A 288,358-nucleotide genomic window follows, 5' to 3' on the forward strand; every position below is an offset into this window, starting at 1 on the left:
TCCTGTAGAAGCATGTATGTCAATATGCATCCATCTGAGTTGGTGGGGGACAGCACCCAATGCATGCATGTATTGACACATACTGACTCTCCTCATCTGTGAGGTAGACCAACATGTCATCATGGACCTTTTATAAATGGACACTAGCAGCAACCCGGCTGCGTGCAACAGAACTGTGTGAGTTGCTAATGCTACATCACATCTGTTACACCTGTTAGATGTCCTCAAAGAGGTAACTGAGGGCATGCATGATGACAACTCTATTATGCTTTTGAACTTCTCAAGCCCAAACCATGTGACACAAATCCACATAGAGGTATTCATTCAGCACTGTCCTATGTGACCATAAACACTTATATCACCAAGTGGGGAGACAACTGTATCACATACTTGGCATCTAAATATGTTGAAATGTGTGAAGTAAACTATAGCTCAGGTCCTGTGATGAAGCCCATACATCAGGGCTGTCTGCTAGGCCCTTTCCTGTCCATTATTTAAGACATCACGAATAACATACACATCCTGTGTCCAAGCAGCTGTCTGAAGGACTACAGATTGTGGGCAATCATTGACTACAACTGTGATATTAATATAATACAGACAGTATCAACACACACCAAGGATTGCTGTCACAGCCATGACAACATCTGCAATGACACAAAAAGATAGGGGGATTTGTTATGTCAGAAAAACAAACACATAATCCAAGTTGTTGCTCATACTAAAACACAAGTTCCCATATATTCCTTGATTTCGTTAATGCAAATGCCTTGGACCAGTTCGTCGACACTCCCAAAAGAGGTGATAATATATTGGACTTGGTATTAACCAACATGAGTACCCCTGCATCATCCCTACAGTTTCATCCTCCCTGGTAAGATCCAACCACAAAGTGGTCACTTTCGAAGTCACCATCTTCCTCGACACCCCCCCCCCCCACCTTGCTACAGTCAAACATAAAAAATTCATTAAAGCTAATTACAACCTCCTAAGGGAATGTGCAAACAGCTTCACAGTCCCCTGCCCCCTCTATAGGAACTGGCACAAATGTCCAAATCTACACCAAAGTACTATACAAGAATTTATATAGCTGCATGGAATCAGGAATACCGAACAGGACAAAATCCTCCTCCTCAAGAAAGAGAAAACCTATCTGGTGGACATCTGCTATAAATAAACTCTATAATAAAAGGAAAATAATTGCTGTCCAAGACCAAGAAGATGCAAGTGCCTAATTGGAAGCAATATCTCCTTAGCCTGAAAAAACAAATAAGAGCAATAGTGAAATCCTCCAAAACAAACTGAGTCCAAACTGACCACATCTACTAAAGACAATCATAAGACCTTCTTCACATATGTCAGCAGTCTCAAAGGAAGCACTAAGATCTGCTCAGAACTGGTGGTCAAGGACACCAAATAAACAAATGCCATAGATATAGCCAACCTGCTGACTGCAGGTTCAGTGAAAACTATACCCCTCTGTCCCCCATCAGTAAATCAGGACATCTCCAGCACCTGACCCCTTCCCTTATCTCTAAACAGCAAGTCATCACTGCCCTCTCAAAGGCAAAAAATAAAGCCTCCATGGGAACTGATAACATCCCAGGCTGCATCCTATATGGACTCAGGCAGGAACTTGCAGCACCATTAGGCACCCTATTCAACCAAAGCCTGGATACCAGCTTCATCCCAGTCAGGTGGAGGACATCCGCTGTCATCCCTTTACACAAAAGTGGTGCATCCACCAATCCAGGTAATTATAGACCCATCAGCCTAACTAAATTGATCTGCAAGGCCAAAGAATGTATTATCATGGACATCATTAACAAGGACATTTCCAACCTCCAAACACTCAATCCCACACAGTTTGGTTTCATCAAGAGGAGGTCATTCCTTTTAAATTTGGTTGACTTCTTTGAGACAGTTGCCAAAGCCATGGATGAGGGGAAGATGCTGCATACCACCTACCTTGACCTAGCCAAAGCCTTCGATACTATTCCCCACACAGGTATAATAGATAAACTCTCTCAACTAGGCACTAATCCATATGTTACCAGATGGGTAACAAATTGGCTCACTGATAAAACTCACCTACTCAAAATTGGGGAAGCCATCTGAAGCACTATACCCATAATGAGAGGTGTACCCCAGGGATCAGTCTTGGGGCATCTGTTGTTTGGGATATACTTATCTGAGGTGCAGGCCAAAACCAGTGGGCTATGGCTGATGAAGTTTGCAGATGATTGCAAGCTGGGTGCTGTCATCAATTCCTCAAGTAATGTGGACGTTCTCCAAGAGGGTCTCATCCAAACAAATGACTAGTGCCTGAAACATGGCCTCAAACTGAATGACAAAAAATGCATTATCATCCCCTTTGGGGAGAGTGACATCCCCACAAATTCTCACATCAATAACAAAGTCCTAAGTATGTAATCAGTCATGAGGGACATGGGCACCCAGGTTGATCACAAACTGACTTTTGACCACCATACTGCCTCAGTTGGATGAAAAGTTTTCTACATGGTCCATCTTATTAAGAAGGGTATCTCATCCAGGGACAAGGAGGTCATAACATCCCTGTATTCTTCCTTTATAAGAACCATTATTGAGTACAAAGCTCCTTTTGGCATGTACCTCACAAAGCACATGCAGCAGCTGGAGAGACCACAGAGGTTCCTCACTAGTAGAATCCATGGCTTCAAACATCTACCCTCCACAGATTGGCTAAACGCTCTGTCCCTCTACTCAGTCTCATACAGACTCCTCAGAGGTAACCTCTGTCTGACATACAAAGCTATCTCAGACCCTGCCATGATGGGATTGCTGCATATCTGCAAGTCAAGTTTCACTCAAGTAACTTGCATGTGCAACCTCAGCTTGGTCTGTGACATCAATAGGACTTATTGGCAGAACAGATTTGTGTCACAGAGACTCCCTAGTCTGTGGATTAGACTCCCTCTTCACATCAAGCAGAGTACCTCATCAACCCTTTTTAAGTGCAACCTGGATAACTGTATGGGGAATAGAAAATATACTCCTGGGATTCCATCTGTGTCCCTGCTACACTGGGGAATCAGGTGCTGACTTGTCAGAACATAGGCTATTTCTTGGCAACGCTTGAAAAGGCATCAGGGCCAATAGGCTAGTAACATCATATGCTCCTATGCTCCTATGATCACACCCTATAATCAGACCAATAGGTATGTGACCTGTGTCCTGGGGTAGATGGTCTGTGGAATATCCACAAGCATTTGGCCACAGTGCTGACTACTCCCTTGTATGTAACACAACTACTGAGTATGTGAAGGACATCCACATCACAGGCCATAATACCTCCATAGTTCACAATATATACTGAGTATAATACGCCTTTCTTCATGTACCTCACTAAACATCTTCCAGTGATGTGTAACTGAAGTGTACCACCTTTGTCACAATGAGTTGTCACACATCTTATATCTTATTGGCCATACCTAGTATTCTTTTTGTGGCATAAACATTACTGTCTGATAGTGTGAAAACCCCATCAAGTTGTTTTAACCAAAGGTTTTAAAAACCCTGGATGCCATATTTGCTGTAATTGCAACTGAAAGTCCTCGAGGTGTAGCATCTCTAAGCTACTGAGGACCTGATCGCTTTGGGTCCCCCCCCCCACTTGTGTGAGCAAGGAATCCTCTCACTCCAGCTAAAAGCAAAGAAAACTGTAACCGGCAATCATCCAAAAATAGACTGCAGCCCCTGGTTTAACTCCAGGAACCTTGTTGTTGCCGCTTGTGTAGTAGCCACTGAGGACCTGATCACTTTGCCCCCCCCCACACTTGTGTGAGCAAGGAATCTTCTCACTCCAGCTAAAAGCAAAGAAAACTCTAACCAGCAATCATCCAAAAATAGACTGCAGCCCCTGGTTTAACTCCAGGAACCTTGTTGTTGCCACTTGTGTAGTGTAGGTGCCAGCTTTTGTAACTACTGTTATGCCTTGTTAAAATCTGTTACAGTCAGCTAGAGTGCATACCCCAGGGGCAATAGCTGCAAACCTTCTTCCTCTTAGCCCACCCCCACCCCTTTCACTGTTGATAATTTGTTATACGTGAAGGTATTTATCCCCTCTCAATAGTCATAACCTTCAGACCCTCCTCCTCAATACTTGTTCTTCACTAAACACCAAACAGAGGTGCAAAGTCTCCAGCTGCTGTTATCTTTAGCTACATTGTGTGCAGAAAACAATGAGCAAAGGGGAATACAAATATAAAAGAGTAAAATCTGCCATTGCAGACTAGTATGCAGCATACAACTTCCACCTGTGGTGTGTTCCTACACATAGTTTTTCTTGGAGAAACCTTCCACTCCTTGAACAAGGGTGCCTGTATGTTTACCTTATTTCCTTGACTGTCCTTGATAATTAGCTAGGTTTAGCAGAGTCCCTTAGATTCTCCCCTGCTACTTTAAATTCCAATTGAAGGTTTCCCTCCCTTCCCCCACCCCCAAGTGATTGCTCAGGTACAACACACCAAAGGTTTTAAAAACCATGGATGCCATATTTGCTCTAATTGCAGCTGAAAGCCCTACATGTGTAGCATCTCTAGTAAGTGATAGTGTTATTTTTCTTTTTTTCAGAGTTGTATTGCACACTGTAAACTCACTGTCCCTGCATAGAGTAGTACAGTAATTTATCTCTAAGGTAGCTTTCCAGTTATTTTTTTATTTTTGCTGGTATAGTTTATATTTGGATATTAGAAGTTTATGTTTTTGTTTTTGCTTGCTCCCAATTTCAGTAAACCCGATTCAGAGTTCATGTAAATGATAGTTTAGACTACTTTATAATGTCACAGTACTACTAGCTTAAAAGTGATTCTAATGGCTTTTTTCAAAAATAAGGGCATGCATATAAGCTACTTTATTAATTGTGTCTTCATGTAAAGCTTTTTTGTTTAATTGTCATAACCACCTGCTATGTGTGAAATCTTTTTTTCTCTCCTCCACGTTTGTCTCTCTTTCTCCCTAAAGTACCCTGCTCCCCATTGTGCTGTTCTTGATATAGTCTCTAAGAGCCTACCTACCTGGTGACAAAGTACCCTATCAAAATATCTGTGGTCTCATATAACAGCCTTATTTTCCCTGCACCCTTTCTCAAGGAAGCAAGAAAGTATGTGGTTGTCTTAAGTCTTGCTTGTAAAGCTGACTACTGTCTACTATTGCTTCAGAGGTTCTAAAGTATGCTACGAGCCTGAACAGCCAGCAGCCTTTATCCCCTCCTATCTACCCTGTATCCAACAAACCTCTGCTACTTTATAATAACCCTCTTTACTAGCTATCACTCCTTCCCTAGTTCTAAACCAGCTAGCTCCCTTACATACTTACCTGCAGTACTAGATCTTCCCACTAGGTGGCACCCTTATCCCATCCTTTATCTCCTACTTATCCCACTGTATTTCTTCTGTAATTACACTGCATATTTTAAGTCCTATACCTGCTCTTATTTTCTCACTTACCCTTTACTTCGACTGTCTACACCCACCTGTTTTTTTCCTCATAGATGTCTGTTTTATCTCTGATCTTTCCCGCTCCTGACTTGCCTAACTTTCCCTCAGTTACTAGCATTGCTGATAGTTTCTTCTCTAGCTTCTCCTTCACTTGTCTCTACCCGGTCCGTTCGCCCTCCGGGCTCACTCCGGTCCCCTACCCTACCCCCATATCCCACCCACCCTCAGGGGTCCTACTCTTATACCATCTAACCAAACCCCTTTCCTCTTCCACCAATCACAAACCCTTCACCATTGGCCACTTAACTACAATTCCCTCCTTTCACTTACCACTCCCTATCTCTCCCACCACACCCTCCACCTATTCCTTTCCACACCTAGTATACCTCTGAGCCTATAAGAGCAACCTAACAGCATACCCTTCCAGATGTATAAGCTACCCACCCCAGCCCTCTTACAGAGGTTACTCATACTTACACTTTTACCACCTCTAACTTTAGCTTACCTGCTAACCTCCTATGAACACCCATTATATCCACACCTTCTCTACCTCAATAAGCTATCTACCTCTCCTTCTCTGCCTATTTTCACTAACCATGTTAACATAACATCTACACCCAGCTATCTACTAGCAAAATACCATAGGATAGCCCACATTAGCTATGACTCTCCCAATCCCAGAAAATATCTACCTCTATATAGTAAATTCCCAAATCCTAGACTTCAAACACTGCTCTTCTCTTTAAAAGATGGAGACATTCTCCCAAACCTAGGCCCAACAACTGCTACTACCACTCAACTCCTCAACCCCAACCTCTCTACTATCCATTCCCTTACCAAACCACCTAACTCACTCTTATTAGCTCACCTCAACATACGTAGCATTAATAACAAAGTTGCACAACTCCATGCTCTCTTGGAAGTCTACTCCTTTGAAATTCTTTGTTTAACAGAAACTTGGTTAAAACCTGTAACTAAAGACAATGAAGTCAACCCACCCAGTTTTAATATTTTGCGACTTGACTGTGCAACCAAAAAGGGTGGTGGTGTAGCTATCCTATTTAAATGTGGGTTACAGATTACTACCTACAACTATAAACCACCTCAGGACTCCAATGCTGAAATTCTTATTACCAAGCTTCAACTTAACACATTCAAATCCATCTATATTATCTGTATCTATCTTCCTCCTGGTAATAACATTGCCACCATAGAAAATATCCTTTGTTAGTTATCCCAAGAGTTACCCCAAGAAATCATAATCCTAGATGATTTTAACATTAATTGGAAGTGTTGTAGCAGTAGCCACCCTACCAGGCATATTCACCTTTTAGTTTTTTTTCTCAAACCATTACCTCCCCTACCAGGATAAACAAGCCTAATAAGAAAGAAAGTACCTTAGATTGGATTCTCATAAATAATCATCCCCAGACATATGAAGCTGGAACCCTCCCTAATGATGTAAGTGACCACTCACTAACCTACATCATCAGGCTTAAATCCAATCTACCTAATCCAATCATATCTAGGACAATTAGAGCCAAGAAAAACTTTAACCCTGATCTGTTCCAGAGAGAACTAAGAGCATGGAACTGGTCTCCCTTAAAACACCTCACACTGGAGGAAGCTGTTAATTACTTTAATTCTAACTTCCTAGCCATACTAGACCACCATGCACCAACCTGCTCTATTAGAATGAGAACTAAATCTACCCCATGGCTTTCAAAAGAAACCGGACAAAAAATCCATCTCAGAAATAAATACTGGAATAAATCTCATTTAACTAAAAACCCAGTAGACCAACAAAACTTCAGACAGCTGAGAAATTAAACTAAAAAAGCTATACTGTCTGACAAAGAAACTACTACCTACAATTGCAGCAGACTCACCATAATAAACCACAAATGTTCTGGGTGAGTATTAATCAATCCATCACACCAAACCCACAAGGCACAGACCAGGAGAATCCCAAGCAGACTGCTAATGCCTTTAATACCTTTTTCACTGAGGCCATTCAAACTCTTGCCAGTCAGTTATCTACTCTGAACTTAACTATATCCAACTCTAACTCTAACCCATCCCCTCCATTTCACATCCAACCAGCCCCAACAGCATATATTCTTACCCTTATCCAAAAACTGAAACTGTGCACTCCTTCAGCAGACCAACTACCCGTTGAATATCTAAAAAAGGCAGCCAAATCCATCTCCTATATTCTCATCAATAGAACCATCAGTGAAGAACACATCCCTAAAATCTGGAAAGTATCCCATAATATCCCCCTTCACAAGGGTGGGAACTCTACTGAACTCTCCAATTACTGTCTCATAGCCCTATTTTCTCCCTTAGCAAAGATCATGGAAAAATGCATCCACAGACAATTGCTAGACCACCTAATCCAAAATAACTTACTTTCAAACTCTCAACATGGTTTAAGACCTTCCCACAGCACTACTACTGCCCTCCTTTCCTTTACTGACTGTATTAACAAAAACAGTAACCTCAATATGCTTTCCTCTGCACTGTTTATAGATCTGTCTAAGGCATTCGATATGGTAAATTACCAGATACTTATAAATATCTTCAAATCCCTGTCACTAGATGCACTAGCTATAAAATGGTTCCAGTCTTACTTAGATAACAGACAACAGGCTGTACTTTGGAATAACATTCTATCTACCCATCTGCCCGTTAACATTGGTGTTCCTCAAGGGTCCATATTAGGACCTCTCCTGTTTTCTATATTTATCAACGACCTTCACCTAGCAATCCCCCAAGCTACATGCATACAATATGCAGATGATTCCACACTTATATGCTCAGCCACATCTATATCTGAACTTCACTCCCTTACCCAAAATGTGTTTAACACAGTTGAACAATGGTTTACACAGCGCTATCTCCTTCTCAATCTCAAAAAACTAAATTCCTCCTTTTTACTTCTACTTGTAAGTCCCCCTCAATAGACTTCACAGTAACATCCAATAATGGTACTCTCATATCCCCAGATCCAACTACTAAACTACTAGGTATCACCATAGATAACAACCTTAAATTCGACACCCATATTAACAATACTCTAAAATATGTTAATAGAAAACTAGGCCCTCTCTACAGGATCAGATCCTTCCTCTTTCCTGCAGCTAGAATAACTATTGCTCACACCCATCTAATTTCTACTCTCCTCTATGCCTCACCCATGTATACTAATCTCTCTAAAAACAACCTTAATAAAATGGAAAACTCCTACAATAACATACTCAGATTTACTACAGGTAACCCTTTCAGAACCCACCACTGTTTTAATCTAAAGCAAATAGGATGACTTGAATTACAAAATCAGCTTAAATTCCACCAACTGACCATTGCCCATAAAACCCTTTACCAACCTACCAATACCCCTATACTATCTACCCTCATTACCCCCTACAAAAATCTAAAGACCTTATGATCATCACATAAACTTCTTGTAAATATTTGTAAATCAAACAATAGGGCTGGGGACTCTCTTTTCTCTAATACTGTTGGAAAATCCTGGAAGCTTCTTCCTAACAAACTTTCCTCTCTTCCCTGTATATCACTCTTTAAAACCAAACTGAAACTTTTCCTCAGGACACACTGATTGTGCCCCTGTACTAAACCTGACTGATCAACTAGCTCTTCTTACATGGTTCAACCTACCCTCCTCTTTTCAGTAATCAAGTTCCTTTTCTTAATAACAACTTACCTTGTCCTTCTATACTATTACTTACATCTTCAGAATCTCATTAAGGAGACTACTTTTACTAATATATTGTATAATTTCAGCTCCTACTTTTTCTTTATGACTACTTGTATACTAATATATTGTATAATTCAGCTGCCATCTTCGTCTTTATGATGTATTGCAACTACATTTTGTATTGTACTAATTGTATCTGTATATTTTGCACTATGTTATGAACGAATGACCTCTTTGATTATTCTCTGTACTGCACCTGCAATGTTCATTGTATACATTAATTTTTGTATATGTAATTTTGTTTGTTTCCTCGGAGCTTATCTCCCTGGGCCTCTACTGAAAATGGGCATATATCCAGTTAGACTAGCCCGGTCAACAAATGTAAAATAAATAGATAAATAACTAAATAAATAAAATTGTTATAGCAGTGTCCCTGCTAACATCTGCAGCAGATGTTACAGTGTCAGAACAGTGTGCGTGATCGCACTCATAGAGTGCAAATATGTCATAATAGTTGTACAAGTGTGTTTGTCCAGAACCATTTCTGATCACTGTAAATTACATACGTTATGTCAGAGACATGGGATTACTAGTGGTATTATTCTGATATGGTCCATGATTGGGCGTGCTCCTTTTACTGTTGTCCATGACTGTGTCCCACTTGACGGAGACCTCTGCTGAGATTATACTCCTATTCAGGCAAATCAGACTGCACAGCTTCACAAAATGCATCCTACCCCAATTGTATAAAACATCCCTGATAGATGTCCTCTGCACTCTTCATGTAAGGATGCTTATCTCACACAGACATCTTCCCTATTGCTATGGTACCTTGTGAGACAGTCACATAATACACATTTTCACTGTGCAGTCCCTGCTCCACCATATTCATATGTGATTGGTGTTGCTTCTACAGCTGTATTCTATTGACATGCCCTCATCTGCTGTATATTAAGCTGTTTCACCTGTCCTCTTTCCCTGTGTTCATTCCTACAATTCATCTGCGTGTCCCTATTCAATACACACACTTCCCTTGAGCATTTATTTTACACGGCAATCCATGTACCCTTACAGATTATTTACACAACATCAGTACATAATGCCAGGAATGGGATTTCAGAATACTCTGCACTGTATAAACTGTCCTGTACTATGTTTGGACCATATACATGTCATACCTATAAACTGTCCAGATTTTCACAGTATGTCCAGACTTTTGCCTTATATCTTTTGGTGTGTTCCGTATTAAATTTGTGGTTTTCTGCCATATCACTGGGACAATATTAGGACTGATGTCACTAAATAATTACATACATTTGAGTTTCAGATTTAAGAATTAGGCTTATATGGCTACGGTAGTGCAGCAGTTAGCATTGTCGTCTCACAGCAAGAGGTTCTCCCGTTAAATTCTCGGCTGGAGCACCTTCTGTGTGGACTCTGCAAGTCCTCCCCGTGGTCCAGTGACGTTTAAAGACATGCAGGTAGGTGCGTGCATGAATGGGCATGCCTTCTTTGAAGGCTGGGCATCGGGCTGTCAACTCGGCACTGTAAAAATCCACTGCCAATAATTAGCGGACTGGAGTTCCACTGTGCCAACCCCTAACTGGGAGAAGACGAAAGACATTAGTTAGTTAGTAGGGTAAGCCCTGGTGATCACTGTGGCATTCTGTGCAAACACACTAACTGACTGTGCTCTAATGTAAACAGGATTGCTATTAATTTTGCTTTACACAGTTTCCTGGCTGGCAATACTGTTGCCAGCCACAAAACTGCCCATATTTATGCTTAAATGTAGTGCATGGCATGAATATCTAATGAGCGTTGCTGCACACCAGGCATCACTGCGCACACATGTAAACTCCGTGTAAGCTTCCTGCAAAGCCTACACATAGTTTACTGAATCCCAGGGCATATTCACATTCAAATTTACTCAGATATACAGAGTACATTTCATTGAGTTTCACTGAGTTTCTGAAAGACTACAGGTAGACTGCTTGTTTCATTTCAGAAACATAACAGAATAGTATCTGCTGACATGGTAACCCTGACAATAAAGTGGTAAGGAAATATTACAACAGTTTGGCTGGGTCTATAAAAAGCCTCATTCAGAGCAAACTTAGTATCAGAGGAAGTAATAAACAGGAAAAACAAAAAGATTTCACAGCATAGAAAGATGGCACGTTATAAGAGCAGCAGGAATGACTGTAATAGTGGAACAAAATACAGAAGATAAACCACAGAAAGTAATTTCTAAAATGCCAAATGGCACAAATCATAGTTTCTCAGAATTGAAATGTTTTAGCACTTGGAAATCTAATGGTTACAAGGGAAAAGTATAACATATATCACATGTGTATTTAATCAGAAAAGGAAACCACAGTATGGAAAATTAGCAAAAACTTATGACTAAGAAGTGATCAATCAAATATTTCTGGGCTTTTACTCAGGACTGTACTCCAAGGAACAGGGTAATAACTTTAAACATGATCATCATCATCTTCTTTCAGCTGTTCCTGTAAGGGGTCGCCACTGCAGATCACCTGTTTCCATTTCTTCCTGTCCTCTGCATCCTGCTCTGTCACACCAACCACCTGCATGTCCTCTCTCACCACATCCATAAACCTTATCTTAGGCCTTCCTCTTTTCCTGTTACCTGGTAGCTTCATCCTTAGCATCTTTTTCCCAATATACTCAGTATCCCTCCTCAGCACATGTCCAAACCAACGTAATCGTGATCGTAATCGTAATGTTTAATAACATTAAACATGATATACACAGACAAATTAAATAAAGAAGACAAGTCTGAATTAAACATGTTAATATCATTCTCATAGTCTGAGGCTTTACCTGTCTTTATATGATGAATGCAGTGTTCCACTTCTGAGAATGATATTTTAGGTTCATAGGTGTTTACTGAGCTAACGACCACAAGGGCCTTTTTAAGCCTAGCCACGCATCCCAAATCTATGACAAGTTCTGATACCCTTGATAAGTGTAAGCATGGTTCATCTCCCAGGCCCATGCTTACACTTATCTAGGGTATCAGAACTTGTCAGAGATTTGGGATGCATAACTAGTCTTAAAAAGGCCCTTGTGGTCATTAGCCCAGTGAACAACTATGAACCTATAATATCATTCTCAGAACTGGAACACTGTATTCATCATATGAAGACAGGTAAAGCCTCAGACTAGGACTCCTACAAAATTTTACAGGGATACATCATAACGGTACTTAATTCCACTGTAGAACAAGGGCATATTTTCTACTTCCCAGGTATATTAGACTATGCATGCATAATTGCATTACTCAATGGTAAAGGCATTAGAACTAATCCAGAAGATTGCAGGCCAATTTCAGTATGAAATGCTTACACTTATTTCTAAAAGGTATTCTAAAAGGGAAGCTATAGTCAGAGATTTGGGATGCATTAACTAAAGATAGTCTTAAAAGCAACCAAACCCCCGGGCCCCCCCTCTTACAGAGGTTACTCATACTTACACTTTTACCACCTCTAACTTTAGCTTACCTGCTAACCTCCTATGAACACCCATTATATCCACACCTTCTCTACCTCAATAAGCTATCTACCTCTCCTTCTCTGCCTATTTTCACTAACCATGTTAACATAACATCTACACCCAGCTATCTACTAGCAAAATACCATAGGATAGCCCACATTAGCTATGACTCTCTCAATCCCAGAAAATATCTACCTCTATATAGTAAATTCCCAAATCCTAGACTTCAAACACTGCTCTTCTCTTTAAAAGATGGAGACATTCTCCCAAACCTAGGCCCAACAACTGCTACTACCACTCAACTCCTCAACCCCAACCTCTCTACTATCCATTCCCTTACCAAACCACCTAACTCACTCTTATTAGCTCACCTCAACATACGTAGCATTAATAACAAAGTTGCACAACTCCATGCTCTCTTGGAAGTCTACTCCTTTGAAATTCTTTGTTTAACAGAAACTTGGTTTAAAACCTGTAACTAAAGACAATGAAATCAACCCACCCAGTTTTAATATTTTGCGACTTGACTGTGCAACCAAAAAGGGTGGTGGTGTAGCTATCCTATTTAAATGTGGGTTACAGATTACTACCTACAACTATAAACCACCTCAAGACTCCAATGCTGAAATTCTTATTACCAAGCTTCAACTTAACACATTCAAATCCATCTATATTATCTGTATCTATCTTCCTCCTGGTAATAACATTGCCACCATAGAAAATATCCTTTGTTAGTTATCCCAAGAGTTACCCCAAGAAATCATAATCCTAGGCGATTTTAACATTAATTGGAAGTGTTGTAGCAATAGCCACCCTACCAGGCATATTAACCTTTTAGTTTTTTTCTCAAACCATTACCTCCCCTACCAGGATAAACAAGCCTAATAAGAAAGAAAGTACCTTAGATTGGATTCTCATAAATAATCATCCCCAGACATATGAAGCTGAAACCCTCCCTAATGATGTAAGTGACCACTCACTAACCTACATCATCAGGCTTAAATCCAATCTACCTAATCCAACCATATCTAGGACAATTAGAGCCAAGAAAAACTTCAACCCCGATCTGTTCCAGAGAGAACTAAGAGCATGTAACTGGTCTCCCTTAAAACACCTCACACTGGAGGAAGCTGTTAATTACTTTAATTCTAACTTCCTAGCCATACTAGACCAACATGCACCAACCTGCTCTATTAGAATGAGAACTAAATCTACCCCATGGCTTTCAAAAGAAACCGGGCAAAAAATCCATCTCAGAAATAAATACTGGAATAAATCTCATTTAACTAAAAACCAAGTAGACCAACACAACTTCAGACAGCTGATAAATTAAACTAAAAAAGCTATACTGTCTGACAAAAGAAACTACTACCTACAATTCCAGCAGACTCACCATAATAAACCACAAATGTTCTGGGTGAGTATCAATCAATCCATCACACCAAACCCACAAGGCACAGACCAGGAGAATCCCAAGCAGACTGCTAATGCCTTTAATACCTTTTTCACTGAGGCCATTCAAACTCTTGCCAGTCAGTTATCTACTCTGAACTTAACTATATCCAACTCTAACTCTAACCCATCCCCTCCATTTCACATCCAACCAGCCCCAACAACATATATTCTTACCCTTATCCAAAAACTGAAACTATGCACTCCTTCAGCAGACCAACTACCCGTTGAATATCTACAAAAGGCAGCCAAATCCATCTCCTATATTCTCATCAATAGAACCATCAGTGAAGAACACATCCCTAAAATCTGGAAAGTATCCCATATTATCCCCCTTCACAAGGGTGGGAACTCTACTGAACTCTCCAATTACCGTCCCATAGCCCTATTTTCTCCCTTAGCAAAGATCATGGAAAAATGCATCCACAGACAATTGCTAGACCACCTAATCCAAAATAACTTACTTTCAAACTCTCAACATGGTTTAAGACCTTCCCACAGCACTACTACTGCCCTCCTTTCCTTTACTGACTGTATTAACAAAAACAGTAACCTCAATATGCTTTCCTCTGCACTGTTTATAGATCTGTCTAAGGCATTCGATATGGTAAATTACCAGATACTTATAAATATCCTCAAATCCCTGTCACTAGATGCACTAGCTATAAAATGGTTCCAATCTTACTTAGATAACAGACAACAGGCTGCACTTTGGAATAACATTCTATCTACCCATCTGCCCGTTAACATTGGTGTTCCTCAAGGGTCCATATTAGGACCTCTCCTGTTTTCTATATTTATCAACGACCTTCACCTAGCAATCCTCCAAGCTACATGCATACAATATGCAGATAATTCCACACTTATATGCTCAGCCACATCTATATCTGAACTTCACTCCCTTACTCAAAATGTGTTTAACACAGTTGAACAATGGTTTACACAGCGCTATCTCCTTCTCAATCCCAAAAAACTAAATTCCTCCTTTTTACTTCTACTTGTAAGTCCCCCCCAATAGACTTCACAGTAACATCCAATAATGGTACTCTCATATCCCCAGATCCAACTACCAAACTACTAGGTATCACCATAGATAACAACCTTAACTTCGACACCCATATTAACAATACTCTAAAATCTGTTAATAGAAAACTAGGCTCTCTCTACAGGATCAAATCCTTTCTCTTTCCTGCAGCTAGAATAACTATTGCTCACACCCATCTAATTTATACTCTCCTCTATGCCTCACCCATGTATACTAATCTCTCTAAAAACAACCTTAATAAAATGGAAAGCTCCTACAATAACATAGTCAGATTTACTACAGGTAACCCTTTCAGAACCCACCACTGTTTTAATCTAAAGCAAATAGGATGACTTGAATTACAAAATCAGCTTAAATTCCACCAACTGACCATTGCCCATAAAACCCTTTACCAACCTACCAATACCCCTATACTATCTACCCTCATTACCCCCTACAAAAATCTAAAGACCTTATGATCATCACATAAACTTCTTGTAAATATTTGTAAATCAAACAACAGGGCTGGGGACTCTCTTTTCTCTAATACTGTTGGAAAATCCTGGAAGCTTCTTCCTAACAAACTTTCCTCTCTTCCCTGTATAGCACTCTTTAAAACCAAATTGAAACTTTTCCTCAGAACACACTGGTTGTGCCCCTGTACTAAACCTGACTGCTCAACTAGCTCTTCTTACTTGGTTCAACCTACCCTCCTCTTCTCAGTAATCAAGTTCCTTTTCTTAATAACAACTTACCTTGTCCTTCTGTACTATTACTTACATCTTCAGAATCTCATTAAGAAGACTACTTTTACTAATATATTGTATAATTTCAGCTCCTACTTTTTCTTTATGACTACTTGTATACTAATATATTGTATAATTCAGCTGCCATCTTCGTCTTTATGATGTATTGCAACTACATTTTGTATTGTACTAATTGTATCTGTATAGTTTGCACTATGTTATGAACGAATGACCTCTTTGATTATTCTCTGTACTGCACCTGCAATGTTCATTGTATACATTAATTTTTGTATATGTAATTTTGTTTGTTTCCTCGGAGCTTATCTCCCTGGGCCTCTACTGAAAATGGGCATATATCCAGTTAGACTAGCCCGGTCAACAAATGTAAAATAAATACATAAATAACTAAATAAATAAAATTGTTATAGCAGTGTCCCTGCTAACACCTGCAGCAGATGTTACAGTGTCAGAACAGTGTGCATGATCGCACTCATAGAGTGCAAATATGTCATAATAGTTGTACAAGTGTGTTTGTCCAGAACCATTTCTGATCACTGTAAATTACATACGTTATGTCAGAGACATGGGATTACTAGTGGTATTATTCTGATATGGTCCATGATTGGGCGTGCTTCTTTTACTGTTGTCCATGAGCCTTTACCTGTGTCCCACTTGACGGAGACCTCTGCTGAGATTATACTCCTATTCAGGCAAATCAGACTGCACAGCTTCACAAAATGCATCCTACCCCAATTGTATAAAACATCCCTGATAGATGTCCTCTGCACTCTTCATGTAAGGATGCTTATCTCACACAGACATCTTCCCTATTGCTATGGTACCTTGTGAGACAGTCACATAATACACATTTTCACTGTGCAGTCCCTGCTCCACCATATTCATATGTGATTGGTGTTGCTTCTACAGCTGTATTCTATTGACATGCCCTCATCTGCTGTATATTAAGCTGTTTCACCTGTCCTCTTTCCCTGTGTTCATTCCTACAATTCATCCGTGTGTCCCTATTCAATACACACACTTCCCTTGAGCATTTATTTTACACGGCAATCCATGTACCCTTACAGATTATTTACACAACATCAGTACATAATGCCAGGAATAGGATTTCAGAATACTCTGCACTGTATAAACTGTCCTGTACTATGTTTGGACCATATACATGTCATAGCTATAAACTGTCCAGATTTTCACAGTATGTCCAGACTTTTGCCTTATATCTTTTGGTCTGTTCCGTATTAAATTTGTGGTTTTCTGCCATATCACTGGGACAATATTAGGACTGATGTCACTAAATAATTACATACATTTGAGTTTCAGATTTAAGAATTAGGCTTATATGGCCATGGTAGTGCAGCAGTTAGCATTGTCGCCTCAGAGCAAGAGGTTCTCCCGTTAAATTCTCGGCTGGAGCGCCTTCTGTGTGGACTCTGCAAGTCCTCCCTGTGGTCCAGTGACGTTTAAAGACATGCAGGTAGGTGAGTGCATGAATGGGCATGCCTTCTTTGAAGGTTGGGCATCGGGCTGGCAACTCGGCACTGTAAAAATCCACTGCCAATAATTAGCGGACTGGAGTTCCACTGTGCCAACCCCTAACTGGGAGAAGACGAAAGACATTAGTTAGTTAGTAGGGTAAGCCCTGGTGATCACTGTGGCATTCTGTGCAAACACGCTAACTGACTGTGCTCTAATGTAAACAGGATTGCTATTAATTTTGCTTTACACAGTTTCCTGGCTGGCAATACTGTTGCCAGCCACAAAACTGCCCATATTTATGCTTAAATGTAGTGCATGACATGAATATCTAATGAGCGTTGCTGCACACCAGGCATCACTGTGCACACATGTAAACTCCGTGTAAGCTTCCTGCAAAGCCTACACATAGTTTACTGAATCCCAGGGCATATTCACATTCAAATTTACTCAGATATACAGAGTACATTTCATTGAGTTTCACTGAGTTTCTGAAAGACTACAGGTAGACTGCTTGTTTCATTTCAGAAACATAACAGAATAGTATCTGCTGACATGGTAACCCTGAAAATAAAGTGGTAAGGAAATATTACAACAGTTTGGCTGGGTCTATAAAAAGCCTCATTCAGAGCAAACTTAGTATCAGAGGAAGTAATAAACAGGAGAAACAAAAAGATTTCACAGCATAGAAAGATGGCACGTTATAAGAGCAGCAGGAATGACTGTAATAGTGGAACAAAATACAGAAGATAAACCACAGAAAGTAATTTCTAAAATGCCAAATGGCACAAATCATAGTTTCTCAGAATTGAAATGTTTTAGCACTGGGAAATTCTAATGGTTACAAGGGAAAAATATAATGTATATCACATGTGTATTTAATCAGAAAAGGAAACCACAGTATGGAAAATTAGCAAAAACTTATGACTAAGAAGTGATCAATCAAATATTTCTGGGCTTTTACTCAGGACTGTACTCCAAGGAACAGGGTAATAACATTAAACATGATCATCATCATCTTCTTTCAGCTGTTCCTGTAAGGGGTCGCCACCGCAGATCACCTGTTTCCATTTCTTCCTGTCCTCTGCATCCTGCTCTGTCACACCAACCACTTGCATGTCCTCTCTCACCACATCCATAAACCTTATCTTAGGCCTTCCTCTTTTCCTGTTACCTGGTAGCTTCATCCTTAGCATCTTTTTCCCAATATACTCAGTATCCCTCCTCAGCACATGTCCAAACCAATGTAATCGTGATTGTAATCGTAATGTTTAATAACATTAAACATGATATACACAGACAAATTAAATAAAGAAGACAAGTCTGAATTAAACATGTTAATATCATTCTCATAGTCTGAGGCTTTACCTGTCTTTATATGATGAATGCAGTGTTCCGCTTCTGAGAATGATATTTTAGTTTCATAGGTGTTTACTGAGCTAACGACCACAAGGGCCTTTTTAAGCCTAGCCATGCATCCCAAATCTATGACAAGTTCTGATACCCTTGATAAGTGTAAGCATGGTTCATCTCCCAGGCCCATGCTTACACTTATCTAGGGTATCAGAACTTGTCAGAGATTTGGGATGCATAACTAGTCTTAAAAAGGCCCTTGTGGTCATTAGCCCAGTGAACAACTATGAACCTATAATATCATTCTCAGAACTGGAACACTGTATTCATCATATGAAGACAGGTAAAGCCTCAGACTAGGACTCCTACAAAATTTTACAGGGATACATCATAACGGTACTTAATTCCACTGTAGAACAAGGGCATATTTTCTACTTCCCAGGTATATTAGACTATGCATGCATAATTGCATTACTCAATGGTAAAGGCATTAGAACTAATCCAGAAGATTGCAGGCCAATTTCAGTATGAAATGCAGATTTAAAAGTACTAGCAAAAATGCTTACTAACAGACTATCTTGCTGAAACTGATCCAACAAAGAGCAGAGTGGGTTCATTACAAGAAGGTAGGGTAATGATAATTGGCTGGTGTTATCCAGTTTGTCTGAAAGTAATCCAGACAACTACAATGATAGTGATACATCATGTTTGAAATACAGAAGTAATTTGACACAGTTGATTAGGGATTTCTGTATGAAGTTATGAATACAGTAAAATTAGGAAACACTTATCAGTTGTATCAGGCATTATATGCTTGGCCTACCTCTGACATTTTGGAACTGAGACAGGTGGTCAAGGGTAGTAATCAAAAAAGGAACAGACAAGGCTGACAGTTATTGCCCAGTTTATTTTTCTAGCACTAGAGGAAATGAGCATTAGGACAATGAGAAGACTTAACAACATATATAAACAAGGTTACCAGAAATCTTGTTTAGTCTGTATGCAGGACATTGCATGCTAATGGCAGAGGAAATTGATAATAATCTTCCTAGGATGTTATGCATTTTTGAAGAATTGGTAAAATGTCTTTAACTTAAATTACAATGACAAAAAGGTGTTAATGTAGAAAATGAAAAAGTCAGTGTTCTAGTGGAGGAATTATGGATGTATATTTCATTACATATCTATGTTTCGAGGCAAGAAACATATTAAAGGGAAATTTAACAAAACATTCATAGGTTCATAGGTTGGTACTAGGCTATCGGCCCTAGGGCCTATGCAAGCCTAGCCATAACAATTCCCTGGATATTTCTTCCCACAATATTTACTTCTCTGGCCCCTGTCTAGCAGGGCAACTGATATGATCCCCGGGGTGAATTTCCTATCTCCCATCCAATCATCAAGGTTCCTTTTGAAGAGGGCCAATGAAGCACTCTGCTTGATATGTATGGGCAGTCTATTCCAGAGTATGGGGAGTCTCTGGGTCAGGAACCTATCCCTCCAGCATGTTTTGTTCATTGTGATGACAAGGTTTAGATCCCTGGAGCATGTAGCTCTGAGGGATTGGGATTTCTTTAAGTGGAGCATGTCCAACAGCTCAGGGTTTGACATGGCCTTGTATGTTAAGCAGAGATCGCCTCTGAGTAGAAGATATGCCACAGAGTACAGCTGGAGTTATTTTAGACGGTCAGTGTATGGCATCTGCTTTAGGCCTGTGATTCTTTTAGTGAGGTATTTCTGTGGCCATTCCAGCTGTTGCAGATGTCTTGAGAGGTGCATACCAAATGGGGGATTATACTCTATAATGGGTCTAATGAGGGATAAGTACAGTGGCACAATGACCTCCTTTTTTCTGGATGAAAAGCCCTTAGTGATAAGGTGTGCCACATAGAAGGATTTCCTGACTGTTGTGGCAATGTGGTTATCAAATGTGAGATCACTGTCCACCTGTGTCCCTAAGTCTCTCATCACACTTTCAATGTTTAGTGCCCTGCCACCTATGTGGTAATTCATGGCTATGTGTTTTTTTTCCAAAGGGGATAACTATACATTTCTTGGCATTAAGCTTGAGCCCATGGCTCTGGCACCAAGCATCTGTTTCTGTAAGGCCATTTTGTAGAATATCCACATCATTTGGGGATTCAATAATGGCTCCCAGTTTGCAGTCATCTGCAAACTTTGTTAGCCAGAGTCCCTTAGTGTTGGCCTGTACTTCAGAGAAGTAGATGCCAAACAAGAGTGGTCCCAGGACTGAACCCTGAGGTACTCCACTTGTCACTTGTCTGGAGCTAGATTTCGAGTCAGCTACTTTTACAGTCTGGGTTCTGTCAGTAAGCCAGTTAGCAACCCATCAAGTGACATAGGGATTTATGCCCAACTTAGTAAGTTTATCTATGGTTCCAGAGTCGGGGATGGTGTCAAAGGCCTTGGCGAGGTCCAGATAGGCTGTGTGGACTGCTGTACCCTCGTCCACAGCTCTGGAGACTGATTAGAAGAAGTCAATCAGATTCATGAGACAAGATCGGCACTTCACAAACCCAAACTGGGTGGGGTCCAGTGTTTGAAGGTTACCAATGTCTTTGTTTATAAGTTCCATGATAATGCGTTCCATGCCCTTGCAAATCAGGCTTGTCAGACTGATGGGACAGTAGTTCCCGGGATCCAAGGTGGATCCTCCCTTGTGGAGCAGGATAACTGTAGCTGTGCACCACTCAGTGGGCATGAAGCCTGAGGTGAGGCTATGATTAAACATGACACTTAGGTGAGGTGCCAGTTCATTTTGTAGTTCATGTAGTACACAGCCTGGGATGTCATCTGGTCCCATGGATGCTGTATTCTTAGCTTTGGAGAGTGCGGTTTCTACCTGTGTGGCCATGATTATCAGAATTTGGCAATCTTTTGGTATTGAGATGGGCCCTTTAGGGGTGAGAGGGGGGTGAAGTTGGCACTAAATCGATCTGCCAGGATATTGGCAATATCCTTGGGATCGGTATATTTAATGCCATTCTGTTGTAACTCAGAGCAGATCTGAGCATCGCCATTTAGATTCTTGACATAACTATAGAATGCCTTGTGGATGTCTTTGGAATCGTTGGCAATTTTATTTTCATAACTAGCTTTTGAGGATTTTATGAGGGATCTCAGCTTCTTACTGAAGCTGATGGGGGAGTTTTTTGCATACTGGGATTTTCCTCTTTTTTGCAACAGTTTCTTCCTTCTGTTGTATAGTTTGTTTATAGCAGGGGATCACCAGATTGGCTTCCTTTTTTTGGAGAAGAGCATCTTGGTTCTATTTGGGATGGCACGATTCATGCACAAGTGGATGTGCTCGTACAGTGCCTTAGTGTAGGATTCTGCAGTCAAACTTCCAGATCCCGTCTGCATGGGTGTTGTGAAGTTTATCACTTCTGACTTCAGTAGCTTGAAGTTGGCTTTGGAGAAGTTTTTTAAGGAGGTTTCTTTACTGGGGGGGTGGGATGTGGATGTCAAGGGTGATTTGCTTATGGTCAGACCTGACCAATGAGAGGGTGACCACTGGTGTGGAGCATCCATCTCCCATGTTGGTAATGAACAGGTCTAGGATATTGGAGCCCCTGGTGGGACAATGGATTAGTTGATCCAGGGCGTTGGAATTTATGAATTCCAAGAACCGTTGGGAAAAGGAGTTGGTTCTTGAGTAGTTTTCCCAATTAATGGCAGGGTAGTTGAAATCACCCAGTATTAGGGTGTTTGGTTGTATCTTAATATTTTCCAGTATGTTTAGAAAGGTGTAGTGAGAATCTTGGGGCATGGTTGGAAATCTGTAGCAAGCTACAATTTGGATTACAGTCTTGCCTAGTGTTAGTTGCACCTGAAGAATTTCAGATGCATCGTGTTGGGCAACTAGCCTGGAGGTGTGAATATCCTTAGTGAATATGGACACTCCTCCACCTTTAGTGTTTGGGTCCTGGTTTTGTGGCCAAAAAGTGTGGTAAGAATTGTAGCCTGGTATTGCAGGGGTGCTCTCTGGAGCCTTGAACCAGGTCTCAGTTACTGCACAATTATCGATGTTCTCCATTTTTAGGAGTGCCTCGAGAGAGTGCATTTTGAGGTTTAGACTTTTAGCATTACCTTCAGATTTTGCCTGCTTCTATCTGTTATGGTGGTGTTTTTTTCCTTTGAACCTTGCCTAAAAAAGGCACGATAGGGGTGGCAAGAGCTTTAGTAAATAACCTGAATCCGAGGGGTGACAGGTGCAGACCATCTCTGGCAAAACATTGTGGTTTGTCGATCATGTCTTCCCAGGCAGACAAATACTGGATCCCCTTTGAATGACACCAGAAGCTTAGCCAATTGTTGAAGTCAATCATTTTGTCCTTATACTGTGGTATCATTCTGGGCGAAGGCAGGATGCTACTCAGGGCTAGGGTCATACCTGCCTGGGTCACATGATCCAAGAGCTCTTCCATGTCTCTTTTCATGTAGTCCAGGGAGGTACGTCTCAAGTCATTAACTCCAGCATGGACAATGACAGAGTCATATTTGTACTTGTTGTGGAGTGACTTGAGTGCATGCGATATGTGGCGGATCCTGGCACCTGACAGGCAGCTGACTGTAATTTTCTCCTTGTTCAGTCTGGTGAGTGGGACATCAGTGTGCCTGACTATAGAGTCACCTATGACTAAAGTGTTGGGTACATTGTCTTGCCTTAGGGGCTGTTGTTGTGTGGCATACTGGTGTTGTGAGCTATGTGTCACTTTGGTTGTGCCTGGTGTTTGTTTGCATTTCGGCTTCAGAGGTCCTTGTTGCTTGGGCAGGTTAATGTTAAGGGCCTCCGCATATGTGGGTTTAGTGTTGCTATGTGTGGGTGTTGATGGTGTGGGTTTTGAAGGGCTATGAGTTGCTTGAGGTGTGATGCAGGTGTTAACCTTCTCCTCTTGACTGTCTAGCACAATCTTGGCCGGGGAGAGCTTTGCTTCCAGTTTGGCTATGTAAGTGCATCGCTCACAGGCTGTAGTGTTGGGTGGTAGAAGGAGAAGATTGTCTGTGTACATGAGGCAGTTGCCGCATTGCCCCAGTATGCCCAGATTCACCAGGTAGATAGGAGAAATCACCGGAAGCTAACCCTTGGACATGCCTGTTTAGGTGCTTTTTTGTAAAGTTTAAGAGCTGTTTTCCCTTACCTTTACAAGGTACTTTGCAATTATAGGCTGTTTAGTGCCTATGATTAATTTCTCCTTATTGACAAGGAGAGCTGAGTGCTTGTATCTGTTTCAGACTTCCTAGTGCTTTCCAGCAGGTTCTAGAGCAAGTGCTAGTCACAGGGGTTCAGATTTTAGTGCTACTACTGAGAAACCAGCTAGTTTTAAGGGAAAATTTGAAGAACAGACTTTCTGGCACCTGGAATAGTTTAACTGTAGCCTCGCAATGCTGCACGATGTGAAAAATGTGCAAACACACGCGTTTTTAAGCCAGAACATTGAAAGGGATAGAATTCAGCCCAAAAGGCTAATAAAATTACAATTTCAGAGCTGGAAACCACTCCTATAGCGTTAGATAGGCAGTACAATGCTCCTACCAATGCAAGGTCTGGATAGCTCTGAGCACAGAAAAATAAAGTCCTGAGACAAGCAAAGCCTGGGATATGGACTGGCTAGAAAAGGTGGGAAACGAGCAAACAAGATAGTATTTTTTTTTTTTTTTGAAACAGGCTAAACAATGCAATAATACCGTAAATAAACACAGAAAAGGCTAACACACTTGAGTGTGTAGTCCTAGACAGTAAATGCAATTAAAACTCTACAAAATTAGCAATTTAAAACTTTTTTTAATGAAGCAAGGCAAGTGCACAACTGAAAAACGATTTACGAGGCAGTAACACAGCAGAATAAGTAGCTAGTCTACATATACAGAGAAGTCTCTCTCTCTCTCTCTATATATATATATATATACAGAAAAGCAGCTAAAACACACAACCACTTCAGATGCAGTGCAACCTAGAGCACTTGAGTTGTAGCAATATTAAGGCAATTACAGTTATAATAAATGCTCTGAAATATACTCTATATTTCCAGAATGTTTGAGAAGCACAGTCAGAACACAAGGAGATTCAGGCAAAAAAAAAAAAACTTTTTTTTTTTTTTTGAAATGGAAAAAGGAGAAACAGAAGGCCTTATCAAATGTCCTCTCTGTATTAGGTAGAATGAGCTAATGACACTAGACTGGGAGGAGTGTCCCAGATCAGATTTACAGTAGAGGCGGACAACTGCAAACCCACCAAGTATAGCCTACAGACAGTAAGCATTAGAGAAATTCAGAATTTAAATTAGTTCAAAGTTTATTCACAAAAGATGGACATAGAAAGAACTCTTGGTACTTATGTATTATTGCATCCACATTCAGAGTAGGTGAAACGGTTAATTTATGAGCCATTCTCCTGCCGAAATATATAGTAAAACTGTCTTGGGAAGTGTGTGTCAGTGAACTTATCATTATGGTTCAGTGAAATAGCTCATGTCTTAATAAATAGTGAGTGATTTGTTGTTTTTCAACTGTTTTCTGTCACCACTTGAACTACGCATAGATGTAAAGCAGAATGCAAGTACATGCAGAAATGTCGTAAATGATCACAGTATCCAAATCCAAATGTAGATTACTTAATGCCACTGCCAACTAATTCAACTCCAGAAAACGTCCCTAACACAATGTGACATGGTAAAAATTAAGTAAGCTGTCTCCATTTTTCTGGGGCAAAAAATGGTCACTTACACTGGGTTTTTGCAAGGAGGTTGTAAGCGACTCACTGTTGAGAAATTAGCATCAAAGCTTGAGTCCTTGTCTGCTACTACAAATTTATGTGAACTGTAGGTTAACACCAGCTTAATGCAGAGTTTTAAGTAGAATAAGAACAAGAAAAAAATTAAAAAGAAGCCTGACTTTCAAGAAGAACAGCCTCATGGCATAAGTAAGGAATACTGACACTAAATTCTTGTAAGAAAATGGCTTCATTTGGAGGTAGTGGATGTGACAACCATGAATCACAACTGTTTCTCAGTGGTTGATTTAGGAAGATCTTTTTAAAAGTTGTACAAAGAAGTGAGACACACATAGGCTCACAGTTTCCCTGCTTTTCTAATGAAGTCATTTCACAAAAACAGAATGCATTATGCGAGGTAAGAAATGTGGTTGCGATAATACGTAAGTACCGAACTCTTTGTCAGGGAGAATAACTATGGCTAATATGATGGTAGTATCTACTTTATGAGACACATTTTCATCCACTTTGATATTCAGTACTGGCTGTGTCGGATGTTAGCCTTGAATGAAGAGGGTGGATGGAGAATTATCCATGTTCTAATACAAGCAATGGCATATTGCATTGGGCAGTCTATAAGAATAAATGAGGTAGAAACCAAAGAGCAGAAAATGTTGAATCTATAAACTCTGAAGGGGAGAAAATACAAAAGGAAATAACTGAGAATAGGATGCTAGAAATAATCAGCTGTGGAGATTTCTTGTAATGGAGGAACTGTTCACATGAGAATATGGAACAACCAGTGATTAGAATACAACAAATTCTCATGTAATGGTGTAGATCAAGAGGATGTAAGTTCAAATAAAGGCTGGGAAAGTACAGCTCATGAAAATTTGAACTTACATTCTCTTGATCTGCACCACTACATGAGCCTTGTTGTATTCCAAGTGTTCCTTTTGTGGCTACATGGATTATGCTGGTCTGGTTTTAACAACCAGTGATTGTTACACATAATTGCATCAAGTAATTATTAAACATAATTACATCAAATGACAGGGAAACATAGAATATAGTAGGTGCTGTAAAGCAGAAACACGTTATTCATAAAAACTATAGGGTGAATTCAAAAGGGAGAAAATTCATCCCCTTTTGTGAGTTGCAAGACAGGAACATATTATTCAAGAAAAACAGTAGTTTGGGTATTTCCATCTAAAGGCATTCTACCAAGACTTATAAAATGAGAAAGGAAAATTAAGGATAAGGTTAGCACCATGGAGAAAGTAGGCCATCTTAAAGAAAAGTATAACACAGGAAAAAAGAACAAAGGAAAACATCACCCATAACATAAATTGCAGTTAAGGAGGTAAACAAAATTAGGACTTGCGTTAATTCACTTAAAATCAGGGGCAGTGTGGAACAATTGTTATTCATTATGAATGTGGGTAAAAATTTAGGATCAACAGTTGAGAATGTTACGTCTGATTTCTGACCCTAAACAGACTACATAAGGAAGGCAGGATGCCCAATAACAACCACTGAAGATGTGAAGCTTCAGGACCAGGAATAAAAGTTATTCTAAGAGAATGCAAAAAGGAGAATATAAACATATAGTTTGCTACTAGGAATTCTGTGAATTAGCATTAAAGTAAGACAAAGAAGGCTAGTCAAAAAGGAGATGCAAGTGATACTAGTATTAGCATACATGCAGAAGAATGGAAAATTACTATACACAAAAACTAGAAAACTCACATAAGAAGTTTCTAAAATTATTAAAACAAGTTCATAGAATTTTTTATAAGCTAAATAAAGTATTTGAAAGAGATAGTAGAGGAAAATCAGAATGCTTTATTATACTAATTCTGTCTCGTTTATGTGTTGGCTTTTGAAAATAATTATTGTTCAACATTAAGTTGTGCTATTGCGCTTTGTTGTTATGCCCATAATGGTAATAATAAAAAAATGATTTATACAAAAAGGGGCAGTGTTTGTTGTTGCATGGGTGTTATAATTTTTAAACATCAGAAGATAGTCTATTTCATGCCATGGTGGTGCAATGGTAGCGTTGTTGCCTCACAGCAAGAGGTTCTCCCATTTAATTCTCAGCGGGAGCACCTTCTGTGTCGAGTCTGCATGTCCTCCACGCGGTTGAATGGCGTTCGAAAGACATGCATAGAATGGGTGTGCCTTCGTTGAAGGTTGGGCGTCGAGCTGGCACCCGTAAAAAATCTATTGCCAATCATTAGCGGACCGGAGTTCCGCTCTGGCGACCCCTAACCGGGAAAATCCAAAAGAAGAAGAAGAAGATAGTCTATTTCATTCTTTCACACCATACCTTCTTTGTTTGTAACAGCCCTTTGCACTTGTATGCCTGCAGTGTTTTTGTTAAGATTACTTTATTGCATGTTTTACAGAAAACAGAAAAGAAATCAAGAAGACAAATAATATCAGACAAGACAGCTCTCTTCTCAAGATCATAAGCTGATAATTTTTGAAATAACTTGTCATTATATCACAGCAACACTACAGTTGCTGCAAACCTGCTTTATTTATTTGACATTTGTTTACCAAGAAGTCTGACTGTGTAATAAATAACCATTTTCAGCAGAGGCCTGCGGAGACAATCTCCAGAGAGTTAAATAACATCAAATAAAACAATAGTATGGATGTAATTGAAAAGCATATATGCACATACAGTCTGACAGTGGAATGCAGGTGATACAATAGACTCTGAGGATACAGCAGTGATGTAAGTAATAGTAAAAGCAAAAAAAAAATACAATTTAATATGGCAATCAATATATACATAAGTATTAGAAGCATGGTCTACTATGCTAGGAAACAGCATAGCATTTAAAAGAAAAGCTATGATGTTTCTAAGGCAAAATCCAGTGTCTGGAGCTGTACCATGGAAAACTAGAATCTAGAATAAAAGACAAAAAAAAAAAGCAATTCCAAAAACAAATGAAATTAGATTACAGAAACATGTAAATTAGCTTTTACAACATAAAGAGGGAGAATCATTAAGGTTGTCCCAAGCAATAAACCTATTTTGCCTTTTGTGATAATAATTTCTTATTAAACAGCCCTGTTTCAGTGCTGTAACAAATAAGATTATTCAGCTGCTTAAGTTAGCCTGACCAGCCATGTTACGGAACACTGCAAAAAGCTTACAAGCTCTCGTTACTTTCAATAGGCAACAGTGCATTTTAGTTAAGTGATGGAGTGTTTGGCAGACAGGTAATTGTGGAGGTGGTGGCGGGGTGTGCATGTCTGTATTTGAGATGAGTGGTTTCAGGTAAGTGCACATGTGTGTGTGTGTGTGTGTGTGTGTGTGTGTGTGTGTGTATGTGTGTGTGGGCGTGTGAGACTGTGCTTCTACCTATGTGTTTGCAGTTCGCAGTATAGGGATTACTTAGGGGTTAAATTGGGTAGGTGTATGTGTGTGTGTGTATGTGTGTGTGTGTGTGTGTGTGTGTGTGTGTGTGTGTGTGTGTGTGTGTGTGTGTGTGTGTGTGTGTGTGTGTGTGTGTGTGTGTGTGTGTGTGTGTGCGTGTGTGTGTATGGGTGATGGGTGAATGGGTGAATGGGTGAATGAATCTGTGATTGTGACTCTGTCAGGGCTGCGTGTGTGCATGTATGTGTGTGGGAGAATCACACCTCTAAAATTCTCAAGACTAACAATCAAATCCTGTAATGCTGGGAGGGATCACAAGACACCTGTGATGCATAAAAGTCAATAGAACAGCACTTTTGCATTCTCTAAGACTAAGCATATGAGGTTTGGGACACATAAATTGAAAGGTGAATATTTAATACAGCACACAGTGATTGAAACTGTAGACTCATTTAAGGACTTGGGTATATGGGTAGTTTCAGCTAGAAGTTTTTCTAATCATATCAACCAATTGGTTAGTGATAGTTATAGAACTATAGGTTGTATAAAAAGATTTATAAAGTCTAGGAAATCAAAAATGATGAAGTCATTGTTTGTTAGATAAATTAGATCCAAACATGAGTATGGAATAACAATATGGAAACTCTATAAGAAAACAAGCATGAGTAAACTGGAAAGAGTACAACGGAAATATACCAAGGGTATCCATGGATGTGAAAATGTAAGTTATTATGAAAAGGGTATCCATGGATGTGAAAATGTAAGTTATTATGAAAGACTAAAATATCTGAACTCATACAGTGAGTCTTACAGATATCTAAGAGGAGATCTTATTCAGGTATATAGGGCATTTATAGACAACTTCCTCTGGGAATGTTTGGGGTTAACAAAAAGTACTAGAGAATCATCAGACAACCTATGCAGAAGATTCTATAGACATGAGAAGTGTACTGATTGGTTCTCTGACAGAGTAGCTGATGCATCAAACAGACTACCAAATTACAGTAAAGCAAGTACTAGTTTAGATATTTTATTAAGACCAACCTGGACACTTATTATGGGAACAAGTATTTTGGTATATTGGCAAGCTAGAAAGGCATTAATGCCCATGCTTGAAATATTTGTTTGTATGTATGTATGTATGTATGTATGTATGTATGTATGTAAAGACATATAGATGGGTAGGGGATGGGACCACTAGAGATAAATAAAAGTCAATAGAACAGCACTTTGGAAGCATGAATGAAGCATGGGCAGTGGAGAAGACTAGTAATTGTGGCTGGGTGGTTAAGGTAATGCACTTGAAATCCATTGGGGTTTCCTTGCACAGGTTCCAATCCTGTTGATTATGATAGCACTGTTGGGGTTTGGTATAATGGTTAAGGATTTTACCTCAGACACAAAAGGTACAGGGTTTGATTCTCACTAATGGAAATTGGCTAAGTTTAAAAACCTATGAACAGGAATGCAAAAATAGGCCAAATTAAAAACAGGTGAAAAAAGCTTTGAAGTATCTGTCCTCAACACATAAACCATCTCCTTAGCAAAGCTTTGGTTCTGTATACCATCACTTGACACAGCGAATGCTCTTAACATATTACCTTATATAATTGAAGAAAAAAAAAAAAAAACAGGAAACATTTTCAGTCCTACACCTCGACACATAAAACATCTTGGTATCAAGTCAGACTCTTAGCCCTCTATGCTGAGACAGGATTGTACTGCAGTGTTAATTTTAAACTATAAGGAGTATGAAACTCTAAGGTGTGGCATTATTTCCTGATGGTAATGGCCTGTCAGTTACATGTGGCATGTATAAAAGGAAACATCAGGAGTGTTGTGGATAGGGTATCCATGTACCATATACCATAGCTATATACAAAATTCTAAGGCTTCATGACAAAGATGAGACGGACACCAGATGGTACTAGGGAAAAGTCTAAAATGATTACTTCAACTCACTTAAACAATGAATAGTGCAGCAAGTCTAGCATCATGATGCACTTTCTGATCAATAAGAAGAATGAAACTCTTAAGTGTGGCCTTACTGGCTGACTATAAATCCATTATTTGTAAGAGCAGGGACAATGATAAGAGGATACATCAGGATACTCTATACATTCTGGGACAGGTAAGAGGTATGTTAGTGTGTTTGTGTGTGGAATGGGTGAGTGCTTGTGACAGTGGAATGCAAAGGCTTCCAGAGGTGTGTACTGCAGGAAAGTGCTGATTTTCACTAGTGATAATTAACAGTGATTCAGGGATATGCAAATTAAAAGAAGAAGCTCCACCAATACGGCAAGTAAAAATGACCACAAAACTGTAAATCAAACTAAAAAAAAAGGCCACCACAAAAGAGTAGGGATATTCAAACTTTTAATGTGGTAGCACCATCCAGGGTAGTGTGCATAGCAAAATGCCCATCAAATCAGACGGGTTTTAGCAAAAACACTTGCCTTCCTCAGTGAAAACAAATGACTAAGTATGCAATGCAAATATATATATATATATATATATATATATATATATATATATATATATATATACACACACACACACACACACACATACACACACACACACACACACACACACATACACACACACACACACACACGCACACAGCAGCAAGCACAAATGGTTTTCAGTGGTTGGTTCATAAATTCTCATTTAAACTTGGGAAAAACACCCCCCCCCCAACCTAATTATTCAACTTCTCTCCTTTTTATTAAGTAAGTCATGCCAACCCATTTTATTGGCCCTATCTCCTACAATTCTGTCAATAATGGTAAATCTGAACTGTACTGCAGGATGTTTAAGGGATTGTTTATATAAGGTATCAGAAGGCCTTTTATTTCTAATGTCACTCATATGTTCAGAAATACGGATGCATAAGGGACATGAAGTTTGGCCAATATAAAAGGCAGAACAGGAACAAGTTGCTAAATATATCAGCCAATCAGTACTACAATTACCTAAGAACTTAATATCATACACCATAGTCATATTCTTGCTGGTAGATTGTTTAGACATCAAAACAAATTTGCAAGATGTACAGTGGCCACAGGGCACACAACCTATCATCCTTGTACCAGTTAATGTAACCTGATGACCATTCAGTTGTGGATGCACCTCATTTTTATAATTTCTGTAACAAGAACTCAATGTTTGGCCTCTATGGAAGGAAAACAAACATCTAAGTGTAAGTATTTCCATCAATGTATTGTCTGCACGTAAAATACTCCAATGTTGGTCAATAATATCTCTAAGTATTGGGCTTAGAGGTGACTGTTTCAGTCAGTGAGAATGAAGTACCCCATTCCATTTTTGGGTGGTTGAGGTATTAGGGATAGATGGGTATTTTGTGATACATTCATATCCTCAATGTCTTCCCAGAAGTGAAGGTGGGGTTCTTACATTGTTATCCTCCACTGTCTTCAGGAAGGCTGAGTGGGGTTCTGAGGCAGTTTAGGTGGTTAATAGGCTATACCTGCTGTGAGTGGGTTTGTTTTACTTTAGTTGCAGGTGTAACCTCTCTGATGCTTGATGTGTTTGGTTGTGCTGCTTGGTGTGGATGTTTGTGGTGAATATGGACACCATGTGTAAAAGGTCCCGTAGGTAAAAGCACTATTAGCAGGGGGTGCTCCTCGTAGCACTGGGGTGGGTTTCAGGTTGGGCGTCGTGTTCTCAGGAGGTTACAGTGTGAGGAATGCTATGTTCTCCATGCTGAGGAGTGCATAGAATGGTGCATTCTATGAGCAGCATTTCTGGCGTGTTTTTCTAAGGTTGTGCATTTTTCTTTTTTTCCTTTCTTTTGAGGTGGGTTGGGTTTTTGAGCCTTACCAAAAAGAGCCAATAGGGGGTGGCAAGATGGTACAGTATGTCTGGAAGCCCTCCCAAAGCAGGCAGGTGCTTGTCCAACTTAAGCAGCCCCAGCTTGTCCAACATATCATCCCAGGCAGACAGATATTGATCCCCTGCCAATTGTGTTAACTTGAGCCAAGCCATATTGCTGAGCATCTTGTCTATCATTTGTGGTTTGGAACTTGGTGTCTGCAAGCACCTGCCTGGGGTCCTACAAGATCTCATAGCCCCTGGGGAAATCTTTCTGCAAGTCTTGTCTCTTCCAGAGGAGTCCAGTGAGGTCCAGCCCTCAGGTCATTCACAATTCAGTATGGCACATCTTGGAGTCATATTTGTATTTGTGCTGGATGGAGTGACCTAAGTGCGTGTGTTAAATAGCACCCACCAGGCACTTGTCACCAGCTCCTTGTTCAGCTCTGGTGTGTGGTGTCCTTGTGATGGAGACTATGGAGTCACCTCAGTCTAGCACTTCAGCTGGCCTGTTTGGCCCAAGGGCTGCTATCCACTTTATATTTTATTGAATATGTTGTTTGATTTATTGAAGTTGGTGAGGTTGATGATTTTTTTTACAAGCCCTGCTTTTTTTATTTCTGTTGTTGCGGTAAGTTGTTTGTTAGAGTATCCCTTTTTGTTCTTTGTGTTTTCTTGTCTTTGTGTTTGCATGTGTGGTAGTTGGGATTGGTGTGTGTGTGACTTGCCATCTCCTCCTGTCTGGTGCATGCCAGCCCTGAGGTTGAGAGTTCAGCCTCAGTTGCCTCAGAGAGTTCAGCTCTCACATGTATATTGTTGCACATCTATCATGTATTTGTGTTTGTTGGGAGGAGAGACAATTGTAGCATTGTCTCAAGATGCCCAGATTGATTGTGCCCAGATTGACAGAGCCTTCTGGAGAGGACCAGCCAGTAATCTACCACTACACATGAAGGAAGGATATAAGGGAGTGATAGTGGGTAAGGGAAGTGGGTATTCACAGGGGTGGTAGTTAGATGTAGTGCTTTTACTTAGTACAGTAGTAGTTATGAGAAGTATTGAGTATTGAGAACAAGTGCTAGCTGCAGTGTGTAGTCTGGTTATACTAAGAGTAGAGGCTAGAGCTTCCAGAATTTGAAGAGCAAGAGCAGACTCAACAGAAAAAGAAAACCTTAACCTTGGCAGCACAAGCTATAAAAGACGGCCGCTAAAAGGCCGCAAAACACGGTAATTAAACAGTGAACTAAGCAAAAGACTAGAAATGGTCCAACAACAAAAACACTACAGCTTCAAGGACAAGCTTGTGCTCCCCAAGGGCACCCAGGCTCTGGTGAAGCTGCTCAAGTAGGCTTCTGTGCAAGAAAAGCAAAGCTACCCAGCACTACCCAAGTAGTACAATAATACACCACCACAGGAACTAGCATACAGCCATAGATACAGCAATGCCTGTAAACTAAGATAAACTAAACGAGGGATTTTTTAAGGAGAGATTTTGTTTTTGTTTTTGTTTTGAGAAAATGCAGAAACAGTGACAAAGAAACAACACAGGTTACACAGGCTTAGTAACTTTAGTGGCAGCCTCCACAAACAAATTAAAACAAACAAGCAAAAAACTTTCAAACTTAAATGTAAAATTAAAATAAGATTTAAATTTAAAAAAACAGTTCAAGGCTAGTTCAACAGGCTACAAAGAAGTAAGCTAAGAGGTAAAAGTAAGCTACTATAAGCAAAGAGAAGCAAAAGCAAGAGGTCGGAATGCTTTCTGAGTTCCCTGCTGCTAGGACCTGCTCTGTAAACTGTACTTGAAGCTTAGCCAGAAAAAGCGCCCCAGAAAAGGTTTAAGAGGTGGATTTAAAACAGTAAACTAAAAGGAGCTAGAAATGGTCCCAAAACAATCAATTACTACAGCTTGTGCTGAGGTCACTACCCCAAGGAAGGGTAGGGTAGGCGACCACTCCCTCCCCACCCACTCCCACTGTTGAGCAACTTCTACTTCTATAAGAAAACAAGGTAATGACAACCACAGGAAGCAATTACAGCCCAGAATACAGCAATTTCTGGTAACTGGCAGTCGAGGAAGGTGGGAAAACAAACAAGGATTTTTTTTTTTGTTTTTTTTTAGAAACACACAGAAACAACAGAAAACAGTGATACAGTGATAAATTAGTTACACAGGCTAGTACACTTTAGTGGGCAGCCTCCACAGTTAAATTAAACAAACAAACAAGCAAAGGTTAATATTCTGCCCAAAAGTAGTGAAAAACCTCATAGTGGCATTATCCTTAGGATATTTCTCCTTGTAATCTAATAACGAAGATCTATGTCGTTTAGACACCCAATCACTGGCCAAAACAATGTTGTCATATTTATAACCCATTGTTATAAACCTGTTAGTAAGATCTTGTTTATAATGTTCATAGGAATTATCAGAGGAGAAAATCCATCTCATGCATAAAAATTGTGATTTTGGAATATTCTGGATGATATTACATGGGTGGACGCACATATCATGTAACAAAGTATTATACTTTGGATGTTTACAAAAGACCATGCTACTCAAAGTGTTATCTGGATCCCTGGTAATTGTTACATCCAAAAACTTAATTTGTTGAGCATGATGATGAACAGTAAATTGGATGCCCCATTTATTATCATTCAGGTATTCTATAAATTCAGCCAAATAAACACTATCAGACCTACACACCATCCAACAGTCATCCAAATACCTCCGCCATATGTCAGTCTCATCCAAGAATATATTATGATTGACATCATAGATCAATTGTTCCTCTAAATATCCCATGAACAGGTCTGCATAAATGGTAGCAAATGATGCATCCATAGCAGTACCTTTAACTTTCCAGTAACACTCACCATGAAAATAAAATGCATTTTTAGTCAGGATGTGTTCTGTTAGGCATATAAGAAAGGTATTAAAACCTAGTGAATACAAAAAGACCTTATTAAGCCAATATTCAAAGGCTAAAAAACCCACCCAGTGAGTTATTCATATAAAGTGCTGTGGCATCCAGGGTACACATGAGCCATCCAGGTTCAAACTGCATATCTGAAATAATCTTCAAAAATTGTGTGGTGTCCTGTATCCTAGATCTCACATGCCCAAACAATGGTTTTAAATAGTTTGCCAAAAAAGCAGACAAATTTGTTTTGAAGTCTAAACAATTTACCAGCAAGAATACAAATATGGTGTATGATAATAGGATCTTAGGTAATTGTAGTACTGATTGGCTGATATATTTAGCAGCTTGTTCTTGTTCTGCCTTTTATATTGGCCAAACTTCACGTCCCTTACATATCCATATTTCTGAACATATGAGTGAAATTAGAAATAAAAAGTCCTTCTAATGCCTTATGTAAACACTCCCTTAAACATCCTGCAGCACAGTTCAGATTTACCATTATTGCTAGAATTGTAGGAAATAGAGCCAATGAAATGGGTTGGTATGACTTACTTAATAAAAAGGAGAGAAGCTGGATAATTAGGTTGGGGGTTTTGTTTTCCTCAGGTTTAAATGAGAATTTATGAACCAACCAATGAAAACCATTTGTGCTTGCTACTGTGTGTGTATATAATTTTGCATTGCATGCTTAGTAATTTGTTTTCTCTGAGGAAGGCAAGTTTTTTGCCAAAACTCTTATTTGATGGGCATTGTGCTTTGCACACTACCCTGGATGGTGCTACCACATTAAAAGTTTGAATACCCCATGCTTTTGTGATGGCCTTCTTTTTTTAGTTTGATATGCAAATTAGACAATAATTTCACAATAATGAGTAAAATGAGTTATCTAGTTGAGGATGTGGGCATGGTTGAAAATTTGAATGCCTCGAAGGAAATGGAAAGGGGGATTTTTTTTTTCTTGCACTGAAATCATCCTCAAGCCTTGTTGGGTAACTTTACTAAATCACACCAAAGTAAACTGATATTGTAAAATGACATATACATATATATATATATATATATATATATATATATATATATATATATATATATATATATACACATATATATATTATGAAAAAATAAATAAGGAAAAAGGAAGAGATGGGTGTACTCATTCCAGTATAAAAAGTGCTCATCCTTGGCAAAGGCATTAGGGCCAGGACTGGTAGAGTGGCTAGTGCAGAATCTTCCAGGAATGTAAGAGATCTTGCTTCTGTGTTAGGCCTTGCTTCAATAGACGACCTCACTGTGGCAATAAAAAACAATAGTCAGACAAATATGTATTACTGTTCTATACATCCCTCATGGCAGCAATGCAGCTATACTGGAAGATATCCTACATTGGATATTTATAACAATACTACTAAGAAAAGTACTACCAGGTGATGTGATTTGAATGTCAATTGGTTGGACATAAACTCTAACTCCCCTACATCTAGTGTAAAAGTATTTAATTTCACACAGCTAAATAATAACCCCACACATTGTAGCAAGACATCAAATTCTCTATTACACTGTATCCTCATATCAGACCCTAGCAAATAAATACCGCTGGTACAATATCTGCCTGTCTCAGTGACCATCACCCAGTCTACAACCAGACATCTAACACATCCACTTAAACAGCATGTTTATAAAACAATATGCAAACTTTCTATGTTTAACCCAGATATGTTCATTACTACCTGATAATCCATTAACTTGAACTTCATAAAAATCCTACCCTTAGACAATGTTGCAATTGAATTCAATGCAACTTTTCTAAATATCCTAAATATCCTTGTGCCCCCTAGAAGAAAGAGAATGAAAACAAATAATGTAATCTGGCTATCCAAAAAGAGTAGAATGTTAATGTAAGATAGTAAAAAACCATTGGAAAAAAATGGGAAAAATATAAAACAGCAAAATATCTTCGAAACTACAGAATTTTTTGCAATTTTACTAAAAAGCAAATTATTGAAGACAAAAACTACATTATATTAACTTAACAATAATAGTAAATACAACCCCAAAAATTCTGGACAGCTAGTAAAGAAATATTGCATCCTAACCCTATATTCAATCCTAACCCCTCTCCCAACAGCTCATCACTCAAAACTGCAATGCAATACAACTCTTATTTCATAGATAGTTTAGCATCTCTAACCATGGATTCCCCAGCATCTAATCCTAACCCTGCCCAGTAGCCACGTATCACCACATCCACTTTCACCTTCAAACCTGTGCCCACATCCTATACAAAACTGTTCTTAAACAAACTCAAACCATACTCGACTTCAACGGATGACCTGCCAAGTGAGTACCTTAAAATAGTATCCAATAGCTTTGCCTAGCCTTGTCTCAATCCTTATAAATTGATCACTCGAGGAAGCCCACATTCCCTGTCTCTCCAAGAACTCACACATTATCCCTCTGCACAAAGGAGGAAATTCAACACATATTACTGACTTTAGACCTATAGCAATTGTACTCCCCCTTCAAAATACTTGAAAAATATATCCATAAACTATCGCTAAACTATCTCCTGTAGGAAGAGATTGTATCCCCCACACAACATGGCTTCCATCCTTCCTGTATTACAAGCACTGCACTTCTAACTTATATAGATATTGTCAATAAAGCTAGAGAAAACAGCAAACTAGTCTCCTTCTTATTTCTAGACTTGTCTAAAGCCTTTGATACAGTTTGTCCCAGCAGATGTCTACTTCAAATGTTCTCATTAAGTCTCTCTCAGCCCACACTTCTATAGTTCAAAAGCTACTCATTCAATAGGTATCAGTTAGTAAAATGGTACTCCACCCTCTCTCCATACCTCCCAGTTATTACTGGTATACCACAAAGCTCTATCCTTTGCCCCCTATTCTTTAAAATTCTCACTAACATCCTTCACACATCTACACAACAGACCTCCCTAATCAGTATGCAGATGATTCCTCACTCATTTGCACAAATGAAAATATGGCACACCTCCAAACAATTGCTCAGAAACTTTAACAAAACTAAAGCATGGCTTGTAACTCACAACTCATGCTCAGCCCTAAAAAACACAAACTACTACATTTTCCCCAAATCCCTCTCCCATTAAAATATAAAATGTAAAGCCCTCTCTCTTGATAATAAAGCCACTGGTCACTTCTCATAACAAATTATTAGAGATGATAGTGGATTATAATCTTAAATTTGATCTGCATATACAAAATGGCATAAGAAAACCTCATCAAAAACTTGGGATGCTTTACAGAACCAAATAGTTTCTCACTAATGCAACTAAAGTTATACTTGCCACTGCATATCTCCTCCTCACACTTCTTTATGGTACTCCTATCCTTACTAACCTTCATGTATCACAAAAATCAAAGCATGAGCAATGCTATAACAAAGTTGCTAAATTTGTAGCAAATACTAATTTCAAAACTCATCACTGTATAGTACTAAAAGCCTAAATTAGTTAGAATTACTCCATCAACTAACATATTCACAGTTTCTTACCACCTATAAAATTATCCAGAATCCCTCTGCTTATCCAGCACTGAATAACATTCTACACAACTATGTTCCCAGTCAGTCATTATGTTCCGATGAACAAAAACTCCTGTCTGTCCACAAACCTATCAAATCTGCTGGACATTGTCTGTAATCCTACCATGTTGCTAAGGCTTGGAATTCCTTATCTCTGTCCAGTAGCTGGTCAATACCATCCTTCCCATACTTCAAAACCATCCTGAAAGACTTCCTAGACAAAAGCTGTCTCTGTTCTTGCCAACATTATGATAAACTATACCCCTAAATATGAACAAATACCTATCCATACCTTACGCCTCTTTACCCTCCCTTCTTCATTCACTTCCTTACATCTATCAATTTGTCTTCCCCTGGCTTTCTCTCTAAATATACCATAAGTCTGCTCTTCTCTCATTTTATATTGCAATTCCTGTTTGTAATATACTAATTTACCTTTAATTTCAGTATAAACTGGGTCAAATTTCTCTAATTATTAAATAATTGTGACATAACTTGTTTCATATTATGTCAAATTTGGCATAATTATTTAAAGTGTAGTTGTTTTTGTATTATTTTTTAAGACTGTAAATTATTATTCTTAAAGCTGGAAAAGGAAACAAAAAAATGAAATATTAAGAGAGAGAAAAAAGTCCACAGGTATTTTCAACATTAAAGAGAGAGTTGGACCCAAGAGAAGTGAGACCTAATATACTGCAGTTTATAAGCAGAAAAAATAAATAAATAAAAAATGTTAAATAATACTCATAAAGCAAATTAAAAAAATACTTAAAAATCTGGGTCCCCTTCAGAAGATCAAGTCAACAGAAAGTTGAGCATTATATGATTGAGACCAAATGACTGACTTTTTGAAACATCAAAGCTTTTGAATGGAGAACGCAGTACAGTGGGAACTGGAGAATTTACCCTTGTACTGCAATCTTGGAGTTAGTATATATAATATGCAGGGGATATGGGCATACAGAATGTCTTGCCATCCTGCAAAAACATAGATTTTTTGTTGTTTTCCATAGTTCAACATTTTGGAAATTCATTCTTATGGTCTCGACCATATGACGTTCAACGTTCTGGTGAGTCGATCTTCTGAAGTAGATCCAAAAAAATCATATAGGCAAAGATTCCCAGACATGGCAAATGTTTAAAAAAAGAGAATAGTAGCAAAGAAGTTTAATGTAATAATGCGTAAGCAGTTTGATACGGAAATTGAGGAAACTTAAAATGAAGTGACAGATCAGTTAGAAATGACGGATTCAAATGGGAATCCCAGATGCAAAGGTCACTTCAGAATGGTGGTTTATTTAAACAGTTACCACCTGAAGAAGTGAAAGAGGAATTAGAGCAGAGTAGCAATAGAGAATATCAGTCATTATTTCAGTTAAATGTTGAAAGTAGTAAATATGTTTCACAAAATGAAATCTCACAGTCATTTCAAAGCCAAAATATTTTCACTCAGAGGCAGAAAGAGCAGGAAACATGAACCCTAGAAGAAAATCTCAGTGAGGAAGAAAACAGTTTAAGGGAAGACCTACTTGATCAGATGGTAATGGATAATATAATAATATGTATGAGAAACAGAGACTGCCAAAAGTGAATAAGACAGAGTTGTCAAAAACTTAAATGAATAAAGTAATTGGAACTATAAAGAGAGATCTGCATAATATAACAGAAATCAACAGCATTCATTATTGCACAGCAAAACTAATAACAGATAATGTATAACCAAGAAAGCATAAATTAGTAAAGGAAAATAAAGGGGCAAATAGATTACCACCATGGAAGCATCGACTAGAAGTATTTCTGAAACCATTAAGAAAAGAAGAGTCATTACTGGAAGAATACAGAAATGGAAATATTTCTAAAAATTATTAGAAAAATAAATGAGCTAAACCAAAAATACAATAAAAGAAGTAACATAACAATTAAGAGACTCTGAAACACAAGATATGGATTGGAATAAAATAACAGCTACTGAGATAGGGATAAAATGAAAAAAAACCCTAAATGGGAAATGCCAAGGTATTGTCATATTTGCTCTTTTATTTAGCCTCAAGTAAAAACTATTTATATTAACACCCTGAAATGACATCAGACTGGCTAACAATGGGGAAACCATGCTCTTACTTAAAAGTGAACCTGCGGATCGCCCAATAATTATCAACCAATAACCTGTCTCCCAACAACATATATAAGTTATAGATGGGAACTGATGCAGATACAGTATACAATCATTTTGACAAAATTTCAGTCATGGCCATGGAATAGAAGGGAACTAACAGAGATTCATATGGAACAAAGAATTATCTTTTGTTTATAAAAGCCATAAAAGAGACCTGTAAATTGAACAGGAATCGTATTATGGCACGGCTAGAATACAAAAAAGCATGTGACGCTATTCTTCACTCCTGGATTATAGAATGCTCACAGATGTATAAGATCAATCATACACTGGTAAATTTTATTGCAGGTACTATGAAGACATGTCAATTGCAGCTGAACCACAAAAAATGACAAATTGCTATCCAGGGTATGAAAATCCAGTGTGGGATATTTCAATGTGATTCTTCGTCACCGTTATTGTAGTGTCTTGTTCTCAATCCATTATGCTGTTTACTCAACAGCCTAGACGACAGATTCAATCTGACTCCTTGAAAATCATGAAGTAAAAGGATATCGCATTTACTTTTTGTGAATGACTTAAGACTGTGTAGTTCATCAGATAGACACCTGAAAGAGCAACTACAAGTTGATAGTGCCTTGTCTGATGGCACAGGAATATCATTTGGTCTCAACAAGGGTACAAAAATGACACAAGAAAATCTAAAACATGGGGAAGAATGTGATGTAAAAGATCTGGAACAAGGAGTGTATAAATATAGTGGCATAGATGAAGAGGCAGTGACAGCATGAAAAAAAAAAAAAAAAAGCTCAGGAAAATTTAAGAAGACTAAAATTAATAATGAAAATTCTTTGATATCTAAGAGTAAAGTTCTTGCTGTAAATCAAATTGCACTTCCTTCTTTAACTTATAGCTTTGGAGTGACTGACTGGCCATAAAAAGGGCTGGATAAGCTTGACAGGAAAACAAGAAAATTGCCCTGTGCCCATCAAATGATATACAAGAACCAGCTTTTGCCAAGATTATATATCACATGATCTGAAGGAGGCACAGGACTCCATGTAATCTACTATACATATAGGTCAGTGATTGTGGGACTGCATACATATTTATTGACATCATCATATCCAAACATAGTAAAAGTTCTAAAACATGAACAAAATACGCCCAAGATGACCACTTTGATTAGGCTAGCAAAAGCTTTTAGGAAAAATGCAGGCATGAAAATCTAACCAAACATAGATAAAAAACAGTCACAAAAGAAATTCATAAATGCAAAAAAAAAAAAAAAAAAAAAAAGATAAATGGAAAGATCACAATTATAGCCGGAAGTATAGAGACCTGCTGGATCACACATATGTTGACCAAGAGTTGTCATGTGGATGGCTTAGATTGGGTGAAGTTTAACAAAAAGATAAAGATTAATATTGGCAGCCCAATATAGTGGCTTACACACTAGTTGGTTCATACAATCTAAGGAAAAGGCAAGAGATACAGACAAATGTAGGTTGTGCAGTAGTGAACTAGAAACAGTTATACATCTTGTTGCAGGGTGTGATACACTAAGGGCTGAAGGTCTGTATACTGAGAGGCATAAAAATGTGGGAAGGTTGTTACACTGGAGACTTTGTAAACATTACAGCACAGAGGCACCTGAGAAACATTGGAAACATGAATGCTAAATGATTGTAGAGAATGATGGAGTAATGATAACATCGGGCCACCCTATACAGCAGCTAAGAAGGTTAAAGCAAACAGACTGGATATTGTAGTTTAAGAGAAAAGACAGGAATAGCTTTGATTATTGAAGTACACCCAGTGACTTAAGAAATGAAATATTTAAATTTGTAAAATAGCATGACTTGCAAACAGAAACTTGAGCAATGTGGAATAAGGATACACAGTTCCAGTTGTAGTAGAAGCAACTGAACTAATACCAAGAATCTTCAAACATACCTAAATATGCTACAGATAAAAGTACTTTCTAATGAACTTCAAAAAGAGGTAATTCTGTGTACACTGCAGGTGCAGGGAAGAGCACTCATATCTAAAGTCAAAGACTGAAGCAAACCTGATTTTGTTAACTTTAATTATGCCCTGGTTTAGGAACGGAGTCCATTTCCATCAGGGTATGTAAAACATAAACATTTGGAGAAACTAAACAAAAAAATAATCAAAAGTAATGAATAAAACTTATTCCCTGTAGCAGTGAAGGAGCAACCCTATTGACAGAGCATCATTTTGTCATTATTAAAAATGTTCTGAAAAGTGAAGTCATAACTAACTAGGTATAATACATTTAAGAAGGTCCTGGTAAAGAAATATACCTCTTAAATGAATAAACTGAACCACCAGTTATTAGCTGAGGGTGTGTTTAATAATTGATTCATTAAGATGTGATATTCTGCATTATTCTCCTTTAAGGATTAATTAAGGTGTGATATTCTGCATTATTCTCATTTAAGGATTAATTAAGGTGTGATATTCTGCATTATTCTCCTTTAAGGATTAATTAAGGTGTGATATTCTGCATAATTCTCCTTTAAGGATTAATTAAGGTGTGATATTCTGCATTATTCTCCTTTAAGGATTAATTAAGGTGTGATATTCTGCATTATTCTCCTTTAAGGATTAATTAAGATGTGAAATTCTGCATTATTCTCATTTAAGGATTAATTAAGGTGTGATATTCTGCATTATTCTCCTTTAAGGATTAATTAAGGTGTGATATTCTGCATTATTCTCCTTTAAGGATTAATTAATGTGTGATATTCTGCATTATTCTCCTTTAAGGATTAATTAAGGTGTGATATTCTGCATTATTCTCCTTTAAGGATTAATTAAGGTGTGATATTCTGCATTATTCTCCTTTAATGATTAATTAAGGTGTGATATTCTGCATTATTCTCCTTTAAGGATTAATTAAGGTGTGATATTCTACATTATTCTCCTTTAAGGATTAATTAAGTTGTGATATTCTGCATTATTCTCCTTTAAGGATTAATTAAGATGTGACATTCTACATTATTCTCCTTTAAGGATTAATTAAGGTGTGATATTCTGCATTATTCTCCTTTAAGGATTAATTAAGGTGTGATATTCTGCATAATTCTCCTTTAAGGATTAATTAAGGTGTGATATTCTGCATTATTCTCCTTTAAGGATTAATTAAGGTGTGATATTCTGCATTATTCTCCTTTAAGGATTAATTAAGGTGTGATATTCTGCATTATTCTCCTTTAAGGATTAATTAAGGTGTGATATTCTGCATTATTCTCCTTTAAGGATTAATTAAGGTGTGATATTCTGCATTATTCTCCTTTAATGATTAAAAAAGATGTGATATTCTGCATTATTCTCCTTTAAGGATTAATTAAGGTGTGATATTCTGCATTATTCTCCTTTAAGGATTAATTAAGGTGTGATATTCTGCATTATTCTCCTTTAAGGATTAATTAAGGTGTGATATTCTGCATTATTCTCCTTTAAGGATTAATTAAGGTATGACATTCTGCATAATTCTCCTTTAAGGCATGTGTTTGGTCATTTTGAATTCTCTTTGAATAAGTCCCTCTAGCCCCAATTTTCCATTCAATACTTTGCAATGTTACTGTGATACTATTCTGTTTAATTTGCTGTAAGGAGCCACTGCACTGAGTCAAGGCATTATAAGTGGCTGCAGATATTTAGACTGCATATATTACTAAGCATGGCTCTAAAGAGAGTAAAACAGAAACACCGCTCATCCAGCTCTTAAATTTGTTTTTTTTTTTCTTTAAAAAGCCTTTGAGCCACAGGCAGCCATTAACTTTGGGACAGAACAATGCTATCAGTGCACTTTTGCAAAGTGATTGGATCCTAATAATGTGGCAACGCTGCTCCCTTTTCTCTCCTCCCAACCCCAATTCCCCATAGCTGTCCTGCAAACACACCCTCTTAAAGACAAAATTACCTAAAAATAAAATAGTAAATTCCTCCAATAAACAACAAAATTATAGCCCTACTCCAAATAACCTAACAACTCTCTCTGTTTTCTGCATTTTTTATCTAATTCTCCCCAGTCAACTACCATTGATTCATAAAGCAATTTCATTACTCTCCACAAGCACATATCCCAGCACTGAACTCAAATAACCCTCCATTCTACTTGAACTCTTTCTGGCATTTTTAACTCCATCCTTAAAGACACCCTCTCATTTGCTGCATATAATGCTAATGGGTAAAGAGAGGCAGAAAGAGGGAGTCATTTTGTATGGTCTGAGTATGAAAGCTATTTATGATGTCATTTGTGGAAGCCTGGAAGTACTGTTTATAGTTGCTGGCAACAGAGAAAAGTCTACTGAGGGGGAATTAAGGTTTGCTTATACATTGCTAAGAACATCTAAGAACTCCTCAATAACATCCCAGGATATGATAACATCCATCACTTGCTTATCTCCCTTTTTGAAAAACATATGTTCCCCTCTGCAAACATTTCTACAGCTCACAGCTATTCAAAAGTACTAAGCCTTATCAATGGAAAATAGCCAAGGTTAAGCCCATTCCTAAAAACCTCAGCCCCTAGAGACCCAATGATTTTACAGCAAAATTCATCTACAAAAAAGAATAAAAACCTCATCTATAGACAGCTAGCAATCTATCTCCATATTTACAAAATCTTATCACCCCAGCGAGGACTCTGGTCTGAATAAAATGCAATCATCATCATCATCAATCTGCTTTTATCCAATTTTCTACATGGGGTCAGGGTGTTGTGTCAGCTGTCCCCATCTCTCTCAATTCAGTACCACTTTCTGACCTTCTTTGACAGTCACAGCTGACTGTCTTAGATCTTCTCTCACACACAATCCATCCATCTCTTTGCTGGATGCACTTGCTTTCTTCTGCCTTCTTCTTTTCAGTACCAAATCTTCTTCAACAAATTATTTTCTGCTTTCCTGTGCATGTGCCAGAACCAGCGGACTCTGTTTTCTTTGACCTACCCTGCAATTGGAGCTACTTGGGCCTCTGCTCTTATGTCTTTATTTCTCTGTTTGTCCCAGAGTGTACATCCTACCACCTATCTGAAGCACTTTGTCTCTATCTCTTTCCTCAGCTGCTGTGCCTTCTCTGCCCAAGATTCTGTACCACTAGTCACACCATTGTTTTGTACACCTTACATTTCAGCTACTTTGGCATTCTTCAGTCATACACTACCCTTGATACTCTGTGTTAGTTGGCTGCATACCCCTATAATTCTAGCTCTGACAGCTTCATTCAGACTTCCCTTCTTATCAACCACCCCTCCCAAGTACTTGAAGCTGTTTATTTGTTACACTATTTTCCCATCTAAATCAGTTCTCAGATTCTTCTGTTTTATTCCACTTTCTGCCATTACAACTGTTTCAACCATACTCAGTTTCATCCCGTGTGCCTTCAGTTTTGCATTCCATTCCCCTTTGCTGATGTTCTTCTTCAAAGTCTGCCTGTAATGCCACACTGTCTGCATACAGCAACTTTATTTATCTGTCTCCTCCAACCTTTTTACTAATGTAGTTCATCAACAGTATGAAACGAGGTGGGCTCAGATGTGAACCATGATGCAACACCCACTCCCACTCGGAAACCTAATATGAGCCTAAACACAGATCATACTTTTGTCACTGGACCCTTTCACATAGCCAACATTAATTCTACCAATGTTTCTGAAACATAGAACCATCACAGGACTGCCTTAATCAGTTTTCTTGGGAATACCCAGTTGAACTCCTTCCTCATCTTCTTTCCAACTATCTGTCTCACTAAAAACATTGGGTTGATTGTCCTGCATCCTGATCTAATCTGACCTGCTCATCACCCATTTTATATTCTACTACTCTGCATATCTGTTTATCAGTCACCCTCACCAGAACATTTATGCTGCTTTTCCTGATTTCATGTTCCTTAGTGCTATTATTACTTATTCCAGAGTGAGCATTTCTTCTTCTTTCATTACTGGCTATGTCTGAAGTAGTACATCTTCTGTGGGGTTTTTGTCACTCAGAAGCTGTTGGAAGTACTCCTTCTTCCATTTGCTATTGATGTCCTAAGGACTGATGAGTAGTTTGTTGGTGGGATCTCTTATGAAAGGTTCCTCATGGCTGTCTTCTTTATCTTTCTGTCTTTGCCTTGCAACCCTAGAAAGTTTATTTGTGCCATCTACTAAGTCACTTTCTAGAAGCTGATACTGTGACTCAGATGACTTGTGCTTTGTGATTTCAATTGCTCTCATAGCATCTTTGTTAGCCAGCCAGTACTCCTTCTTAGTCTGGACTGTGTTTTCTTTTTCCCATGTTTTCCTGCACTCCTTCTTTCTTTTGATGGCTTTCTGGACTTCAGCATTCCACCACCAGCATTCCTTATGCACCTTATTTTAATACCTGGTTCAGTTGCATTCTACTAGTCCTCACACATGCTGTTTTGAGGCACTACCATTCTTCTTCAACTCCTCCTCCTCTTTCTTCTTCTTCCTGAAGTGCTAGAGTCCTGAGTATTTCCATGAACTGTTGTGATTCTCTCCATTCAGCTTCCAGGACTTCAACCTAGTCTCTATTGACATTATAGCCTTCTCTGATTACTGCTTACAAATGTTTTTGTCAACCAGAGAGAGTTATACTGTGGGATAACTTTTTCATGTGGCTGACTATGCAGTCATTCCATCTACCCCAGTGCCTTTTCCTTACTAGGAAAAATTCTGAGTTGCATGTTGGCCGCACTTGTATGTGATCATGTGACTGCCTTTTTTGCTAAATGTGTTGGCCACCATCAAGCCCTTTGCCAGACAGTAGTCTAGGATGGTCTATCCTTTTTAGTCCTGCTGCCTCAACCATGTGGACCTTGGCAGTACTCATATCTTTTTCATTCTGTCCTGATATGTGCATATATTGTACTAATAGTGTACAAATTCTGGATAGCAATGGTCAGAATATATACATTATATGAAGATATTCTTCTAAATATGGAACAAAATGAACCTTATGTGGTCAAATTTCATTGACTTGACTAACATATTCAATGCAATAAACCACTACCTATTGACTTTTATCCCTACAGACAGCAGGAAACACCTTACAAGAGATCAAATTGTTCTCTAACTTTCTTTCTAATGATTTTTTTCATGCAGCATGAATCAACCTTTTCCATTTGCATCCCCCTAAGAAGGAGTCCCAAAAGAGTCTGTCTTTACCCCCTCCTATTTTCATCAAATATTTATCAGCTCTCTTCCATCCTTACTAACCTCCACATTTACTTTGGTAAATACAATATTTTATTAATTTTCAATATAAATTCAATATTTACAAAAAAACAAAAACACATAAAGCTAAGATAAAGCTAAGCAACAATATCTAAAATAAATCAATAAATACATTAATACAGAATTAGTGTTGCATCACTAGATTCCCTCATATTTTGCAATGTTTCTAAATTATCTCAGCTTCCAAAATTTGCATTATCCTTCATAGATCTTAATCTCAGTGTTTTTATTTCATTTTCACATAAAAGCTAGTTCTAAGAAATTTGTTAAAAGGTATAGAGTCAGTTCTCCATTTTTTGTAACTAACTTTGTCACAAAAGCTAATAGACTCTATAATAGAGAACATTGTATACTTGTTAGTATGTGGGGAGCAGGAACATTTATGAGCATTGTAGTTCTTTCTAATTCACAGTTATCAGACCATGTTCCATTAAAAAGTTGTTAAATTATTTCTAAAACATAGTAATTTTAGCATTCTTTACACAAATATGTACCTAATCTGCATTAATCATTTCATATCTTCAACAAATTGAAGTACCCACCTTTTCATATGTTGTAATATTGAAAGGAGCAATAAAAGTTCTCGATATAGTTTTCCAGGTGTAAATTTTCCAGTGCATGCTAGATGATATTTGGCCAGATGACCTCAACAATACATATCTAATCTCATTGTTTATGGAAATGTTCAATCCCATAGTTTCCAGTACTTTCCAGAAATTTCCAATAGTTCTTATCAAAATTATCTCCTGGATTACTATTTATTTACTTTAAACATCTCCATATCTCTATCCATAAAACATTCTAAGATTCATAATTTATGAGCCATAGGAAAAACAAGAAATTTTAAAATTTTAAATATTTGATTCTTATAAATACAATTTTGAAGGATTTTAAAGTTTGTCTGGAAGTTGGCTTATAGGATTAAGGATTTGTTAACTAGCTGTTTCCTATGATCCAGTGGTAAAATGGTTCATTCCATCAGCCTCCATTGCCTAACTGTGTGATTCTGAGCAAGTCACTTAACCTGATACAGTTCCCTAGCTGAGTCTGAAAAAGGTCAATGGAGATCAGTGCTGCACCCCAGAAAACAAATATATGTAAATACATACATACATACTTAAATAAAGCTATATACCAATAGTTTATTTAAATATTTTCATAACCATAAAATGGATTGCTTAGTATTTCACATTTATTCACCAAAATATCCCTAAAACAACCTCCTAAGAATCTGCATGTATATGTTTTCCACCGACTATTATAAAGAGGGTCTAACCATATTATAATCATGTTTAAAATAACAGCTAAGAAGATTAATTCTAAATCAGGAAGGTTAATTCTGCCACATTCCCATAGCCTAATGTGACTTTTATATGAAATTTTTGACCTTATACAATGACACATAAAAGAGATCAATGTATTTTCCATTTTATTAATTAGATTTTTTTTTCTCTCTGTTATTAATGCTTTTGGTTTCAATGAGTAAAGAATCTCTGGAAGTATAATCATTTAATAAGTAGCAATCTATGCCCAGATGTGAAAAAAGATTCCATTATATCCCTACAATGTTTATCCAATTTAGGACCATTACATTTTTTGCAAAATTATTGCTAAAAATTTAATTAATATTAGACTGAATTATTATCCCCAAATATTTAATTTTACTTTTGTTTCAGTTTTTTTCATTAATTATCAGAGATGAAAACTGTTGAAAGAAAATCATTTCCTTATTTAATTCATCATTTGAATTATTTATGTTGTATATTGTCAAAATAATATCAACAGCAAAAAGTTGGATTTTAAACTTAGAGTGGCTAGTTATTTTGAAAGGTGCAGTTCTTTGATTTAGTCTAATACTGTTAGGCAAATGTTCAATTATTAGAGCAAGTATCAATGGTGATAAAGAGGCATCCCTGCTTGATCCCTCTACTTAGGTTAAGTATTTGAAAAATATGAAGTCCTATTTTGATATATGCTTTGGAATCTAAAAAAATAAATTAGTAACGTTGATAAATTCATCAAGAAATCCAAGAATTTTAAGAATTTTAAGAATTTTAAATAAATACTTCAATCTACTTTACTGAATGATCTCACACCATCTAAGCTTATAGTCTAAATACAGATTATAAGTAATGTTGATAAATTCATCAATGAATCCAAAGAGTTTAAGAATTTTAAATATCTCCAATCAACTGTACTGAATGATCATTGTCTAAGTTTATTAATGATATATCTTTACTTTCTTAGCATTATTTATAGCAGTAATCACTCTTTCAATATTGTCATATGTTAGTAACAATAAAAACAGTCTGGTCTTTATTAATAATATTATCCATTATGCCCCTTAATCTTGAAATTACTATAGATGCACATATCCTACAGTCCACACTGAGGAGGGAAATTAGTCAAAAGGAAGGTATTAGGCTCTTCTCTTTTCCTTTTTAAATACAGAAGAAATCAGTGAATATCTCCAAAAAGGTAGGAATAAGTTTGAATTTTGTATTGTCAAGAATGCTTTGTAGACTGAAGAAATAATACCTGGAGAAAAAAATATAAACTCTGCAAATAGCTCATCTAAATATGGGGCATTAGCAGTTCTACAATCTTTATTGTGACATTCATTTCATTTACTTAAATTGTTTTATGTATAAGTAATTTTTTGTTCATCAAGTTTATTACTTACATTTTTCACTAAAGAATCTTATATAATTCTGTCTTCTGCAACATTGTTTTCCTTCTTGTGAAAGTCTTTGTGATATGTTTTGTACTTTAGTATAATTTCTTCTATATATGAAGTTTCCTTCTTTGGGGGAGGATTTAAAATATTATTTGTTTATTTGAGCTTTCTTTTTTATTATTTTAGTGTTATTAGTTAACCTGTGCAAATATCTCAATGTCATTGAGTAGCTATGTAATTTGAGTTTCTCCAAATGTAATTCAGTCTTGTGAGCCACAATTTTCTGATATTTTGCTTTCAGCTTCTTAATAATATCTAGATTATTTAACTCTTCTTTTTCAGTTCTAGTTTAGTATTCTACAATTCGTTCTATATTCAGAGAGTTGCATTGTCACGTTCTTTAATTGGTTTGAGACCATTTCCCCATTGCTACAATGTATTTTTAAGAGAATCCCAGAATATAACCTTATTAACCATTAGATTAACATTAAATAATTACTCTTCAATTTGTTAATTCAAAGTTTAGAAAAGGAAATGACAGCTGAAAATGTTTCACTAAAATAATTGCAGCATGGAATAACCTTGCCACATACTTAAAAGTGATAGTGGAACTTGAGTCATAAATATGCTTGGAATAGCACATGCAAAAAGCAAACTAGATGATGTGAGTTTGGTTAACAGCTAGTGCACATGTTGGAACTGCCAAGGAACAAGTGAAAGAATGAGGCAGATCTTGGACATTTATTCGAGGGGAAACGTATGGTACATGCTGGAGAACTCAGGCAACTTGTGCAATTGTAATGGCATTGCTGCCATGTCAAGCATCCATTGTTGCAGTCTATGAAGCAAGCATTTGATGGATTCATCATCACAGAGGTGGAAAATAACATATTTGAATTCCGAATTTACATTATCCTAACATTTCAGTGGGAGTTAGGGCTAAAGGCAATAGCCTGCTGTGAGCTTCAGTATGATGCATTCCCACTTGGTCCATCACATTCAGATGGAGGTTTGCAACCCATAGAACCTTCTTATGAAGTATGGTCTATACCATGTGCAGGAATGTCACATAAGGTCATCCATTTGAGTGTGAATCATACCAAGTTCCACCAAAAGTAGGAGTCTCTGAATTTGGGAACATTGGGTACTGGTAGTAGTGAAGTAAGAAAAAGAAATAAATAAGTAATATGACATGTTAAAGATTTGCAATTACTTTGAGTATTAATACCCAGAGAAAAGTTATGTTGTTTCTGTGTAAAATATCTTTTTTAAGCAGCCAAGCACTTGCCTTGAATCTGTCCTTAGTAAATTCATCTGCAAATACAGTAGATATTTTCCAGTATTTTTTTTTCAGCTTAGATGTGTTCCTGTTCAACCAACAATGGGTTGCCAAAGGTCACTTAAATTGTATTATGTGTGAACATCACTATCTATCAAATTGTAAAACCTGTTATACAAAACATCCCACCACTTAGCAATACATTTGCCAAATAATTCTAGTGTCTATTTCCAACTATTTAAAATGCTGATAACCACATTGTGATTGGCCTTATAAAACTAATTTATCAGGATTTTCAGTAGGATGAGTCACTGCATTTCTTATAAACTTATCATCTATGCAGACATGGTCATACGTTTCAGATGGATAAAAGGATTCACCTTTGACATTTTAAACATTTGGATAGTCAAATTCAGTATCAAGTAAGCTGTTCCATATGAGTAGAAAGTTCACATCATGCGTGTGGTCATAAGAATGTGTTATCAGATTTACTTGAAGATAAACAAGTATTCCAGCTGACATAAGGGACGATAAGGCAACCAAATATTAAAAGTAAAGTATCATTCCTGCACTTCTTAAATATGTTTATAAAACTAATTGTTTTAGCCATGTTTAGATGTTTCTCTAAGTTCTTGCAGATTCATATGTGTCGCTTTATTAATGCTGTCTCTCCAGCTTAGCCTCTGTCTCCCACTTATTCTTCTGGTTCCAATCTTTCCCAGCATCAGTGTTTTCTCTAGTGAACCAGGTCTTCACATTATGTGGCCAAAGCATATGAGTTTTAGCTTTGTTATTATGCTTTCCAGTAAACAGGCTGGGTTTATCTACTTAAGTACTAACTGATTTGAACATCTTGCAGACCACAGATCCAAAGCATAATTTTTGGTGTGGAGCCTTACTTATAGTCCAACTTTCATAGTCATATATTATTATCGTGAAAAAACATAGGACTGGCTATACAGATCTTTGCTGACAATGCACTGCATTTCCTCCTTAATCCAGATTTGTCATAGATGTACTTCCAAAAAGCAGGTGCCTTTTAAGTTATGACGACAATAACCATCTGCAGAGGTCTCTGAGCCCAAGAAAATGTCACTGCCATCACTTCATTTCCATCTGTTTCAAAAAAACTGATAGGATTAGATGTCATCATTTTAGTTTTTATGATTCTGTGCAACAAGACATTTTTTTACTTTCTAGGTTCACCTTCATTAACAGGATGTTCAACTCTTCCTCACTTTCAGCCATAACAGTGTCATCATCTGCATACCTAAGGCTGTTAATATTTCTCCTAGCGATTTTAATTTCAACATCTCTTTAATCTAACCAAGCATTTAGCAAGATATAATCAGCAAATTAATGTAATAAATGAGGTGACAATATACAGCCTTGTCATATTCCTTTTCCAATACATTAATATGTGGGAAAATAAATGCTCCATATTATCCTTCATTTGGGTAAATAGTCACAGCTACATTATTTTGCAAAAGTGATTGAATGTATATTTCTATATGCTATGGGTAGACTGTCAGTTTCTGAGTATGAATACTTTAATATTATCTAAACATTTTTTTCTTCGGAATAATCTCTTGATTTGCTTCATAAAAACATAACTTACTTTGTAAAGTTATACAGATTTTATATTGTTTGTACTACTTGCATAGAAAAATAAATGGAAAGCTAAATAAATAAACAGATAAGCAAATAATTAAATGAATAGTCTAATGAAGTGAGTACTGTTTTCTCTACGCAGGTCAATGTACCTGAGCTTACTTATTTAAACATTTGTTGTGACTGTAATCCAGTAGCATTAAATGAAGACTGCATTTATTAGCCATTAAAGCTCAGAAGATTTATTAATATTTTACTAGAATCCTGTTACTATCTAATAAAGTAATTCCTTTTGAAAATTGTGGCATACTGTAATATGATCTAAATCTTTTTTTTTTTTTTTTTTTGTAATAATCATGTGATGTGATTGCTTCTAGAAATACAACAGAATGACCATTGTATTGTACAGGTGTGGGTTTCATATGACTACATTAATTTCATAAAGCAGACAACTTGTAATAAAAGACAGTCTAAGCTGTTTCATAATTAACCATGTTAACTGTATTAGCCCTTGATGCAGTATAAACGTATAAGGTAATGGAACAATTTTTGCATTTCCATAGTCCTAAATATATTCTGAAATGATGGGTTCTTACAAGATTAAAAATGACCAAGTAATAATGTTACAGTAAAAAATATCTCAGTGGATCTATCTGAATACAGACAGTTAATAAATATTTAATATCAGTAGCAACTACATGTGAAGTCCTGTTCCTTATAATAAGAACAGATGATTTATTTGAATAAAGTCATGAAGCAGAATTCAAAAATGTCATACCAGAACACATTCAGATTTGAAACAGTAAGGTCTAAAAAGACTGCATAATGGGACTCAAAGAAAGGATTTACATCGTACTGTACTGTGCTCAATCCATTACTACAGGAAGGACTGCAGTGTACTGAGCTGCATTTTGCATGTCTAGGCTGGCTGTGTGCATGCAGCATATAGAGTTCTACTGTCTATGTATAACCACTGACATATTTCTTACTGGCATATGGAACGACACAGTTATAGAATTTTTGTACCTGTGAACTGTTATTGGGAAAGGTACAATCTATCTTGTATACGGATCTATCCATCTGCAACCCCTTTTCCCATTTTTGCACATGGGGTCAAGGTTTAACTTCGACAGCAACAATAATCTAGAATCAAGGCCTGTCTTCTACACAGAGGTTTCAAGGTCTGTGTTCAGCTATCGAAAACAAAGACATGAATGGCTAAATACTAAATGTAAAACATCGAAAGGTAAAATTAGAGAACTACTTCAATGAAAATAAATTTGTCGAGTAGCCATAGTCAGCCAATAACCAACAAGGGCTTTGCCCCCACACCATCCAGTGTGGGTGGCTACACCCTCAAAACCCCCATAACTATATATACCAACTCCAAGATCGCACTACAGTGGGGAATAGGGAAAATTTAAAAGGTTTCCCTTCACTTACCTTATGTGTCTCATTACTTCTTGATTGTTGGCCAACTATGGCCATTCATTCAATTAATTTTCATAGAAGTAGTTGTTCCCTAATTTCATCTTTTGATGTTTAACGTTTGGTATTTAGCCATTCACTTTTTTTTTTTTTTCAGTAGCTGAACATGGACCTGATAGCTCATATTAAGAGGTATCTACTCATTTTTCAAATAGAAACTGCATGGAAAACTCAGACAAGCTGGAGTTTTCACCTCAAACCTCCTGTAGTGGAGAAGCATGGAATATATGCAAATGACCTCTCCAGGACATCAAATGTTTCAGCTACATGGCTTCTGAATACAAATGACTTTTTATTGCTTTTTACGTCTTTATGGTTATATTAAGGAGAATAAAGACAAAGCTGTGTACATGCATGTTTTGACCTTTTTATTGACCTTGTCAGCATGGCATAAATGGACAGATTGACTATACTTCAGAAACACAGGGGCTTTAAACCCAGCTGATGCCCATAAAGATTAAGGTGCCTGCAAACTATAGCAACCAACATTCAAACCAAAGGATAAAAAGGACACATAGAGAAACCATTCAGTAAAAACTGCAAGGAAAACCCTGACGAAATAGACTTTTCACTGGGTGACAACTTAAACTTCCTGTAGTGGAGGCCCCTGGGATAAATGCACATGGCACCTTCAAGACATCAAGTATTTCAACTACATGGCTTTTGAAAGTCCTTGACTTTTTTTCCTTTTTACTTTTTAAGTCTTTATGGTTACATTCAGGCAAATGAAGCCAAATCCACTAGTTGTGGACCTGCGTGTTTTGACCTTTTTATTGACCGCATTAGCATAGCATAAAGTGGATTTTTCATGAAATCTTGTCTGTTCCCCTTCCTTTAGAGCATGCCTTCAAAAATATTTGCAAAAACAAAGAGTTTATTATTCTTAATGGCATCTGGACAGAGATTACTACAAAAATAAACATCTCTAAAATGCAGAAATACCAGTATTGTGAAGGAAAACAAAATCAATACCATATCTCTTTTATAAATTATCTCATTTTTGTTTGTTTCTTTTTGTAACAAACTCAATATGGACTTAACCAGGTACTTGGTCACATGGCTTAGCCAATGTTTTGCCAACAGCATATATTTGTGCTCTGTGACTTTCAAAGAAAACACACAGTTCATCAAATATGAATACTTCTTGCATTAAAGATGACAAGTTTTGATTCATTTATATGACCTGAGAATTTGCTTGTGCAACTAAAATACTGTGCATGTTTAAGACATTTTGTAGTGTGGATAAATGAAATTAAGTGATGCTGACTGTATTAGTAAATATTTAAAACCATATTTGCTTATATAATATTTATACCATTTAAAAATATACATTCTGTCAACAGAATGCTGCCATGTAGTTTTGACAGACATATCTTGTTTTGTGCTTGAATGTCATAAGCATTTATTTTATTTTTATTTCTTTTTAAGCATATTACCTTTATTATAAACTTGATGAAAGAAAATAAGTCAGAAAAACAACCCCTGATATCCAAGAAATGGGTTGTACTTGAAATGAAAAGAAAGGAAGAAAGAAAGAAACCTTTAGTAATAGCTTTTAATCTTCCCTATAGATACAAGATAGACCAGTATGACAAATGTCCTCTTCAAATGTTGCAGGCATTTTCAAAAGTCTCTTTAAAGTCAAATTCATACATTTCAGAGTGTCCTCAGGGAAGCATATCATCAAAAATTAATTATTATGTGGTATCATAAGTCTGACCTTGATGAGGGTTTGAATTACATAGGATTAAAGCATTGGAAGTAAATAAATATACAGAAAATGTTTTATATCAATATTTTGACTAGGTTTTTCATATATCTTTTTATATTTTCCATATATAAAGGATACATCTCAATCGTGGGAATAAGAATTATGGACACTGAGAGGTTTCACATTCACATTCTGAAAAATAATGCATAAAATCTATAAATTCAAGTATTGTGCTCTGTTCAAGTGGCCATCAAGGAACACTGATTCATCACAAAATAGTACAAAGGCATTGTCTCCAGCCCATTCTTCCAGAATCATTTTAAAAGTTTCAATACAGTTAGACTGTTTAAGATTTCTTGGCAGTTTTTTTCCCCAAAGTCTTATGATTTTAATAGTTGTATATGAGTTATGTACCTTAGTGTTACCAGATTTTATAACAAAGTTTATGTCTTGGTACCTGTGCTTTTTATTACAATTGTAAATGTCAATATTAACCATAGGTTATAGAACAAGGTCATTAAATGTTTTCTAAGCCAAAATTTGCTTACCCCTTATATATCTGTAACAAGATTAAAATAAATGCAAATGTTTAAATCTTGCTTCATAATCCATCTTCCTTAATTCCATTTTTTTTTTGTAATATTGCTTTGCACCCCTTCTAACATCTTTAAATGTCCTTTGGTATAAGTACAAAATGTGTTATTATACTCAGTTAAACGTCTTATAATAAGTCTTGAAAAGGAGAATTAAACAGTTCTCACCTCTTGTTGGAAGACTCCATATAAAGTGGCCTGTATGCTTAATAGTCCTAGTACTAATAACTTTGGCATGTGATTGTATAGGATAAGTTAAATGTTATGATATCCACATCTTTGTATTCCTTCACCTCCATATGTGGCAAAGCTGTTAAATACACTGGAAATCTTGAAATATGATTTAAAAAGTAAGTAATATTGCTTTATCAATGCTAAATTTAAGAACAATACCAATAACAAGTATCTCTTTCTTCAATGACTGTAACTATGCATCAGGGTAATCAGGATCAGTTTTGCTTAGCATTAGGTACCCAATATTACAGTCATCAGTATAGTTATGTACCCAGTACTTGGTGTTAACAAGGAAACACTATATTAAACAACTCTGGTCAGAATATTGATCCCTGAGAACTCCAGATCTGACAGGTGAACAATCAGAATGCACATTTTTAATATTAATTCACTGTTGTCTATCAGTTATCCAGGTCATAGATTCAAAAGATTCAAACAAATTTTATTGTCATTTAGGACCACACAGGTGCAGCCTAAACAAAATTACAAATGTCAGCTCATGAGAGAAATGCAGTGCAAATAATATAGATACAGCAGTATCAGAGAATAACATAAGAAAGAAAATAACACATATGACAGGCAAGAGGTAGTTCACATTACATACACACACTCAATACTGATTATCCAATTATACATAATAAATAAAAATAAATACCCACCACCAAACCCCTTCACTGTTAAGAGAGAGAGAATAAATAGAGGCAAGTAAATAGCAGCTGTTTAGTTGCTGTATTGCACTTGTTAACCTTAGATGTGACTCACTATAGCCATCATATTGTGTTGATAGTAATACTGGTGGTAATTGCTCAGAGCAGCAGAATTAAATAAAAAAGATGTTTCAATATATCAGGTATTATGGCTGGTGTCTGAGTTAATAAGTTTCACAGCTGTAGGATAAAAACTGTTCCTGAATCTGGTAGTCCTACAGCAGAAGCTGCAGTATCTCCTTCCAGATGCAGGTTGTGAGAACCAGTTGCGGGCTGGATGGGTCGAATCAGCTAGTATTTTGTATGTTCTCTTTCATGGTCTAGTAAAGGAAAGATCCTGAATAGAAAGGAGGTCTGTGCCCAAGATTTTCTCAGACACCCTCACCACCCTCTGTAATTTTTCTTCTCAGCAACTGTGCAGTTGCCAAGCCATGCTATGAAGTTGCTAGTGCGGATGCTCTCGATAGCTCCCCTGTAAAAAGTGGTAAGAGCAGACAGTAGGAGCCTGGCCTTTTTGAGCTTTCTCAGGAGGTAAAGCCTCTCTTGAGACTTCTTGACTATATGGTTGGAATTAACAGTCTAGGAGAGGTCATCTGAGATGTGAAGGCCCAGGAACTTGGTTGATTTGACTTTATCTAGTACCTCCCGTTTGATGGTGAGTGGTTGCTGAACTGTTGCCTTTCTCCTGAAGTCCATAATCATTTTTTGGTCTTATTAACAGTCAGGTCCAGATTGTTCCTGTCACACCAGGCAATCAAAGTGTTCACCTCATCCCTGTAGTTATGTTCAACCCCACCACTGAGACTCACGAATGTGGTATCATCAGCAAATTTTATAATATGGTTTGAGTTATGTTTTGCAGTGGAATAATGCAAATCACCTTATTTGCTGGTGAAAACCATGCAAATGAGGTGAATTTGTGATTCAGCAAGCAGACAGGCATCCGTGTTGGAGCCGTGTCCGGAACAGAAATGTATTCGGTTACTAACCATGTACATTTCTGCAAAAATCAAAACGAGGGCATGACAGCTCAAAGTAAAGCATGTATTATGTTTATTAGGCATCTCAATGGCCAAACCTATGGCCATTGGTATCCAAAAGTGTTTTAAAATTGCAAAAATCAATTTTTTTGGCTGATTTCAGCCATTTAAGCAGAGCATAGTGGCGCACAAATGTGATCATGCAGAAAATTAAAAAAAAATGTAAAAAGTCAATTAAATGTGAAATATGAATTTTGCCATTATAATGAGCAACATTCAGACTCATAACAATATCAGATAACAGTGGTTGTTTAGGGCATAGACTCCAGTATAGTGGTGTAACTAGGGATTAAGTCAGTGAGTTATGTAAATGAGCTAAATTTATTGAAAAGCAAAATGGGAGACTGTGTCCGCAGGTACCTAACCATGTAGCAGCTATAATGCGGTGGTGTAAGCAGAAGGAGCAGCTAACATGAAAAGGGTATGTGTCATGCTTGGTGCAAGTACATTAGAGCTCCACAGCTCCTATTTATGCTCAGCTAAGCACAGCTAAGCAAGGGGGTGTGTCTGAGGATGCTTATCTGTGCTTAGCTGGTTCAAGAAATGATAACCGTGTTCATGTCCAGGGGAGGGCCTTTTCTGCTCAGCAATGTTTACACTAGCTAAACAGTTTGTGCAGCACAACTTAGGGCTTAAACAGTGGAAATACAGAAAAAAAGGAAATAGCAGAATAAAGGAAATGAACTACAAATCACTAATATGGACTCTGCCACTCATAGTGGATCATTCAAACCCCTCAATATTATAGCTGACAGGTGGAATGTATCATAGTCAACCAATCACACAGGCAACATCTGCAGCACACCAGTATAAAGTATGCAAACATATTTCAGTATGTTTTTTTCCCACAAATTCTGCACCATTGGTGTACACACTTGGGAATTTTAACGGACAAAATGTTAGGAACTGCTGCTGCTTTGCTACATCTGTATGTGGTCCAAACAGAGGGTTGATGAGGATAATGCTAGCAACCAGCCCAGACTGAGGACAAGAAGAGTGTTCAGACCCAGGGTAACCTTACAGGGGCTGCATGATCTGGAGATGATAGAGTGCTACAGGGTGGACAGGGAACATACTTCAGCAACTCAGCAAGCTATGCCAGCCTCACATCAGACCCAGAGCCAACAGAGGGGAACTCATCCCAGCTGAAACCAAGGTATGTGTAGCCTTAAGAATACTAGCTACAGGTACTTTTCAAAGACCTACTGGGGACATCATGGGGGTCATGTGACCACATGCTGGTGAGCACATTTATTTCCCCAGCACTCCTGAGGAGAGGACCAGCAATATGCATCTCTTCCACCATGTAGCAGTCTACCCAGTTGTACTGGGTGCCATTGACTGCACTCATATCCATATCAAAGCACCACCCATTGAAGATGGTACTACCAGATCATGTGCAATGCCCAGGGCATTATCATGAATGTGTGTGCTGGCTGCCCTGGCAGCTATCATGACTCCCACATCTGGCATGCCTCACAGCTGTACCAGGCATTTGCTGGGGGGACATCCCATATGACCATTTCGTGGGGAGGCTGGCTACGCACTTGAACTGTGGATGACGACACACCAATCAGAAATGCACGCACATCCACTGAAGAATGCCACAATAAGGCACAAACTAGGAACATTATAGAGCATGTGTTTGGGATGCTCAAGTCACAGTTCCACTGCCTTGACATATCTGGTGGAGCATTGCAGTACTCTTCAGTCACATGTGTGCACATGTTCATAGTATGTGCCATGCTACACAATGTGATCCTGTGGAAACAGCTGTGGCAGGGACATCACAGGGAAGGGGCACACAGCCTCCCACAATTGCCAAGGCCTCCAAAGGCACAGGGGGGTTCAGAGAAGAAACACCCTGAGCCTGTCCCTGTAGGCAGACAGGCATGCCCGGTATGCCCTGGCCTTGACAAAGAGGCAACAAATAGCACATGCACTGGCACCCAGGGGACCTAGGGACTGACACCTCCCTCTGACTCGCATACACAGTAAAATTGATGCCACACACATCACACTACCTGTACCTTACCATGTATAGACCGTGTACTGTGTGCATCTGACAGAGTCAGCCCTCAAGCACCATCCTCACAACTGCCGCAAGCACAAGGTAAGTCACTCTTCTTAACAATAGATAAATGTAGTAGTATGTTTTGGTAGCATATTTCAGGTATTGCTGCAAGTATGCAAGGGAATGAGGTGGCTTACCAGGATATCAGCAGACAACTGACAGCTATGTGGGACAATGGGAAATGTCTGCCCAATACTGGCTTCCTCAGAGTATGCAGTAGTTTCCTAGCTAACAAAACTCACTGCAGTGTATGTAGGGGACAAATAAACTGGGGGGGGACATAGGACACATGCGTGGATGTCAATGTTGGGGTCCCATACTCACCCCTCAGCCCCTACCAGCAAGTTAGCCATAGAAACCCAGTAATATATGTCTGGCAAAAGCCCACAAATAGGAACAATGATGAAAAAGTCCTCCTACAGACCTACACAATGATATCACAGCAGGTCTTGCAGTTGCATGAAGTTTCTGAAGGGTAGGAAGTATGAAACCCAAATGTCTGCCATTACATCCTAACCTTCGGTCTTTAGTGATATGCCAGTATTCTCCAAGACAGACACAATACTATGCTGAATGTAGTCAAAAAGTAAAGCCAAAATCTGCACAGTCTGTGCAAATGTGTACAGTTGACAGGTAATCCCCCCCGCAACACACCCATGTCCCCATAAAAATGCAGTAACATGTATGTTTGTAGGGTAATAGCAGAGCACACATTCCCAGGGCTGTCCTAATCAACTTGATAACTTGTTGCATGTCCACAGTATGTAGGGGTCAATGAACTATGTATATGCATGGTTAATGCTTTCAGAAAGTGGGCAGCACTTACACTTGGCTGTAGTTGCTTGGTGGCCAAGGTATAGTACTGCGGTTGACAGGGTACATGTTCCAAGACTTTCTGTGCCAACTATTTTGTGTGTCAGCTACATCTACAGTAGGACCTGTACACACTGTCCAGAGGTTAATATCCATTACTGGAGGAAAGATGGACAAGTCAGGGTCAGGGGACCACTCATATGGACAGTACACAGCTTAGAGTAACCTATGCAGTGCTTAGCATACCTCTTAACTGTACAGATTGTTGCAGAATGTCCAGACTTTTGTATCATAAGTTTCATGTTTGTGATAAAATTGTGTTTTACTAGCAAGTCACTGGCAAATCATGAAAGACTAAAGTCAGAAAATAATGAACAGATTTTAGTTTCAGATTTCATACCCTTTAGAAAAATGCATGCTAATGCAAAACCTGTTTTTGTAGCAGCTATCTACATTGTAAGGGCAACATTTAACACCTGTCCCCATTTTTGGCCCTTTGTCACCCAATTATTTATGGTTTTTACCAGATTTCTGGATCTAAGAGGTTGAAAGGTACGGTGCCTAGTAGGACAGCAGGTACCTGAAAGTTACTGTACTGCCACGTTATAAATGGCTGCCACCTTACTGTATGCCACATAGAGCTGTTATGCTTGTCCTAACATTGCATCTGCCTGCCAAACTCTCTGCAAAATAAGAAAGGTTCATGCAAAAACATCAGTGGCAGACAATATAGAAGCAGATGTCATACCCATAGGAAAAAACAAGCGAATATCAGACCAGTATCCCAACTGTATATGTTTGCCAGAGCATTATTAACCCCCTGTCCCCATGTGTGGTCTTGTGTCTGACTGTCATATATGGGCCTGTCCAGATGTCACTCTGTGACAAGTTGCCAGCTAGGGCCAACATGTAGCCTCATAATAACATAGCAACACAAACTGTCTGAGGACCACAGCAGATGTAGTAGTGCAATGATGGGCAACCTGCTAAACAGGTATACTCAGAGGTGTGAAGCCCATATCCCTGTGTGTGATGTTATGGCATCTACCCCGCTCACACCAGACGTCCAAATACATACCAGCAGCCACTGTGTGCAAATCCTATGACTGGACTACAGAAGGAAAAAGAGACACACATAAGGAGAAGGGAAACCACTGGCCAGACAAATGGAAAATGGAAAATGTGCACACCATAACAAATCATCTAGTAACATAGGTACCCTGCAGGGTATGGAGTCAGTAAACCTCACCCACAAGTACACAACACACACCCATGTAAGTGGAGGTCATCAACAAAACAAAAATGCAAATAAAGGACACCTCAGGGGCAAAAACACATGGGAACTCCACAAACCTACACACCACAGAACATGCATAGTCCACACACCAGTGTCTCGCAACCACTAAAGTCTTACAATAAACTCAACGTATTACTCATAGGAGACTCCATTGTGACACACACAGCTGTGCCTCTCACCAGGCTGGATAAGGAGAAAGTCATTCTCACTTGTCTGTCAGGTGTCAGAATCCGCCATATCACACATGCAGTCAGGTCACTCCACAACAGGTACTGTTATCACTCTGGCCTAATCTATGGCAGTATGAACAATGTCAGATGTACCTCCCTGCACTATAGGAAGGCAGACATGATTCAGCTTGCTGAATATGTGTCCCATGCAGGTACGTTCCTAGCCTTAAGCAGCATTCTACAGTCACCTGAAATGATGGCTCGATACAAACAGAAAGTGACTGTCAGTAACAATTGTCTTCCTTACTGGTGTCATCCCAGGGGGATCCACTGCCTGGCATCCTGGGAACATATGACCAACAGACCATGCTGCTTTGCTAGAGAAGGCCTGCATCTGTCTCACTTGGCCTTCAGACCTCTGGCAAAGGCCCTTGCCTCCCCCATACTGCCTTTTAGGGAAAGTCATGGGGTCAGTCCTACCAACATATAACACTCAGCAAAATGCAAAGTAAAGGCCATACTGCTAAACATTAGGAGTCTAAACAGGAAAATCTACTCATTGCAAGCATTTGTAACCCTGGCAGATGGTGACATTTGTGCACTCACAGAAACCTGGTCCACAGCTGTGGGGAGCAACCCATTCTTACCTGATCACTCATCCTATCACACAGCCAGACCCCAAAATATGGGCAGCAAAGCCAAAGGAGGTGGAGTATAAAGGTATATTAGACAGACACACACCTCCATGCTGGTCAAACAGTCTGACACACACAAGATACTCAAGTGCAGTCAACCGATGACAAGACCCCTATGCAAATTATGGGTAGCTAGTGGCAAACATATCTGACTCAGGATACCAACCCCACATATCTGGCCCTCTACAAATCTATCAAGACTCAACCCGTTATCTTTTTCCTGGCTGACTTATATTACCCAACCACTGATTTGAAAACCAACCATGCCAGAACAGAAATGCACAGAGATTCCCCCCATCTTATCAATGCTAAATCTTTAGGTCAGCTTCTTGATATCCCCACAATATGTGATGCATATGTTGGACTTGACAGTAACCAACATGATTAACTACTGCAGAACCCCTATGGTATCATCATCCTTGGCAAGATCTGGCAAAAAAATCGGTCATGTTCAATATCACCATCTCTTCTGACCCCCCTCTAGCCATGGTAAAATGAAAATGTCCCCAAGCTGAGCACAACCACCAGAGGGATGGTACAGACAGATGAACAGCCCCCTACCCCACCGGAGGCACATGCACCTATGGCCAAATGTACATAAAAGTACTGAATCAGGAATACCAGAATACCTGACAGGACAACCTATAAACCTATGAACCTATAAAAGTACTGTACCAGCATACATATATATATATATATATATATATAATGACATTGCTGTCCAGGACTAAGAAGGAGATGGTGCACAACTCGAAGTAAGTCACCCTTAGCCTGAACACACAAATAAGAGTACCATTGAAATCTTCTAAAGGCATCTCCAAGTGCAAATTGCCCACATCTAAAACAGACAATCATATGGTCTTCCTTGCATATGTCTGCATTCACAAAGGAAGCTCCCAGATCTGTGCATAACTGGTGGTCAAGGACACTACATACACAAATGCTGTAGCTATAGCCAATCTACTGGCTGACAGATTCAGCGACAATGTCTTTCCTCTGCCCCACTATTAGGAAAGCAGGACATCCTCACTACCTGATTACCCAACCCTTATCACTAGGGAACAGGGTATTACTGCCCTCTCAAAGCCAAGAAGGCACCCTCCATAGAACCTGAATACATCCCAGCCTGCAACCTACGTGAACCCAGGCATGAACTGGCAGCATCAGTATGCACCCCACACACCCAAAGCCTGAGTACTGCCCTTGTCACAGCCGAGTGGCGGACAGCCACTGTCAGTGTTCACTGATCCGGGAAATTAAAAACCCATCAGCCTAACTATCCTGATCTGCAAGGCCATGCAATGCATCATCATGGACCTCATTAAAAAGGACATTGGAAAACTCCAGATACTTAACCCCAACCATTCTGCTTTTCTCAAGGGGAGGTATGTCAGTGAACTCTGGATGACATCCCTGAGACAGCCAACAAAGGCATGGATGAGAGGAAGATGGTGCACTCCAGCCACCTTGACTTGGCCAAAGCCTTACACACTATTCCCCACTTGGCCATAGTACATGAACCATGTCAACTAGGCAACAATCCATATGTTACCAGCTGGGTAGCAAACTGGTTCATTGATAGAACCCACATGACCATAACAGGGATAGCCAACCCAAGCAGTACACACATAATGAGTGGCATACCACAGGGATTGGTCTGGGGGTCTCTGATATATGGCATATACTTCTCTGAGGTGCAGGGCAAAAACACTGGCCTATGGCTGACCAACTTGTCAGATGACTATAAGCTGGGAACTGTCATTAATACCCAAAGAGATGTGGATATCCTACAACAGGGTCTTACCAAAAAAAATGACTGCTACCAGAAATATGGCATCAAGCTGAATGCCTACAGATGCATCATCATCCCAGTCGGGGAGACTGATGTCCCCACATATTATCACATTAACAACAATTTCTGACATACGCAATCAGTGCTGAGGCATTTGGGTACCCAGGTTGATAGCAACCGGAAGTCTGTGCACCATGTCACTTCCATTGTACAGAAAGCCAACTCAAAAGTAAGGGCCAAAGATGTCATAAGATCCATGTATTCTAAGCTTATAAGGCCAATTATTTTGTACAATGCCCCCTTCAGCATGCACCTCACAAAGCACATGCACCAGCTGGAGAGACCACAGAAGTTCCTCACCGGGAGATTCCAGGACCCCAAACACCTACTCTACACAGAATGTCTAACAGCACTGTCCCTCTGCTCAATTACAGACAGACTACTCAGAGGTGACCTCTGTCTGGCATACAAAACAAGCCAGACCCTGCTGTGATGGAACTGTTGCACATCTGGAAGGCAAGGCCCACTTGAACAACCTGTAGGTGCACCATCAACCTGGTCTGTGATATCAATAGGGCTTGTTGGTGTGACAGACATGTGTCCCACATACTTCCCCATCTGTGGACTATACTTCCTGTCCACATCAAGCCGAGTGACTCAAACCCCTTGTGAAGTGTTCCCTGTATAAGTGCATGGGAAACAGAAAATACAGTCCTGTGACTCCACCTGTGTCCCTGCTGGACAGGGGCTCTGGGTGCTGACATGTCTTAACATGGGCTACACTCTCATCTGCAGGGGTTATAAGGGCTTCAGGCCCAATATCCTAGTAACCTTCTATCAACCTATGAAAAATGTCTGTCAGTGGTTCAACAACAGAAGTAAAACCTGCTTCTCATTGATACACAAACCTATGTGGTGGAAATCCTCTATAAAAAGGCTTTGCAACAAAAGGAAGCAACTGTTGTCCAATGATAAAAGGGCACAAATTCCCAATTGGTACCCCCACCCCCTTTCTTAGGCTCAACAAAAGAAGTAGATCATTAGTGAAATCCTGCAAAGCAAATTATGAACTGAAGCTAGCCTCTGAAAGGCTAACCAGAATGCCTCTCTCAGTTATGTAAGAAACCTCCGTGGCTAAGGCCAGATCTGTTCTGAATTACTTCTTAACGGTGCCACTTAAACTGATCCTGTTCACTTTGCCAACCTGTTAGCAGATAGTTCCTTCCCAAACATCACCCCCCCCTGCCCCCAAAGGCACATTCCACATCCATGATACTTGCCCTGCATCTCACATCTCTGTAGATCCCCAAGTGTTAAAGTCCCTATCCAAGCCAAACAACACAGCTGCTATGAGACCTGAGAGTATCCCAGACTGTATTCTGCAACATCACCACCAAGAACTAGGTCCGCCATTGAGTACCCTACTCAACCATAGCCAAAGTACAGGCTTCATTCCAGAAGAGTGGAGAACTACCATTGTCATCCCTTTGCACAAAGGTGCTGCCACTATGGAGCCTGGAAACTATTGCCCCATTAACTTGACAAGTCTGATCTGTACAGTCATGGAACGTATTATTGTGCACCTCATAAGCAAGGACATAGGCAATCTCCAAGCACTTGACCCCACCCAATTCAGAATAGTCAAGTGCAAATCTTGCCTGTTGAACCTGCTCTACCTCTGAGACTGTCAGCAAGGCACTAGATGAAGGAAAGTCAGTACACACAGCTTACTGTGACTTGGCCAAAGCCTTTGACACAATTCTCCACTTGGTCATCATTGAAACGCTGATAGAACTTGGTGTCAATCCCTATGTCATCTTGTGGGTGCCCAACTGGCTCACTGATAGGACCTACAAGGTCAAAATAGGTGCCACTACCTCCAATACCAGACCTGTTACTACTGGTGTCCACCAAGGATAAGTCCTGGACCTATATTGTTTACTATTTACTTGTCAGAGGTCCAGGAAAAAACAAACTGCTTGCGGCTGACCAATTTTGTGGGCAGCTGTAATTCGGTGCGGTCATTGACTACCCAAATGATCTTAACATATTTAAAGACAGTCTCACAACAAATGACTGGTGGAAAACTCATGGCCTAAGGTTAAATGCAAAACAGTGTATTATCATAACATTCATAATAAATACAGCCCCTACTGATTACCACATCAGTGGCAAACCCCTAAGCACACAACCTGTGCTCATGTTTGACCATCATGTAGTGGCTGTGGTTGAAAAGGCTTTTACTTGGTTTATGTCATAAGTAAAGGGACTGCATCCAGAAGAAAGGAGGTTATTACCTCGCTGTACACCTCTCTCATTAGGCCAATAATTGAGTACAACAGCCCGTTTGGTATGTACCTCTCCAAACACTTGCACCAACTGGAAAGGATACAGAAATACCTCACAAACAGAATCCATGACCACCAAAACCTGTCCTATGTGGATAGACACAAATCAGCCTCACTCTACTCTGTATCATACAGATTGCTCAGAAGTGACCTGTGTCTCGCCTATAAGGCAGTCTCAGACCCTGCTCAACTAAAGGTGCATCATATCCATAAGTCTAACTCCATGCATAGTACACACTCAAAAGTCTGATATCTAATATGCTACATTAAAAAGCCCAATTGGAGAGACAGATATGTCACCTACAGGTTGACCTGTCTCTGGAATACACTCCTCATACATATCAAATAAAGTACATCTCTGATCCTCTTCAAGCCCAGCCCTGATGAGTGGATGGCCAACCAAACATTTGTCGCAGAGGTGCCACCTGTGTCCCTCATTGACATGGCTGACACCTGCTGATTGTGGTGTCTCTTCTGCGGATATGCTCTGCGTTAGCCTTGTAAGGGCCCCAGAGCCATTAGCCTAGTAATCTCCTGTGATCCTATGAATAGGTACATTCAGAGGTGTGAAGTCCATAAACCTCTGCGTGATATTATGACTTCTACTCCACTCACACCAGACATATACAAACACATAACAGCAGAAACTGTGCATAAGCCTGTGACTGCACTACAGAAGGACAAAGATACACATATAAGGGGAAGGGGACCCACTGGCCAGACAAATGGAGAATGTGCACACCAGAGCAAATTGTGCAGTAACATAGGTTCCCTGCACTGCATACAGTCAGTAAACATCACCCACAACTACACAACAGACACCCACATATGCGGTGGCCCCCAACAAATACAAACCCAAACAAAGTACAGCTCAGAGCCAAACACACATGAGAACTCCACAAACCTCCAAACCACATACCAGGCATAGCACACTTAGCAGTGCCAGGCAACCAGTAAGGCCCAACCATAAACCCAACATATTACTCCATAGGAGACTCTATTGTGAGACACACAGATGTGCCCCCACCAGGCAGCATAAGGAAACAGTAACAGTTACTTGTTTGCCAGGTGACATCATCAGTCATATCACACATGCACTGAAGTCTCTACACAACAGGTACTGTTATAAGTGTGTCCCAGTCCATGTTGGTGTGAATGACTTCAGACATAATTCCCTGGACTATAGGAAGACAGACATGATTGAGCATGCTACATATGTGTCCCATGAAGCTATGTCCCTAGGCTTAAGCAGTATTCTACTGTCATTCAGAATGATGTCTCAATACAAGATTGACATCAATAAGTGGCTTACTTTCTGGTGTCGTCCAAGGGGTTCCAGTGCCTGACAGCGACAGACCATGCTGCTTTTACAGATAGCCTGCATATGTTTCATAGTGGCTGTTTTAGGGAAAGTCATGAGGTCAATGCTACCAACATGAAACTCACATCAAAATGTAAATTAACGGTCATGCTGCTAAACACTAGATGTCTAAACATGAAAATGCACTCATTGCAAGCATTCTTACCCCTGGAAGATGCTGGCAATTGTGCACTCACATAAATCTGGCCACAGCTGTGGACAGCAACCCATCCATACCTGGTCACTCATGCTATCATACAGGCAGACCTAAAATGTGGCCAGACAAGCCAAAGGAGGTGGACTAAACATATTCCACTCAGGATGTTCACCTCGCGATTCCTGTTCAATCTATAATCTATCAAGATTCAACCCTGATCCTGGATGACTTTAATTACCCAGACATAGACTGCAAACACCAACCAAAAGCTAAATCTTTGATGATTGACCGATGTTGGATGATACATATGTTGGAGTGGGTAGTAATGGCATGAGTCACTGGCAGCAACACTCTGGTATCCGCCCTAGCCAGATGGACAAAAAGCGGTCACATGGCGAGTCACTACAAGATGTGATACATATGTATGGTAGTAATGGTAATGAGTCAGTCACTACATGGCAGCACTGTATCATCCGCCCTGGCCAGATCTGACAAAAGAAGCGGTCATTCAATATTAAAATCAATTAATCAATTACATAGTTAAAAACATAATTAAAGAGCCCTTTATACTAAAGCAAATCACTCATTCATCATTATGCACAATAACAAACATTATAATTGAGCATTATACAACAACAATTATTTTTTTTTTTTTAAGCCATTTAATTTTTTAAACATTACATTTCACCCAGAAAATGAATAGTCGCCTGTGAACGTTTACATCTAGCTCTCTTCCTCTTCTAGCCAAAAAAAATTAATGTAATCACCCCGTTTACGAGGTTGTCAGGATATAGAACAAAAAATTTTTTTAAAAATGACTACATAACACTATGTTTTTATAAAATTTGGTTTTGTCCTTTTTCTAATATTATACATGTGCTCCTTCATTCTAACATTTAATTTTTTTATAAAATATTGAGCATTTTGTCACCTACAATATAAACCAACTCCTTTGTTTGCAACAACTTTGTTTCTGGACCCCTAAGATTATATGTATGTGGAGGAAGCTGAAAATGTAAAGGGACCTAATAACTAAAAACCTAGACGACAATCAACAGACACTTGGGCATACCCCTGTTGATATGCCCTTCTTAATGCTACATGTGCTTCTATCTCTCCTTTCAAATACTCCACTTTCAGACTGTGTTCATTCATAAAACAAACTTGGTTTCCCCTTAATGGCTGCATTAAATCAGCATTTCCTCGAGGATCTTCCAATTATTGTTTATAATATACTGAAACATAAATTTGGGTATATACTCCAGTTCCCTTAAGTGTGTTGGCCTATTTTTCAAATGGTTGGATACAAGGTTGCACGTTGCTTAGAGATGTCATCAGCTGCTTAAACTCAACACTCGTCATCCTGCTAGCTCACATAGTTGAATTTTATGTTATTATTGACATGAATTCAACACTGACTAGTGATGAATTTGATAAGAATTATATTATTCTTTATGAAAAATACGCTTTTAAGTTTAAACCCAATGCATGTAATGTCTTTTTCTTGAAATATTCTTTATGAAAAAGATTTCCATAACGTTTCTCCCAAACTTCAAGAGTCAGAAAGTTCCATCAAAAAAGTTACCGAAATAACTGCATTGTCAGGCCCCTCCATATAAAATAAAAAGTGTCACATATAAATCTTTTGTAATAAATCCTCTTGAATTCTTTTTTCAAGGAGTCAAGATGGTGTTTTCTATAAGTCTTTTTGTAATAAAAGCTGTAAACTCAAGTTAAAAAGGGACCCCATCGCCAACTCCTTGAACACCCTTGTAAATCTATGATTAAAATGCAATGTTACCTAAAAGCTGCCATAGAAAGTCACAATAAAAAATAAAATCAATGATTAAATATATTACTACATTGCTGTAAAACTGCTCATATGCTTTCTATCCCCTTACTGACTTCTCCATTGATGTAAGGCACATCTAGGAATAAACATGCTCTCATTGTGTTGGATGAATTGTCAGACTTCGGATATAATAAAAAGAATCAGCTGTAATGTCTAAAATCCCAAAGAGTCCAATCAAAACATGACTCATTTTAAAAACAATAAGACTAAGCAAAATCCCAATTCATTTTAAACCCAATTTGACATAATTTGGGGCCAGAAATAATGTACATCAATCAGGGAGGAGTCAAGTTAGGCTTTGTGGTCTTTAGGAATGCAAACTATCACTTCTATTCTAGGATGTGTCACATCTTCTCAAAAATTGTACATTGCAGAATCCATATTATGATATTCATCAAACAAAATTGTACAACATATCATAACATATCTGGAAACTGTTCTCTATCATAAAAAAAGCTGTATTCATATGAATAACTCACATTACTGTCCATTTCACATAACAATTAATATAATCCTTTTGATACATCAAGACAGTTCCTATTCCCTTATCACTTTTCATTCATCTCTACAGTCTAGAAGTCATTCATTTTTTCCATAGCTTTTCTCATGTTTTCATTCAAGTTATTAAAATCTTGTGACTCTTGAAATTGAGGCAAAGCTCTAAATATCATTCTCATATGTTGTTTCAAACTACCTATTTCTAGTATGAATTAAGTAAGAATTAAAGTTAGAAGGTTTCAAGGTTTCAAAAGTTGTTTTTCTCTCATCTTTCAAAAAATATCTTAATATTAACTTTTTAGTAAATTTCTTTAAATCAATCTATGAACCTATGGTTTCAACTACATCAGCTAGCCTAATACATCCATAAATTTAAACCCTACTTTAACAGTTGAACATGAAATTTGTATTTGTTTGTCAGATAAATTTAAATGTCCTTTAATGTTAAACCCTCACCTTAAACTTCTGTCTGTTTATGATTTCTGGTCATCAGTGCTTAGCAGCCTTTTGCTGCTTCTTTGATCTTTGCAAACTTACACCCTGTTTGATAGCAGTGTCACTTCTGTTTATCACTTTCTTTCTTTATCAAAGATTTAGGTTTCTTCAACATTAACCAAAGAATCTTCAGTTTCTGTTCTGAGACACTGCTGAATCCCAAAACATTGTCAACCCATATGCCTGCTTAAATGCTTAAACTTGTAAATTAGATTTAAGGTGGGCCGAAGAAAGGTGGACCACTTGTTGTTAGGTCTCCTCCAAAAGTAAAGTTTCTTGTTTTTTTTTTTTAAATGGAAAAAAAAAATTACCAGTACTATATGCATTGATGTCAACTCCAGTTTTTGTTCTTTCTCTCCAATCAACAACCTTTCATGCTCTTCTGTCTCTTTAAAAGAAGTGTAACATGTTCGTTTCATTAAGCTGAACTTAATATGGAGCTTTGATACAAAACTGTTGTCAACAATAGCAATTTCATCTTCTTTTTCTCTCATCCTGTTAGTTCTCGTTCTATCAATATTAGCTCTTGAAGTAACCCCGTGTGTTGTTGTTCTGTTCCAGAGTCTTAATAAGTCATCAGTCCACTACAAAAACCATTCCATTGTTAAAAACCTCAAGCCTTTAGGTTGAACTATATTTAATTCAATACATTAGAAATATTTTTTTCCAATATTATCACTTTTTTCATTTTTCAAAGTTTGTCTAGATTCACATTTTTCTTTGAAATGTGGTGAATAAATCAAGTCAGTAGATTTTTTTCTTACTGTCTTATGTATCCTTGCTAGAGAAAGAGTAGATGCTGGCCTTACGTGGGACTTTGCTTTTCAGCTTTCCGCCCTAGGTAGATGTAATTTCCGACTCATTTCTATTTTTTACCAGTGCATTTACCAGTACTAACTGGACATCCTCTGGACATCCTCATCATATCCCAAAATTCACTGGCTCCTTCAGTATGTGTATCTGAATTTTAAGCTCAGAAGTTAAGACAAAATAAAGTAAGTTGTATATCACCCAGAATTTTTTTGAGTTTGTGGAGTCAAAAAGTCCCTTCAGACCCATTAGGAGTGTCATGAAGACTCAAATCCAATAAAGGATCATTAGGAGAAACAGCCATAGCGACACTACCAAATACCAACAAAAATCAAAACTTTATTCAACGCGTTCGTAAAAAACTTCTTCAGAACCAAAAGCGTTTTTTTACGAAAGCGTTGAATAAAGTGGAAGTTACGCTACTCTGTGGTTTCGTATTTTCCAAGCCTTAAGCAGTTTTTTTATCTATTTTTTTGTTCAGCTGCTTTGTCGACTTTTTGATTTTTGTTGACATTTGGTAGTGTCGCTATGGCTGTTTCTCCTAATGATCCTTTATTGGATTTGAGTCTTCATGACACTCCTAATGGGTCTGAAGGGACTTTGACTCACCAACTGGTCAAAATTCTGGGTGATATACAAAAGACTTTATGTGTCTTAACTTCTGAGCGTAAAATTCAGACACATACTGAAGGAATAAGTATGAATGATGAGGATGTCCAGACTGTGAATTGAAAATTAGTACTGGTAATAGAAATGAGCTTAGAAATGAATTACATATATTATAGAGAGAGAGTAGGAAAAAAGTCATCCCAATGCCAGCATTATTCTTTCTCTCTAGCAGTAAGGATCCATTTAACAGTAAGAAAAAATCTACTGACTTGATTTATCAACCACATTTGACTCACCAACTGGTCAAAAAAATTCAGACACATACTGAAGGAGCTAGTGAACGTATTTTTAATGGATCTGATGAGGATGTCCAGACTGTAATTGAGGTTAGTACGGGTAAATCTCATAGAAATGAGTCGGAAATTACATCTAATATAGGGCAGAGAGCTGAAAAGCAAAGTCCTATGTATGTCAGCATTGCCTCTGTTCACTCTAGCAGTAAGGATCCATTTAACAGTAAGAAAAAATCTACTGATTTGATTTATCAGCCACATTTCAAAGAAAAATGTGAACGTCTAGACAAGCTTTTGAAAAAATACAAAAGTTTGGATATTGAAAATAAATATTTCTAGAAATGTATTGAATTAAATATAGTTCCGAAAGGCTTGAGGTTTTTTAAATGCCCCAATGGTGTTTCAGTGACTGATTCATTCTTTAAGACTCTGGAACAATTTTTCAACAATACGGGGGTTACTTTCCTCAAGCTATTGATAGAACACAATTCTAACAGGATGAGAGAAATCAAAGATGAAATTGTGGCTATTGAAGACAGTTTTGTATCAAAGCTCCATATTAAGTTCAGCGAAAGAAATGAACATGTTACACTTTTAAAAGAGATAGAAGAGCATGAAAGGTTGTTGATTGAGAGAAAGAACAAAAAACTGGAGTGTGACATCAATGCATATAGTACTGGCACTGCTTTTTCCATTTTTCTTAAAACTGAAAGAAAACAACTGTTTGGCAGATCTAACAACAAGTGGTCCACCTTAAATCCAATGCACAAGGAACTTTATTTAAGCAAGTGGGGCATATGGATAATTTTGACAATGTTTGTGGATTCAGCAGTGTCTCAGAAATGGAAGATTCTATGGTTAATGTTGAAGAAACAGCTGTTCCATCTATACCTAAAACTTTTGATAAAGAAAACAGTGACACTGCTATCAAACAGGGTGTTTTGTTAATGTCACAGAAAGAGCAAAGAACTTGAAAGCAGCAGAAGATGACCAGAAAGAAGGCAAGATTAATGTCTGAATCATCCACAGACAGAGTACGTGAGGGTAAGTTTGAAAAGGACATTTTAAATGTATCTGACTGTATTTTAAACAAATTTCATGTTCAACTGTTAAAGTTAGGTTTAAATTTCATTCCCACTAGGCAAGCTGATGTAGTTGAAACCCTCATTGATTTAAAGAAATTTACTAGGAAGTTAAATTTAAGATATATTTTGAAAGATGTGAGAAAAAACAACTGCATGTTTTTTAAACCTTCTAACTTTAATCCATCTTTAATTCATACTATTCAGGTGTTTGAAACAACATATGAGAATGAGATTAGAGCTTTGCTCAATAACAAGAGTCAATATTATTTTAATAACTTGACTGTCAACATGAGAAAAGCTATGAAAGAGTTAGTGACTTCTAGAGACATCAGAATAATGAAAAGTGATAAGGGAGGGCTCACTGTCTTGATGAATCAAAAGGATTATATTAATAAAATGGAATCTATGCTCAGTAATGTGAATGAATATAATATTGTTTCGACAAAGGACATAGAGAAAAGTTTCAGATATGTTAACAGCTTTTTGTATGAAAATTTGATATGCAGTAATATGGATTCTGCAATGTACAATTTTTGTGAAGTAGAACATCCTAGAATAGGAGTGATGTTTGGCATTCCTAAGAGTCACAAAAGCCTAATGGACCCTCCCTTCAGACCTATTATTTCTGCCCCGAATTATGTCACAGTGGGTATGTCAAAAATGATTGATGCAATGCTTAGTCCTATTGTTTGTAAAATTAAGTTATATTTGAGGGACTCTTGGGATTTTTTAGATGGTATTCGTTTTGTGAATGAAGCTCATTTATTCAGTCCAACACAGCACATTATGTTTACTCTAGATGTAGTGTCTTTGTACACGTCCATACCCCACGACAAGGGGATAGAAGCAATGAGAGCATTTTTACAGCAATGTAGTAATATATCTAATGGAGAAGTCAGTTTTTATTGTGATTCTATGGCAGTTATTTTAGAAAATAATTTTTTTATTTTTAATCATAGATTTTACAAGCAAGTTCAAGGAGTTACGATGGGGTCCCCAGTTTTTGCCAGGAACACATCATCTTGGACTCCTTGAAAACTGAATTCAAGGTCATTTATAACAAAAGATTTATAGACGATTTAATTTTTATTTTATATGGAGGGGTTTGAGAAATGCAGTTATTTTGTAATAAATTGAATGAGGTTTCTGACTTCTTGATGTTTGTTGTGGGATGTTATGAAAATTCCATTAACTTTTTGGATGTAACTTTGACATGGAATGCATTGGGAGAAAACTTTAATAGCAGTATTTTTCATAAAGAAACTTTCAAGAATAATTATTTACATGCAACTAGTCAACATCCGAAATTCATGCTGAATAATATACCTAAAAGCCAATTCATATGAGCTAGCAGGATGACGAGTGTTGATGAGACATTTATTAATGAGCTTGAATTCATCATACAATTGTTTTTGGAGAGGGGGTACAGTGAGAGTTTGTTAAGGGAAGCAGCTGATGACATCTCTAAGCAACGTGCAACCTTGTATCCACCCATTTTGAAAAATAGGCCAACACTCCAAGTTAAGGAAACTGGAAAGTATACTGAAATTTTATGTTTCAGTATGATTATGAGTGCTGACAATATAGTTATACGTAATATTATAAACAATAATTGGAAGATCCTCGAAGGAAATGCTGATTTAATGGCAGCCATTAAGGGGAAACTGAAGTTTGTTTATAGGAATGAACATAGTCTGAAAGGAGCATTTGAAAAGGGGAGAGATAGAAGCACAGGTAGCATTAAGAAGGGGCATATCAACAGGGGTATGCACAAGTGTCATGACTGTTCCATCTGTAGGTTTATTTTAGAAGGTCCCTACATTCAGCTTCCTCACATACTTTATACCATAGGGGTCCCTGGCAGTTTTTGTTGCAAAACAAAAGGAGTTGTTTATATTGCAGTGTGTGACAAATGCTCATCATTTTATATTGGTATGACTACTAGAAAATTAAATGTTAGAATGAAGGAATATATGTATAATATTAGAAAAAAGACAAAAAACAAATATTTTATAAACATAGTGTTGAATGTATTGGTTTTAAAAATTTTTTGTTTTCTATCCTGGAACTCTGTGAACCTGACATGGGGGGGGGGGGTGATTACAGGAATTTTTTGTCTCAAAGAGCGGCTAGATGGCAAATTAAACTAGAGGTGGATCATTTTCCTGGGTTAAATGAAGCCATCAATATTAAATGTTTCTTAAAATATCGTGAATCATATGTTTTAAAATGTTTGTTATTGTAATGTACTCAATTATGCCTATTCTATAGTGCATAATGATGAATGAAGAGTTTGCTTTTTGAAAAGGGCTCTTTAATTATGTTTTTACACTATGCAATTGATTAATTGATTTTAATTGTGTACAGTGTTTAAATGGATGCTTGATGTAACATTCCTTTTGGTTCTGAAGAAGTTTTTTACGAAAGCGTTGAATAAAGTGGAAGTTACGCTAGTCCGTGGTTTTGTATTTTCCAAGCCTTGAGCAGTTTTTTGATCAACTCTCTAGTTATGGTAAAATGGCAATGTCTCCCTACCTGATCACAACTGGAGGAAAGGCACCAATGTCAAAATGTGCACCAAAGTACTATACCAATATATATATATATATATATATATATATATATATATATATATATATATATATGGAATCAGGAATACATGAGGACAACATTATCCTCCGCAAGGGAGCGTACACCTGGCTGGAAACATCTGTGATAAAGGAACTATATAACAAAAGGATAACACTGCTGTCCAGGACCAAGAAGGAGCAGGTGCACAATTGGAAGCAATCTTTCCTTAGCCTGAACAAACAACTAACAGCAGTGCTGAAATCCTCTAAAGGCAGCTCTGACAACAAATTGCCCACATCTAAGACAGACAATCAGAAGGCCTTCTTCACATATGTCTGCAGTCTCAAAGGAAGCTCCCAGATCTGTTCAGAACTGATGGTCAAGGACACCACATACACAAAAGTTGTATATATAGCCAATCTACTGGCTGATGTCTCCCCTCTGCCACCACTATCAGCAAAGGAGGACATCCACAGTACCTGCCCAGCCACCCCTTATCACTATGAAACAGAGTATCACTGGCTTCACAAAGGGAAAATGGCAGCCTCCATGGGACCTGAATACATCCACTGCTGCATTCTACATGAACTCAGGCATGAACTGCTAGCTGCATTAAGCACCCTACTCAATCAAAGCCTGAGTACTGGCTTTGCCCCAGCTGAGTGGAGGACAGCCACTGCCATCCCTTTACACAAAGGTGGGTAACTCATCCAGGGACAAAGAGGTCATAAGATCCATGTATCCCTCCCTAATAAGGCCATTTATTGTGTACAACCCCCCCTTTCGCATGTACCTCACAAAGCACATGCAGCAGCTGGAGAGACCACAGAGGTTCCTCACCAGAAAAAACCGGACCCTCAAACACATACCCTACACAGATAGGCTAAAAGCACTGTCCCTCTACTCAGTTCCTTACAGAATCCTCAGAGATTACCTCGGTCTGTCATACAAAGCAATCCAGACCCTGCTTTGATGGGATTGCTGCACATCTGCAAGTCAAGCCCCACTCAAGCAACCTATAGCTGCAGCATCAACCTTGTCTCTGATATCAATGGAACTTATTGGTGTGACAGATATGTGTCCCACAGACTCCCCCATCTGTGGAATACACCCGATGTCCACATCAACTGAATACCACAATATCCCTTGTGAAGTGCACCCTGGATAACTGTGTGGGAAACAGACAAGACAGTCCTTTGATTTTACCTTTGTCCATGCTGAACAGAGGCTCTGGGTGCTGACATATCTTAACACGGGCTACACTCTTGTCTACTAGAGTTATAAGGGCTTCAGGGCCAATAGCCTAGTAACTTCCTTTTAATCTATGAACCTATAAACAAATGTCTGTCAGTGGTTCAACATATAATTCTATACTGCTCTGCAACTGACATATCAGGAAATCACAGTGCTATGTAGAATATACCACACATATTGTGGAAATCTCTGTTCAGTACAATGCACTCTGTACCCACACCAGGATATGACATTTCAGTTAAGAATGCTACCACACAACCAGGAGATCACTGGTCAGCATATGACTGAGATGTTGGACTGTTTACAAAGCTTATCAGCCAACTGGCTTTAATCTTATATGTCACTTGTAAGTCACTATGATGATCTGAGGATCTATGTCAGTAAGTAATGACATACATTTCAGTGTCAGATGTCATATATGTCAGAAAATGTCTGCTAAAACAAATGATGTTACTCTAACAACTTTCTAACTCTATAAGAGCAATATTTAAAATATATCCCTGTGTTTGGCCTATTGTCCCCCCATTTTGCCAGGATATCCCCAGAGTTCTTGCAGTAACAGGTTGACAGGTATGGCTGTAGCACACAAAACCCTGGACTGGAGTACAGATATCTCTGGAATGGACTTCCACTATTACTATAGAAGGTCATACTGGGCATGCTCCTACACTTAGAGAATTACAGCCCATGGGTAAACCCACATTGGCCTATACAACTGTATTGTGCAGATATGTCTTTGCATACAGACAGCTATATACACCTTAACTGTCTCTACCCACACCCATCACACATTATTACCCGCAGCTATCTTTAAGTGGCCCACATGTGCTATATCTCCATCTTTGGAGTGTGATATACATACATATATATGGGCAACATATAAATATATTTCAAGCATACACACACATAGACATATGGGAAGAGAGAGAGAGAGAGAGATGCAGACAGAGAGAGAGAGAGAGAGAGTCATACACAGAGACACCCTGAAAGGCATAGAGTGTTGTCATATTACAGTCAATTGCACACCAGTTGTAACTACTGGCATGTTCTACCATGAAGGTGAGCTCCATTGTGTAATAGTAGTGATTTAGGGGATGTAATCTCACAGTACTCGAATGTTTGTTTGTGTGTGTGTGCCTCTCTTTGTGTCTGTGAGTCTGTGTGTGTTTGTGTTTGTAGGTAAAAGAGTTTTAGGCCATTCCCATCCAGTATCCTACCCATTGACCTGCTTTAGCAGTCCTGCTGATGTCATTGATCTTAGAAGTACCTTGGGACAACCCTCAGCCCTATAAGCTTTGTGGCACTTGCAATAACTGCGTAACACTATAGGACCAATAATTAGATAGGCAGAGGTTCTAATCACTGTTCTAGCAAATGTGTGTGTGTATAAGTGAGTGTATAAGTGTTTGTAAATGTGTATGCATGTAGATAAATGTATTTTGAGGCTTTTCCCACCAAGTACACTTCCCATTGCCCTACTTTACAAGGGCTGCTAATGTCATTCACCTTAGAAGCCCCTTTGGACACTCCTTAGCTCTCTATGCTTCATGGTGCTTGCAATAAGTACATAGCACTATAGTACATACACCTAGATAGGTAGGGGTTCTAATCTCAGTACTGGCAACTGAGTGTATGTGTGTGTTTGTAGGTTATACCATTTTGAGGCCTGTTTACCCCCTCCCCCATGGGATTACAACACAGGGCCTGTTGATGTCATCCACCTTAGATGCACTGTTTTAAACACTGGTAGGCTTTACCACTCCACTGTACAATTTATTACAGAATGACCAGATGTTTGCTACATATATGTGGTCCATGTCTCATACAAAAGGGGTTTTATGTCAAATCATTGTCAATTAATTGAGAAACTGTGGTGGTGGTGCTCTGGTAGCGTCGCCTTACAGTTAGACATTGTACATTCGATTCTCAGTTAGAGCATCTTCTGTGTGTCGACATGCGTGAATGGGCGTTCCTTCGCTGAAGGTTGTGCATTAGGCCCGGCAAGCCAGCACGTAAAAATCTACTGCCAATCATTAGTGGACCGGAGTTCCGCTGTGGCGACCCCTAACCGGAAAAGCCGAAAGAAAGAAAGGAAATTGTCAATTAATTGAGAGTTGACATCAGAAATATTGACAGACATATGCGTTTCATATGTCATACCCTACTGAAAGGTCATGTTAATGCAAAACCTGTTACCCTATCAGTTGTCTAGGTATGTAAGAGAAATATGTGAAAGGTGTCCCTATATTTTGTGAGTGTATTCCACAATTAATGAAGGCTTTGTCCAGGTTAATTGGTGTATAACATTGTAAGGTATGTCTCTAGCAGATAATCACCATGGCGCATGCGATATGTATGCAGCACTATAGCACAGACAACTAGATAGCTAGGGATTATAATATGAATATTGCCAACTGTGTGAGTGCATGTGTTTGTGTATGCATATCCCCTGTACCAGCGTGGCTGTCATGCCTGTGTGAGTATGTGTGTGTGTGTGTGTGTGTGTGTGTGTGTGTGTGTGTGTGTGTGTGTGTGTGTGTGTGTGTGTGTGTGTGTGATGGTTATACCATTTAGTGTGCCTGTCCCACTCTGTTAACTCTCCCATTGGCGACCTATTCAGGGCCTACAGATGTCATCCATGTTAGAAGCAAAGTTACACATTTTATAAAAAAGGTACCACTGTTGCGCATTCAATACCTATGTCGGTATGTAGTTTAGGTAACTGGATAAGTAGGTCTTCTAAACAAAAAAGTGCCCACTCTGTGTGTATGTGTGTTTCAATGCATGACCACTTGCAGCATTGTGTGTGTGGGTGAGATAGTTATAACATTATAAGAGCATTGCTAACCCCCAGTGGCAATCCTTACACCACCTGCATATGTCAACTACCTGAATATTAGTGGCAGACACCTACACTATATAGGCTCTGTGGCACTTGCGTCATGTATACAGCAAAAACACAGGTAAAACTAGCCAGGTAGGGTTGTACTCTCAAAAATGGTAGTATGTGGTTGGTGTGTGAGTATGTATGTATATCCCCTTGCAGTGGTGTGACTGTGTTAGGGCCACCAGCATAACTCTCAGGTCATCATAGAAGGACACCTAGATAAAGCCATACAGAAGAGATGGACAAAGGCCAAATCTCAGGCTCAATATTTACATATTGCCGTGACACACATAAAAAGTGGACAGCATAGCAGCTTGTGCATTGGCATGCATCCCCTGAAGGTTATGTGTTCTGACCTGACAATATACATTATCATTGTTTAATATTACTCTATGTTTTGCCACATATGTGCCACAAAACCACAATGCCATGGGGAGTGGAACAAAAGTATGTGGCAAACATCATGACATTTTTCAACAATATGTAGAGGAGAGAGGTATGGCCACCATGTGTCCCCACCCTGCAGGTTGCAGTTCATGTTTAGCCACATTTCATCTGTGACAATGACTCAAGCAATACAGAGGTCCCCAGAGTGTAGGGGACAAACATGCCCTTAATGATGTCTACTTGTTGTATAAAGCAGTTATTTCACATCAGAAGCACCTGATTGTTATGACAAATAGCATAAGTAAAGTTAATGTGTCTACAAGAAGCTGTAATATTAGCAAACTGAGAGAAGTCCTGTCAGTTGCACTTCCCATGGGTATGGTATGTCCTGGCAACTGTCACTGTATTGCAAGACATGCAACACAGTACACACTTGATAAGATGGTGAACGCAATCTGTGTTGCTTATGTGTGTGCAATATGTAGACTTGTGGAGGTCCTGTGATTAACTGCTGCACCCAATGACCCACATGTATCTAGGCATGAATGCTAACTGCCACCACTCATATATGTAGGTACTGTCCAAGGCTGTGTCCACTGTATGTAGTGTGCTGTCTGTCATAGACACACAAACTGCCTTTAGCACACTGCTATGGGGTCATACAGTGGGTATGGAATAGGTTTATAGGTTCATATGTAGGTACTAGGCTATCTGCCCGAAAGCATTTATAAGCCTAGCCAGAATGTGTTGGCTTCTGCCACCCCCTTAGATTAGTTCCCTGTTCCTCTGTCCAGCCAAGCCACTGAAGTGATCCCCTGGGTAAACATTCTGTTTCCCATCCACTCATCAAGGTTTTTCTTGAAGAGTGTTAGCATAGAGCTCTGCCTAATGTAGATTGGAATCTTGTTCCAAAGCATGTAAAGTCTCTAGGACAGGATTCTATCCCTCCAGCACATCCTATTTATTGTTGTGGTGAGGTTTAGATCCCTAGAGCATGTGGCTCGAGGGAATTAGGTTGTTGCCAACATCCTGGACTCAAGATGAATGCAGACAACATTACCATCATACCATATGTCATGGACATGGCCACACTATATCTCACATCAACGGATACACCATTAACACACAGACAGTGTTGACAGACCTGGGTACTCAGGAGGATAACACTGTCACATTCAGGCAACAAGTAATGGCAGAGGTCAGAAAAGGTTTGTACATGCTTTACCACATCGGTAGAGTGACTTCATCCAAGCAAAAGGTGTACTTTATCTCTGTTGAGTCCTCGGTCATTACTAGAATGCATTATCAGTATGGCCATTCTGGAAGCAAGTGGAAAGGCTGAGTTAACACCCACAAATGTTATCCATGGCCTTCAACACCTGTTGCATGCAGACATCCCAGATTCAGTACCGCCCCACAATGTATCTGACAGTTTTACCACAGGTGGGCTGTGGCATGCCTAGATGGCAATGTTGTGCACAGCTCTTCAGCATCTGCCTCATAAATGTGAGCATAACTCTGCAAGCATTACCAGCACAACAGGCCAGAATCACATATGTGGCAGCAAAATTATCTGCCAAATAAACATGTTTGTCTAACACAGGCTGCCCTTTTTCAAAAAAGCACACCCCATTCATGTCAAACACAGTACCATGCAAACCGTACTCACCTGCATCAAGGTTGAGGCAAGTGACACACTCCACCCTATTGCATGCGCACCACTGTCCATCAACATGTACTGTCATGAGTCTGTCACAGTACCTGTAGGTGTTCCTGGCATGACATGTACAGTCCTGGACTATATGCAGTGAGACAGGAGTGAGCACACTGATTATGTGTCCTAGACAGGCATGTGTCTAGACTTAAACATCATTCTACTGTCTCCCTGACAGATGGTGCAATCCAGTCATGAAATGGTTGGCCTTAACATGTGCCCCTTTCGTGTTATACTCCTGGTGTACCAGTACCTGTGATTGTGGGATGATATGATAAACAGACCGTGATGATATGCAGCACACAATGAAAGCCATGCTGCTAAACGGTAGAGGTGTATACATGACTCAGACCACATTGCAAACATTCTTAACCCTGGGAAATTCAGACATCTGTGCAATCACACACACCATGTCTCACAGCTGCAGAGAGTACCCCAGCCTTACCTAGTCAACCATCCTATCATACATTCAAAACATAAAGGAGAAGCTGGTAATGGTATGGGACATGGCGTTTCAATAATATGAGACACATAAACACCTCCATGCTGTACAGCCAGTAAGATGCATTGGGGACACTGCATAGGTAGTTCACCATTGATAGCACACACATATGCAGATGACAGCTAGCTGCCAGCCACCACATGTAACCAGTAATCCCATTCTGTCTATATGGACATCATCAACTGTATCAAGAGTCGTGTCTGTACCCTGAACCTAGGTCACTTCAATTCCTGTAACATGCATTGCAAGGCAGACCCATGACAGCACACAACTGCCAAAAGAGATGTCATCAGTCCAATTACAAATACCTCAGTGCAGCCAGGGGCTACCCCCACATGAGTTGAAGGTGTAGTACAGTTGACAATACACAATAAAGGTTACTACTACAGCATATGTACAGTTTCATCATCTATGACAACACTAACATCAAGTGGTCATGTTTACACTCACCATCTCCCACAATACCCATCTAGCTATGGTCAGCCATACATACATACACCTCCAATATGTAGTACATCCTCCTGGGGTGTATACACAGCCACACAGCCCCCAAAACCTCATCAAAGACTGGCAACAATAGGCATATATACAAACAAGCGCTATATGTGCATTTCTATAGATGCATGTAGTATACTATACACTACATAGGTTCATATGTTCATAGGTAGGTACTAGGCTATCGGCCCAAGGGCCTATGTAAGCCTAGCCAACAAGGTTCTATGGCTTACGCCACCCACAAAAGTTATTTTCCTGTGCCACTATCGAGCAGAGACACAGAAGTGATCCCCGGGGTGTATTTCCTATTTCCCATCCACTCATCAAGATTTTTCTTGAAGAGTGCTAATGAAGAACTTTGCTTGACATAAAAGGGTAGCCTGTTCCAGAGTATGGGAAGTCTCTGGGACAGGAATCTATCCCTTCAGCATGTCCTGTTTATTGTGGTGACAAGGTTTAGGTCCCTAGAGTATGTAGCTCGGAGGGATTGGGATTTCTTTAGGTGTAGCATGTCCAACAGCTCTCGGTTTGACATAGCTTTATATGTTAGGCAGAGATCACCTCGGAGTAGGCAATATGCTATGGAGTAAAGCTGGAGTTTTTTGAGGCGGTCAGTGTAGAGCATTTTTTTGAGGCCAGTAATCCTCTTTGTGAGGTACTTTTGTGGCCTTTCCAGCTGCTGCAGATGTCTTGTCAGGTACATTCCAAAAGAGGCATTGTACTCTATAATGGGTCTAATGAGTGTCAAGTAGAGGGGAACAATGACCTCTTTTTTCCTGGATGAGAACCCTTTTATGATGAGGTGTGCCATGTAGAAGGACTTCCTGACTACTGTGGTGATGTGACTATCAAAGGAGAGACTACTGTCCACCTGGGTCCCAAGGTCTCTTATCACACATTCAGTCTTAAGTAGATTGCTGCCTATGTGGTGGTTCATGGGTACAGAGTTTTTACCAAAGGGGATGACACTGGACTTTTTGGCAGTGAGCTTGAGGCCATGGCTCTGACATCAGGCATCTTTCTCAGTGAGGCCCTTCTGTAGATGTCCACATCATTTGGGGACTTGACTATGGCTCCTAGTTTGCAGTCATCTGCAAACTTCATTAGCCAGAGGCCTTCTGTGTTAGCCTGCACTTAGAGAAGTAGATACCAAACAGGAGAGGTCCCAGGATGGAACCCTGTGGTACTCCACTAGTCACTGCTTTGAGGTCATACTTGGAGTCTGAAAATTTTACAGTATGGGTTCTGTCAGTGAGCCAGTTGGAAACCCATCTTCTGACATATGGATTTATACCTAGTTTAATGAGTTTAGCTATAATTCCAGAATGGGGGATGGTGTCAAAAGCCTTGGCAAGGTCAAGATAGGCTGTGTGAACCACCTTACCCTCATCTACAGCTTTGGTGACTGCCTCAAAGAAGTTGATCAGATTCAGGAGGCATGATCTGCCTTTCACAAACCCGAACTGGGTGGGATCCAGAGTTTGGAGGTTACCAATGTCTTTGTTTATGAGTTCCATGATGATATGTTCCATGGCCTTGCAGACCAGGCTCGTCAGGCTAATAGGTCTATAGTTCCTGGGATCAGTGGTGGCTCCCCCTTTGTGGAGTGGGATAACTGTTGCTGTGTGCCATTCAGTGGGCACAAATCCTGATGTGAGGCTATTATTGAACATGGTGCTTAAGTGGGGAGCCAGTTTGTTTTGAAGTTCATGTAAAACGCAGCCTGGGATGTTGTCTGGTCCCATGGATGCTGTGTTTTTGGCTTTAGAGAGTGCAGCTTTTACCTGTGTAGTTGTGATTACAGGGACTCTGCATTTTTCCTGTATAGATATGGTATAGATATGGGTCCTTTAGGGGGTGGGGGTAAAGATAACACTGAACCTATCTGCCAGGATGTTGGCAATATCAGTTGGTTCTGTAATTTTCGTGCCTTTGTTCTGTAGCTCAGAGCAGATCTGGGTGTTGCCATCGAGATTCTTGACATAGCTATAGAATGTTTTGTAGCTGTCCTTGGAATTAGTGGTGATTTTGTTTTTGTAACTAGCTTTGAAGGCTCTTATAAGGGATCTCAGCTTCTTACTGAGGCTGAACAGGGAGCTCCTCCACTCATGGGATTTTACTCTCTTTTCAACTGTTTCTTCCTTCTGTTGTACAGTTTTTTTATGGCAGGGGACCACCAGATTGGCTTCCTTTTTTTGGAGGATAGTGTCTTGGTTCTGTTTGGTATCGCACGATCCATGTACTCCTGTAAGTCCTTATAGAGTGCATTTGTGTAGGATGCAGCAGTTGTAACTGTATTGTCCATCTGCATGGGTGTCATGAAGTTCACCACATCTGTCTTAGAAAGCATGACGTTGGCTTTGGAGATATTTTTTTACTATGGTTTCCTTAATGGGGGGTGTGGCGGGGACGGGATGTGGATATCAAGGGTGATTAGCTTATGGCCAGATCGGACCAACGAGGAGTTGACTTCAGGTGTGGAACACCGGTCACTCATGTTGGTAATGACTAGGTCTAGGATATTGCTGCCCCTGGTGAGGGTGTGGATAAGTTGATCTAGGGCATTGGAGTTTATGAATTCCAGAAAGCGTTGCACTAAGGAGTTGGTATATGAGTAGTTTTCCCAGTTAATGGTGGGGTAGTTGAAGTCACCCATTATTAGGGTGTTTGGTTGAACCCTAATATTTTCCAATACATCAAGAAAAGAGGAGTGGGAATCCTGGGGCATGGTGGGGGATCTGTAGCAAGCTACAATTTGGATTGCAGTTTTGCCTAGAGTTAGTTGCACTTGGATAACCTTGGATGTATTATGCTGAGCAACTAGCCTGGAGGTGTGGATATCCTTAATGAATATGGACACACCTCTGCCTTTGGTGTTTCGGTCCAGGTTACATGGCCGAAAAGTGTTGTATGAGTTATAGCCTGGTAGTGCAGGGGTGCTCTCTGGAGCCTTGAACCAGGTCTTAGTCACTGCACAGATATCGATGTTCTCCATTTTAAGGAGTGCCTCGAGTGAGTGCATTTTGAGATTTAGACTTCTAGCATTGACTAGCATTACCCTCAGTTTGGTTTTTGCTTGCCTGTTCCTGTTATGGTGGTGAATTTGTTATTTGAACCCTGCCTAAAAAAGTTACTATAGGGGCAGCAAGATCCTTAGCCAGTATCCGGAATTCCAGGGGTGACATGTGCAGGCCATCTGTGGCAAAGCCTTGTTATCTCGATCATGTCATCCCAAGCAGACAGATACTGGATCTCCTTAGAATGACACCAGAAGCTTAGCCAATTGTTGAAGTCAATCATTTTGTCCTTGTACTGCGGTATCATTCTGGGTGATGGCAGAATGTTACTTAGGGCTAGGGTCATACCTGCCTGGGCTACAAGATCAGAGAGCTCCTCCATGTCTCTTTTCATGTAGTCCAGGGTGGTACTTCTCAGGTCATTCACACCAACATGGACAATTACAGTGTCATATTTGTACTTGTTGTAGAGTGACCTGAGTGCATGGGTTATGTGGTGGATCCTGGCACCTGACAGGCAGCTGACAGTAACCTTCTCCTTGTTTAGCCTGGCGAGTGGGACATCTGTGTGCCTGACTATAGAGTCACCTATAACTAGTGGGCTGAGTACGTTGTTTTGCATTATTGGCTGTGGTTGAGTGGCACACTGAGTCTGTGGGCTATGTGTCATTTGGGTTGTGTTGGGGGATGGAGGTTGCTTGCTTTTCTGCTTTGGAGGTCTCTGTTGCTTAGGCAGATTATTATTGAGAGCCTCCGCAGATGTTTTTGTGTTACTATGTGTGGATTTTGGTGGTGTAGATTTAGTGTGACTATGTGATGAGTGTGGTGTGGTGCAAATGTTTACCTTCTCCTCATGACTGTCAAGTTCAGTCTTGGTTGGAGAGAGCTTTACTTCCAGTTTGGCTAGATAAGTGCATCTCTCACAGGTTGTAGTATTGGGTGGTAGGAGGAGAGGGCTGTCTGTGTACATGAGGCAATTTCTACATTGTCTCAAGATGCCCAGATTCATCAGATAGACAGGAGAGAACACTGGGAGCTGACCCTTGGCCATGTCTGAATAAAAAACTATTTTCCTCTAGATAAGTGAGGAAAGTGAGTACAAGAGCTGTTTTTCTCTAAGCCAGTGAGAAAAGTAAGTACAAAAACTGTTTTCCTCTAGGTAATGAGGAAGATTGAGTGCTATAGTAATTAGTAGCTTATTTAGTGCCTACAAGTTCTGAACAAGTGCTGAGCATAAATAAGCAAATTTAAGTGCTAAAACTAAGAATCTGTATCTGCACTAGACAAGTTACAGGACAGAAACAAGTGCAAATGCAGGCTTTCAAATCAGAAAGTTGAGAGAGATGGAAGATTGCCCAAACAGCCAATAACTACAATTTCTGGGCCAGAACCACTCCTTATGTGGTAGACAGGTTACCTAGTGCTTACCACTCCCACTGATAAGCTAGAAGGCTTCCCTCCAAAGCAGAAAGGCTTGGGGGGCTCAGAAGCTTACATACAGTCCTGGATACAGCAAATCTGTATCTGGAAAACTAGTTACAGGAAAGGTAGGAAACAGGCCTACAGTTTTTTTTACAGAAAAGTAGCAAAAACAGTAGTAAAAACAATTCACATGCAGTGCAAGATAGCACACTTGAGTATGTAGCAATATTAGACCAAACACAGTTTAAAAAATGCAATTCAATTAAAAAGGACTAAAAGCAAGTGCAGAAAGAGTTTTAGGTAGAATGTGGTAAAGAGATGGGACTGGAGGAGTGTCCCAGATCAAATCTACAGTGGGGCGGGCAACTACAAAAGCCACCAAATTTAAACTACAAACCAAAAAGAGAGGGGGTGGTGGGTAAACAGTTTCAACAGAGATCTAAGCAGCAACTAACAGTACAGACTTTAAAACCAAAAAAATATATTCAGCTCTGTATATTTGCAAATCAGTCTCTCAGAACAGTTTCAACAGAGATCTAAGCAACAATTACACAAACTCTATAATAAAAAAAATATACTCAGCTCTGTATACTTGCAGATAGTCTGTAAGGCAGTCTATCAGAACACAGGCATACACCTTTGTCTGCTAGGATATGTACACCTGTCTGGTGGAAATCTGCAATACATGCTGTCCATAACAGGGAGGACATACCACTGTCTGACACAAAGTAGGGGCAGTTGCCTATTCTGGAGCAATGTCTCCATAGCATGTATGTGTGAATAGGATGAGTCCTGCACACCTGCACCACAAACAATGAGCTTACTTTGTCTACATCCACTATAGACAGTCCACTACCCTACTGCACATATGTCTGTGACAAAACAGGGTGCACCTGCATCTGCTCACTTGTGGTGGTCATGAACACCAGCTATACCAGTGCTGTTGGTATGGCATACTGGATGGCTGACACAACAAGTGTAGGCACCATCCCCTTTCTTCGCCATCAGTTCATCAGTATGTCCACCCAAACTCTCCTGTCTCCTAAATGTGGGTAACGGTTCACCACTGTTAGCTGAATGTCATGGTGCCATGGGACACAACCGCATCACAGGGTGCATCCTACATGGGCCAAACCATAACCATGTAATACCATAGGGTACTGTATTCAAAGAAGAGCTGCCCACTGCCATTGTGCCTGTCATTTGATGGACAAGTACTGTCACCCCTCCAGAGTATAGTGTGGTGTACACCACTCAATCATGTGATTCACCAAGCAGTCTAACTATGCTGTTCTGCAAGGCCATGGCACAGTTTATATTGGAACCCATTAACCATGACATTGTGTACCTGCACACACTCCATCATGAACAGTTAGGCATTGTCCAGGAGGGGGTCATGTCTTTTACACTCAGTTGACCTGTATGACACAGTCACCATATGCATGGATGGAGGGTGACACTACAAACCATCTACCTTGACCTGGACAAACCCTGTGCTGGCATAACCCACCTACTCATTATAGATATAACACTTCCATGTATACATTACACCATATGTTAACATAGGGTATCACAGTGGTGCACAGACATGACCCACCTATGCCATAGGGGAATCCTCCCCAATCAGTTTACCCATATCTAGTGGAGTAACCTGTTGTTCTGTCTACTGCCCCCTGTTATGTGTGATGTACACCCCTGAGGTGCAGGGAATACCCATTACCCCATCTCCAACGATGTTTGCAGATGACTGCATGCTGTGTGCCATCATGATTCCCTAATGATGTGGACATCTGCCTAGGAGGGTCTCACACAGATGGATGACCATTAACAGACACATGGACTCAGGCCACGTACCACAACATCCATTGTCAACCCCTTTGAGGAGTGTGACATTCCCAATTATTATTATAGTACTAAATACATCCTAGGCATGCAATTGGTCATGAGGGATCTATGGACACAGGTGTTTGGCACCAAGACCTATCACTACAAGGTTGCATCTGTTGTAAGGTAATGCTGCCACATGGGCCAAGACATACATATAGGGATGCTTTCAGAGGAAGTGGGTGTAGACATCCCTGTATTTCCCCCCATAAAGACCTGTTTAGTCTATGATTTCCTGTCTGTCAATCACATCACACAGCACACGCAGCAGCTGGGGACATCAATGAGTTTTGCCACCAGGCAATACCAGGGCCTCAAGCATCTACCATAGAATGATAGCATATAAGGCCAACAGTCTACCCGGTGTCATACATAATCTGCAAGGGTGAGTTCAATGTGGCATGCAAGGCAATCACAGAAACTACAATGATGGGAATACTGCACAGGTGCAGCTCATGCCCCAGTGTGTTAACACACACAGACATCCAATCAACCCAGTGTATGACAGCAACTGTGCTTGTTGGCAGCTCGGATGTGTGTACCATACACTCACCCTGCTGTGGAATGGTCACACTGTTCATATCAGGCAGGTTAGCTGTTAACATCATTGCAGGCGGAACCTGCATCAATGGATAGTTAACTCCACATACACCCTTGGGATAGCACCTGTGTCCCTGTTGGACTGGGGTAACAGGTACTGGTATGCATGCAGAGGGGCTAACAGCCAGCTTAGGGATATGGGTGCTCAGGACCCATATACCATGTAACCTCATATGGTACCAGGGATACCAGTTATGGCCTGGTGCTGTGACAGAATGCGTTGGTATGCCATTGACTGTTGAGTATCCCCTATGAGCAACATTACAGTAGTATGTCATCCGGATTACTTCCACCAAATAGTTGAGTGTCACTATAGATGCATGAGGACATACCAGCAACATCTGTGCTACACAATAACAGAGGGCACTGCATATCTAGTGTGGGGTGTCCTCCTGGTCAATGTCTGACATATGCTGTACCCATATGTATGTGGAATGTGTACATATGCCTGATAGATGTAGACCCTCTGCCACACAAATGTGGACCTCTACACAGCAGTTGAACAATACGTGATGGTTGTCCCCAGTGTTCATGGAATGTGTGTGTGACATGCCACAACCCCAGAACATAATGGTACATTAATATCTACTACTTTAATCATTCCTTTAGATTGCATGGCCCCTGTGTGTGCACTGCTGCTGAGGCTTACCCAGTGTCTCCCCAAAACTACTGCCTATGACGTGTTGTCCTGCAGCAGGGAGTCACCAGGTATGCTAGCCACAGCTGTGGGGTACACAGGGACTTAGCAAGAATACATCAGGAATGTTCATGGACATCAGGACAATACTTGATCTAAGCCTGTATGACGTTCAGACACTGAGAGGGGCTCACTGACAGTACATGATGTGATATGCCAGCTGTATCGACCACTAATTACTGTCAGTATTTTACAACAGACATTCCAGTATCAGTGATACATGAGCTGACCATTGCTGTGGTGACTCAGGGGCCAGAGGTGTGATATATGTCAATGTTGACAGAGCCATAAGTGATGGCCATAAGTGCTGGACACCAGAATAGCAGCAACATGTCATTACATTAAATGAAGTTGACACCTACTTTTGAGATTCCTATATCCCATGACTCCATCCCGCTATCTGCATTTGATTCCATGTGTAATTGTGTAACATAACTGGTATACTGCTGTACACCTTCATGGAAGAAATCAAGTAATGGTCTCCTAGGAAATGGTAGCCTATCTTCAAGAAGAAGGTGTCAGAGCTGTTTACCACAGGCAGCTGCTTGCTTTTTGTAGGTAATGCTCAGGAACAGGTGATTGCCTGTGCAGCAAACAGTGATTCCTACTTGCTACTAGCATCCCAAACAGCTGGGTTGCATTATCATTAGCCAATGGCATGGCAACACAGTGCTAGAATTAAGGGATTCATGTAGGCCTCCCCCTTTCCCTGGCCTGTGAGTAGGATATTATAGAGGTGTGGGAGCTACAGCATCATAAAGGGTATGTAGAGATACTGCCCAGTGTATGTATTGATGTTATATTTCCACAGTGCTTCATGCTATGTGTGCCCATTGTTAACAGAACTTCAGATTCTGTAGCAGTGTACTGTTTAACAATGTGTGTTGGGGTCAGTGAGCTGACAGGCAGATGTGTGTATCGTAAATTGTTTCTATCTGGATGTGCATGCTGCTGTAGTTGATGCTGGTGTATCAGCTGTGTATGCTTGTAGGGGGAGATGGTGACACATGTCTCTGTCACCTGAGAATTCCTTCACCAACACTTCATGTGTAGTTGTGTTGTGGATGCCCTGCTCTAGGTGTTTGGGAGGTATATTAGCTCTGTAGCAGGTATCTGGACAGATGTCTGCATGTGTAGCAGGCCACAGCTTCAGGATTCTGGGCAGGACCCTAAATGGGGAGTGTGACAACATTGGGGACTGCATGCTTTATATGTCAGTGAGGGGGCAGTGTCATCTCTTGTGTCACAGCATGGCCAGGGTGTGTGTATCCATAACACTCCAGGTGTGGTATGACCCTCTAGTACGTATGTTAAGTAGTACTGCCATCCAGTGACTGGTAGGGGACATTTAGGACACACACACACACACACACACACACACACATATATATATATATATATATATATATATATATATATATATATATATATATATATATTTGTGACATGTATCCCACCCTCACGCCCTTTGATGTCCTCCTCTGGGTGGCAGTGACTGTTATCAGCAATTATTTCTGCAGGACATTGCAGGGCTCATTTATTTCCATGTTGTGTTGACAAGCATGTAAATGTTGTGTAACACACTGGACTGCGGGCCTCCTGATGTGAGACATGCTAGGAATGTCACAGATAGAGCTACTAAGTCATTATTATGGGAGGTGTATGTGCAGGATATATGTGCATGCATACTGTGTGTTACACTGGATTGGCATGGATATGTGTGTTTGGATGTCTATGGCACCTGTCTGTCAGAAGTTTGTAAGGTCAGTCTGCACTGACCTGCCAGTACTTCAGCACACAGAATAGGTTTGATGACAGCCTTGCCATAAGTAGGTGACACAACAGGGGACATTCTGTAACAGTCTGTGCAGTTGTCAGGTGTACCTGATATCATAAGCATCCCGTACATCCATCAGCATTTATTTGACTGTGTATGGAGTTGGTGTCTGCATCACGGGCCCAAGTAAGCTGTCATTTATGCCATTATATGTGGAAGTTGTGTCACTGGGAATCAGGTTGTCTTAGTACACACACACTGGTAATTCCCCAAAGGTGTGATGTCCTACTGGTGTATTACACTGAGCTTTGGTTCAGATGTTTCAGGTTTCTATATTTGGCAGAGGTGTATGTTATCCCTATTGTTACATTACTGTGACTTATAGTATATGTACAGGAATGAGGGTAATTGCCTACAGCTTAGTTGTTGTAGTGGTGTGTTGGTCTGACTCAGATTCAGAGGCTTTTGGAGTTAATACCTGGTAGGGGTGTAAATGTTCCCCTAATGCCACATCATTGTACTACAAGTTATAATTTACAAATTAACATTAGCTATCCACAGCTAGTTTGGCATAGTGGTGTGTTGCTATGACTTTGATGCAGAAAATCCTGGGTTCAGTACTTGGTAGGGTTCTACATTTTCCCTAATGTTATATCATTACATTGCATGATATAATTTAAAATAAACACTTAAATCACCACAGCTGATCAGGCATATTGGTGCAATGCTCTGACTTTGGTACAGAGGGTGCTGGATTTGAGACTTGCCAGTCCTGCTTATTTTGTTGATGGCCTTAGCTTCACATAGGAAAATAATTACTGCTTAGATATATACAATAGTATTGTAACTTATTGGTCAGCAATCTTACTTCATTCTTAGGTACATCTATTTTATGATATGTCCTAAACATATGCATTTAACTACCTGATCTTTTCCTGTAACTGTTATAGTTTTGGACATGTGTGCAACTGGGGCTTTTATACTAGGGTCTCCACTGCAAATGGGCTTCTGGTCAAGCTGGAGCATGACTGTTAACATATTGCAATATATACAAAACAATTAAAACATATACAACATTTCCCTATAATATGTAAAAAGATGAATGGTCATGATTCAACCCTTGCACCTAATGTACAAGTGCCGGTACCCTAACCATTCAACCAGTGAGGATCTGCTGTTTGACTACTGTATATACCTCATATTTCATTTAAGCATTGCTGAGTATCATGCCACACTTTGCAAAATTGCTCACCTATGCGTAAACTTGACCTTTTCGACGAACATTAAATGCATCCGGTTTACATATATTTTGATGTCTGGCTTGTGTACCTTGCAAATGTCAATAACTACATTGGTAAATAAATGTAACATTATTATAAAAATGTAAACCTAACAATATAAACATGCTTTCCAATGTAGATGCTGAATGGCCTGTCTTGGTATTAGGCTATGATGCCAACCCTCTATCTGGTGTCATACATACTCCTCAGGAGTTATGATACTGTGACATGCATGGCAATCACAGAACCCACATTGCTGTCACTGCTGCACAACTGCAAGCCATGCTCCACTGTGGTAACACACACACACACACACACACACACACACACACACACACACACACACACACACACACACACTCAACCTGGTGAGTGACCTGTACTGCCTTGTGGACAGCTCACATGTGTGTCACACACAACCAACTTGAGGTTGAATAAGCACCCCAGGCACATCAGACAGGGTAGCTATCTAAACCTTTGCAGGTGTACCCTGGTCAACTGGATGGTTAATAGCACATACACCCTTGGGATACCACCTGTGTCCCTGTTGGATGGGGACATCAGCTGCTGCCTTGCATCTGCATGTGCTGACATGTGGGCTGGGCTTTTGTATGCTTACACCCCATAGCCTAGTCACCTGAAATGGTACCAGGACTACCAGACATGGCCTGACTGCTGTGACAGACTGTTTTGTTATGTGTCCACACACATCTCTGCCATCAACTGCTGGGTGTCCCTCTATGGGCAGCATTACTGTAACATGTCATCCAGCCTACATCTAACAAATAGGTGAGTGCTACTACAGGTGTATGTGGACATTCCAGGAACATCTGGAGTACACAATAACAGGCAGTGGTGCATATGTGGTGTAGGGTGACCTCCTCATAGGTGTCTGACATCTGCAGTAGCCAGATGTTTGCAAAATGGGTACATGTACCTGATATATGTAGACCCCCCCTGTCAGACAAATGTGTATTCCTGCACACCAGGTGGTCAATACATTATGGCTATCCAGAGTTTGGGCAATGTGTATGTGACATGCCAGACCCCTGGGGACACAGTAATGGTACATGAATATCTGGTACTGTATCCTATAATGGTACATGAATATCTGGTACTGTATCCTATCAGTAATGTTGCATGCTCAATATGTATGCACTGCTGCTAAGCCTGAGCCAGCATCCCCCCACTACTAGTACCTATAACCTGCTTTCCTGCTGCAGGGGCTTACCAGGTATGCTAGCCATAGGTATCAGGCATTCAGATACAGTTATGGGGTACACACTGACCTAGCCAGAATATATCAGGAATGGTCAGGGAGGCCTTGACAATTTGTGAAATATTCCTGTATGACATTGGGAGAGTGAGACAGGCTCAAGTATGGTACATGATGTGATATGCCAGCTGTATCAACCAGTATGTACTGTTAGTGTGACACCTCTGCACTGGCCCAGTAATCAAGGATCCTCAGTCCTCACTACTACCACCAGTGTAGGACGTACACAATGGGAGGATGGCAAATACACACACAGTCAATTACTCTTCAGAGCACACAGAGATCACAGTCAATCTGGGGCTGGTTTCTCTCTCCAGATCCCCAATAAGACTCCCCACTGGCACAGCTATATGGCTAACATCTCAGCAGAGTGCACAAGCCAAAACATCCATCAGCCTCTCTGTCCAACCTGTGATTTCTGTCCCTGCCCAAGTAGTTGACACACACACTTTGAGATTTGATTTATGAATCGCACACACACAATCCTGGGAAAGGCTGGCACAGTTTTACCAGCTATGGCCACTTTTGCCCACAATTAAAGGTAGTTCTGACTGCCACAATCCAGCTCCTTATCAGTTCCCATAAGGCCCTTACCAAAGGGTGACAAATCCTACTGTGTGATGTGCCTATTAGCCAAATGGTAAGTGTAACCAAGACCAAGCCTATTGGAGTGAGCTATACAGTGTCATCGAATACACATGCAAGTAGACTATGAGCTTACTTAGTTCTATACAGACCAGACATAATTACAAGGTTTACCTGTACTTAATAATAACTATTATAGGAACAAGACAATAATCAATACAGTAACTACAGAGTTCAGACTCACAGGGAATAATTTCAGACAACATTGCAGGACAGTCTACAATAATTACAGCAAACATCTATGGTAATAGGTTCATATGTTCATAGGATGATAATAGGTTATTGGGCTGGGGGCCCTTATAGGCCTAGCCAAAGCTTTTGCCCATGTTCCTTCAAAGTCATCACCTTTTTCCCCTGTCCAGCAGGGACACAGATGGGATCCCAAAGGTGTATATTCTATTTCCCAGCCAGTAGTCTAGGTTCCTCTTAAAGAGGTCTATAGAGGTACTTTGTATGACATTGGAAATTACTCTATTTCACAGTCGCTGCATCTTTGGGACACAAATCTATCCCACAAACAAGTTTTATTCATGTCACAGACCAGGATAAGGCCTTGCATGCAGGTTGCACAACTTTAGTTTGTCTTACAGATATGCAGCAACTCTATCAAGGCTGGGTCGGACATGGCCCTGTATGCCAGACACAGGTCACCTCTGAGCAGTCTGTATGAGACTGAGTAGAAGGACAGGGCTTTTAGACTATCTGTATAGGATAGGTGTTTGAGACCCTGGATTTTCCTGGTCAGGAACCTCTGTGGTCTCTCAAACCACTGCATGTGCATACCAAGGCACATGCCGAAGGGGGAATTGTACTCAATAATGGGTCTGATATGGGAAGAGTACAGGGATGTTATGACCTCCTTGTTCCTAGATAACATACACTGATCTATGAGGTAGGCCATGTAGACAGCCTTCTTTACAATGGATGCAACATGGTGGCCAAAAGTCAGATTGCTATCAACCTGTGTGCTCATGTCCCTCACCACCGATTGCATGCTTAGTATGTTGTTATTAATGTCATGGGTAGTGGGGATGACAATTTCCCCAAAGGGGGATAATGATCCATTTCTCAGCATTCATTTTGAGGCCATGCTTCTGGCATCAGTCATATGTTTGGGTAAGGCCCTGTTGGAGGATGTCCACATCACTAGGGGAATTTAAGACAGCACCTAGCTTGCAGTCATCTGCACACTTGGTCAGCCACAGACCACTGGCTGTGGCTTGCACCTCAAACAAGTAAGAGGCCCCAAGACTGATCCCTGGGGTACACTGCTTGTTATGGGTCTACTATTAGAGGTGGCTTCCCCTACGTTGACTGAGCAGGTTCTATCAGTGAGCCAGTTACCTACCCATCTGGTAACATACGGTCTGATACCTAGCTGGGAGAGTTTATGTATTATGCCTGAGTGTGCAATAGTGTCAAAGACCTTGGCTAGGACAAGGTAGGCAATGTGCACTGCCTTCCCTTGTCCATGGCTATAGTGACTGTCTTGAAGATGTCAACCATGTTTAACAGCTGTGATCTTCCTTTGATAAAAGCAAACTGTGTGGTGTGCAGCATTTGGAGGTTGCCAATGTCCTTGTGTATACGGTCAATGATAATGCATTCCATGGCCTTGCAGATCAGGGTAGTTAGGCTGATGGGCCTATAATTCCCTGAGTCAGTGCTCCACCTTTGTGTAGAGGGATGACAGTGGCTGTTCTCCATGCAGCTGGGATGAAGCCAGTACACAGGCTATGGTTGAATAGGGTGTCTATTGGAGCTGAGACCTCATGCCTGAGTTCATGTAGGATACAGGCAGGGATGTTACCGTGTTCCATGGAGACTTTATTTTCTGCCTTTGAGAGTGCATTAAGGTCCTATTCCATGGTGATGAGGGGAGGGATGAAGGTGCTGGAGATTTCCTGGTGTACTGATAGGGGGGACAGGGGGGTGACATTTACACTGAACCTGTCTGCCAGCAGGTTAGCTATTCCTATGATGTTTGTGTATGTAGTATTATTAACCACCAGTTTAGAGTGGGATGCGGGTGCTGCCTTTGAGATTACGGACATAAGAGAAGAAGGCCTTATGACTTTTTCTAATAGATGTGACCAATCAGGACTTGAAGTTTGACTTAGAGGATTTCCCTAGTGCTCTTATATGCTTGTTTAGGCTGAGGAGAGATTGCTTCCAAATGGGCACCTGCTCCTTCTTGGTCCTGGACAGCACTTTTTGGTTTTGTTATAGAGTGTATTTATTGCAGATGTCCTTCAGACAAGTTTACTCTTCTTTGAGAAGGATGATTTAGTCCTGTCAGTTATTTCTGATTCCATGCATCTATATAAGTGTTCATACAGGAATTTGGTGTAATTTTGGATAATGGTGCCAGTTTCTAGAGAGGGGGAGTGGGCTGTAAAGCTGTTTATAGTATTCCTCAGGAGGCTGTAATCAACTTTGGAAAAGTTTTTTTGTTTCACGCTAGCTAAAGGGTGGGTTGCAGGAGACTGTGACCACAAACATAACCTCTTTATGATCTGATCTTACAAGGGAGGATGATACTGCAGGGATGCTACAGTGGTTACTCGTGTTGATTAATTCCAAGTCCAAGATATTATCACCTCTTGTGGGGGTATCAACTAGCTGTTCCAAAGCATTTGCATTGACAAAATTGAGGAACCTCTGGGCATTTATGTTCTGGCATGAGTAGTACTTCCAGTCTATGTTTGCGTAGTTAACATCACCCAGGATCAAGGTAAAGGGTTGAATCTGGATAGATTTAAAGAGGTCTAGATAAGCAGTTTGGGCATCTTGGTTCAGATTTGGGGTCAGGTATGTAGCTATGATCTGTATAGGGGTCTTGTCAATGGTTAACTGCACCTGAAGTTTCTTCTGTGTGTCACACAGTTTGACCAGCCTGGAGATGTGTATGTCTAAAATATATTGAAACTCCACATCCTTTGACATTACTACCCACAGTTTGAGGTCTGAATGTGTGATAGGATGTGTAACCAGGTATGGCTGGGGTGCTCCCACAGCTTTGAACGATGTTTTTATGACTGTGCAGATGTCAGCATTGTCCATGGTTAAGACTGTTTACAATTTCACATTTAGACTCCTAGCATTTAGCAGCATGACCTTTAATTTAGGTTTTGTTGCAATTGTTATGCTGGTATATTTAACCTTATTACTTTCCTGCCAGTATTCCCACACGTGCAGTTTAAATAAGGCCATATTCCCACCCTTTGCCATCATTGGACCATTTTCATATATGCCGAGCAAAGCTGAGCAGTGCACAAACCCGCTAAGCTGAGGTCAGCAGTGCTTAAGGTGGCAAATGCTCAGCAGGGCTTAGCAGTATGCAAATCCACTTAGCTGAGCTGAATACTACTTAGAATGGGACTTCTTAGCAATGCTCAAGCCAGCTAAGCAGAACTGAGCACTGCTAAGTATTGCTCAGAGAGGCCCTGTTTAAGCATTGCTTAACTTGGCTTAGCAGTGCTTAGCAGAACTGAGCTAAAGACAAACAAAAGTTTTCATTTAAATAAGCCAGAATTGAATATTAATTACTCATTAGTGATAAGTGTATCTATTTTACTTAAGCAATAACAGACAACTTTGGTGTGGTATATTAAGAATTACCCATGGTTATTGTGGTTTAATCATGAGGGGGAAGCCCGAGTGATTAAATAAAGGCAACCATGGGTAAATCTTAATATAGCACAACCATGAGTTTGGTTATTGCTGTTATACAATGACATTATTGAAGTGAAAATATTCGCTTTTCTTAAATAAATGTATTTATATACCAGCGCCATGCTGTCCTTTCACATTTTTCCATCAGGGGGCTTTTCCTGATGTACTGCGCATGTGTATGGGACTTGCATTCCCACGCATACCCAGTATATCAGTGATTTTCACCATATGGCACTTTGTCAGTGCAGGGGGTGTGTGACAGATAACTTTCACATACCCCCTGCATTGATTTCACTTAATTTCTCTTTTAAAGTGTCTGCAGACACTGGTTTAATTTGTAAAGTGCCGCACAGCACTTTGTCAGTGCAGGGGGTGTGTGACAGTTAACTGTAATGCACCCCCTGCATTTATTTCACTTTTTTATTTTATTTCAGTGTCCTCAGATGCTGTTTTACTTTGTAAAAGTGCTATACTTTGTCAGTGCAGAGGATGTGTGACAGTTAACTGTCACACACCCCCTGCATTGATTTCACTTTTTTATTTTATTTCAGTGTCCACAGATACTGTTTTACTATTAATAGTTGCTTTCAGTATCTACAGACACTGAAAGCATTTAAAAAGTGCCGTACAGCACTTTGAGAGTGCAGGAGACATGTTGGATCTGCAAGCACTACTGCATCACTCCCCCTCCATTCATTCAGTGTTCGTATCCACAGATCCATCTCAGTAGCATGCCCTCATTAATATGAAAGGCGCTCTACTGTGAGGAGAATGTGGGCACAAACACAATACACTCCATGTAGGAATAACATTATTCCTATACAGAGTTTATTAAATCCTGGGGCACGATTTTAACATGACCTCGGTGGCCAAAATTGTACTTGAACATTTATAAGGCAGAAAGTGATTATGTTATATTAATATATTATCCACCCACATGTCTTGAAAAATTTGAAACATTCCTCAAAAAAAGTATATAATGAAAAATATAGGGAATAGATATGGGCTCACATAACTACTTTTTCATCTACCATGGATATCCCAAAGACTATGCACTCCTTTTCATAACAACTGAAATTGGATTGGATTATCAGCAAAAATGTTTGGTGTTCCTATTAATGTTGTTTTGAAGAAATCACCTAACATTCTCAGTCTGTGAATGGCTGGTTTTCATGAATTTAACATGTATCCAAGGTACAAAAATTACTGAGTAGACCCTAAGTTGAATATAATAACAACATTATTAAGAAGGCATCAGACTGTAAAATCTATTATCAACAACATAATCAAATTAGGTTTCATCAAAGGTAAACTGAAAATGACATAAATTCATTAAAAGAGTGCCATAAAATAAATACATATGACACACATTTTGATAAATTAGAAATTGGCAGAATGGAAAGACTCATGCTACAACCTCTGATCTACAGTGAACATTAAAATGAAGAAGTACATATATGAGAAACAAGAAAACATGAAAGTTAAAAAATGTGTTATAATTCTGTATGGCTAAAACTTTAACATAAGCATTCATAGTTTACAGCACATATGTATTACTTTCTTGGGGACCTCAAACATTCCTAAGACAAATAAAAGAAATAAATTAGAATACGTCATGGAAATGAAGTGTGAAAATACTATGTCTAGAAAAATTGATATAGTTACCAGCTTTTAAATACTATTGACTACTATTGATTCATTATGTTAGTTACTATACAGATTGTTTGCTATCTGATATTTTAACTTGGTCAAGTTTCAAGTGGTATATTATGAAAAACAGCAAAGACATGAGCAGTATTATATATATAGGATGCTTTCTATACTTTATACATTATATTATACAGATCAAATATAACTTCATGTTTCTAACTTCACAGAAAGACTTTCTGGGCAATAAGAATAGCATTGCTTTGGAAACATCATGTGACTCAAGGTATTACACAAAATGTCTTTCAGAATTTTATTTATTTATTTATTTATTGAAATTTGATTACCGGGAATCTCTGACTGGATAGGAGCCCTTTTTCAGCAGAGGGCTGGGGAGAAAAGCTCAAAAGTTTAAAAACATTTTAAGAACAATAATTTTACAGTCTAAAATAATACAAAAAGTGCAGTTTCAATAACCACATTAGGCATAATATGAAAACACTGGTTAAGAATAGATATGTTATATGACAATGATTTAATAGTTATAGAAATTGTATCCAGTTTATACAGGAATTAAAGGTAAGTTAGTATAATACAAACATCAATTGCAATACGTGAGAGAAAAGCAGATTTATGGTATATTTAGAGAGAAAGTCAGGGGAGATAAACTGATAGAACTAAGGCAGTCAGCGAAGAATAGAGAGTAAGAAGATGTAAGGTATGAGTTGGTATTTGTTCATATTTAGGATATAGTTTATCTTGATGTTGAGGAAGAACAGAGACAGTGTTTGGGTAGGAAGACTTTCAGAATGGGTTTGAAGGATGGGAGGGAGTGTTTTGACATGATATATAGACATAAAGAGTTCTAGGCTTTACCAACATGGTACAAGTACAGACAATAATATGTAATCAGAGATCATTTTCATATATGCAGACAGTAATTCAGATAATGGAATAAAGTAAATTGAAAAAGAAAAGAAAATGGGATTTCCAGGTCCTGACTCATAAATGCATCCCTAAAACATATGAATCAACACAGATTTATCCTTAATGTCTGTATGTGAATGGGCAAGTTTCTCCAGCCAAGGAGTGAGTACCAAGACAGTTATACTTATTGCTACCTCAGGAAAGATAGGGACATTGGAAAGCTGGTCAGAATATCACTCATTTAAGTGAGACAATTTCTATACCAGGAAACAATTTTTCAACCAGAGAAGTGAAATGCAAAGATTAAACAAAACTATATTTTTAGTTCCTTGCTCTGAAGTACAGTTCTGAAATATTTGAATACAGCACATGATAGCTTTCATATGCATATCATGAGTAAGCAAGTTTTATATCCTCACTGTACTTATTCTGTGCAATAAACCTATCTCATACCCTTAAAAGGACATGAGAATCTATTACTCCAACAGTCCTTCCCCTTTTAATAATAATTCTACTCCTCATAAACCAGATTGTTCTCTTTATTTCTGGGACTGAGAATAAAATGATTGATCAAGTATAAGCTTGGATACATTTCCTTGAAATTTTATATTAATTTAAAGCAGCTAACTCCTTTATTCCCATTTTATTTACGACAGTCTCTAGAATTTTAAATAATTTGTGTCTGATCAGAAAGTGCATACTTCTGCTGAAAAATACTCTTCAAATTGCATTTGTATCCAGAAAACAAATGACCTAGACTGGAATAAAAATGGCTCTCATAAATTCCTTGCATTGTATACATTCTACAAACATTGTAGTTGACGTTTCTCATGTGTTTGATGAGTTCAAAGAAAAAATTAGAACATTTCCCTTACCCTGTCATCATTCTGTTGAGGGATATCAGTGTAAAATGGGCATAAAATGTATCTCTCAAATAAAATTATACATCAGCAGTCCACATGTCACTGAGATCATCTTCTCTGCCACTGCATCAAATTAAATAAGGAGCTACTATTTGACTCACTGGATTCTGTCCAACAACTGGAAGACATGATGAGGAAATACCGTGGATCTCTTTGAGATCAGTGATTACTGCATGCTGTCTTCTGACTGTCCTTTAAGAGGACCAGGTCTCATTTAATACTTTTTTAATGGAAATGTCATCTATCTGCTGAAATAGGTTGTACTATTCTAATAGCTTCTCCTGAAAGTTTGTTGCATATCTTTGTCATGTCGTGATACTAAGCATGCTTGGTTCTCATGCATCAGGACATTTGTAACTGTACAGCACATTGGTAACTGCACAGGACAAACTCTTCCCATTTACTACTTGAAGTTTTCTTGGAGAAGGCCATTTTCCCTTAATACATGAAGGAGTTAAAATTAAAACAGAAGCCTATGGGCCACACTTAAAAATATTGGAATCTCTTAGACTATCCATATTAGATAAAGCCTTTAAACTATAGAGATAATTCTGTTGAATAAGTCACTTAGCTAAAGCTAAGTTGTCTTCACAACATTGGCATAGTTTCCCATGAGAGCTCAACTACTTTTGTGAAAAGAATTAAAAAAACTGCATGTTATCCATCCTCCATTTTGCTTTATCTTCTTTAAATAAAAGAAATGAGACTTAGCCACCATAAAAGTCTAAGTTTTTTTCATTGGCATGTTTACCACTGTAAAGGTCTGTATAATGTTTTTTCTGAGATATTGCACAGTGGTTCAGACTCTTCTTCCATATTCATCAAATAACTGATTAGTTCAAGATACCAAGCTCATATCCAAGTATATACTGAGGATAACTATCATTAAAAGTTTTTTTTTTAAGTTTCTCAAAATATTATTAGATAAATAATTTGACATTAATGATAACATTTAACATGCTTAACAGAAAATGCCATTGGGTTGTATTATCAGCCTCTAGCATTTATCTTGAATCTTCTATTTACCCTATCTTTGTATTTGGACCCAAAGCAAACACTGCTTGCAGAGACAACAGCAGAGCACAACTACTGAAGTACTTTAGTTAGTCCATGTCTTGTGTGGGCCTTCTGAAGGTTATATCTTGGTAACCATTCCTGATATTACAAATCAATTACTTTATATTGCATTGGTTAATATTAATACAGTTCTCTATATGGATGATATCTATATACTTTAATATATATATATATATATATATATATATATATATATATATATATATATATATATATATATATATATATATATATATATATATATAGGTCTAATTTGTTTCATTGAATCTCATTTCACTGAATTTCATTTCACTTCAACCACATCGCTGAAAATATAAACTACTGAAAACTCATTTCACTGAACTGAACTTAATATATATGGCACTGTATAGAGTACTATAAGGCAAGTAAAAGGTATACGCCCTTTTCCCCATTGTAGTGCAATCCTGTAGTTAGTATATATATAGTTGGGGGGTGGGGGGCACAGCCCCCTAACTATATATACTATATAAACAGAGGTAACATATACAATTATATATATATATATATATATATATATATATATATATATATATATACACACACACACACACACACACACACACACACACACACAATTATAACAATTATAAACAGGCAGACACAGGGGACAGAGAGACAGATAGAGACAAAGAGAGAGAGTGAGGGGTAGAGAGAGAGAGAGAGACAGACACCCTGTAAGGCATACAGTGAGGTACTGCTGCAGCCATTTGCACACCAACTGTAACCAGTGGCACGTGCAAGTATGAAGGTGAGCTCCATTGTATAATAGTAGTGAGATAGGGGTTGTGATGTCACATCAGCTGCCTTGTGTGTGTGTGTGTTTCTGTATGTATTACATTTATAGTAGAATACACACTCCCAACAGGCCTATGTCTGTGTAATGTTCACCCATTTTATGGACCTGATACTAGTGTCATCCACAACAGTGGCCCACCTGTCAGCAGCTCTTAATGTCATTCACCCCAAAAGCAGTGTCAGACACTTTTCACATAAATAAGCCTTGTGGCACATGTGATAAGTGTGTAGCAGTATAGTACATACAACTAGATAGGTAAGAGTTCTAATTTCACTACTGCCAACTGTGTGTGTGTTTGTACATTAAACCATTTTGTGTCCTGTTCCACCCAGTAAACCTCCATTGCCCTGTTTTACAAGGCATGCTGATGTCATTCACCTTAGAAGCACCGTTGGACACTCTTCAGACATATAAGCTCTGTGCTGTATTAGATGAATACATAGCACTGTAGTACATACAACTCAATAGGTAGGAGTTCTAATCAGGAAACTGTGTCTGCATGTGTGCTGTGTTTGTAGCTTAAACAATTTTGAGGCCTGTAAATCACCCATCGCCATATTTTACAGAGCCTGCTGATGTCATCCACATTAGATACAGCATTAGACAGTCTGCAGGCATGTAAACTCCATGGCAAATGTGATAAATACATAGCACTATAGTACAATAAACTAGATGGGTAGGTGTTCTAATCTCAATACTGCCAACTGTGTAATTGTAGGTTAAATCATTATGAGGCCTGTTTCGCCCTATAAACCACCTATTGCCCTACTTCATGTGGTCTGCTGATTTTATCCACCTTAGATACAGCATTGGACACTTTGCAGACATATAAGCTCTGTGGCACACCCGATAAATGCGTAGCATTATAGTACAATAAACTAGATAGGTAGGGGTTCTAATATGAAGACTGTGTGTGTTTGTAGGTTAAACTATTTTGAGGCCTGTTTCACTCTATACCACCCATTGCCCTACTTTACAGGGCCTGTTGATGTCATCCACCTTTGATATAGTGTGTTGACAATTTGCAGGCATTCAAGCTCTGTGGTGCATGCAATAAATGCGTAGCACTATAGTACAATAAACTAGATAGGTATGAGTTCTAATCTCAAGACTGCCAACTGTGTGGATGTGATGCACATCCCCTGTTGAGGCCTGTTCTGCCCTCCTGACACCCCCATTCCATTAATTGACAGGGCCTGTCAATGTCATCAACCTTAGATACAGCATTGGACACTGTGCAGACATATAAGTTCCCTGGCATGTGGAATAAATACGTAGCTCTATAGTGCAATAAACTAGATAGGTAGCTGTTCTAATCTCAATACTGCCAACTGTGTGTGCGTGAAGCATATCCCCTGTGGTTGCAGGCTGGTTATACCATTTTGAGCCCTGTCCCATTCCTCCAGACACCCCCATTGTATTAATTGACAGGGCCTGTTGATGTCAACAACCTTGGATGCACTGCTTCACACTCTGTAGGCCATACCTTTCAAATCTATACAATTTTGCAGAATGTCCAGATGATTAGCTCATATATTTTGTCTGTGTGCCAAAAATGTATGGTTTCCTGGCTAATCACTTGCAAAGCATTAAGAGCTGAAGTCAGACAATGACAGACAGACATTTTCAGAAAATTAATGGTAATATAAAAGTGGTCTCTATATCAGTTATCTAAGTTTGTAAGTGCAATATGTAAAACCTGCCCCTATTGTTGGGCTTGTGTCACCCCATTATTAAAGGCCTGTCCACATGTATTGTTCTAACAGGTTGAGCAGGTATGCATCAGGCATATCAGCTTGATGGCATATGCATTAAGGGCATAGCACTATACTACATCCAGCTAGATAGATAGGGATTGTAGCCTCAGTACTGGTGACTGTGTGAGTGTGTGTCTGTGTGTATGTATATGCTCTGTAGCAGTGTGGCTGTCTTGCCTGTGTGTGTGAAATACCTATTCTATGTTGTGTGTCTGTGTCACCCTGTTAAGTAGTGGCAGACACTGCAAAAATGTATAACCTCTGTGGTTCATGTGCTATGTATATTGTGCTATCATATGTATAATTAGTGAGGTAGGGGATCTACTATCAACAAGGGTGGTTCATGAGTGGGGTGTGCATTTACATATGTATATGCCCTTGCAGCACTATGCTTGTGTTATGGCCACAAACATACCTCTCGACCCCTTACAGAAAGACATCTGGAGAAAGCCATACAGAAAAGTGGGACAAAGCCCACATATCAGGGTCAATCTTTAAAGATTGCTCTGACAAACATACAATGGGGTTAGCATAACAGGTTGTGCATTCGCATGCATTTTCTGAAGGGTATGAAGTCTGACAAGCAAATACCTGCCAGCATTGTGTGACATCAGTCTTTAATGAATTCACACAACTTTGCCAGAAAACCACAATGTTATGCCAAATGTAACAAAAATAGGTGACAAACAGCAGGACATTCTGAACACATCTGTAGAGGTGGGGGGTTATGGCCACCTGTCCCATCATGCAGGTTTCAGTCCAAGTTTAGCCAGGTGTGACCTGTGACAATGACACAAATACAGAGGGCCCCAGAGTGTAGGACAACAACCATATTCTAAGGTTGTCTACTACTTGCATAAGGCAGTTACTTTACATCATAAGCAATCTTACTGGTATGAAAATTAACATAACCAATGGTGATGTGACACAAATAAGAAGTCATATTGTCAAACAAAGGAAAGTCCTGTCTGGCGCACTTGCCATGGATTATGGTATGCCTTGCCAAGTGTCACAATACTACAAGATGGGTCCTTCATTCCACATTTGATGAGGTGGCAGCCCTACCCTGTGTTGAATATTTGTGCTCATTATGTAGACATGTGTATGCCCTGTGAGTAGCTTCCAGCCACAATGACCCACATGTATGAAGGCATGAATGAAAACTGCCACCTCCCACATATGTAGGTACTGCCTAAAGCTGTAGCAACTGTGAGCAGTGTAGTGTCTGTCATTGACTCACAAACTGATGTAAACACACTGCAATGGGTTAATACAGTGAGTATGGAATGGTGGCCAGGTCTTGGCCTCCAGCTGAATGCAGAAAACAGTACCATCGTACCATATGGTGAGGACATGGACCCACTATTTCCCACATCAACAGCAACCCCATAAATGCACAAACTGCAGTGACAGACCTGGGTACTCAGGTTGATAATACTGTTGCAGTCACCTATGAAGTAGTAGCAGTGGTCAGAAAAGGCTAGCACATGGTTTGCCACATAGCTAAAGGGACTGCATCCAATCAAAAGGTGGACATTACCTCTCTATAGTCCTCAGTCAGTACAACAAGACATTAGCAGCATGACTGGTCTGTTATGTATCTATGCAGACATTTGCACAAAATGGTAAGGATATGTTAACACCCACAAAGGTTATTCATAGCCTTCAACACCTGTGCCATTAAGACAAATCAGTACTGCCCTACTCCCACCACATGTTCAAGCACAGACATTGCACAGTTAAGGATTGACAATGTCTCACCCCACCATCTGTCCACTACATCAGCAAAATGACATAAGGCATCACAAACATCTGATGAACCATTCACAACATGTCTTGTGCCTCCATGATGGACTGAAACATGAGTCGGGTGACATGGGGCTGGATGTGCAGCAGTCCTCCTTCATGCACCCCTGTCAATCTGCATGTGTGAGACCTTGTCAGCTCTCTGGCTATGTCTAGTGTCTACAGTCACTGATGCCACAGTTGCCACACTGCCCTGTTCGATGCCACCACCCTCCAACTGCCCAATAACTGTGGCTGCAGGTGACTGGGTATGTGTGGGCCTACTGACCATGTGTGGGGACATTGTGTATGGTAGTGGGATGTCAACCAATGGGACAGATTCAGCCCCCAACAACCCCACGTGTGAATCACAATGGCCACCATCATCTGAGTCTGATGAGACAATGACATCAGGTTGTGGGTGGGGCACACTCCAACCCCCATGGTCACCTGTGAAGGGAAGACAACATGACTGCATTAATTCCTGCGCTATAATGTTTGCTAATACACACACACACACACACACACACACACACACACACACACACACACACACACACAGAGTTGAGGTGCCATAAAGACATTATACAGACCACACCTTCTGACTGATGCCATGCACAGTGCACAATCAGACCACAATAGACACACTATGGATAGGCCCTCAACAACATACAGTGCAACTACAACCAGTTAATGTTGCTAGTATGATACACTTGTGAGATACATGACAAGTCAGAGTATGTGATGGACCTTCACCTAACACACACTGCACCTGTGCACACAATTGTAATGCACCCTTGCATAGCACAGTGGCAACACCTATACAAAACTATGTGCTAATGTTACATCTCCTACAAATATGCTACTGTGATTACCAATGTGATGCGCTGCAGTGAACCCCACCACAACTACACATGCACATATTGCAATAGGGGTATGCTTAACAGCTGTGTGCATGGCAAAATGGCAGCTCTTAACATGCCTTGGGTATAGGTGAGCCATAACATGACAGTTCCAGACTCACCAGCTACATGCTGATGTTCCCTAACCACACCAGAGGTACCTATGGAGCTGTGGGTGAGATGTAGTGTCAGCACACACATATATGGCAATTGTACATGATAATCTATGCATTTATCAACATATGCAGTACAAGCTGCGATACTACCCAATTGCTGACATTCATAATGTGTACACATGTGTGCATTAATAAACCCCTACCACAAATGCAGATTGACATGACATGCGTCCAAGTATGCAAAAGCTGCCAGTATGAATGCTACAGTAGTAACGTGATTAGCACTGGAGACTTACTTGGACGATCCTCGGCTTTGGTCTCTGTGTCCCCCACCTCCATGACATATGTACTGATGGTTTACTGTTAGCTGCTGGCTGATGCCAGGTTTGCCAGGAGCTCCTTTGTGGCTGAGAGTGGTGGTTGTGTAGAAGTCCCTCCCCCTGTGCCAGCACAGTCCACGGTCACAGCTGCAGCCCTTTGCTGTGCATGATGTATGGGATCAGTAGCATGGTGTCAGACCTGTTCGCAGCTCCTGTCCCGGTGGTCTACATTATTCACAGTTGCTACCAGGTCTGCCCACAGGGCAGTGCATTGTTGCTGGTTATGGTGGCTCCTTGACAACAGCACCTGGTTATGGAGTCTCAGGGTATCAATAATTGCAGCGGTCTCAGCTTCTGAGAAGGCTGCTTTGCATCATCTGTACATCCCACCTGAAAGACATGAACAGGGGAACACATAACAGGACTGCATACATTGCTCACCATTATATACAAAGCCTGCACATCCTTTATGCCAGCACTATCCACCGCTAACCCTTATATCATACCCCCATCATCTATCAGCACATTGTGTCTGTGGGTATCAACAACATACTGGCAATACAGCATGTGTTGCTCCTGGTCTTGATGTTTCATGCTACTTGCTGCATGTGTTATGAGGTGTTGCACTGCATGTAGTTGTTGCACCTATTACTGCTTGTTCATAGGCTGTATACATGGACTGCTGTGGTGTCAGCCTCCTACTCTAGTAGTACTCACCTGGTCTGTAGGCTCACTCCTCTGGCCTCCTAGCCTTCTTCCCTCAGAATCTGGCTATATGTCTGGACAATGTCCTACAGTTTCCCCAGCTAGTGTGGTTGATATTGGTGTCCTGGTACTGTGTAGCACCTGCTTCTTGTACACGGATGGACAGCCATCTACAGACACCACCAACGAACACACTGTGTGAGAGATGCAATGACTGTAGGAGCCTGCAGTCCATGCTTTCTTCCTGTCAAGGCTGCATATCTGTCCTAAAACAGGTTGTCAACACAAGCAGTACACCTCACACACCACTCACACCTACACAATGCACACAAACATCTGCAGTGGTCCTCACCATCCACATCCACAAACAAAGGGGATCTCTGAGGCAAAGCCACAGATGAATACCACAGCTCTACAAAGCACATACCACACATGTCCACACACCTGTGACTCACAACCACACAGGTGTAAGCCCATGTCAAACATGTTACACATAGGGGACTCCAGTGGAGAGACACTGGTGTGCCTTTGACCTGGCTGGGTATGTGGATGGTCACAGTTACTTTTGTGTCAGTTGCCAGACTTGGCCATATTGCATAAACACCGCTGCCTCTCACGAACAGGTACTGCCATGAGCCTGTCACTGTATATGTTGGTGTGCCTGACCTGACCGGGCATGCACGTCACTGGACTATATGAAGTGAGACATGAGTGAGCACACTGGTTATGTGTCCCAGGCAAATATGTCCCTAGTCTTATGCAGCATTATGCTGTCACCCAGGCAGTTACCGCAATACAGTCTGGACATGATTGCCCTTACCGTGTATACATTTATCCTGTGATATTCAAAGGATTCCAGTACCTGAGTCTGGGATGATATGGTATACAGACCACGATGCTCTGCAAGAGATGGCCTCCATTTGTCTTCACTGGTCTAAATGTGTCTGGCAGTGGTTCCCACCAGACCCATAGTGACTCCATTGGTAACACTGGTGAAGTTATCACTATCAGCAGGCAAGTGTCAGTACAGCACACATTGAAGGTCATGCTGCTAAACACTAAAGATGTACACATGACTTTGCCTTCATTGCAAGCAGTCCCACCTTGGGAACAGCAGACATCTGTGCACTCACACAGACCATGGTTCCAGTCTGCAGAGAGCACCCCAGGCTTACATGGTCAACCATCCTATCATACGTACAGGAGAAAGTGGAAGAAAAATACCCAGACAGTTCCAATAGTAGTAGGATCAATGGGTCTTATTAAAAAGAATTTACAATCGTATTTGGATATGTTACCAATACTCCATAGAAACTGCAGAAGGAGTCATTGCTTGGCACATTGTGGGTGCTGCGAAGAGCACTACTGGCTGACATCAAAGAATGAAACAATGCAATGTATGAAAACAAAATCGCCACTGATTCTAAAGACAACCAGAAAGCATTCTATAGCTATGTCAAGAATCTCAATGGCAACACTCAGATCTGCTCTGAGTTGCAACACAATGGCACTAAATATACAGAACCAACTGATATTGCCAACATCCTGGAAGATAGGTTCAGTGTTAACTTTACCCCCCATCCCCTAAAGGGCCCATCTCTATACCAGAAGAATGCAAAGTTCCTGTAATCAAGGCTGCACAGGTAAAAACCACACTCTCCAAAGCCAAGAAGACAGCATCCATGGGACCTGACAATATCGCAGGCTGTGCTCTACATGAACTACAGAATGAACTGGCATCCCACCTAAGCACCATGTTCACTCATAGCCTCACCTCAGGCTTTGTGCCCACTGAATGTTGCACAGCAACGGTTATCCCACTCCACAAAGGGGGAGCCACCACAGACCCTGGAAACTACCACCCCATTAGTCTAATGAGCCTGGTTTGCAAGTCCATGGAAAGTATCATCATGGAACATAAACAAAGACATTAGTAACCTCCAAACTCTGGACCCCACCCAGTTCAGATTTCTAAAAGACAGATCATGTCTCCTAAACCTGATTTACTTCTTTGAAGCAGTTACCAAAGTCATAGATGAGGGTAAGGTGGTTCACTCAGCCTATCTAGATCTCACCAAGGTTTTTGACACCATCCCCCACTCTGGAATTATAGATAAACTCACTAAACTAGGTATAAATCTCTATGTCACAAGATGGGCTGCCAACTGGCTCACTCACAGAACCCATGCAGTGAAAGTAGCAGACTCCAAATCCAACATCAGGTCAGTGACAAGTGGAGTATCACAGGGTTCAGTCCTGAGTCTTCTCCTGTTTGGTATCTACTTTTCTGAAGTACAGGCTAACACAGAAGGTCTTTGGCTAATGAAGTTTGCAGATGACTGCAAACTAGGAACCATAACTGAAACTCCTAATGATCTGGACATCCTACAAAAGGGCCTCACTGAGACAGGTGCCTGGTGTCAAAGCCATGGCCTCAAACTCAATGCCAAAAAGTGCATTGTCATCCCCTTTGGTAAAAACTCTGTACCCATGAGCTACCACATAGGTGGTAGTCTACTTAACACCAAAAGTGTAATAAGAGACCTTGGGATACAGGTGGACAGTAGTCTCTCCTTTGATAATCACATCACCACAGTAGTCAGGAAATCCTTCCACATGGCACACCTCATCACAAAAGATTTCTCATCCAGGAAAAAAAGAGGTCATTGTTCCCCTCTACTCATCACTCATTAGACCCATTATAGAATACAATGCCCCTTTTGGTATGTATCTCACAAGACATCTACAACAACTGGAAAGGCCACATAAATACCTCACAAAGAGGATTACTGGCCTCAAACAAATGCCCTAGGCAGACCGTCTCAAAAAACTCCAGCTTTACTCCGTCACATATCGCCTACTCAGAGGTGATCTCTGCCTAACATACAAAGCTATGTCAAACCCAGAGCTGTTGGACATGCTACACTGAAAGAAATCCCAATCCCTCTGAGTGACATGCTCTAGGGACCTAAACCGTGTCACCACAATAAACCGAACATGCTGGAGGGATAGATTCCTGTCCCAGAGACTTCTCATAGTCTGGAACAAACTACCTATCTATATCAAACAAAGCTCCTCATTCTCACTCTTCAAGAAAAATCTTGATGATTGGATGGGAAATAGGAAATTCACCATGAGGATCACCTCTGTGGCTCTGCTCAACAGGGGCACAGGAAAATAATTTTCTTGGGTGGCGAAAGCCAGGGAACCTTTTTGGCTAGGCTTGTATAGGCCCTAGGGCCAATAGCCTAGTACCTACCTATGAACCTATGAAGCTATGAACTCATTTCATGAACTTTCATCATACTTTGACTTAGGAATGGGGTCCATTCCCATCATGGTATTAGAAACTCAAAAGACTGAGAAATTAAAAAAGGCAAAGTGTAGCCGGTAGGGTCTATGACAACAAATCAAATACACTACATATCGAACGGCCGGAAAACTGAAAATGCTGGTGATAGAAACCCATTTTTTGAGATCACATTACAGTGAAAATCAGGAAATTTGCCCTTTCCTCACTGTAGTGCGATCCCGGAGTTAGTATATCTATTTAGTGGGGGTGTGAGGGGTGTAGCCCCCCACAAAACAGGTTTTTATCACCTGCGTTTTCAATTTTCTGGCCGTTCAATATTTAGTGTATTCGATCTGTTGTCATAGACCCTAGCCAGTAATGCCATGGGTTTTCCATATATAAGAGACACATACACAACTCCACACTGTACAGGCAGTAATATGCACAGGGAACACTGCAGGCGCAGGTCACCATTGGCAATACAAACCTATGCAAATCACAGCTAGCTACCAGCCACCACATCTGATCAGGAAGCCCATTATGCCTATATGGACCTTGTCAAGTGTATTATGACTTGGGTCTATACCCTGATCCTGGGTCATTTGAACAGCCCTAACATACATGGTAAGATGTAGCCATGCCAGCACACAAATGGCCAGGAAGACATCAACAGTGAATGTACAAACACCTTGGTGCATCCAGGGGCTGCACACAAATGAGGTGAAGGTGTATTACAGTTGACATCACAAAACATGGGTTACCACTGCAGCAGCCTGACAGTGTCATCCTCTGTGGCAAATCAACCATTATGCAGTCACATTTGCAGTCACCATCTCCCACAATAGCCAACTAACTAGGCTCAGCCATACATACACCTCTGACATGAAATACATCCTCCTGGGGGGTTTACACAGCCTCACAGCCCCCATCCCCTCATTAAGGACTGGCACCAATATCCACACATACACACAAGCTCTATATGTGCATTTGTATAGATGCATGTAGTCAGGTATACCCGACAAGCCTACATCATCCTCTGCTAGGATATGTACACCTGTCCGGAGGACATGTGCAATACATACTGTCCATAACAGGGAAGACATACTGCTGTCTGACACAAAATAGGGGCAGGTGCTCATTCTGGGGCAATGTTTCCTTAGCATGTACATAAGAATGGGATAGGTCCTGCAAACCTGCACAACAAACACAGTGCTTACATTGTCTACATCCACTAGACAGTCATCTCCCCTACTGCACATATGTCTACAACAGCACAGGCAGTGGCTGCTCACTTGCGGTGTGCAAGGACACCAGCTATACCAATGCTATTGGTATAGAATAGTGGATGCCTGACAGAATTAGTGTAGGCTTCACCCCCTGTGTTACACATCAGTATATCAGCATATGCACAGTAACTCCCCCGTTTCCTTTATGTGGGTAACAGGTCACCACAGCCATGTGATACTTATGGTAGACATCTGCCATGGGACCCTATCACATCACAAGATGTATCCTACCTGACTCCAAGCATAACCTTGCAACATCATAAGGAACTATATTGAAAGGAGGACTGAGTACCACCTTTTTCCCATCCATTTGATGGATGAACACTGTCACCCCTTTACACTAAGGTGGGACATCCCCAACTCAGTCACATGATAGACCCAACAGTCTAACTAGGCTATTCTGCAAGGCCATAGCACAGTTTTAAGTGAACCCCATTCACAAGGACATGTGCAACCTGGCCACACTCCGTTATGCATGCTTAGGCTTTGTCAAGGAAGGGTTCATGTCTGCTACACTTAGGTGACCTCTATGACACAGTCACCAAAGGCATGGACAGGGGGGGTGACAGTGCAGAATGCCTGCCTTGACCTGGAAAAACTATGTGACAGTATAACCCATGTGGCCATTATGGATATAACACTCCCAAGAATGCATCACACCATACGTTACCATAGGGGTAACACACTGGTCTGCTGACATGACCCACCAATTCCACATAGGGAAATGCATTGCAAGCAGTTGACCCATACATAGGTGTATAACCTGTTGTTCCATGTTTGGGCCTCTGTTATGTGTGATGTACACATCTGAGGTGCATGTAACAGCCATTAGCCTATTTCCGACCATGTCTGTGGACAACTGCATGCTGTGTGCCATCACCAGATTCCCTAGTAATGTGGACATCTGCCTAGTAGGGTATCACACAAATGCATGACCATTGCCAGACACATGGCCTCAGGCCGCATACCACGACATGCAGTGTGAACACCTATGGGGAAAGTGATGTCTCCACATATCAGCGTAAGAACATCATCCTAGGCATGCAATCAGTCGTTTGTGTGCTGTGGACACAAGTCTTTGGCAACATATGTCAACACAATGTTGCTGCTATTGTAAGATAAGCCTTCTACATTGCCCGTGTCATACTTAAGGGTATGTCATCACAGGACATGGGGTATAAACTTCCCCACATTCCCCCCAATGAGGACCATTAATGTGCATAATTCCTTGTTCATCATTCACATCACTCAGCACATGCAGTAACTGGGGACATCAGAGCTTCCCCACCAGGGAATATCAGGGCATCAAACATCTACCACACACAGATAGTTTATAAGGCCAACCCTCTACCTAGTTTCATACATAATCATCATGGGTGACCTCAGTGTGGCATGCAAGGCAGTTACAGACTCCACATTGCTAGAACCGCTGCACACGTGCTAGTCATGCTCCACTCCGTTAGCAGACACACACACGCACGCACACACACACATGCACACACACACACACACACACACACACACACACACACACACACACACACACACACACACACACACAATCTCAACCTGGTGTGTGTGTGTGTCTGAGACAATTAGCCTGTAGTGGAATGGGCACACTGTCCACATCAGGCAGAGTAGCTATTTGCACCTTTGCAGGCATAGCCTAGATAACTGTATTGTTATCTGCACATATACCCTTGGGATACCACCTGTGCCCCTGTTGGATGGGGGCATTAGGTGCTACCTTGCATACACATGGCTAACATCTGGCCTAGGTATATAGCTGCTCAGGGCCCATAGCCTAATAACCTCATATGGTACTACTTCTACCACATATGGCCTGAATGGTGTGACTCACTGTGTTGTTATATGTCCACATCCATCACTGTCATCGACTGCTGGGTGTCCCCTATGGGCAACATTACTGTACCATGCCATCCAGCATACATCCAAAAAATAGGTGAGTGGTACTACAAGTGCATGTGGACATTCCAGCAACTTCTGTGCTACACAATAACTGAGAGCAGTGCATATGTGGTGTAGGATGTCCTCCTTATAGCTGTCTGACATCTGCAGTACCCAGATGTTTGTGGAATGTGTACCTGTGCCTGACAGATGTAGACCCCCTGCTAGACAAATGTGTATTTGCACACACCAATTGGACAATAGTGATGGCTGTCCCCAGCATTTGGGGAATGTGTCAGTGACATGGCAGACTCCTGGGAACACAGTAATGGTACATGAATATGCGGTACTGTATGCATTCGCTTACATTGTATGCTCAATATGTATTCACTGCTGCTGATCCAGAGCCAGAGCCAGTGTCCCCCACTACTAGTACCTATAACCTGCTGTTCTGCTGCAGGGGGGGTCACCAGGTATGCTAGCCATAGGTATCAGGCAATCAGATACAGGTGTGGGGACACAGTGGCCTAGCCAGAGTATGTCATAAATGGCCAGGGACACCTGGACAATCTTTGAACTAAGCATACATGACATTCACAGACTGAGGGGGACTCACTGACAGTGCATGATGTCATATGCTGGCTGTATCCACCAGTACTTACTGTCAGTATTGTACAACAGACAATAAATGTAGCAGTCATATGTGAGCTGACCATTGCTGAGGTGATTCTGGGGCCAGAGCTGTGATCTATGTCACTGCAGACAGAGGCATAATGGATGGCCATAGGTGCTGGACAGCGGACTAACAGCAACATGTCAGTCCAGCCAATGTTGTGAGACCTACTGTTTAACTTCTTATTTCCTATGACTGCATCCCCCCATCTGCATTCCATTACATGCTCCATTCAATGACATACTTGGTATAGTGCTGTACTCCTTTGAGAGAAGAAATCCAGTTGTAGTATCCTAGAGAATCATAGTCTGTCTTCATGAATAAAGTGTCAGACCTGTTTACTATAGGCACCAACTTGCCTTTTGTAGGTAATACTCAAGAACAGGTGATTGCCTCTGCACCAACCTGGGAATCCCATTTACTAATTGCTTCCAGAACAGCTGGGTTGCCTTTCCATTAGCCAATGGGGTGGCAGCATAGTGCTATAATTAAGGCCTTCATGTAGGTCTTGATCCTTTTCTTGTCCTGTGAGGAGGACATTATCAAGGTATGGGACATTATCAAGGTGTGGAAGCTACAGCATCACAGAGGGTAGGTAGGAATACTGTCCACTGTTTGGACTCATGTTATGTCCACAGTTTTGCATGCTATGTCTGGCCATTGTTAACAGACTTTCAGATTCTATAGCAGTGTACTGTTGAACAATGTGTGTTGGGGTTAGTAAGAAGACAGGCAGATGTGGGTGTCATACATCTACAGTTGATGCTGTTCTATCAGCTGTGCATGTTTGTAGGGGGAGACTGTGACACATGTCCCTTTCACATGAGCACCCCCTCCAACCCATGATGTATGGGTGTCATGTGGATGCTCTCTTCCAGGTGTTTGGGAAGTATGTTAGGTCTGTACCAGGTAGCTGGACATACGGCTGCATGTGTAGCAGGCAGTGATGGGAGTAACTCATTGCAAAAGTAACATGTTACTGTAACATATTACAATTTTGAGTAACTAGTAATATAACACATTACTTTTTCAAAACAGTAATGGAGTAATAGTAATATATTACTTTTTTTAGTAACTAGTAACTAGTTACTTTTGTATTACTTTGCAAAATCACAAGTCGGGAGACCTGCCGGGCAGATATCGAGTGACCAAAAAAAGGGGGTCTTTGCTGTTGAGTGTTTCTGCCCCCTCCAGATTTACTGTATGATACACTCCTCTTTGTAGTACACAACCCTGCATTAGCTAGAACTGTGCATCTTTAAGGACACCTCCTTGCAGTACACTATTGCTTTTAGCATATTTAAAGCAAAATGCTGCACTTTTACAGATAGTATGTCAATCTTTAGCTCTCCAAAATTACTGGGGACCTCTTATCACTATGAATATGCCTAGACATGAAAGTCCCATTGCATCTCCAAAAGAATTGACCTCCAAGGAGACACAATCCACAAGTAATAAAATACAGTTAATAATACCAGTTGTCCATTTTCATATTGACCTCCATATGGTGAAAACAGCCCTACATGTCAACAATGATACATTCCTCCTAACTTCCTGAATGCCAGACTAGAACTCCCAGTCTCCCGATTGTATCTAATATCCCCACCACCACATTCAAAGAAACAATCCAAACTATCTCTCAGTCTATTGGTCACAAGCACTATCAATCGAACATAATAGCTAGGAGAGGCTGGCTGAGACAGCACTGCCAAGGCATGTTACAAGACTGGGTATAATTTGTCTCTTGTACGTTTTAGAGGTACTGTTTATAATATAGGACTTTGTATGAATGGTTGCCAATTTTATTATCAGCGTACTACTTTAGGGCTTCTGATTTTGCCTTAGAATTGTAGACTGTCTTAAAATTGTTGATTGTAAAAGGTGGACAGCTGTACACAATAACGCATATTATACAATAACCCCCCATTAATATTCAAAAATGTGCATGCTGATTGGTCAGCGTGCACATTGTAAATCTGAGTTATAGTAATGGAAAAAGGTCCAGTCGCCCAGACCTTTTCCATTACTATAACTCTTACAGCAACACTGTCTCGCTATGTTAAACGAGTTTAACATAGCGAGACAGCTTTTAAAAAAGCAACGGAGATTCTCCGTTTCTTTCTTTAAAGCTATCTCTCTATGTTAAACCCATTTAACATAGCGAAACAGTTTGTAAAAAGCAACGTAGATCTTGCTTTCTATGCATATATGGAATAACAGTCATTATTGTAACAGCATGCCAGTAACAGTTATGGCAACAGGTCAACAACAGTGGAATATCAACAAGGTATGTTAATATGCAACCATTGAAATATATGAATAATACAACACAAGTCTCAACATTAGGTTTTGTGAACAACATGCCCTTAGTATATGAATAATAATTAGTGATGCAGATAAGGGGTGGGAAGAGAGAAAAACATTCAATTTACAACTGTATAGGGTATATTTTTCACAACAGTACTGCTCAATACTCTACATGTCTGCCCATACTTTACATATACATGTGCCCTATAACTTCTGTAGCACATACATACCTATTAAGCTGTCAACCTGGAATGGTATGGGCCAAGTTGTGAGAACTATGGGTACATAACTACAGGGGACTCATGCATATCAGGGTTACATATATGACTAACAAGGTGCACCCTGCACTGGTGTTGTGTAAGTGTGCTACTAGCATACTTCAACTGGATTTATATCTGTGTCCAAAGTTATTGGCAACAGTGATCACTAGCCATGACAGCGTGATACTTGAAATACATGTATCGAGGAAGAGTGAATGATGTATATACCTATTCTGCTGTCATTTGTGGGCCTGGGGTTAGACTACTGGGAGACACTGACAGACACTCCATGCATACACTAGTACATCTGTACACAGTTTATCAGTATACCCTTCATACAGCAAATACAAACATTTCTTTAGCTGTAAGTCCTGTGGAGAAAATATCTGTTAACACTACATGACTGTTTCTACAAACAGTCAGTACTATATAAATACATCTTAGTACCAGTCTCTGGATTCAAACCATGATCTGTGTGTGCAAAAATGAACATATCTATTTGTTATCACACTGAGCTACTGGGCCACTGCTCTCAGCTCTTTGACTGATTTGTGCCTAAAAGTCAGTTGATTACAAAGTCTGACCCTATAATATAAGTAGAGTGTCACAGAAGACTGCAGTGACAGTTGAACATACATGCATGAGATCCATCCCTGACAGAGATATCTGGTAAACTGTGCATTAATACTTTGAATGCAGGTGTACACATTTAACCCCTAGTGGATGTGAGTATGTGTGATCTGTATAGACCATAGCAGCAGGGTACTGGGTTGCATACCCAACCCATATACATTTGCACATCATATATTTGCAGTCTTCACCTATCAGAGTGTCATACTTGCCTGCATCAGCGTACCTACATTCAGGAATACGTATAGCTGAAATGCAAAGGTTGACACAAGACAATCTTGAAGGGCACACACTAGAATACTTTACACATTACTATTCAAGGTTCAGATCTTAGTGCAGAACATATATCAAATTGCATTGTATCTTGTTTTACAGCCCCACATCTACACTTTAGCATAACAGTTCTTTATCAGCCAAACTTCACTCAATTCATGATGTCATAGCCATATTTGCTGTGAAGCATCAGTACAATTGTATTTCTTCAACAACAGACCAGAATAAACACAACAGTTGCTGCAAATAACTTTATTGAGGGTGACATGACAGTGGTTTATTTCATTCAAAATTCTGACTTCAGTTGTAATGCATATCATGTAGATGATAAATTAATGTCATTTATTACCTTCACAGTTTCAGTCACAGTGTACTTTATTACAAGATCCTTAGTATTGCTACAGTATATACTTATGTCATTCCTGCACAGTATTACTAAAGTATTAGCTTTCTTTCATCAATACTAGCTTGTGTGATACCTTCATCTATATTGCACAGTACCTGGCATTACTCAAATATATCAATGTAGGTCTAAGAACACATTTATTGCAGTACACTCAGAATACACTATACCTACTGGCAGTAAAAAATGTACTCTTTCTTATTTATTGTACTGTATATTGCAAGATAGATCTGTACTCACCACACTGTTGGTGCATCCTTGCTAGGTGCCCTGTATGGGCCTCTAAGTTGCGAGTCCTCTCCTCTGCAGCTCTAGGGGGAAAACATACCATTACGCATACCTGTCTATCACATATTCATGCTAGAATTTGGTAAAGCAATGAGTTGTATACATACAACTGCTGGGCATTCCCATCCCAAGCATCTTGGATCCATTGGGCCAAGAGTGCCCCCTTCCTTCATTTCAGGTCATCATACTGATGAAGCACCTGCTCACCAGTTTGGAGTATTCCAGTGGCATTGTGGAGGTCATGTGCCAGATAGTAACAGGCATCAGACTTGTATTTGGAGCCCTGGTACTGGTCCTGCAGCAGTCTGTCATCATGGTGTTGAACAAGGAGCCCAGCCATAACCCTGAACTCCAACATGCCCCAGTGCTGTGCCCGAAAGTGCACTCCCACTTCAGCTCCTGCCATAGTTCCTGCATGGGTCAAACTCCAACAGATTCTGGCTGTATTCCCACCTATACAGCTTAAATAAGTATATATTCCTGCCATTGGACTATTTTTAAAAATGTTAAGCACAGCTCAGCAGTGTGCAAACCCGTTAAGCTTAGGTGAGCAGTGCTTAAAGTGGCAAATGCTTAGCAGTGCTTAGTGGTGCACAAATCCACTCAGTTTAGCTGAGGACTCCTTAGAATGGGACTGGTTAGCAATGTTCAAACTGGCTAAGCAGAGCTAAGCGTTGCTAAGTATTGCTCAGACAGGTCCTGTTGAGGCATTGCTTAGCATGGGTTAGCAGTACTTAGCAAGATTTAGCTAAAGGCAAACAAGAGTTCTACTTGAAAACATAAATATATATTGATATTCATTACTCATTATTGATACTTTATTATTATGAGTTTGTATTTTAGTTTAATTACAATACCTTGGTGTGTGACTGAACTGTACTGGATAGGTTTGTTTAACTGGAGCTTTTCACCTCATATCTTCACTGACAGTGGGATTCTGGACCAGCTGCACTAACATGGTTGACAAATATCAATAACTAGGGCAATAAAAAGAAATTAGAAATAGAAATGCTTTCTGATGTAAAAGCTGAAGAGCCTGTTTTGTTATTCGAACTGTGCATCTACTGCATACAAAGTCGTAACTCTAACCATTCAGCTAACTTGACTGTGAAAATTTCAGCTATACATTTCTATATAGTGTTTCATTATGTTTAAGCACTGCTGAGCAATGCTCCGTGCCACACAAACATGCCAAGCTATGCTTATACTTGGAAAAAAAGACAAAAAAACAAACAAATGAATAAATAAAAAATAAACATACAAGGAAAAATCACATTGGAACATTTAATTTCCATACCGTACGGCACTCAGTACAGGGGTATGTTACAGACACTATAAGACACCACCTGTGTGACATAATTCATATATAAATACCTATGTGCCCGTTGACACTTTCTAATATTCTTTTAGTACCTTCCAGCACGTTGACAGTGCATGGGAGTGTGTTAAGGACACTGTAGCACATCCCCTGTATAACATACTTAATAAATAAATACATAAGTGTCCAAGGACAATTTCTAATGTTCTTTTAGTGCTATACGGCTCTTTGACAGTGCAGGGGATGTATTATAGACACTGTAATACACCCCTTGTGTTAAATACATGCAAACCTATATAATTAAGTGTCTGAGGACACTTTCTATCATGTTGTTGTGCTGTATGGCACTTTCACAGTGCAGGAGGGGTGTTACACATCTGCGAGCACTGTAACACACCCCCTAGCACTGACTCAGTAACAGTGTACATAGCTCATCCTCAGTAGTGCACCCTCATTATTATGCAAGGTACACTGCTGAGGGGGAGTTGCGGACATGGCCACCATATATTCTGTGTAGGAATTACACTATTCCTACATGGAGTTTATTAAATCCAGGGGATTTGAGTTTTAGACTTAATTGTCAGAAAAAAGCATGTCAATACAAAGCCTATTACTCTTGCAACTTTCAAAGTGTATAAAGACTACACATGTCCCTGATTTTGGTCCTTTGTCCCCCAATATGTTTTAAAACATTCTCCTTGATAAAAGGTTGGGAGATGACTGTGGGGGGTTGCACTTGGTTACACATTGTATTCTGTCATCTGTGAGCAGAAAAGCTGCAGGTCTGTGTGTCTTTAGGTATGTGTCTGTTATTTATGTATTCATTCATTTGATTGTAATCATACATTAAAGTGTACAGTCACAATCATATCCAGTGGCTGTAATTGATGGTCGTGTGTGTGTGTGTGTGTGTGTGTGTGTGTGTGTGTGTGTGTGTGTACATTTATTCATCCGTGTCTGTGGGTATGTATGTATAGGATGTTTGCAGTGGGTTGCACAGTGATAGCAGCAAACTGAAATGCATGTGGCTATTTAAACATTTATTCACAAAACAAAAAATAAACTTGTAACCAAAAACAAAACTAGGCAGGAAGCTGTAGTATTCCAACCAGTTTATTGTTAGCACTTTCGTTCAGAAAATACATGAACTTCTTCAGACAAAGAAACCCCAAAAGTCCTCAGTTAAAATAAAACTATCAACTGAGATGAGATAATTAATTATAAAACCAATTAACATGACTTAAGAAATTTAAAGAGCCAGTGTTATACAAGGTAAAATGTATGTGAATAAATATAAATGCTCTTTTTAAAAATCAGTAACAATTTTAAAACCACAACGCATCAGTCTTATTACTTAATTTTCTTATGTGTATAAGTTAATCTTAATACTGTTAAATGCTAGATAACTTAAACAGCTCAAACAAGTGGAAATATAAAATTCGTATGAATGTATAAAGATAAATATGTATAAATAAATATTTATAAATTCAATTCAACTAATAGAAAAGTTGTTATACAACCAAATGTCATCTTTAAAGAGCTTTCAATTTCAAAATACATTTTATCAAGCAGTATTCATTAAGCTCTGGTGGAACATGTGCATATGTTTTAATAAGCCAAACATTTTCCTGTTCTTCAAGTTTTAATTCCCAGGGTCCACCTCTAATGTTCCTATTTGTTGTAATATTGTAAACTGGAATTTGTGTCAGGTGTTCTAAAGTGTGTCCAGCCAAAGCATTTGTGGTATTACCCCTACTAATTTGGTATTGGTGTTCATCAATTCTCTGCTTAAACATTCTTTCAGTTTTACCAATATAGTAGCTTTGGCAACATTGGCATAAAGCAGCATATACTACTCCTGCTGTTTCACAGTTAAATGTTCAATTAATTATGTAGATTTTATTATGTATGCAAACTTTATTAGTTACCATAATGTGCTGGCACTGCTGACATCTCCCACACTTTCTCATCTCCCCAGCTGTTGGGGGCATTTTGATGGTTCCTTTCCAACAAATCTTTAAAATTTAGGCCTCTTCTATAGGTAATATGTGGTCTATCTCACAATTTCATATTAATAGCACTGTCCACTGATATTATAGTCCAACTTTTATTCATAATAGTCTTAATAGCATGTGCATCGATAGTAGAATAAGCTTTCTGACTACTTTCTCTATCATAATTCCTAATACTATTCTCCCTATGCTCATCAGGGGGATTATTACCTATTGTTTCTCCATAACCCCTGCATACAATAGGTTTAAAATTGCCAGTAGTCCTTTTAGTAGCAACTTCATCAAACAATTGTTGAAAAAGCTGTTCTGGGTAGCCCCTTTCATGAAACATAACTTTCAATGGGTTGCATTCAAACAGAAAGTCAGTCTCTGATGAGACCATTCTGGCTGCCCTAACCAGTTGGCCCTTAATAACCACCCTTTTCTGGTGGAATGGGTGACTACTACTAAAGTGTAGAAAAGTGTTTGAGCAAGTAGGTTTCCTGAAAATACTAGCCTTAATCTATTGTTGTATCTATCTTTAGATAGTGACATGCCCAGAAAATTAATGGAGTCTGTGTTAAACTCAAAAGTGAAATCAAGGAAGTCTATGAATTTGGAGATTTCATTAATAAAAGTTGTTACTAAATCTAGACTTCCTTTCTACATAAAAAAACATGTCGTCCTGATATCTAGTGTACCATTTTACATTTTCCTTAAAAATGGGGTTCTGAAATAGGAAATGTCTTTCCCAAAATGCCATGACTGAATTTGCAAAACTGCCTCCTCATGGGGAGCTCATGGCTACCCCAGTTTTTTGCAAAAAATATTCTTTGTCAAAAAGCATAATGTTGTTATTCAAAACTAGGTCTAACAAGGATGCAATTACATTTATCTCTTGCTGGTCCATCCCTTTCAAAAATAGGAATTCACTAACCCATTCAGTGCCAACCTAGTGAGGTATGACGGTATACAGATCTTTTATATCTACCGTCAAAAAATTGCACTCTGTCAAATTCAAGATAATTAATATTAATAAATATGCCAATGTTGCCAAGGCTACTATATTGGTAAAACTGAAAGAATGTTTAAGCAGATAATAGCTTGCTGCCTAGTTTTGTTTTTTATTTAAATATTTATGCTTTCATTTGATCCCAGTCAGATATCTGAAGTGTACACAGCCATAGAATTTGCTGTAACTGATGTGTGCGTGTGTGTGTGTGTTTGTGTGTGTGTGTGTGTGTGTGTGTGTGTGTGCACATGTGCACTTGTATCTGAGTGAGTTTCTGTGTGTTTGTGCACACATGAATGTGTGTAAGTAGTTAAAATAAATTATTGTGAAAATTTACACAGTAAATACATTTGTGTTTAGTTCTGGATACAGAGGTTGTTAGATACAGCTGACTGGTTAACCCTGTTGTCATTTGGTCAAGTTAAGCAGTCACTATTTTGCCTCTGAAGAACTATTGTGTATATATGTGAACTCATCTGGAATACTTTACTGTGGATGCTTTTAACACAGTCAGATGTCTGAAGTGTGCATGGTTAATAAAGTATAATTGATTATCATGGGCTGCAATGAATATTATCTGTGTGTGTGGGGGTTGTAGTATATGTAAAAGAGAAAGTTGATAATAGTTTTCTTTTATTTTCCATCACAAATAGCATTGTGTGCAATAATTGACTGTAGGTGCTCATGTGGGCAAGATGTGACAGCAACTGGTCATTAAAACAGTGGAACAGAAAGCAGCATTGTTATCTCACAGGGCTTGGTTTTGTGGTTGTACTTTTGGCTGCAATTTCTTCTTTGTGGGGTCTGCATGTAATACCTTATCTCAGTATGAGTTTTATCCAGAGACTCTCGTTTCCTCCCCTAGACCCTCAGTTGATAATGTATACCTGTGGCCATCTGTGCATTTACTTTCCTTCCAGTCTAACATTATAGAAGTACTCAGAAGGTAGCAGTCTTTTTGGAGGGGGAGGCATCAGACAACTTTCCCATGTAGAATTTGAATACCATTGCAAGCATTCGTCATTTCATTTAATTGGGAACTACTATTTATTTAGCTTTAAGCATTAAGCTTTACATTCAACAATTTTTTCCTTGAAAGAAAAAAAAAAATGAGAAAACATCTTTCCTTAATAATGATTTTTTGTTTAAGCCATCATTGAATCTAAGGTTTGTGAATAAAAAAGAAAAAGAAAAAAACACTATGTTGCACCTCAAAGAACATAGAACCCATACTCTCCCAACTAGGCATCAACCCATATGTTACCAGATGGGGAGATAACTGGCTAACTGATAGAACTCACTCAGTCAAAATAGATGAAGCCACCTCTAGTAGTCGACCCTTAAAGAGCGGTGCACCCCAAGGTTCGGTATTGGGGCTTCTTCTCTTTCGGATATACTTTTCTGAGGTGCAAGTCAAAACCAATGATTTGTGGCTGACCAAGTTTGCAGATGACTGCAAGCTGGGTGCTGTTTTAAATTCCGCTAGTGATGTGAACATCCTCCAAAAGGGCCTTACCCAAACCAATGACTGATGCCAGAAGCTTGGCATCAAACTGAATGCCAAGTAATGCATCATTATCCCCTTTGGGGAAAATGGTGTCCCCACTAATTATCACATTAATGACAATGTACTAAGCATGCAATCAGTCATGAGGGACTTGGGCTCCCAGTTTGATAGCAACCTGACTTTTGACCACCATGTTGCCACCATTGTATGAAAGGCTTTCTACATGGCCTAGCTCATAAGTAAGGGTATTTCATTGAGGAACAAGGAGGTCATAACATTCCTGTACTCCTCCCTTATTACACCCATTATTGAGTACACTGCCCCCTTCAGCATGCACCATGCCAAGCACATGCAGCAGCTGGAGAGACCACAGATGTTCCTGACCAGGAAAATCCAGGATCTCAAACACCTATCCTATGCAGGCTAAAAGCCTTGTCCCTCTAATTAGTCTCATACAGACTGCTCAGAAGTGACCTATGTTTGGCATACAAGGCCATCTCAGACCCATCCTTGATGGAGTTGTTGCATATCTGTAAGTCAAACTCCACTCACATAACACACACACAAGGCCTCAATCTGGTCTGTGATATTAATAGAACTTGTTGAAGGGATAGATTTGTGTCCCAAAGACTCCCCCATCTGTGGAATAGACTCCCTTTCCATGTCAAGCAGAGTACCTCACTAGCTTTTTTAAGAGGAATCTGGCCAAATGGATGGGAAACAGAAAATACACCCCTGGGATACCACCTGTGTCCCTGCTGGACAGGGGAAACAGGTGTTGACTTTGTGGGAACATGGGCAAAATTTTTTGCTAGGCTTGTAAGTGCCTCCGGGCCAGTATCCTAGTGTCATCCTATGAACCTTTGAAGACATCTGTTGACCAAGTGGCCCTCAGCTTAATTCTGTTACTTCTGCCACACTTACTGTAGGGAAGTTTTGGGAAATTACAGTGTCTTAAAAGGATGGAGGAAAAAGCTAAAAACTTAAGATAATGTGCGAAAAAATAAGAACTAGTGTATCTGTATGGAACTGGGTCACAATGGGGGAAACAGGGGAAGGGCACTGAAGAGGTGCTGGTAGGACAAGTGTGCAACATGGAAGCATATACCCCTTCACCAAGGGCTTCATTTCACCAGTTGCTGACCTTGTTAGTTGCAATCAGACAACTGAAATATATCCGACCATCTATCTACAATCCTTTTTTTCTGATTTTTGCATGCACCATGCACTTAGATACTATACTGAGAGTATATAGTCCACAAAAGGTCTATACTGTGTGGGTATTAAGGCAGTCCATTGATAAAAGTAACTAACAGCATCTGTTGTTTGTTCATGGGTGATGGTCATTGACCGGTCATAATAGAGACCCACACCTTTCCAATTAGTCCTGATCATTCATTTGCATCCTGCAGCTCCCACCCTTGCTTTGACTTCACCAGTTACCACTGGTAATAAATTGGTATACATCACATAAGCATGCACTGTTTGGGTATTTGTTGAGAGGGACTACAGTTGGAGGAAGATATATTCCTAGTGTCATCACCATCATCATCAACCCACTTTCTCCCGTTTTCTACATAGTGTTGGGGTGTCAACAGTCATAACCTCTCTCAGTCCAGTGCTACTCTCCAAACTTATTTGACAATTATGTCGCATGTCTTCTCATATGTGATCTATCTAGTGGCTGCATCCTTGCTTTCTTTCTGTCTCCCCAAATTAACTTTCCAAACAGTCTTCTGTTTTTCTGTACATGGCCAGTCTGTGTTCTGGAAACTTTTGCATGATACCAAAACTCTTGGCTACCTGGCTACTCCTCTGTGTTCAATGGATTAGATGTATCCCTGGTACAATGGAATTATCATATATCTTTTTTTCTGAAAGGTCCATAATTAATGGTAGATGCAGATGTACCAAACAAACCCGTGATTATCTTCTGTCTTATGAATATTTTAACAACTTGGTTTTTAGTTTGTGGACTTTATCTGAGTCCATAAAAATAATGTCAGATGTTAAATTAATTTCATGTCTTCCTTTGATTAAAAATTTAAGGTACTCAAAGTTTGATTATTTGATTAAGGATATTTTTACAGCTGCCTGGTTGCTGGTTTACTTGCAACCCTAAATATAATTACACTTTATCCCAATATTCCTGTTCTAGATACTCAGCTTTAAATAATGAGCTGTGCTACACAATAAATCAGTTACGAACTGCAGCTTGGCAAACACACAACACATTCATATCAGGAAGTATGAAATGAAAAGGAGTTCCCAGACTAAGCTGTAAAGTTACTGGAAGCAGCTTTTTAATGCGGGTCCATATTAAATTGTTCAGCGAACGGCATTTTTGGTGCTCTTTCATCGAACATGCCATTCACCAAACTGTTCATATTGAGATCGTGATACAGGGAGGATTGGGAAATTTGCCCTTTCCTCACTGTAGTGCGATCTTGGAGTTGATATATATAATTCACGGGGGGGAGGGGCAGAGCCCCCCACAAGAGCAGAAATTGATGAATGGCATGTTCAATGAAATGCTGTTCATTCATGGAGCTTTTGATAATTTAATATAGACCCTTTTAATGCATAGTATTCAGAACTTTGTTTTAATACTTTTGCTTTGGTTTCTATAAATCAAGTCTTGTTTAGTCAACAATATGGTTAGGGTTGGAAATATATGAGAAATGATAAAGGGGAAATGGGGCATCCCATTGAGTCTCTGTAATGGAGAAACAAATAAATATGATACAAACACTGCTATAATTTGTTAAGGCAAATCTCGTTTATCAGTATTTACCAAGGGAAATATCTTCCTTATCATAATGTGCTCAACTAATTAAATAATTTTATTTTTGTTGTATAAGCATTTAACTCTAAATAGCACTTTAAAGTGTAAACATTTTAAAAGAAATGTATTGCAAAATGCGATAAGAAGAAAGCATTGGATGACACTATTTGAACAAAACCTTGACAAATGGATGGGGAAATCTTAAATTTACCTCCAGTGTACCTCACATGTCCCTTATGGACAGAGGCTGTCAGTAAGAAAAGCATCATTTGTACTTGCACACCTCCTACAAATCCTTAGTTTTCTCCCTACTAACACCCCCCATATAGATGTTCAGGATACTCAGGACCCAAATAGGTTAGGGTGCATGGCTAGATTTGTAAGGGCCCTAGAGTAGTTAGTCTAATAACAACCTCTGAATCTATGACAGTGAATTCTATTAGCTGGAAGCTAAAGGTGATTAGATAGCTATGCTGCCTCATACACTTTTTATTATATCCATCCCATAGCTGCAATACCTATCAGGTTATACATTGCAGTTAAGCATAAATAATTTCTAGCAGTCTTTTACCATTGTTGCTTGTCTGGTCAGGATAAAACAGACAAACATTTGTGGGTTCAGTTCAAGCAGATTTATTACACACAAACACATCAGGAATGAGACTTTGTAACAAACTTAAATAAACTTATAAACAGACTGACCACCACACTCATACATGTTAACACTCTGGCTGTTCTCTCAAAATGGCACTGCTGCCGGCAAGTGCTCACTATTTATATGCATGTGCTTACATCTAGAAATGCTTCTTAAAGGTACATACACATGCTCTGATCTACATCTGTCCTCTTTGAGAAATACTCCATATACTAAATTACAGTATTCAATGACATGCAATTTACAGAAATGATCTTTTGACATTCAACTATACAGAATTAATTTTTAAAGGCTGTCTTCTGAAATCAACACACCTCCAATAACTCCACCAAATGTTGCAAAGCTCAAAACACTGTCAATTCACCGATGTTGTATAAAATACTTTTATTGACAATTCCACTAGAAAAATTCGATAAAAAACTAGAATTGCTGAATATTGTACAGAAACCAAAAAAGGGATTTAGCGCTTTCATCTCCCACTGGAGACCTTATCAGAATCAATGCTTCAAGTGGTGTAAAGTCCTTATATAATACCCATAGTTCCATTGATTGAATAACTGAATAATTGTTAATTCCAATTAATTAAGTATGGTTAAATAAATTAAACATGTTTTCCTATTTAGTAGATCTAAGACCCAACCCTTTGCCATATATGTTGATACTAAATTAAAGAACTTTTATACAAAATATACACATATATTGGTTGATTAAAGATCCATATAACTGGGAGAGTATATTCAATACCACACTGCGTTGGTATGGAATGGTTCGAAGAAATGGTATTGGAAATGAACTTAGTGACAAATGATGAATTTAGGTTGATATTGGAAAGTGTGGACTTAGTGTTAAAAAACAACTACATATTCTTTCAAGGTGAAGTGTACCACCAAAAACAAGGAGTTGCTATGGTTTATATGCAAACATTGTCATGTTATATTGGGAGAATTGTATGGAATGGACCTGAAACACTTATAGAAGACTTTATATTGTATATTAACAACACTACTATTTTTTTAAAGTTCACACATGATATTAATAAACACGAAATCAATTTTTTGGACATCAAGTTGCAAAAGAATTATGTGACTAGTAAGTATAAATCAATGATTTACAGGAAAAAGTACCACTCTAACACTTACTTACATTTTGATAGCGATCACCCTGAATTATTAAAAAGAACATTGTTAAGGGCCAAATGATAAGAATTGCAAGGATGATATCAGAAAGAGATGATTTTCTTTTAGAGATGGATAACCTACAAAAAATGTTTCAGCAGAGGGGATACCCAGTGGATCTCATCACAAAGGTGAAACAGTATGTAATTGAAAAAAGAGAAACATATTATAGACCTCTACTATATAGAGAAGATCTAAACAATACCATAGGGGTTGGCCAGAATACGAATAATTTGAACAATTATGCCCACCAGAGTGACAGTTTTCAAGATAGACTTACTTATAGTTATAGAAGGAATCAAAATTTAAAGAATATTTTGAGAAAAAAAAAAATACAGGTTTATGTGAACTGTATCCCAATAGAATGTACACATTTAGATGTGGAGATGTTCCCAGTGTTCATTCATTGCAGACACAAAAAGTGTGTGGATCGAGTTTAGGGATGACCCTGAAATAGCATTTGTGTAATAAATACTGTAATTTTTTGTAGTAGGTAACACAGTTAGACATTTAAGGAAATATATATACAACATGAGAGATATCAACAAAAAGGATGTGAATAATGCATTGTACAGACATTCAGATTGGGAGACAAGATAGAATACACAGGGAAATGATTTGGCAATTAAAGATGGATGCCTCCACACCTGCCCCCTCAAGATTTTAGCTGAACCCCAAGAGAGATTAAAATATAATAATAATAATACAAATAAAATATATAAAAATTCAACATTTTTTTCCTTTCATTATGATTATAACACTTACTACAACAAATAGTGGTGTATTTTTTTTTAACCTTCACACTATTTCAATTGATTGAAGTTTAATATATAATACATTTGTATATTTATATATTGATAGGATGAAATATTCAATGCAGATATAAATAGGAAAACATAAAAATGTTTAATTTATTTAACCATACTTAATTAATTGGAATTAACAATTATTCATTTATTCAATCAATGGAACTATGGGTATTATATAAGTTTTAGTTTTTTATTTTTTTTTTTCTTTTGGATTGTCATTAAATTTTTTTTACAAACATCGGTGAATTGACAGTGTTTTGAGCTTTGCAACATTTGGTGGAGTTATTGGAGGTGTGTTGATTTCGGAAGACAGCCTTTATAGTACCGCTTCCACTTTGGTTCTCAGTATTTTGTGGTGTGTGAGTATTTACTGGTGACTGTTTAGACTTAATTTTTTGCAATGCAATCATACAAAATCAGACACTTATAAACAATAATTTACGGGCTGCTGTGTATTTTACACTAGGTCTGGAAATACGACCTGATCGTGTAATGTAAAAGTCAGAATTGGATCTAGCAATGAGAACTGTCTTCAAGGAATGTTCAACTTTGGGAACAAACAGGACATCGTCTGGAATGGGAAAGGATACTGATAGATGTTCCTTGGTATGAATATTGTCAGGATTGCTATGAGATCTAGCGTATGCATCACAGGTACGATGCTGCAATATCATTTCTGGTACAGGAAGAAGATGTCTGCAGTTTCTACTGTATTCTATACCCTCAGATTCCACTAAGTAGGATCTTGGCTCGGCAGATATTCCTCTCACTTGACCAATTCAATCAAAGCCTTTCACCGTTTGCATCATCACTCCTCCTTCTTTTAACGGATGAAGAAATATGCTCATTTTATCATAGCTGGACTTGTGAGAAGAACACTTCTTAAAAAGTTAGGCTTTGATTGCTCTGTTGTTTTTAGCATTAGGCACCAACAAACTAGAACTGATAGGCAAGGTTGTTCTGGTTTGCGTAGATAGAAGTCTCTGAGCAGGCGAGCCAAGTAGGGTGTCACGGGATATATTTCTAAGATTAAGTAAATTCAAAAAGATTCCAGTATTGTCTCACTTTGACCTCTCCAGTAATTGCTTTGCACTCTGTACTGCATGTTCAGCAATGCCGTTTGACTGTGGGTATTCAAGACTACTAGTAACATGAATAAAGTCCCACTCTTTTGCAAATCTCTGAAGCAATTGACTGGTAAACTGAGAACTGTTGTCAGAAATAACTTTGTGTGGACTACCAAGAACTGAGAAATTATGTTTCATCTTTGTAATAACAGCACTTGGTGTTAGGTCAGGTAGCAAATTGATTTCAAACCAGTTCAAATAAGAGTCTACCAACACTAAATAATGCTGATTGTTCCACTCAAATATGTCAGTTACTACTGTTGACCAAGGTAGTTGGCTTAGCTGAAGTGGCTCTTTTTGCAAATGCATCTTAGATCTGTTGTACACTGAACAAGAAGAAAATGCTTTATCAATGTCTTTTGATAGAGAAGGCCAAAATACTAGTCTTTTGGTAGAATAGGAACCTGGGTGGCCACAATGCAAAATTCGAATGTATGTATATACAATGTAAGGAAGTAGGAACAATAACTTCCAGTCCTTTGAAAATTATACCATCTTTCATCAGCATCTCATCTCTGTATGGAAAATAAGGTTGTACTTCTGGTTGTACACAGGATTGCTTTGATGGCCATACTACATTGATGAAGTGGTTGAGCTTTTACAAAATTAGATCAGTCTTTGGATGATCTTTTAGCTCATCAAGTCTTGTGCTAGTAAAATCACACACATCCAGACATCAAAGTCAATATTCTCTGCAAGAAGCTGTTTTGTGGAATTTCTGGGCAATCTGGATAATGTATCAGCCAGATAAAGAGGTTCGCCTTTTGTATAGACCATTTTGAAATTATACTTTTGCAATTTGAGCATCATTCTTTGTAGTCTTGCTGGAGCTGAATGCATAGGCTTCTTTAAAATAGTGACTAGAGGCTGATGGTCAGTTTCTGTCTGGATAGCTCAGCATAAATATAATCATGGAACTTCAAACATGAGAACACAATTACCAAACGCTCCTTCTCAATTTGAGCCAACTGCATCTTAGTTTGGGTAAGAGTTCTAGATGCATAGGCAACAGGTCTGCCCTCTTGAAGAATAACTACACCAAGACCAAACTTTGAAGCATCACTGGAAAGAGCTTTTGGTTTATGGACATCATAGTATCTTAATGTAGGCGGGTTAGCAATTTGCTGTTTGAGGTTATCAAATGCTCTCTGGCGTTGTTCTAACAATGACCAGGCAGCATTTTTGAATGTCAGCTCTATTAAAGGTGCTGATAACTCACTAAAATCAGGGATAAATTTGCCCAAATAGTTAACCATACCAAGAAAATGCTGTAAGGCTTGAATATTATCTGGAGCTGACATCTGTAGAATGGATGCTTGTTTGGAAGGATCTGGTCATAAGCCTGTACTGGTAAATAAATGACCTACATGAGTAACTTCTGGTAATCTGAATTTGCATGTCAAAGGATTGAGCTTTAAATTTATTTCATAGTCTCTGTCCAGAACTTTCCTGGGGTTTCTGTCATGCTCTGCTTCACCATTATCTCCAACCAGTAAATTATCAACTATTATTGCACAGAAGTAGCCTGCAAAAATTTGCTCCATTGCACACTGAAAGACTTAACTGGCAAAATGTATTCCAAAAGACATCCTGAGGAATCTTTATCTACAAAATGGGGTACTGAATGTAATCAGTAGTGAAGATTTACGATCAAGCATTACTTGCCAAAATTAACTTTTTGCATCTAAGATAGAAAAAAGGTGGCATTTGGCAGGAGGGTGTCAATTTCCTTTATTGTATGCATAGGATGTTGAGGTCTTTTTAATGCCTTGTTCAAGTCTCTTCGGTCAGTGCATATTCTGATCTCATCTGAATTTTCTAATGAGCAGCTACCATGGAAGACACCCACTCTGTTGGTTCTGCAGCTGGACAAATCACACCTTGCTACACCATTTTGTCTAACTGGACCTTGACATTGTTCTGTATAGCTATTGGAACTCTTCTTGCTGGACTGAACACTGGACTGACCTCTGGGTCTACTTTCATGGAGTACACAACTGGAAGTTTGCCTAGCTTGTTGTCAAAAATATCAGCATACTCTAAGAAAATAGTGTCACTAAAGCTGGAACTGGGACATGTGCTTACATGATGTACTTCTGTGTAAAAGAAAGCAGTTTCATTCTCAAACTGTCTCTGAGACCTAATAATGACTGCACAGGTCTTTGTATTACATAAAATTGAAAGGCGTAACTGTTCCCAGCTAAATAACATGAAAGCACTACTGAGCCTTTGGTTTAAATCTCTTTACCTCCATAAGCAACAAGCTTCAAACAATTGGTCAAATTAAGTTGCTCACCAGCTCTCACTTTAGCAAATGTTTGTTGACATTACATTACACTTTGAACCAGTGTCTACTTTGACCTCAGTGGGCTTACGCTTGATCAAGACAGTACAAAATACTTCATTCTTTGCCAACAAATCTACTGCATTAACTTTTTCACCAACCACTGACACACCATCTACATAAAATGCAGGGTTGCAGCTTTCTACATGAGCAACTTGCTTAATAACTGAATGAGGTTTGCTTGATTTACAAAACTTTTGAAAATTATTCAATTTTTTACACTTGTGGCATTGCTGACCAAATGCTAAGCATTTCTCTGTTTTAGACTCATGATTGGCTGACTCTCTTTTATACTCTACTGAGCATGCCCTTTTTACTGAGCTAGTCTTGGAACTTACTAGAAAGGAACACGTTTTCCATGTCAGACCTGCAGGTGTTGCAGCTGCCATGTGCTTAGGCCTGTTTCTGCTTGCCATGTGCTGCATGCTGTCTACGTTTGTTCTAGAGGTTGCTGAAACCATGCTCTTATCACTTGCAAACATGCTTGTGTGCCTTTCTGTGAGCTCATGGATTTGACAAATCTTTAGCTTTAATTAATGTTAAATCACTGTCATGAAGCAAAATCTTTCTCACTGCAGCACTATTAACATGATACACAAGCCTGTCCTTTATTAATTCAGCTTTTAATTCACCAAATTGGCATGTTTTGGTTTTGTTTCTCAAGTCAGTGATATAAGCTGCAAAAGTTTCACTTGGCTTTTTGTCTCTTATATAAAATAAGTGCCTCTCTAATGCAACATTTGTCTAGGGGTTGCACATTTCTCTAAATTTACATTTTAAGCACTCAGGGTCCTTCCTTGATTCAGCTGGTACCACAACATGGCAGTTTTCCCCCTCTCCTACATATACCTCTGGGGCATACACAAATGATTGCTTTCTTTCACTGATCTCTGACCCAGCTAAGTTAAGCAAAAGTAATGTCCTTGTATGTGCATATTTGTCAGAAAAATCTGCTTGTATGAAAATATTGTATTCCTGCTCGAATACTCTCCAATTCTCTGCTATATTTTGATCAAACGCAAGAGGACTTGGTCTGAAAAATGCCTCTGCCATAGCAACACACAGTAGTGAAGGTGCTTGACATTATGTATGAACATACACACATAAATATATATGCCAGAACTTTATGCCAGTACTTGCAATTATGCCAAATAGCACAACAAACTCTTTGAAATAACTGCACTTTGCCAAATATGTCTTCATAGCACAAGAACATTCTGAAATCACTGTACTTTCTGAAACCACTCATCAGTGTAAGAAATACTTCAAAATGACTGTACTTTGCAAATAAACTGTACATAATGGAAAAAGCTCTGAGAAAGAAATACTTCGAAATGAATGCACTTTGCAAATAAACTGTACACGGCACAAGAACCCTTCAAAATGGCTGCACTTTTGTCAAATAACTCTACAGTGTGGCACTTGGTGAATAAATGCACACAGCACAAGAAACTTTTCAAAATGGCTCTAGTCTGACTGCACTTTGCAATATAACTCTACTTTGCACACAGCAAACTCTTTGAAATAATAGCACCATAATAAAGCACACACTCTGCCAACACTTTGTGCACTCTGAGATACTTTGAACAACTCATGTTATGCTTTGAAAGGCTTCTGTCAATGCGAAATAGTACTTTGTGCCCAGACATGGTCTTTTACTAAAAAACATGCAGTTGCCTTGCTTGTTAAGCTTATTCTGCCCTTTTATTGTACTTGTTATGCCCTTTTAATCTCTTATCATGTTCATTATACTTTTGTTGTGCCTGTTTTACTCTAATCATGCTCGTTATGCAAGCCAAGGGTAATTCTGAGCCCCTCATGAATATCGCTGCTAGTTTTATCAAATATCATGGTTTCAAACATTTTGTTTAATTCATGATGTGTTTTGCGCCTTTCATTTGATTAATATGTTTTGTGCTACTTGTTTGATATGTTTTGTGCCTTATAAATGCTCTATTTCATTTTCTTTGCCAAATAAATAATTTGTGCAGTTTTTTTTTTTTTTACCTTAAGTTCATTTCCAGACCTTTTTTCTTGTCTGAGCTCTGTGTCACTCAACCAGCTCAATCTGCCTTCACCTTCAACTCTGCACCTCATGGCTTGAAGAAGTTGCTCTTAATCCTGGTTCTGATACCATGTTGCTTGTCTGGTCAGGATAAAACAGACAAGCATTCAAGGGTTCAGTTCAAGCAGAGTTATTACACACAAACATCAGGATTGAGGCTTTGTAGCTTAAACTTAAATAAACTTATAAAAAGACTGACTACCAAACTCATAGATGTTAACACTCTGGCTGTTCTATCAAAATGGCACTGCTACCTGCACATGCTCACTATTTATATGCACATGCTTACATCTGGAACTGCTTCTTAAAGGCACATGCACATGCTATGATTTACAACTGCCACAATATCCTAGTTATAAAGAAAAAAATAGTTCCCAGCTTATTTACAACTCTAGTAAATTCACATTATTGACACAAATATTGAACACCAGAAATATAATGTTAGAAACACAGAATTATTTTTTTTTATAGATGCCTATATCTCCTTTGTTAAATATTTTAGCTCCATGGTTGGACAACTGCATGGAATGAGTAGGCACCCTGCAAACTAAGTTCCTACACCCTATCAGTAACACTTTTCTGCAACAGCAAGCCAGAATGGATTGGTAGTCCAAAACTTTATACAGTGGATGTAAAAAGTGTACACACCTCTGTTAAAATGCCAGGTTTTGTGATATAAAAAAAAGAGACCACAATAAATCATTTCAAAACTTTTCCCAACTTTAATGTGACCTATAACCTGTACAATTCAATTGAAAAACAAACAGATTTGTTAGGGGAAAATATAAAAAATGAAAAACATACAATATCCTGGTTGCATAAGCATGCACACCCTTAAACTAATACTTTGTTGCATGTGGACACCCTTAAACTAATACTTTGTTGAAGCACCTTTTGATTTAATTACAGCATTCAGTCTTCTTTGGTGGGAGTCTATCAGCATGGCACATCTTGACTTGACAGTATTTGCTCACTCTTCCTTACAGAAGTGCTCCAAATCTGTCAGATTGTGAGAGCATCTCTTGTGCACAGCCCTCTTCAGATTACACCACACATTTTCTATTGGATTTAGGCTTGGGCTCTGGCTGGGCCATTCCAAATCTTTAATTTTCTTATGGTGAAGCCATTCTTTTGTTGATTTGGATGTAAGCTTGGGGTCATTGACATGCAGAAAGGTGAAATTCCTCTTCATCTTCAACTTTCTAGCAGATGCCTGAAGGTTTTGGGCCAGAAGTGACTGGTATTTGGAACTGCTCATAATTCCCTCCATCTTGACTAAAGCTCCAGTTCCAGCTGAAGAAAAGCAACCCCAAAGCATGATACTGCCACCACCATGCTTCACTGTGGGGATGGTGTTCTTTTGGTGATGTGAAGTGTTGTTTTTTGTGCCAAACATACCTTTTGGAATTGTGGCCAAAAAAGTTCTACCTTGGTCTCATCAGACCATAACACATTTTCCAACATGCTTTTGGGATACTTGATGTATTGTTTTGCAAATTTTAGCCGGTCCTAGATGCTTTTCTGTGTAAGAAAAGGCTTCCGTCTTGCAACCCTACCCCATAGTCCAGACATATGGAGAATACGGGAGACTATTGTCACATGTAGTACACAACCAGTACTTGCCAGAAATTCCTGCAGCTCCTTCAGTGTTGCTGTAGGTCTCTTGGCACCCTCCCTGACCAATTTTCATTTTGTCTTTTCATCAATTTTGGAAGGACATCCAGTTCTTTAAAATGTCACTGTTGTCCGATATTTTCTCCACTTTTTGATGACTGTCGTCACTGTGTTCCATGGTATATCCAGTGCTGTGGAAATGTTTTTGCACCCTTCTCCTGACTGATACCCTTCAAAAATGAGATCCCCTTTGATGCTTTGTAAGGTCTCTGTTAACCATGACTTGTGCTGTAGCAGGCAACTGAGTAAATAGGTTCATAGGTTCATAGATTAGTACTAGGCTAACCGCCCTTGTGGGCCATTTTAAGCCTAGCCAATTACCCCATGTGAGAATCAAACCCTGCACCTTGCATCTCTTAGGTAAACACCTTAACTATTGTGCCAGCCTCCCACAGATAAACTTTATTTGGGGTTAATCAGAGTCTCTTTAATTGATGGCAGGTGTGTACCCAAGAAGATTGAATGCTGTAATTAAATCAAAAGGTGCTTCAACAAACTATTAGTTTAAGGGTGTGCACACACAACAAAGTATTAGTTTAAGGGTGTGCACACGTATGCAACCAGAGTATTGTATGTTTTTTATTTTTTATATTTTTTCCCCTAACAGATTTGTTTGTTTTTCAATTGAATTGAACAGGTTATAGGTCACATTAAAGGTGGGAAAAATTTTGAAATGATTTACTGTGATCTCATTTTTTTATATCACAAAAACCCGGCATTTTAACAGGGGTGTGTATACTTTTTATATCCACTGTATCTATCCAAAAGCAAGAAACATCAAAAAAACATAATCAGAAGATGTAACACTACATACAATATATTCAATAAGGAACACGATATTTGCACAGAATGTATCATGAGATTAAATGAGATGAAATTATTCACACTAAACTATTAATCAACATGTGGTTTATTTGACCTCAAATATCAAAAACTTTGGACAGTCACTACTCAAAGCAGTAAAACTTTATAAAGGTAGCAAATCACATTTTATTTTTGCAGCATAACAAGCCCACCTATGCCCACTCATGAAGGGGCAAGCCCCCCACTCCCAAATTATACATATACCACCTCTAAATTTGCAGAAATGTGGAGAAGAGGAAGAAAGTGATTAAAATAAATCACTCACATTCTTACTATATCAGAGTCTAACCACATTGCAACTTTCCAGATTGTTGCCTCTTATTTTTGGTCTGTTCCTTATAAATTTCTGGTTTTCAGGTAAGTCATAGGGGATTTGTGTCACTAAATAATAAAAAAAGTTTAAGTTTCAGACTTTATATCCTTCAGAAAATATGCACCAATGCAAAAACTGTTATTCCAGCAACTTTCTAAATGTACAAGTGGAATAATTAAAACATGTCCCTGATTTCAGACCTTTGTCCTTCCCCAATCCTATGGCTTTGTCCAGATTTTTTGCACTAAGATGTTGAGGTATAATCCCAACATACTGGTGATTATCTGTTGATGACATTCTGATCATTGATTAAACTGGCTTCTGACAAAGAGCAGGTTTCCCCCTGAACACCTGGAAGGAAGCTAAATGGTCCTAATCATAGCCTGTGTAGTTATATATGTATTTATGCTCTAGTTTTGGTCCCTGCACTACATAATAAAGCATTTCTGAAGTGAAAGACAAGGCAGCTACATCTAAAAAAAGTTACTTTTCCAAACAGGAAAGGAACATTCTCATTAAAGGGGAATTATATGATATAGATTTGCCATGTTCTCTGCCTAGTATTTATGCATGGCTTACAACAGTCATGCCATTGATAATATCCTCTAGAGCACCTTCTTCCAAATTATGTGTAAGGTTTGAATCTTACATATTATGCACTTACTATCGGAAGATAAAACAGGCATCCTGGAAAGACAGAGGAGAAGTACTATCCCTTTACTTACTGTTGTGATTACGATGGAGAACAACTCATTTGTGTTTACTTGCTAACAGTAGATATATGTATTGGCTGAAGTCAAATCTTTAATATAAGCAACATGTTGATATCCAGAACATGGAATTCTTGATCTATGTTAATAAAATATACATAAAAACTGGTTTAAGGAACTACACATACAAAAATCTGACGACTGGATGAGATTTGAAGCTTCAGTTAATGTCATGTACTTAATTTCTAGGCACACTGCACCTGATTTGGCTTCTCCTTTTTGAAGAGCCATATCAACACCCATTCATTTGCCATCAAAAATAAAGTCCTACTAATGATACATGGCAATAAAGAAATATGAACAGTACCATGCACAGTGGTAAATGGGAAATGGAGTTTCATTTTCAAGCTCCTGTTGGAAAACTGAATTTTTTTAACTAGCTATTTCCATTGCCCTTTAAATCAGTAAGACAAGTAACAAGGCATGCTTCTTGTTCTAATTAAAAAATAATCGTGACTTGGTTGCATTTCAAGGTTATTTAGCAAAGTTAATAGACCCAGAAAAGGCTAATCTCTGATTAGTCATAACAGCTTTTAAACAGTTTCTTCATGCTCAAGAGGGCACACCACTGCAAACCTTTTAGCTATGAAGTAATTAATATAAATGTTTCCTAAAGACCATACATAATTCAGTTAGTCAGTAAAATCATTTTGTTACAACATAGTTTTCCCTGTTCACCCATTTATAGCAGTCTTTGAGAAGTAACAGAGCCAGATCATTGTTTATTTATGTACCTGAAATACTGGAATACTTCACAAACTAGCTCTAATTAGCTACTAAATGGCTTTAGTAAGTAAAAAAAGTAAACAGAATTATTCCTTGCTGTGCTTTAAAGATGCAATTAGTATTTATAAACTTTCTGCAATGAATACTTATTAGTACATACAAAATGTCCTAAAAATCAGCGAACTATATGGTGCTGAGTAAAATAATTATTTTTATGTGAAATAATTTAGGCATACGCTAGTCAATAAAAGTATTACATATTCAAAGAAAGCATGGTTTTTAATCATTATATCTGTCAAACAAATATTCCTCTACTAGTAATCAACTTGTAATGTCTTAGTCTTTTATTGTTTTAATTCTTAATATAGCATCTAAAGAAAACATAGCATAAGTACTATATAAACTTCTCTGTCATTTTCTTAGGTACACATTGCTTAATGCATATTATTATTATTATTATTATTATTATTATTATTATTATTATTATTGTTATTCATATTATTATTAACCAGCTTTTCTAGTCACAAACACATTTGCTAACTGGTCCTTTCTTGTAGTCCGCAAATCAAATCATTTTATTTCAGAAGATTGTTCATGACACATTCCATGCTCATTTTTAAGCATTGTTCCAGAACATACTTTCACCTATAAAATGGTTAACACACAGATACTTAGACTGGAAGAGAAGTTGGAGTATTCTGAGCTGAATACCTTTGCATTTCACAGTAGTTCATAGTTTAGCTGTCTTTACAAATTAATTTATATTCAGCTTTTTCCTCCCCATGATACACTTATGCTTGTTTTTGGCCACAAGTAATTTAAAGTTAATTCAACAAACTTTTGAACTTCTGCAGCAAGCAATCCCATGAACTCCAAGCCCTTTATATGGAAAAGCACTTTTTCCTACCTGCATGAGTTTTCCGCCTATACTTTTAAAGCATAGTCTTTTGTACTCATATACTTTGTTTTAAAAGATACTGCCCTCTTAGACTTCACTTTCTCCTTCTGCAACATTTACATGCCTCAGTCATAGCTCTTATCTGGTCTTCCTTATTTCCTTTGCAGTTTGCATACTGTGGTTCACTAACCCTTTCCTTCTAAGGCATTTGGCAAAAGTATTGTACTGCTTTTTAGCCTTCCTCTGAATGGCTTCATCCAAAGGATGCCCTTGGAGGGAAAGGAACCAAGAAGTCTATACCAAGGTCAAAATAAGCTCTAATCTAACATTAATGCTGGTATCTGCCAAAAAAGCAATTACTAGAAAATGGAAATCAAAGTTTAAACCAACTATACCTGAAGTAGTGAATATTGAGATAAAAGAATAGGAAGTGGGATCTTTAGAGGAGAGTAGGAGCAAATTATACAGAAAAAAAATGGAAACTGTAGGAAAATACACCAGAAAAATGTTTTGGAGCAGGAATGATATTTAAGAGCAGGCAGAAACTATAAAATGTATGTAACATTGCTTTGACTGTATTGTATAGAATAATATCTGTGATGTCTAATGTTTGTAAATGTCATCTTTTTAATATGGTTTGATTGCTTTTATATAAATGTAGGTTTGCCTGTGTCATAAGTGATAATTCAGTAAAGATGTTTAAAAAATAAGCCTCCATCTGTTCTTTTCACAGAGGAACAATGAATTCAGTCTTTCAACCAGCAGTGCCTGTTTGTGGATCTCAGGATGTAGTACCTTTCATCTTGCTTATCGGTTCTCACAATATTTCTTTATATATGAATCATTTGATATTAACAACTCTCCATCTTACTTTTATTATTGAAAGTTTTACATCGCTCTTAACTTTTTATTTATAGTTGCATCATATAGTATTCCCTTTCTACTTCATTACATTATCTATAATCTGTTACGCACTGACAACTCCTGCAGTTTTGTCAAGCTCCATTTCATTGTACCCAATCTGTTTCTGTATATGTTGCTATTGATCTTAATGGCATTCACGAAGGTACACAATTTAACTCCAGTCCTTTTATGATGCTTTTTGCATAGATAATAAGTAAGGTTGGTAACAACAGTGACTTCCTTGGGATCTCACTAGCAGATTTTCTTTCTATACTACAAGCATTAGTTATAAGACACAACCCTCCAGTCAGGCAGTGTTGTAAGAGAGCTAGGTCTCTTGCCTTTAATTCCTTATTGTTTGATCATCATGCCTCCACAGTAGTTTGGAAAACCTTCTATATAGCTCATCTAATTTACAAAGGCATCTCCCCTACATCCAAAGAAGTCTCAATTCTCCTTTACCCATATCTCATCAGACCCATTATTGAACAGAATGTACCTTTTGGGATGTATTTGTTAACATGCCACTAAACACAAGAGACCTCAGAGATTCACATCTAAAATATCAGTGGCATAAAAACTTTAGTTATCAAGACAGACTGGCATTTGTCTCTCTTTACTAAGTCTTTTATAGACTCCTTTGTCATCTCTCTTTGATCTCCTATTCCTTTACAGATTCCCAGTTAAAGGAACTAAAGCTTCATCATGCAGATTTCAAAAAGCACGTTAGATTCATATCTCAATGTATTCCTCACTAATGGAACAAATTTCCACTACATGTTAAATGGAATAGCAACCTTGCCACCATCAAGTTTTTTTTGGCTATGCTTATAATGGTCTTCAGACTGACTGCCTAGTACATAACTGAACCTGTGAAAATATAAGATCTCTATGTTTGTAGTGTATCTAAATTTTGCCCAGGCTGTCACCTCATCTTCGTATTCAAATCTATCCTACTAAATATGCACCATACTAAAAGTTGCAATACTACTTCAACCACACAACGTATTATAGTCTATATTTTATTGCACTCTGTAAATATATTTTGACAATAATCTGTCATATTCAAGTTATTCATCCTTGCCAAGACACTCTTATGGTTGCCGAATGCTATATTCAGTTTTCTCACCTATGATAAACCCATATCAAAATTGTGAGAAGCTTTGTCAACATCATTAACAATTTATGTAAACATGCTTCCTGACAATTCCCTGAAATTTCCTGCCATTTTTGAAATACTTCTATATTGTCTCTGTGTGATTTTTATTTACTCTTCTACCTAACTGTATCTATCTATCTATCTATCTATCTATCTATCTATCTATCTATCTATCTATCTGTCTAACTTTATCCATCTATCCGCTTGTTAACCAGTTAAGTGAACTGACCTAAAGGCAATTTTAGCAATGGCCTGGTCAAGAGGCATAAACTATAATGTTAAACAGGACCCACACCTCATTTAGCTTCTAAAGTAGAATTTGTACTTCTTTGATTGCCTTTCTTTGAATAGGTTTAGTTCTAGTTTCATGTTTGAAAAGATGGGGCTTTGAGTGCTTTATAAAGCTTTAAGAACGAGCCTCAGCAATTATTTTATAGAGGAGTAGTTCCTTTCTTTTCATTTAGCGATGTCTGTCTGTGTATTCCAAGATATACCTTGTTTTGCTTGTTTCCAAATCCATCATTCATAACATCAGCCATAATGCATGTATATTTTATTTATTTAGTTAGTTATCTTTTGTTAACTGGGTTAGTTCCACTAGGCTAGTAGCCTCTTTTCATGGGGGATCTAAGATGGTGTTTATACTACTAGGGGAAATTTTGGCCAGGACATTGGCAAACTTCTCTTACTATTTTCAGTTGGGTTGTCACAGAGAAAATACAGAGAGGGAGAGAGAGAGAGTGTGTGTAATGGAGGAGAAGGATGACAGAGTGTAAAACATTAGCATGAAGACTATTTCTCAGTGTGAGCAGCAATCAAATAATGAAAAAACAAACAACAATCAACCTACTGGTTTAAAAAGTGATGATCTGGCAAAAATGATGGATGAGGTGAAACTGAGTCATGAAATGGCAGCTTCATAGTTACAGTTGACAGAATAAGTGTTTCTACAGGATACCAAGGTACTGAAGGATTGTGATGCACTACAGGCAACAAATGATTCATGTATGCAGTGTGAAGGTACGGGAAAAGACTTTACTGCAAATAAGTCCGATTTTATAAGTGATGTTTCAACAATGGATGATGCTGAAATGTTTTTGGAAAGTTTTGATGCCAAGTCATTTTGTTAACCTGCAAATAATACACAGTAATGGGTTCAAACAGAATATTTAAAATGAGAATGAAGCTACTGTTTATTACTGCTGATGCTGGGTATGAGATGTAAATGTTTGCATAACATTGATGGGAAAATTAACCATTTATCAAGTGTGGTCATAATTAACAAAAACATTTCTTGGGGCTAACAAAAACATGTTTTCATTGGGTTCACTGAACATTCGATTGATGACAATTTAAAGAGTAGATGAATGTATGCAGTGTGGATAGTTGAGACATGGGATGAACAGGACATTATTAAAATGTGTGCTAGCACTGAGCATTTTTGGTTTGGCTGTGATAAAACTGAAAATGATATAAATGAAAATAATTGATAAAATGCACTTGCAAATACCGAAAATGAACAAGATGTACAGAAAAAATATGAGCATTTGGTAATTGACTCAGAAGACTTTGAAAAAATGTGGCTAATTATACTGTTGAAGTACAAAATGTGTATGATGTTTTGTGTAATGAAGAAGGGGAAGGCATTGCTGAAGAAGAGGGTGGAAATAAAACAACCTATTGGGAAAAGTGTGAGAAAAGTAAAGATAAAATTGTGATATAATGTTGTGAATACAGGGTTAGGTAACAAGAGTAATTTCACTAAATGCCAACAGTTTAATAAATGAAAAAATATATTAATTGCTAAAAGAAGAAGTGTGATATTCTAAATTTCCAGGATAAATTTCCAGGGTAAAAGATTGTTTAATTCAGATAAAAAAATGAATTGGAAGTCATATAGGAGGAATTATATTTTGTGCTTTGGAGAAAATGCTATTCTAGTATTGCATGTGTAATAAAAAGCATGGTTTAAAGATTTTAGATACTTTTATAGCTGAACTAGGAAATGCATGATTATAGACATAAGAAATAGATTTTAAATACTGGGTTATATGCCTGTACTACAAGTAAAAAAAAGTGCATGGTTTGAAGAAATAAAGAAAAATATAGAACTAAACAGGGATATTGTGGTTTTGAAGGAATTTAAATGTAAATAAAAAAGCTGCTGGGTAAGATGTAATGACATATATGTTTGAAGCAAATAACAAGGACTGGTAATTTGCAAGTACGGGAAAAAGGAAACTTTACATACAAAAGAAGAAATATAAAGATAGAAATTGACTATATTATTTTCTATTCATTTGGAAAAGAAATGAAAAGAGACTTATGAAGTGAATTTTCAGATCGCTGCACTATTAAGGCTGATATTAAAAGCATAGACAAGTACATTTTAGAAGCTAAAGACAATAAATGACTTATGGGGAAGTTATTAAAGATCAAGTTTTTAAGGAAGAGATGAATAAATTATAGGAAGATCCCATGACACGATGCCTTTTTGTTGAACATTAGAGCTTTGGTGTTCTGTATATAAAGACAAATTAAAAAAAAGGATTTAAGAATAGAAATATGGTTTTGGAAAAAGAACAGCACAGACACCAACATTTAGTAAAGGAACATGACAAATGTACTGGAAAAGATGAATTTAAATTAAAAAAATATAGAAAGGGAGCTATATCAGGTAAACATAAAAACAATTATTTTATCAACAAAAGTGTTTGTTGCATGGAAAATGTGAGGAAGTATCACCTTTTGTAGGAAAGAAGTTAAAGATAAAGGAAGGTTGTACTGTATTAAGGAAGAGAATGAGACAGCTGTCTATGAATTAAAATAAATCTATAGAGGTAATTGAGAAATATATTAAAACTTGTATGATTATAATTTTTAGTTTTATTTGTATTTATTTATAAGAGTGGACAACTTATCTCCATGGATTTTTCAGACTCAGACTGGGAGTGCTGTCTAAAGTGGCATAATAATGGTATTAAAAAGAAAAAGCTGGAATTTAGGATGGATAGATGATGATAAGTTGAAAAATATTGAAAAATATATAACTATTAATGAAAATAATGATATTTTGAATATTATAAAAAGAATTAGTGCACCAGACCTGCTGGTTTAGGCTGTGAGTTCTATAAAAAATTGGATACAAGAAGAAAACGGTAGTAATAAATATAAAGAATTCATGATTAGGAAACAGTATGGTAGGTGAATGAGTTTATAAAGGAATTATGAAATTTAAATATAAAAATTGGTCAAAATGGTAAGGAATTATAACATTTATAAATACAAAGATAGGGAATTTGTCATAAAGAATTAATGCTTAATAATACAGATTGCAAAATTGTTATGAACATACTACAAAAGAGGTTAGGAAGAATATTAACAAATGCTATTAAAGAAGTCATGTATGGAATGGAAGGAAGCTGTACAAAAGTTTTATTAATTATTATGGAAGACATTATTAAGGAAATTGAAAATAATTTAATTAATATTAGGTTGGTTACGTGTGATCTGGAAAAAGATTATAAATGTTTAAAACATGAAACAATGTTTGGAATTCTAAAACAATGTAGATTTAAGGAAAAGTCAATAAAGGATTTATTAACTGGGATCCTAGTTGTCTAGTGGATAGGATTTGATACTCTGTCCACCACTGCCCAGGTATGATTCCCAGGCAGGGAATTTCAGTGAATTTTACCTTTTGCACATCAATAAAACAAACAGCATCAGAGCTACTAGACTAAAAGACCTAAATTTTGCTTCTGACATAAATAAGACACAATGATACAGATATGTTTCTCAAAGAATTTGCATTCTCTGTAACAGGCTCATCATCCATGTGAAGCAGAGTTCCTCACTAACTCTATTTAAGTGCAACTTGGACCAATGAATGGGGAATGGGAACTTCACCCCTGGTCTGGCAAGTAGGTCTCTGATGGATAGATGGAGGCAGTCAGCAAATCACCCCTATATAAATGAAATTTATGGGTCACTTATGGGTTGCACAAATAGGTTTATAAAAACTTTAGTGGTTGTTAGCCTAGTATACACTGTGTATGAATGTGTATGAACCTATGAACCTATGAAGACTGCATATAATAATTACTTTATAAAGGTGATTATAAATGGATGGTTTAGCAAGGATATTTACAAAATCTTGGAGCTGCCAGTCCAAAGTGCCAGTCCTGGTTAAACTTACTCACTATACTTCACTTACCCTCCCTTCAACTTAAATCGCAATTCACAACCCTTTCTAGCCTCCTACTCCACTCTTATTTTTTCTACTACCTTACCTTATCCACTTCATCTCTTTCCCTTTTCTTCCTACTTAACTAAGCTACCTGAAGACACCCTACCCTGTACTCATCTTATAATCTCCTTCACTCCATCCGTCTTGCTTCTCTAACCATAATATGAACACCTCTCAATCATACTAAGGCATCACTCTGTTTCCCCTCACTGTATCTAATCTTGACATCTCTAATATCTCTTTAAATATCTAATTAGAGTTCTCTCAGGTCTCATTTATCACATACTAATCTATGTAACAAATAATATGACTACTGAGTTTTTCTTCAGCATATTTTCTCAACCCATGTTATCGTTTTTCATTGCACACTACTATGAAACATATGTTCTACACATACCTCTCAACTTCTTATCACAACAAATCTGGAAAAGCCTAAAATAGTGTGTGTGGGGGGCAAAGACCCAAAGTCAAGGACAAATTTTAAATATTACTCTTATGAATTTAGAAGTCTGCCATGGTGGTGTAGCGGTAGTATTGTTGCCTCACAGCAAGAGGTTCTCCCGTTCAATTCTCGGCTGGAGTGCAAGGAGTGCCCTTTGTGTGGAGTCTGCATGTCCTCCCCATGGTTGGGTGGCATTCGAAAGACATGCATAAGGGCATGCCTTCGTTGAAGGTTGGACATTGAGCTGGAACCTCAGCGTTCATGAAAATCTACTGCCTATCATTAGCAGACCGGAGTTCTACTGTGGCGACCCCTAACCGGGAAAAGCCAAAAGACAAACAACAACAACTCTTATGAATTTACAAGCTTGTTGGAATAACAGGATTTATGTTTGCTTACATTTTCTGAAAGATATGAAGTCTGAAACTCAAATGTATTCCATTATTTAGTGACTTGAATATTCAGTGATTTGTCATTAAAATCACAAATTTTATGAAGAATGGACCAAAAATATAAGACAAAAATCTGGGCATTCTGGAAAAATCTTGACACTTGAGAGGTATAGTTCTATCTTTTTCCCATTATATCATTCTTTCTCAATCTTATGTTTTGTAGTGTAACATTATACTTTGTGATTTAAAATATGTGTACTTGATGTTTTGAAGTATAACATGATACTTTGTGATTTAAAATATATGTACTTGATTTTTGAAAGATTGTGATTGTGGAGTTTTTCTCAACAGGCCTCTGCTGAAAATGGGCACTTTCTGGCCAAGTCACACTTTTCAGGTAAACAAATGTCAAATAAATAAAAATGTTGGTAAAAGAACGGTGAATATCATTTGCTCCGATAATGAAAGCTATTATTTCAAAGGCAGAACAAAAATGTAAAAGAAGGTTTACTTTTATTTAAGTATGTTTAATAGAGTCCAATATATGGCTTATGTCGATGATTTGTTCATAACAGCTAATGTAAAATGTTGGGAGAAAGAATTATTTAAAGTGTGAATTGTATGAGTATACTTGGTTTAAAAATAAATAAAATGAAGAGTTCAGGTTTAAATGAATGTGTTAATATAGCTTGAATTTATTTTTTAAGATTAAAATCTAAATTATTAAGTAATAAAAATATTATAAAACAGTGAGCAAAAGTTTTATAAAAAGTTAAACAAGTAATTGGTATGTGAAAAACTTTTACTTTATCTTACTTTTTAAAAAGTTCAGCTTAGACATTGTTATTCATTATACAAATTGAGGCAGAAAAGGAGTTTCTTGGCATAACATTCTTTTTTTTTTTGTGACTCAAGCTGAAATTTTGTAAAGGATGTACTGTATATTGAAATAACAAAGTTTGGGGTTTGGTATATTTAAAATCTTGTTGGTTATTTATCTTCCATGTATATATACTGAGCCATTTTTAAACTGATTATAAAGTTCAGGAAGATTGTGTCAGTAAAATGAAGTTTGTTAAATACAAGTGTTTATGGGAAATGCATATTAAAATTAAGAAAGGTATGACACATGATGAAAAAAGTATTTTGAGATGAAAAAGAGATGGAACTTGGTGTGGAATTATTAAATTTAAACAATTAAGGTGTGGTATGAAGGTTTAATGGAGAAATATTATTACATAAAAGCAGGTAAAAATAAAGGTGATATAATTCAAAGGGCAATTAATGAAAGGAAGGAAAGGTTTAAAAATGAAGTAGATGTAAACTATTTCATATAGTGATTATCAATTGAAAAGTAACTAGTTAAAGTAGCTTTGAAATATAAACAAATGAAAGACAGAACATGTAATATTTGTGCCGTGGAAGAAACTAAGGAACATTTCTTTTTTGAGTGTTCAGGAACTAAAGGATTTTTGCATTTACTTGATTGTCTGTTTGGTGTGAGCCACTTATGAATATAGATATGAATCAGATGGTTTATGGAATTTATGATTATGTAAAAAGGGAAAATGTTGATAGTATTAATAAGCTGATGGTCAGTTATTTATAGCTGGTGCGGAATATGAGATCTCAAGTGCAGTTATATAACAAAGTATGGGATGCATGGAATGTGGTGAATAATATTAAAGGATGATTGTGGAACAATGACAGAGCATGAAAGGAAAGAAATACAAATGTAAATAGAGTTTAACAATTACTTAATTTTGATGTATTGCTAATTATGGAAAATTGTTGACAAAGATTGTAAATCACATATAGTAAAGCTGTAACTAACTAAACAGAGTCCTTATTCTTTTCAATAGATATTATGGGCTCTTTTACATCTACCAGAACTACCAGTGACTCAAGCAGATGTGACCTTGTTTTAACATTTCATCTGAAGGATAGCACACCCAGAAATGCAGCACCACATAATACTACAAAACAATGTCAAAAATCCAATCACCTGGAGAGGGAATAGAACCCTCAGTCTTCTAGTCTTCCAGCACCAAAGGTGAGGTTGTTGCACCGTTGATTCTTTACTAAGACTTCTTCTATTTATTGACTATCCAACATTCTAAAATTTCAATATTTTTACAAAATTTATCTCACTATCATATAGCCATCTTTGTTCATCAAAATGCTCTTCATGATCTATTAAATCTAACTTTAACATATATACTCCTTAATGGCACATCTAACCCTTCCCCTGAATTTTCTTTAGTGATACATCTAACTCACCCTTTCACCATTCTCCTTAGTGGTGCATAACTCCATTCTTCATTATTTCCTTATTAGTCCATCTAACTCCTCCTTCCACCATTCTCATTGGGATGTACACAAGTCCTTCACCAAAATTGTCTTTAGTGATATATCTAGCTCCTCCTCCAGTATGGTTCCATATTAGTAATATCCCTCCATCATTTTTCTTTGGAATTCTTTTTTACTTAAATGTTCTTAATTAGATCCTGATTCTCTCATCAAATCATACAGCTCGCTCATTACTTGCCTCCCTCATGTTTTCAGCAGTATCCTTGTACATTTCCATTTAGCCCATCTTCTATCCACTTTTTTATGTGAGGTATTCATTCTGGATATCATTCATTCTAGTGCCTATACATTGCCCCTTTTAATATTCCATTAAATTTTTAATCAGAGCCCCTTTTTCTAACTGCATACTTGCAGTCAAATCATGAAATATTATAATTCCTAAATTATAATAATTATACAATGTAAGCGGTGGTGGTGCTGCGGTAGTGTTGTTGCCTCACAATAGCATGAATGGCCTTCATTGAAGGTTGTGCATTAGGCCCGCAAGCCAGCACATAAAACTCTACTGTTAATCATTAGCGGTAACTGGGGAAATACACAAACAAACAAATGCAATGTAATTAAAAACTATGAAATAGTCTGGGTTTTTTCTTTATACGTTTGTTAATGGAGCAAGCTCACTGGACATAAGTCTCCCTTTTCAGGGACAACCCAGAATGTTTGTCAAAAGTCAGATTCACACAGTAGGCAGTTGTTTCATTTGTTAAATGAAGCTGCCCACTAACAGATCAGAGCCTTAATAATCTGCTCTCACTGCTAAATCCAACCTGCAACATCATGGAGAACATTATAATTTATATAATTGTATATCTGTTGTAATATTCCTGAATATACCTTGAAAATAAGACATTACTGGTACACTCTGAAACACACTATTTTCTTTAATAATATCTCATCGTAACATACACACACACACACACACACACACACACACACACACACACACACACACACACACCTTCTTCCTTTCTCTGGTTTCTTATGCAAACATTTTTATTAAAAGGGGGGTGTAGATTTACTCATCCATCATTGATTTGACTTTCTCTTTCAAAATGGCATGGCCTTTTTATTATTACGTATAAAATAGATGAGGAATAGAATTTAAATGAATCTCTCTTACTGTGTGTCGAAAGATTCTGATGTACAAATGAAAAAAGTACTCGTCACTGCCTACCATTATAGGCTAGATTAAATCAACCCCATTCCCTTAACTGTTAATCTCAGACAAGGTTGTTAACCTTTCATAGGTTCATAGGTTCATAGGTAGATACTAGGCTATCTGCCCGAGGTCATTTATAAGCCTAGCCCGTAAGTGTCGGCTTTCGCCGCCCCATAAATTAGTTAGCTGCGCCTCTGTCAAGCAGAGCCATAGATGTGATCCCCGGGGTGTACTTTCTATTTCCCATGCACTCGTCAAGGTTCTTTTTGAAGAGTAATATTGAGGTGCTCTATCTAATGTAATTAGGGATTTTGTTCCAAAGTGTGGGGAGTCTCTGTGACAGGAATCTGTCCCTTCAACATGTTCTATTTATTGTAGTGAGGTTTAGCTCACTGGAGCATGTGGCTCATAGTGACTTGGATTTCTTTAGGTGGAGCATGTCCATCAATTCTGAGTTGAACATGGCTTTGTAGGTTTGGCAGAGATCACCTCTGAGCAAGCGGTATGCCGCTGAGTAAAGCCGGGGTTTTTTCAGTCTGGCTGCATATGGCATATGTTTGAGGCCTGTGATCCTCTTGGTGAGGCACTTCTGTGGTCCCTCCAGCTGCTGGTAGTGTCTTGTGAGGTACATCCCAAAAGGGGCATTGTACTCTATGATAGGTCTGATGAGTGACAAGTATAGGGGCACTATTACGTCTTTATTTCTAGATGCGAACCCTTTAGTAATTAGATGGGCTATATAGAAGGATTTCCTAACTACTTTGGCGATGTGATTGTCAAATGAGAGATTACTATCTACCTAAATCCCCAGGTCTCTTATTACCTCTTCTGAATTAAGGGGGTTGCCACCAATGTGGTAGTTTGTGGGTGTTTTTTTTCTTCCCAAACAGGATGACTATGCATTTTTTGGCATTTAACTTGAGGCCATGACTTTGACACCATGTGTCAGTCTCGGTGAGGCCCTTTTGGAGAATGTCCGTGTCAGCCAGAGTGTCAATTATGGTTCCCAGCCTGCAGTCATCAGCAAAGCTAGTCAGCCATAAACCTTTTGTATTTGCCTGTACTTCTGAGAAATATATGCCAAAGAGTAGCGGGCCCAAGACTGAACCCTGGGGGACACCACTTGTGACTGGTTTAGATCTGGACATGGATCCCGCTATTCTTATTGAGTGGGTTCTGTCTGTAAGCCAGCTGGCAACCCATCTCGTGACATAGGGGTTTATGTTTAGGCTGATGAGTTTATCTATGATACCCGAGTGAGGAATGGTGTTGAAAGCCTTGGCAAGGTCTAGGTAGGCTGTATGAACCACTTTATCCTCGTCAATGGCTTTGGTGACTGTTTTGAAGAAGTCAACCAGTTTCAGTAGGCATGATCTGCCCTTAAAAAAGCCGAACTGAGTTGGGTCAAGTGTTTGGAGGTCTCCTATGTCCTTGTTAATGAGTTCCATGATGATACGCTCCATAGCCTTGCAGACCAGGCTGGTCAGGCTTATAGGGTGATAGTTACCAGGGTCAGTTGTTGCTCCCCCTTTGTGAAGTGGAATAATCATTGCTGTGCACCATTCCAAGGGCATGTAGACTGTGGATAGGCTGAGGTTGAAAAGTTTCTTTAGGAGAGGGCTTAGTTCATCTTGCAGTTCGTGCAGGACACAGCCTGGGACTCCATCTGGCCCCATTGATGCTGTGTTTTTGGCTTTTGTAAGGGCTATTTTTGCTTGTGCTTCTGTGATTTATTTAGCAACAATGATTTAAAGTAGTTTTTTACATAACCTGTGGCCTAATGGATAAGCCATCTGACTTCAGATCAGAAGATTGTAGGTTTGAGTCCTACCATGGTCACACAACCAGTAACAGTCCTTAGCTTATTAGAATAAGGCTCAGTATTGAGCATTTCCATTGGCCAGCTTGTTTGAAACTTGCTCAATGTGGTTTGTATTTAGGCAGCATATTTGCAAGGGCCTATGTTCAGTTTACAGGAGTTGCTCTAGGATTGGTGTACTCTCTCTGATCTCTGGAGTGAATCCAAGGCTTCCTTTGAAATCTACAAAAAATAAGTATTTTTATTCACTGTACTGCACTTTTAAAATGTGTATTACTGAACTGCCTCCTACTTTTAACTGTTTTTAGATGTTTTAACTGTTTTGCTGTTTCACTGTGTCAACTGTTTGCTGTTTGAGACTGTTTTCCTGCACTTTGCATTTTCTAGTACTTGTGTATTTTATAGCATAGGCTAGATTCAAATTTGTTGAATCTAGAGTGTTTGGCATTATCTGAGCACTAAAAACAGCCATCTTACATTAAAAGGCCCCCTGCATCCTTGTGGCAGAAGACTGTAGCATAGGACCCATCTCAGTTGGAAAAATTTGGAATAAGGTTCAGTTCAGAGCATTTCCATTGGCCAGCTTGTTTGAAAATTGCTTAACTTGTTTTAAAAAAGTGTTGTCACAGTTGCTACATAAGCTCCTCATTTGCGTGAGTTTGTGCCTGTTTTAACACAGCTCCACATAGTTTGGTGACCAGCCACTTCTCTACTATTTTCATCTGAGCAATTCAAGGCATCTGTTTGCTCATAGCACACATTTGCGCAGCACTGTGCAGTGGAGGTAACCATTGGCAGTTATAGAAGCAAAACCTAAAGTAGATTTATTCTCCCTCAGAAGCTGCCCTTGCTCCAAATGAGGAGTCCCTTAAATTGCACTTAGCTGCTCAGAGACCTCAGCTGGGCTTGCTACAGCATTTGCTACTTTAACTAAAATCTCCTAATCCGTAAAAGTCTTGTGCCCTTAAGAACTCCATTAATATAGACCCAGCATTAAGCCCCCAATTAAACCACATCCTTCCTCATTAAAGTAAGCAAATGTATACCTAGTATTATGGATGGTCAGTTCTCCTCCATTTCTCCTGCCAGCCTGATTTACATGGATATCCTGAGGTAGTGTAGCAATTGCCTCATGTACACTGACAACCCACTACTCCTAAACCACTCAATGTCAATTTATGAGAGATGCATATACACTAAGAATCTGGAATCCTTGCTCTCTCATTCACAGAACAGTGACACCGAACAGGTTGTCAGCCCACATAATATACGTCCTGCACAAACCACGCTCTAAACACATAAACCAACATACTCGGAGGTACTCATAAGAAATTTACCTAAACACCAGACATCTCAGAAACACAAACATGCTATACCAAATACAGTACCTACAAAACTCAAAACACGTAAAACCACAAACACAAGTGTCTCACTAAACAAGCCCCGAAGGCAAAGCACATCTGAACCAAATTTTTTGGTCATAGGTTACTCCATAGTGAGACACACAGATGTCCCACTCACCAGGCTGGACAAGGAGAAGGTTACGGTCAGCTGTCTGTCAGGTACCAGAATCCACCAGATCACACATGCACTCAAGTCTCTCCACAACAAGTACAGTTATGACTCTGTCATAGTACATGTTGGTGTGAATTATTTCAGACGTACCTCACTGGACTATATGAAGAGACATGACAAATCTCTGAATATGTGTCTTAGGCAGGTATATCCCTAGCCTAAGGCAGGTATGTCCCTAGCCTTGAGCACCATACTACCTTCACCTAAGATGATACCACAATATAAACAAAAGAATGATTGGCTTTATAAACTGGCTTAGTTTCTGGTGTCATTCTAAGGGGAACCAGTACCTTCAGCATGGGATAACATGGTAGATAGACCATGCTGCTTTGTCAGAGATGGTCTTCATCTGTCACCTCTGGGATTTTGGTTACTGGCTATGACTCTTCTCTTCAATAGTGTCTTTTTTAGGCAATGTCACAACAACAAAATTCCCAACATAAAAACATTTTCAAAAAGCAACCTCCAGGTCATGCTGCTAAACACTAAGAATTTAAATCTAAAACTGCAGTGACTGGAAGCAGACCTTACCTTAAAAGATACTGACATCTGTGCAGTCACAGAGACCTGTTTTAAGTCTGCAGAAAGCACCCTGGCCATACTGATTTATAATGCCTTCCACACATTCAGACCACAAATTTAAAGTGTCTGAAGTAAAAGAGATGGAGTATCAAATTGTCAATAGTCAAAGATAAATACACCTCTAGACTGGCTAAACAAAATTATTCCCTTGAACTAATCCCGGTCCAGTTGGCTGTAAGTAAGAACCCTCTACAAGTTAGTGTCAGTTATAGGATCCCCTGCATGAACCAGGATACCCATACTGCATAATTGGATCTACTTGAGTCGCTCAAGATACAAACACCCTGGTTTTAGGTAACTTTAACTACCCATCCATTGATTAGGTAAATTATGTGAGTACTAACACACTTGCTCAATGGTTTTGGACTTCATCAAGTCCAATGTCCTGAACCAGTTGGTCGACACCCCAACCAAGAACCCAGACATTCTAGATCTTTGCACCACCCCATGTGTGCATTCCTCCCTAGTGAGGTCTGATTATAAATCAGTCCCATTAGAAGTGACAGCATTAATAGCTTTAAAGCCTTTGCCCTCACTGATGGCATGGATAATTAAACCAATGCCTTGTATAAGAATCTACACAGATGTATTGACTCAACTGTACCTGTTAGGACCAAAACAAGATTGTCAAAAAGAACACACCTACCTGGAGGACATCTACTATTAACAGTTTATACAATAAGCAAAAGAAATTGCTGTCAAAGAGCAGGAAGGAACAGTCTCTGAACTGGAAGTATTCCCTCCTCAGCTTAAACAAGCAATTAAAATATCTCATAAGGCATTCTAAAGCTAACTATGAATTCAAATTAGCCTACTTCACTAGGGATAACCATAATGCCCTCTTTATCTGCATCAGAAACTTTAAAAGGAAAAACCCTGATCTGCACAGAACTGGTTGTTAATGGCACCACATATACTGAACCCACAGAAATATCCAACCTGCTAGCTGATAGGTTCAGTGAAAACTTCTCCCCACTGTCCCCACCACATATGCCCCAAAACATCCCTACCACCTGCCCTCAATCTAGTATCTCTAAGGAGCAGGTCATAAATGCTCTCTCCAAAGCCAAAAACATTGCCTCTATGGGACCTGATAATCTCAGGTTGTGGTCTAAATGGATTAAAACAGGAACTAGCTGCACCACTGAGTAATCTTTTTAACCACAGTCTAAGCACTGGTTTTGTACCTGCTGAATGGAAACCAGCAACCATCATCCTATCATCCCATTACATAAAGGAGGTACCTCCACTGACCCTGGGAGCTATAAACCCATAAACCTGACCAGCCTAATCTGCAAGGCTATGGAATGAATAACCATGGACCTTATCTTCAAAGATATAGGATACCTTCAAACGCTTGACCTGACCCAGTTTGGCTTCATTAAAGGAAGATCCTGAATCATGAACTTGGTGTATATCTTTTAGACAGTTACCAAAGCCCTGGATGAAGGTAAATCCATGCATATGGCCTACCTGAACCTGGCCAAGGCCTCTGACTCTATTACCCACTCAGGCATCATTGCTAAATTCAGCCAGCTGGAGATCAACCCTTATATCATCAGGTGGGTTGCAAACTGGCTCATAGATAGAATCCATACAGTCAAAATAGGCGACTGTACCTCCACCAGCAGACCCATAACCAGTGGTGTACCACGGGGATTGGTGCTGGGGGCCCTATTGTTTCAAATCTACTTTTCAGATGTACAGGCTAAAACAAAAGGCCTATGGCTGACAAAGTTTGCTGATGATTGCAAACTGGGTGCAGTCATCAAGTCCTCAAACAATATCAACATCCTACATGAGGGACTTACACAGAAACAACTGGTGCCAAAGTCATGGGCTAAAACTCAATGCAAAAAATGCATTATCATCCCCTTTGGCAAGGGGGACTTCCCTGCAGATTACAACATTAATAAAAACACCCTAAGCATACAATCAGTGGTGAGAGATTTGGGCACACAGATTGACAGCAATGTTTCCTTTGACACCACATCTCCACAGTGGCAAGAAAAGCTTTCTGCAATGTCCACCTCATAGGTAAGGACATTGCATCCAGAACAAAAGAGGTTATAACCTCTCTGTACTCCACACTCATCAGGACAATAATAGAGTACAATGCTACCTTTGGTATGTACCTTAACAGGCACTTGCAGCAACTGGAAAGACCTCAAAGGTTTCTTATAAAGAAAATTCAGGGTCTTCAGTCTTCAGTATATGTCATACATTTACAGACTGAAATCACTGGCCCTATACTCTGAGTTACAGACTAGTCAGATGCAGCTTCTGTCTTACATATAAAGCAATCTCAGATAATGCTCTAATGGAAATGCGGCACAACTCACCCTAGTATGTGAAATCAACAGCATTTGCTGAAGAGACAGATATGTCTCACAAAGGTTACCTAAACTCTAGAATAAACTTCCAATACAGGTGAAACAGAGTCCCTCACTGACTCTATTTAAGCATAATTTGGATGACTGGATGAGAAACTGCAAATTCACTCTAGGAGTTTCACCTGGGTCCCTCTTGGACAGGGGCAGTAGTTGTTGACTTAGTTCTGTTTAATACCTTGACATTCTTGGGAACAGGGGTTGTACTTAGCTAGACTTATAAGGGACCAAGGGCCATTAGCCTAGTAACCTCCTATGATCCTATAAAGACCATGTAATTTAGATGCTTCCCCAAAATTAAGCAGAATTCACTTTAAAAATCTAGTACATATATAAGATACACTATGTACCAATTTCAACATGAGAAAGATGCAACAAATATTTATAAATAATAAAGGGGAAGCAATTAAAGCTTCTTAATGTCTCAACCTCAGGATAAGATGGATAAAAATGGATGGTTAGGTCTATGTCCACAGCCAGATTCCAACATCACATGCCATCAATTAACAACTATTAACATGTAAAAAATAAAAAAAATCCAAACAATGAAAGTAAAAGCAGGAAGACAGGCCTTATTTTAAAAAAAAAAGCCAAAAGTCTGAGCACTTTCATGATGTAACAATAAAAGCTTCTTCAGAGTCATTTGGAAGAATATACATGACTTAATTTTATATTATGATGTCACCATATCAACCAATCAGACTTCTTCCCTAAAGTATGGTAATTAATAAAACTACTAATACGTAAAATTAAAAGCAATACCTACACAGCATCAAAACTTCCTTGTTAAAGCTTTAAACCTAAGATGTTTAATGACAAAAAAATCAAAATAACTTGTAATTTATACATTATTATTATTATTTAATCTACTGGTCCCTCATAAAACAATCGCTGTACCTATAGTTGCCATTAAATTACATTACCTGTTTGCTTTTGCCATCAAGCTGCAGTCTTTATATGTGGGCTTGAGTAATTAACTCTCTAAGATTTATTTTGTTTAGCGTATATGAAACTTTCAGTAACAAAGATCACTGGCCACATTAGTTGTGATTTTTATCACATATTTCCTTACCATACTAAGATGTTGGAATATTCTAATGTGATTTTCACTCACTTTTTCTGACATAAAAGCAATAGCTGAATGCATTCAGGATTCCTGAATTCTTGCAGTCACAGTATTCATAACTATTATAACATAACTGTTATAACTTCCCACTATCAGACTGTATCAGGGACTAATGCATATTTACAGGCACAGTAATGGCAGACCTAAAAAGCTCTGAGGAAAAGGAATGATACTTGTAAATTATTTGTCATAATACAAGGGCTGACATTCATAAAAACAATCTACTCACTGTGAGTTAAGATATGTGATGTTTTAGAATGTGAATACGTGGTATGTGAGCCATCATCATTAATTTCCTGTTTCACATTTTCTACACAGTGTCAGAGTCTCATGTTAACTATCACTATCTCTCTCTCTGTTCAGTGCAACTCTCATACCTTTTTCAATGGTCATGCCTGACTGTTGCAGGTTTTGACACACACAATCCATTCATCACTTTGCTGAACATTCTCATTTCCTCTTGCTTTCTTCCAGTCTCCCCCAAGTCTTCTTCTCTAAATTGTCTTCTGGTTTCCAGCACATGTGACTAAACTACAGTAATCTGTTCTCTTTGACCTTCTCTGCAATTGGAGTCACTTGAGTTTCTGCTCAGATGTCCTCATTTCTTTGTCTCTTCCTACAACCCATCTTAGGCTCTTCACCTACATCTCCTGTAGCTTCCTTAATGGCTCTGCCTTCAGTGCCCAGGTTTCTGTAACATACAATAATACTTGTCAGAGCACTGTTTTGTGCACATTATTTTCAGCTTGTATGTCCTTCTGTCTCATATTACTCCTGATATTATGTGTTAGTTAGAATGTGGACCCTCAGATCTATCTTTTAACTATTCATTCAAACTTCCTTCCTCATTAGCCACCACTCCCAGATATGTGAAGCTGTTAATCTGTTCTACAATTTTCCTTTCTTTCTCACTTTTCTTCTTCATCTGATTTGCCTCATTTGCTGTCATGACAATGGTCTTATCTGTACTCACTTTCATCCTGCTTCAGCTTTACATGTCATTACCTTATCATTTGCCATAGTTCTTGTTTAGAGTATGCTTATAACACCACACCATCTGCATACAGTAGTTTTGTTGATCTGTTCCCTCCAACCTGTTTACTGATGTAGTCCATCACCAGGATAAGCAACAGTGAGCCCTAATGCACATCCACTCCCACAGAAAACCCCTCTGTGAGTCTGAACACTATTGTACTTGTATCACTGGGTCCTTGTGCATAATTTGCACTAAATCTACCAGTGTTTCTGGTACTTCAAACCATCACAGGACTGCTCAAATAAGCTTTCTTGGGATCTTGCCATATGCTTTGTCCAAGTTTGGGAATGGTCAGTTGGACTCTTTCCTTATCTCTAATTTCCTCTAAACTATCTGTCTCACTGCAAACATTGGGTCAATTGTGCTGCATCCAGCTCTGAATATGAAATGCTCATCTGTCATCTTATTTTCTACTACTCTGTGCATTCATTTATCAGCCACTCTCCCCACCACTTTCATGTATTGTAACAGGAATTTAGATTTAGTATGTCTAACTCTTCAATAATGTCAGCATGGGGTATAATGTCTAAAGCATTAGCCAGGTTAAGATAAGTAGTGTGCAGACAATGATCACTGTTCACAGGCTCTACAACCTTTTCAAAGAAGTTTATTAAGTTCAGTAGACAGGACCTGCCCTTCAAAAAACAAATTGAGTGGAGCATGGATCAATAAAGTTGACTATGTATTCATAAATGAGTTCTGCTATGATGCATTTCATGGCTTTGCACATAAGGAAGATGAGATTGATAAGCCTATAATTACTTGTGTCTGTAGATGGACAATCCTTGTTTAGAGGAGTCACAGTGACTATTCTCCAGGCATCAGGGGCAAACACTGTAAATAGGATGCGATTGAACAGTTTATACACTGGCTTGGATAGAATTGTTGCTGATGAAAATGTAGCCTGTTATTTTATCTGGAACCACAGAAACATTGTTTTTAGCCTTTTGACAGTGATTATATGACCTTTCCAAGGAAATTTCAGAGAAACTAAATTTTTAGGGATAGTGAATGCAACAAGGTGGGTGAAGTAAAGCTAGCATTAAATTTGCCTGCTAATATATTTTGGATATATCCTTCAGACTGGAATATGTGATATTATTGTGGATGAACTCAGTCCATTGTTGAACATTATTCCTTAAATTCCTGACATAAAGGAAGTAGGATTTGTAGTTTCCTTAGATATGTGTAGTAAGCTTAGGCTCATACCCTGCTTTAAATGTTCTAATATTGCTCTTAAGTTTCTTGCTGACATATTTCAGTGTGTTTCATGTTTTGTTATAAAGCTAATTGTTACAGGAGTTCCACTAGAAAGGTTTGTTTCCCTGTATTTGCCATTATCTTTAGGTCAGGCAACTACAATAGTTTCTATACAACTGGTAAGATGCTGGTAAAGATTGGAGGTGAATGTGGCATTTCTCTCAGTTGGATCTGTTTGCAGGGAACTGCTGGGAATTTTGTTTTGGTCTTCTTCAGTTTGAATTGGGTTTGCCCTGAAGTCCCTAAAGATGTTTTCATTTGGCTGTAGGGTGATATCTTTAAGATTGATAGAGAAGGTAATGAATTTGTGGTGAGATTTAACCAAGAATGAGGAGATGCATCATTGGGTACAGGTCAAGGATATTAGACCCTTTTGTGGGAAGTTTTGCAGTTTGCTCTAGTTTATTGGTAAAACAAAGTCTAGAAAGTCTTGCGCACTTCCATTTTTAGAGACCGAAGGCTACCACTTGATGCTTGGATAACTGAAGTCCCCAAGCAAGAAGGTATTTGTTTTGGTATTTAGCCATCAGTGGTATGGAATCCTGCTAGTTTAATTACATCAGACCTAACAAATGCCACTACAGTGAAGAATAGCTGATGAAACAACTTTCAGTAGCAGTGCACTTTGCTCTTTTTGCCACTGTTGACTGAACTTGTAGTAGGTATATATAAATTTTTTGCAGGGTAGGGGGCAGGGTGTTATCCGCATGTAAAACTATTCCTTTGAGGTTTGTTGAAATTTATTTCAGCACTTTTATTTATGATCTAGCATCATGTTGTAGATATGCCACCAATGGATTGACAGACTTCCATTGGAAAGAATGTAATTTCCATGTTCTTTGGGATACAGTGATGAGAATCTGTAGCTAGCAATGAAGAAATTGTAGAATTTGTGAAGGAGGATTTGGATATCCAGGATCTCTAAGTTAGGCTTGTGGGCAATTTCATATGAAGTGATGGCATTTCTGACAGACATTCCAATGTAGTTTCCAAAATGCTTGAAGGCATGATAACACACGAACCCTGGTATAGAGGAAGTAATGCATTGAAACCATTTCTCAATAATAACACATATATGAATGTGTTTGAGTTGAAGGAGGGTCTCATATTCTGGCAACATTTTATTTGGACTGTTAGCAGTGAGTAGTGCCACCACGATGATTTCCAAATTTGGATTTGTAGTTTGCTATATAGAAATGAACAGGGAAAATGTGCATAAGAAAGGCACTATCGAGGAAGCAAGGGCTTTAGTGAGTAGGAAAATACGCTGGTATGAGAGGTGTAAGGCATCACTAATGAAACAGGAAGTCTTGTCTGCCATCACTTCCCAGGCCAATACATACTAGATCTCATTTGAAAGACACCAATTGTTAAAATCAATTATCTTGTCTTGGTATCTGTGCATCATTCTTAATAAAGGGAAGATAATACTCAATACCACTATCTTTCTAACTTCTAACACATACATAAGTAAGTTCCATTATGTCTCTCTGCATGTCCCTCTAGATGGAGTATATAATGTTGTTCATTCACACATCAGCCAACAATAGGTCATAGTGATACTTATCTGGAGTAAAGGACCATAGGGTCCTTGTGAGATCATGGATCCTGCCAGAAGCCAAGCAGCTTACAGTCACTCTCTTCCTGTCCAGTCGGGTGAGTGTGGAGTCTGAAAGTCTAATTATAGAGTCAATTATGACTAAGACATATTCTTGTGTGAAGTAGACTTAGTCAACCTTATGGGCTTTAGCCTGATTTCCTGGTGACTCTTGGGTGATCGGTGTGGCAGTGCAGTATGTGAGAGTGAAGAAAGAGAAGGTGCCACCTGGAGTTCTGAAGGGTTAGATCTTTTAGAGTGTGGTCTATGAAGCTTTGGAATTTTTTTCTTTACAGCCTCAGCATAACTTATAGCCTTAGGGGTGAGTTGTGACAGATGTGGTGTTGTGGATGTATGATGCTTACCAGCAGTGATCTTTTGTGAGAGGTTCATTGCCATGTTTCTTAAATATTTACATCACTCAAAGGTTGTATAATCAATTGGATGAAGCAAAGAACATTCAATAAAATACCCAATTCAATTAGGATAGCTACAGATGGGGTATGATTAGACTGTTGAGCCATGTTGCCAGAAAGTGGAGGGCAACGCCTGGTCATAGTTCTCAGGGTTAGTGGGAGACTGTTTTAGAATTTCCTAAAGCTTTATAGATGAAGTATTCAAAAGATCAGTGAGTGTGAGTACTGGTGCATCACAGGCAGCAACATCACATATTCTGATCTGCAAAACAGTTAATAGAAGTCACGCAGCATGGCCATGGACATATACAGATCTACAGGAGTGAAGAGGACAAACATTAAACCACAGAGGCACTTTATTATATTGCAGGCCTACCTACAGTCCTAGGAGCTAATAATTGTACACATATCCAAATAATTTCTTCTATTTTGAAGGCGAATATTACAAATAAATGGGGTGGTAATGGGGCTTTCCTCTGCTGCCCACTGTCTACGCAAATACAGTTTTATGGTGGTAGGGGATTATTTATATGGTTTCCTCCTGTTACTGGAAATGCATTTATAAGTTCTTCTGTTACCTGGATGACATACTGGCTTTATGAGTTGGTAACAAAGAGGAACTGGACTAAGTTTTTTTTTGTATATATAATTAACATCACTTCCTTTTTAAACTTTACAAGTGAAGTGCAATCTGATAGTTTTAATTTTCTTGATATTACTATTTCTAAATATTGTACAGAAGGAAGAAGTTCAATATTTTTAGGAACACCACCTATTCTTACAGGCTGTTACTTTAAGATAGCCAACATCTAAAATAGTAAAAAAGAAATTTAATTACAGGACAAATGGTTAAATTTGTCGGTTTCTGACAACAGAGTACTGTATTTCAGAACATTAAACAACATGCATGTTTTTGATAGAAAATACCCCAGAAGGGATAGAAAATATCGCAAAATAGATTATTAATTATAGGGAAAATAAATATCAACCCAATCTTAGATTCCCACATGCTGGACTAAACAATAATATAATCTAGAATAAAGTCATTAGTAGGCCTATGTTACTAACACACAGTACAGGTTGTATGGATGTAGTCAATGTTTAACATAAAAACTGGAATGTAGTATTTGAGACCTTTGTGCTAAATAAGACTTTAGGAACTTGTCCAAAAAGGTATATGAATAAGGGAAAAACTTGAAATGTTATTTTGAAAATGCTGAGTTTTCATCTTACAATTTTAAGAGAATAAAAGGTATGAAAAATGTAGAGGCTGTGCACAGTGTTGATTTATTTATGAGGGTAACAGTATAATGATAGACACCTACCTAAAAGTTACAGCACCCAATGGATGTTTTTTTTCCCCAAAAACATTTTTATTTTGTTTTCATTATAAATATACACAAATGTACATATAGCAAATACAATAAAACAATAACAAAACTATTTACAACATTTACATTCATCCATGATAAACAATCATTTTATCCATGAGAAGTTCAGTATTTGGTCAAAAGGTTTTCAAACTTTTGCCATGCTATTGTTATGAGTAATGTTATGAGTTGTATAACAAATGATTTGCAGTTCTTTTTTACAAACAACTTTTGCTAAATAAATAAAATCTTTAAACATCAAATCTTTTTACTTTTCCAGTTCAAATTACTAACTTTTCTAGCAGTTGCAAGAATTGACCAGAGTAACTGAATCTGAGATTTAGGTATTACATCATTAGGTATAGGAACACTGAATAGGATTAGTGAGTTAGAAATATGACAGTTATCAGACAATAAAGCATTTACAAAATATCTGAAGTCTTTCCGGTGTTGAACAACATTTCTACAGTCAATGAACATGTGAACCCAGTTGGCCTCTAGTAATTCATCACATTTCCAACATTTACTTTCATTGTTTTTGAGTATAAGATTTATTTTAAGTGGAGTATAGAAACTCCTATTCATAAATTTCCATGTATGCAATCTCCAATATAATGAAGAAGAGGTACCATACATAGAATCCAATAACAATTTTTTGGATTCATCAGATATTTGTTCTCCATTGATCTTTGCATAGTAATTCCAAAAATCTGAGTCAAACTTTACAGCGTCTTCTCTTAGTATTTTGTAGATAGGTGAGATACTTAATGTTTGATTATCTGTCTTTTCAAGACACCTAATAAAAAGCTGAATAAAACTAGGTATAGATTCAGTCTTTAGGTTGATTGACACTCTCATTTTGTTTTCTATAAAGTGCCATAATGAGTATATAAACAACCAACTGTCTTGACTATTATCAAAACTACATAAGAGTTTAGTGGTTTAATACTCTTATTTTCAATAAACTGATGCCAGAATATCAAGTTATTTTCCTTTAATTTTTGCATTGCATTGATGTTGAAAGAATCTATGCAATCAGGGGAGTATGCTATAGGGGCTATAAGAAATAGAAATTGTTTAATGTTGTAATTACAATCAATTATATTTTAATGTTATTAAATATTTGATTAATGCCATAAGAAAAATGATCAAACTTCTTATTAAATAATCAAAATTCACATAATTAACAACTAATGCCATAAGAAAAATGTTAAAATATCTTATTAAATAAACAAAATTCACGTAAAAGCCAATGAACTCTACTTATTCCATATTATTTTTTAAATTGATTTTCTATAGTTCTGACATCAGGTATATGAATATCATGTATTGTTTTCCAGCCAGATATATAGGTAGGTGTGATCCAATGTAATATTACATTAATTATAACTGATTTGGAATAAAGAGCTAAGCTAGGGAATGCTATCCCAGTACTGTTCCAAGCTCTAATGTGCCATTTATATGCAATCCTAGGTTTTAATGGGAACCACAAAAATTTAAGTAACATGGAATCTAATTTTTCAAATAGGTTCTAGAGAACAGGTAGTATTAATGACTGTATATAAAACAAAATTTTAAGTAAAATCATTTTAATTAAAGAAAGCCTATCATCCATTTTAGGTAAAATTATTTTAATTAAAGAAAGCCTATCATCCATTGTAAAGAACATTTTATTCCATCTTTTGATTAGGTCACTAATTGTGGTTATTAAATTATTGTAGTTTAGTTTAACAGACTCTTTCCATGTACTCTTTATACTTACACCCAAATATTCTAATACATCATTCTTGCAATTAAGCAGGCTATTCTCTCTTATGTTTTATTGATCTTTTTGTTAATTAGTAATGTTTTGGATTTCTTATGATTAAATTTAAGCCCTGAAATTCTTTCAAACTTGCTTAAGGTATTTATAACATCATGCAAACAACCATCAATATCACCCAACATTAACAACATATCATCAGCAAATAATTGTATGTTAGGACAATAGTCTTTATTAATTTGAAAGCCTTTTATATTTTGTTTGTTTCTGATATATGTAGCAAAAGGTTCCATTGAAAGAGCAAACAAAAATGGTAACAAAGGACAACCTTATCAAGTTCCCTTGAGGATTTCTAGTGGTGAAGATAGACATGATCCGATTTTCACATAAGCTTGTGCCCCACTATAAATTTTCATTAATAAGTTGACAAAATCTAAGGAGAATTCAAAACCAATCAGAATTCTTTGTAGATAAGACCAACTAATAGAATCAAAAGCTTTTTCTATGTCTAGGCTGATAATAGTTTTTTTTTTTTTTTTTGTATTTGCATGCTATGTCTATTAATGATAGTAATTTAATAATGTTATCTTGCACTTTTCCATGAAGAATGAACCCTGTCTGATTATTATGTATTAGATTAAGTAATATTTTCCTTATCCTATTAGCTAATATTGTCATAAGAATTTTATAATCAGTGTTTAGTAATGAAATTGGCCTATATGAATCACAAGATTTGGGGTCCTTACTTTGTTTTAATATGGGGAGATAGTTTTGTCCATGATGGGGGTGTTATATATTTTTGCTTAACCATAGTAAAGGCACTCATCATTTTCTTTATTATATATTCAGGAAAAATCATATATATTTTAGGAATTATTCCACCCAGTCCTGAAGCGTTATTATCTTTTAATTTTTTATTTGCTCTTTCACTTCTGTTAGTGTTATTTGTTTATTTAATAAGTTATTTTGTTGCATTGTCACCTTAGTAGTTATATTTTCTTGAATAAAAGTATTTATTACATTATCTGTCTCCAGAAGTGGTGTGTTATTATTTATATTTTATAGTAGTTTTTGAACACTTCTAATATGCCCATTAAGTTAGAAGTACTCCTAACTCATTCATTCCAATGGAGCTCAGGAAGTTTGCAATGTAACTTCTAATAGGCAAAGCCTAAGCCTTTTGACAGAATCAAATTATGTCCTCAAATTTCAAGCAATGGACCCATAGAGGTTATGAAAGAAGTATAAATGGCAAACTCTTCAGCACAAATAATTTTTATAGTGGTAGTATTCTTTAGGTTCTAGGTCTTAAACCAAATTTTATAAGTCATAGTAAACACAGTTACTATTACATTTGTGATATTTTGTGAACAACTTATAATAGCTTAGCAAACACTCAAGTTACACACAGACTTTTATTCATCTAGCTGAGAGCTTTCGTATGAGCCTAAGGAGTTCTGTCTGTGATACTTCGTTGTTGAGATATTTAGAAAAAGGAGAAAATTGTATCTATATAAATTAATATAATAAAAAAACAACAGTTAATATCTGTTTACCTGAACTAGACAGAGGTCAAATATTAATGCAGTTGAGTTTGCCTTTGTGTAAGCTTTAAGATGAAATCTTTCATAACTTTGTACATAACATGGTTTTGGAATTATTGATGCAAATATAAACAAGCAAAATTTTACGTCCAGAGGCATCAGTTAGAGTTAGCTGCAGATGCAACTTGAGGTGTCACTTGGATGTAATGAGTTACACTTAACCATCACTTTTATATTTAATCTCATTAATAAGATTTTGATTATTTATTTTGTTGGATCCTATCGCTATTTTATGTAGATATTTGGAATTTACAGCATAAGATTGTAATTTCATTTCTTCCAGGTTTATGGCTACCCTATGATTCAGAATGTCTAAGTATTTTTTTATTTAACTTAGTAATTTAGTTATGTGTTACTTTGTTATTTGGTTTTGCATCCATTTTTATCTTGTCTATGTTTTTTGTAACTCTAAATGTTCTTTGTCCCACTCTCTCCTTTTTAAAGGTACCAAGATTTTATTCTACCATATATATAAATTTTAAAGGTATCCTGTAGCATAGTATCAGTCACGTCACCATTATCATTTCTTTCCATAAACATGTCTATTTCTTTTATTATCCATTCTCTAAAGTCATTTAACTTAGTTATGTAAGTAGGAATTCTCTGTAGAAATCTTAAATCATCGGTATATGTAGTCAATGTAAAGTTTATAGCCTTATGGTCTGAAAGTGGACAAGTCACTATAGATACGCCACTTATTTTAGAGTATATATTATTTGATACAAAGACCTTATCAGTGTCTGTTTGTGTACCAAAGAGATATGAATAGTGAGTATAGAATAAGGAATAATGTTATCTTAGACCATGTATATCTTTAAGGTTCATCTGGTTTGCAAAGTTATTTAACTTCTTGGCTTGAGATGTTAGTTTTATTTTACCATTTCTATAAGTATCATTGTCTAATAACAGGCAATTAAAATCACATGTTGCTATAATTTCCCCTTTTGCATTTAAAGTAATCAGGTCCAGATATTTGTCAACATATTTAGTACTCAGTCCTGGTATCCAGAATGTATTAATCAAAGTATAATACTTCATACTGATTTCCAAAATAACCATGCTTAGCATCCCATCTTTATCTGAAATTGTATCTATAATTTTCTTCACAGTATAAGTATTTTTTCATAGAATAAGAGTGCCCCTTCTCTTAGTCTTAAACCATGAATTAGCCAGAATGGTGTAGCCATTGAATAAGTATTTTTGTAGATCTTTTTTAATATATGGGCTTCCTGTAAAAAGATGATCTGGGCTTTATGCATTTTGATATATTTAAGCAAACCAGCTCTTTTGACATTATTGTTCAATCCATTAATATTTAATGATAAACATTTATAAGCCATTGACTATAATCTATATGTTATTACTAAACTGAAAGACCTTTCTTCTGTGTTGACTTGAAATATATTGAAAACCTACTTATCATGGAAGCATAACGTGTATTAAGCACTACTTTCAAAAACCCAAAACTATTTACTAACACATACACGAAACATAACATTTCTGGTTTAGTTAAAAATTTAACTAAACCATCCATCCACCACCTCTCCAATACCAAACAAATTATCCATCTCTGCTTAGAATATAGTATAAAAACAAAAAAAAGAAAGCATTATGAAAGCAACTAAAGAAATCTGAATCCATGAAATATACATTAGAATGAGAGTGTCCAATATATCTGAAGCTATATGAATATGTCGCATATGATAATAGCACCTCTAATACATAGATATATCAGAAATACATATCAGATCAAAGTATGTATAAACATTAGAAGCTGAATGTTAAGAAGATTGTCATTATTTCGAAGACTTTTCAAGAAACGTCAAGTAATTTAACCATTTTGTCAGTCATCTAACATTTTTCATATAAGGATCTGTTGAATATATCTACATATATATATATATATATATATATATATATATATATATATATATATATATATATAAACACTTATTACAACATAACTATTATATTTTGCAATTATACACATTACTCATATGTATTAATATCTATGTTGATGTCTTTCATCAGGAAGGGGGGAGAGGGAGAGAGAGAGGAAGAGAAACAAAAGAGGGCCTCACAACCCTCTGTTTAGTTATATAACATAATGCTAATAATAATATGCATAATGAGCTTTCTGATGCAGCTCCTAGTTCACTTGATGTCATTTAGTTACTAATAGTGTCACTGAATCTGCAGAATGTATGCATCTATAAGAGAACATAGGCATTTTCAAAGGAGTTAAACACTTTTATCAGAACTAATTATTTACCATTTAAAGTATCTAGTGAAGGATAACAGAATTTCAAGAAAAAAGAATTCAAAGTACAACCATTTAACAAGTTCAGAAGGTTAAATGAAGTCATCACTGTTGTTTCCTCAAGCTGCAGCTTCATAAACTTGTTAAACAGTATCTAAATAGGCTCATGTACAACAGAAGTTGTCTCTAGTGAAGAAAAAAGTATTTTGCCAGGAAATTCAGATCTTGAAGCTTTTAGAGTTTACAGAAAGAAAAAAAAAACACTCAAGCTGCCTTGCCAGTGCATGTCATGAATCTCCACAATGAGAACAGTCACACAGACCACCAGTTACCTCATAAAACATCAACATCATGAAATAAGTAACCCTTTCATATAAAAACAGCTATTTAGAAGTAACAACAGCTGCCTTAAATCAGAAATCATAACATTTCAATCATTTATTCACCAGTTAACCAGGCCAGAGAGATAGATGAAAGGGAGGACCTAGTGTGTATATATATATATATATATATATATATATATATATATATATATATATATATATATATATGTGTGTGTGTGTGTGTATATCTATATCTAAAATATAAAAACTTATATTTAGCTACCTACAAAACACCATTAATGTACTGCATTAATGTTTAAATGTATCTAAACAAAGAGTCTAAGACATCTAGTTAGAAACACTAATCAGAAACACCTTGTTACCCCACCACTGACCCACTAGAAAAAATATACTTTAGTATTAAGTCAAGTTACACTATTGCTGAAGAATTAGAAGACATACATCATTTGTAGTTATTTCAAAGGGAAAAATATGTAAAATATTTATAATGGGGAAAAGAGAGAAAAGGAACATTGGTAATAAAAAAGAATAGGAAGAAAGAAGAAAGGGAGAGAGAAAGAGAGTGACAATGTTATTTAAACGCTTAGTAATATATGTAATTAAAAGAAGTAGATATAGAAAGGAAAAGAAAAAGTTAATAATAAAAATGATTTACATTACAATAGAGACTTTCCAGAATCAAATATATTATTATTCATGAAACAAATCATTTAAAATTAGAAGGAATTTATTCATTTGTCCTTTAGTTTTTTAGTTTTGTTTGCTCCTTCCTTCACAGACCATCCGTTTTTTTGTTGCCTATCTCTTCAAACTCTGGGATGACAATTCTATTTATTCTATGCTTGACAGTATTTTCTTCTTTTGGATAAATTCTACTGCTTCTTGTAGGGAATCAAAGATCTTCACTGCTTATGGCAAGGTGATTTTTATTCTTGCAGGAAAAAGAATTTGAGCTTTAATATATATATTTTTTTTTAAGGACTTAGAGGAACACACTCCTTTCTTCTGGATATTAATGTAGAGGTGTAGTCATTGTCAAAATGAATAATATTTTTACCCATCTTGATAGGGGAATTAGTCCAAGCTGATTTCAGCACTGAGTCCTTGTCTTGTGAGGAAATAAATCTAACTATTATAGACCTGGGGTTAGATGAACTCAGAGATGAAGCTTGATTTGCCAGGACCGATGAGCCCTCACAATTCCAAAAGAGAGGGATTCAGACATGTTTAGTGCTGATGAAAACCACTTATTGAGGAAGTTAATCATGTTAGCACCCTCTTCTTTCTCAGGAATTCCATATATTCTTATGTTATTCTTCCTTTATCTACTTTCAAGGTGTTTCAGTTTCTCAAGCAGCCTGGTGTTTTGTTTCAGAAGAAATTCATTGTGATGTTCATTTTCTGTCAGTCTAATATCTAGGTCAGTTACTGTTTCCTCTAAGGCCAAGAATCTCTTCAGATTTTTTTTACTATTCCATTTAGAAGTTCCAGTTGTTTACTGCTTCTTGTTTGATAGTATCCATTTTGTTTTCGAATTTGTCCATTTTTAGTGACAGTTCTTGGATGTTTGTTATTATAAGATGGAGTTCTTTCTTCACTGCACTCTCCTGGTGTGGGTTCTTCACATTGCTCATGTTTTTAGTGACAGTTCTTGGATGTTTGTTATTATAAGATGTAGTTCTTTCTTCACTGCACTCTCCTGGTGTGGGTTCTTTGAGTTGCTCATGTTTTTAGTGACAGTTCTTGGATGTTTGTTATTATAAGATGTAGTTCTTTCTTCACTGCACTCTCCTGGTGTGGGTTCTTTGAGTTGCTCATGTTTTTAGTGACAGTTCTTGGATGTTTGTTATTATAAGATGTAGTTCTTTCTTCACTGCACTCTCCTGGTGTGGGTTCTTTGAGTTGCTCATGTTTTTAGTGACAGTTCTTGGATGTTTGTTATTATAAGATGTAGTTCTTTCTTCACTGCACTCTCCTGGTGTGGGTTCTTCACGTTGCTCATGTTTTTAGTGACAGTTCTTGGATGTTTGTTATTATAAGATGTAGTTCTTTCTTCACTGCACTCTCCTGGTGTGGGTTCTTCACGTTGCTCATGTTTTTAGTGACAGTTCTTGGATGATTGTTATTATAAGATGTAGTTCTTTCTTCACTGCACTCTCCTGGTGTGGGTTCTTCACGTTGCTCATGTTTTTAGTGACAGTTCTTGGATGATTGTTATTATAAGATGTAGTTCTTTCTTCACTGCACTCTCCTGGTGTGGGTTCTTCACGTTGCTCATGTTTTTAGTGACAGTTCTTGGATGTTTGTTGTTATAAGATGTAGTTCTTTCTTCACTGCACTCTCCTGGTGTGGGTTCTTCACGTTGCTCATGTTTTTAGTGACAGTTCTTGGATGATTGTTATTATAAGATGGAGTTCTTTCTTCACTGCACTCTCCTGGTGTGGGTTCTTCACGTTGCTCATGTTTTTAGTGACAGTCCTTGGATGTTTGTTATTATAAGATGTAGTTCTTTCTTCACTGCACTCTCCTGGTGTGGGTTCTTCAAGTTGCTCATGCTTTAGTGACAGTTCTTGGATGTTTGTTATTATAAGATGTAGTTCTTTCTTCACTGCACTCTCCTGGTGTGGGTTCTTCACGTTGCTCATGTTTTTAGTGACAGTTCATGGATGTTTGTTATTATAAGATGTAGTTCTTTCTTCACTGCACTCTCCTGGTGTGGGTTCTTCACGTTGCTCATGTTTTTAGTGACAGTTCATGGATGTTTGTTATTATAAGATGTAGTTCTTTCTTCACTGCACTCTCCTGGTGTGGGTTCTTCGAGTTGCTCATGTTTTTAGTGACAGTTCTTGGATGTTTGTTATTATAAGATGTAGTTCTTTCTTCACTGCACTCTCCTGGTGTGGGTTCTTCAAGTTGCTCATGTTTTTAGTGACAGTTCTTGGATGATTGTTATTATAAGATGTAGTTCTTTCTTCACTGCACTCTCCTGGTGTGGGTTCTTCACGTTGCTCATGCTTTAGTGACAGTTCTTGGATGTTTGTTATTATAAGATGTAGTTCTTTCTTCACTGCACTCTCCTGGTGTGGGTTCTTCACGTTGCTCATGCTTTAGTGACAGTTCTTGGATGTTTGTTATTATAAGATGTAGGTCTTTCTTCACTGCACTCTCCTGGTGTGGGTTCTTTGAGTTGCTCATGTTTTTAGTGACAGTTCTTGGATGTTTGTTATTATAAGATGTAGTTCTTTCTTCACTGCACTCTCCTGGTGTGGGTTCTTCGAGTTGCTCATGTTTTTAGTGACAGTTCTTGGATGTTTGTTATTGTAAGATGCAGTTCTTTCTTCACTGCACTCTCCTGGTGTGGGTTCTTCGAGTTGCTCATGCTTTAGTGACAGTTCTTGGATGTTTGTTATTGTAAGATGTAGTTCTTTCTTCACTGCACTCTCCTGGTGTGGGTTCTTCACGTTGCTCATGTTTTAGTGACAGTTCTTGGATGTTTGTTATTATAAGATGTAGTTCTTTCTTCACTGCACTCTCCTGGTGTGGGTTCTTCACGTTGCTCATGTTTTTAGTGACAGTTCTTGGATGTTTGTTATTATAAGATGTAGTTCTTTCTTCACTGCACTCTCCTGGTGTGGGTTCTTCATGTTGCTCATGTTTTTAGTGACAGTTCTTGGATGTTTGTTATTATAAGATGTAGTTCTTTCTTCACTGCACTCTCCTGGTGTGGGTTCTTCGAGTTGCTCATGTTTTTAGTGACAGTTCTTGGATGATTGTTATTATAAGATGTAGTTCTTTCTTCACTGCTCTCTCCTGGTGTGGGTTCTTCGAGTTGCTCATCTTGAGATCTCCAGTAGAAAACTTCTTGACATGAATAATTAAAAAATTCTGTTGACTATGTATTAATTTTTAGAAAAAAATAATAAGGAGTTTATGTTAATCCAACTTTTAGTATACTTTTAGTTAGATTTTTCTAAAAATTAAAGTATATTTCCTGTCAGGATATTAATATCTAAGCAGAGCTATGTATTTATGCTGCTATCAGACTGGCATCTTAGCTACACACCCCCAATTGATGTTTTGATTGTAACACAAACAGAGTAGTTTATTTTGCTTCATGCCTTTCTTGTCCTGCAGTTTACATTGGGAAAACTGAGCAGGCTCTCAACATGAGATCTTATCAGTACGTTTACACCATTAAAAATGGTGATTACACCAATGCCCTTTGTAAATATGCTAACAAATGTAATGGATTTAAAGAAGTTTTTATTTTTCTTTCTGGAAAGAGTTACCTGTAATACTAGATGAGGTAACTGGGATATTTCCTTGAATGTAGGGAACTCCACTGGCAAAAAGTATTGAATGCAATGCAGGCTCTAGCTATTAATGAAATGTTACCCCTAGATAATATACTTACTCTAAGGGTACCTGCATTATAAAATGAGTTTCTGAATAGTGTTTTGAATAGTGATTTTGATAAATTGCTCTGTGTTTTCTATTCAATGAAATATTTACACATTTTAAAGTATTTTTAAATTAGCATTCCTACAATTATAATGAATTAAATGCATTAATTTCTTTAATTTATTTTATGAAAATTGAAGAGCTTTATGCACATAATGGAATAATAGTGAGTTAAAGTGTGAATGTGATTAGTGGATTGTTAATTGAATTGAGTGCTTAATCAGGTTTAATGAACATATTCTTATTCTGATGAAGATCTGTTATTGTTGGTTGGAATGAACATACAAACAAATTATTGTGATGTTTCAATTAGCGTTTGTCTTTTAAAGTTTTTTATTAAAGTGAACAGACTTCTCTCTATATATCTATATATATTACATACAGTATATATTATATATAGTTCATCTTCAAAACATCTAAATCTCATAACATTGAATCTCAATACACTGAGACCATAACATTGAAAACCCAACAAATCTAAAACACATAACATTGAATGTCATAACGTTGAAAATGTATAACATTGAGTAGTGTGTCATCAAACATGTAAATGTCATAGTTTAATCTACTTGTAGTATCACTATAAAATGTTATAGTTTTTATTTATATAGTTATTTATATAATGTAGGAATTTAAACTACTTATATAGTGTTTATTTTGCCACTCTGTACGTATTTTTAGGCCATACAGGTAAGTGATTTAGACATTATGTGTACATTCTTTATGGTGATCACAATACAGTGTGGTTAGGAAGTTAACTTTTTGCCACTGTAGTGTGATCTCGGAGTTGGTATATTTAATTTATGGGGGAGTGTAGGAGGCAGATACTCCACATGGGGGTGCAGGCAGAAACGTAATAAAAAGTGTGTTTGTTTGGTGTTGTTATAGGTGCAGGGGATGGTATTTGCATGTGCTATGTAGTTTTCAATGTCGCGATGCAAAGTTTAAGTGTTCTGAGTTTTCGATGTTATGAGTTTTAGATGTTTTTAAGGGGAACCCTATATATATATATATATATATATATATATATATACATATATATATATATATTTATATAAAATAAAAGTCTAAATATATATATATATATATATATATATATATATATATGCATATATTAATAGTGTATATTCATATATATATATATATATATATATATATATATATATATATCTATTTATTAATAACTTATAAACTGAAACACTTTTAAGAAAGATCACTCCAAATAAATACAGTGGGGCAGTTTTCTAAGTTCTAATATGCATTTTATGGGGCAATAATAATTAAGCCTTGGTTTTATAAAAGAGTTCAGTTTCAGCTGCCACAATAGTTCACATTTTTCTAAAAGATTAGGGATGTCTCCTTACAGTTCCAAAATGCCCACACAATCAATAATTTGAAAATTAAAGCCAGTGTGTTTTTTGTGAAGCTGCAGGTGCTGAGTCGATGCATTATTCTTGCACTTAGCTCTAATTTTAGAAAGATATCCAGAAATCCTTCTTTGAAGTCTGTTGAGCATTTCCCCTACATAAATTGCTTCACTGTCAATACAGCTTGTCCTGTGAATCACCTGCATTGAGTTAGTCACTTCCAGTGTTGGTTTTAATCAGTTTCTTTATATAAGGGCAGAAAAACATGTTTCTGTCCTGTATGTGCTGACAAAAAACACAGTTGGCTCCACACTTATTGGTGCATGTATCCAACGGTCTGGGCTTACCTTCAACCCAACTTCTGATGTTTTTGGCTTTCCTACACACAAAGGAAGGAGCTTCTCCAAGGATGTCCATTAGACACGAGCTTTCAGTAATTATGGTCCAGTTTTCTCTAATAATATTAATGATGCTGTGATAGTCAACAGCAAAAGTCAAAATACAACTGTCTTTAGATCTGTTGTCCATATATTTCATTAAAACCCTACTATAAGCACTGTGAAGTGCTGGTGAATTTGTACTTTTTATTTCAATTATAGTTTCCAGAATGCTTGTCAACATATTACTTTCATATCCCCTCACTAAAAAATAATTTTCAAGTTCATTTAGGTTCTAAAAGAAGGGTTCCATTTTCATGGTGATCCTGGCCAACCTGTATCCCTGGGACTTAACAAAGTTATATTTTATCTTGGTGGAATGGAGGGGCCCTTATTACATATGAGTTTTACTCTGGTAGGATTTCTATAAAGATCTGTGTCCATTTTACCTTGGTCCAAGTCTTTTATAACCTGCAAATCTAAGAAGACTGCTGAGGTGAGGCTATAGGAAGAGGTGAAATGCAGGAAGCTGGTGGTTTGATTCAGATAGTTGATAAAAATCTTCTAATTTAGCATTGTCTCCTTTCCATGCAATAAAGATGTCATAAATAAAGCTCAGATACACTGTGATATATTTTGTGAATTCTCTGTTAAAAACATAATCGTCCTCCCACTTGCCTAGGACTATGTTGGCTAGGCTAGGGGCCATAGCTGCCCCATGGCTATACCAGTCTTTTGTTTATAGTAATTTCCATTAAATGTAAAAAAATGTGTATCTAAGCACTATATCTAAAAGTTTACCGGTTCTTTCATGTTGTGCTGATGTGCCATTGCTGTTTATCCTGAACGAATCAATCACTGTTTCGATGCAATAATTATATGGAAGTGCATTATATAATGATTCAACATCTATTGTTAATAAAATGCTATCAGCATCAATTATAACTTTTTCCTTAAAATATCAGTAGAGTCTTTTATGTGTGAAATGTTCTTTTCAGCCAGAGGTTGTAACAAAAAATCCAGATAGATGGCAGCAGCTTCAGTCAGAGGCCACCTGCTTGCAACCACAGGCCTGTAAGGAGAGTTTTCTCTATTTTCATGTGGCTTAGTCGTTCCAAATAATTTAGGCAAGTTGGGAGAAGGTGTCACTAGATAGTCAAACAAGTTATCAGTTAACAAACCATTATCATAAAATGCAGTCAAGGCTATGTACCAGTTGTATGATACCTTAATCTCTTCTAAAGTTAAAGAGTCATAATAGTGTCACTCAACATTTCTTCTATTCTCTGGTTATAGCTGCTGGTATCAGTGGCAACAATACCCCCTCCCTTGCCAGCCTTCATAACCCATTGAGACTCATCTCTGCCTAGTTCTAAGAATGCTTTTTTCTCACCTTTGTTAAGGTTGCAAAAATTTCTCTGTGCTGGTTTTTGCAGAACTTTCCTGATGTCCATTTCACATTTGACCTCAAAGGCAGCTAAAGTTTGGTAAGGGAGGGCAGTAATTACTGGGTCTTTTTATTGTTTCTTCAATAGTTTTCTTTTCTCAGTGGTATCAGATTTGCCATGGTACAGGACTTTCAGATTCAATTTTATGATACAGGATTTTAAATCAACCAGTACCTGTGCTATGTCAGACCTGCAGTGGTGAACAAAAGTTAATCCCTTTGAAACCACACCAATCTCAATGTCAGTAAGTTTGTTTTTGGAGTGATTCCATACAACAGGATAAGTTAATATAGTGGCTGGTTTCTCCACTTGGTTCTGGGCCATGTGATGTAGTGGGGTTCCCCCAAGTATTTCATTTCCCTCACTCCTGTCCATTGCTGGGTTCTCCAGTCTTCTGAAGGTGTTGTTGTGCTCTTCAGAGTCTCAAGGGATTGTAGTGGTAGTCTTTCTGGTGACTCTGATAATATTGTCCTCCTCTGGAGCTCTGAAGTTGGTCCTGGTAATGGTATTGGTACTGGGCCTGTTGTTGGCATTGTGGTTGATGTCTGTACTGATGGTAATGTCCGTCTTGGTGGCATGGTTCTCAGTGTTCTAGATGCTGCTTAGAAGCTGTAGCTAGCATTAGTTAAGGCATCAAACTATTCATCCATCAAAGTTTCATTCCTATTATTCCACATAGGCTTCTTGTTAAGGTGCAGCTCCCTAGGCAGTCTCTTTCTACCTAGACTTTGTTGTAAGTAAATTTGCTCCCTGTTTTGTTAGTGAGCTGGTTTCTTAATAAAGTCTGGATTAGTAAGTTAGCCTTAATAAGCTGCTCTTATAATATATGTTTTAATTTGTCTCTAGCTTTTTAGTTTCAGGTCTAAGGTAGCACAGTCTTGGTTTACACTATGGTGTTAAGGGGGAAGGGGACTTGGTTAAAGGAATGAGTTTATTGCTTTTATTGCTCTTAATAGAATCACCTTCTGTAACCACTCCCCTTGTTCCAAGTAACCTGATTTTCATTATACTCAACTAGGATCACTTGTTTGTGTGTTGCAATACATTATATTCCATTTTTAACTCAGCTGTGGACTACCTACTATTTTCTACTTTATTATTTTGTAGTACATATTATACATATTTTACAGTTCAATTTTTATTAGTGAACTAGGTGCATGACACATTTTATGGAGTGAACTTCACACCCTCTACACTGTGAAGTTTCTTCTTGGTTTGTTTGTAAACCGTAAAAACATCAGGCTTATCATACTTTGAATACCAGTAAAAATAAGAATGGACTTTGTGGAGTCTTTAGAAACTAAAAACATTCATTTGTAAAGACAGTTCCAAAATTCTCAGAGTAACCTTTTGGGATCTTCTTCTTTTGGCTGCTCACATTAGGGGTCACCACAGCAGATCATCTGTTTCCATTTCTTCCTGTCCTCTGCATCTTGCTCTGTCACACCAACCACCTGCATGTCCTCTCTCACCACATCCATAAACCTTATCTTAGGCCTTCCTCTTTTCCTCTTACCTGGCAGCTTCATCCTTAGCATCTTTTTCCCAATAGACTCTGCATCCCTCTTCAGCACATGTCCAAACCAATGTAATCTTACCTCTCTGGCTTTGTCACCAAACCTTCCAACATGGGCTGACCCTCTAATATACTTATTCCTAGTCCTGTCCACCCTCGCCACACCCATTGCAAATCTTAACATCTTTAACGCTGCAATGTCCAGCTCTGACTCCTGCCTTTTTGTCAATGCCACTGTCTCCAACCCATATAGCATAGCTGGTCTCACCACCCTCTTGTAGACCTTTCCTTTCACTCTTACTGGTACTAGTCTGTCACAAATCACTCCTAACACTCTTCTCCACCCACTCCACCCTGCCTGTACTCTCTTCTTCACCTCTCTTCCACACTCACCATTACTCTGAACTGTTGACCCCAATTATTTAAAGTCATCCATCCATGCGCAGCAGGTAAGGGTGATAAAGGATAATGAGGGAAATATACTCACAAGTGAGGAGAGTGTGTTGAGCAGATGGAAAGAGTACTTTGAGGGGATGATGAATGAAGACAATGAGAGGGAGAGAAGGTTGGATGATGTGCAGATAGTGAATCATGATGTGCAGTGGATTAGCAAGGAAGAAGTAAGGATAGCTATGAAGAGGATAAAGAATGGCAAGGCTGTTGGTCCAGATGACATACCTGTGGAAGCATGGAGGTATTTAGGTGAAACAGCAGTGGAGTTTTTAACTAGATTGTTTAATGAAATCTTGGAAAGTGAGAGGATGCCTGAGGAATGGAGAAAAAGTGGTTTAGTACCGATTTTTAAGAATAAGGGTGATGAGCAGAGCTGTAGTAACTACAGAGGGACTAAATGGATCAGTCACAACATGAAGTTATGGGAAAGAGTAGTGGAAGCTAGGTTAAGAAGGGAGGTGATTATTAGTGATCAGCAGTATGGTTTCAAAGTAACCTTTTGGGATGATGTTTATAAATCTTTGACCTGCTACAGTTTGATGGCTATTTTTTAACAAAGTCTTTACTTACCATAAAAACAACTACTTTACATATATAAAAACTCAAGAAAGTGAACAACGTGATGATTTGTTGCTACAGTTTATGAATATTCTGGTTTTAGTTCTGAGTACAGTTGATTGATAAAACACAATTATTTACATTGTTTTTCTTAACACTCAGCGTAACTTAACAACTGTTTACATACACCAAAAGAAGTCTGTATGTTGGTCCTGTATAGTAAAACCCAGCCCCACCACTTATTCAATAACCTCTCCCTCTGTTTGCTTCTAATTTTAATTGTCTGTTTCTCTTATCTCATTCATAATTTCAATGACTTCTGAGATCATGAGAGGGTCCCTGGACTTCTAAATTCTGGTATAAGCTTTCATAGCTACCAACATAGGTTTATATGTCCATAGGTGTGTACTAGGCTAATGGCCCTGGAGCCTTTACAAGCCTGTCCCATAGGATTACCCTGGCATTGTGCCACCCGACCTTAGTTCCCAGTGCCTCTGTTAAATAGAGCCACTGGAGTGATCCCCGAGGTGAATTTTCTATTTCCCATCCACTCAAATAGATTTCTTGAAAAGGGCCAGTGAGGTGCTCTGTTTGACATGTATGGGAAGTCTGTTCCATAGCATGGGCAGTCTCTGGGTTATGAATCTGTCCCTCCAGCATGTTCTGCTGGTTGTGTTAATGAGGTTGAAGTCTCTGGATCATGTGGTGCAGAGGAATTGGGATTTCTTTAGATGTAGCATTTCTAATAGAGCTGGGTCCAACATGGCTTTCTAAGTCAAACAGAGATCGCCTCTAAGTAGGCGATATGAGACAGAGAATAGTGGAGTTTTTTGAGTCTGTCCATATAGCACAAGTGTTTAAGGCCTAGGATCTTCTTTGTGAGGTACTTTTCTGGCCTCTCCAGTTGTTGCAGGTGTCTAGTAAGGTACATGTCAAATGGGGCGTTGTACTCGATGATTGGCCTAATGAAGGAAGAGTAGAGGGAGACAATGACCTCTTTCTTCCTGGATGCAAAAACCCTTAGTAATGAGATGTGCCACATAGAATGATATTCTGACCAAAGTGGCAATGTGGTGGTCAAAAGAGGGGTTGCTGTCAACCTGTGTTCCCAAATCTCTTATAACGTCTCTGTCCAGTGGACTACCATTGATGTGGCAATTCATAGGCCTTGGCCAGATCAAGGTAGGCTGTATGCACCACCTTACCTTTATCCACAGCTCTGGTGATTGACTCAAAGAAGGTGACCAAGTTGAGCAGGCATGATCTACCCTTCACAAAACCAAACTGTGTGGGATCCAGAGTTTGGAGATTCCCTATATCCTTTTGTATTAGGTCCATGATGGCATGTTCCATAGCTTTGTATATCAGACTTGTCAGGCTAATGGGGAGATAGTGCCAGGGTCTATAATCACTCCTCCTTTGTGGAGAGGGATAACTGTAGCAGTGTGCCATTCAGTAGGGACAAAGCCTGAGGTGAGGTTGTGATTGAACAGGGCACACAGGTGAGGTGCCAGTTCACTCTGTAGTCCATGTAGCACACAGCCAGAGATATTGTCAGGTCCCATATAAGTTGTATTCTTGGTCTTGGACAGTGCTGTTTTAACCTGTGCAGGATTAATACTGGGTGCCTGGCAATCTACTGGTATTGTGATTGGTCCTTTAGGGGGAGGAGAGGGGTAAAGTTGGCACTGAATCTGTCGCCCAGTATATTGGCAATATCTGTTGGCTCAGTATAGGAGGTACTATTGTGCAGTAGCTCAGAGCAAATCTGGGTATTGCCATGGAAATTCTTTACACAAGTATAGAAGGCCTTGTGGTTGTCTTTACTATCTGCTGCAATTCTGTTTTCATAGGTAGCTTTAGAGGATTCGATGAGGGATCTCAACTTTTTGTTGAGGCTAATAAGGGAGTTTTTCCAGTCTTGGGACTTCACCTTATTCCACATCAGTTTCCTTCTTCTGTTGTAGAGTTTGTTTATGGCAGGGGACTGACTACCAGATCGGCTTCCTTTTTTTGAAAGAGAACGTCTTAGTTCTACTTGGTATGGCGAGATCCATGCATTTGTGTATGTGTTTGTACAGTGCATTGGTGTATGATTCAGCAGTCATGCAACTATTCTCCATTTGCATGTGTGCCATGAAGTTATCCACCTCTGTTTTTAGGAGCCCAAAGTTAGCTTTGTAGAAGTTTTTCATGGCGGTTACCTTTGCGGGGGCATGGGGGGGTGGGGGAGTGGGAGGTATGTGGATTTCCAAGGTGATTAGTTTGTGGTCAGATTTAACCAGGGATGAGTTGACTATTGGTGTAGAGAGCAATGGTTAGCTATATTATTAATGACCAGATCAAGGATGTTGCTACCTCTAGTGGGGGTAAGAACGAGCTAGTCCAGGTCATTGGAGTTAATGAATTCCAGGAAATGTTGGGCAAGACTATTGGTGATACATGAGTAGTTTTTCCAGTTAATGGAGGGGTAATTGAAGTCACCCAGTATGAGAGTGTTAGGTTGGACCCTGATATTCTCCAGGGTGCTTAGGAGTGAGTCTTGGGACTTGGTTAGGGACCTATAACAGGCTACGACCTGAATTGCTGTCTTACCCAATGTTAGCTGCACCTGAAGTATCTCTGATGAATTATGCTAGGCTACTGGTCTGGAGGTGTGCATATCCTTTATGAATATAGAAACACCACCACCTTTGGAGCTTCAGTACAAGTTCTGGGGCTGAATGGTGTGGAATGAGTTATAGTCTGGTAGTGCAGGGATGCTTTCTGCTGTCTTGAACCAGGTCTCTGTTACAGCACAAATGTCAATGTTCTCCATTTTAAGGAGTGCTTCAATTGAGTGCATTTTGAGATTTAGACTTCTAGTGTTAGCAGCATGACCCTCAGATTGCATTTGTTTGCAGCTGTTACGGTGGTAATTTGGTCTTTGGAACACCACCTAAAAAATGGCACTATAGGGGTGGCAAGAGCCTTGGCCAGTATCCAGAAGCCAAGGGGTGACAGATGCAGACTATCTCTGACAAACCATTGAGGTATGTCAATCATGTCATCCCAGGCAAACAAATACTGGATCCCCTTAGAATGACACCAGAAACTTAGCCAATTGTTGAAATCAGTCATTGTTCTAGTTGTACTGCTGTATCATTCTGGGAGATGGTAGGATGTTGCTCAAGGCTAGGGTCATACCCACCTGGGCTACATAATCTGAGAGCTCCTCCATGTCTCTTTTCATGTAGTCCAAGGAGGAATGTCTCAGGTCATTCACACCCACATGTACAATGACAGAGTCATATTTGTACCTGTTGTTGAGGGGCCTGAGTGTGTGCATTATATGGTTGATCCTGGCACCTGACAGGCAGCTGACTGTTACTTTCTCCTTATTCAACCTAGCGAGTGGGACATCAGTGTGCCTCACTATCGAGTCACCTATGACTAGTGTGCTGGGCATGCTGTTTTGCCTTGGGGCTTTGGATGAGTGGCACACTGTTTATGAGAGTTATGTGTCTTGTGATTAGTGTTGTGGTGGTCGAGTGCATTTCTGCCTGGGAGGTCTCTGCTGTTTGGGTAGATTTTTATTGAAAGCCTCCACGAAGGTGGGTGTGCAGTTTGTGTTTTTTTGTGAAGGCAGTGCTGGTGTGTGTTCTGGAGAGCTATGTGTTCCATGTAGTGTGGTTCAAGTATTGACCTTCTCCTCTTGACCAGGTCTTCCGATCTTGGCTGGAGAGTGCATGGCTTCCAGTTTGGATATATAAGTTCATCTCTCGCAAGTCTGAGTGTTGGGAGGTAAGAGAAGAGGGTTGTCGGTGTACATGAGGCAGTTGTTACATTGCCTCAGGATGCCCAAGTTCACCAAATTAATAGGGGAAAGCACAGGGAACTGACCTTTAGGCATGCCTGGAGGGGTGGGCATTAATAATAAGGACTGGAGTTGTTTCTTTGTAGAACATTTATTGCTGGTAGCCCTTTTGTGTGCTACAATAACTGCTACAAGAAGTTTGTTATGGTAAAGTGCTAGACTAATAAGCTAGTAAAAGTGCAGGAGAGGAGAGGAGAGAACTAGCATATCTAAGGGAAAAAATGAAGAGCAGATTTTGGCACCTCTCAAAAGCTTACAGTCCTGGATACAGCAAATCTGTATCTGGACTAGGCTAGTTACAGGAAAGGCGGGAAACAAGTGCAAATGCTGGCTTTTAAACCAGAAAATTGAAAGATATGGAAAAAGTGCCCAAAAGGCCAATAAACTACAAATTCTGGTCCAAAAACCACAAATCTTGTGGCAGGTAGGCTACCTAGTGCTTACCACTCCCACTGACAAACTAGAAGGATTCCCTCCGACACAGAAAGGCTTGGGGGTCTCAGAAGCTTACAAAGTCCTGGATACAGCAAATCTGTATCTGGACTAGATTAGTTATAGGAAAGGTGGGAAACAAGTGCAAATGCAGTCTTTTAAACCAGAAAGTTGAAAGAGATGGAAAAAACTACCCAAACGACCAATGAACTACAGTTTCTGCACCAGAGATGACTCTTCTTGTAGTAGATAGGCTACCTAGTGGTTACCACTCCCACTGGTAAGCTAGAAGGGTTTCCTCCAACACAGAAAGGCTTGGAGGACTCAGAAGCTTACAAACAGTCCTGGACACAGCAAATCTGTATCTGGACTAGACTAGTTACATGAAAGTCAGAAATCAACTAAGAAAACCACTTACCCCATTTTCCCTTTGTACTGATAGATTTAGCCCTTTCAAAAACAAAAAGGGAACAAGTTGAAAAGGAGGGTCTGAAAAGATTTTATTACAAAAGTCTGGAAGATTTGTTTTAAAATCCTTAAGAGATAAGTTTCCTAGAAAAAAATTAACCTAAGCCCAAAAAATGCCCATTTCACAGCTGCAGTATCTGAAGTAGTAATTGGAAAAATTCAATGTAGACCTGATAACATGCAAAAAATAAAATAAAATAATACCATAAACAAGCCTCGTGAGCCAAAACAATCTAAATTTACAGGATTAGATTGCATATCTGGGATCTAATATCATCTCTAGACAATGCTGTTCAGTCATTTGAACTCCGAATCCCATTTCCCAACTTCCTTTGTATTTATTAGTCAAGCTAACATTTGTGTAATTAAAATCTTAAAGACATAACTTAATATTCCCTTGTTAGGGGCTTTCCCTGCTTTTCTGGCCCTAATTAACTGAATGAGCCTGGGTCAATCTTTTTGTGAAAAGTTCGACAGCTATTTTGATAGCTGCCAAACAAACTCATTTTAAAACACCGACTGGTGAATGTGTTATTGTTCAGCAAGAAGCACATGTAATCATACTTTGAATGCTATGGAATCATAATATCTACCATCATTCTACAAAGCATGGCAAACATGCAGGCATAATACTTCATTTAACAGCTGTCAATGTGGTTGTTAATGAAAGCAATTCAAAGTAAAATACATAAATAAAAATAATCTAGTTCTACTTCTTTCAGAGAATGGGAAAAAATGAAAACTGTTCATTAAAACTATTTTCATTGACAGTGGAGATTGTCTCATTTGCCAGTATTGTACAACCTCACAGTTGGTATATATAGGTTAAGGGGGTGTGGGGTTGTCCCCTCACATATGGGGTGCAGGGGGTGCCCCCTGCAATAAAGTTTCCTCAGATGTGTGCTGAAGGTAGTTTCAGCAGCTTTTAATATTTTTTTGTTTGCTGAAACTAGAACTACCTTCATCAAGTCAACATGAACCCATATTTGTTTATAACTCAAACTTTCTTGGGAATGATTGCTTTTATAAAGCCCTGCCAATATCTATGCATGTCTTTCTGGCCAGATTGCTGTATTCCACTCTGTAGAAATCCTATTTTTATGTTTATTATACATAGGATTGAAGTCAGACATCCAAGGAAGACTTTGTCTCTGTTTACAAATTGCCTTCTAGGCTCACTAAGTATTAATACAATGTTTAATATTTTGGAATGCTTTCAACAATATATCAGTGATGGGGATACGTTGTAACTTGCCATCATATAGCACCACTATACATTATTAACCAGTGTTTAACTTCACTACCAGTATGTAACTTCACCATCAAGCAATACTAGTAAAAATGTCAAAAAGTACAAAGATTTCACTTAACTCCAAACTGTTACGTGTTCACAGCATGATACAATCAGCTGCAAAGTGTTGTTTCTTAGTAACTCTATCCTGCTCAAACATTAGCAGATGAACAATGGATTTTATTCATCATTTAAATGTCAGTCACAAGCAAGTCTACTTCCTTTGCAAAGAAATTTAAACTTTAAATGAAACCCTTGGAATAAAATGAATTTAAATGGAAAGAGAACTGCTAACATAAAAGCTATTTTTTTCTGAATACACCCTTATATAAATGGAGACATTAGAAACCTCAGTCACTATTCATTGCTTTAATTACAAGCTTTTCCATGATTGACAGTTTAGAATCCTCCTGTTTGCACTATTCTATTCATCTAGTAAGCATCTTTTGCCAGCCTCACTTTTCAGAAAATTGAGCATCATGATTTACAGTGACCTTTGTTGTAAGTGAAGCCTATTATACTAGAAGAATAAAACACAATTTTGAGTTATTGCATTTGGCTACAAGCTTTTAATGGCAGACTCCCATTTCATGAATGTTAAATAAGCAGAACTAAATATCTGAAAAATAGTGAGTGTTAAATAATACACGCCATTTCATAAATAAAGCAAAAAAAAAGCAAATTGTATTTTAGTCTAAAATAGATCAAAACACTGCAAATACATTTCTGAAGCGAGTAAAATTATGTAGTTCTGAATATAACACAGGCATCATCAGCTAAGGTCTTAACAGTGGCTTTTTCTGAATATGCCCCCCATGAATATCTCTTTCTCTCTCTCTCTCTTCACCCCCCCCCCCATCTCTTGTTATACTGTTATATTATACTTAGTATCTTGTAAGGAATGTTAATATGTTAATACAGTAAAGTAGCTCAAGAAAATGTTTGCTAAATTTTGCATACATGTCTTTTGGTAACAAAATATTAATGTCTTAACAGTTAGTCAATTCTACAATGTGTATAAAAGATAAAAAAAATACTTATGAAACATGTCAGGAAAAGTATGATTTGGAATGACAAGTAAAAGATATTACTATTTGTTCTGCACCCTGTTATCTGTCCCCGAGCACGCATCAGATTTGTCTGATCCATGAACCTTGTGAGGAGTTTACATCTAATAAATATAGAATATAGAGCAGAAATTATACCATTTGCCATCTGTTCATGTTTCTAATTGTATGTGACTCATACTTAAGAACATTGTGACAAGAGTGAAAAATGTGAATATTGCAGATAATGAGGAACATTAAAAAAAAACTTTCTAAATACACCTCTCAAGCTCTTAGAGCAAGAAATCTGGATAAAGTCATAAATAAAAGTGGGGCAGAGGCCCAGAAATAGGGAACATTTTTAAATAGTGCTGTTACAAACTTAAAAAATTGATAGAACAGGTTTTACATTAGCATGAATTTTCTGAAGGGTATGAAGTCTGAAGCTCAAATGTCTGTCATTATTTTCTAACTTTAGTCTTTAATTATTGGCTTCTAATTTGCCAGAAAACCACAATTTTATGAAAAATGGACTAAAATTATGAGGCAAAAGTTTGGACATTCTGTGAAAATCTATACAGTTGAGAGGAATGTTTCTAAATACTTAGTAAAAATTGTAAATGACATCTGCAAATATAATACTGATTACATCCTGATAGGATAAACAACTTTGCCAAAATGCATCATTTTATAACTGCTCAGATAAATGAACACCACTTGTCATTTATAGAAACATTATACCATATTGCACTGTCCAAGTATCCTTTCATTCATGATTAATTGTTAGGATATCACTACCACCATTCATCAAGAAGAGTTCTACTGGATATATTAAGGTCCAAGAAAAGTAATGTTTTGTGCCTACATTGTTTGTCTGCCAGGTTGGGGCAAAGGAGTGAGTGGGGTGAGGCTACCCCAAACCCTTTGGTAATTAAATATATCAGAGCCAAAGTTTTATACAGTCAGTAAAGGAGAAATTCCCATCTTCATTATTTTAAGCTTTCAATATTTTGACCTTTCAGCATTTAGAGTTTTCAATCAACTGAATGAAACTTATTCAGAAAATGCCCTTTCATGTGAACTCAGGGTAAATTGTAATCTCTGTTGCTGAATGCAATTGATTCTGAGGGCCTTTGTCTTGTTTATAAGCTGATGTCTGCTTAGGACTGGGAGTAGTCTGTTGAATAAGATTTTAAAATGTAATATGTTGAGCAGTACTGCATCTGCTGCTGGTTCGTGAAGCCATTTGGTTTTAGTGCAGTATGCAGTTCAATCTCCTTAATTTCTTCAAATTTGTACATGCTAGTAACTTTAGTCTTTTTTTTTCCTAGTGAAGATTCAACAACATTTATTCATGCTTTTATTTATACATGCATTTACTCTGTCTGCAATTTGGATAGACTAGGTATAATGATTTATGTCTCCAAATCTAAACAAGAAGCTAATAAGCATTCTAATAATATCAAGTAGTCTGGTAAATCATACTAAGCAGTACAGAGATAAACCATGAGATAAAAGTATGAAAACCTAAACTGTAACATAAGCTAATAAAATGAGTTTACATTTTAATCTGAATTGTAAATAAAGTGATATTTGTTTTAATTCTATAGGTTAATTAGTTAAAGAAAAGTGGAAAGAAGTAGAGATATACTAGGTGAACAAAAACAGACATAGCTAGAGCTCAAAACTACAGCTTTTGGGTAATAAAATAAGGTAGAAGAGTAATATGAATGTAGAAAAAAAAGGCGACAGAAAGGGAAAATGGGGGAGAATAATGAGAGACAAAAAGTAAAAATAACTAAAATAAAATAGTGGGCTCAATTCCAAAAGAGTTGCTCTCACTGTGAGCCTACTCTGATTCTAATGACTTGCTCTCATTGTAAGTGACTAACTGGTGTAAGGCCTATCTGCAAACAGGTTTACACAGGGTGGGGGGGGGGGTATATTTCAAAAGACCTTCTGTTAGTGTGAGTAGTCCTTCCAGCTGGAAGTATAAAAGCTGGGAAAATATGTAGGGGATATCTTAATGTATGGGACTGAAACTTTTACCTTAGCTTATTTAATCCTGGACAAAAGTAGACCTATAGATCTTCAAAGCCAGGAAATCACTCGCTTCCTTGGAACTTGTCTCCAAAATGTTCTGCTGAAAACATACTTCATAAGATTTAAAGTATCTGAAAAATGGTGTTAGTTACAAAAATGTAAAATAAAAAAGCTCTTTCTTATTGCACTATACAATGATGTTAGTATCACAGCTCAGTCTGTATATATTGTTTTCTATTGCAGATATAAGAAAAATATATATTTTGCATGTTGAAGATCATTAGTGATGTGATCAAACAAATTATATCTCTGTAAGGATGCAAGATAGATCCAAGATATTAGTGGTCGGAGTGTTTATCTGTTTGAGAGATTAACAATGATAAAGGACAAGGTGTGAGACTGCAAAATCTATGCAAATTACACATACAATAGCCTCACAATATTTGAAAGCAATATTAATCTACAAAACTGTGTGTCAGATGGCAAGAATCAGTGGCAAATTTGACAATGTTAAAATCTGTATAAAATGCCATTGTCTGTTCTCATGTAGGTCACACACCTTTTACGAAATTAATGTAGTTATGAAAAATGTAACTAACAGAAAAAATGCTTTACCAAAAAAATTTATATCTCAGAATGCTTTCAGATAACCCACCATGTTTTAATGTTATTTTTACTATCATAGAGTGTTTGCATGCACCATCAATAACACAACAGCATCACACTCTATTTTTGCACATAGAAATATGGACAGTATCTTATACTGTTTATAACTTTTTGTAAGCACGCTATAATAACTCCATTTCTGTACATCACACGCTGACTGTTTCACTATGCAAACAATGTCAGCTTGTAGGTGGCACCTTACTGCCTTAGTTTTATGTATGCATCTGTAGAAGGACTTCAGAAATTAAACTTTGAAAAGCCTGATAAGTATTCTCATTTCAGGAACACAGGGAAGTCTCCTGTAAAGACAAGTATACTCTTACAGGATACACAGGAACTCTGCTTTCCTGATGTGTATACTGCTGTAGGAAGCAATGAGTTAGGGAATACCTGAACAATGGCTGGAACAGCCTGAGTGGAAGATGAGATCAAGGTTAAAATTCCTGAGCTAGAATATAGAGAATACATGGCAACCATAGGGAAAAATATAGGGAGTGTGTAATGGAGAAATTATAAACAAGTTTCTCCAAACTGTAAACATTTCTAAAATAACACCGTTGGAGAAAAATTAATAGACAGTCATTCCTACAGCAGCACTGAAGGAAGAAAATTGCCTTTAATTGACAACCATGAAGGTTACAGATGCTCCTAATAGACAAGGAGTAGAAAGTTCCTTGTGATGCCTACAAATTCAGATAATAAACACACAAAATGTAGTCAGAAGGTGAAATATAGTTAATACTATAGTAGTAGGTGATGCCGAGATGGCAAGATGAGTCTATATGTGTACCATTTTTCTTCAGGATGACAATTTAAGATGAAGAGTTTCCAGCCTAATGTCTGGTCTAAGGACCTTTTTAAAATGCATGTGCTAGTTATCTATTCTCCAGGAAAGACCTTTGACATTACAGCAAAGACAGCTGCCAAAGAAGTTAATAGGATATAAAAGTAGTGCAATATCATGCCATATTATGTGTATACATTGGAAAGATCTAAAGAACTTTATGGGCATATCTAGTTAACATATTTGCATATGAAGATGCTGATGGAAGAAGACCTATGATCCATCATGTCACTCCAGCTGTTCCATTAGCCCCTGAACTGCCATTCGACTCCTCCTCTTTGCCACTTCCTTCATGTGTTATGGGTACCCCTGAGTCCCTCTATGAACCCAAATGCCTCCACTTACTATGGAAATTAATTTCATGTCCCAGTAATACACTCCTTGAAGCAGTGTCTGCTTAAAATTGTCTTGAATTTCCCCGCTGATTTAATATTTGGTCTCTTTTTGCCAGTCTTTCCATGTTATAACCTCACATATGGCTTCTAACAGTATAAGCTCACATCATAACACCTCTTGCTGTCTACACTGCCAAGGAATCTGATTGCTCAGGACTATTTATACTCATGATTGGCTTTAACTTAAACAGAGTTTCCTGCTGCACCCCTTGATGAGGCACTCTGCTTCCACACCTCTGCTCTCCAAATATACACTCTCCAAGGTCAGACCAACATGGAGAAAGCATATTTAGGTATAAAGTATATGTATTTGAGTTTCTTGCAATCATATACATAGAAAAGTTTCAATTGTGACCAGCTTAGCTATAAACAGCTGTAACATGACTAAGTCGAACACACTTTTGTCCTGATTATAATCTGTGAGTCATTCTTTTTTCATTTAACCACCCCTCTTAGCTTGTTCTTTTCTTGGATTTCTACTTCTTATAAGCATAATATTAAATTCTTTAGCATAAAGCACCAGCTTCCACTTACATGTGTATCCATCTGGTGACACCAGGCCCAGACAGTCACACCTTCATCTGTAATTAGTCTGTCAGCTAAAGTATAGCTGCTTGATGAATTGGTAATACAAAGAACAAACACACTGATGGGGCTGCCCAACCCCAAGATTATATTTGCCACAACTATTACTGTTAGATGCAGTGAACAATTGCAAAGACTTATTTACTGGCTTTTGTCTAGCTGATTATTTCCTAATTATTACTCTGTACTCTTAGCTTATTCCATGATTACCTGTCAATTTCTCAAACTTAGGATTAACTTCATAACAACTTCCTGTAATGATCTATGTCAAAGAATTTGCTGAAGTCCAGATCTATCTCATGCAGAGGATTCCTTCTGTACACATAAATAGAGAAGCAAGATGTCATGTAATTGAGTTATGCAAGCCTCTCAAAATTTCTTTTACTTGAAGCTACGTCTTCTTATCTGTAGTATAACTAGAATAACTAGTACTTAATAATTTTACTCCTTAGCATTCCCTAGGATACACATAAAGTCAGCAAGTGCATCATTTGTACACATTCTTGGGATAAGAAATTAAATTGTTATTCTTCAGTCCTATTACTAATAGGTTAATATATTCATAGTCAAGTACTAGGCAATCTGTTTACAGAGCATTCCAAGCCTAGCAAATAAACAATATTCAAAAGTTCCTGCCAACCCAAAGGAGGGGCACTCAAGGGAGACCAGGGAGAACTGAGGCTGCCCATCCAATTATCTGGATTTACCTTTAAGGTGGCAAGGTTGCTACTCTGCTTGACATGTAGCTGAAGTTTATTCCAGAGTGAGGAAGACATGTTGAGATATGGATGTATTCGCACCAATGTGACATGTATGTGTTGACAAAAGGATCAGTTCCTTAAGCCAGGTATCTGAGGTACCATTTGTTCTATGAAGGATTTGGAGGTCAAGCAGGTTTAGATACTATATGAGTCAAAAAGTGAGACACAGAGCATCGCAGACTAAGCAATAAAAAGCTTGCACAGAGAAATGGCTAACAGTCTGTCCAGATAACTGAGGGCCCTGATCTCACCAATCTTTTTAGTCAAGGATATATGACTTTTCTCATGTTGACTGATATATTTACACAAATACATGTCAAAAATGGCATTACATTCAGTGACAGGTCTGATGATTGATGAGTAGAGGTTAAATAAGACTTCTTTGAATCTAGAGAATATGACATTGTTAATCTGATTCAGAGAAAAGACTTGCCAAACTACTATGGAGGCATGACTGTCTCAATATAAGGAATTATCAGCAAGATTCACTAAATGGTATGATGTGGAAATTATTTATTTACCAAAAAATGAACTGTACTGGACATACCTCTCAACCTCTTAACATAAGAAATCTGGACAAAGCTTAAAATAAAGGAGTACAAGGCCCAAAAATAAGGACAGATTTTAGATAACACTCATAAAAACTTAGAAAGTTTCTAGAATAACATGATTTTTGTTCACATACATTTTCTGAAGGACATAAATCTGAAACTCAAATATATGTTATTATTTGGTCACTATTTAGTGAGTTCAATACTCTGTGATTTACCAGAAAACAACAGATTTTTTTGATGAACAGACCAAATATTTGAGGCAAAATCCTGACATCCTGCAAAAATCCATACAGTTGAGAAGTATGGCTACTGCATGTTTCATATTTAATTTAAAACCATTGTCCATGTGGCAGTTGTTAAGTGAGTCAGTAGAGGATCAAATAATAACAACTTATGTACAGTCATCAGCAAACCTAGATAACCATAAGTCAGACCTGTTGGCTTACAGGTCTAAAATATAGATGACAAATAGGAGAAACTCAACAATGATTCCTAATTTACACCACTAGTATCTTTTTGCATTCAAAAGTGGCACCTGTGACTCTAACCACATGGGTTTTGTCAGATATCCAGTTAGGTATGAACAGGTCCAAATATACTGTATGTACTGCATAACTTCTATCCAAAGTTCAATCACTTTTTCAAAGAAATTATGAGATTAAGGTGACATGACCAGCCTTTCAGAAAGCTGAATTTATGATGGCCAGGGTGACGAGATTTTCATCATGCAACTTTTTTAGATCTGATATAATACGTAACATAACTTTACATTTAAAGGTAGTGAGACAAATTGGTCTGTTTCTAGGCTCCGTGGTTGAGCCATCATTGTATAATAGCATTACAATAGCTGATTTTCATGTTTCAGTAATATAACCAGTGGAGAGGTTTCATTAAAGAGATTATGCAGAGGTTTAGAAAGGCCATATTTGGTATTGATAACCAAATGGATGAGGTATTTTTTGCTTTTGGGAAAACGTATTGCATTATAATTAAGCAGGGTGGCTGAGTCTGTGGATTCTGTGCAACAGTTATGACTACATGAGAAGTGCTAGGATATTGGTTATTTTCTTGTTAGATAGGGCATTATTATTTGAACTAGCACCAAATATTTTTGGGTGTCACATCATAATTTTATGGCATAGTTAAAGATTTGTAGTTATTTCTGCCTTCAGTGGCTATGTTAAGTTCATAAACAGCTTTGAGTCTGTTAATGGTGCACTTAGCTCTTAACTGGTTTGCTTAAGTGTGCTGTAAAAGTGGTAAAAATGAAACCTCTTATAAGCATTACGGCATTTGGTTCTCTTTTTATGTGGTGTATTTATATGGGTATTCTGCCCCATATTTTTCATTGTATTGTGTGCTTTGGAGCCGCCTTATCAATACAGCTATTTAAATGAGAGTTGAAGTCAGAAATATTTTATTTATTTATTTTTATTTTATTTTATTTTACATTTGTTGACCGGGATAGTCCGACTGGATGCATGTCCATTTTCAGCGGAGGCCCGGGGAGAAAAGCTCCAAGGGTAAGCAGATACAGCATTACATAATACCAGCATTACATATTACAAACAGACTCTTTACAGAGATTACATAAGTAAGCAAGTTAAACAAGTTCCACAGGTTACAGTTAATCCTGAGCACAAGTCAGGATTAAATAAAATTACACAGTAAACTGGTTAACAGATTTTTACACATTCTAGAGAGAGTTAGCCAGGCTTGATACATTGACATAGCCAGTTAAGTGACAAATGTTGTTTGAGTCTAGTTTTAAATTGACTTAAGGTGGAAAGTAAGGTAATATCAGCTGGAAGAGAGTTCCAGGATCTACTTACAGAGTTTGCAAAGAGAGAATCACCGGCTGTGTTATTAATTTTGCTAGTCTGAATTAGTAGTTTGTTAGAGGATCGAAGCGGTCTAGGATTGTTATAGGGTGTGATAATATTTTTAAGTGCAGGAGTATTGTCCGGATTATAGAGGATTTTATAGGCCATAATCAGTTGGTTATACTGGATTATAGCTCATGACAATGAGATCCCTTACAGCAGAATTTATTTATGCTATCAAGTAATTGAAGATTTCCTTTTGAGAAGTCCATAAATTAACAGATACTTGCAGTGGAAGTACAACCAGTTTTAAAGGAAAATCTAATTGATTTATAGTCTGATTTAATGAGGGAAGATGATACACCTGGAGGCAGGAATAAGTGAAGAATAATGTGCAAGGGAGTTAGCATTTATAATGTCAAGGAAGCATTGGGTATGCCATCCACTGTCAGTTTTTTGACAGAATAAGGTGTAAGGAAAGACATCATCATCAGACAGTGAAACAGACATTGATCTAGCATTAGCTATGAAGTGGTAGTTAATCTTGCTTAGGGAGATTTGGGCATCTAGGAGTTCAAAATTTGGATTCTGAGGAATTAGTTGTCAGACAATGATACCCTTAACAAAATACAGGTATTCTGCTGCAATTGACAGCAGATATAAAACCATAATATGAACTAAATCCAGTAACAATGAGACTGCTTTGATTGCTTTTAAATCATGTCTTTGTAAAACCATATATGAATATTTTCAAGTTGCAAGGCAACCTCAAGTTTAGCCATCTTTTTGTTTGTTTGTTTTTCTGAGGAGAGAAAAATGTGCTCTGACATATACTTTAATAAGATGGAATGTTAATCAGATGGACTCTGTACAAAAAAGGCACTATAAAGGCAAGAATGGTTTTAGCCAGATAGCAAAAGTGAAGGTAAGTTAGGTGTAAACCATCCCTAGCAATAGGTTGCCAGAGAATATATCCCAAACTGAAACATAATGGGTCCTCTTAGAATAACACCACACATGTAGCCAATTATTTTGTCTTTGAATCTCAGCATTATTATGGATGACAGCAAAGCTGCACTTAAGACCTGTGTCTTTCTTTGCTTGAGCACATGTATATCAGGCTCAAGCATATCCTTCTGCATGTCCCTCTTGGTAGAGCACCTGAGGTCATTCACCCACATGTGGATTACTACCAGACAACAATAATACTTGCCAACACAAAGGGATCTAACAGCCCTTCTTGTATACTAGATCCTCATTCCAGAAAGACAGCTAACCAACACCCTGGTCTTATCCAGCATAGTGAACAGTAGCAGCTCCAGGTTCCTTTTCTTACAGGGCGAAAATAGGAGCACAGGATCCAGCTGGTGGGACAGATAGAGCATGTGGAAAAACACACCATGACAATAAAGTATAGAATTCATGATACGTCATAACTACTCAACCATAAACCATTGTTAAAATTAAAAGACCATTTCCGTATAAGGAAATGTGAACTCCATAATCTTACAGATCCTGGCAATCTTCACAGCACAGAAAATGACTGAGTGTCATCCTCACAGATTATGGTTTGGGTCGAAGTGTTGATATGCTACAGTGTAACAAGCCAAGAGTGTAGCTATCAATATAACAAAAGTTGGAAAAGACATTTCTGCCTCATTACAAAGAGAAAAAAATATGATTAACCCAAGTTCAAGAGAAGAATGTTGGACATTTTTTATGCTGCATAGTAAGGAAAATAGTTTTAAAACAGAAATACCACATTTTGCCCACATTCAACATATAACACATCTTCTGACTGCAGACACTCGTGAATAGCAAAGCAGTGTCTATCTGTTAAAAGTTCTTTGATGTAGAACCAAGAGTGATCCGTTAACAGTGCATGGATTGCAATAACTGTTTGTCTCATTTGAGGAATGGCACACCCAGGAGTGCAGAAGCCCCCCCCCCCGCCCCAAATCTCTACTGCAGAGTCAGTACAAGAAAAATTAATCCCAGTGCTTTGTGTGGTAATAGAACTTACAGCCTTCTGTACCAAAGGTGAGTGCATTACCTGTTAAACTACTGAGACTGATAATGACAAAAAATGTACAAAAGCAAATGCAGCAACGTTAACTACCAAATACTCTATTTCTAGTTTGCTGAAATAACACCAAAATAAATAATTTAGATCTGAATTTTTTGGAGTAACATCCTACCCCTCAACTTATTTGGTTAAGGATTCCATGCAAAGCTAAAAATAATGAGGGGGGGGGTAAAGTCAGGAACAAGCCAACACGATTTGCATCTATATGCATTTTTTGAACAATAAGAAGTATAAAACTCTAATGGCTGGCATTACTGATTGTGTAATCATGCTTGATTTGCCATATAATTAAAAATGCTATGTGGGACAGGACAAACATTTGAAGCAAAATCAGGTGCTTTCTGCAATAGCGATAGTTAGATGTATGGTTAGCACTCAAAAGGGAATGTCTGACATAATAACCCATTCTAAAATTTGAATTGGTTTTTGGATTGTGGGAAACAATGCAGTTATAATATTTTCAATGTTATTATTACTGTCTATGAACAAGTCACAGCAGAAGGATTTTATTCATTTATTTTTATTTATTTTATATTTGTTTACTGTGATAATCTAACTGGGTCCAAGTCTTTTATCAGCAGAGGCCTAGGGAGAAAGGCTCCACATGAAAGACAAATGTTACATAATATTTTGACAATAAACATTTCTAATGTATAGCATTATAGAGTTTACATAACATTTAAGAATTTGTAGTTAATAATTAACATTACATATCCTTAAATTCTTAAGTTGAGGCTTCTTTGTTTTCGGATAGTTTTTTATGGTTTGACATTACTATAACATTCCATTAATTAAACTGCAACAAAGGTCAACATTGCAGAAACACTATACTACCTTTCATAAGGTGGAGAAAATGGGCAATATGTGGAATATTTACTAACAACTAAGAACACTCACAGTGTGGTTAAAATGTTACTTTGTACTTTTTTTACCACATATTCAGTTCTTCATCAAGTCAACATCAAGCAATCAATCAATACAGGTAAGAGCGGGCTTGCAACATCATGAATACCACACATGACATCAACAAGCAAAATAATTAAAGAAACATTACCTTCAAAATATGGAATACTACACTATCTTGCACAATGTGTAACAGATGGGCAAAACGGGTCTATATTAAAATCGCGAAGAGGCGTTACATCAAATGCCTCTTCAGCAACACATAAAGACCAGATGGACTAAACTGTGAATGGTCAAAACAGTAATTTCTTTCCTTGGGAAAAAAATTGCTAGCACCACACACACACACACACACACACACACACACACACACACACACACACGTGCACACGCGAACACACACACACACGTGCACACGCGGACACACACACACGCACACACGCGTGCACACACATGCACACAAACACACGCACACGAACACAAACACGAGTGCAAACACACACATGCGCCAAACACACATGCACGCACGAACACACACGAGCGCGAACACACACGAGCGTGAACACACACACAGGAGAACACACACTTGCACGAACACACGCGTGCAAACACACACGCGCGTGTGAACACACACAAGCAAATTATTTTCGGATTCTCTCCTAGCACCACTAGTTACAAATTGAAAGTGGCAAACAACTTTAGCTGTTCTTCCCTTCTTAGTTATTATTATTTTGTCCTACTGAATACATTGCTAATTCTTTGATCTTTGACCCACGTAAGCATGCACACACACACACACACACACACACACACACACACACACACACACACACACACACACACACACACACACAGACACACCAAGTACAGCTACTTATATGACTACACACCTGAGGTATTACCTTATTATCAAGTGAATGAATAAATTATTTAATAATTGCCTAGAAATTTATCTCAGCTTAATACAATGCAACTCCTTTCTGCCCTCTTATTTTATTAGTTCAAGAATTAGAAACAAGGAACAAAATCAAGAATAGCTTTTAAATATTTTCTCTTATATACTTAGAAAGTTAATAGAACAAAAACTTTGCATTATCAGTCATTTGTAGAGGATACAAAATTTGAAAGTCACATGTTTGACATTTAGTGACTGTAATCAATAGCAATTTGTCAAAAGTCACAAAGCTTATAATGAAGCTACTAATATACCTGCTAAGTTATTTGCTTAAGAAATCTAGACAAAGCCAGAAACAATGGGGGAACAAATAAGGAGACATTTTAAGTAATATTATTTTATTTGTCAGCCAGGAAAACCCAATGGGCAAAGTGTGCCTTATCAGGCATAATCTGGGAGCACTGGCTGGTTAATTGACTTCCTCAAAGTCACAAAGCAAGCAAATGGTGGTGAAAGGATTCAAACTCTGTATCTGACTACAGTAAGCAGTTCATTAACATAAGTGTCAGATAGCTTCAAATCACTTAAAATTTTAGCAGAACAGTGAGTGTTGCATGGATGTGCATTGTCTGAACCGTAAAAGCTATAAAATTATAATGACTGGCATTATTGGCAGACATCGATTTTCATTTACCTGAAAAAAATACGTTTTGTTTTCTTTACCCTTTTTTGACCAGGTTAGTGCCCCTTGGATAGTGGTCTCTTTTCAAGGGGGACCTTAAGTGGTATTTTTACTACTAGGAGAAATTTGGCCAAGGTATCAGGAAATGTCTACATTTTTGTTAGGTGCCACTGGACCTTTACATCCACTGGTGCTTTCATCAGCTTTTTAAACAACAAGAAATATGAAATTCTTATAACTGACATTACTGACTGACTATAAACTTTAATGATATTTAACCATCAGTGTTTTTATCAAAAAATGAAGACACAAATTAAGGTCAGTAGTTAATGCAAAGAATTAAGGCTTTAAACTCTTAATCTGTTTGTTATAGTCAAACATATGAGGTTCATTTTTTTCCACCCCGATTTTCCTACTCTGACTTTGATTAAGTAGATTATCCAGCTTGTTCTGTGCTGTCCTTTTATCTGGTTTAAAATATATAGAAAAAAACAAAAATATAATATATACATATGGGAATAAATACTCATTTCAGTTTCTGAACATTAAGAGAGGAGCTGGATCATAACCAAGTGGGACCCCAGACAGAGTAATGGCCAGATCCCACTACCACAGAAAAATAAAAATAAAGCACTTTTGAAACCTGTCAGTGTACATACTGCTTTCTTCTTAACTTTTACAAAAATCACATAGATTTGGGATTCATTTAAAACTTATTAATTATTAAAACCTTTATAGTAAAAATACTAACAGCCATTTAATGAACCAAACAAAACTCTCCCATATTGAAAACTGACAGCATGAGCCACAGTAAACATATTTTCCATTGAAACTCACATTTATTGAAAATGCAACTGACAATCAGTTAAGCTGCAACATACTTACAGGGATTTGTGGTCAAATAGCAAATAGTGAAGCACTAATTTGGGCTAGCTTAAGGGTTCAGGAATTCAACAGATACATGTGTACTTAATATACTAACAGTTTGAGACAGCCTACTAGATGAAAGTGCCTTTTTTCACGTGGCAGCCCAGTAGCACTATCTAGTGATATAACTTTGTCATACTTACACTAGACAAACATAGGCTGAGAGAATTAAAAGTTGGAGTAAAGGGAGCAGTTCATTAACAGATCATAGCCTTTCTGCACCAAGTACCAAACTGTGGTAGTCCAACACAGTGCATTTCACACCCTTTTGCCTGCAACAACAGGAAAAAGTTAAATTAAAAATGCACTCATAGTTAATGTCTGGACACATACCTCATAGATTTCATGCTGTTCAGTTTATTCACAATCAAATAAGGGCACATCAACAGTCAACAAAATTAGGAAAACAAGTATAACCAAAGAAGATGGTTTATATGATGAAACCTCAGTTTTTTACTATCAGTTTCATCATTTTTACACCATAACTACTGTGGAATGCAGGACACACACTTACTTTATTCAATGCTCTTTTTGAGAGGTACCATGGGCTCTTTACTTCTGCTTTAACTACCATCAACTCAGATGGGATCTCTATTTAACATCTCATTCAAACAACAGGAGTGAAGCACCCATCTTATGCCACACTGCATTGTCAGCAATCTATCTTACTCATGTGAGGATGGAACTCAGAGCCTTTTGCATCAAAGGTGAGGGTGATACCTGTTGCACCACTAGGTTAATGACAGACAGGCATATGTATGAGGCAAAATCAGTCTTGTCCTGCAAACTACTGTAATTAATTTAAAAAGTTAACAGTAAGTTTTGCAGCAACATGCATTTTCTGAACATTTAAGCAACACGAAATATGAAACTCTTATAACTGGCATTTATCAAAAAATGAAGACATGGGTTAATATCTGGAAGTTAATGAAGGGAAGTAAGGCTTTAAACTCTTAGTGAGATGTTTCATGTAGTCAAGTAAACAAATTCTAATTGTTTCTACCTCCTTTTACTACAGTGTGAATTTGATTAAGTTGATTAACCAGATGGTTCTGAGTTGGCCCTTTATCTGGTTTAAAATATAGAAAAAGTAAAAAGATGATATATACATATAAGAATAAATGCTCATTACAGTTTCTGAAGATTAAGACAGGAACCAGAACATGGCCAAATGGCACCCTAGGGAGACTAATGACCAGAGCCCACTACCTTAGCTATAACAATATCCATTACTTGTCTGTCTCACCAAGTTACAATAAAACACTTTTGAAACCTGTCAGTGTAAATACTTTTTTTTTCTTTACTTTTACAATGGTCACATAGATTTGGGATCAATTTTTTAAACTGTTATTAAAACTTTTACAGCAAAAATGCAAACAGCCATTTAAGGAACAAAGCAAATCACCTGCATAATGAAAACAGACAGCGTGAGCAGCAGTAAATGTATTTTGCCTTGAAACTCACATTCATGAAAATGCAGCTGGCAATCCATTACACTACAACAGGCATACAGGTAGGGATGGTCAAACAGCATAAAGTGAAACACTAATTAGAGACTATAAAAAAAAGACAAACCAAGACTCAGGATTACAACGAGGCAACCAGGCTTTGTCTGAAAAATTCAAACAGCATATATTCTTCAAACAGAAGGATTTAACCAAGTAACAAGTCCAGTCTGTGTAAAATTCACAACTCACAGTTCATTTATTTGAGTGACATAACATATAACATACACTAATTTATACAGAAATAAACTAATAAATGCACAGCAACAGCTAGCTCAAAACACATAATGAAAAATACAATTCAAGAAAACAATTCAAGAATATAGTTCAAAATATATAGGAGTTATGGGGTTATGCAGCACTGTTATAGCACATATAACCTGCACTAATTTATAATATAGCCATAGTACAACCATAGAAGTCAGAAATCAAATAATGTGAGTTACTGACTTCACTTTTTCATCTTCCTATTCTTTAGGTAAGGTTTAATAGAGGCTCTTTCTCTGAGTCCTCTTCCTTTGTCTGCTCTAAAGGCAATTATCCATCATGCCTCTCTATTTTCAATAAAATTTCTGATGTCACCTTCTCTAATACTTGGTACAATAACCTCTATAACTTTGAATTTAAATTTATGTGTCTCCCCTTCTTGCATAACATGTTTGTACAGAGCATTATGCTCCCTTTTAGTACAGATATTATAAAGATGTTCCCTTATACGATCTTTAAAAACTCTGTTGGTTTTACCAACATAGAATGAGTGGCAACATTTGCAATCTGCTAAGTAGACCACATGAGATGTCAAGCAAGTAGCTGCTGAAGTAAATGTGAATTCTTGACCTGTATCTGGATGTATAAATTTATTACTGGTATTAATATATGAACAAAATTACATTTACCACAGGGCTGAGTACTGTATTCTTTATCTTTATGTGCTTCTGCATTTTTCCATGACAAAGCAGTCTTTTTAAATTCTTCTTATTTTTATACAAGAAACTGGGTTTTGTGCCTAGCAGACTATTTCTATCAGAGTCCACTGTAAGTATGGACCAATTCTTCATAAACACTTCCCTCGGCTCTTTGTTATCACATGTATAAAACAAAGGAATTTTCAAGTGTTTATTTACTGAAGTATTGACAGACTCTACATTGTTTTTCTGTTGCGGTCCATAGTATGATTGTGCCCTACTATCCCTAAGACTAGTGACATCACTTACATTTCTCTTAATTTCGTTGGTGTGATAGCCCCTCTTTGTCAACCTCTTTTCAAAGCCAACAATTTCATTCTTGAAGCCTTCTTCTGTGGGATTCAGCCTTGAGGCTCTCATCCCTTGTCCTTTTATTAAGTTTCTAAAGGCATAATTTAGGTGCAAACATCTCATGCGGTCTACTTAGCAGATTGCAAATGTTGACACTCATTCTATGTTGGTAAAACCAACAGAGTTTTTAAAGATGGCATAAGGGAACATCTTTATAATATTTGTACTAAAAGTGAGAATAATGCTCTGTCCAAACATGTTATGCAAGAAGGGGAGACACATACATTTAAATTCAGAGTTATAGAGGTTATTGTATTAGAGAAGGTGACATCAGAAATTGTACTGAAAATAGAGAAGCACGATGGATAATAGTCTTTAGAGCAGACAAAGGAAGAGGACTCAATGAAAGAGCCTCTATTAAACCTTACCAAAAGAATAGGAAGATGAAAAAGTGAAGTCAGAAACTCAAATTACTTGATTTCTGACTTCTATGGTTGCATTATGGCTATATTATAAATCAGTGCAGGTTATATGTGTTATAACTGTGCTGCATAACCCCTATATATTTTGAACTATATTCTTGAATTGTGTTCTTGAATTATATTTTTGAATTGTGTTTTGAGCAAGCTGTTGCTGTGCATTTATTATTTTATTTCTCTATAAATTAGTGCATGTTATATGCGTTATATTTGTGCTGTATAACTTTTATACATTTTATATTGAGCAAGTTGTTGCTGTGCTTTTATCATTTACTTCTGCATTTTTACCTTTGCTTTTATTTTTGCATTTTTGTATGAATATTTAAATTAGACACATGACCGTGTAAGAAGTGTTCTGATTGGTAATGGCACATTTTGAAATATTTGAAGGTAGTACCTAACTGCGGTGGTGGTGCTGCGGTAGAGTTGTCGCCTAATAGCAAAATGTTGTCCCGTTCAATTCTCAGCTAGAGCGTCTTCTGTGTGGAGGCATACGTGAATGGGGCGTGCCTTTGTTGAAGGTTGTGTGTCAGGGCTGGTAACCCGGTACGTAAAAATCCACTACCAATTATTAGCGGACCGGAGTTCCGCTGTGGCGACCCCTAACCGGGAAAAGCCGAAAAACACAAACAAACATATAAGGAAAGGAAAGGTGTGTTTGCTCTTGAAGGTCTGAGGAAGCTATCTAGCGAAAGCACTTACCGTTTTTATGTCACTCAAATAAATGAACTGTAAATTGTGAATTTTACACAGACTGGACTTGTTACTTAGATAAATCCTTCTGTTTGAAGAATATATGCTGTTTGAATTTTTCAGACAAAGGCCTGGTTGCCTAGTTGTAATTCTGAGTCTTGGTTTGATTTTCTTGCTGAATTTTATGAACTAGGCATTTACCCCGTGGAGTATAGTCCACTTTGTTGTTTGCTACTATAAAAAAAGGTTTAGTGATTCAAATGACAAATGTGTAATTAATATGATAATACCTGCTACGTGCAAGTGTTTTTTTTCAAGTAGAAGTCTAGGACTACCACCTATTGAGTTAACTTGTTCATACTCACACCAGACAAACAAAAGCTGAGGGAATTATGTTGTACTTCAGGAAGAAGCTCATTAACAGCTCATAGCCTTGACTCATCTCCAACAAGTACCAAACTGCTATATCCTGACACAGTGCATTTAATACTCCTTGGCCTACAAAAAACAAGTTAAATTAAAAATGGACTCATAGTTAATTTGATCACCAAACTCATAGATTTTTTTCTGCTTAGTTTATTCACAGTCATATAAGCATATGTCAACACTCAACAAAACAGGGAAACTAAGTATTGTACCCAAAGAACATAGCTCATATAATGAAGCCTCTGTTTGTTAGATTCCTTGCTTATACACCATAACTACTATGGGATGCAGGGCAGGACACAGACACACACACACACACACACACACACACACACACACACACACACACACACACACGCACACACACGCACACACACGCACACACACACACACACACACACACACACACACACACACACACACACCACACACAGGTATGATTATCATTTCCATCATTTCCATCTTCTTGTGCAATTGTGTACATTCAGATGTTTACTTGTAATAAAATAAATTAACAAACATATAAGTAAAGACCAAGAAGTGTATTTTGGCTCACTACTGTGAGAACCGTACATGCATGCTATCATATACCCCACATTCTCTCTCAACCTCTTAGCTCAAGAATCAAAAACAAAGACTCAACAATTAGGATCTTGCTATTATATACTTTGTAAGTTACATTAGCAAGCATTTTCTGAAGGACACAAAGTCTGAAACTCACATGCCTGACATTCAGTGACTGTAATCGAGAACATTTTCTCACAAAGCTACAAATTTTGCAAAGAATAGACCAAATAATTCTCAGTTTCTTTGCTTAAGAATTCTGGACAAAGCAAAAAATTATTTTGGTGGGGGAGCTGAGTGAACAAATTTTAAATACTATTTTTATCTGTTTGTTAGCCCAGTAACTCCATTGGAGAAAGTTTCCCTTTTCAAGATGACCCTAGAGTACTGTCTGAGTGACCTTCCCACAGTTCCACCATAAGTAAATGGAGGTAGGAAGATTCAATCCCTGTACTTTTGACTACAGGAAGCAATTCTTTAACAACTCAGAGCCTTAAGTGCCAGACAACTTTAATTCCCTTAAAGGTTAATAGAAGTACAAGTGTTGCATTGATATGCATTTTCCACAACAACGAAAACAAGGAAACTCTAAAAAAAATAGTGAGGGAGGTCTGGCAGTTGGTGTGGAGGATAAAGACTTCACCTGAACAGTACAGGGCTTGCTTCTCCATGCAACACTGAGCAAGCCACCCCTACATAACTGGGGAATTTTGACTCATGTATACACACACACACACACACACACACACACACACACACACGCACACGCACACGCACACACACACACACACCTTACTTAATTCAACACACACGGACACGCACACTTAATTAGTTCATTTCGGTCAGCTGCTTTCTTAAGAATTTCTGATTCAAAATATGTGTGCTACAGCTGATGAAGGAAACTTCTCAGATATAAAATGTATATTTGCTTAATCATCCACTCAAGTGATGTTTATGAAAATGAAAATGAAACAGAAACATGATTGCAGAAAATTATCTCAGCTGGAGAGTGAGTTGTTTACCGGAGCATTTTGGGGGACATATATCATGGGGCAGCATGTGCCCTCCCCCCCAGCACCACCAGTGATAGTGGGGACTGCATCGCAATACTTGACAACAGTCATGTATTACTAAAATACTACTTTTAGTAAATGCAGTCTTGGTGGTCCTTAACTGCTTGAAATCTGAACTCTTATAGATATGTGTACTGGCTATGACAGTGTAGGATGAAAGTGGGTATGCTGTTGTTTGAACTAGTATTATGGATTCCTATTCCTTAGTCTGGGAATCTTGGACATTGCTCACTTAACAGCTTCAGCATAAGCTAGTGTAGTGGAGGTGCTGTAAGTGTGTGTGTGTGTGTGTGTGTGTGTGTGTGTGTGTGTGTGTGTGTGTGTGTGTGTGTGTGTGTGTGTGTGTGTGTCTGTCTGTGCATGTTGCAATTATTGAATGTGTTTTGAGATGAGAAGGTAATCTCTAAGTTCAATAAATACTTACAGCTCTAACATATTGAATCATTAAGAGGTATAGTCCTCATCAGACTCATCCCCAGGTGAGGAACTGTACTTTCTTTTCTGAGCTACTAGACACTAATACCAGCTGTTTTGACATTAAAGAAGACAGCTGTGATAACTCATCCAATCAGCTTTATTTATATCATGATGTTCCTTTACACTGTTTCTTACTCCACAGTCATTATCCCATCTGCTGGATCATCTGTATCTACACCCACTGTGACTTCTCATGCCAGTACAGTACCTTCATTCGGTATCTTGCCTTATTAACAAACTCCACAAAATGTCTATCTGAGTTTCTTTTAGTCACATTTGTCTTCCACAATATGTTCTTTTGCAGACATCATCTTTACATTTACACAATGCAGCTTTTGCTTCAGTGGAAGAAGATTAATATCCCTGATTAAGGTTTTCTTTCTCTTAATCATCTCCAATTACTGCTTCATAAGACAGTGTTTATCCATAGTGCCCACATTTAGTAGCATCTAATCCATATCTAACTTGAAGGGATTTCTTACAGTTCCACGTCAGTGTCTTACTTTCTTTCCATTTTTCCTGATTCTCAGAATCCACATCAGTGCAATTAGTGACAACTATAAAACCTGTGGACATCTCCAATCTTTTTACTTGATCTGTCTGTTTTATACATGTTGAACACTGACAGTGCCTCAGTGTGCACCAGTGACCATACAGTTCAGTCAACATTTCTATTACTCTTACAATGTCTAAGCACCTTTGGAGTACACTATGCAGTGGACACATTTTGATGCTCAAACAACTAACATTTACAATATCTCCTTCATTCAGGTTATTCTCCACTTTCAGGTTCAAACTTGTCATTCTCCCATCCTACCTAGAGATCTCCTTCATCTACTTCACTGTTGATATTTCTTTATCCTCCATTTTTAGATGAAAGGAACTCATGTTTTAGTTAAATTTTTCATTGACAATTTCATTGATTTTATCCCTTGTATGCCTCAACATTAATAGTCTCTGGTATATATGCTCTGTTCCTCCCGTGTACTCTCTAGGGTCTCTAGCATTTGGATTAACTGTTTTTAACAATCCCAAACTCATACCTCATTAACAGAAAGAAACAAAATACTGGGTTGAGATACTAGCTGTGTTTGTATGCTCTAAGAGCTACTGCAGAAGAGTGGTTATGATAGTTGGGGATATTACTAATATTAGTGGATGCAAGAAGTAGTGGGCAGAGTTAATGCAATCTGTCACCTTAACAGGGCTAACAGCTTTGTACCCCCATATTAGGGGATGTAAGGAGTAATTCACAAGATCCTGTCATGGCTAACAGATTTGTACTGACATATTAGTGGATGTAAGGAGTAATTCAGAGGATAACCAAAAAAAGGTTAAAGTGCCTCAAAAACAACACCAATAATGAAACCAAAGAAAGGCACTGGTTAGGCAGTTTGGATCCCAGTCGAAAAATGTTTATTGAAGACACAGAAGCAAACTATCGCAACAAGTATAGTCCACACAAATGCTAAAACATCATCAGTAATTCACAGGATCACTGCAGTCTGTCATCTTACTGTCATCTTAACAGGACTAACAGCTTTGTACTGACATATTAGTGGATGTAAGGAATAATTCACAGGATCACTGCAATCTATCATCTTAACAAGGCTAACAGCTTTGTACCGACATATTAGTGGATGTAAGGAATAATTCACATGATCACTGCAATCTGTCATCGTAACAGGACTAAGAGCTTTGTACTGACTTATTAGTGGACATAAGAAGCAATATGCAAGATCGGTACATTTTGTTATCCTAATAGGGCTAACAGCTTTGTGCCCCCAGTAAGATTACCAAAGTCTAGTGAGAATTATTTTTTCATGGATACTTACACAAGCACATGCACACAAAAGTGCACATGCGCATGCGGGCGCGTGCACACACACACACACACACACACACTCTCTCTCTCTCTCTTTCAATGTTCTTCACCTTCAGATAAATCAATTTTATAATATGTACTCAAAATGTTTGTTTTCTACTGCAACCAAGAATAAATATGGTTTTAAAGAGATAAAAGCACAGCTAAGCTTCAATATTGATTTCATTTTCCTTTCATTTAATAACATGAATTGCAAAAGGTGCCACAAAGTCTGCTAGCTCTAAAACTGGTTATTTTATTACTACTCTGAAACCCTAGTTTCTATACCACTGTAAAAGCATCAACTAAATATTGTATTCCTATGTTTTCTTGTCTGGTTATATGTGTTACAGTCTTCTCCTCTGAGAGATAGTGTGATTTCAGTACAATACCTGATTTGTCTAATCTACTACATATTTTGTTACTCTACTTACAGTCATGTAACAAGTAGGCCATCACATAGCATTCTTTGTTCCTTAATAGGCATGGTTTGCCTGATAAAATTAGACATAGCAAGTATTGCATTTACAACAGGCTGTTTCTCTTTCCTTTACATCCTGGCATAGGGTTATTCACTGGCATTTCTGGTACCAGCTGTTCAAAGAACAATATCCTTCTTCCAATTAACCTACAGTTATTATCTTTGTGTCATGGAATCAGTCCACTATTAGCTCAAGAACTTTCATTTCAATGAAGTTTTATTATTTGTTACTTTCTTATTAGAAGGTTTTGGAAAAACGTTACTGTCTTCCCATGTACTCCTACCCATCAATAATATCCATCTACTGTCAAGTCAGAAAAAGTAATGTGAAGCGGAGTATAGCTACCTACCACACTGTGCCAGAGACTAATTAATTTCAGTAGCATCATAACCATAATAATTATCGGAGCTATTACTGTAATGTGGTAACTATTTTATTTCACTCTCAAGTTCATTTCTTTTCCTCATTAATCATAAGAAACCAAAGATGTATTTGTTCCTATCCTTTCATGTACTTCTTACTATTTGATTATCACAAAAAAGCCCTCTCAGAAACTTTTACATCTCTGAATCAGTTTCTCTAAAATGAAATGCTTCCAACTCCTTCTTCCCCTGTCCAATAAAACATCAGCACTTATTCTTGACTTATAATGCTTATAACAACCTAAACTTTTCTAAATGTAAAACTGCTTGATAGGATGTTATCCTAACATGAGGTCTGATCTCTTATTTGTAATGCTCTTCAGATTACCCATCTGAAAACATTGCTTCATCCCACCAAAACTAACATAGTTATCTTTCCTATTTTCATGCTAGTTGAGATTTCATTTTATCTCTTACGACATACTTTTCGAGTCACTCCTATTTACTGTAGCATTGTCGCCTCACAGTAAGACGCTGTCCAGTTCGATTCTCAGCTAGAGCGTCTTCTGCGTGGAGACATGCGTGAATGGGCATACCTTCGTTGAAGATTGTGCATCAGGGCTGGCAACTCGGTATGTAAAAATCAACTGCCAATCATTAGCGAACCGGAGTTCCGCTGTGGCGACCCCTAACTGGGAAAAGCTGAAAGACACAAGACTTACTCTCCTGAATATCTCTATCCTTTCTTTTGTTATTCCCTTCCAGACTTATTGTACTTACTTAAGTTTCCTATATCTGTTAATTTGTCTCACATCTTCTTTTTCACACCTCCAGCACACATCACCTTCTTTTATACTTACCCAGTGTAACATCGATAGGTTAGAGATTATCTGTGCAATGAATTCAAATGTTGATCAACTAGCGGTCCTTGTATTTAAGACAGTTAAATATTTCCAGTTTCTTACTATTTTCATTCTTTCTTTTTACACCGTTCTACCTCCGTCTGTCCCTTCATACTCATTAACTTGTTTACAGTGTCTGCTATAGCATCTTCTTCCATGGCATTCACAATATTTTTATTTATTAAATTATCCTACTTTCTCCATTCAATGAACATTTCAGTCTACTCAAGTATATTTGTTTCTCTGTTGTTCATCTCTGTCTCACTTTTCTTAACCCCCTTTTTGCTCCACACTATCTAGTCATCATCCTCTAACATGTACCTTAGATGAATGTGAAAGATAAGGTCCTACCTATCCATCCTTAATTTATCCATCATTATTCCAAAATGTATCATCTACTGCTTATTTTCAATCATCTCAAGCATAATAAAGTCAAGCTAAGTATAAGAGAAAGTCTGTCTCATTTGTAAAGCAACTTCTATGAACTACTTTTCAGAAAATATTGAGTATCTTATACCTTTGTTTCGTACATTTTACAAGTAACCTAGTAAAAACGGAAACAACACAAAACATAATCCTGTTCACCTAATGAAACAGTGTGTACTAAAGTCTGACAGCTATAAACTTCTAAGCCTCCCAAACTCAACAATCTATCCACACAGTCTACAATTCACTATGACTGTGAGGGTTATCTGAAAAGCTACCATATTAGATGCCACAAAATTAGCATACCCAGGATTCTTAGGTTGTACAATATGCAGCATGCTCTTGCATATAAAGCGCCCATGTGCAGAATGGTGCAGACTAGTACTGATTCATAATTTCTGGTTGCACTACAATGCAAAGAGTCCAAAGCTGCAACTGAAGATGAGCAAATGACTGAGTAATGACATGTATATTAAACAGGAAAGAAAAGAGATAATCTAATGATATTCAAATGCATATAAGGTAAGCATTGTCACAATTCCCATTGGTGTATAGTGGCATTCTCACAACCCTACGTGGCTGGCTATAAAACATAGTAATACTGGAACTTATGAATAGTACACAGGCAAGTGATAATGGGGACCATACCATTCGTAGCCACAAACACCTTTAAGCAGACAAAATTAAAAGTTCTTGCCACTCTCGTCAAGCACTCAATACTGCTTACCTCCCAAATTGAGTACGACCTTACATAATAAGCCCAGTGTAACTTTGTGTCCACCTATCAAGTTATCAAGACTAGCCTTAAAGGTAGCCAAAGTAGTACTTTGTTTGACCTGCAATAGTAACTTATTCCATAGTGCTCTGTGTTAGGAACCTGCCCCTCCATTAAGTCTTGTTTATATATCAGTGTAGATTTAGGTCTTTAGGGTGGGTGTTTGCAGACACACTGGTCTTGTGAAGAAACAGAAGGGTAAATAGGACTGTATCTTTCTTGGCTCAAAAGCAAGAGATAGGTCAACTCAAGGCAGCCAGTAAGTTACTGAGTATAAGCAGAGTCATGCTAATCTTTCCTGATAGTTAGAGGATTCAAGACTTTTAATTTCCTTGGACAGAAATCTTTGGAGACTTTCAAACTGAGTTATATGTTTGTATTTATACATAATACATATTAAATACTCAGTCTGATAGGGGAAAATATAAGGCTAGGACAACATCTTTGGCTCTTGAAGATATTCCAGTGGTAATTAACTGGGACACGTAGAAGTATTTCAGGTCTAAGGTGGAAATATGATGATCAAATGAGAGAGAGAAAGAGAGAGAGAGAGCTGTCCACATGAGTACCTAGGTTGCTTATGACATTTTCTGTCTGAAGAGGAGTGTCATTTGCAACATATGAGGTAGGCTCCACTTTTCTTGCTGAACACTACTGTGATGCCCGTGCCCTGGCCCAGCAATCAAGGAGCCTCAATCCTCAACACTAACACCAGAGAGTCTCATATATGAGGAAAGGATAACAAATACACACAGTAAAGTACAATTTCCCTTAAGAGCATGCAGAGATCACAGTCAGTCTGGGGCTGGTTGCCCCCTTGCTCTTCAGGTCCCCAATAAGACTCCCCACTGGCACAGCTATAGGGTCCAGATCTCAGCTTAGTGGGCAAGCTAAAACCTCTAGCACCCTCTCTGTCCAACCAGTGCTTCGTGTCCCTGTCCAAGTAGCTGACACACACACACACACACACACACACACACACACACACACACACACACACACACACACACACACATGCACTTTAAGAAGAGTTTATACAACCACACAGACACTCCTGGGGATGTCTGGCACAGTTTCTCCAGCTGTGCCCCTTTCTCCCAGACTATACAGTAGTTCCACTTGCCACCACCCACTAATACTTATCAGCTACTCAAAGGCCATTAAAAGGGTGTCCAATCATTACTGTGCAATATTATTATCCAATTGGTAGTTGTGACTAAACAGTCAAGGCTTATTTGGAGTGACTTGGACAGTAAACTCTATAAATATGCAATGTACTCTAGAGCTTAAATTATCTCTACACATTCAGCCTCAGTTGAAAGGTTTTAAAATATTCAATAATAAATAAAACAACAAGACAATACTTTCTACTACACAGTACTAGTCAAGAGTTCAGACATCACAAATAAATACTTAAAATAATTCAGTAGTACAGTTCTGACATCACAGAAAAACACTTAGTCTAATCTTTCTAGTTCCTAGCTATTTCTAAAAGAAAACACAAGTCTAAAATGACTTACATATGAGCAAGACAGTGCTGTGAGTTGGATAGTCCAGACAAAAATGCTTAATGCCTTTTGATTTTCTCTGTTTAAATTGCTATTTTCAGTCCTGATTCCCATTACATCATTTCACACTTTTCAGGGGTTCCCAGGCTGGCAGATGCTACATTCTTGTTATCTTGCATCTGCTGGAAACTACATCAATAAAAGACATTCCACATGTAAATTCTAGTAATTATTCCTTAAGTTAAACCAATAGGCAGGATGCTTCACTCCAGATTCATCGACTCCAAATTCTAACTTCAAAGGGACACACATAAAATAATTTAAACTTCAAAGGACAGGTAAGAATTTCTTGACTTAGCTTTCTTTACAACAGAAGGCAATATTGCTACATTGTTTTAAGTTCAACATTTCACAGCATATTCTTTCATTTAAGAAAACAAGCCTGTATTTCAATGTTTATATTTACAAATGAGAGAATTATGTACCAAATTCTATTTGACTAGGCTGGCAGCCTTCACCCATCTCTACCAGTCTTCACAGTTCTCCCCCCAGAGAATTCAAGCTAGTTTTTCAAGTGACCCTTGAGAAACACCACTTGAGAGGGTCAGGTCTATCTGAGTATACTACCCCATTCCCTGTCTTGAGAGCACATCTGCATTGCCATTGCTAATCCCACTGAGGTTCTGCACTGACATATCATATGCTTGCAGCCCTAGGCAATATCTTAGCAACTTGGCATTTTGCTGGCTGGCTCTGTTTAACCATGTTAGGGGGTTGTGATCTGTCATAACAGTGAATTTCCTTCCATACAGATAAGGCTGAAGTTTCTGCAGTGCCCACACTATGGCTGGACATTCCTTTTCTACAGCTGCATAGCATTCCTCCCTGGGTTGGAGCCTATGACTGAGATAAACCACTGGGTGCTCTTCCCCCTCTAAAGAAATCTGGCTAAGTACAGCCACCACCCCATGGTTCGAAGCATCCACCTGCACAATGAATTATTTGCTGTAATCTGCACTGGCTAACACAGGGGGTCCTCCCAAAGCTTCTTTAGGTTTCTGGAATGCCTGCTCACATGCTGAGGTCCACACTACCTTATCTGGCCTGTTCTTCCTTGTCAGGTCTGTGAGGGGAGCAGCTATGGTACTATAACTAGGCATGAACTTTGAGTAGTACCCCTCTGTCCCTAAAAATGCCCTCACCTGCTATTTTAGTAACAGGTGCAGGCCATGCCTGAATGGCTTCCACGTTGGCAGGTTATGGCCTTATCTTACCACTCCACACTCTATGTCCTAAGTAGGAGACCTCTGCCATACCCACCTGACATTTGCTCAGCTTAATGGTCAACCCTGCCCTCTGTAGTCTGCCCAGCACCTCCCTGGCATGCTGAAGGTGCTCTGGCCAGGAATGGCTGCAGATGGCAATATAATCTAGGTAAGCAAGGGCAAACCCTCCTGCTCCTGCTAGGATATGATCTACCAGTCACTGGAAAGTTGCTGAGGCATTCTTCATCCCAAAGGGCACCTTTGTGAACTCATACAAGCCAAAAGGAGTCAAAAAGGCTGACTTCTCTCTAGCACTGGGAGTCAAGGGCACCTGCCAGTAACCCTTGGTAAGATCAATGGTTGTAAGATACTTAGCCCCATCCAACTGTTCTACAGCCTCATCTGTCCTAGGCATGGGGTAAGCATGCGACTCTGTGTGACTTTAATTTCTTGTAGTCTACACAGAACCTGGTGCTGCCATCCTTCTTTGGCACCAGCACCACTGGGGAGGCACAGGGACTCTTGGACTCTTGAATCACCCCTAGTTCCAATATCTCCTGTACCTCCTCTCTAAGAGTCTGTTAGACTCTCTCAGGCACCCTATAAGGGGACTGCCTAATAGGCCTTTGGTGTCCTGTATCCACGGGTGCTGCACCAGGTGGGTGCACCCTGGTTTCCCAGTGAACATGTCCCCAAATTCCTACAACACTGCTCGGATTTCTCAAACCTGGGTAGGAGATAGCTGTTGGGACATTGTTACCCCTTCCAATGAGGTGACAGCCCGAGCCTCACTGAGGAGATCAGTCACCAGATCTCCCTCAGACTTCTCCTGCAATCCACTGCAAATGCTCAGCATAAGGGTCTCCCTATCATGGTAAGGTTTCATCATGTTAACATGGTACAATTTGTACCCCTGCCATCTGCCTAGTAGTTCCACTATGTAGTTAACATCACTTACCTTTCTTACCACCTTGTAGGGACCCTCCCAAGCTGCTTGCAGCTTGTTGTGTCTGACAGGAATGAGAACCATTACCTGCTGCCCCACAGCATACTCTCTAGCTTGAGCATTCCTGTCATACCACACCTTTTTCTGTTGTTCAGCTTCTGCCAGGTTCTCCAGAGCCAAGCCCATGAGTTCCCTGAGCCTTGTCCTGAGGTTTAGGACATATGTCACAACAGACTGCTTGTGAGACTTGCACTCACCCTCTCACTCATCTCGAATTAAATCTAGAGGTCCCCTCACCCTATGCCCATAGAACAACTCAAAGGGTGAAAAACCTGTGGATTCCTGGGGAACCTCTCTGTAAGCAAACAACAGATGGAGCAAATATTTGTCCCACTCCCTCTTAACTCATTAGGTTTTAAAATATTTAATAATAAATAATTAAAACCACAAGACAATAATTTCTACTACACAGTGCTAGTCAAGAGTTCAGAGATCACATAGAAATACTTAAAATAATTCAGCAGCACAGTTCTGACATCCCAGGAAAAACACTTTGTCTAATCTTTCTAGTTCCTAGCTATTTCTAAAAGAAAACACAAGTCTAAGATAACTTACATATGAGCAAGACAGTGCTGTGAGTTGGATGGTGAAGACAAAAATGCTTAATGCCTTCTGAATCTCTTTGTTTAAATTGCTATTTTCAGTCTTGATTCCCATTACATCATTTCACACTTTCCTGGGATTACCAGGCTGACAGATACTACATTCTTGTTATATTGCACCTGTAGGAAACTCCATCAATAAAATACATTCCACATATAAACAGTAGTAATTATTTCTTAAGTTAAAACAATAGGCTGGATGCGTCACTCCAGACTCATCGACTCCAAATTCAACTTCAAAGGGACACGCATGAAATAATTTAAACTTCAAAGGACAGATAAGAAATGCTTGACTCAGCTTTCTTTACAGCAGAGGGCAATGTTGCTACATTGTTTTAAGTTCAACATTTCACAGCATATTCTTTCATTTCAGAAAGCAAGCCTGTATTTCAACATTTATATTCACAAATGACAGAATTATGTACCAGATTATATTTGACTAGGCTGGCAGCCTTCACTCATCTCTACCCGTCTTCACAACTACTACACTGCACTTTTTTGCATTTAACTTTAGTCCAAGCATGCACATATTCCAACACTTGATGGAGCTGGTTTTAATAGTGGATGAGAGGATAACAGCACCCAGCTTGTACTTATTAACAAACTTGGTCAGCCACACATCCAACATTGACTTGGATGTTTCCAAAATAAATGTCAAACATTAGAAGGCCTAGCATGGATCCCTGCGGTATCCCACTCATTGCAACTTTACATTCACATAGTGCACCAGCAGCTTTCACAACCTGGGATCTGTTGAAAAGCCACTTTGCTATCCACTTGATAATGTAAGGGTTTGCATTAAGTTTGTGTAATTTTTCAATAATTGCATCATGGGGAATTCTATCTGATATCATGTCCCAGTCACTATACATAGTGTATCAGAGTGACCACTGTCAACAGTTGTGTAACCCTTTCAAAGAGCATACTAGATTAAGGAGACAGGACCTCCCATTCCCAAAGCCAAGCTGAGTGGGTTTAAGTTCAGTTAAGTTGCCTATTTCTAGGCTGTGCATATAAGGCTGGTGAGGCTAATGTACCTATAACTATCGCAGTCTGTAGAGAGACCACTCATGTGTAGGAGAATCAGAGTAGCTGTTCTCCAGGCTTCAGACACAAACCACTCAGTTAGGCTGAGGATGTACAATTTAAGTACAGAATTAGATAACGCATAGTAGGCACTGTTAATAATGCAGCCTGTTATGTTATTTGGTCCCACAGAAGTATTATTTTCAGCCTTTTATGTAAAACCATGGAATGTATCATAACAGAACTCATATGCAAAGCTCTAATCTTCTTATGCTAGAGGAAAGTAGACATAGATAATTTCAGATAGCTCTAACACCTTGGCCAGTGACCAATATGTCAAAAGGACTAGCACCTACTATACCTGGCAAACCTTTAGTAGATGCACTTGGTGCATGGTGAACCTCTGCACTAATATCGATCACTGAACTATGGCACCATGTGAATGTGGATGCGTTACTGCCTCTGACAGAGGCCAGAAACTCCTCCATCTCCATGAGAGGTGGCACAACCAACAGCTCCCCACCCAATGACCTACTTCCTTTGCCAGATGGACTCATCATTTTTCAATAGCATGACTAATATCAGCAACCATATGGCAGACCTTTCCATTACATGGTCCTAGCAACCAACATTAATCTTCATCATCAGAGATTTTCAGGCATGCTGTGTGCAGGCCTGGTCAGCAGCATCTTGTGCATAAAAGCATTGGCTATGGATATGAAGGGCCTGAAGTAGGACCTAGGACCTTATTCCCTGCTTCTGAGAGCTTTGCTTTCCAGTCAGCTTTTTCAGCAGACTCAGTAGAGTTTTTCCGCTTACTTATTTTTTGGCATTGCTTTTTCAGTATGGAAAATACCAGAATTAACATGTTGGTTGTAAGTGCTCCAGAAAACTGCTTATAACACCATTCTTCTCCATTTTCATATACTATACTACTGGTATATTTGGTATACAGTCATGTCTGTGTATTCAGCCAGTTTACCTAATGTCAGGCACATAACTTGTCTGAGCAAATTTCCCACACACTGTGACAACTGTAAAATTCCAACTCCCTAAGGTGACATGACAGCTTCTTCCCATTGTTAAAAAGGCTTTTATGCATGTGGTATATATATAAGCTATAGAATAGTAAATGCTTTTACCAAAAATTATATTATAAGATATGCCCAAGTGTATTCACATGTGGTCTGAGTATTTATTGATGGCTGAATTTCTCATTAGGTTTAACAATCCTTCAGCATAGCAGTCCTCTTGCCTCAGCAGTACCCATCTTACACCACTTGTTCAATAACCCATAAAAGTATTGTCATTATATACTCATGTACCACAGCAGCTAACATTACTCGTGGTTTTAAAAGTAAATTTGAAAAGGTAGTATTACCCTGAAAAATAGGACATACCTTGTCAAAATTAATAGAAGCAATGTGTACAGCACAAGTGATGTAGGTTTCAAAATTGCTAGTTTAGGAATTCTTCTGTAGAACAATGGGAATAAATGAGCTCCCTACTGAAGTTAATGCTGACAAGCCAAAAAGAAAAAACTAAAAGACAGAAAACACAGAAGAAGAGCGAGTTTCAGAAATCTCTCTTCTCCTTTAAACTTCTTTTTGCAGTTGGGGGCAAGCCCCCCGACACCTCCACACCCCCAAACTTATATATACCAACTCCAAGATCACCATACCTAGGAGAAAAAAGAATATTCTGAGAAATGTTATGAGACTTAATATATGTAAGTCAGATCTTTCAGCCATTCAGTCTCCATTGGGTCCTGATATTTTAAGTGGTTACCAAATCAGTGTCTACCCCTTCATGCTTCTATCATGTAAATTTGGTGTCTGGACACAATGATTAGGCAGATGAGGACTCAACTAATTATGGTTTGTGAAGTGCTCAATTTCCACTTTGTAGTGACTGGCCATACTCCACACTAAGTTCTACACAGAATCATGTATATGCCTAGGCACCTCCACACAGCACTGTAAATACATAGTCACCCATTGATGATGGGGGAATATTTGTAATTCCCCAACAAATCTATTGGGTATAAAGTCACTGTAATGCATGTTCAGCTCACAGACAGAAGGAACAGAGTTTGCTTCCCACTTTTTTCCTTACAAAAAGAATACAAGGCATAACAACCTGTCTTATGCAGAGTGCCTTAAAGCCTCTACTCAGTCTCCTATACATTGCTGAGGGGTGAACTATGCTTGGTTTATAAGGCATTCGCAAACCCCACATATATGAATCTAAATCAAAGAGCACCAGACATATAAGGTCTAGGAAGCTGAATGTTGTCTGTGTTTGTTGTAATTCTGAGTAAAGTAACTACAATACTGTAATGGAAGCATATGTTTTAGCTGCATTTTTTCTGTTTATAGGTACAGTTGTCTCACTTACTGTGTGTTTAAGTGCTGGCTTTTCCTTGATTTAAAAGTAATTGAACACATTAGTATTTTAGCTTTAGACAGCATGTGATGATGGCTGTGGGTTTAATTCCTCTGATTACATATCATGCCATTATTGCTAATTTGGTTTGGGTGTTTGCTATTCTTTCAAGTATAGCACATGCAATATTGGAAGGAAAATATGTGTTTGAGCTGTTGTCTCACAGACACCCACCGCTATTTTATATTTGATTGCAGCTTTGATCTGGTTATGTAAGTAGCTCAAGATGCTAAGGTTGCGTCTTTCAGTTTTGCATGTGATAATGGCTGTTGGCTCAATCCTCCACACCTCAAACTTGTCTATTGTGCTATCACTGATATTTTGGGGTTGGTGTTTTTTGTTCTTTCAAGTGTACTGTATGCAACATTATCATAATAAAGACAAATATAAATAGTGTGTTTTCACTGAATCTGTACTTCTCTCTCCTCCACCCTCTTTTTTACCATTCTTTCTATTACATATATTCATTGTGTTTATTATTTTCTTTCTGTCCATTTATTTCACAATGATATTAAGCAGCATCTAAACTTGATGTCCAGCAATGCTTGTTAGCTCCTCATGCACGGTAACATAACACTACCATCACCAGCAACATCCAGAACATCTGGGGTCCAAGATCCCAAATTCTCCATTAAATATGGCATTTTTTCTTAGATTTACAATACAAACTTGTGCACTGAGTATGTCAGTATAACAGATTTTAGCTTTGCAGAATTTCCTTCTTCCTAGACCATTTCCTTGTACTTGTATTACCTGCTACTGCTGTCTAACTTGCAAATTTCGTGCAATTTGAATTTTTCTTTCCACTTTAAAGCATTAGTGGAGGCATTTACATGCTGGGTTATTATCTACTAATAATTTTCTTTGGAGGCTTTCATCATTAATACTATAAACATGCTTTGTGTTTACTTGGTTGCAATATATGTCCTAATTATGGACTGAGTTCCATTTCAGTTGCTCAGTCACCATTTCTGACAAGAGACCTGGGATTTTATGTTTAGCATCTTACATGGTATATTACTGTGTACAAAATTAGAAATTATCTTGCAATAAGTTTGCTAGATACACAGGTTTTTTACTGGGTTTTCAGTTAGGAGACCTTCATTAAGCTGTTGGTTTTGTGTACAGAAACACAAGTAAGTACAGTCTTTTACCTGTGTTAATTTTTAATCTTATTTGAAAAAAAAAAGTCCAACTTTGCAGTATGCCTCTCAGCAAATGATTTTTTTATGCCAAATACAAAAATACAAACCCCAGGATTTAATAAAATCCATATAGGCACCATGTAGAACCTACATGGAATGTATCCTAGAACATGGCCACAGCTCCCCTCAAAAGTGCGCCATGCATACTATTCATGATGCACTGCCGAGGGACAGCATAGGAACAGGGATATTGAATCAGTGTAGGGAGAAGTGTAAATGCTACCCATGGTTGTGGATGCATACAAGTGAGGCTCCCTGTACTGCTTCCTGCTGCTTTTGAAATGCTGTGAGTTGGGTCAAATGTGTAATATTTTATTTTAATTTTTTCCCCCGTTTTTTTGTATGTTTGCATGGCACGGAGCTGAGCACAGCAATGCCAAGCTGTCCTCACATATAGACAGCAGATGCCTGCCAGACATCTAAAAACAGAAACTGGATGTTACTAATTACCATAATTACATATTTTTCCTATTTTTAAGTTTTTTTTAATTTTTTTTTTTTTTTAAATTGCTGTTTGCGCTGTGTGGTGTGGAGCATTTTCAGAGCAAGCCACGGTGCTTAGCAATGCTAACTGGTAGCCCGGTAGTATATGTGAAGGTATACTAGTCTTCATAATATCCAAGTAGCTGAATGGGTAGAGATACAGCCTAATGCTTAGTAGGCCCTGGGTTCGAGTCTGTAGCAGTGATAAGATGTCTGTAATTTAATTTATTATATATGTTTAATTTTAAAAACAAATTTGTGAAATATGGCGCTGCACTAAGCATGCTAACATCTACTTTTGTTTGAGTAGTGCAAAGCTTATTTAAAACCTCGGTTGTGTGAGTTTTTGCACTGCCTAGCTCTGCTTAGCTAGCTTGCATGCTCCTAAGCGATGCAGCACTTTTTTGAATGTTGTTCAATAATGTGTAAGGGCAGAAAAACAACTTATATTAGGCACAATAGGCAGGAATTCTGCAACAGTTTTTGGAGTCTGATCAACTGATGATATGTCAGGCAGTGCTCTTGAAGGTGCATGCTTTCAGGCACAGAGATGGGGTGTTCAGGAGTCCAGGGGTCTTTGTTGGGCTCCTGGTAAAAAATCATGAACTCAGGTTGCCCCAGGGCAGTTTCCAGGGCTCAGGGTGTAAGGCAGAGGCCTGGGACCAGTTGGCCAGGGAACTCACCAGTGTTACTGGTATCTCCCACACAGGTGAGCAGTGGTGTCACCATTATGATGACCTGAAGAGAAGAAAGAGGGGAACCTTGGACACCTGAGACCAAGAAGCCAGAGCTGGGAATGCCCCACAAATATGTAAGTATGTTTTCTACTGTTTACCAATATGCAAGCTGAATGTCTACAAAACTGGTATGCATAATAGTGTGCTTCTCTCCCAACAACTGCAGCTGACAGGGCTCGCAATAAGTCCCATGCTGTGCGCCTGGCCAAGCTGCACCATGTGTGTGGTATGTACGGATTTATTATGTTAACTGTAGTGCAATAAGCAAGAAAAAGTAAAACATTTACTGCAGTAAAATATACACAATAAAAACTGCAGTGCAATAAATGGGCAAGTAGAGCTGTAGTGCAATAAATGGGCATTTAGAGCTGTCATGCAAAAAATGAATGATAATTGCATTGCAATAAACAATACCAATAATAGTAAGCAAAATGATGTACAGTAGGGTTGTGTTGTCATAACCATTGCAGTAGAGTTGTATGCATTGCTTGTCTATGGTAAGGATGTTGTAGTCAAGTGTAACACTGTAAAAGCTGTAGAATGCTAAAACAATGGCCTGCAAACTGTATTGTTTAACTCATAGTACAGTCCAGGCTGTCTCCAGGCCAATATCAGTTACATTATGCTCTCTGTTCCTCCTACCTCAGGTAATAAAGGTATATGGGTGAGGTAGCCCACTCTATGGGTAGATTGTTTATGTCACAGACATTCATCAGCAATACCAATAAGGTGTTAAGCAGCATTGTTGATTCATACATACATTTCTTTTAATAAATGCAGTACAGTTGTATTCCATGCATGTGTGTTCTACTGTCACTGCAGTCAGGTATACTACTGTAATAGTTCTGGAATGCAAAATGAATTCAGTCACATAATGTTGTCTTTTTCTCCCACTCCAGGAACAAAAGATATATGGGTGAGGTAGCCAATTTTATGAACAGATATGATTGTGGTTGCATTTCACAGACACTTGTCAGCAATACCAATAAAGTGTTAAGCAGCATTGTTGATTCCTAAAGAAATCTGTTTCAATGAATGCAGTATGGCTGTATGCCATACATGTTTTTTTCTACTGTCACTGCAGTCAAGTATAGCACTGTAGTAGTTTATGGGTTCATAGGTAGTTACTAGGCTATCAGCCCAAGGGCCTAAGTAAGCCTAGCCAACAAGGTTCCCTGGCTTATGCCACCAAAGAAAGTTATTTTCCTGTGCCCCTGTCAAGCAGAGCTACAGAAGTGATCCCCAGGGTGTCTTTCCTATTTCCCATCCACTTATCAAGATTTTTCTTGAAGAGTGCTAATGAGGAATTTTGCTTAACATAGATGGGTAGCTTGTTCCAGAGTATAGGAAGTCTCTGGGACAAGAATATATCCCTCCAGCATGTCCTGTTTATTGTGGTGATAAGGTTTAGGTCCCTATAGCATGTAGCTCAGAGGGATTGGGATTTCTTTAGGTGTAGCATGTCCAACAGTTCTGGGTTTGACATAGCTTTATATGTTAGGCAGAGATCACCTCGGAGTAGGCAATATGTTATCAAGTAAAGCTTTAGTTTTTTTGAGATGGTCAGTGTAGGGCATCTATTTGAGGCTAGTAATCCTCTTTGTGAGGTACTTCTGTGGCCTTTCCAGCTGCTGCAGAGGTCTTGTGGGGTACCCTCCAAAAGGGGTGTTGTACTCTATAATGGGTCTAATGAGTGTCGAGTAGAGGGGAACAATGACCTCTTTTTTCCTAGATGAGAACCCTTTTGTGATGAGATGTGCCATGTAAAAGGATTTCCTGACTACTGTGGTGATGTGATTATCAAAGGAGAGACTACTGGTCTCATCACACATTTAATATTAAGTAGAATTCCTCCTATGTAGTAGTTCATGGGTACAAAGTTTTTACCAAAGGGGATGACAATGCACTTTCTGGCATTGAGCTTGAGGCCATGGCTCTGACACCAGGCATCTGTCTCAGTGAGGCCCTTCTGTAGGATGTCCAACTCAGCTGTGGCTCCTAGTTTGCAGTCATCTGCAAACATCATTAGCCAAAGGCCTTCTGTGTTAGCCAGCACTTCAGAGACGTAGATACCAAACAGGAGAGGTCCCAGGACTGAACCCTGTGGTACTCCACTTGTCACTGATTTGGAGTCAGATTTGGAGTCTGCAACTTTTACAGTGTGGGTTCTGTCAGTGAGCCAATTGGCAACCCATCTTGTGACGTAGGGTTTTATATAGTTTGGTGAAAGTCCTGGCGAGGTCAAGATAGGCTGTGTTAACCAACTTACCCTCGTCTACAGCTTTGGTGACTGCCTCAAAGAAGTCGATCAAGTTCAGGAGGCATGATCTGTCTTTCACAAACCCAAACTGGGTGGGGTCCAGAGTTTGGAGGTTACCAATGTCTTTGTTTATGAGTTCCATGATGATATGTTCCATGGCCTTACAGACCAGGCTCGTCAGGTTAATAGGATGATAGTTCCTGGGATCAGTGGTGGCTCCCCCTTTGTGGAGTGAGATAACTGATGCTGTGCACCATTCAGTGGGCACAAAGCCTGATGTGAGACTATGATTGAACATGGTGCTTAGGTGTGGAGCCAGTTCTAGAATGCAAAATTAATTTAATCATATAAAGCTGTCTTTTTCTCCACTCCAGGAACAAATGGTATATGCTTGAGGTAGCCCATGTTATAAGCAGATATGATTGTGCTAATGTTTCACAGACACATCAGCAATACCAATAAAGTGTTAAGCAGCATTGTTGATTCCTAAATACATCTGTCTACATATTCCAAGAATGGCTGTATTCCTTCCATGTCTGTACTAAGCTGCTGCAGTCAATGTTAAATTCTTTGCAGATGTTCTCTGCAGTCACAGCTATTGGGTTTTATTTCCATGCCTGCCAACTAAGGCATGACAGATGTCTAATTTATGTACTGTACACAAACATGCCTCTCAAGGGTAACAGTTTTATGTAATATAATTAAAACTGCCTAATCCAGCTGTCACAGGATTACCCAAAAATGATTACCTGGAAAGCAATGTATTACCAAATCCACTTACAGAACATCTTGGCAGTTATAGAAATCCACATTATGTGAAAGTGTTCTGTGTAGTTGTGTACCTGCATTTGTTATTGCTTGACCCGTACTGATTCATGCTAACAGTTTGAGAAGCATGTGTGTGCTACATCAGCTATAGGAGAATTGTAGTCGCTGTACTCAAACACTGACACTACATGCCTGTAGAGTATTCATTATCAGTGCAAGGAACAGGGATATAGTCTGCATTGTCAGTAATGGAGTGTTTCTCTCTCTCTCTCTCTCTCCCCACCCCTTATCTTCATTTATTTATTATTGTTGTTTATTATTATGATTTAATATTAATATATTTTAACTATATTTTTGCAAAATGTGATGTATTATTTTTATGTGCTATTATGATTTAGTATTAATATATTTTGTTAAACTAACTGTTTTGTTGGACTTATGGTTTGCTTCCTATTAGTTTGCTGTTACCATACTGACTGCTATGTTATTTACTGTTTTGTTACACATAATATACATTAATATGCATTTGTATTAATTAAAATTATGTTCTGTTCTGTTACTACTAGCAATGGTTTGGTTATTACTAACCTTAACTTATTGCTATACCTCATTTACCACAGCACGTCAAGGTAGGCCGGTTCCAGCTGTGGCACTGGGTCCCAGCACATCTGGGACCCAGACTGATGTTGCCCCCTCTGCTGCCCCTGCAATACTTGTGACATCAGGGCCTGCCCCCCCCTCTGAAAGCATTGGTGGAGGGGGTGTTGTCACCTGGAATGAGCTGCCAGTTTTGGTGCACAGGAGAGTTTAGCATGGGTTAGATTGCTGCCTGTGCCAGATTGAGAGCATGCTGGCCAACCTGATGAGGCAGCCTCACCCCAGTGCCCAACCTCCAGCACTAACACCTCTGGGCAGTGAAGGAGCAGTACCGACAGTTCCATGGGTGGGGATGTGAGTAACGCTATTGCCATCTGGAGGCTCATGGGGCTTGGATTCCACAACACCCTCCCTATACAAGGTGTTAAACCCCCTCATGTGTCACACACCGACTCTGTCTGCTGACTTGCCTGTGTTGTCTGTCTGCAAATGCATCCCCACCTACCCAACTAACTTTACCCACATGTACCTATGTCCCTTCCCCAACATTCCACTCTCACCTTAAAGAAAAAGGGCACCTGTCCCAAAAAAATATTGCCCTATATGTAGTTCTCTATTTCTTACACATTTCTACTGGACACACATAATTTGGTCCAATTGGCTTGACAACACAGTTATTATGTCCCCTCCCCTCTCTCTAGGACTGAGAGTTCAATGTCATGTACAAATTCTGCCAAAGAGCACAGTCATTGCTGTACAAAAAATGGAGAGCTATGTTTCTTTCCTACACCCTTCTTGCACATTGCTACCTGCCCTTCACTATATTTTTCCCCTTGCTTGCACCCCATTTCATCACTTTTCTATCTCCCCATTTTTCTTTTCTTTATATTTTTTAGCACAACACTGAATGAAGTGCCACATCATACAGCTTTGCTAAGCTCAGCTAAATAGAATTATATGGACTATATGTGTTTTTAAACTTGTAATACACAGTTATAAAATAAACACCTGTCCCATATTTCGAACCAAAGACCATTGCATCTGCAGACCATGGCATTAATCTGCCATGCCACACAGCTCTTAATTAAAAGAGGTGGTTTAAACAAAACATAGTAATTAACAATTACAGTCATTAAGCAGGTATCAGCGGAGATGTATGTTGCACCACGCAAACTTAATTAAAACATAATGTAAAAACTTGCGGGTTTCCTTGGACTCTTGTGCAATAGTACACCACTACAAAACCAAAGACGTAATAATGGATATAAGTAAGGCCTGTGATAGCAGACGTATGCTTAGAAAGACACCTGCTAAGGCATTAATGGCGAAATACATGTTCAACTGGGACCCTGGTATATACATCCATCCATATAAAGCCATGTACATACTGATGGATGTTGAAAATGTATGTCACAGCCTGAATGTGTGCATATATATCTTGCAAATGCAGCTGCTGTAGTATTGACTCAGTAGCACAGTCTGTTAATCTGCTTACAAACAGCACATTTTGCCACACACATTCCTGGGTTCAAATCCAGTGGTATGTAGGGTCTATAATAGAACATCAAAGTTTCAGAACTACGAATGTTCTAATATAGACCCCTATTCAGCGAAAGCTGAAAACATCAAACATACAGAACAGCAAATTTTTTCCTAGGGAAAAAAATTGCTATTCCAAAACACATACACACAACACAAGCACACCAAACAAACAGCAATCCACACACTCATAGACACACAATCTTACATCTAACCATACACTAAACTATACACACACACACCACTAACTATCCACTTACCTTAACCCAAACCCTAATGCTAAGGTCCGTCATTATCGCACACTCACCTCACCCGAGCCCTAACCCTAACTCACCTACCCCATCCTAACCCCCGCGTCCACACAATCGCACACTTACCTGACCCGCACCCTAACCCTAACTCACCTAACCCACCCTAACCCTCATATCCACACAATCGCACACATACCTAACCCGCGCCCTAACCCTAACTCACCTAACCTGCCCTAACCCTCACGTCCACACAATCGCACACATACCTAACCTGCACCCTAACCCTAACTAACCTAACCTGCACTCAGCCGCACACTTAACTGAACTCGACCTGTAACTTTCCACCACAGCGCTGAAAATACTGAAGCAACAGAAATGGACAACCGAATTATTTCCCTAGGAAATAATTTGTTTTTCTGTTGCTTTGATATTTTCAGCTTTCGCTGAATAGTGGTCGATATTAGAACATTTGAAATTTTGAAACTTCAATGTTCTAATATAGACCCGGTGTGTAGTAGAGAGTGTACAGTATTGTGAAGGCAGAAATTAATGACTGAGTCATGCACTCTTTATTCATGCAATGCATTTCAAATGACATGCATGCTTTTCACTGATGGAAGTCACAGGCCTGCAGGTGGAAACACACTTCACATATCCCTATAGCAAAACTATATGTGCATAAAGTGTCATGTTGTGCATTAATATGCATTCACAAAAAATGTCAATGCAGGTACTGCAAATGAGGGCCACTAATATCACAGTGTACCACACAATCCTTCTAAAGTCACTGTGCAGAGTATTACAGCTTCACAGCTAACATACACTGTAACAAGGCCTGCACTTATACTTGCTGCAAATTACTACCAGACTATAACACATGGTCTGGCAGTTGCCCAAATGGTGGACATATATTTTTACTCCATCTTACTAAGGGACACTCCAAACATGTTGCCTAGTACTCTGTTAGTGATACCGTTAACTAACATACTTACCTTAAACACATATCTTAATTGGAGTGGATAGGGTAGCCTCACTCTGGCTTTGCCTCTACAACAAGGCTGACACATCTCCCACAGTTACTCCTACAGCTTGTTGTCCTCCTAAGTGTTTGCAGCCTCTGCCTATATCTATTACCTGCAGCAGCAGCTGCAGCCTGTAGCACACACATCTGTATGCAAAGGTTTCTCCTACAGACCTACCCTCTGTGACAATGTGGTCTCTTCACCCCAGTAATATCCAGCAAAACATATCAGAAAGGGGCCATAATCTACATGAAGTCCTTATACAGTGGTTGCATGTCATTGGGTGATGATAGTGCAAATCAGCTGTGTTGGCTGCAATTAGCATTTCAAACACACAGATTGGTTTACAGGCAATAACCTGTTGATGAAACGTGTGTTTAAAAGGCAAGCAGCTGGCTATGGGAAACCATTCTGTATGAGACTTTCTTCACAGAGTGGATGCCTTTGTGAACATTTTACCATCACCACATATCAACAGAGGAGTACAGCACTCCAACCTGTATGTAATTTTGTGTACAACAGGATGCAGATGGGTGAATAGACTTATAAGGAATAGGGATAACAGCATTAAGCCTGTCTTAGACCTGTGATAATGACATGTCATAGATCTCCTGCTATTTTACACCTACACAGGACGTGCAATACATCAAGGGTGCATTGCCATTTGCCATTGAAGCACACTATTGCTACTATCTCAGTTCTATCCATACACTTAGTATGTTTGCACACTATGGAGTATGATGTGTGACCAAGCAGTGAGTAGTGCCAGCCATTTTGTCCTTGCTGTATCGCTACATAGTGTACTTCCATGTATATGGTCCTGGAATGTGTTTCCCTTTTGCTGTCCTTCAGGAATCATGTACCAAAGACACCATGCACCCTTCTCTGATGCAGAAAATGAAATTATATGGGAAGGACTAAGGCAACATCATCACATCCTACTATCCAGAGACAGGCAAAACAGGGAACAGCAGGCTGCATTGTGGGCAGACCTTGTCCGTGATGTGAATGGCATGGACCATCAGGGCAGGACATAGGAGGAGGTACGTTCGATGCCACTCAATGGACATGATCAATGCTGCGCAATAAAGGGCGGCAGATGTAGTCAGGGATTGTGCCATCACAGGTGGAGGGCCTACAGTGGAACAACCACTCTCATCCACTGAGGAATTCATGGCGAACTTGGGCACACAACAGCTCCCAGGCATCCAATACACCATACATCGTGGAGGTGGGTGCCTCCGTTGCCACAGCAGAGGAGCATGCAGGTAGGCTTACTGTTATCAGCACTGTAATACTGTAGCAGTCAGTGTGTCAGACTGTACATATTTTTATGTGGGTGTCAGGTCTTTGCTCTTTGGGGGGAGGGTTTAACCTCGGTTGTACTCTCATACTCAGAATGTGACCAATACAACAAGAAACACAGTAGCTACTATAAATGTGAGATATATGGACGTATTACCTTGTTGTGCTGCAACATGCATTGGTACTAACATTACCTCACCCTCAACTTTTCACAGGTCTATCAGGTATTGGCCAAGGCCGTGGTCCTGGTCCTGTTAAACATGACACTATTTTGTTAAATAACATTTATATTCTATTAAAGTTAAGGGCCAGAATAATGTCTTATTTAAATATACTTCTTGTGTAAATAGAGTAAAATGCTTTTATTTTCCAGTGTAGAACAGGTATCTAAGGATCTTAAAGGGGGTAATCACAGGAGTGTAGTGGAATAAAATTAAGTACTTTGGTGGTGACATTTAAGAGCAAATAAGCCCCCTGGTGTAAATGAGGCAATTACTCTAAAATGCCTTTTAAAAAACAATAGGTTGAAAGGAAAATAAATCAGGCAGTGAAACATGTATTTCAATATATTTCTTAAGATAGGCGTACTGGGATTCTATGTGTTGTTTTATTAGGTAGAGTTTCATATTGATTAATTAAAAGGTAAATTTTACTGGTCAAGTTTTACTTGATTTACTTGAAGTGATTGTTATAAAGGTCTTGAGTTGAGTGTGTATGCTGTTCTGAGAAAGTCTTTTTTGGACAAAAGTGGAAAAAATGTTTGATTGCTAATCCACTTGTGGGTCTTTGTTATTATGAGTATTGGTGTATCTTTTGTACACAATAGTGCATGTATTCATGTACCACTTTTTTCTTTCTTATCACAGGGGACTGTGGGGGGGTTGGTGTCTGCCCCAAGCACAACCTGATGTCAGTGTCTCTTCAAACTATGATGATGATGGTGACCACAGTGAGGCACAGGTGGGGGTGTCAGGAGCTGAATCTGTCCAGAGGTAGACATCACTCTTTTGCCTCCATTGGCACTGTACACAGTCAATATGCCCACACATACCCAGTCCCCGGAGGCCACAGATATTGAATAGTCAGAGGGTGGGGACATTGAACGGGAAAGTGTGGCAGCTATGGCTCCAGTGAGTGTAAACACTGTCCATAGCCAGAGACCTGGTGAGGTCACACACAGGTGGATTGACAGGGGTGCTTGTTGGAGGTCTGCTATCTTTCCACAACCTGTTGCAGGTGTCACATCATCGGTCACTCAGCACATGTTTTGGGTGGCCATGGAGGCACAGGCATGTTCAGGATGGAACACCAGATGTATGCTTAGGGTTATGGATGCATCACAGTCTGACATCTGTGACTGCCTTTACTGCACTGATGACACCCTGGATCAGTTTACTAATGCAGTGGACAGAAGGTGGGCTGAGACAGTATCTGTCTTGGACCACACATTGTCTGTGCTGGAATGTGTGTTTGGAGTTGAGCATTGGACTTGTTGGTGTAGGTCAGCACCCCCATTTGAGGGTCCACATGGCCATGCACAATCATGGTCCCATAGTGGCAGTACATCCAGTGCTACAGAGGGGAGTGTGCTGTCCATACCATGACATGTCAGACCATAGGCTCATAGTCCTAGGCATTCCTGTGGGGGACATGTTCCCAGCAGACAGCAGTCACTTTCAGGTACTAGCCCCACTTCTGACCTTGGGCATGGAAGTGCCAGTGCAACTCCTAACAGAGCAAGTTCCCGTGTTTGGGGGCAGAGATGGTGAACTTTCAACTCTACCATGTACGGTCCAAAGCTGTCCAACACATACACATGTAGGGCTAGCACTGAGCTTGACTATGTACACGCACACACTCAGATACCACTGTCAAATGCAGGTCACCTACAGACACACACACATCACCTTTCCATGGTCCATTTTACCTCCTTCCCTTCCTGTCTCACACACATGCTGTCAACCTTTTGGGTCAGCCTAGGCCTCATGCACCCCCACACAACACCCTGTGCAAGTGATGATACCTGTGCTACATCCCTGTCACCCTTGCCATTGATGCAGGGAAATGAAGCTATGTATAACCACAGAAGAAGAACCAATTCCAAAAAAAACGACTCAACCAGTAGATCCAAAAACAAAGAAATTTATTTTAGTAGTAGCTTATCAGCACAGACTTGACTTCTCTCTAGCTCATTGGCAAATGCCTTTAACAGAGTACAACCATACCAATTTTCTACTTCATTTATATAGTAAAACAAATTCAATAAAACAATTAAGATCAACTCATCACATGTCTTCAGCAAGGTACAACATTATAAGTGCATGGCTCCATAGGTTGATATATGTATAACAGGCTAACAAGGACAATGGTGGCATTCAGAGTACTTGTACATCCCTAATCTGTGAACAGGTCTGCTACCCTTGATAAGTGACTCCAGGGTTTTAGGAACAGACTCATCTACAGGCTGTCCTGATGGAGATGACCCATCTAGAGATATCCTGTGTACAGTGCAGACAGTTGCCCGACACCAGTTATGACTGGCATACTCTGCATCCCTTTTTGTAACCTGCACATGCTGTGTCACAGCAGATGTGTGCTTCACATGCATAGGGGGCCTGTTTCATGTAGGGTGCACTGTCTGCGTTACATACCTGTCACTCCTGCATTTACTATCTATACCACAGTGATGTTGTAGGCGTGTAGAATAGGTGAGACATGTGTTAGTCCTGTTATGGATATGCGGGAAATACACAGTGGGATCTAACACATATGGTGCCATACACATCCCCTCCAAAGCACGCAGGAGACAGACTACACATGTATGATTGTGACATGGAATCCACAGGACAGGTTATCCACACTGTGTATTGGTGTACCATGGAACCTATGTGGTTGTTTCAGGTGTACGATATGCCTGTGTAGTGACATAGCAAGGGTGCCATTGCACACAATGAGAGGTGTGATGACTGCCACATTCAGTATAGCAGTGACAGTCTGGGATGTACATCCCAAACCTGTCAGTATAGGCTGGACAACAGTAAATGCATCCCCACATATTAACAGCCAGTGAGAGTCAAAGGCTACATTAGTCTCTGTGTCCATAACTCCATGTGTAACTCAACTGTGTCTGGTGTGTGGACACTACACTATTTTTCAAGGGTTGATGATTTCCCATAGGATAGTATTGTGCACTTGTTGTCAGTTAGTCTTTTACAGTGGCTCAGAGTACAGCTGACTGTGTCTTAGGCCATACTGGATAACTGTTGGTTCTGTGTGGGATTCTGTGACAGCTCCAAATATGTAATCACCTGCTAATGTACTCAGTAAGAGGTCACTGACAGTGGCTGTGACTGCAGAGAGGGAATAGGTAATCGGGGTATACCAGTAATGAAGTATGGTGAGCTCCACTGGTAATTGGTGTGATTGCATTGTATGTCTCTCAGTGCTATCTGCCCACAGTAGGACTGTCAGGCACTTGCCTGTCCACCAGCTGACATAAGACTCTGTACATGACGTTCAGTTTCCAGCAAGGCCTGCTGGCCTAATATTGTCATACACCTTGTCAGGCCATGGTTGGTGGTGAGAGACATAAATCTGACATCCATTGCATAGTGTAACAGTCAATGGGCTCCACCAGTTACAGTCTGTAGGCAAGATCTGGCCTTCAGCAAAAGTAACATTGTTTGGTCCAGTGACAGTAGGTGTATGACAGTGTCAGTGCTTGTATCCATGCTAACTCCTATCATGGCATTTCAAGTGACATGACTCAGAGATCTGGGGACACTGCTTGGCATTACTTGCTAGATGTCCTCTGTGCAAAGAAGTATTGCTGTTACTTCCAGCATAATGCAGGAAGACAGTCATGCAAGGTGTCTGTACAGAGCACAAAAAAAACACGTTAGGGGAGTGTAATATGTACACACTGTGTTGCTTAGTCATGCTGAGTCTCACTTGCCCAAGGGATGGCCCAGATCCTACCTACAATGCCCTGCAGCAGTACTGTGACATCCCCACATGCAGAATCAACATAGTGCATCATGTGTTTACCAAAATGAGCAATCAGTACAGCCCCCTCAATGTGAGGTTCTTCCTGATGGGATCTGGTCACAGATCAGTCTCCTTAGAAGTACTGGCATGTACACCCCCTTGCAGACAAAACAGACATATATGTCAAGACAATCATTTATTACCTCCTGTTGGATGGTTGACATAGCATGACTTCACCTCCTCCTTTAGATGGGACAGGCAAGTATGCAGACCTCTACACCCATGCATTATGTCAGCAGCATTACAGCTGCATGAACTCGGCTGTATATGACAGGAGGGATACAGGCTCATCATGGCTCAGTAAACCTGACTGATGGACAACTGCCACTAGCAGGCTGTACAATAACAGGTGGACAGTGATGTGTAACAGTTAGGGTGAGGGTACCCCGCCTAACATGAAGACACTACTTCCTCAGCTAAAAGAAGAACATAGTGTTGTTGTGATGTTGTGTAGACAATGTAAGTGAAAAAGTAGCCAGCCACACAAAGCAGAACCAAAATGCACAGTGTAGTTACATATGTGACCTCAAAGGACAGGCCCAGATTGTTGGTGACCTCATACATCATGATGCCACATGATGGGTCTGTACTCATACCTAACCTGTTCAACCACACTATCTACATTCACTACACTCCCTTGTCCCTACCATATATGACACATGACATTCCTTCAACTTGTCCCATAACTTCCATATTTATAGAGCAGTTCATAACTGGCCTCTCTTATTAGTAGATATGCAGCATCTATTGCACATGCTAGCATTCTAGGCTGCATTCTAGTGAACTGACAAGGATATCTAACACCATTGGGAAACTCTTGCAATCATACCAACACTATGGCACACCCACTGAGTGGACAATGGCAACTGTTATACCCTTGCACAGAGGTGGTGCATCCACTGACCAACATAACTATACATCTCTTTGAGTATCCATATCTATATGCCCATAGGGGTGATCATCGTGGAGCTGATCAGCATACATATCTGTGTTCTACACACAGTTGACTGTACACAGTTTGGATGTGTGACAGGGAGCATCACTGTTACACATGGTGGACATTTCTAAGGCAGTCACTATGAACTTGGCTGAGGAGCATCAGGGCATACAACCCCCTAGACTGAGCCGAGCCATGTGACTATATTCCCCACTCAGGTAACATTTACAAAGCACCCACTTAGACATCCACAACACTGTCATTGTCTGGGTCACTAAGTGGCCCATTGCTGGCAACTATATGCACCATAGGGACATCCACCTCCAATAGTTGATATGCAAGCAGCACTACTCAACAGGGCACAGTCATGGGTCCTCTACTGCTTGCAATGGATTCAACCAAAATACATATTACTACTGACTGAGTGTCGCTAACAATGTTGGCAGATGCTTGCAAATTGTGAGCACTCATAGATTCTCTGTGGTATGTCACTATCCTGCAAGAGGGTATTGTAAACACATGCCTGTTGACATACTAATGGCCATAAACTCCATGAAAATATATATGTAGTATCTTTTCTATCAGTTAGTCCTATGTTCCTGGTAAGTAGCACAACTGTCACAGCATGTGATGTACATACTCAGTGGAGAGCAAAATGGGTACACAGACCTTGCCGCAGACATTTACACCTAATGTGCCTCAGATCGTCATATCTCTACAGTGGTATGGCAGGAATCATATGATATAGCTGAAGCTACAGTCCCCTTTAAGTGACATACTCATAACCTCTACGTACTCTTCCCTCAGCATGTCAATATCTGAGTGCAATGGCCATTTGGTGATGTACCTTTCCAAGTAGTACTGGTGATTGTACACAATAGTATGGTCCCTCACAAGGACACTTCATGTCTTCAGTATGTGTTCAATAGGGATCATCTGCAATGAGTGTCATTGCCACCTGTGGCATATAGAGTATTCAGAGATGATCTGTGCCTTGCATACATGGCAATGTGTGACCCTGCTTGATTGCATATGCAACCTATCTATAGGAGGCATAGTAGATGGATAATTCACTGTAAGGACATTAACCTAGTGTGACATTAGTATTACATGCTTGTGGGAGAGATTGGTCTAGCAGACTTAAACACACCCTTGAAACAGAATCCTGCCTAATGGCACATAGAGCACCTCAGTGCACCTCAGCACATGCCATCTGTATGATTGGCTGGGAGACCATCATCTCAACACAGGACATCTGCCTGTGTCCCTCTTGGACTGGGGCAATATGTGCTGATCCTGTAACTATGGGTATGAAGATGTCTATGATTGTGAGGGCTGTATGTCCATTATGCTAGTGAGGTTCAAACTTCCTATGGTTCCATAACATGATATAAAATGCTCTAACAGGCTCACACACAAACATGGCCACATTGAGGATAGCATCACTTCCAATCACTGCGTACAAGACACACCAAGGCACACACATAGTGCAAGGTGGCTGTATGTAGATGAAAACACTTAGCTATGTAATGGTACACACTACAGGTCACAGTACATAATGCCTGAAACACGTCCACGGCATTCCCCAGCTGTCTGCTCTACTTAATGAGTGACTGAGGTTCATAATGTTACACCACACACACCACACACAGAAAGACAGTATGTGAAAACACTGACATAATAATATGTGCAAAAAATGTGAACACTTCCAGATTAGAACCATTAACACTATCATCCATGCTAATTTTCCTAATATACTGAGCCACAAAGGCTGCTCTCCTGCAGAAAGGAGTGATCTGTCACACATTCAAGAGCATAAATAGGTATGTTGTTATTTTTTGCTTTATGTGGGACATACAGTTTGTGTTGGAGTACTATGTTACAGCCCTGAGATTGCCTGGTCTGATGATATACCACTGCTGACTTACTGTTAAAGCAGATATATGGGAACACTGCTGTCTTAGGAGTTGGGGAACAACAGCACATGATCTTCTGGGATAGATAGTAGCCCAAATTTCATGTGATCCCACTGTTTAACATCTCCCTTGAGTGATATAGTGAATATTCCAACCATGAGGCCTAGTGATTATTAGGGGACACATAATATTGAACTGGGTATCTGTAGTCCCATGTGGATGTTACAGCTGTCCAAATAACCCACTATATTTCCTTGCATAAATGCAGCAGGTCCATACATACAATACTGTTTTATATTAATCCTGGCAAGTAGTGTGTGGATTAAAGACTTACCTTGTGAATGCAGCAGCTGACAGAACTGTAGTTTAGGGCTGACTCTGTGTGATGCAAGCAGTACACAGACAACACCTGGATAGGTACAAGCTGTGTGGGTTGCCTGGCATCACAAATTTTACTGTATGTATGTGAGTAGGAGTAAGGTGTCAATCCCTAGGGCCCTAGGTTGAAATTGATTTTGCTATGTGTTGTCTCTTAGCCAAAGCCAGGGAGTACTGGGCACACCTATATCTGCCTACAGGAACATCATCAGTGGGTTCCTCCTTTAGTCCTCCTGTGAGTGTGGCTGTGGTGACCTAGGCACTGGTGGGGGGCTGTGAATCCCTTCCATTTTCTGATCCTGCTGCAGCTGTTTCCACAAGGTCATATTGTGTAGCATGGCACATACTGTGAATATCTGTGCACATGTGACTGGAGTGTACTGCAGTGCTCCAGCAGATATATCGAGGCATTTGGAACTGTGACTTCAGAAGCCCAAACACATGATCTATGATCTTCCTCATTTGTCTGTGTGTCTCATTATGGCATTCTTCTGTGGGTGCGTGTGCATTTCTGATGGGTGTCATCATCCATGGTTCCAGTGCATAGCTAGCATTCCCCCAGTAAATGGCCATATTGGATGCCTCCCCTCTAGCAGACATCTGGTACAACTATGATGTGTGCCAGATATGGGAGTCGTGATAACTGCCTGGGCTGGCAGCACACACATTCATGATAATGCCCTGGGCCTTGCACATACATGGCAGTTGATGGAGTTGTATCCCTTGTGATTGACGTAGATTCTACCCTGCTCACAGAGGTTGACTTGATGTGTAGATGAGTGCAATCTATGGCACCCAGTACTTCAGGGTAGTGTGCCACATGGTAGAAGTGTTGCATATTGCTGGCCCTCATCTCACCAGTGAGGGGAAAAGAAATGTGCTCACTGGCATGTGATAGCATGGCATCCAGGAACTGGTTTAGTACCCTGGATGCTGATGCCTGTGTGACCCCTATCATGTCCCCAGGTGGTCTTTGGAAGGTACCTGTAGCTAGTATCCTAAGGATTACAAACACCTTTATTTCTACTGAGATGGGTTCCCCTGTTGGCACTGGGTGTGAGTTGAAGGCGGCAGACCTCAGTGAGTTCTTGCAGTATGTCTATGGCATTTATAAAGCATGTCTGCACACTGAGGAGTGCTGCTCAAACAATCCCAGATTATTAAAAAAAAAATTTATTTAACTTATTTCCTTTAATTTTTCAGACACACGGAGGATAGTTTAATGCATATCTGTATGTGGTATGCCATTTCTGGCTGTCTGTCTATACTTTTACAGAGCCTTTTGTATGTTTACATTCTTGTACACAGAATGTTTCCATGTACACTACTGACACCGACACAGGGTCTGCAGAGCTGCCTTTCTGATTGCTGGATTGCTCTACCTGCCTCATTTGCATGAGATTCAACTGCTTATGAGGTGATTTGCATGCCATGGAAGTTTCCATGTTAGAAAGCTCGTGCGCAGCTCAACAGTGCTTATTGAATCTAAAAATATTTGTGGCTGTGTTTGCAGGTTAGCGCAATGCCTACACGGAAAAACAAAATGTGTAGGCTTTATTATATTCCCCCCAATGTTTCTAAACTTTTACTTTTCTGTTTGAATCTTGGAAACATAAACTGAGACTTTTTCTACATTTCTAGAAATAATATTGAATAATATTATTTATTTTTCATTTTGAAAGTGAACTGTATGTCATGTTAAGGAAGTAACAATGTTTTGTGACTTCCTTTGATAGAATATTCCAAGCTGCACAACCTATCATGGATAAATACCCTGTTCATGGGAAACTTTAACTACTGCCTATAGACTGGGAAATATACATTGCCCCATACTTGCAGGCACCATACCTCACAGATGTACAGATATTTGCAGAATGTCCAGATTGTGGCTTCATATTTTTGGTCCATTTTCATAAACTTGTGGTTTTCTTGCAAATTAGTGACAAATCATTAATGATTGAAGTTAGAAAATAATGGCAGACATTTGAGTTTCAGACTTCATATCCATCAGAAAATAATTCTAATGCAAAACCAGTTATTCTTTCAACTTTCTAAGTTTTTAAGAGCAATATTTAAACATTGTTTCTATTTTTGGGCCTTTAACCCAGTTTTATGTATGGCTTTGTCTAGATTTCTAGATCTAAGAGGTTGAGAGGTATGGCAGGCACAATGATACCTGGATGTTTTTAACACAAATACCGTTGACCAGATAGTGTGTACAATCACCTGAGGTTCAAACATTTTGGACCGGGTAATCACCAATATGGTAGAGTGCACACCCCTCCCCATACCTCCCCAGTGTCACATCCTCCTTGGTGACATCAGACCACAGAGATGTCTTCTTCCAAATAAAAATCAACTCAGTAATCCCAGCAGACCTTGTAACAGTTAGGAACTATTCCAAACTACACCCTATTAAGCAACAGTTTATCAAAATTCAGTATCCCCCCAACCCCAAGTTCACAACAACCTATGCAGAATTGTTCACAGAGACCCTGTACAACCACTTTTGCTTCGCATTTCAGCTATAGCCCCAAAGCAGGCATTGTACCATGAGAACGGAGGGCTGCAACAGTTATCACCCTTCATTAGGGTGGACCACCAGCTGACTATGGGAAAAAACGTCCAATTAGTCTGACTAACCTAATATACAAACCATGGAATGAATTATCATGGAAATGATCAATGAAAACAAAGACAACCTTCAGACACTGGAACACATCCAGTTTAGCTTTGTCAAGGGAAGATCATGCCTATTATACCTGGTGGACTTCTTCGAGAAGGTCACCAAGGCAATGGATGATTGGAAAATGGTTTACACCATCTGCATGGACCTGGCTAAGGCATTCAAAACAATACCTCACTCAGGTATAGTTGGCAAACTCACTGAACAGGGCATATACATCTACATAACTTGCTGGATTACCAGCTGGCTCACAGACAGAACACAGGAAGTCAGGATTGGTCATATCACCTCCACTAAGTGATCAGTCACCAGTGGGATACCGAAGGGCTCTTCATTGTGACCTCTCCTATTCAGCATCTACTTCTTGGTAGTAAAGACTAATGTCAAGGCCTTTAGCTGACCAAATATGTTGAGGAATGCAAATTGGAAGCTATCACAGATTCATGAAGCAAACATCTTACAAGAGGATCAAACACAGACAAATGGCTGTTGCTTAAAGTCACAAACTAAAACTCAATGCCAAGAAATGCATTATAGTGCCTTTTGGGAAAACTGCCACCCACACTAATTACTCCTAAGAGTTGACCCAGTAATCAGGGATCTGGGAATATATGTAAACAGTAATCTGGCATTTAACCAACATGAGGCCAAGGTAGTAAGCAAATCATTCTAGGTTACCCAGCTTATAAGTAAGAGAATGGCATGCAGGTCCAAGGAAGTTGTGGTGATAGTTTGTTTGGCCCTCATCACACCCATCATTCAGTATAATGACCCCTTCGGCATGTACTCGATGAAACATATGCAACAGATGGAATGCCAAAAAGTTTTCTTACCAGGAGAATCCAGGGTATAAAGACATTGCTCTATACAGATTGCTTTAAAGCCCTATCTCTACACTCTGTCTCCTACAGGTTACTGAGAGGTAATCTATGTCCGGCATACAAAGCCTCCTCAGAGCCAGCTCTGAATGACCTTTTGCACATCCACAAAGTAGACAAACTCAAAACCAGTAGATCCAAGGATTTAAATTTTGCTTGTGACATAAATAAGGCATGTTGGAGAGACAGATATATGTCTCAGAAGATCTACATACTCTGGAACAGGCTCCCCATCAAAGTGAAGCAGAGTCCATCCCTAATCCTTTATAAGCATAATTTGACCACTGGATGAGAAATCATAAATTCAGCCTGAGTCCAATCCCCATGTCTTTGACAGGCAGAGGCAGACAGTAATGTCCGAATGAGCATACCCCCACACATAACTTCTGGGGACTCCCTAACTAACATACCTAACTAACATACCCCTCCTAATAAAAGCCCTTGATGCATAGGGACACAGTTGGGCTGGATTGAACTGCAAGGGTTATAAAGGCCCTGGTGGTCATTAGCCTAGTATATAACTATGAACCTATGAACCTACAATGCTTTTCTACCTTTAACAGTTTTAAAGCAAGGTCTAGCAAGATAAAGGTTATCATCTTTACTATTTCTGAGTAGTAACTTTGTATTCTAAATGGCAGTTCCTTCAAAAGGGGGCAATAACCAAGAACTTTGAATAGCAATGTGCCAAGCAGAAGGGTTGCTCTGTTTTGTACCAGAAGCTACTTAAAACCTTTTAATCTATCACAGTGGTGCAGTTTGTAATCTGGTAGTAGAACAAATATGCAAATTTTGTTTTCAGCATCCTGCAATCTTTGTGTCTTGTAATAAGAATGAAGGGTTAATAGTGGAAGTCCAAATTGTAATTTATTAATCACATTGTTAGCAATAGCTGTAGGGCAGCACAGAGGTACAGCAGTTAGTGTTGTTGCCTCAGAGCAAAATATTTTCCTGTTCGATTCTTGGCTGGGTGCCTTCTGTGTGGAGTCTGCATGTCCTCCCTGTGTTTGTGTGGGTTTCCTTCAGGTGCTCCAGTTTCTTCCCACATTCCCAAAATATGCTGCAGGTGGATTGGACACTCTAAATTGGCCCTAGATGTGAGTGTGCTTTTGTGTGTGTGTGTGTGTGTGTGTGTGTGTGTGTGTGTGTGTGTGTGTGTGTGTGTGTGTGTGTGTGTGTGTGTGTGTGTAGCTTCTGAAGAAGGTTGGGTGCCAGGCTGGCAAATCGACACCAAAAAAACTCTACCGCCACTCTTTCTGCAGACCACTGATCTGCTGTGATGGCCCCTAATGGAAGCAACCGAAAGGTGAAGAAGATTCTTAGTAATAGCTGTGCAAGCTTATGGTATAAAATTAGAGATCTTGTCACAACTTAAGTTCAACAAGCACTTTGTGTGCTGTAAAAATGAATCAGAGGTCAAGGACCAGCATTTTGTGAGAGATGACTTCCTTCAAAGGTATCTTGCTTATTGACATTGGGAATGTTATTGCTAAGATTTTCTTTAATTGTAAGTCATGGCATGCTGGGGATACTTTGAGTTGAGGTACATAATGTAACTGTCTTTTTAGGACTGGGTATTGGTCTGATTTAGTCCACCTTTGTGCATAACTGATATTTTGGCTGGTAAGTTGGATTGTAGGTTATCTAAAGTTTTAATGGATTCAGTAATCAGCAAATCGCTGGCAGACATTATATTATTAACAAGGCAATCCCCAGGATTCATGAAGCTCGGCGCAAGGCCAGTGTAAGGCTTGCGCCGGCAGTGCAGTGTATAATCGGCGTAGCAGCGCCATATGCATAGTAATGAGTGCGCGCCGCAACCACAGACACGTGCAGAGGGCACGTGAGCGAGCCCAAGTAGGATGCGGCCGTAGGCGTGGCCAAGCCGGCAGGCGATGAGCAACCTAAAGTGCTGACTTCCACAGGCTGCCTGCAATAGTAACCGCACCAGCCAGGGTCCGTGGATAATGAAACATACGCAGAGTATGCAACATAGTACCCGTTCACACAAAACGGAGAACCAAACATTAACCCACGAAGTCCAAATTGTACCCGTCCAAGGAACAAAGGATATGCGTAATACAGTGTCCGGCACGCAATGCACTGTCAGTGGGCATACCCAATGAAGGTGTACCGCAGCATGTCAGCGCGCCGCACCTACACAGAGGTAGCCACATGGGCATGGTCACCAGCAGTAGTGAGAGTACACAGCCGGGTAGCCGTGTCGATATAACAACAAGAAGGAAACCAGATACTCTAAACACAGACAAACATGTGCATAGCAACATGTACTACACCCAGCAATGTTCCCGTCGCATACACATAGGACGGCGTATGCCTAAGCGTAATATCCAGAAGCAGAACCCATGCATGCAAATGTAAGACACAACAGCCCCGTCATAGCATGTAACCCGCACCCATGTACGACCGTGCACCCAACCCAGCTAGCAGCCTTGCGCAGCTGCACACCTACACACAATGGGTATACCCAAAATGTAGTAAGAAGTATTGTCCTAGGCAGTGCCATGCGGGCAAATATGTACCCCACATGTTAACATCCCACCTCAGGTACAGATATCCAAATGGCTGCATGTGAATGTGTCGGCAGAATGTGTACATCCCGCATGTGGTATGGACCTGTCGAAACCCCATAGGCGTGCACACGCCACGGTGCCCATAACTGTTCACATCTGGACAAGGCAGTATGTTCAGCCACCGTAGTGATGATTAGCTATGCAGACATGTCAAACACAACACATATGGTGGAACATCTGCCCACCAAGCAGGACGCCCCAACAGGGTGCCACATGCACAGAAGGTGAAGGTGGGACATCACACGTTGAGAATAGCGTTGCCGGATGGCCAAACACCCACGGCCAATGCAAAGGATGTAATAACATGTATATGCCTGGATGAATGGGTATGTCATAGCATGGGAATAGGCCAAGCTATCCAACATAATAGCCATGCGTACCAGATACAAACTGCCAGTAACACGCAGTAGTAATGCAGGAAGGCATACACGATTGTGGGAATAGCACAGGACATATGGCATGTGCCAAGTGTTGACGCATGACACAAATGTCCAGGATGGGGCTCCCTGCAAAGAGGAACATGTGCCAACCCCACCCCCCACAGATGTACCGGCAGTGGAAACACATCCCAAACACACACCAACACTACCGTCCATCCCACGATAGCAACGGAGGCAGGTCAAAGACCACCATGACGCGTGCACAAACAGGGACACGTGTAACCGTTGCCCAAACAACCCCCCACAGGCCAACAAATAATAGTATGGACATATGCATGTAATGCTGCGAAGGATGTGTGGTAGTCCTCAGTATCACAGAGGTAGGTACACAGATACACTGTAATCAACCGTGACGTATGTGCACTGTACACAGCATACCTGCAGGTAATACATAGTTCAATCATGTGCCACAGAAATATACACATACGAATGAGGATAGGGGATAGACAAGTGTGAATGGGACAAACTATGAACATAGGTTCATAGGTCCATAGGTACATAGTAGGCTATCTGCCCAAGGGCAGCTATAACCCTAGCCCATAGTTATGTTGTCTTTGACAACCCTCCAGTCCAAATATAACAATGCCTATTATATTGCTGTACCTCTGTCAAGCAGTGACAATGAAGAAATCCCTGGGGTATATCTGCAATCCCCCATCCATTGGTCAAGATCCCCCTCGAACAAGGCCAGCGAGGCGCTCTGCCTCACATGTACTGGGATGTTGTTCCACAGCATAGTGAATGTCTGGGTGATGAATCTGTCCCTCCAACACATTCTATTAATGACCGTGTCAAGGTTCACGTCACCTGCCCCTGTGGTTCTGAGGGATGTAGATCCATTAGGTGAAGCATGGTCATCAAATATGGGTCGACATGGCCTTGTATGTCAGGCACAGGTCACCACTGAGCAAGTGGTATGTGACTGAATGGAGCAGGAGTCCTGTCAGTCGGGCAGCATAACACAAATTCCTGACACCCTGCATCCGTTTGACAATGAACCTATGGGGCCTTCCCAGCTGCTGCAGGTGTCGGGTCAGATATCTTCCGAACGGGGCAATGTACTCAATCATAGGTCTAATGAGTGATGAGTACAAGGAGACGATGACCTCCCCTGATCTAGATGTGAATCCCTGCACCATCAGGTGTGCAATGTAGAAGGTCTACCTAACTACGTTAGCAACGTGTGCGTCGAATGAATGGTGACTGACAACCTGGGTCCCCAGATCCCTGGTAACTCCTTCTGTGCTCAGTGGATTGCCACCTATATGGCAGCTAGGGGAAACCATGTTCTTCCCGAAGGGTATGACTATGCATTTCCTGGCATTTAGCTGTAGGCCATGTCCCTGGCACCAGATATCCATATCTGTGAGGCCCTTCTGAAGGATATCTGTGTCAGATGTCCGTCCCACTATGGCACCCAGTTCGCAGTCATCTGCAAACATTGTCAGCCATAACCCCCCCTGTGATTGCTTGTACTTTGGAAATGTAGATGCAGAAAAAGAGTGGACCCAGGACTGAGCTCCGTGGGACACCGCCTGTGACCGGCTGTGAGTCTGACATGGTGCCAGCAACTATGACCATGTGGGTTGTGTCACCTAGCCAGTTTGCAACCCATCCTGCGATGTACAGGTTCACATCCAAGCCGATGGGTTTATCAATGATACTTGAGGGGGGTATTGTGTTGAAGGCCTTTGCCAGGTCGAGGTAGGCTGTATGGACTGCCCGACCCTCATCAATGGCCTTGGTGACTATTCCTAAAACGTCAACCAAGTTTTAAACGCATGATCTGCCTTTGACCAAGCCAAACAGGGTTGGATGCAAAGTATGCAAGTCCCCTATGTCGTCATCTATGAGTTCCATTATGATCCTTCCCCATGGCTTTGCAGATAAGGCTTGTCAAGCTAATGGGACGGTAATTACCAGGGTCAGTGGAGGCACTGCCCCTGTGAAGTGGGACTACAGTCGCCGTGTGCCACAACTTGGGTATGTTACCTGAGGTGAGGCTAAGATTAAACAGCCGTCCTAACTGTGGGTCTAATTCCTCAATGAGTTCGTGGAGTACACAGCTGGGACACCATCTGGTCACATGGATGCTGTGTTCACTGCCTTGGGGAGAGCATGTCCCACCTGTGCATTACAGAAGTTTCGGGGGCCACAACCCTCTGGTACAGACATCTCTCCATGTGGGGGGGGGGGGAGATGTTTGCACCGAACCTGTCAGCCAGTATGTTGGCAATGTGTGTATGTTCAGTAAACTTCACATCATCCTGAACCCAGTCCGAGCATATCTGGGAGTGTCCTCCCAGGTGTCCAACATAGCTAAAGAAGGCCGTATGATTGTCCGTCGAGTCCTTGGTGATATATCTGTCGGATTTGCCCTGGATGATGTCATGAGAGCTTGTAGTTCTTCACATATAATGAGCAAGGGTGTCATACCTTACAAGGATTCTGCTCTGTCTTTTAGTAGCTACCTCCTTTCATTGTAGAGCTTGTGTATGGCTGGGGTACACCAGACTGGATGCTTGGCATTGGTACAAAGACTCACAGTTGTGTAAGGGATTGCCTGATCCATGCAGTCCTGTAGGTGCTGGTAGAAGGCATATGTAAGTGATTCAGTGGCTTGAGTAATGTTTACCACTGGCTCAGGGGCCTTAAAGGAGACCACACTAGTGTTTAGAAGTGTGAAGTCGGCTTTTGAGAAAGCCATATGTATGGTAACCGGCACCACCCACAGCATTGTATGCCAATAGCAGAAGCTATTGTCCAAATAACATATTATCATTTTTATTATTAAATTATTCATTATTATTTATGTAGTTATTTGTTTTAGCTACTTACACTTGAAAATGCCTGGTAAGACCGGGCAAAAGTGCTCATGATCTACTTGTTTTGCTGGTGTTATTTTGACAATAAAGTGGCGATTCTTTCCTATTGGGACTTCTGAGGATGATTTAAAGCAGTTGCTAACCTGCATCTTTGGATGTACACCATTTGGTTTCAGTTTTGAAAAACCTGGTTTTCGTAGCACTACATAATATGGGTAGTCAAACAGACATCCGTGATTGGGGAACATACAGCAGCAGTCAAAACCACTGGCCAGATGGACACAGTCCAACAAGTTCTACACTTTACATATGCACATTGGTGTCCATTGTAGGACCCCAAAAATTGATCCGTACGCTATATCATCCAGCTGCTACCGTTCCACCCAGAAGAAGCGACAGCCGTGACTACGGCACAGCTAGACATATGCACCACCAGCGTGTTTAAGGTTGATAACAAGTGTCCATGAAATGCAGGACATATGAACAGAAATCCCCAGATTGTCGAGTCCATAGAAGTGTGTCCACATCCCAGTCCCGCACACATGAAGGATGTGTAATGGGTACCGTCGAGGGTTGCAGCCATGGGATCCTGGGTATGCAGAAATGGGGCTCGGTGTTGTTTGGCAGATAATCCATTGTCCCGCCCCGTGGGAGGGATGTGGGTGTAGCACATGCCTTACTCCCCACTAATAATGCAAAGCATCCACCGGATAATGCTAAATGCAGGTGTGAAATGTGTATACAGATAGGGACTACAGTAGACACTCCCCATACAAAGTCAGACCGCCGTGCGAATACCGGCGTGCACAGCACCCAATCTGCCAGCAAGAAAATGGGGATCACTCGCTTCCATACTGCGGAACAAATGGGCGACCTGTGGAACACATACTAATGGCACACCAACAACGTCAACTAGGAAGGTCATAGGATGGTTAAACTATGGAGTTCCCACTTATAAAGAACATCCTTCAATGAATTAGTAGGATCTACATGTTTTGGTGGTGTTAGTTTTGACAATACAGTGGCGAATATTTCCCATTGGGACTTCTGAGGTTTATTTAAACCAGTTGCTAACCTGCATCATCGGATTTACACCATTTGGGTTCATTTCAGAAAAACCTGGTTTTCGTAGCACTACATAATATGTGTAGTCAAACAGTCATCCGCGATTGGGGAACATACAGCAGCAGTCAAAACCACTGGCCAGATGGACACAGTCCAACAAGTTCTACACTTTACATATGCACATCGGTGTCCATTGTAGGACCCCAAAAATTGATCCATACGCCACATCTACCAGCTGCGATTGAGCGACCTAGAAGGAGTGAACAGCCGTGACTACGGCACAGCTAGACATATGCACCACCAGCGTGTTTAAGGTTGATGACAAGTGTCCATGAAATGCAGGACATATGAACAGAAATCCCCAGATGGTCGAGTCCATAGAAGTGCGTCCACATCCCAGTCTCGCACACATGAAGGATGTGTAATGGGTACCGTCGAGGGTTGCAGCCATGGGATCCTGGGTATGTAGAAATGGGGCTCGGTGTTGTTTGGCAGATAATCCGTTGTCCCGCCCCGTGGGAGGGATGTGGGTATAGCACATGCCTTACTCCCCACTAATAATGCAAAGCATCCACCGGATAATGCTAAATGCAGGTGTGAAATGTGTACTGCCCTATACCAGTGTCCAGTAGGCAATTCCCATGGATGGACAAGCGTACGACCAAGATGGCACCCATAACTGCAAACCTGGTTGAATTACACAGCTGCAGTAAGGCATAACACAGGAAATACAGATAGGGACTACAGTAGACACTCCCCATACAAAGTCAGACCGCCGTGCAAATACCGGCGTACACAGCACTCAATCTGCCAGCACCAAAATGGGGATCAATCGCTTCCATACTGCGGAACAAATGGGCGACCTGTGGAACACATACCAATGGCACACTAACAACTTCAGCTAGGAAGGTCATAGGATGGTTAAACTATGGCGTTCCCACTTATAAAGAACATCCTTCAGTGAATTAATAGGATTAATGTCAATTGACCATGGAATACACCTAATCAACATCAAAGAACTGCTGGCACCTTATGGCACACAATCCAAAACACACATAGGTAGATGAAACAGTCAACGTAGACATTGTCCAGGACAGTGCCCAAATGGTATACAAAGGTTCCTTCATAGACAAGTAAGCGCTTTCACCCGTAGGCTCCGTCAGACTTACACATAACATAAAAGCATCCAGGCTTTAAATAACCCTCCTTACATTTTCATTGGTCAATTTCTCAGCAAACAATGAACATTTAACCACAGCATATAAAGCACAGACGCAATGTTAACTACACACACATATATTAACATCTCCAAACACATCCTATTAAAACATGTATTATATGATATTGTACTATGCCTAATACTCATCAATCAAAGATCTAACAATATATATAGAAGATATGTATATCATATCAATGTAATACAGTGGTAAACAACTGAAAGAGTGGACTAATGTGTGTTAACTGTATATCTGTACCTAAACTACATTCCTGTTACGGGGATTTAAGCCACCTGCTTCTCAAACGAGGCTTCATCAGTGTTTCATCAGTCAGCCCTGGTGTGTGGTCAACCCTCCACCTAATAATCCATCTCAATCCGCATTCTAAAGCATAGTTGATGAGGTCCCCCCTCTGGTATTATAACCTAGCCTTCGTAAAACACTGAATGTAAACGTATGCCTTGTGATGTGCTCATAGCCGGCCAAAGGCATACGCCAATCCTGCGGCTGCCTAGAGCGCCGCACTAGTAGGGCCACCTGTCTAGTAGGTATGTCATGTAGGTACACCAGGATGGGGGCACCATGTGTTGTGGTGGTGGGCGCCATGGAGCCCTATAGCCTAGGGCAGCGGTCGATCTAAGGCCGCTGTCATAGGAGGGGTAGTACGGTCTGCAGGTATGTGCAGAAATGCACATGAAACAGTGGTTCACAAGGATTACCCATAGTGGCGACACCTGCACAGATGGCTATAGCGGGACACACACACGACCATGCATACAGCACAGTTAGACATACACACACCATAAATAGGCAATTCCACACAAGGTTTATGGCGTGTACGGGTACAGTGTCAGTACAGCAAGGATAGCTGTCTGCCACGATATCCAGCAGATGTCGCTAGGGTGTTCTGGAATACGGACGTTGCATGGACAATGAGTGGATATGCATCGTACCACAATTCTATGTGTCAGCTGTGCAAATATGCGATACATGGGACAGACAGCTGTCCATGCAAGAGCAGCGCTATGGGCACAACATAGGTATGTAGATATACAACGAGAGAGATACAGATGGACACATGTGGCAAGGCCGTGAGTGTAACGTACACAGCACCACGCCACCACACCATAGCAGGGTGCACATGGAGAACACGCTACAGAGGTCACCAACCACAGCAGGCACACAGGCAGTCCACGAGCTGTGTCTCACCATCCACAAACACAGGGATGGCGGCAGGATATGAGTGTTCTGCGGAAACTCTAAAGCCATACCCTATGAACCCATGTGGCTGGGAGCATAGACACACACACACATCTGGCAGGCATGGTGATTGACCACACCCCCACATACCCAACTGCACAACAGTATAGCACAGGTATGGAACGCGCTACGTGGACCACCGAACACAGCACCGTCAGAGGCACATGTCCAGGTGGGTGACAACATCCATAAAGGAATAGCCGCCGATAGCCAAGGTATGTGTTGCCAAGCGTCTAAAATAACTACACTCTACTAGGGCAGCTGTGAACACACACACCCCACACACACACGGGGAAGGGCCGGGAGTCGAACCTACACCTACCTACATGTATTCACTACAGCATGATGCATTTACAGAACGCGCTACCGAGATTACTGAGCACAGCGCTGTCAGAGGCATACTTCTAGGTGCGTGACATCATCCGTAAGGGAATAGCTGGCAATAGCCAAGGTATGTGTTGCGAAGCATCTAAAAGCATGTTCATCCGCAGAGGCAGCTGGAAACACACACACACCTCACACACACACGGGAAAGGGCCGGGAGTCGAACCTACGCCTACCTACATGTACTCACTACAGCATGATGCATTTACAGAATGCGCTACCGAGATTACTGAGCACAGCGCTGTCAGAGGCATACTTCTAGGCGTGTGACATCATCCGTAAGGGAATAGCTGGCAATAGCCAAGGTATGTGTTGCGAAGCATCTAAAAGCATGTTCATCCGCAGAGGCAGCTGGAAACACACACACACACCTCACACACACACGGGAAAGGGCCGGGAGTCGAACCTACACCTACCTACATGTACTCACTACAGCATGATGCATTTACAGAACGCGCTATCGAGATTACTGAGCACAGCGCTGTCAGAGGCATACTTCTAGGCGCGTGACATCATCCGTAAGGGAATAGCTGGCAATAGCCAAGGTATGGGTTGCGAAGCGTCTAAAAGCATGTTCATCCACAGAGGCAGCTGGAAACACACACACACACACCTCACACACACGGGAAAGGGCCGGGAGTCGAACCTACACCTACCTACATGTACTCACTACAGCATGATGCATTTACAGAACGCGCTACCGAGATTACTGAGCACAGCGCTGTCAGAGGCATACTTCTAGGCGCGTGACATCATCCGTAAGGGAATAGCTGGCAATAGCCAAGGTATGTGTTGCGAAGTGTCTAAAAGCATGTTCATCCACAGAAGCAGCTGGAAACACACACACACACACACACGGGAAAGGGCCGGGAGTCGAACCTACGCCTACCTACATGAACTCAGGACAGCATGATGCATTTACAGAACACGCTACCGAGATTACTGAGCACAGCGCTGTCAGAGGCATACTTCTAGGCGGGTGACATCATCCGTAAGGGAATAGCTGGCAATAGCCAAGGTATGTGTTGCGAAGCATCTAAAAGCATGTTCATCCGCAGTGGCAGCTGGAAACACACACACACACACACACACACACCTCTCACACACACGGGGAAGGGCCGGGAGTCGAACCTACACCTACCTACATGTATTCACTACAGCATGATGCATTTACAGAACGCGCTACCGAGATTACTGAGCACAGCGCTGTCAGAGGCATACTTCTAGGTGCGTGACATCATCCGTAAGGGAATAGCTGGCAATAGCCAAGGTATGTGTTGCGAAGCATCTAAAAGCATGTTCATCCGCAGAGGCAGCTGGAAACACACACACACACCTCACACACACACGGGAAAGGGCCGGGAGTCGAACCTACGCCTACCTACATGTACTCACTACGACATGATGCATTTACAGAATGCGCTACCGAGATTACTGAGCACAGCGCTGTCAGAGGCATACTTCTAGGCGCGTGACATCATCCGTAAGGGAATAGCTGGCAATAGCCAAGGTATGTGTTGCGAAGCATCTAAAAGCATGTTCATCCGCAGAGGCAGCTGGAAACACACACACACACCTCACACACACACGGGAAAGGGCCGGGAGTCGAACCTACACCTACCTACATGTACTCACTACAGCATGATGCATTTACAGAACGCGCTACCGAGATTACTGAGCACAGTGCTGTCAGAGGCATACTTCTAGGCGGGTGACATCATCCGTAAGGGAATAGCTGGCAATAGCCAAGGTATGGGTTGCGAAGCGTCTAAAAGCATGTTCATCCACAGAGGCAGCTGGAAACACACACACCTCACACACACACGGGAAAGGGCCGGGAGTCGAACCTACACCTACCTACATGTACTCACTACAGCATGATGCATTTACAGAACGCGCTACCGAGATTACTGAGCACAGCGCTGTCAGAGGCATACTTCTAGGCGCGTGACATCATCCGTAAGGGAATAGCTGGCAATAGCCAAGGTATGTGTTGCGAAGTGTCTAAAAGCATGTTCATCCGCAGAAGCAGCTGGAAACACACACACACACACACACACACGGGGAAGGGCCGGGAGTCGAACCTACGCCTACCTACATGAACTCAGGACAGCATGATGCATTTACAGAACACGCTACCGAGATTACTGAGCACAGCGCTGTCAGAGGCATACTTCTAGGCGGGTGACATCATCCGTAAGGGAATAGCTGGCAATAGCCAAGGTATGTGTTGCGAAGCATCTAAAAGCATGTTCATCCGCAGTGGCAGCTGGAAACACACACACACACACACACACACACACACACACACACACACACACACACGGGGAAGGGCCGGGAGTCGAACCTACGCCTACCTACATGAACTCACTACAGCATGATGCATTTACAGAACGCGCTACCGAGATTACTGAGCACAGCGCTGTCAGAGGCATACTTCTAGGCAGGTGACATCATCCGTAAGGGAATAGCTGACAATAGCCAAGGTATGTGTTGCGTTGCCTAAAGCTTGTTCATCTGCAGAGGCAGCTGGAAACACACACACACACACACGCACACACACGGGGAAGGGCCGGGAGTCGAAACTATGCCTACCTACATGAACTCACTACAGCATGATGCATTTGCAGAATGCGCTACCGAGATTACTGAGCACAGCGCTGTCAGAGGCATACTTCTAGGCGGGTGACATCATCTGTAAGGGAATAGCTGACAATAGCCAAGGTATGTGTTGCGAAGCGTCTAAAAGCTTGTTCATCTGCAGAGGCAGCTGGAAACACACACACACACACACACACACACACACACACACACACACATACACGGGGAAGGGCCGGGAGTCGAACCTACACCTACCTACATGAGCTCACTATAGCATGATGCATTTACAGAATGCGCTACCGAGATTACTGAGCACAGTGCTGTCAGAGGCATACTTCTAGGTGGGTGACATCATCCGTAAGGGAATAGCTGACAATAGCCAAGGTATGTGTTGCAAAGTGTCTAAAAGCTTGTTCATCTGCAGAGACAGCTGGAAACACACACACACACACACACACACACACACACACCTCACACACACACGGGGAAGGGCAGGGAGTCGAACCTACGCCTACCTACATGAACTCACTACAGCATGATGCATTTACAGAACACCCTACCTAGATTACTGAGCACAGCACTGTCAGGAGGCATACCCCTAGGTGGGTGGTATCATCTGCAGAGGCAAGGCAGCCGATAGGGAATGAAGACAGAGTGCGCAGTCACACAGCATGTTACCATCCCAAGGTGGGCGTACAGTAACACGGTAGTGCTGCAGTCGGGAATACCAACTAACTATGGAGCAGTACATCACGACATGGATACGGGATGCACCACATACAGTATACCCTATTAGAGGGCATCTGGCGTGCAGGATGTAGGCAGCCATTGTGGCATAACAACCACATATGAGTCACCTGGATGGTCACCATGGCTATGCAGGATGTCATTGGCCATGGCTACACGCCTAGTAGCAGACATCAGTGCCTACTGTAGTGTGTACCCCCGAATGGTGTACTGGCCATGCCCTCACACCTAGCAGTTGCGAAGGGGAGACAGACATGCTCACGGGGTATCAACGCAGACAGGCACGGTGTGCACTGTACTGTGTGTCCATCTTCACAGCTGCTTACTGGGCATGCTCAGACACTTAGAATCTGCTCAGTGCAGACATGCATACACATGGGGCGACGGCATGGGAGGCAGAATGTGGACCGTCGTGTGTGTCCACCCACACAACAGCAACCCGGCCATGCCACAGACGTGGCAGTTGCGAAGGGGAAACAGGCATGCACACGGGGTATCAACGCAGACAGGCGCGGTGTGCACTGTACTGTGTGTCCATCTACACAGCTGCTTACTGGGCATGCTCAGACACTTAGAATCTGCACAGTGCAGACATGCATACACATGGGGCGGAATCATGGGAAGCAGAATGTGGACCATCGTGTGTGTCCACCCACACAACAGCAACCCGGCCATGCCACAGACGTGGCGGTTGCGAAGGGGAAACAGGCATGCACATGGGGTATCAACGCAGACGGGCGCGGTGCGCACTGTACTGTGTGTCCATCTACACAGCTGCTTACTGGGCATGCTCAGACACTTAGAATCTGCACAGTGCAGATATGCATACACATGGGGCAGAACCATGGGAGGCAGAATGTGGACCGTCGTGTGTGTCCACCCACACAACAGCAACCCGGCCATGCTCACACACGTAGTATGTGCTACGCGCCGTCCGGCATGCAGACGGAGTGCACACACTGCAAGTCACGGCCAGGTAAACCCGTGCACATGCACAGGGTGGACACACATGCAGTCACCCGTACACACACAGATGACAGCACAGGCGTCACGGGTGCAGGCTGAACATGTACACACTGCAGTGAACACTGTAGCTGCTATGCCAGCACCATGTCATCGGTGCAGCAGTATGCCTCACGGTCCAGCAACTGCATGTGACATATGTCCAGAAGACTATGTGGCGGTGTACGTCCGTCGTGCAGAGTATACATGTACTATCAATGATCCCACAGGTGTGATGTAGTCCACCCATACCGGTATACATGGACAGGCTTGCTCCACACATACCACGGGCCTGACACAGATATGACACATGACTGCAGCTGTACCACAGTGAAACAATGTCCGGATATGTCACATATGTGATTTCCTGGCTGTGTGCATGGACTGCACGCAGGACACATACGAAGCCTGTGATGTACCACATGCATAACACAGGCATACGCGGTAATACACACAAGAAGGGAAGGCGGACACATGTCTGTGGTATGCACCCCCTACAGGGTGTAGCGGTGTTCACTGGGACACATACCCTTGTACAGTTTGCCTGTGACAGCTGTGATACCATACCACAGTCCATGTTCCATGTATGATGACACACATGTCACAACGTAGCAATGCATACACACATGGCAACAGGGGATACATGTGACACGTGTACTGTGCACGGTGCAGCTGTGCATGAGCGGTGTCCGGTGTCCGTAACACAGTTGCAACCCCCTACCACATGCATACCCATCATGGGGGCCGTCATATGGTGGCATAGTAACAGCACGCATGGCAGTCTGTGTGTACACCATGTATTTAAACACCTGTCCACATGCATGTCTGCAGGTGCTGGTCACAGGTGTGTCACACACCATCCTACCCTGCCATGTGCATACAGTCTGCTATGTCACCTTTACATGACAGCGCTGCCATAATGCATACCCATCGGCCATGTGTCATCGACCATATGTCACATGGCCACTGTAACCCTTACCACCTCCCAAGTGCAAATATTGGCACAGCTGCCAGATACAGTGGTAGTACGCAGGATGCACCACATACCACTGCACGCCTGCCCATATCCCATGTAGCGGGTGTGGCATTCCTAGCACCAACATGTGTGCAGGAATGTGTGCCCATGTATGCCACAGATTGGGGGGACTATGTGCCACGTGCCACACATCACTGTACACCATGGCAGAGATCTGTACCTACCTCAGTGTGGGGTGCATCGATGTGGATGGTGCAGTACATGCAACACGTCATCCCTCCGTGTAGACATGTGTGGTCACCACCATGTCAGTGTGTCAACATGTGTGTATGTCTGCTGCCTGTTGTGAGGGTGTATGCAGATATAGTGTTGTGACTGGACACTGACCACACAGGGTGACCATCCCGTACTGGTGCTGCATTGTACAGCCCTGTCAATGCCATACCTGTGATCCTTACTGGCCACCTGTGCAAGACCACCCCCTGTGACATGGCATGGGTGCATTGTCTTGTGAGGGTGCTGACCACACAGACAGGTGTCGCCATCTGCACACAATGGTGTGTGTGCCATAGAGGTGTACGCACGCGTGCGGACATATTCCTGTACCGGTACAGCATCCGACTGCTGCACACCGTGCACCACAGCTGACAGGTGACACCTGCAGTCAGTAGCCAGCACACTGCGTATGACACCTGCAGAATGTCACCATACCTGTACTGTGTCATGTCATGTATGTGATGTCTCTGTCCACCGTAGCCTGTGGCACCGACCACAGGCGTCAGGTGCAGTATATGTGTGGACATGTGCGTCATGTACTGTGTAAGCAACATTACACTGTATCCGGCTCCATGCTCCGCAGGTTTATGTGTATAACCTCTCTTCTTGCAATCCCGACTGTCTGTTCTCTATATCACAAAAGCACTGCACCTGCTCCCATAGTATTCCTACATAGGTAAAGTACATGTATACTAAATGGAGTACTACACTGGCCTAGAATCCCCTTGTGTACCCACTTCCCTATAGGTGCCTTCTGACCCGGTTACACAGCAAATGCATTCACATTCTCTGGCATGTCGAAGGGTCAATTGCTAGCGACCTCTCCTGTTCAGATGGTGAATCTGGGCGTCCTGGCCACTGTTACAGGTGCTTCATGGACACGGACAAGCCGCACCTTCCCCAATGAACATAATACATGTGACAGATGCAACTATATAGCCAGACAGGGGGCTGTGCTCTCTCAAACCATGACCAGCAAGACCAAGCGGGAGGGGAAGGACACCATGCACACCACAAACCCAGTGTCACATGTGACTATCGCAAATGCTAATCAAACACATGAACACACTAAGACATACCTGGAGGCACTGTTAAAACATGTCACGAACCTAACGAGCCCTCTGAAGCAGACACACAAGCAACTGCCTCCACAAGACATAGGACATGCAACACATAGTTCTCAACGCCAGTGTGCTAAACAGTCAGAGCCCCAAAGGCAACACACACACTGCCAGACACACTTGTAATGGGTGACGCCACTGTCAGACACACCGACGTCCCACCCACCAGACTGAACAAGGGAATGATCACAGTAGGCTGCCTGCCGGGCGCTGGAATCCGCCACATAACACACGCACTCAGGTCACTCCGCAGCATGTACAGGTATGACGGTCATTGCCCATGCTGGTGTCAACGACTGGAGACATACCACCCTGGGATACATTAAAGGAGACATAGAGGGCCACTCAGATTGTGTAGCACAGGCCGGCATGTCCCTGACCCTGGGCAGTATCCCACCCTCATCAGGTATGATGCCACTATACTGGCTCCAAGTGGTCACCCTTGATAATGTGCCTGGTTACCGGTGTCAGTCTGAGGGGATCCAGATTCCTCATACCTGGGATGACATGCTTGGCACGCCACGCCCCTTCGCAAGGTATGGCTCACACTTGTCACCCCTGGTCTTCAAGGGTTTGGCTAAGGCACCTGCCACCCCCACAGTGCCCACTGCAAGCAAGGCTGGAATGATAAACCTACCACCCTACACTACAAACCTGGAGAACAGACAGGGTAATACTGCTCAGTGCCAGTGGTCTACGCCCAAGCTGCACACCCTCAAATGCCCTCCTCAGTATGGAGGACATCGATGTCAGTGCTGTGACTGAAACATTGATCAGTGCTGCTGAGAGCACCCCAGCACTATCGGGTCATTCCCCATATCACGCGTTCAGGACCATAACCCAGACCTAACACAGAAGGAGGGAAAGTCTCCATTTCCATGAAGGATACACACACCTCCAGGTTGGCAGAAATGCACGTAGCAGCGGGGAATATCCAGGTGCAATTAATCATGGGTAGGACTGCCCTACAGTTTGTTGCATGCTACAGACCACCCTCCCAAACCCAGGATACCTGCACAGCCTTCCTGAAGACACTGGTGAGTGTGAATGCTCTCACAACACCGTCATATTGGGTGACATCAACCACCCATACATAGACCGGGAACATTACCCAGGACACAACACCCTACACCAAAGGTTCCAGGTGTTCATACACCTGAATGCTGTGGAACAACCATGCACCATACCCACAAGGGGGGGAAGTATACTAGTTCTGATCATCGCACATGGGGACGACATGCTCCACACAGGATGTACATCCCTCAATGGTGAGGTCAGACCATATAGTGAACTCACTGGGGATCTGCATCCTGCACCCAACACCGGCATGGGAGACCACAGTGACGACCTCTCTACAGCGAACCACACACGTCATACGACCGGTGTGGTACCCTACAAGGCCTCCATGCCAGTGGTAAACACAGGCCACACTGATGAAACCCTTACAAATGCCTTCTATGAGCACCCCCAGGAATGTCTGCACCAAGCGATCCTGATAACATCAGGACCTTGTCCACCGAAGGCAGGCACATGGTCTGGTGGACCTCAGCCATTGACAAACCGTACAACAAGAGTTGAGAGCTAATACATGACAGAGCAATATCAGTACCAGGGAAGGCATCACTGATTAATACCGACGTTAACATACGATCACTCATACAATCATCCAAGGCCGCCTGTGGGACTGGTACTGCAAAGGACACATAAGACAACCATAAGGCCTTCCTTAGCTATGGTAGGAACATGGGTGGTAGCACACAGTTATGCCTGGAATTACTCCAGAATGGTACAATGATCACTGAACCCACAGACATTGTCAACAAACCAGCGGACATGTTCCATGCATACATCTACCCCCCCAAGAGGGGACGTATCCATCCCACCAGAGTCTAGCCTCCCAAACATCCCGTATGCCCAGGAGAGAGCTGATATCTGTTAAGCAGTGAACACAGCATCAATGGGACCAGATGGTGTCCCCGGCTGTGTGCTACACACCCTCATTGAGGCCCTCACCCCACACATAAGGCTGCTGTTTCATCTTAGCCTTACTACGGGCTATGTCCCCAATGGATGGCATATGGCAACTGTGGTCCCACTACACCAGGGTAGTGCTCTTATGGACTCTATACATCCCTGCCCTATCAGCTTGACAAGCCTTGTCTGCAAAGCTGTGGGGAGGTCCATACTGGAGCCCATAAATAAAGACATTGGTGTACAGCAAATACCGGAACATACCCACATTGGCTTAGTCAAGGGCAGATCCTGCCTCCCAAACCTGGTCGACCTGTTTGGAGGAGTCACTAAGGCCATTGATGGGGGTATGTCGGTTTGCACAGACTACCATGACCTGGCGGGAGCGTTCAAACCACACTCCACGTGGGCATCATAGAAAGGCTCACCAGCATAGATGTAGAGACAAATGTCACATGATGGTTTGCCAACTGGATGGAGGTCAAACCTCACAGGGTTTGTGTTCCTGGTGCCATGTCAGACTCCAAGCTGGTCCCGAGTGGTGGCCCACAGGGCTCAGTCCTGGGCCCCCTCCTGTTCGGCATTCAACTTTCCAATGTGCATGCAAACATAGGGGGATTGTGGTAGACAAGGAATGCAGATGACTGCACACCGGCCACCATACTCAACACCCCATCAGACACGGACATCCACCTGGGGTCTCATAGAAATGGATAACTGGTGCCAGAGCCATGGCCTGATGCTACATGCCAGGGAAGGTATAGACCTACCCTTTGGGAAAGACGTTCACCCCGAATTACCATATAGGTGGTAATCCATTAAACATGGTGGACGTGATCAGGGACATGGGTACCAATCCTGTCGGTAACCTCTCTCAACACTCACATTGCCAATGTGGTTGGGAAGACATTCCACTGTGCCCACCTGGTCATGAAGGGATTCACATCCACATCAGGGGAGGTCATTGTACCCCTGTACTCTTCACACATCAGACCAATGATTGCGTACAATGCCACATTTGGAATGTACCTAACCTGACACCTGCAGCACTCGGAAGGACCTCAAATGTTCCACAACACAGGGATAAAGGTGCTGAGACATATGTCACACGCTGTCCGACCGAGGGGACTCCGGCTGTATACCTTCTCAGCCCGTCTGCTCTGAGGTGATCTGTGCCTGACATACACGGCCATGTCCGACCTGGGTGACATGGACATGTTCCACCTCCTAGGCTCCAAACAAACATGGGCACAGAAGCAACTGACAGAAACCTCAACACGGACATAAATAGGATATGCTGGAGGGACAGGGTCATCACCCAGAGACCCCCTACAACATGGAAAAGATTCCCAGCCCATGTGAAGCAGAGCCCCTGACTGACTCTGTCCAAGAGTAATCCTGATGTGTGGATGTGTGATCGTAGGTATGCGCCAGGCATCATCTCTGTGTCACTGCTGGACAGAGGGACAGCGGACCAATGGATGTAGTATCCTCATCCTAAGGGGTGGTGAAAGCCACACACACTCTGGCTAGGCTTACACATGCCGTAGGGCACATAGCCTGGTATGTACCTATGCACCTATGTACCTATGTAGGGGTCCATGCAGGTTGCGGGTACCTGTGGTATGCTGATATTGCCAGATGTGCCTGTGGGTAACCCACAGCTACACGTGGGGAACTGATAACAGTGCTCCCAGTAGGCACATGCAAGTACACCATATTTGGCATACAGGTTAACAGAACCAACATGGTGCTACACATGTAACCGTCACGCATACCGTGTACACAGCTCAATGTATGCTGCACCTGCACTACATGGTATGTCTGCTGCATGTCAGTACACAACCTACGTCACATACACACCTGTCACCTGTCATACACAACCACTGCAACATACACATCACGCACTATGCAGACACAGGTATCACATACACCTCTCACTATCTTGTCCACCCTGTGCATCAGAATATGTTTGCATAACCGTGCACCGATGGTGTGGATGACAGTGCTGCGGCAGAGGCTTCATCATATGCACAGGGTGATATGTGTGCCAGGGGCATAGGCTGTACCAATGGATGACATCATGTGTGTGTGTAAGGGCCGGTGCATTTACTGGGCATGACTGTGCAGAATGCATGTGGATGTGGTGGAGCCCTACAGTTGTGTCTGCTGTGTGTGGGTATGTGTGTACACAGTTCAGCCATCTGTGATGCCTACACGGGGTATACTTGGCAGCCCCAGACTGTACAGTGCAGGTTGCATGGCTCACTGTGTCCGCCTGCGGCCATGTGACCCGTGCCTGCCTGGGGTCACACGGGCACTACCGGGTGGAGGTATGGAGTGGCCACTCTCCGATGACACATGTCCGCTGGAACCGTGTCCATGCTGGGACCGGCCAGGGCCACGTCCACGTGGCCTGCTGTGTCCTGGTGTGGTTGGTGTAGCACCAGCTGCACTGCTGCTGCTACTGGCACTGTGTGAGTGGGCATGAGAGGTGGCACGCACACGTCGACCTGCACTACGTGGTGTTGCTGGCCTACGGCCACGTGTCCTACACCTCACCCCTACCAGGTGTTCCAGCACAGACAGCTCACGCTCGCGGATTGACATGCCTCAATCGAGGATTCCAACCATCTCACCTAATCGCCTATCCAGAACATCGGCAAGCTGCTGTTGAGCATTCGCCAATGACTGGATGTTCTCATTTTGCGAACGGATTGCGGCCCTCTGCAGCCTCTGCCCTTCTTGGTTCTGCCGTTCAGCACGTGCCTGTGCCGCCATTACAGTCTGGAACATGCATCTGGTGATACCAGCTGCTGCACCCTGTATGGCAGGTGCATGTCTACCAGAGCTCCTCCTACGAGCAGCACCAGCCACATGCCTGTGTGGCACATCACCAGTCATTACACTGGCAACATGGTGTGTACCCACACCTTCTGTAGCCACCACACATTCCTGCTCAATGCCAACAGACGCTGACTGTCCTTCCTCTATGGGCAACAGTGATGTGGTATGTGTCGGCATCTGAACCATGTGCGGAGATGAAGGGGACATAGGTGGGATGTTAATCAATGGCACAGCATCTGCCCATGACAACCCTGCCTGTGCCTCATGCATATGGTCATCACTGCTAGTATCTGTGGGGACACTAGCATCAGATAGACCGCAGGAGGGGAACGCACCTACACCACCTGTGAATACAAAGACATACTGTAAGATACATTACACACATGCAGACACACATGCAGACACACACGCACACACACGCAGACACACACACAGACACACACACACACACACACAGACACACACACGCATGCAGATACACACATGCGGAGACACACACACGCTGACACACACATGCAGACACACACACATGCAGACACATCATGCATGTGATATTGCAGATGGCATGCAGCATTCCCACACCACAGCTCAGTGAATGCAGGCCAGACATTAATAGTGGTAGTATGCATGCTGCCCTGGGGTGCACACTACATCAAGCAGGTGTCATTTCAGTAGGCATGCAGTACACACATTCATGGTAGTTTGCATGCATCACCGTGATACACCGTGTGGCCACAGGCAGGTTAACAGTACACATGGCTGGCGTCGCTTTGTCATGTACTCCGCCAACATGTGCGATAACATGTGGACATGTGACAATGGTGTCCCACCACATGCACCACATCAAACTGGACGTCACAGTACAGTGTTATGTGTACATTCTACAGATAGAATGCATGTGTAACAAGGATGTCTGTGCAGGTGTGGTTGGTGTGAGCTGTGTACATAGCTATACAGTGGGGAGTACAGGCACTGTGCCACTGCATGGCAGCAAGATACAGGTATGTTTCTGTGAGATGCGTAACATGGATGCATTGCATTGCCATGTCTGCAACACAGTCATGCTGTTCCACAGCACGTATATGGTAGACATTGGTGGCACCTCCAGTGGCTGCAGACAGGCATTGCGTTTGTCTGGTGTACCACATCAGATGTACAGGGGGTCCACTACAGCTATGATCGCACTATGTGTGGACAAAGTGCAACGGTGACTACCCACTGCAGATGTACTGTGTGGCAACATGCCTGTGGGTATCACCCATGGCCATGTTTGACTGGGTCATGGACAATTGTGTGTGATGGGCATCGTCTACACATTCCTGTGGTGGCCCATGTGACATACACCCATACTAGTCTGAGGTGTCACAATCCTGAAGGCTATGCAGACATTGTGGATGTCTGCTATGTCATGCATAGGTCATGTCATGGTGTGACAATGTTGCAGACAGAACACCACATGCATGGGACATGTCATGTGCCATGTCACAACGTGTGCACACAATGCAGGGGCATAGGTCACATTGGTAACACCTGTGTGCTGGCCAGATCACAGCTCACTATGTGGTACTGTGTACGTACCGCAAATGGCATTCCGATGCATACTACACATGCAGCCATTGTAGAACACCTCCACCATTGTATGCATAGCTGACTGCACATATCACACCGATGGGTTATGTGGTGTCATGCCGGTGTATACTAACGGTTGTATCTACTGTACATGGGTGGCGCGTGTGTCGGGTGGTGCAACCTGTATACCGTGACTGGAGCAGACCCAGGTGTGCATGTCATACCTGGCCACATGGGGAATATCTATACACTGTAACATGCCTATTACTAGCAACAGTCTCACCTGCGATGGACCCATGGCTGTGCGACACGCCAGAGGTACCTGTATAGGGCTGACACAACAGTATACACATTATCCATTACTGTAGCCACAGTAAGCACTGTGCATGTCACATCATGTACCTGTGTGGTAGCATGTGTTATGCACATGTCTGCAAACACAACGTAGCATACTGTAGTATGCAGCTTGTGTGGCCATATACCTGGCATGTGTTGGTACATTATGTGGTGTACTGTGACACCCACACCTATGTCAGTTATCATACACACATGCAAGACTGACTTACCAGGCAGCTCCAGGCTCGTTGGTTGGGAGACACCCACCTCCACGATGGCAGCGAGTGTTTCTGCATGATGTTCCCTGGGTGTCCCCAGACTGGCCAGGAGCTCCTCCGTGTGTGTGAGTGGGTGCTGGGTTGGTGGGCCACCACCTGTCCCACCTTGTTCTCTGGCGATTGCGGCGGCACACTGTTTCGCGTGCCGTATTAGGTCTGTGCAGTGTCGGCAGATCTGCTGGTAGGTGCGGTTGTTGCCACCCACGATGTTCACCCTCCTTCGCATATCCTGCCACACGTCATCCCGCTGCTGTGCTTGTTGTGGCACATGGCTGAATAGTAGCTCGTAGTTGTCGTGGAGCAACGGTATAATCACATCATCCTCCTGGTGGCTGAAGGCTGGCAGCCGGGAACGTGGCATTATCTGTAAGACATAATGATGGTGACAGGTCACATTTACACTGATGTACTGGCATACTGCTGGACATACATTGCTATGACATGTACAAAATCTGCACAGTAATCTCTGCGATGCATCATTGCAGTGACACAGCTGACGTGTTGCTGTCACACCATTAAGCAGTGGGTATCATATCATATTTGTGTGTCAACTCATCACACTGTACACACACCATGTTCATGGTAGCCTGCTGTGGATATGTGTACCTGCCTGCACCTGTGTTCATACCAGTTGGCATGTGTCCCAATGTGCACACAGTTCTACTGTTCACCTGGATGCTGTGTATATGTCACTAGGCATCACGTACGCAGCCATTATGAACGTCAGCGGTGGCACTGCACACATACACATGGACACCCGTACATGCATGTGTTGTGCCATGTACATCTACACAGCACTATACGGGTGTTGGACAACCTGCCACGGCTCACCTGTATTGCACATGTGATACACATGGGACATTGTGTAACCATGTGACATTAGCAGGAAAGGTCATGCATAGCATGTGCGTGCGCACGTTGTTCACACCAACACACAGCACCTGTGACACCACAGGGTGCATCAGTGCCACATTACTGCTGTGGACGGTTGATAGTGCAAGTGCCATTTGTCCATCGCACCATATAGGACTATGATAGCACGTGCAGCCTTGCTGGGCAGGGCTGCATGGTATGGCAGGGTATGTCACATACATGGCACAGGGATGAGTCCCATCTGGGGGGTACTGATATTGGCAGGGTGGCTGTCCATTCCATATGTGATTGCTATGTGTATATGGACATTACACATATCTATCATCATGGTGTCGACAATGGCCTTCTGCAAGGTAGGCTGCACGCTGCTTAGTGGGGGTGTGTATGGTGCATGCAGGTATCGCACATCCATGCATACACATTACCCCTGACAGGTGCTATGTGCTGCGATATTGTTCAACACAGTGCTGTATGTGCCCACACACTGCTATCCCATGCACATGGATGGTTGCCTGGCCTGACATGTGTACCGCATATGTCTACATCCAGTGCCTGCTGCCACCCCCATGTCAGCTGGTGCACCACACAGTGCCATCCCTCCCACAGGGAGCGTGGTGTTGGGCACAGCATAGGTATCCATGTATGGGGACAGGGATGTTCACATAGCAGGGGCACTGATGGTATCATCTATCGGACCATACACGTATGATGCACACCTCACACACACAGCCCATTCAGTATGTTGTTCGCAACACTGACACAGCTATACTGCTAGGCCAGGGACATTCCCAGACGTACATACACAGATGCGTGAACATCTGTCTGTGGCATGGGCTACAATAATGGTGGGGTTCAACACATAACGTGTTTGAGTGTGGCTGGCGCAGACCTTCTGTGCACATGTCTACACAGTAAGCCTGTTCGACAGTAGCCAGCGGTGATGTGCTGTGCACATGTCAATGCTGCACATTGTGTTGGTGTCTGTCTGTCCACAGGCCAGTGGTGGGACACACAGGGGTATTAGTGAACATATATGCATGCCACCCTGTACTGCTGTACTGCTAGCTTCTCGGGTGCTAATGTGTCATGGACATGCACACCTTACCCGAACAGGTGGTAGTGGGTTGCCACCCGTACCCATCTCCTCTTGTGGGTTGCTATGATCCAACACCCTCTTTGTATTGTATGTTCAGGCTATGCACCTGTGTGGGGCATGTGGGCATGCAATGCACTACTGCATACCTTTCCCCCCATTGCAGAACATGTCACACAGGTACACTGGCAGCCATACACTTCACAGCTTGATGATGGTACAACACGTGTTGTACACACGTAACGCATATCCTGTGGGACATGGTCATATGTACAGGCATGTCCAACAGTCAGGTACCACTGCTACCCCTACATGACGGATATGCAGTACATGTGGCGGTACAGCAACTGTCACATGTAGTTGTGCAATGCCCCCCTACCTACATGGCATGGTACTGCCTGTGGGGGATGTGCGTCTGCATCCATGCTATGGCCATAGCTGACAGTTGTACATCGATATGTGCAACATACCTCATTTGGTGTTCTCATGGGTGCATGTTCAACATGGCTCCGCATTGTTTGTGTCTGTCACACAGTCATTGTTGTACATGGTTTACATGCCAGCCATGGCGTACTGTGTGTGATTCCATGTACTTCATTGGGATACCAGCATTATACATTATAATGGCGTATTCCAGCCATCACATAGCCTTCCTAGATGACACTGTTAGCCAGCCAGTAGGAGGTGTTCCGCCATCTGCACATAGGTCACACAGTATGAGGGTGGCTGACACCCATTCTGGGGACAGGGTTCTGACAGCTGTGGATGGGTGTGATGCTGTCTACAACCATGACTGCACCTGATGGTCACATCTGGATGGGTAACATTCACAACACACACCTACCTTCACGTAGTAACACATCATCCACAACAATGGACATTCCTGCCAGAACAATGTGTGCAGTATGTCTGTATGACCACTGCAGGCACCACTGGTGGCCCCCAGCATGGCAGCCAACAGCACCAGTGTATATCCCGTGGAACCATGGGTTACACCATTCACAACACACCTGTCTCAGATTATCCTGTTGTGGATCACAGTGCAGTTCCACACATCATGTTACACTAGGCATCATGCACTGATATGTTGCGGACGTGTGAACGGCTGTGCAACTCAACATATGCACACATGACACATCACCTGGTACAACATGTCTGTCATACAACATGTTATTGTGACCACCCTGTGATGGCATTATACAGGCTACGTGTACTGGGACATGTGATGGCTCACCGGTATATTCACCCTCTGGGTGTGTGTCTAGCCAAGTGTACAGTAGGCAGTGGTCTGAACACAGGGACACTGTACATTGACCTACTCTGTCACTGCAACTGTTGACTATGCTCATACTGTACTTATACAGGCATGTGGTATCTGACCACTATGACAGTCCTGGTCGACCACACTGCTGTGGCACACATGACCCGTGGACACCTGCCTGGGGTGTGGAGCACACATGTACATCTTCACATGCTATACTGCCTCTGTGGTGGTGTCACATGACTGTCTCCAGCAGGGCTGTAACAGGCAGGCACGGCATGGGGTCATGTGGGACAATGCTTGCACCTTCCACTGTGCTGCACACAAGCAAGGCACACACACTAGTGCACAACTCACATTTATCTGCAGTGCCTGGGACCTGCCTCCATGCTCTGCACAGCACACCTGCAAGTACAGATTATACACGGATCATACCTCCCAGGCACATACCTGGACTGCAACACACACAGGTGAGGGGATCCCACATCACACAATATTTTGCACACATACTGGATATTTGCCGAACACAATGCATTGTAGGTGCTCCATGTTCAGATACCCATGTTTGTGACCGCTAGACACATTGTAACACGCAACAGAACTTACACTGTACACCACAGGTTACATGCTGTTTGTGTTGTCATACTGTACATTGGACCTCAGACAGCTGCTACTGCCATGTGCTGACAGCAACACACACTTCCCTAGAATGGACACCCATGTACCCACACATGCTTGAGGCATGCACTCCACCTAGCTGGGTGACACATTACACAACACATACCATACCTACACTACCTTCAGCATGCACGATACCTCCATGTGTCTGGTGTGTTAAACCTGGGGTTATCCCCCCTTTGGTAGATGAACATATATACTTCATGGCCCTGCTAGCCACACCCTGGACACACACCCATTGCAGCATACATGGTACATGTGTTCTACAGCCAGTACTACTGACGTCTGCTGACAGGGGTTGTTAATGGCATGGCACCCCGGCAGATGGACTGTGTGCATAACTATGCTGACACATATCACAGTGCACTTCCGTAGCATGTACACAATGGTAGGGACCATGCTATTCCACACAGAGACATGGCGCTACTGGCCTTTTCACAGATGCCACGGTGGTGGTCATGTTCCATGCACATCTGCTGTATGGGCACATGTGTAGGCTGTTGCACGGTGGTGTATATTCACATGTGTGGGGTGCATCACTTGACAACCATAGTGGGTCCTCGTGGTCCATCACATGCTCCAAGGCTAGCTACCTACACATGACTGCCGCACATTGCAGTGTGGGTCCTCAGGCAGTGTGGTGGTATGTCTGTGTTGTTTGGCTACATCCACATTCGATGTCACGTACAACAGTCACCCAGGCATTGCAGACTGAGATAATGCTGGCAACATGCCAGGCAATGGTGTACCTACCAACAATATACACTCTCACTCACTACAGGGTTGCAATCCATACATGGACATCGTAGTGTCCCTGTGGACACATACATGGTACTGCCATGCACACGTTATGTCCTAAGACACTGTCCCAATGTCACCTTCCAATCTCCCTAGCTGTTATGTCCCGCCAACCTGTTTGGTATGTGTCTCCACACCAGCCCACTGAATTCACTGCTAGCCTGTTGTCGGACATTGTGTACCTTGACCATCACACTGCTGCATCTATCGCACTACACATGGGTGGCACTGCATTGCACGTGTGGGACTGCATTCGTACACCCATGTCTGGACCATTCTGTATGGCACTGGGGCACATCCTCAAAAACGTGCTTCACGCACTCATTGATGACCTCCATGCCTTTACTGGCACCCTTGTTGGGCTTCTGTGTGACACAGCACGCCACATACACATGCTGGCCACCTGTCATACCATTGCATGGGTGGTTGGTGTGGTACAGAGGGCAACAGATCAGACATTGTCCTCACATTGCCCTTCAGCACCATTCCACGTTCTGGTATTGGCAATGTACACATCCACCGGCACATCATACCCTGTGTCTCAGGATGTTAGGCTATATGACTCCTGGACAGGACACACAGTGGTGCAAGCATATCATGCTACCTACTACATGTCAGGTACATGTGGCATTACGCAGTCCTCAGTCATGGGGCCCCTCATGTTCACTATTTGCTTACATACACAACATGCTGTCACAGAGTACTGTCCATGCCTAGATATCCCACATCTACATACCTGGCACCATTATAGCTCCACCAGCTCATACTGATAACAACCACGGTGTCGGTGTGGCAGATACATCATGTGGGTGTCATGGCATCAGGATGCATGACACATGGTGCATGCACATCACCTTTGCATAGCAACATTCATCCACTGAGTATCACATGGATACTGTCCCCGTACATGCATATCATATTGTACATGGTTGCTGTACACACAAATGCCCCACATGGTGCTGTGGTTACCGTATTCCACTGTGGCATGGGTACACATCTGCAGGGCCACACCTATCTGTACTGTGTGTGATGCTGGTACATAGGTAGCCATTGTACCTGTGGCATACACACATCTACACATGGGCAGGGTTACAATACCACATTCGTGGTGTACCTTCCACAATGGCTACGACTTTACATGGCACAGCATTGTCATGCCATGATGTATACCAGGCTCAGACAGTTTACATATGCGGCTGACAGACGGAAAACACATCTGTACACATCTGCATACCACATACACAGGGGTGTCTTCTGCTCTGACATGGACCATGTCCTCCGCATTACTGATGCATGTAGTACTCATACATGGCAATTGCAGTGGACAGTGTGAACGGACCACTCATGGATATGTGCACACATGACACATTGCATGGGCTGGGCTTCTGTGTTACTTCTGCAGACACAACACACACCATGCTGTGAAACATAGGTCCTGTGCACATCCCACAGGGACACACAGTGGCACTGTTCATGTGATAGCTCCCTTGCTGTTTGAGTGACACGTAGTCATGGTACCACCACAGCAGCAGTACTGTGTAGACATGCAGTTGACACCCACCTCTGCTGTTCACTGGACACTACCATGGGGAGGTGACACTACTGTGTACACTGCACATGTGTTTACACATGGACCTGCCGGAATTCATTGTTGCCCACATTGCACCTGCTACAGATCGTTTGGCCATGGTTACTTGGTGTTCCTTCCATTTCAGATGGCTATTATGCTACTACTCTGTCCCATATGTACAGGCCATACGTATCCTGTTATTGTACATACCAATAGGCCATAACTCCATTATGCATGATATGCCTCTGATACTGTGTATGATGTCTGTCATATCCACCATGACAGCTTTACATTACACATAGTTGACATAGTATCCCCTACTGCAAGGAATACGTGCATGTCGTGCACACATTACGTATGACATCGACGGTATATGCCCATACACATGTGTGCTGTGACAGTATACATACATGTCCTATCCCCTGCTATGGCGCTTCCTTGTTGGACATCCACTGCCAGCATCGGCGTGTGGTGTGGCATTGTTCTCTGTTATGCCCCCCTGTGGCAGCCCTTGTGTTATCCCGGCTGTGTACATGATGTCCCACTGCTGTGCACACGGTGTCCACAGTCGTTGGTATGATCAGCAGGATAGCACTACATAACCACCTTTCACCACTCTCTGCATTATGGACAAGTATCCTTACTTACAAACACAATTCACATACAGTACAGCTTCGTCATACACATCATGCGTTACACACCCGTACATATCGTGGGTTCTACATACCTTGTCTGTGTTTCCTTCCATTTTTCGTTGCGTGTATCGCTATTCCATTTTCTCACTCTATCCGTTTTGGAGTAGTAGTTCGGTATGAGCATACGGTTTGAATATCCTGGGAGTCATCCTTATATCCATTGTTACCTGCAACATGTGGGTTCATCACACCAATAGCTGTTCCTCAGTGTGTACTTGTGCGCATATCACCTGTGCATCTACTCCATTCGTACATTACGCGTCGTAACTAGGGTATGGTTGCATTCCTCACCTGGGCGTTGGCTATTTGCCCTACCTTCATGGAGATGGTCTGTATTGTGTTATGTTATGTGTAACTGCAGCCGCTATGTGTGGCGTCAGGTACATTTCGCAGTGGTGTTAGCCGTGGATTGTGTGTGTTGGGTATGGTATTATGTTCGACATGTGGGTGTCCCTGTCCTGACGGCGTCTGTTGATGGCGTTTGCATTCGGATGTGTAACATAGCTGTTGTATTCCTTTAAACAATGGATGCAAGTATGCATCCGCTGTTGATAGTGTTTCCCACGCGAGATGTTGTGGTTATGCAGCTGTCATTGACTGCCTGTATGTTTGTGCTGCTATTACGGCTTGTATCCCTTTGATATGTGCGATGGGGAATATCGGAGGTTGTAGGTGACGGATACGGGTTGTGGGCCTTGCATCTCTACATACACGGTATGCTTGTCTGTGTGCTCCATCCCTGCCTGGGGAGTTGACAGTTACTTGTCTGTTGTTCTGGGAGTGTAGGTTGTGTTGTTGTCATGTAGTGTTGGTATCGCCTGCGTGTGTGCTTCCTGCATGTATTCCTCCGTCACATCGGTGGTATATCTGCGGTTGTTTGTACGTGACGGCTATCCCTTGTCATTCTGTCCCGGATATTTACAGTCATTGTGGTCCTGTAGTTGGGATGGCCTGTTTGCCAGTTGTTGCCACCTATTCAGGTGGCGATTGCTTGTTTGACACTTGTAGAACACACAGCGGTGTTTACGGGCCGATGCGTGGCCACGATCAGTACCGGGGTAGCACATGCGTATTTCCGCGGTACATACCTATTGCTGTGTAACTTTGCCGATGTATCGTTTTGCAATTAGCATATCGGTGTCATACATATGGTCATGATTTGTACATACGTCCTTTCCATTTCATGTAGGGTATATTCCTGTGGTACATTCTGGGACATTTTCACTTTGCATCATTATACGTCGCCACACGCCTAGCCAGGGAGGGGCTCTCAGTACTACTTTGGGAGTACTGGTGTACATACGCCTGAGGTTACTATACTGTATGCCTACACATGTTATTCCACTCTGCCTCTCACATGGCACCAACATACACATTTTACAGTGGCACACACATTACACTCGCACAGCGAAACACACGGCACCCTCACCGCACACATACACATACTGCGGCAGTCACAGGGACGGTTGCACACAGTACCTGCATGGCCCGCATCACCGGCGGCAGTGTCTACCTCCCCCCTCATATCATCGTAGTATTACCCGCACATGTACTGTTACTGTACTGTGGCCTGGCGATCATTCCGACTCGCGGTTATGCATTTCGGTATGTTGACCTTTCCATGGGTGGCGGTTTCCTCTTCTGTTAAACCTCCCGGATGCTCAAGTTGTCTTTCACTATGTTTACTATGTACAGATATCGCGTGTTACTTCTCTGTCACCTTACATCCCTCTGATTCCCTGTCTTACCTGTTGTACTTATATGTATATGTGTATATATATTTCTATGTGTGTAATTATATCTATCTTTATATCTGTATATGCACATATCTACATGTCTATATGTATACACCTTGCGGCGAACGTGGCAGCATACAGCAACGCCGTCTGCTGTAGGACCTGCGTACAGTTCAGGTGTTGGCATTTCATGCTCCGCTGGCTGTTGGGTGTGCAGTGTTTGGGTGCTGCCTATGTTGGAGTCACACATGGGGCCACCCATACGGTGCACTTTATGGGTGGCCATGTTTGTGTGCCATCCATTTCACTGTGTGTGCAGGTAGGAAGGTGTCAGTCCATGGGGCCTATGCTGTCAGAGTATGTGCTATACGTTCCCTCTTTGCAAGGGCATAGGCATATTGGGTACACCTCCGTCTGCCTACGTGGTAGCTTCCAGGGCTGCCAGCACACACATCCATGATAATGCCCTGCGCATTGCACACGACCTGGCAATTGATGGTGGGGAATCCCTTGCGGTTTATGTAGCGTCTACCCTGCTCCCCAGGTGGTGACTTGATTTGTATGTTCGTACAGTCTATCGCACCCAGTACCTCCGGGTATTGTGCCACACGGTGGAAGTGGCGCATATTGCTAGCCAACTCCTCCTGAGATCTGGGGAAGTATATATGCTCATTGGCATGTGGTAACATGGCATCCAGAAACTGGTGTAGTACCCTGGATGCTGATGCCTGTGAGATGCCCATTATATCCCCAGTTGGCCTTTGAAAGGTACCTGTGGCCAGTATTCGCAAGCTTACACATACCTTTGTGTCCACTGGGATGGGCTCCCCTCTGTTGTTTCTTGTTCTCAGGCGTGGCCGGCACAGCTTCACTATTTGCTGTAAAGTGTCCCTATCCACCCTGTAATGCTCTACTATCTCCAGGTCTTGTAGCCCCTGGTAGGTTACCCTTGGTCTGAACACTCTCCTTCTCCTCTGAGGCCTACGGTAGTTGTCGGCACCCTCCTCCACAACTCCGCCTGTCTCTAACACATGCTGATGGATCACGGCCACGGCGGCACCCAACATGTACATTTTAAAAGTTCCCCGTGTGTTTACACCTATAGTGCGGCGTTTGGGAATACACGGCTGTGTGTTGTGTGCATTCACACTTTATACTGTTGTGCTGTACACCCGGTGATGTCATAGGGTGTGTCTGTGCGGCCGTATCTGGGGATTATCTTCCGTGTTTTACCGTTGGCACTGCAACGCTGTTGCCTTTGGTGTTGCATTACTCTTGCCTGCATTGGATTTGCTTTTGACCTTACCTTACTGTTTCTGCACGTTGCGCCTACTATTTCCTGGCTTGCATCCTGCAGAGCCCTGTCATGTGTAGTTTCTGGGACATGGCATATCGTGCGTTTTGTGTGCTGCCGCCGTTATGCTGCCTGTCTACTTGGCTCTGCTGTGTCAGGTCTTCACTCTTTGCAATCTGCTACCTCCCCTACTTTCTTTGCATTCATATGCCTCCCCTATCCCGTTTTGCAGGTTTCTGCATACAGAGTTGTCAGCTGCCGCCAATTGGCCTTCGTGGGTTGATTACTGTTGATTGCTCATTACTACTCCAATTACAATGCTTCCGCATTTCCTCATATTCTCCACATCTCCTTCCTGTATCCGATGTTGTTTGCGGGGCGAGCGTCACATGACTGGGTTAAGGGAACGTAGTCATCCTCATGCACATGCACCTCTGCACGCATTGTGTGCTCTCAGCTCAACTATTTCCACGCACGCCGGTCCTGCAGCTGTGCTGTGCAATGTACAGCCCAGGTTTGCTGGGATCCAATGTGCTTCCTCCTACAGTGGCACACCCCTCTGCAGGTGACATGTATTCCCTCTGAGCCACTCCTTGGTGTATTACTGCTGCGCCGTTTGGTACAGCCTTACGCCGGCGGGGGTTTTGCGATTCAGTATTATCTGCCTCATTTGCATGGCATTGACTGCTAATTCATAGTTACCGCGCCAAACACTGCCGCGACTCCTTGGCAGCCCTTGCACCGTGGATGTGGCTTTCCATGCATACCATGGTGTATTGTGGCTGTGAAGCTGATGTGTATTACACTGCTGTTTTATAACATTGTCATATTATTTCATTGTTTAGCACCTTCCGCAGACATGTCCTGGGGTTCTGCTGTGAGTTTCTGTGGACATACCATTTATGTTATTATTTACATGTTGTGCATGTTTTCTTTTGACATTCTCTGTGTCTTTCGCCATTGGCATATGACAACAGTGTGATACCTGACGTTGACAGCCTTCCATTACTCCTATGTTATGTTTGGGTAAATGTAAACCGTTTTTTTTGGTTTACATTGCCTTGCCCTTATGCTACGCCTGCGCCACTTCGTGGATCGCTATATGCCTTCATTTGCATGGTGCAACACCGCACATGGGGTGTTTAGCATACCTACGCCGGAGGCGGCGCAGATCCAGCGCACGCCGGTAGTGCACGTGGGATTGGATCGTACCTGAATCACTCGGCGGCCATGTTTGGCATTGTAACGCCTACGCTATGCGTCCGCCTGGCGCAACGTTCATGAATCCCGGGGCATGTCAGGTAAAAAGGTAAATAGCAGAGAATCTAATGTAGAGCTGTGTGGAACTCCCATGCTACAGATATCATTTTTCTGAGAAAGTGTTTTTTCCACATGCCAAAAAGGTTATGTCCTTACTGGCTCCAAAATTAGTAGATTGTGATTAACAGTTTCAAATGCCATTGTCTTATATATAAATATGTCTAAATTAACAAACCCTTCACTAGTGTTGTGTATACATTCATAAATCCATAGATTGTTACTAAGCTAATGACCCAGAGGACATTTCTAAATCTAGCCAAGGTTTCCAGAAAGAATAGTGATGTTCTGTATCCATAGAAAACATTGAAGGCCAGGCATTTATAAGCTACTTCTGTCCATAAGAGACATGGGTGTCAGGCCTGGTGTAAATTTCCCATTCCCCATCCACTGGTCTAGGTTGCACTTATATTGGGTAATAGACAAACTCAACTTCACATGGATGGGAACCCTGTTCCATAGGAGGAGGAGTCTCTGGGACAAATATATTTCCCTCTACCATGTTCTGTTTAAGTTACAGACAAAATTCAGGTCTTTATGCCTTGTATTTCTGGTACTGTTTGACTCACGAATATACATAAGTGTAGGGTGTGCAGATGTCATGTAAGCTAGGCATAGGTCACCCCTCAGCAATCTATAGGAGGCTGAGTAGAGGTAAAGGGCTTTAAGGTGCTCTGCATAAGGCAGGTTTGTTACACCTTATATTCATTTTGTAAGAAACCTCTGAGGTCACTCTAGTTGCTGCATATGCCTGGTCGGGTACATAGCAAAGGCAGCACTGTACTCTATGATTGGTCTGATATGGGTGGAGTACAGTGGGATAATGACCTCTTTGGACCTAGATGCTATGCCCTTACTTACAAGTTGTGTAACATAAAAGGTTTTGCTCATTACTGTGGCCACGTGGTGGCCGAAGGTAAGGCTATTGTCTATGTGTGTTCCCAGATCCCTATCCACTGGGTTGACTCTTAGGGGTGTACTATCAGTATGGTAATTAGAAAGGATGATTGACTTCCAAAAGGGTAAAATTATGCATTTCTTAGTATCGAGTTTAAGACCATACCTTTGGAACCATTTATATTATATATATAAATATATATTTATATTTATATTGAGTTATTTAATGATTATAAAGTTATTCTGGTGCTAAAGACTTTGCAAACTTTATGCTGTTGATCACATAAAAGGCCATACATGTTTATGTATTTTAAAAATTTGCTTACATAGTTGTTTTTTAAATATTTGCAAGATATGGCATATATTGATGATGGATTTGTAGCAATTTGGATTATTAAGTATATTAACTTTAGGAAGGGTAAGCATATTTGAAGGTTTCTAACATAATACTTATGGTGAGGGACAAGCTATATATGTTTGTGTGAAAGGCTTAGCAATTTTGTTAGCTGCCAGTCTAAAAAAGGTAGGTTAAAACATACTAATTTTAGTGCTTGATGAGTTTAGCTTTAGTAGTGCAGATGTAGTTTCTTTAACTGTTATTAGGGAGAAATGGAAAATGGTAGCGCAAGGGGCTAGAATGTAATGTTGAGGAGTGTCATTATCAGCACAGGAGATGGTTGAATGCTAAATAGACAAGAAAGCTACTGTGAGTACTGGCTTCTTATTTCAATGGGAGAAGGACTGGTTGAGCTAAGACATCTTGAAGATAAGATTCAGGTGCACCATAGGGCCAAGGGCTGTAAAGTTATCATGTTAATCTTTAATTTCAGTAGTCCTTTCCCTCAGACCATGTGAGGATCAGGATGGATAATGATGATTGCTTCATTTACACTGGAATACCATTGTCTTTCTATTGTTGAAAGAAGGTAATGCCTGCATTCCTTTACAAAATTATTTTGCATTTAATGGGTGTGTGTCTGCTAGCTTGATTTAGATGAGTAGCATTGCTTATCATTTGTTTTATCTCTCTTTAGGAAAGGTTGAGTTTAGCAGAGAAGGCTATCTGTTCTCAATAGTTACTTCTTTGTTCTGGTTGAAAAAAAAGAACACATCAGGAAAACCTAACCCTTCTCAGATCAGCTTGCACATGCCACGTCACAGCAATAAACTCAGATCCAACTGAAAACATACCTCACACATTGTATACACGTAGCAGCATAGGAGTGGCAAGGAACAGTATCCTTCACCATTGTTAGGTCGTATATAATACTGGAGGCAGTAATATGAAAAAAACTCAGGTTGACTGAAAGTATGTAATGAAAAACTGACCACTTCTCTTCATAAATTTGAATTCAGAAACACAGATGTCCACTTCATTAACAACCTAATACAATCAACTGTTTTTCTGAGTTACTGTAATATTTTTACAGCAAGCTTCTCACACATTTAAACGTATATTCCAATTCACAGCTAAGATGTTACAATATATAAAATGGACAGACACACTAAATCAGTTGAGAATAAAAATAATAATAATAATATAAGTTTGTCCCCGGATTGCTGTTGCTAACATCAGTTATTATAAATGGGAATCTCCTTTATAGGAGTTGTGTTAAACTTTGCCCTTCATATATAATATTTGTGCAGTTCCCACTATTCAGTCTGCTCAGTTTGACTGAATGGACTTTAGTGAGATTGCCTGCATGTTACCCTAAACAATACTAGTAACCATTCAAAATGTCAAGACCTGCTTCAGTGAGTCGAGAAATGTTGAAACTGAATGGCAAAATAAATAAATAAAATAAAAACAGATTTCATAGTCCAAGATTGCCATTTCTCAGAATATTCCATTTTCTCTGAGGGATGTCAAACCTGGAGTTGATATATATATATATATATATATATATATATATATATATATATATATATATATATATATATATATATATATATATATATATATATATATATATATATATATACATTTATATATATATATATATATATATATTTCTGGGAATGTGGAGGGGGTTCCCCCCACATATCAGGGGTGCAAGGGATTGCCTTCCCTGCAAAAAAATAAGTTTAACGTGGAAGAGTAATGTTTGATTCACTCTTCTCTAGCATTTTCAGTCTTTTTTAGTGGGCAACACTTGGCAATATGAGGGCCAACATTTCATTAAGGAGCCAATACAATTATTTACAAATCAACAACTACTCTACATTAAACAACTGCAAGTTCCATTATCATTCCATTACTGAATCTGGGCTAATATCTTGCATTACTTTTAGCTATGCCTGATGATTACCCACCTCCAAGTCATTACAGATTTCTGTTGATCTATTTACTACTGTTTCACCAAGTACTGATAGAGCAAAAAGAAATGGTTAAACCTTTTTTTTTCTTTTTCAGGGGGTAACTCCTCACTGCCCATACATATAGATACTTACTCTAAGATCACACAGTAGTGGAAAAAGAGAACCTCCACTGTTTTTGTTGTGCAGTCACTTGGCACAGCAGTTGTCAGTAATATTACATTCTCACATCATTATTGTTGTATCACAAATTGATTCCTATAAGAAAAAATGTTCCACTCACATAAATGTGAGATCCTAAACATATCATGACAATTTCTTTAGAAATTAATTCTAATTATGATCTTCCCCAGGATTTAATAAAATCCTTGCAGGCATAGTGTAGAGCCTACATGGACGGTTACCCTGTTTGTGTACATGGTTGTCTCTTGGCAGTGTGCCATGTATATTAATCATGGCAAGTTGCCGAGGGAGACCTGTGGAACATGATTATTTAATCAGTGTAAAGAGTGTGGTGCTAACTGTGTCTGCAGATGAGCAACACATCCCCTGCACTGTCTAACCACAATATATCAGTATAATGTAATATTTTTTTAAAAAAAAAGCAGGCTTACATTTCATGCTGCAGAGTGTAGCAATTAACACATGCCAGACATCTAAAAATAAGAAACCAGATGTATTTAAGTATGATTGAAAAGGTCAAGTTTAAGCATAGCTGTGTGGATTTGCGTGGTTTGGCTCGGTGCTCAGCAGTGCTTAAACATAGCTGATAGGTATATGTAAAAGTAAAGCAGCATTCCTCATATCCACATGGCTAAATGGGTAGATTGACAGCTTTATGTGCAGTAGGTGCAGGCTTTGAATACCCGGAAGGGTTACTAAGCATTTATTTTCCAAATACAATTATGCTAATTATTTGGAAATCCTGCTGTGCTGTGCTCAACTAAGCTCTGCTAAGACCTGCTGACCTGTGCTAAGCAGTGCATAAACAAGAAAGCTCTGCTTGGCAACCCATGGCTGTGCTTAGCTGGTTTGCACACTGCTAAGCATTGTTAAGCATTGCCAGATTAAGCACTACTGAGCTGAACTGCACAGGTTTGTGTAGTGCTAAGTGATACGCCACACTTTTAAATATTGCCCAGTGGTGTTAGAGGGTGTTAAAATAGGCTATATTAAGTGCTGTAGGTGGGAATACTGCATAATCCATAGGAGTTCTTACTTTGATGGTACAATGGCAAATGTTGGTGAGGGTGCGCACTTCTGAGCACAGTGTTACGGTGTTCTGGAGTCCAGGGTCATGGTTGGACTCCTAGTTTAAAAAAAGCAAACTAGCTGATGCAGGGATGTTACCAGGACTCAGAGTGCAAGATGGAGGCCTGGTAACTGCTGGCAAGGGACCTCTCCTGTGTAACAGGCATCCCCCACACAGGTGAGCAGGTATATCATCACCATGATGATCTGAATAGATGTAAGTGTGCCCTTTTGGACGCTTGGGTCCAAGAATTCCAGGTGGGGAATGTCCCACATGTATGTAAGTATGTTTACCTGTGTTTCACCAATATCTGTTATTGAATGTCTGCTAAACTGGTATGCATAATGGTGTGCTTCTCTCCAACAGCTGCAGAGGAGGGGGTTCCCAATGTTGAGGCACATGCCGGGCGGTTGGCCAGGTTGTTCCATGAGTGTGGTGAGTACAGATGTATCTTGCAATCTATACCCATATAAGCAAGAAAGAGTAAAGCATTAACTGCCATTAGGCATATATAGTAAAGATTGTATTGCAATGAATGTAGATACAGACCTAAACTACAATAAGTGACTACTGCCAAATGCAGTGCAATAACCAGGGAAGAGTAAAGCATTAACCTTGATAATTTAAATGAAATACAATTTCTATTGCAATAACTGTGGAATTGCAGCTGGATTGTAACACCTACATAACAACTACTGTTGTGCATAAAAAACTGACACTATACCAGTAACTGCATGAAGGTAATAAAACTGTGTTGTACAATATGTGTGGAATTAGGGATGTTTTGCATGACGTTTATTATGACAACTGTTCTAAGAGACAAACACAAAACAATACCAGTACCTGCTTCAACGTATATCTAATAAAGTGTGTTATGCAATAAGTGTAGATCAGAGCCATTGTAGAAGAAATGAACTATTATACCTGTTCTGCAATAACACATGAAGCTATAGCAATAACACCCAAGGTTTATTGTGTATATTAGGATTGCCTTGCTTTAACCATTGCATTTCAGCTATCTGCATTCAGGCACTGAGGTACAGTGCAGCAGGCAAGTATAACACTGTAATAGCTGTAGACTGCATATATACTGTCTGCAAATGTATATGGTTGAGGTAGCCAACCCAGTAATCTGATATGGTCTGTTGACTTCACAGATATTTCCATCCACTAATAATATATTGTGCACACCTGCTTTCTATGTAGTAATGTATAGGTTACTTAGTATCTCTGCCATGCAGGAATGTCATGCATGTGTGTTCAACTGTCACTGCAGTCTAGTATAAAATTGTATTACTATTACCAGGTCTTATTTTGTTTCCAGGTGAGCTCAAAGAAAATAGCAGTGACTCAGTAACCAGCAGTGACTCAGTAGCTCAGTCTGTTAAATACTCTCTATGAAGTACATTTTGCCACACACAGACCAGGGTTTGAATCCAGTGGCATGTAGTAATAAATATTACTGAATTAGTTATGTACTGATGGCAGATTTTCTCTCCTCAGGAACTACAGGTAAATGGGTGAGGTAGCTCATATTATGTATAAATGATTGTGTGTACAGATGTCACAGACTGTTAAGATCAGTACCAGGAATGTGATAATAATGCAGAAAATAAAGAAAATAAGTACAAGTTTTAATAAAATAAAGAAAGAAAATTTGCATTATTGGTATGGCTGTATGCCTGGAGTGTCTGTGAAAGGTTGAAATAGTCAATTAATATATCTCATATACAAGTCCACTGCAGTCACTGCTATCAGGATTTATCCCCATGCCTGCCAAGCAGGCATGATAGTTTAATCTCTGTACTGTACACATACATGCCTCTCAAGTGTCATGCTTTCATTACTATTGCGTAATCCGTCTGTCACAAATTGCATAATCCCTCTGTCACATATGTACCATCGACATGACTATGTCAATAGCAAAGTAACAGTACATCAGCCCACAGTACCC

Source organism: Protopterus annectens, chromosome 3.part0 (assembly GCF_019279795.1).
Source record: "Protopterus annectens isolate FY-2018-M chromosome 3.part0, PAN1.0, whole genome shotgun sequence".
NCBI classification, from domain to species: Eukaryota; Metazoa; Chordata; order Ceratodontiformes; family Protopteridae; genus Protopterus; species Protopterus annectens.